The sequence below is a fragment of the Schistocerca nitens genome, chromosome 3, assembly GCF_023898315.1.
Source record: "Schistocerca nitens isolate TAMUIC-IGC-003100 chromosome 3, iqSchNite1.1, whole genome shotgun sequence".
Lineage (NCBI taxonomy): Eukaryota > Metazoa > Arthropoda > Insecta > Orthoptera > Acrididae > Schistocerca > Schistocerca nitens.
Window position 1 is genome coordinate 551,879,861 of NC_064616.1, and position 288,358 is coordinate 552,168,218.

Below are 288,358 nucleotides of genomic sequence, written 5' to 3' on the forward strand. Positions count from 1 at the left end.
TTTCACATTCTTGTCTTGGCGAATTAAAGTTTCCCTTTTTCTTGTTTTTCTGGAGACAAAAACATGAAATTTGTATATTAAGTCCTTGCTGCCATGTGATGATGGCTCAGCCCTCAAACTAGTTATGGCAAAATAAATCATTCATTCAAAAAGTGTGGCTGATTGCAGTTCTTCCTATAGTGGTACTTGTAAGAAAAGGCTGCTAAATCAGTATGTTTTCACAAAACTTTAATTTCCTTTGCCCATGCACACCACAGAGTCAATTCAGTTTCTTTGCAGTAGGCTAAATTAAGTAGTCATTCAAATGTAAATTTAGACTGTAAAACTAAAAAAAAAGAGAAAAAATGAATAGGTAACTTTATGGTTTAGGTTAACTGAAAAATAATGCAAATAATTAAAATTAATTTCAACACCTGAAGTGCTAGTGTCACCAGAACAGATTTGTTTACACATCAGGAAGACTTACTATGTACCATTCTGCTCTGTCCTCTTTGCTTTGTCCCACATCCATTCACTATCGAACCTACAAAACTTTATGTGTGTGCAAATGTGTTGTTTTATGGTACAAAATATTGATCATGAGTTATCTAGTGACATTATGACATTACGGAAAACAGATTACCAGAACATATACCAGCACTGTCTACCTTAGCTCAAAATTCATCACATTCCTTATATGTATGTTATATGGTATCATCAAAACATTCATACACATTTTTTGTTTACTTTATTATTATTTTGGTCAAGGGAACAGACACTGAATATCAAAGGGATGTTTAAATTTCACAATAAATCAACATGTGAGTGCACAATAACCTAAACAGTTCCATCATGTCTGTTGTTGTTGTAAATTATTGAATTCTTAAAATAAGATGCTAATTCCCTGACTTTGACTAAATATAGAGTATAAGACCAAAAACTCCATTAATCAAATTCTCAAACAAAAATACTCTAAATGTCCTGTCTCATAAACAAATCTAACAGTGGTTTATGGCACACACAAAAAACCTTGCACAAACTGATTCCTGTAGTTTTTTTAAAACATTTACTAATTTGTCTTTGTGGAGCAAAGAGGTTCAGAAGGAGATAATGTAAAGAAGTTAAGAAATGTGTTCAGTACTACAAGGAGTGTATTTCCCCATACAAATCAGAAATCAAAATCTTATACCCTGTTTAAGCTCGTGCCACACTAATATTGACAGTGTCACTGTGGAAAATATACAACTGTACCACCATATTACAAGTACTAAAAAGTAGTTAATCTGAAGTTAGTGAAATTAAGTATTTCTATTACAAAACACAAAAATGGGAGGAGTAGGGTTTCAGAGGACAGAAAAGCACAAGTGGAGTACGGGAGGCAGAAAACGTGCTGGGTGATGTATCACAGGATATGTAAGCTATATAAAATGAATTCTGTAACAATATTGGAACATTAAAGGCACAAGTAAATAACTGGGGTAATATTATAAGTTCAGAAGTCATTAAAATTATTGCACCCTGTTTAATGATCAAGCAGGATTTTATTATTAAAAGAATCATCTGATAAAATAATTATGTGAATCATCAGTATTGGCTTCTTCCCTTTAATAGAACATTCTCATTATCCTCAGTGTTATTTTGATCATGATTTTTAGATGTAAAGCAGTGTATCAATATCTCCAGTTTCAAGTGAAATGATAAACATCCTCATTATATTACATCAAAAGATACCATATTGTACATGCTTACAAAGTGTATCAACTTTCTGTAAGCCAGAAAATGTGTATAGTTTTACATGTTCAAGAAAGTAGTTTATTTCCAAAGAAATGTCCTATGTAGGCCAATTACATTTCGGAACTCTTTAACATGTCATTTTCACTAAAGTTAAGAGCTACTTAGAATCTTTGTTCTTGTGTGAACAATGAAGTAACATTTTCATTCCAATTTGGCCTACTAAGTCCATTTTGTGGCGTATTCTGTTACTTTATTTTTCACTTTGTTCAACATAATACACTGAAAGAAACCAACTTGGCACCTACTTAAATGTTGAGACAGAAAGCTATTCAGCTTATTAGGATCTTATGTCACAGAAGAGAAAAAAATAGAACAAAAATCCAGAATTAACAGACAACAGATATAAAAGTCCAACACACTGGGTCATATGATGAAACATTTTTTTCAGATGATCATCTCATTTCCTTGCTCTGAGTAAGATTGATATACAAAACTGCCTTTCTCTTTTGAATAAACACTGACTAAGTGCATAATGATGGGCTTACCTGAATGTAGTTTGTTATTTCTGTCCCTGTTGTGACAAATTTTCTACAAAATTTAGCCAGTTCTAGAAGGACTTAATAAATTAGGATGTCTTAGCAATTACTGCTTGTTTTATAACAAGAACACTAAAAAGGAAAGGTAAAGAACACCACAGCAACAATTTTCAATACAGTTTCAAAAAGTCCTAAGCTACTCACTTTCGCTATTTATTTTAAATGCTGTACAGTGATGTACATGGATAGATACAGAGAGAGAGAGAGAGAGAGAGAGAGAGAGAGAGAGAGAGAGAGAGAGAGAGAGAGGGAGGGAGGGAGGGAGGGAGAGAGAGAGAGAGAGAGAGAGGGAGAGAGAGAAAGAGAGGCAGAGAGAGAAAGAGAGCATTAAAAGAAAACTTTACACAGCCCTTGTTTTCTGTTACTGCCCAACACTCATGAGTTACTTTCATATTATTTCTTTTGTAATTGCTTTCAGTTATATACTCCATGTGCAAAACATTTGATGCAAGAAATTACCTTCGTTCCATAAAAGTGGTAGTACGAATAACGGTTTCAAAATATATTTTCTGTGGAATACAAAATTCAGAAAAAAATGTTCTTTCACCTCTCTTTATTCTCTGGGAGCAGAAAGTCTGATCACTTATTAAACTTCATGTTTTTCTCACTACAATACAAGATTGTTACACAATTGAACCAAGGAAGTATGTTACACAATAGAATCAAGGATGTAAATTTAGAAGTCTAAAATTTGTTCTGTAATGAAACGGTTAATACAAAATTTTGGTATGAGTACAAATACGTCAATTAATATTACATTCATGCCTTTCTCTTGACACTAAAGTGCTTCTCATGATTCAAAATTCTCCACAGTAATATACCCATTACTTTCTTGCAATACTAAATAAAAAGTTAACTGTACTGGTATATGCTATTACGTAAAGCTCATAAACATTTTGTGTAAGTCAGCATCACATGTTCTTTTTATTTCAAAACAAGAGTTTAAGAATAACCAGTAAACATCACTCACTCTTTTTAATCTTGTAACCTTGTATACTTGGTAGATTCTTCCTCTGGGAGCAGTAAGCAATAGAAATTCTGATCACATATCACACTTCCTACTTATATAACAGTAGAAGATTATAATTAAATAGAACCAAGGAAGTAAAATTTGCGAGCCTAAATTATATATAACGCTTCTAAAAAGCTCTTAGATATCTGTGACGACTATTTTGAATATAAAGGCATGCAACAACACAATTATTACTGTATGAACAAAAAGAAGTTCTCTATGGATAATCAAAGGCCTTAGGTACATATGATAGAAAAATAAGACTACTGAAGTACTTTGAGCTTCCAGGATCATTTCAAGAAAAAGACTGGGAAAAAATACAGAAAATGTTGCGTGCACGTTCAAAGGAAGCAGAACACTCAAAAACCCAACTTCAGATTAAAGGCCAAAAAGATGTACTCAAAAAGGCTGGCTCAAATGGCTCTGAGCACTATGGGACTCAACATCTGAGGTCATCAGTCCCCTAGAACTTCAACTACTTAAACCTAACTAACCTAAGGACATCACACACATCCATGCCCGAGGCAGGATTCGAACCTGCGACCGTAGCAGTCACGCGATTCTCGACTGAAGTGCCTAGAACCGCACAGCCACCGCGGCCAGCTACCATACTCAAAAAGAGTAGAGTGCTAAAGATGGTCATTCCTCCATGCAGTTCACATTTTTGCACATTTTTGATAAATCTCACTATATCAACAGCTGTATAAAGCATATCATCATATTGGACAAGCTGCAACACTGGTGTTTTCTCCCTGTCCACTGTTGTAACTGCAGAAAAGTCCTGTTTTTGGAATACAGCTTTTCTGTATTTAGAACTTGTGATAAAAACTGAAACTATCTCTATTTTAAAGTGTTGGAGATTATGCAATAATGGATGACCCACCACTGTTTCGGCCTGTGATCTGGGCCATCATTGGATTGCAGTATGGAGCAGAATAGGATTCACTCACTGACCTTCCAGCCAATCATATCAGTTGTCTGCTTTTCCTTCAGGTAGCTCTTCTGTGTCCTCATGTGATTGAATAGGGCAGTTTCAGTCCTCTTGCCAAGAAAAAAATTCAGGGAGTGTCAAAGATAGAACCAAAAGTCCTCAGTGAAGTAGTCAGACACACTGGGCACTCAGATATGGAAGTGGATCAGATTATCTGATGCCCATGTCATAATGTCCATTTCACTTTGCTGAAAAGAGATTTTTTAACAGCCATTACTCATATTAATACTTGATACATCAAATAAACTTATAATTTTCCATTCATAGGTATATCATAAAATGCAGTACATACATCTGTGTGTTAAGAGGTGTTTGTTCATTTTAAAAAATTACAGATAGTGAATATATATATATATATTTCCCCTATATATAGGGGAAATATCGCATAATAAATAAAACAAAGTACACATCAATTTACATCAGTACACTTATACACCCAAAGGCAGATTTCAATCGTAGCTCATAAAGTCCAAACCAACAATTACTAAATTTGTCAATATTGCTGCAAATGCTCAGGTACAGATACATCATGTATAGCCACATGACAAATGCAAGGAAAGAGGAGCAGAATAAGAAAGTCAATCTCTCCCTCTCTCTCTCTCTCTCTCTCTCTCTCTCTCTCTCTCTCTCTCTCTCTCTCATGATGTATAGTACTCTGTATATTGGTATGTATGTCACAATCTTTGCTTAAACAATAAAAATACTACAAACACATTATAACCACAACAGACACATTTCCATATCACTGTATGCCATGGAAATATAACACCAGTAAATAACACCTGAGAGTTGTCAGTGTAAACAAAGTAACCATACACAACAGCAACATAGAGTATAAGTGAACCTTATTAATACTTTTAATTACAGCATATAGTTCTCAAAAAATATTTTTTTTGGTCTATTGAGCCTCTTTAGATTACTGAAGATCTACAAAATAACTAAGACTTCCAGTTTTTTGGAATTTTACATTATTTTTCTCCATCCAACTCACTTCATTGTTTTAAGAACTTCATGGAATTTTAAGAGTATTACTAACGCATTTTAAACTTGTGTGTGTGAGAGTATTACCATCTCATTATAAAATTATTGGAAAAACTGTTAATGTCAAGTTATTCTGAACAGCTTTAGTTTTTTTTTTTTGGATGATATAAGATGGGCACCTGACCAGTGAAAATTTTGTCAAAGTTCTGGTATATGTATGAGGCTACAAATTTCATGACAATAAATAATAATAAAAGTAGTTGAAGTGTAGCAGAATAATGTTTTCTTATTTGACTGTCCCAAATATTTATTTAAAAACAAGAACAATGGACAGAGACTGCAGTACACATGACAATGATATTTTTGTAGTTATGTTTCATGTAATTTTTTTATATTACATATTTGTACCAATACAGCCTGCACTGTCCCCAGGTACATAAGAGCAGACTTAATGTAACTTCATATGTGATTCACAAAAAATAAAAAAATATAGTTAAAATGTATTTTTCCAATATAACTGGAACACTACTGAAAAAATTCTTTAATGAATATATGTTGAATTTTCTTCATGTAGTTTTATATGAGTCAGTGAATTTATTATTTACATGCAAAACATTATATATGTATTCATTTATGATCTAGAAGAATGACTTTTCTCTTGAAGGTAGCTTTAATAACTTTGGAGATATTTATCTTTAATGAAATTCAGTCTCACTTTAAGAAATCATAAAAGCATTTCCATTGTGACATACATGTCAAAAATTTTTCCTTGAACAAGTTATTAGGAAGCATAATGCTAGTTTTTTTCACAGTCATATTTGCTTTCTGTATCCAAAAGTTAACAGTAGTTTGTAAAATGGGCACAATTTATATTATGAACTTTAAGTAAAGAAAAACATTCCCTCACAAATACCTTTATGTTACTTTTATACAACAAAAGTAGCATATACACTCTATTTTATTTTTACAAAATTACAAAGAAAAGAAAATTACAAAGGTAACAAAAAATTTCAAGGACATTCTGTTGATACACTAGCTGCAATACTTTTAACAACATCATAGAAAGACACAATTATTCCTTTTCTTGACTGCAATGCAGCAGTTTCCACTGAAAAATCTACTTATTATTGCACAAAATAATAAACAAAAAGTCATTTTTAAAATCTGTTTCTGATACAGCAACACAGCACACAAAAACTAACATGATCAGTATCCATGTTGGTTGAGAGAAGAAAGTTCTTAAAACAGAATGTGATCTACTTCTTATAACTGGAATACTTCCAATTTAAATTATGCCCTGATAAACAAAATCTGCATGGCATCATGCAGTGACTTGTTCCTGAATGTGCAAATCATTCACAAGCAAACATGTGAGATTTAGGGATGACACAATCAGTGATCTGTAAGTAGGTACAAATAATCATTCCAAATGTGAGAATGTTCTTGATGAAAAGGGAAGTCAATTACTGTTAAAAGACCACTGAAGAACAGAATCTCAGCTGTTTACATAGTTGATTTTGGATGTTATGATGTGAGAGCCTAGGTAGTATGACCAAATAAGGAGCATCCATGTTAAAGTTGTAGACAAAGTTCTGTAAAAATCCATTAAGAGGTTAAATGATATGCATTCAAAAATGGTTTGTTTAGGTTCTACCAACTCTAAGTTTGAAACAGATGTTCATGGGTGGTGCTTATGGCAGGTGACTCAACAGAGTGAAGTACATGTTCAAAAATAATGGGCTAGGGGAATAATTAGGAGAATTGTATGAACTGAATTGGGTGTTATGATGATTGAGTGCATGATAGAAGACAACTTCAGTCATGGGGGAATCATGTAAACATGGATGACTGTACTGTTGTGTATAATTAAGTACAGATGTACTAAATATTTGTGGTATTCCAATATAATACAGTCTGTACTATTTAATATCTCTCATCCTGAAGCTGCATTTGAAGAAGGTAAAAAAGAAACTGCAAAACATTATAGAACAACTGCTCAGTTGACTGTATTCTCAAAAATGGATCATGAAATTTTTCAGACTTTACTGCACAAACATTGCAGTATAGCTATCAAGGGTACACCTCACAACTGATAACCAGAGAGATGAACTACAATTATGGAAGAACAGTGTACTGTTAATTCACAAAATATGGTTCACAATGATCTTCATTATTTCTACCATTTATTACTATAAGCTAATATTAAAATCATGCAACTCATTCTGCTGATGATATATGCATCTTAACTACTGGAAAACTTGAGAAATGCTTAGTGAGTTCGTATTAGAAAATTTGAGCAGTATTGTGACCTCATTAAAAAATTATAACAACTACAGTAGCACTAAATTTCTTAAATACTTTAAAATAAAATGAGGAAAACACAAAGCTCAATGGTTCAACAAAGCAGAATTTAAACAGTACAAAATGCCTATTTCATGCATGCCACAATTTTGTACATTACGGCAATAATTGTTTCAATATCAAAGGTGTAAAACTTTTGACCATTTCATTTACCCTAAACAGGATTCATTCAATATAATACATGTAAAGTGTGAATTTTTTAGCTCATTTATGGATTCATAAAAATCTAGTCACAGCATTCTGGTTCTCCTCGACTGAGTAAAATTTTGAGCCCTGCTGGTGCATTTTCAGTTTGGGAAGAGAGAGTAGTCTGGGTATGATAAATCTGGTGAATAAGAAGGATGGTGCAACACTGAGATTTGGTTTTCAGAGAGAGGAAATAATAAAAACACATGATGCAAATTGGTAAGGTTGAACTTTCGTAAGATATCAAGCATTTTAACACCCCCACTAGAATTCCTTATGTATTGATCTACATAGACCCACAAAATTCTCTGGGGATGATGCCACCATTTATATACAAAACTGACCACCTTTATCCTTGATTTTTGAATGCACACTTTACTTAGCCTATGAGATTTTTCACCCTCCAATTTGGAACTACGACATTTTGTTTTAAGACTGTAGGTAAAATATAGTCTCAACACCAGTAATATTTTCATCTCAACATTTTCATCAAAATTAGTCATTTGGAACCAGTCTCGACAAGGCAACTCAATTATCTATTTAGAATAGAATAGAATATTTTTTTATTAGCCTTTCAGTATTTTTCATACAATTGGCTTTGTCAAAGTTTACAGAGGGTTTTAGTTTCAGTATGATATTCAAATACACTCCTGGAAATTGAAATAAGAACACCGTGAATTCATTGTCCCAGGAAGGGGAAACTTTATTGACACATTCCTGGGGTCAGATACATCACATGATCACACTGACAGATCCACAGGCACATAGACACAGGCAACAGAGCATGCACAATGCCGGCACTAGTACAGTGTATATCCACCTTTCGCAGCAATGCAGGCTGCTATTCTCCCATGGAGACGATCGTAGAGATGCTGGGTGTAGTCCTGTGGAATGGCTTGCCATGCCATTTCCACCTGACGCCTCAGTTGGACCAGCGTTCGTGCTGGACGTGCAGACCGCGTGAGACGACGCTTCATCCAGTCCCAAACATGCTCAATGGGGGACAGATCCAGAAATCTTGCTGGCCAGGGTAGTTGACTTACACCTTCTAGAGCACGTTGGGTGGCACGGGATACATGCGGACGTGCATTGTCCTGTTGGAACAGCAAGTTCCCTTGCCGGTCTAGGAATGGTAGAACGATGGGTTCGATGACGGTTTGGATGTACCGTGCACTATTCAGTGTCCCCTCGACGATCACCAGTGGTGTACGGCCAGTGTAGGAGATCGCTCCCCACACCATGATGCCGGGTGTTGGCCCTGTGTGCCTCGGTCGTATGCAGTCCTGATTGTGGCGCTCACCCGCACGGCGCCAAACACGCATACGACCATCATTGGCACCAAGGCAGAAGCGACTCTCATCGCTGAAAACGACAAGTCTCCATTCGTCCCTCCATTCACGCCTGTCGCGACACCACTGGAGGCGGGCTGCACGATGTTGGGGCGTGAGCGGAAGACGGCCTAACGGTGTGCGGGACCGTAGCCCAGCTTCATGGAGACGGTTGCGAATGGTCCTCGCCGATACCCCAGGAGCAACAGTGTCCCTAATTTGCTGGGAAGTGGCGGTGCGGTCCCCTACGGCACTGCGTAGGATCCTACGGTCTTGGCGTGCATCCGTGCGTCGCTGCGGTCCGGTCCCAGGTCGACGGGCACGTGCACCTTCCGCCGACCACTGGCGACAACATCGATGTACTGTGGAGACCTCACGCCCCACGTGTTGAGCAATTCGGCGGTACGTCCACCCGGCCTCCCGCATGCCCACTATACGCCCTCGCTCAAAGTCCGTCAACTGCACATACGGTTCACGTCCACGCTGTCGCGGCATGCTACCAGAGTTAAAGACTGCGATGGAGCTCCGTATGCCACGGCAAACTGGCTGACACTGACGGCGGCGGTGCACAACTGCTGCGCAGCTAGCGCCATTCGACAACCAACACCGCGGTTCCAGGTGTGTCCGCTGTGCCGTGCGTGTGATCATTGCTTGTACAGCCCTCTCGCAGTGTCCGGAGCAAGTATGGTGGGTCTGACACACCGGTGTCAATGTGTTCTTTTTTCCATTTCCAGGAGTGTAGTTACAGAAAGGGGAGAAAAGGAACTAAAGACCTTTTCTTCAGCATTATGTAAAACAATGTTTTATACAGTAATTAAATACACACATAAGAAAAGAATCACAGTAAATAACTAGCTTATATAATATCAAAACATTTTCTTCATAACTTAGATAAAACATATATTTTGATGATTAGTTTCTAAGAATTCTTCAGTTGTATAGAATTCATTGTTTTTTGGCCAGGTTTGCAATGTATTCTTATATTTATTTGGTGGTACTGTACGAGCTGAGCATGGTAACTTATTGAAAAATTTTATGCTTAAATACTTATGGTTAAGTGCATGTAAGACAGAACTCATATACAGCTTTTGCTTGTTCAAATCTCCAATCAAGACCCATAATAAACCATTATTTTTTTGGATGTTAAGCATATCTTCTATTTGGGAAGGCTGCAAAAAAGTCCATCAGTAACTAACGCATATTGATTTTATAGATATACACGAATTCTACAACTTAAATTAAAGTGATTTGGAAACCTGCATGAGGTAATCCCAGTACTGGGAGTAGGGAGGTAGAATTATCTGATAGCAAGAAATTAAAAATGAAATTGTTGAATATACAGACTGAGATTATACTTAATTTATTGCAGACATATACACTGTGTATATCATTAAGTGTGTATCACCCATTTCTTGTGATCAGTACCCTACAATTTACCATCTTTCTCGCCTTATATTAATCTATGGTGACATCAATGCCTATGTGATACTATCATATTACTGTGTGTCTAGTGGTTTTCAAGGTCTGTTCAGCACTAATTATAATGTTTCTGATATGCTTTGGTAGTCAACACTTAATTCCCTCAGTGTAGTGGCCTAATTGCCCAGCAATGTTTACTAAACCCAAAATAACTGCATAGTGTAAAAATGCTGAACACCAAAATACACCCAAAAAAGAAGAAACACACTTCATAAACAATAGACTCCCAGCTCTGATGAATAAAATCCCAAACACTGTCAATAACGACTGTGGAATATTATTGCTGTCTAGTTTGGGGAAAGCTAATAACTCAAACCTTCACAAACTGTGCTACGTACTTTGTGGAGGAATTACTGCCAGTGTGGCTTCAGGCCATCAAGAGAAACCAGAGAGATGATATTCACAGCACATCAGCTTCAGGAAAAATGCAGGGAGCAAAATAAACCTCTTTACATAGCTTCTATTGACCTCACTAAGGCATCTGACTCAGTAAACTGTGAAGCTTATGGAAAATTTTAGCTCTGAATGGTTTTTCACAGAACTTTATTGCCACCTTGAAATTTCTCTACATAGATATGACAGCAGCATCATTGCTAACAATTACAGACAAAACAGATGAAAAAAACTCTCAATATTTTAGAGTTGCTTTCCCGAAATGCTACACAAAAAAAGCCATTACAAAGTCAAGTAAGCCATGGATTACTAAGGGAATTAAGATATCGTGTAAGAGTAAGAAGGAAATATATGGACAGACCAGAATAAGTCAGGATCCAATGTTACTTGCTTACTACAAAAGATACTGTAATATTTTAAGGAAAGTCATTAAGAAGTCGAGAAGCTTATGTGTTCTGACAGACATTAATAATGCAGATAATATATTGAAACTATATGGAATATTGTCAAACAGGAGACGGGGCAACCTGACAGCGCACAGCATACCATAGCAATAAAGCAAAATGATGATGTCGCGAGTGATAATTCACAAGTTGCAAGTATTTTCAACAGTCACTTTCTGAATGTAGCAGGAAAAATAGGGTTAAAGGGTTCAGTTGATGAAGTAAAAAAATATGTTAAAAATGTCATTCTCCAGGACTTTAAGCATTCGGAAATAGCACCAACATCCTTCATTGAAATTAAGGGAATTATAAATACACTCCTGGAAATGGAAAAAAGAACACATTGACACCGGTGTGTCAGACCCACCATACTTGCTCCGGACACTGCGAGAGGGCTGTACAAGCAATGATCACACGCACGGCACAGCGGACACACCAGGAACCGCGGTGTTGGCCGTCGAATGGCGCTAGCTGCGCAGCATTTGTGCACCGCCGCCGTCAGTGTCAGCCAATTTGCCGTGGCATACAGAGCTCCATCGCAGTCTTTAACACTGGTAGCATGCCACGACAGCGTGGACGTGAACCGTATGTGCAGTTGACGGACTTTGAGCGAGGGCATATAGTGGGCATGTGGGAGGCCGGGTGGACGTACCGCCGAATTGCTCAACACGTGGGGCGTGAGGTCTCCACAGTACATCGATGTTGTCGCCAGTGGTCGGCGGAAGGTGCACGTGCCCGTCGACCTGGGACCGGACCGCAGCGACGCACGGATGCACGCCAAGACCGTAGGATCCTACGCAGTGCCGTAGGGGACCGCACCGCCACTTCCCAGCAAATTAGGGACACTGTTGCTCCTGGGGTATCGGCGAGGACCATTCGCAACCGTCTCCATGAAGCTGGGCTATGGTCCCGCACACCGTTAGGCCGTCTTCCGCTCACGCCCCAACATCGTGCAGCCCGCCTCCAGTGGTGTCGCGACAGGCGTGAATGGAGGGACGAATGGAGACGTGTCGTCTTCAGCGATGAGAGTCGCTTCTGCCTTGGTGCCAATGATGGTCGTATGCGTGTTTGGCACCGTGCGGGTGAGCGCCACAATCAGGACTGCATACGACCGAGGCACACAGGGCCAACACCCGGCATCATGGTGTGGGGAGCGATCTCCTACACTGGCCGTACACCACTGGTGATCGTCGAGGGGACACTGAATAGTGCACGGTACATCCAAACCGTCATCGAACCCATCGTTCTACCATTCCTAGACCGGCAAGGGAACTTGCTGTTCCAACAGGACAATGCACGTCCGCATGTATCCCGTGCCACCCAACGTGCTCTAGAAGGTGTAAGTCAACTACCCTGGCCAGCAAGATCTCCGGATCTGTCCCCCATTGAGCATGTTTGGGACTGGATGAAGCGTCGTCTCACGTGGTCTGCACGTCCAGCACGAACGCTGGTCCAACTGAGGCGCCAGGTGGAAATGGCATGGCAAGCCGTTCCACAGGACTACATCCAGCATCTCTACGATCGTCTCCATGGGAGAATAGCAGCCTGCATTGCTGCGAAAGGTGGATATACACTGTACTAGTGCCGACATTGTGCATGCTCTGTTGCCTGTGTCTATGTGCCTGTGGTTCTGTCAGTGTGATCATGTGATGTATCTGACCCCAGGAATGTGTCAATAAAGTTTCCCCCTCCCGGGACAATGAATTCACGGTGTTCTTATTTCAATTTCCAGGAGTGTATACTGAAAAACAAGGGCTCGTGTGGTGTTGGTGGAGTCTCTAACAGAATTTTGAAGTGTTGTTCTAATTTAATAAGTTGAGTCCTTAGTGATATATGTAATGCTTCGCTGGCACAGGAAATTTTTCCAGACAGATTAAAATACACAATTGTCAAACCTCTTCATAAGAAAGGGGACAAGAGTGACTTAAATAATTATAGACCAATCTCATTGCTGACTTCATTTTCTAAAATATTTGAAAAGTTATGTGTTCAAGAGTAGTCTCACATTTAAGTGAAAATAATTTACTCAGCATGTCACAGTTCAGATTCTGGAAGGGTTGCTCAAATGAGAATGCTATCTTCTCATTTGCCCATCAAATAGCACAAGCCCTAAATAACAAATTATCACTATTTGGTATTTTTTGTGATCTCTCCAAGGCATTTGACTGTGTGGATCATGTCACACTCTTAAAAAAAACTCAGGTTTTATGGAATTGAAAGCTATACATATGGGTGATTTGAATCATACTTAATGAACAGAAACCAAAAAATTGTGCTGAATAACACAAATAATCTTGAGAGGGTAGTAAATTCTAGTGAACGGGGAGTTATCACAAAGGGAGTCCCACAGATTTCAATTTTGGGTCCTCTGCTGTTCCTTATTCATGTGAATGACCTCTCACTTAATGTTCAGCAAGCAGAACTAGTACTTTTTGCAGATGGCATGAGTGTTATAATAATCCTATTCCAGGAAAATCAGCTGAAGATATTGTTAAGGATGTCTTTCAAAGAATTATTAAGTGGTTTTCAGAAAATGGACTCTCCCTTAATTTTGAAACAACTCACTATATCCAGTTCTGTACACCGAATAGAGTCATACCGGCATTTGATGTAGCATATGAACAGGGCTCAGTGAACAACAGGGTAGATTTCTCCAATTTTTTGGGTATTCACATAGATGAGAACTTGAACTGGAAGAAGCATACTACTGAGCTTCTCAAACAATTAAGCTCAGCTTCTTCCACTCTTTGTATAATCGCTAGTCTTGGTAATAAACAGATCAGCCTCCTAAAGTACTTTGGATATTTCTACTCAATAATGTCTTATGGAATAGTTTTTCTTGGGTAAATCACCACTTAGACATAGAGTATTGATTGCATGAAAGAGAGCAGTGATAATAATCAATGGTGTTCACCGAAGGATGTCATGTAGGCACCTTTTCAAGGAGTTAGGAATTTTAACTGCACCATCGGAGTACATATAATCGCTAATGAAGTTCGTTGTAAATAATCCATCTCAATTCGCGAAGACCAGTGATGTTCATACATACAACACTAGAGGGAAAAATGACCTTCCCTATCCATTATTGAAGCTGTCAGTCACTCAAAAAGGAGTACATTATTCACCAACAAAAATCTTTGATCATTTGCCAAACAACATAAAGTGTCTAGCAGCTAGCAGATCAAGTTTTAAATCTAGCTTAAAATCATTTATTTTGGACAACTCCTTCTATTCCATGGACCAGTTTCTGTTTCAGAACTGGTAAAACAAAAATTGTACCTCTAAATGTAGTTGCATGTGTAGAACTAAAATTTCCAGTAATATTAATATTAGCACTATTCATGTGTGTATATATATCTTGAAATCTGATTTGTTCCACATCATACCGATAAAATGGTCATGAAAATGATCTACAGAACATGACATAATTAAACTAAACTACTCACTCCAGCAGGAAGGCCTGGTCCTTAATCAGAAAGCTGGATACAGTAAACACCACCAACTGACAAAAATATAACACAAATTTAGATGATATGGCCAATTATATGATCTCCACTTCCAAGTTAACAAAAGATAAACACATCAAAAGGGAAGTAGACATGTCTTATAAATAAAGGAATGGTTGGCTCCAGAAACATCTGAGTTTTCCGTCCCATTTCAACTGGGAGAGACCATAGAAGTAATAAAAAAAAACATGAAAAATAGAAAGACGGCAGGAGTTTATGATATTTACCTGAGTTTCTGTTGCACTGTGGTCTGCTACTGTTAAATGGCTGAGCACCTTCTTTTCAAACATCTAAGACAGGTCATCTGCCACCTCTCTTCAAGAAAACTAAGATCACTGCTGTACAAAAGCCAAACAAAGATCCATCAAAAGTTGAAAACTCTCACCCTATTGCTCTTCTTAGTGTCACATTCAAGCTCCCGGAGAGCTGGAGAGCCCTATTCATGACAGAATCAGCTCAGCCATCGCAAACACATTCCTGTATAGCAAGATAGGTTTATACCAGGAAGAGGATATGAGTAACAGGTGTTAGCAATAGCAGATAATATAAAAAACAGCTTTGAAAAGGAGTAGATAAAAATAGGTGTCTTCGTAGGCTTAACTGCAGCCTATGATAAAATCTGGCATGACAGACTCATGCTAAAATTCATTAGTGTCATTCAATCATGTCACAAACTAACTATTGTAATTGGCAACATGCTGAATAATAGATACTTCCAGATAACAGTGATAGAACAATAGATACTCAGAGAGCTCTAAAAGCAGAGTTCACAAAATAAACAATAGTATCCCAAAAGGTTCTGTTTTGGCCACATTCCTTTTTAATTTATATATGCACAACCTTCTAGAAATAAAAATCCAGGAAATTTACTTATACTGATGATATTGTTCTGATCACTCAGAAGCAAAGGTTTTGAGATGGTGAGACAACACTAACAGCAGACTTGAAGACGGATGAATACTTATAACATATCTGTCCTTAATGGAATCCTCAAAAGATTTCATCAACTTTCCACCTATGGTATAGACAAGCATACAACAAACCTAACATCACACTCTCCAATACTGCAACACTCCAAAATATGTAGGTCTTTGACATACAGAATGCATCTCCAGAATGTGACAACTAAAACCAAAACTTGAGACAATAACTTCAGAAGTTAACGGGAGCCACCTGGAATGCCACTGCAACAGTCCTCAGACCATCAGCTCTAGCTCTGTCATACTCAGTCCCATAATGCTGATGTTACATCTGGCTAAACAGTGCTATACTGAAATAATTGACACACACATCAGTCAGGCAGTCTGCCTCATCACAGGATGTATTTGTCCCATAAACTTGCACAGACTAGTGGTCCTTAAGAAGATCACAATAATTGCTGAAATTAATGGACAGAAACAAAAAACCAACCCAGAATTACCAATTAATTCAGGAATTTCATTATCAGAACCTCAGGTACTGAGATTTAGAAAACAATTATGGTGGCCAGCAATTACCCAGCCTGAGAGTACCTGCAGCATGAAAGAAGCCTGGAACAATCAATGGCAGGAGCAAACTTCCATGAAGCATCACAAACTAATCAAAACTTCCTGGTAGTGACCAGCAGGTTTTCATCCACCCTGATGACACTGGTACATACTGAATTGGATCAGAACAGACCTGGACAGATTTGGAATATTGCTACACCAATGGGAATGGAAGTCCTTCCATGGATGTTGCTACAGTGAAAAACAGCCAACAGTACATCACATAACATCTGAAAGTTCCCTCAGAGCATTCAAAGGGACAATGGAAGACCTTCACAATTTGTCTGCAGATTCTTCTGACTGGATTTCACACCTGGACCTAGGAAGCTACAGACCTATTACATTATGAATTGTGTGTGTGTGTGTGTGTGTGTGTGTGTGTGTGTGTGTGTGTAGTATTTCTTCTGTCATGATATGATAAATAAACAAATTGGTAATGAGTCTGTTGGTGAGCCATTCCATATCAATACCGGTGTTAAGCAAGGGTGTGCAATTGCACCCACATTATTTTCCTTGTATGTTGCAGCTGTAATGCAGTTAGCCAAAGAAGGTCTTCCACCAGGTATTCAATTAAGTTACAGGATTTATGGGAAACTGTTTAGTTTGAGCTGTCTAGGAGTAAGGCCTCTAACATTTTCTGCAGCATTTGTTGCATTACAGTATAGCGATAATAACACAGTTGTAGCTCAGTCTGAAGAACTGGGGTTAAACATGAATGCCTTCTCCATGACATACAGAAAGATTGGTCTCAAACTGAACACCAATGAAACACAGACCCTTCACCAACTAGCATGGCAGGAAAGTCAAAGAAATATTAACCTTACCCTCAACAGAGTGAGTCCCCCAGTAGTTAAGAGCTTTCCTCACCTTGGTATCATCCTCTCATCAAGTGCAAATATATTTCAGCAAACTAAATACAGACTTAACCACACTGGAGTAGCTTTTGCTTTACTAAGAGCTTGAGTATTCAATGGTGATTATGTCAATATTGCAACAATGATCTTTGTATGAAAGTAAGTTGTAATTCCCACCCTGATTTATGGATCTGAATCCTGCACATGGTACAGACTGCATCTTAAAAAGCTGGAACAATATCACCAGTGATGCCTGAGGAGGATTCTGCATATAACATGGCAAGTCAGATGCAAAAATGTCAGCATTATTGAATAGGATCCACGTTTCCATTTCAATTATCCCATGTCCATTGCAGTCAAAATTGTCAATGCCATCAGAGCAACATCGATACATAACTCATTTATACGGTTGAAGGGGCCATTTGAGTGATAAAATGTTTTAATCACAAAAATAAGTCCTTTTGTGAATGAGCAATGTATTTTGAATCAGAACAGTTGCATCAATGTGCTAGACAACTAGTTTTTTGTGTTACTCTGTCACCTTAACATAGTGCATAGCATTATAAGCCCATTTTCCTGCAATCACAATGTTTGTGTTTAGTGGCCTAGAGTTGACTTTATGACATTATGAGTATTGAGAAACAATCAGACCACTTATCTGATGCACAAAGTCCTCAGACTTGAAATCTTTTTTTAATTGCTTTGACTTCCTGGAACACTGCACTAAACATAACATTAGAGACATCACTGATACAGTTTGCTAAACCTGCATGGTTTGTTGTGAGAGAATGGTTGTAAACTCATCCAGTGCAGATGCACAGTCCTATACAGTCCATACAACTTTGAGCTGCAGGTATGATTTGGGCTCACTGAGGTTTTACATAGTATTAAGAGAAATTACTCTATACAAAAACTACTCAGAAAAAGTTTTGCACTACCTGCATATCTCTGAAATCACGTGGGCTGAGATTCAACAGAAACCTTTACTATGAAATAAAAACAATTTGAAAAAAATGAGGGTTCCCATGATGATGCACTGCAAGTTTCAGCTGGTCCCATGCTTGCTTATGTGGGTTCATGTCAGTATATACCAAAGGTTTTTTCATTTGCTCGATTTCTGCTGCCTGCTGGAGGGTGTTCACAAGACAGATATGCTGTGTTCGGTTATGATCATCCCAAAAGACAAACCTATTGCCAAAATGTTGACAATCAGGCTGGACAATAGGTTGCAGTATCCTGTCCCAATACTACGCAGCCCCCAAATTACCCATGACTAAGAGGAGAGGCATTTGACTTTCATACATGGTACTCACCTAAAACACAACTGACTTGTCTACATGCTGAACCATTGGGACTGCGTGCCAGAGATGTGTTTTGGTACCTGTCCACCTCCACACCATTCTATGATGATCGTCAATCATCAAACAAATTCTACCCTCATTGAGGAAGGGCATTGGGTGCCATCAATCCAGGTTCCATTCCAGGTGTTCCCTTGACTATCTCCTTTGCACACCACAATGCTGGGATATGTACCCCTGTTCATAATTGGTGCCTAGAGGCCAAATTGATCCTATGGAGATGATTGTACAATGTCTCAGTTGTTGCAGCCTTCCCAGTACCTACAAAAAAAGGTAATGTGCAGCTTTGTTGTACTCACCTCAGAATACCTAGAGATATAATTTGTACGCAGCTGTCAACAGCTTATGTTTCTGACTCTGCCCAACCACTATGTGCATCACAATAGCAGTTCAATGCTCGAATGATATTGCTATGGCGAACATCAATTTGGTAGGAAGCATTCCATGCTGACAACCCTTCTTCCAATAAAGTGACAATTTATATATGGAGTTCACTTGAAATGACCCTTCGAGGCATGTTTATATCTCCATTAGAGAGGTGGCTGTATGTAGAGATATACTACGGCCAAAAGAGTGTTGAGAACAAGGTTTCATATTTAAAAACAAACCCTCAATATGTGCAAGGCATGAGGGTTTGTGTAAAACATTTCTAAACAGTGTTTTTTTCCCTAACTTATCAGGATGATTTACATGTCCGAAATGTTTTGTTTGAAATGTCACACTCTGTTCAGTCTATTTAGCCATAAATCTCAAGAAACAATGTTCTCCATGTGATGTATCAGGATACATTCACTGACACCATAGCTATTTTGAACACTGTATCATAAATGCTTCTCTGTGTGCTACACTAACAGCTATCATTAATGCCAGACTGCTGATGCCATTAATAAAGTGGATCAGCAGTACTGAAGATATGTATAAAATGACTAGAAAACTTTTGTGCTCAAGTACAAGGAAAACTACAAATTTGATTAGAGGTGATGATACTGAAATTATGCTAGTATACCTTTTGGACTGTACCAGTATGGTTGCCTTTTGGAGTCACTAGCACTGCTATTATTTTTCAATATTTTTTGGAACAATTTACAGGGTCTGGAGTGTGCAAATTCTTTGGATTACATTGTAGTTTCCAGTGCCTCCACTAAGGAACATCTACAAAGTCTCTGTACTCTTTTTTTGTGTCCTCCAAGCAGCCGGGTTGAAGTGTAAGTTAGACAAATGTCAATTTTTTCAACCTTCTATCATTTATCTTGGATCTTAAGTTTCTTGTGAGGGTCTCAAACCCCTGCATCAACATGCTTTTGCTATTGTGTCGCTTCAGTGCCCTAAATCAGTCAAAGAACTTCAGGTTTTTCTGGGCAAAGTCACTTACTACCATAAATTTTTGCCTGGGGCAGTGACAGTTGTGCAGCCACTACATAAAGGGACTCAGTTGTGGTAGTCGCTGGGTTATGAAACCACGTTTTCCAGCCTTAAGGCCATGTTGCAGTCTGTGCCCTGCTTAGTGATGTACTAACCAGTCCTCCACTTGGCCCTTACAATGGATGCTTCACAGTACAGGTTGGGGGCAGTACTAGCTCACAGATATCCCAATGGCTTCGAGTGACCTAGAGCTTCTGCCATAAAAACACTGACCCATGCTCAAACTAGGTAGTCTGAGATAGAAAAGGAAGCTTTGGCCATTGTATAAGCTGTGAATAAATTCCATTTTTTTCTCTATGGTACTAAATTGCATCTGGTTGCCGATCACAAACCATTGGCTTCCTTACTCAGTTCTTCTGCATCATTACCAGACAAAGTGGCATATTACATTCAATGTTGGGCTCTTTTCCTTTTGCATTACAACTATGAGATTCATTTTTGCCCAACAAATTGGCACACAAATGCTGATGCTTTGTTCCACCTGCCAGCCAGTCCAGATCCAAGATTTGATTCAGAGGAATTGCTTTGTTTCCACATTGATGGTAGCACACAGCAGACACTTGATGCTTTTCCTGTAACTAGCACATGGATTGTGAAGATTGTAGCTCCAGATCCTGTTTTGCAAAAGGTCATAACATTTGGAAAGTATGGTTGGCTTTATTCACCACCTTCTCATGTGTCTGACCCTCTCCATAATTATTACATCTTTTGACTCTGATTCTCTGTTGGGGACGGTGTTCTGCTTTTAGACATGGATCTCGTAGCCCCTCAGGTAGTGATAATGATCTCCTCAGTGCTTCATTCAGAGGTTCTCCATTTATTATATGCAATTCATTGGGGTGTATCACGCACAAAAGGGTTAGCCCATCAACATGTGTTTTGTCCCAGCCTGGATGGTGATGCAACCCCCTGGTTGCCTCCAGTTCACAATATGCGACACAATAAGCAGCTCCCCTGGTGTCACAGTTTCCTTGGCTGACATTGTCACATGCCTGGGATAGTATACATGTGGATTTCTCTGGCCCCTTTATCAATGCTTATTGGCTGTTGATTGTTGTTGCATATTCTCATTTTCTATATGTTTTTCATTGTGTTTCCACATCCACAGCTGCCACCATTGCAGCCTTGTCCACACAGCTTCCTTGTCAGTTACTTTACAGTGAACTGTATTTCTGTTCAAGATGCCATAGAGTTCTATGAGATGTTACAAGGACCATCTCAAAAGTATACGATGAAAATGACTAACAACAGCCCAAGAGACACAGACACATGAGAACTAACAGCCCACCATAACTGGCACAAAATAACCCATGTGGTTGTTGAAAACTTGATGAGGAATGCCACCAGCATAAAAAAAAGGTGAAACATATCAGCATGTCATTTATGCGAGGTATCATCTGACTCATCAGACCATCTTATGCACATGTGGGATCTGAGCTGGTTGATGGGAGCATGAGCACATTGCACTATTAACATAAACAAAGAGAATTATCTTCTATTCAAAGTACTGGTAGCATTAAGTAAAGAATGCATGAGAATCTTTGTGGTAGCAATTGACTGTCCCATTTCCTTGTTCATACAAATACACAAGTTCTGAGTTATCCAGCTGGTTTCACATTATGAATGACAATTACAAAGTCCATAAGCCTTGGCCAACAAGTACATGAGAACAGTGAAAAGCAAGTACATGAACAAGTCAGAAGTGAGCACAAAAGAAGCTGTTTTCACAACTTAAATACACCCACTGCTGGACCACGGAGTGGTGGGTAACAGTGTCAAAGCAGTGCCCCTTGGCCATGGCCACAGTTGTGGGAAGTGGGGTGATGCTAGCACTGTGCATATTTCAAAGTCTGGTCAAGTGGCGGTAGTTGATACCTCAAGTGTGACAGTCAAGTGGAGAATCGGCAAACTAAATATATAATTTATATCTAAAAACAAAGATGTTGTAACTTACCAAACAAAAGCATTGGTATGTTGATAGAGACACAAACAAACACAAACACACACACACAAAATTCAAGTTTTCGCAACCCACGGTTGCTTCGTCAGGAAGAGGGAAGGAGAGGGAAAGACCCTCTCCCTTAAAACCCACATCCTTTCATCTTTCCCTCTCCTTCCCTCTTTCCTGATGAAGCAACCGTGGGTTGCGAAAGCTTGAATTTTGTGTGTGTGTTTGTGTCTCTATCAACATACCAACGCTTTCATTTGGTAAGTTACATCATCTTTGTTTTTAGATATATTTTTCCCACGTGGAATGTTTCCCTCTATTATATTTATATCATTAATTTGAACCCAATAATTACGTTTGTTATTGTCACTGTTGCATTTCGAAATCTTTTCTGTCATCTTACTTTCTCTTTCTGTTTGTGCGAGTAGTTTCACTTTGCATTCACCTTCTCCTTTTTACCGTAATCTACCATACAATTTTATCCTGCCTATATATACTCAATAATACGTAACCCACTTCCAAACCATAACCAAAAAATTTTTTTCCTCTTTCAACACTACCGCTGTTATAAAATCCACCATTCCCAGTTCACAAACAGTTCCTTTCACCTATTAAACAACCATTTCGGCTAGCTCTAACACCTTTTGCTTTATTTCCATTTCCATTTTTCCCACATCACTGATCATTTTTAGCCCCTTCCCACAGGTTTTAACGTCATTATTTCTTCGTCAGACAATTGTTAGCCTCATTTTCATAATCTACCACCACAAAACCACTCCTTTTAATACATTTACATTTTTTCGAAATTTTCCCAAATTTCTCCACCCTTACCGTGTTTTGGCGGCAACACAACCACCTAACCTTTGTGCACATCGTTGTTTACCAACCCAAGTTCACCACAGGATCAACATAGCTCAGCTTTAACCAACACTTTTTCGACTTTTTTCACACCAGGTCTCGAGTTCTTTCTCGTTCACCTTTATCTCTCTCAATATATTTTTATTTTCATTTTCATTTCAGCCTCATGTTACACTTTCCACTGTCTAATACCATGTCACCCTCACAACATCCCCACAACGACCCCATTAAGTTTTATTTACATTCCCTCCACAAACATGCCTTCGCCCTAGCCAGATTACGCTCCCATATTTTATTTACTCAGGCTTGTCTGACATTTGGCATTACCCCCAAAGGCCTCACACTTAAAGTTCCCATCTCTGGATGTAACCCTTCTTTCCATCAGTCCCTATACCAGTTCCAAACTGAACAATCCATAGCCCTCACCCGCCTAATCCTGAAACTACCCTCTCCCTTAAAACCCACATCCATTCGTCTTTCCCTCTCCTTCCCTCTTTCCTGATGAGGCAACCGTGGGTTGCGAAAGCTTGAATTTTGTGTGTGTGTTTGTGTTTCTTTGTGTCTCTATCAACATACCAATGCTATCGTTTGGTACGTTACATCATCTTTGTTTTTAGATATATTTTTCCCACGTGGAATGTTTCCCTCTATTATATAAATATATAATTTTATTTAATTGTAGTCACACATGGGATAATCCACCTACTATGTCACTGAAGCACTCAGCTTTTCACATGCCACTGTTTCAAAGGTGAACCGTGAGTACCTCACTTTGGTTAATACTGCTGCTGTGAGAGTAAACTGCCAGGAGCAACAATATGTTTATTACAGGGGTCACCACTGGCTATTGTGGATTGTAACAGCATAGAAATAGGCCACAGTGCAGCAAATTGCTCAGCAATTTAATGCTGGAGAATTCTTGATTCATTGACTGATCCATTAAATGTCATGTGTGCAGCTGTACAAACTGTTTCTTCCACTGGTTAATTTGGTCATACATCTTCTGGCTATCTTCAACAACAGCTTCTGAAGAAACAGGGTGTTCTCCATGTATGAGTCTTAAGATACACAAGATTTACTACTAAAGCCCAAGGTAACTACAGAATGATGTGGAACATGTCAGTCAGTTAACAATGAGCAAGATAAAGCACAGAGGTTTACATCTATGACTCTCCTGCCATACATAGGAAGTCTTTCCTCAAAGATGTGCCAGGTCCTCAAAAAGCACAAAACCAATGTGATCTTTCCCCTCTATTGAAGATGGCAGTTCTTCTTAGCAACATAAAGGATAATTTCATGGCCCATAGGGCTGAGGTTTACAAGATCCCATTTGAGTGTGGCTTCTCATACACATGGCAGACATTATGAACAATTCATAAAAGATGCACGGAACCTTGATGACACTTAGAGCTCTTACAGCTTGATAAATCAGCTGTGGGAGAGCACTGCATCAACTGTGCTGTGTGACAGCATCAAAATTCTGGCATCAACTACCTCTTTTTGGGGCTCAGCTGCGAAAGAGGGAATGGAAAATAGCCTATTGAAGGACCAACTTAGCCATGACAGTAATTCCAGTCTTGACTAATGGAGGGCTCTGGATCTTGCTTTCATTAGCGTTCAAAGACATTGCAACAGTATCATTTTCAGTGGGTGCATCAAAATCTCAGCACATTCTGAGCATCTGACCTAGGTTTCCATTCCCTGATCAGTTGCAAGAACTTCTTATGAAATTCTTTTCTGCCTAGGAATTAAATATCTCTGGTACATGAGCATCTGTGGCTTCACTACTGTCGCCAGGCCCTCATATTTAACTGGCTAGACACGAGTGCTGTGGTTTCAGTTGGTCACCTCATGTAAATCATGGTCACTGAAATTCTGAAACTGACCTATATTTCATCAAGTTGGAATACGGTGCAATAAATCATCTTCTTCCTTTTCACATTAAGTAAAAAGTGTTATGCAAATCTCCTGATCAATATATGTAGTTTTGCTCCTTGGTAATAAGACAAGAAAATCACCTTGTATATCATCTGTGGCTGAGGTTCATATTTGAGGTTTCACCTTTTACATGGCTTCAGCAATCATATATCAATTTCTGTTGCTAAAGTTATTTTTGATTTATGACTCTGCATTTATCATGCACTATTAGAATCAACGTTTCTGTCTGAAATAATGTATCTGATACATATCAGGGATAAAGTGCATAATAAATTACCCTTATTGATTATTATTATTATTATTATTATTATTATTATTATTATTATTTATGTCAATAATATACTCATATCTTCCGAGGGGTTTTTATCTTAGAGTGACTGAGTGAATGGAGCTGTCAGAAAATTTTGGAAGGTTCAGTGCCTTCTTCGGTCACCTCTTCAGGAGATTGAATTACGCGATGAATGAATCTTAATTAACAATTATAAAATTTACTATGTGAAATACAGTATGAAAATTTTAGTTTATGTATGATCCATCATTGTAAATCAATAACAAATAGTAATCATTCAAATACAGGATCCATAGCAACAATGTCTCATATTCAGCATCTGACTCTTAATTCTCTAAAGCAGATGTGTTTTCAGAGAAATTATAAGACTGGGTTCCACCTGTCCTAGCAAAGCAAATGACTATTAAATTTGATGAGGAACAAAATTATAAAAAAGTGTTTTGCGAAACAGGTGAACCCTAGAATAATAATAATAATAATAATAATAATAATAATAATAATAATATCCCACATTTTTATCATGTTTATAGTGAAATGGCAGAAACAGTTCAATAAAGAAAGTATTAGTTAACTAGAGTAAAACTTGACAAGCACAGTGAGTGCTTAAAAACTTCAAAGCAAGTTTCAAGGAAGGAAGGAAGATTGTGTTTAATGTCCAGTGAACATTGAGGTTATTAGAGATGGAAGGAAGTTCCGTCATTTTTAAAATGGTCTAGCATTACTGGATTTCAGAGAATTTTAGCACAACAATTTCACTTATGTTGAGCAATATAACCCATTTTAACTCTTAAATTATGATCAACTTGGTTCATTATTTTACCATGCTTTTAATCATTTACTGTTTTTACAATGAGTACTGAATAATAACAGCAATGCACTACTTAAAATATGAAACTTGTAATTCACAGATCAAAGGACCATTTTAGCAAGAGATCTGGAGCATCAACAGAATTTAACCATTGTACAGAGACAATAATTTCCAAATATTGTCCACCTGCATCTGTTCTGTGACAGAAGTACAAGATACACTTCTCTACTGCTTGGTTAAAGGTGGCATACAAACATGATGGACCACTTCGCAAGTGCTGAAATGCTGTTTGTGTAACGTGGAACAGTGCTGGAAGCTGCTGCTGTCAGGTATGGTGAGAATGCGTGATGCTCTGTCCACAGCTGATTTTAAATGCCCAATGACTGAACTGCGGCAGACAATGCATTTTGTAGCTCTGAATTTACTCTCGTGTACTAACCCAAACACAACCTCTTGATGTGCAATGTATCCAAGAAAACTGTGGTTAACAACCTGCAGCAGAACTAACTATTAATGACGCTTGCTTTGCTCATGGCGATTAACGCTGACCTATACCAGAAACTCAAGACAGAAAAAAAAAATCAGTTTCAGCACTAAAAACGGACTGCAACAGCTTGCTTTTGCTACGCGGGCTGGTGTGATACCGACTGATGAGCATTCCTGGTTGGAATTCATTACAGGTTATAGGTGACACAAGCAGATTCCAAACAAAAAAAGAATGATAGAAAGAAAAATAGGAGCAAATAAAAACATGATGATGAAAATGATGTACAAAAAATTAAAAATAAAAAAAATACATTGAAACCAATTAACTGATAATAATAATGGACTCTTTTTGATAAAGATTTAAAAATAAAAATATTATCATCCGATGGGATTCGAACCCATGATCCTTTGCATCTTGAACTGTAATTTTACCACTGCATTATGGAAGACCTTCCTAGTATGTTGTTATATTTATTTATCTGTGAAACCAGTTGCAATGATCATTTGCTGCCTTCAAAAGGTTCAGTTGAATGCCACGTCATATGAAGTTTACTTACTCTAACCTGATGTCTGTGATAATAATAACTGAATATGTGAAGCTGAATCATATCTTATGCAAGAGAATCACGTAGTCTTTGGTTAGTGGTATGAACGAAATGTGCATTATTTTGTTGCCATTGTTTTGTGTGTGTTTATCATGTGTGATGAAACGTAAAAGAAAGGGCCAGATTCAGGATTTGGGATCCAATCACAACCAGAAAAAGGCTAGACAAGGAACTGGAGGTAAACTGACCATCAGCTGTGGAATTCTGGCAATAGTGAACTGTTCAGGTGTGATGCAGAATGCTCTGATTGGAGGAATACATCTCCAACTCGTGAACTGTCAACTATCAAGTAATTTTAATCAGACTGCAGAAAAGACATCACAGCTTGTACTATGAGTGTGTCAGACAATTTCTTGGCATTTCACAGTTTCACGAAATATTTTGAAAATAAAGAATGATCTGGATAACTGTGGCTCCAAACGATTATTTTCATGGTCCACTTGCTTGGTTCAAATTACACTTGAGACATTGTACAGCTTCTTCATTTAGCATGCTAGCTCCAAATGCTGTGTTTGTGTTACTCACTGCTACTGTTGCTGCTTGTAACTGGCTTTAAACTTATAAACAAAAACATGCATTAATGTCATATTTATGCTCTGTCTGCACAATCACGCCGTACATCAGTAACAGAGTGACTCTCGGGCGATATCTCTTGTGCTTTCGTTTTTAATCAGTATACAAGAACCTCTTTTATCTGGACTAAGTGGGAATGGATGTAATATGAGCTACCAAAAATCTGGATAGTCTGCAAATATTCTTCTAAACCCAAAAACTCTAATATGTATTAAATAGAAAAACCTTTTATGCTGGCACTAACAAGAAATGGTGTATAAGTTTCTTTTGTTTCAAACTTGTGTGGCATTTGAGAGCAGCATGACTGCATAGACATTTCACTAACATCAGTTCAGCTGGAGTTGTTTCCTCTTGATATTCCAGGTAAACCATCAGTTTTACCAGCTGTGCCGTTGCCCTCACATGAGGCAATATATATTCCCCTTTCATTGTCCACTTCACCATTACTGCAGTTCTCAGTACTACGACAGGTAGCAAAACACATTTTGTCATTGGTCGTCATGTTGTAACCAGCATCAGAGTCATTCTGCAACCAAGCATTTACATTACTATCATCTACATCTGAACAACCAAGAATGTTTGCAAACATTTCAAGGAATTCAAAGGAGTTGATAGCTTCACAAACTTCAGTGGTGGTATCACAAACAGCAGGCCATACAGCTTTCCATGACTTCAGAACCAATAGTGCAGTAACTGGTTCCCAAGAAGACACAACCATAAATATCACATTTGACAGTTTGATTTCAATAAAGAAATCACACCAACTTCTCCCTCTTCTTCAATTAATTCACCCAGTAACTGTCTTCTGTACACATGTTTGTTTGCCTCCAACACACCCTGACCCATCCATCATTCTGGTGTCACCACTGATTAGCTGCTCCATTCCCAGATGTGATGGTACATTGTCAGTAAACAATATGGCCTTCAGCTGGAGCTCCTCTTCTTCCAAATATCTTCTCACAGTTCGCACAAAACCCTCATGAAACCAGTTTTTTAAGAATGCCACTGTACATCCAAATATTAATTTGCATTTTGTAAACAACTGGCAAACAGGACTTATTAACATGTTTCAATGCATGCATATGTTTTGATTTTCATATGAACAGGAGATGGAATTTGTGTCTTCTGGATGCATTGCTACAGGCCATAATTGTAACTCAATCTTACACCTCTTGTAACTCCTTGCTGAGTTGTATAACATGAAAATCAGTGTCTTACTAGGTAGCATGCAATAAAGTCCATATCCATCTGCATTTTAAATCTGCTTTGCAGCCACCCTATCCCCCGAAAAACTTTCATCAATCTCTGAAAGCTGGTGCATGCTCTGACAAGAATTCCATCTTTCCAACCAACCATTGTTGGCTGTGAAGTTAAGATCATCACTGGATAGTTTGCTGTTCAAGTTCAGCACCTTTTCCTGCGGAACTGGAGCTGATATTGGAAAACCATGCTCTTTCCCACTGAATTAAATGAATAATGCTTCAGTGAGTGTTTCATTTCTTGCTTTCTTTATTGTACTGCAGTTCTGCAAACTGTCTTTAGTCATTTTGAAGCAGAACTTTTCAATTAATTTTAGGGTTTTCTTTCAGTTTGACAAATTTGATGTCCCTACACTACAGATATGTTCTTCAGTAATTCTGCTTTTTTCTGTTCTTTTTAGTGTTTCAAACTTTTTGTCCATCAAAGCAACAGCTTCCTTTCACTTTGATGCCATTTCACTCTCACACACTCAAAAATGGGAACAAAAGAACTATACTGGTATACCTTAACTTTTTAAGGAACAGATCCACACTGACCATAGTAATGGTAGCTGGAAAGGTGGGACCAGAGATCTCTATGCTTCCTGCAGGAGTAACATAACAGCTGACATATTTTGCATATTTTCAGTCAATAATGCCATATGGAATAACATTCCGGGGTAACTCATCTTTCAGAAAGAAAGTCTTCACTGCTAAGAAATGTGCCATAAGAATAATATTTGGTGTTCACCCACAATCACTTGTAGACATCTGTTTAAGGAGTAGGGCACTCTGACAACTGCTTCACAGTATATTTATTCCCTAATCAAGTTTGTTGTAAATAATCCACTACAGTACAAAATGAACAATGATTTACAAAATTACAGTACCAGAAGGAAGAATGAGATTCATTACTCCACATTAAGGTTGTCATTAGCACAAAAAGGGTGCACAATGTTGCAACAAAAATTTTTGATCACTTACCGAGTGATATAAAATGTCTGACAGACAGCAAAAAAATTTGAAAACAAACTGAGAAAGTTTCTTCTTGACAGCTCCTATTCTGTGGAAGAATTTCTATAGTAACATGTGAAATGTGGTGGGTAGGAATTATTAACTCACATCTGTATCAAAGATATAAAAAAGAAGCTGTTTAGAAATGTTGAGCATGTAACCATACTTACAAATTAATTTGTGAATGTAAAGTGACTCAACCCACTTCATTACAGTGTATCATGCAAAATTATCCACGGAACATGAAACTAACTAACTAACAATTGTACATATACCATACCATATGAACAGTATACATTACATTTTCATTTTCATTTTTTTTTTTTTTTTGAAAGAAACAAAAAATGAATCAGGATAAACTAGAAATCCGGATTAATGACAGCAGGATAATAAACAAGGTTCTTGCATACATATGAAGATATTTTAGTGTGTGAATTAATTTATTCATGTATTACATGGCTGTCAAAATTATAAATTCGAACTGAATTCTCAATTTGTAATTAAGTACATGAATGTAAGATGAATTCATTGGGTGAAGTATTCATTATTTTACAGACTTCATCTTCATACCAAAATGAATTTATTTTGTCCAGGCAACTATTAAGATACAATATTACATTTGTGAATCACAGGTCACATAACTCAGAATGAAATTTAAAAAAACTTTGATGAACATTGCAGAATAAAACCAACATTTACTCTTCACAAAACTATCATGGTAGGTACAACGATAGCAGTTTCAAAAGTAATACAAATGGAATAACATATGAAATTTCAAGTTACTGGAACTGGCAGATCCTTTCCTGAGAGGAAGTTGGGAGGAGAGTTGGGAAAACAGAAAGACAAGGAGATAGTTTGGAATTGGTGTAAGAAATACAAAATAAGACATAAATCTTTGCTCAAAGGGATACCAATGCAGTAAAAATAAAATGAGTAACAAATAACTACAACACATGAGATTATACTGTTTTTGGAGGTTTCTATCCATTGATACTGGTTTGGCAGTTGCTATGTGTGCATTTGTCTTCCATTCTGCATGGAGATCACATAAACATTATGTCAGCACTTCTACTCCATCTGCTTTAATAAGCACAGTTTCTTCAAATTGAGCTGATCGTGCATTATCTACTGATACACATGTCCAACCATCTTCTAGGACACATGTTCCAACAGACCCATTTGTAAGTGCAGGTTCAATTGTAAATGTCATTCCTGGAAGCATTACTCCACCAAAATCATTACCTGTAAAACAATCACAATATGAACAAATGAATGTACAGGAACTGTACACAAGTCTTAAAATGGAAGTTACACATGAGTAGAGACATAAAAAACTAAAAACATAAAGTTTCTGGATCCAAATACCAGCACTATGCTGCTACACAAAACAATAATAGAAAATAGATAGCAAGGGTTGCAAGCACAAGCATAATCTGTATCTACAAACATATTCGGCAAACCACCATATGATATATGGCAGAGTACCTTGTACCACTACCAGTCACTCTCTTTCCTGTTCTGATAGCAAATGGAGTGAGGGAAAAATGACTGCCTAAACACCTCCCTATGACCCTTAATTTCTCTTATCTTATCTTATCTTATCTTCAGGATCATTACGCAAAATTTACACTGGCAGCTATAGAGTCATTCTGCAAACAGCTTCAAATGCCAGTTCTCTAAATCTTCTCAAAAGTGTTCCGCAAAAAGAATATCATCTTCTCTCCAAGGACTGCCACTTGAGTTCATGAAGCATCTACATTATACTAGCATGTTGATCGAACCTACTAGTAACAAATCTAGCAGCCTGCCTCTGAATTACTTCAACGTCTTGTTTTAATCTGACCTGGTGGAGATCCAAAGAACTCTAGCAGTACTCAAGAGTGGGTCACACAAGTGTTCTATACATGGTCTCCTTTACAGATTAACCACACTATCATAAAATCTTCCCAATGAACCGAAGTTGACCATTCACATTCCCTATTACCATCCTTAAGTGCTTATTCAATTTATATCGCTCTGAAATGTTATGCCCAGATATTTAATCAACATGAATGCATCAAGCATTTGCTGTATTTGAGCATTAAGAAATTTCTTTTCCTACTCACCTGCATTAACTTACATTTTTCTACATTTACAGCAAGTGACCTTTCATCACACCAACTTGAAATTTTCTCTATGTCATCTTGTATCCTCCTACAGTCACTCAAGATGACATCTTCCCATACACCACTGTGCCACCAGAGAACAGCTACAGATTGCTGCTAACCCTGTACATCAACTCATTTATATCTATAGAAAATAATTGAAGTAATATATAAAGAAAGCAAGAGACTGAACTGTGGAATCCTGCTGTTACTGAATGCTGATGTGACAGTACTCTGATATGCACTTCTGTCTTCATAATGCCCTATACTCCGATAGAGAGAGCATATTACTTGTGGATCTGACGCCTTCACAAACCACTATATTATGAAACAAATCACTGCTGCCTGTGGCCACTGTAGCACCCAAGCAAAAATAGAGTCAGAGAAGATATAAAATGTACCTCATTTTATTTTCATTGCCCAGAGTTCATTGGCTGTGGTGATGTAAGTACTTTGGCGAAGACTGTTTCTGAAGTGTCCACAATGCACATAGCTATGAGTCCAAATCAGTCAGAAGTTCATTGTGTGGTCCCAGGTCTATCAATTGTTGCTGAAAAGAGCAGTATTCCAACAACTTCTTAGGCAATTAGGATCTGTCCTCGATTTGAAGAGAATTAACAAAAGTAACTATCTTGATGGCGTGGAACTCTTCTACCCACAAAATTTTAAGAGCAACACTATGATTCCCTTGTATAATCTATTAAGAAAAAGAAAGGAAGATTAAGGTTTAATGTTCTGCCAATGGTGAGTTCATAAGAGATCAAGTGTAATCTGTTTGGGGAATGAAATCAGCCATGGCCTTTTCAAGGAACCATACCAATATCTATCTCAAGCAATTTCGGGAAATCACAGTAAATCCATTATTAACGTGATTCAAAATGTCATGGTGAAGTTGAGCATTACCAGCGGCAGAGTGGTAGGCATCTAACATGCCATACTGAACATCATTCTCAGTGGCTGTGCTGTAAACATCGGACAGAACAGAATTCAGTTCCCACCTCTAAAAGGGGATGAATAAAATATTTAATTTTTAGAAGCATTTAAGTAAGTGGTATTTGTGAGGATAATGACTTCCACAGATATTTACTAATATGTTACTGCTACTGGAGAATACCTCATCTTCCCCTGTATGATGGTTTGCAAGTTATTTCTTTAATGTCCACTCTACTTTCTTGTACAGAATTAAGCCTCCATGTAAGAGGCCCATGCAGCTGTAGACTGGTACATGCAACTTATTATAACTGCTTACTAAATATTTTCTAGAATCTGTCAAATAAAATGTGTTGTCTTTGAATGATACCTGCTTGGGGGACATTTTAATAGTTTCTCTTTTGGAAGAGGTTTGCATGCACAGGTAAATGGCATCAATTAAATCAGTCTACTCTTATGTACCCAGCAGGTGGACAGCTAAGGAATCGGATGGTTGGTCTTTTAGTATGTAACAGTATATTGATATTAGAGTCAGTTCCAAACCCTATTAGTTTTAAATTGTTCAGAAATGTTTTGCACCAGCTATATAGCTGAGAATGTTTGTGGGCTCACATTCAAGCGGAGCAGGGAATGAAAGACTAAGCCTCATGAAACTAAGAAAAATCACCTTTGCTGTGAAATGAAAACAAAACAACAATCAATATTAAATCACTCTGTTGTCTGAATGTTTACATCTAAACATAAAACTATGTCAGTCCATCCTGTCTACTGTAACATGCTTGGAACCTTTTTGTCACGCTATCCAGAAGGTGGCCAGGCAGTTGCAGCTAAAGCACATACTACTATTCAATGACAACCACTCTGAGGTCGACCAGCGTTTGAGTACAGTTCCAACAATAATACACTGAAAGTTTCAATTGGGCCTGGTGCTGTGTGTCCTCAATTGGTTTACTGCAAGCAGGTACCAAAGGCCAATCCATTTCCTTGATTTCTGCTGCCGCCTCAAGGAAGATGTTCATGAGGTGGGTGCAGTGTGGTCATGCAGTATCACCTGGAAAGGCAAACCCTTTGCTAAAATGTTGATGGTAGGGCTGGACCATAAGTTGGATGATCCGGTTCTCATATTACACAGCCATCAAACTGCCCTCGATGGCACTGAGAGGCATTCACATCTATACATAATACCTGCCCAAAACATGACTGACACCACCTCCCTGCTGAACTTGAGGGAATGTGCATGCCTGAAGAGAGTCACTGATACCTGACTGCCTCTGGGTTCTTTTATCACAACTTTCTGGCATCAGAAAAAAATCTGCATTCACCAATGAAGAGAGCTTAAAGCCACTGATCCAGGTTTTAATCCAGATGTTCTCTCATCCACCTTCTTTGTGCATCACTATGCTGGAGGGTTTGTACTGTTACTTGTAATGGATGTCTGGAGGACAAAATTACTACGTGGAGATTGTTTAGTACTGTCTGAACAGACACAATATATCAGTAAGATAGATGATACTATCCATGAGATGTTTTAATTGCAGCAGAAAGCAACATTAACTAACTTGAGATCCAAAATTAATTTTACTTTGATACTATAAGAACAAGAATAACTACAACAGGTAAACTTAGATTAAATAACCATCATATTCAGGCACACACGTTTTAGAGGATTATTATTATTATTATTATTTTGACAGTTTGTATTAAGATTCTTAGCACCCGTATTAAAATCTCTTGGATTAACACTGGTTAAATTTACTGAAAGGGGAAAAAAGAACATAACTTATTCCAAAATAAAAAATATTGTTCTTTGGAAAATATCCTTAAAATAAAGAAAAGAACTTGATGATGATGGTGACGATGATGATATTAAAATACTACAGTAGATGGTTGTAGCTGGCTTTTCACATAAAGGAATGAGCCACACACAGCAATGCACTAAAACCTTCAGCCTAAGAGTTTAGGCTGGAGTCTGTGTATAAACCTGCCGGGAGTAGAGCGCGCAAACATTCAAAAAGCATACTCACAACATCCTGAGGTGACCACCAGCGGCAGCCTGGTCACTGACCGCCATCACCAGATCCGTGCATGTGCGACCATAAGCCCATAGTTTTTATGTTTAGCTCATCAGAGTCCTTACAGGACAAAGCCACTCATCACCTTCAGTGGTGAGCTCTGTACTTGTGATGGTACAATTATGAGACCCATTTTAGTTCCATGTCACAACTTGCAAACATGAACCCTCTGTCTCATCTCACCATGGCCCTGACCCCTCACTCAACCAGGAGGAACTGCTTTGCTTTCAACTGGATATGGAGGTGTGCTGCACGGCAGATGGCTCCCCATCACCAGCTCCTGTACTACCTTTGCTGTGGTGGCAGATCTGGTGCTCCAGCAGGTCGTACACATGATACGACATGGATTACTCAACTATCCACTGGGACAGGCATCAGACCCACTTTGGAATTTTATGTGTTGTCCCATCACATCTCCCTCTTAGATGGGGTTATTCTTCTGTTGACAGAAGGGTTTACTCTTTGCATTGTGGTTCCAGAAGCTCTATAGCATGTGTTTTGGCTGTGCATCAATCAGGAGGTGGAACACCTTGTCATGGCCTGCCACAAGTGTTTGGGTCAGCAAGTGGCCCTTTGCATATCTCTCTCTCTCTCTCTCTCTCTCTCTCTCTCTCTCTCTCTCTCTCTCTCTCTCTCTTTTTTTTGTTTTGGAAAGAGTGCGAATTGATATTACTGGTCATTTTTGTACACCTTCTGGTTACTGGCAATTGCTGTTTTTCTCATTTTCTTTACGTAATTCATGACAGCAGACACAACTGTCAAGGCCCAGTTGAAGATCTTCTCCATAGAAGGCTTGTTTTGCATCCTGGTTTTGGACAACGGCCTTCAGTTCATGGCACAATCTTTCAAGGATGTTTGTACACACAACAGCATTCACCATCTCACAGCACCTCTCTTCCATTTGCAGCTGAAAGTGAGGCAACATGCCTCGTCCGAAAATTTAAGATGCAGACGTGAAAGTATGTACAAGATTTCCAGGTCAAGGAGGCTCTCGCATTTCTTTTAAGCTGTTACAGAACAATGCCAATTGTGGTCGAGAGTCTCATCAAGCTCCTGCATAGGCATCAGACATGGATGTTGCTCAACCTTTTGCTGTCGGGCAGGTGTCCCCCAGTGGCATTGGTTTTCTTGATGTTCAAATCTGGCACACCAGTCTGGGCTAGTGCATTTGAATGGTGCCCTCACTGGATTTGGGCCATCTTCCACAGCTAGTGAAGACTCTGCAGCTTCATGGTTTGCACTGAAGACTGACTTGTGGTGTACCACCCAACAGTTGTGGCTTTGTCAGCACTTATGGCAGGTTTGCTTCCTGCAGCCAGTGCCGGCACCTCCAACTAGGCTGAGCTGGTGTTGCTGTCAGCAGGGACAGAGGGTGGGGGTCTCCATCTCCACAGCCTCTCCTCTCCAGTCTGCTGTGCTCACTGCTGGTGTTGGTGCCCTCATCTCACACACTTTCATCCCTATGTGCTGGTCCACATGAATTGGGAACTACTTGCATCTTTGGCTGCCACCCCTGTCATTGCCACAGCCATCAGTCACATCATTGATGGTGATGGCTGGTCTTTCCTTTCACAAGGAAAGAGGAGTGTAGTAATCTGTCAGATGCTATACCTACCACCCACAGTGGATGTAAGTCAGGCCGCTATGGCAAGTGTAGTGCATGCCATCATTTAAACAGCATGCCCACAACTAACCGAGGTAGTCACCAGGGGCAGCCTGGTCAATGACTCCTGTCACCAGGTCTGTCATGCGTGCAGCACTATACCAGCAACACCTAACATGGATAGCATCTTTATAAGGGCATGCACGGGCCACTGGCCCTCAGTTGTTAAACATGTTTGAGACATGTAAACAGCTTTCACTGTATTCTTGTTGATGTCACTCCATGACCCATTAAATTGTTTTTCTTTTACAGTCATGTGTTTCCTTGTGTTCCTAGTTAGAACAGTCTGGACAAATCATAACCATTTTAAAATGTGTGCAACATTCACTTGTTTCAGCGTTAGCTAAATTATTGGCCAGGTCTCAACTTAAATTAAATGCTGCCCTCTTATCAGTACATAAAGTGAACTGCATACCACACAAGCACCACAGACTTGTGGACCCTCTTGCCAGAATGAAACGGCATGGGCTGGAAGATAATCATAAATGTAAAGACAGGTTTCACAGGCCACGGTTTATTTTCTGCTACTTTCAGTCATTTTTAGCACTTTTTTCTGCAGTGTGTTCCTGACAAGCTTCTTTACATGCTGTGTCAGCTGTCTAATTTCCCAAGGTACTGATATGTCTATAGAATTGTTGTGGTCTTCAGTCCTGAGACTGGTTTGATGCAGCTCTCCATGCTACTCTATCCTGTGCAAGCTTCTTCATCTCCCAGTACCTACTGCAACCTACATCCTTCTGAATCTGCTTAGTGTATTGATCTCTTGGTCTCCCTCTACGATTTTTACCCTCCACACTGCCCTCCAATGTTAAATTTGTGACCCCTTCATGCCTCAAAACATGTCCTACCAACCGATCCCTTCTTCTAGTCAAGTTGCGCCACAAACTTCTCTTCCCCCCTATTCTTTTCAATACCACCTCATTAGTTACGTGATCTACCCACCTTATCTTCAGCATTCTTCTGTAGCACCACATTTCGAAAGTTTCTATTCTCTTCTTGTCCAAACTGGTTATCGTCCATGTTTCACTTCCATACATGGCTACACACCATACAAATACTTTCAGAAACGACTTCCTGACACTTAGATCTATACTCGATGTTAACAAATTTCTCTTCTTCAGAAACGATTTCCTTGCCATTGCCAGTCTACATTTTATATCCTCTCTACTTCGACCATCCTCAGTTATTTTGCTCCCTAAATAGCAAAACTCCTTTACTACTTTAAGTGTCTCATTTCCTAATCTAATCCCCTCAGCATCACCCGATTTAATTTGACTACATTCCATTATCCTCGTTTTGCTTTTGTTGATGTTCATCTTATATCCTTCTTTCAAGACACTGTCCATTCCGTTCAACTGCTCTTCCAAGTCCTTTGCTGTCTCTGACAGAATTACAATGTCATCGGCGAACCTCAAAGTTTTTACTTCTTCTCCATGAATTTTAATACCTACTCCGAATTTTTCTTTTGTTTCCTTTACTGCTTGCTCAATATACAGATTGAATAACATCGGGGAGAGGCTACAACCCTGTCTCACTCCCTTCCCAACCACTGCTTCCCTTTCATGCCCCTCGACTCTTATAACTGCCATCTGGTTTCTGTAAAAATTGTAAATAGCCTTTCCCTCCCTGTATTTTACCCCTGCCACCTTCAGAATTTGAAAGAGAGTATTCCAGTTAACGTTGTCAAAAGCTTTCTCTAAGTCTACAAATGCTAGAAATGTAGGTTTGCCTTTCCTTAATCTTTCTTCTAAGATAAGTCGTGAGGTTAGTATTGCCTCACATGTTCCAACATTTCTACGGAATCCAAACTGATCTTCCCCGAGGTCCGCTTCTACCAGTTTTTCCATTCGTCTGTAAAGAATTCGCGTTAGTATTTTGCAGCTGTGACTTATTAAACTGATAGTTCGGTAATTCTCACATCTGTCAACACCTGCTTTCTTTGGGATTGGAATTATTATATTCTTCTTGAAGTCTGAGGGTATTTCGCCTGCCTCATACATCTTGCTCACCAGATGGTAGAGTTTTGTCATGACTGGCTCTCCCAAGGCCATCAGTAGTTCTAATGGAATGTTGTCTACTCCCGGGGCCTTGTTTCGACTCAGGTCTTTCAGTGCTCTGTCAAACTCTTCACGCAGTATCTTATCTCCCATTTCATCTTCATCTACATCCTCTTCCATTTCCATAATATTGTCCTCAAGTACATCGCCCTTGTATAAACCCTCTATATACTCCCTCCACCTTTCTGCCTTCCCTTCTTTGTCTAGAACTGGGTTGCCATCTGAGCTCTTGATATTCATACAAGTGGTTCTCTTCTCTCCAAAGGTCTCTTTAATTTTCCTGTAGGCAGTATCTATCTTACCCCTAGTGAGACAAGCCTCTACATCCTTACATTTGTCCTCTAGCCATCCCTGCTTAGCCATTTTGCACTTCCTGTCGATCTCATTTTTGAGACGTTTGTATTCCTTTTTGCCTGCTTCATTTACTGCATTTTTATATTTTCTCTTTTCATCAATTAAATTCAATATTTCTTCTGTTACCCAAGGATTTCTATTAGCCCTCATCTTTTTACCTACTTGATCCTCTGCTGACTACTTCATCCCTCAGAGCTACCCATTCTTCTTCTACTGTATTTCTTTCCCCCATTCCTGTTAATTGTTCCCTTATGCTCTCCCTGAAACTCTCTACAACCTCTGGTTCTTTCAGTTTATCCAGGTCCCATCTCCTTAAATTCCCACCTTTTTGTAGTTTCTTCAGTTTCAATCTGCAGTTCATAACCAATAGATTGTGGTCAGAATCCACATCTGCCCCTGGAAATGTCTTACAATTTAAAACCTGGTTCCTAAATCTCTGTCTTACCATTATATAATCAATCTGATACCTTTTAGTACCTCCAGGATTCTTCCAGGTATACAACCTTCTTTTATGATTCTTGAACCAAGTGTTAGCTATGATGTCTATAGAATACTACTTCAGAATACTACTTCCATTTTATGGATACACAACTGAACAAGGCAATTCTAGAACATGTGGATCATTTTATATGCTGGGTACATCTATGGAATCACTTGGAGGGCACTGAAGAAATTGGAACAGGAGAGAAAATTCTTCCTCTCCATTTTACCCCATCTGCTCCATTGCTTCCATGTTTGCATATAGTACTGCAGACTGTACATTCATTTGGCAGACAGTATCCTCGGCACTATATGCCAACAAAAGTCTCTCAGAAGAAAGTACACTAAGTTTGGAAGGTAGGAGACGAGGTACTGGCAGAAGTAAAGCTGTGAGGATAGGTTGTGAGTTGTGCTTGGGTAGCTCTCAGATGGTAGAGCACTTGCCCGTGAAAGACAAAGGTCCCACGTTCGAGTCTTGGTCTGGCACACAGTTTTAATCTGCCAGGAAGTTTCACTATCACACAATTTTCTGGATGTTGCCAATATGGTTTCATCAGACTGAAGGCAGAAAAACCGGAAGTTTCAGTTCATGTGACTGTTGTAGTGACATGAAGCGGTAAGGATACTTAGTCTGACTGTGTGGCAGAAATGTGGGAGCAAAGTGGAGGAGAGTCAACAATCAGTGAGGAGGGTGACAACTGTGAAACATCTATGAAACAAAATAAATTCTCAGTGGGATTTCTTATATACCTTTAAAAACTTCATTTCTTGGAAAATGTGGACCTACAGGTAGACACCATAGTGAAAGCTTTCAAAATGTTTTTTTTTTGTGACGCCATATTTGAGATAATTATGCATGAAACTAATCATTTAGATGTTAAATACATGTAGTTGTAAAATGATATAAAATTACTTTCAGGACTTCACAAGTAGAGAACACTGATGCATTTGAATTTTACGTAGTTCTTGCACTGCAAATGCTAATGAAAAATCACCCACAATCAATTGCTCCTAAGCATTCCTATTTCTTCCAAAATAACACAGCAATACAACGTTTGAAATGATGGCACCATTTCTTCATTATGTATATAAAAGGGAACTAACCACATTTTCAAGAAACAAAAGATTATTCAAGTTGAGTTCATTGTGTCATAACTTGAACAACCAGCTCAAATACGTATACAACACAGGGAAAACATTTCAGTGGATGACACTTTATGGCAACAAAGTGGGATAATAAGAACACACCTCTCTCTAAAATAAGTGGAGTTTGGAATAAGATCCTATGAGCTCTGTGAATCATTCACAGGGGATGTGCAGTTCTTTTTTAGCTTATAAAGGGAATTCCACTGAGATAACTATAGCATGTCTGGCTTCTGACACACTGAAATGGAACATCTAGAATGAATAGAAAATGAACCTCATGCCCCAAATTATACAAGATTGGTACTAGGTCAAAATGTTACAATGGTGCTGAAACTGATGGACAAAAAATATTTATCCTTTATTTCAATTTTTGTTACGATAGTGCACACAAAAGGGCAAAAGAGGCATGGAAGCATGAAAGGCTCCATGCATTAGGGAATATACAAGGTGATTATAATTAAAGTTAAACTTTCAAACCACTGTAGAAATAACACCACTGGTCAGAATGATGTCAAATTGCAACGGAACATTATCGGAGAAGGGGGAAAACGTATGGCAGAAGAAAAATAAATAGTTAGAAAATGTAGCAATATATGGCTGTAAGCATCATAATTTAATAGTGGTTGACTACAAATGACAAATGAATCATACAACAATGCCAAAGTGCACTTTTGATGTTAAACAAACTGTACTATTCAGTGGGTGTACAGGTGTGATATTGTTAGTTACGTAAGCCCATCCACCACAGCAAGGTCGTATCACATTGGATGGGAAAAATTGGTTTTTTATTGTCCTGAGGCCAAAAATCACATAAAAACCATAACTCACATTCGTTTTTAATTGTCCTGAGGCCAAAAACTGCATAAAAACATCAATCACATTGGTTTTTAATTGTCCTGAGACCAAAAACTGCATGAAAAGCATTAATCAAAATCAAATCAGATTATTAATTTCCATGTGATTGGCACAAAACATGTTCAATATGCTGTCCACTGTTTTCTGCAACAAGTTGAAATTGAGATACAGCTTGTTCCACAGCTGATCGAAGGGTTTCTGGGGTCAGAATGTGTTGTGCAATGCGTGAAATCGGAACACTGAACACAACATCTTTCAGATAGCCCAAAAGCCAGAACTCACATGGATTAAGATCAGCTGATCGGTGTGGCTAGGCTGTAGGGAAATGGCAGTTGATAATTCTAACATTTCCGAAACGGCGCTTCAGCAGCTGCTTAACTGGAATTGCAATGAGCGGAGGTGCGCTATCTTGCATAAAAATGATCCCATCCACACATCCACACTGTTGGAGAGCTGGAATAATGTGGTTGCGCAAAAGACACTCGTACTGCTTACCAGTGACAGTACACGTAACATGACATGAAGCACCTGTCTCTTCAAAAAAAATATGGCCCTATGATAAATGATGCTGCAAACCTGCACCACACAGTGGGCTTTTCAGGATGAAGTGGTACTGGTTGATTTGCATGTGGATTTTTCATTGCCCATATTTGACAATTCTGTGTATTGACATATCCTGTCAGATGGAAGTGAGCTTCGTCTGTCCACAATATCTTCCACGGCCAAGCTTTGTCCACTTCCATGTGAGCATGAAATTCTAAAGCAAATGTCTCTCTTGTTGGCAGGTCAAAAGGAAGCAACTCATGCACATGGGTAATTTTGAATGGATAGCAAAGAAGTATGTTTCGTAGGATTTTACACACCGTGCTCATCACAAGTACGTCCAATGTTCAGGCAATTCTCTGTGCACCACTCGTTTGTACACCACCACTTATCTCCTCCTGCATTGCTGTGGCCACTGCTTCCACTGACATCAAATCAATTTGTGTCCTCCCTCTACCAGGTTGCATACCAAAAGAAACAGTCTTTTCAAATTTGTGAATCATTTTCTCCAGACCGATGGCAGTCATTGCACCAACACCTTTTTTCAAACCCTTCTGTGCCCAGAACTTCTGCAGAGTGATGTCTGCACAGTCATCATTCTTGTAATACAGCTTTACAAGCAGTGTGTGATCCTGCATTGAGACAGACATGACGAATGTCACAGATGTGAAAGGAGGAAAAACTGTCTACCTGGCATGTCTATACCAACTTCAGTGGGTCGTGTGCATGACAGGTGTATTCATTTATGTATTCTGCCACATACAGCGTCATCTACTGACAAATTTTCCCACTATTTTTTTTTCTTCCGCCATACATTTTTCCCCTTCTCCAATAATATTCTGTTGCAATTTGACATCATTCTGACCAGTGGTGTTATTTCTACAGCGTTTTGAAAGTTTAACTTTAATTACAATCACCCTGTATTTCTTAAATATGAAGAAAAGAACTGAAAGGTTAAAAGTTCCAATCTTATCTAAGGGAAAGAAAAGGTAATCTGAACTAGTACATAAATATATTCAAAAGATTGATGAGCATTTAAGTACACAATGCCTTTATTGTTTTTTAGAAAACAAATGACTCATAGGAATTTCAATTGTGTCTCAGAACACAACCACCGGAAATACACACAAAAACTGAAACTTTATCTCAAAATGAATGGCCTTCAGGAAACCCTTCACCTGTGCAGCTGAAAGCAAGGCATTTCACTAAGAGAATTTTGCCATCTGAAAAGAAAAATAAAGAAATGAAGTGGTTTGCAGTGTGCTGCAACAAGATAGGCGAAGAAAGAGACATCATACTGGTGCTGGAATGTGGTTTAGAGTTCTATATACTGAAAGATGTTTCTAGGGGTATCACACTAAAATCTCACTTAAATGATCATCTAATTTCTAAATGTAATGAGATCTTATTCATGGCAACTGTTGAGTTATCTATTGAGGTTTGATGTATGGTCCCTGTTCTAAACCATTTCAAATGAAACCCAGCATCGCCATATGAAATAGCTACTTAAGCTACTACCAGTGCATTAGATACAGGCCCAGAAACTGTTAGTTTGAAGCAATCAGAGATGAATAAAGAATATTTTGTTCAAGCCTGGCACATTTATCTGTAATCCTAGACTATACAACACAGGAAAGATCTTTTCATAATCATGGAGTATGCAACATAGACTTACAACCTATGCTGTTCATCTTTGACAGCCAGTCAACCAGTAACTTCCACAGAATTATTATTTTCAGACTATGTTCACTGTACATGTAACTACTGAACTGACACTCATTCTGTGGCTCAATTGTTTAATGGCTTGAAAAACTGTTTGCTCCCTGTCTGCCATATATTTTGTGATTCTGTACTTATCAACACACTGGGACACCCAGTTCAATAGATCTTGATGATTACTTCACTTAATAAAGTCTAATTATACTCAAAATTGTTGAACTTGATAATGGCAAAGGCTGAAATCATGATAGTAATACAAAACAAAAAAGTTGTACAGTCAAGTGGCAGAAATTTCATCCAATTATATGACTGTGGCCCAAAAATATGAAAATATTGTCAGCTGTCTATATGCTATAGTAAGACCCCGATTTCACTTATTATGTCATTGCTATTATTATGAAAGATGAATATTAGTGACAGTAGGATCATTCTGCAGTCTGTCACAAATGCTGGTTATCTAAACTTTCTCAGCAGTGTTTGGGAAAAAGAAGATCTTCTTCCCACTAGGGATTCAAATTTGAGTTCATGTAGCAGTTCCATAATATCCCCATGTTGACTGAACCTATTCGTAACAAATAGAGCATCACACCCTTTAATTGCTTTGATGTCTTCCTTCAATTTGACCTGATGGGGATCCGAAACATTCAAGCAGTACTGAAGAATGGTTCACACATATGTTTTCTATGTATTCTTCTTTACAGATGAGCTATATTTCCTGAAAATTCTCTAAATACACTGCAGTCAACCATTATAGCCTTATTTGTTTTCACCTCTTTCAGTTGCTTTTCAATGCCAGGAATACCTAGTTCCGTATCCTCCACAATGGAGTTTGGTCTGTATGATCCTCCTGCTGGAATGATTTTCTAAATGCAAAATTTAAAACTTCAACTTTCTTTAGCTGCTTTCCTTTGCTACACCAGACTCGTCTATGAGTGATTGAACAGAAGTCTTTTACCCACTTACTGGTTTTATGTAGGACCTGAAGAATTCTTTGCCAGATCATTTGCTAACATTTGATGTGAAAGTTATTGTATGCTTATATGCCAAAATGATTATAAAAACTCTTGTGTTTATATAAGCCACTGCTACAATCAATACTGCCAGTTGTTAATAACACGTAAAGCTGTCCTCAGCCTTGAAGGGTGGTTTCAACACTGCATTGCATTACTGGGCACGGGCCTTCTGGAGACAGTTTCCACTTTCCTTCCTCTGACCTTTAAACTGACTAACCAGATGCTTTACTTATAGTTTAATGTGAGCTCTGTGCCATGGTGCAACTTAGCAGTGTTCACACATACAAACCATTGATGGAGGTAAAGGAAATGATAAGCAACAGAAAAAAATTCTAGGACCAATTGATGATGGAACCACCCCCCCCCCCCCCCCCAACCTCCAGAACTTTCAATTTGTAATCTGACACTTGCACATGTAACAACCAATCCACACAATGGTTCTCAATGCAACTGAAATTCTCTCTTACCATCATTACAAACAGAGAGAAGAGTGAACGTCAAGGATTCACTAATTGCTTCTTGGCAGTGAAACGGCATTATTGCTGCTATAGTAATACAAACTAAATCTTGGAGGAAAGGTAACAACTCCCCCCCCCCCCCCCCAACAAACAAACAAAAAACCAAACACACATTCCTTGTACATCCTATGGGACCATGTGAACCAAGGCTACTCATTCGCAGCACGAGCCAATGTACACAGTTCACATAAAAAACTTAAACAAAAGGTATTAAGTAATACCTTTAAATATACAGGGTGTCCCAGCTATCTTGTCCACTCAAAATATCTCTGGAACAATAACAGCTATTGGAAAACGACTTTCACCTGTATCAATGTAGGGCTGGGGCCCATGAATGAACATATTTGGAAACATTCTAAAACGAAAGCATGTGTGTTTTTTAACACAAAATTATGTTTTTTTAGATGGACCTCCTATATTTTTTCTTCAGCAATCCATAGCATGACAAAACACATACACAATGGTGTTGAATGCATCGCAATATTCCCATTACATCGCGAGATATTAAGACGCGAAGTTGATGCTTGAAATACCCGACATGCGCTGCTAGCGCACATCCTGAGGCTCAGGCGTGAACCCCATGCTGCCCGTAATCGCGATGTGATTGACATGCGTAATCACACTTCCATACTTATCAAGAGGTCCAAAACAAATAATACAGTCTGCTGCCATCCTGCATTAACGTTGTATATTCTAGCAGGTATTTATCCCATAGGCTAGGGGTGATGCGGTTCTGTAACATATCTGTGTACCACAACGTTAGTCACAAAGTTAACTTCGCTTATCGTTAATCCGTTACTAAAAAGGTAATGCCGTACAACGTTAAAACTTTACTTTACTGTAGATCTAGCGCAAGTGACAGTTAATCATTCACTCGTAATAGTAAAATTAATGTTGATGGTTTTAGTGAAACGAACAAGTGGACTAAAAGTTTTACCGTTGTTTAGGTAAAAATGTTTTGATTTGGGAAGTTCAGGTAGGACATAGAAGATGAATGTAAACATGTTTAACCAATTAGTTTTATTATCACATAATTATCAATGTTATGTTTATCTAATGCGTTAAATGACAAATTGTTGCAAACAAATGTTTCTTAACATCACTGGGTAAAATGGCCCTTTGTAGAAACTTCCACTGTGATACCAGCACTACATACTAAACATAGCATTCACATCTCGTGCTCAAAGTGATGCCCATTGGCTTGCATACATAGGGTCACTCTGCGGATGAAGGATGCCCTACTTCGTGCTACTGCTTCCTCTTTGATGGCTGTACAAGCATCAATAATGCATTGCTTCATGTTCTCTGGTGTTGTTGGTTCATGTTGGTAAACAGCATCCTTCACTGCTCCCCAAAGAAAATAATCCAGCGGTGTAGGGTCCGGAGATCAGGCAGGCCACCTAACTGGGCCACCTCGTCCAGTCCACCTACCAGGGAACTTACGGTTCAGAAGTCATCGTGCTCGTAAGGCGTTATGTGGAGGGCACCCATCATGCTGATACCACATGACCATTCTCCGGTTCAAAGGTACAGTGTCCAAGAGAACAGGAAGATTGTGTCGTATAAATCTGGAGTATAGTCTGCCATTTTGGATGCCATTTATAAAGAAAGGTCTGATAATGGTATCTCCAATAATCCCACACCAAACATTAACTTTTCACGGACGTTGATGCTCTACCTGACGGAGCCATTTTGGATTGTCTGCGGACCAATAATGCATATTCCTCATATTGACAATTCCTTTGTTGGGGAATTATGCCTCGTCGGTAAAGAGAACATCTGCAAAAAAATTTGGATTAGTCAGAAGTTTTTGCTGAGCCCACCGACAAAATGTTACCCTATCGCGGAAGTCATTTCCATGAAGATCCTGGTGTAAATGAACATGGTAAGGATGAAATTTATGACGTTTAAGAATACGCTCTGCACTTGATTTCGACACACCAACTTCACGTTCAATTTCACGTGTGCTGATTTGAGGATTCACAGCTATGGTAGCGAGCACAGCAACTTCAGCATGTTCATCTGTGCGTGTTCTAGGACGATGTCGAGGTCTTGGATTTAAGCTTCCCGTTTCATGTAGACGAGATGTGAGATGACGAAACATCTGGCGCGAAAGCGATGGCTTGTCAGGGAATCGTCTTCTGTACAGTCGTTCTGCCTAAACAACATTTCGTCCACCTACAACAGGGTACAGTACAGGTATGTAGAGTAGGGTAGAAAACAGACATATTAACTTAATAATCATAATGTTCGCTAACATTACTATCAACAAACAAGCAATCTCATAACGTATTTCCCGTCAACGTACATTCTCCATAGATTAGCAGCATTTCTACCATATCTTCATGTGTGTACATTACACTGTACAGTATAAGTTCCACAACACAACGTTTATTCACAATGTGTACTATCTCCATGCCGTCACTAGATTACTCTGATGCAAGACTACACTGGCAAGCAGTGTACTGCACGCCAAAGCAACAACAAATGGGATGCTCGGATGGTGGTGGAGTACAGGAGTTTGCATGGGTTGCAAAACATAAACAAGGCGAAGTGGTAACTGTGGCAGTAGTGGGAACTATGTTGTACACTTGACTAGGTAGAGCCAGGCCCTGCGCGACAGGCACAATGGGTCATATAATGCATTAGATAAACCTTATTATGGGTGTGCAGGATAAATAAGACAACCTGACGGGTGTACATCGATCAGTACTGGTTCATATTGTGTACGTAGATACGTAAAACGTGCAAGAGGGAAGCCATTATGTGCTTATGAGAGTTGATGGCAGCAGACTGTATTATTCGTTTCAGACCTCTTGATAAGTATGGAGGTGTGATTACACATGTCAATCACATCGCAGTTACGGGCAGCATGGGGTTCATGCCTGAGCCTTAGGACGTGCGCTAGCAGCGCATGTCGGGTGTTTCAAGCGTCAACTTCGCGTCTCAATACTCGGGATGTAATGGGAATATTGTGATGCAATCAACGCCATTGTGTATGTGCTTTGTCATGCCATGGATTGCTGAAGAAAAAATATAGGAGGTCCATTTAAAAAAACATAATTTTGTGTTAAAAAACACATATGCTTTCGTTTTAGAATATTTCCAAATATGTACATTCATGGGCCCCAGCCCTACATTGATACCGGTGAAAGTCGTTTTCCAATAGCTGTTATTGTTCCAGAGATATTTTGGGTGGACAAGATAGCTGGGACACCCTGTACAATGTAAAATAATTAATACACCACCATGAAAGGCCCTAAACTATTATGCAGAACTTATGTACAGAATAAAAGGATGACACCTCCAACACAGGTTTGAGAATCTAGAATTAATCACTTACATATTTCAGTTTTGGTGAAAGTCTACTGAAAATGGGACCTGTGCAACAATGTACACCTTTCTGTACAATGACTAACAAAGTGTTTTCATGCCTTAATTATTTTTGTGTTTCATGTTCACTAACTTAAGGTTGACGTTCCTTTCAAATGAGTCCACATTATTTACCATAAATCTGATGAAAACTGACACTGCAGTGTTTTCTGACTGCCCTTTTTTTGCAAATATACACAATATAACATGAAACTGTGGAAGTTTGGAAACATATTCATATATCTAAGAGCTACATATTATTGTTGAGCTACTGCCAACTTCATCTGAAAACAGAAAAAAATAATTAAATTTACAAGAATATGTTCCATTATGTCCCATGCAAGTCATCATAACAAAACTGGACAGTTAACATCATTCCTAAATGAACATACATGTCCATGAGCTTGTACATATAGAGCAGGGCTTCACAACATACGTGCTCGCGGAGCAAGCTGTGAGCAGCAAGGCGCGAGCACCGAGCAGCGTGAGCACCGAGCAGCGCGAGCACGCTACCCCCACTACCGGACCAGAGTGGAGAGTGGGGAGAGTCACATGGGGCACACAATAGCTGCCGCCAGTCAATGTAAATCCGCGGCCACCTGCAGGCATATCACTCACGAATTATTACTGCAACAAATGAAACAAATAAAGGAGAATCTACACGTGCCACATAATTTTATTAGCTTAGTGTATGCCTCTACATTCGTATTAATTTGTGAACTGTTACACAATAAAAGGTGTCACTGAAGTGTGGGATTCTCGGTTATTTTGTACTTTTTGCCCTTTACAATTGCGTCTATGTTTAGAGTAATTGTTCTCGTGCATTGTAGGTGCAGCGTGCAGTTTAAATTTTGATCAGACAATGCGTTTCTCAGGCGCGTCTTGTTACATTTCATTGCAGAGAACAGTTTTTCACAAACATACGTGGAACCAAACATTGATATTATTGTAGCCGCCAGTTTGTGTAAACGAGGAAATCTATCCTGAGGGAAGTGTCTGTAGAATTCCAAAACGTTTTTCTTGTTCTGAAATTTGTCTCTGTATTCTCTGTCACACTGCAGGTCAATAATTTCTAGTTGCAGCTCAGGACGAATTTCTTCAATATTCGCTGAATATGGAGAGAAGAACAGATCAAAATCACTGTCTAGTGCTGTCAGATCTTGAAAGCGTTGATCAAATTCTTCCTTAAGGACAACTAAACTATGTGAACATCTTGCATGGATGATAATTTAGGAAAATGAGCTAGATTTCCTGTTTCGAGCTGACTCACCCAAAGTGTCAATTTCATTTTAAAAGCTCGTATTCGATATATGAAATGAGTAATTAGCAGATCTTTACCTTGTAGTGAAATGTTCAAAGCATTCAGATGGCTAGTTAAATCTGCTAAGAACGCGAGATCACATTTCCACGAAGGCTCTTTCAATTCAGGAACATACATGTTATTTATTTCCATGAACATATTTATCTCATCTAATAGGCAAAAAATCGATTTAATAATTCGCCACAACTTAGCCAGTGGACCTCGCTGTAATAATAAGGCAGGCTACCATACTGGCTCTCTACATCCTCAAGAAAGCTTTTAAATTGCCTGTGTTGTAGCCCATGCTTCCTTATGTAATAGGTTGTACGAACAACAACACTCATCACATTTTTTAGTGATACTCTTTGCACATAAGTTTTCCTGGTGGATCACACAGTGAACGCCCCTTATTTCATTCGGCACGGTCAGTTGTTGCATTTTATCCTTCAACAGCGCAACGAAACCTGATTTTTTCCCTATCATCGCTGGTGCACCCTCTGTAGACACTGAAACTAAAGAATTCCACGACAATCCTATATTTTCAACACTTTCTACAACACTACTTAAAATATCACCTCCGGTTGTAGTGTTCTTCATGGCTACTACATCGAGGAGCTCCTCCCTCACCTGAAGATCTCTACTAACACCTCTAATAAATATGGCAAGCTGCTCTGTTCCAGTGATATCAACACTTTTGTCCAGAGCAAGAGAATACGCCATAAAATCTTTACAGATATTTGCAAGCTGGCTCTGGACGTCGTCTGCCATGTCCTGTATGTGACGCATAATGGTCATGTTAGATAATGGCACAATCCGAAACTGTTCAACTTGAGATGGACACAAATGTTCCGCTGCAACTACCAAACATTCTCTTATTAAATCGCCATCAGTGAAGAGGCCCAGGGATTTTGCTAAAAGCAAAGCAATTTTGTAACTCACTCTGAGAGCTGCCTCAGTTGATTTTACTTTGTCGTACAGATCTTCTTCGGATAGCTTCCTTTTAAGTTTAATAACTTGCTGTGCATGATCTGGTCCATTACATTTTCCACTTCCGTAGTCTTTCGCTTGGTACGTCACATAATGTCGGTGCAAATTAAATTTCCTAAAAGAATTCAGCGTTTTGTGACATACTAAACATTTTGCAACACCATCTTTTTCTGTAAACAGATACAATTCCTCCCAATGGAGGTTGAACTGTGAAAGCGTGGTTGGCGTTACACAATGGCGACTTGACACGATTCTTAACCAGCGAAGTGTCTGTTAGAGCTGATCGTAGTACTTTAAACGTTACACAGTCGGCGTGAATTCAATAGGTACGCTGCGCTCCTATTCAAATGTGCGCACGCAATTCCCCTCCCTCCCTACTCCGCGACCTTGCACCTGCTCGTGAGCACGTGCCTGAGCAGACGCGAGTACTCGCACTCAAAACCGGCCAGTTGTCAAGCCCCGATGTAGAGTGAATGTGATGCATTTACTTACAAATATGGTAGATATCAGGTGGTCCATGAAAATAGCTTCCTATCCCATGACCCAAAACGTTTGGAACCACATTCAGTCTTTGCTTGTGAGCTTCTTCCTCAATAGCTGCACCTGAAAATAAAAAAAATGGAAGTTGCACTCAGTAAACAGCTCAGTGAAATCTTTGATGGTTGTAAAATTTAATGTATTGCTGAACCAGCTGACACACTAAATTTAACAGTTCAACTAGTTACAAATTCTTTATTGCTAAGCTCATAAAGCACAAGAGATATGGAGAAGGAAACACATGGTAATCAACTACCAGGTTTTCAAGTAAGTTTCTTCTATTTTAATCACTAGGTGCTGCTTCTCTCTGATTTATTATATTAGCATTATTGTTCAGTTAACATCTGAAATGTTGAGTTTCACTTGAACGTCTGATAAGTGCATATTTATGTAAAACCAGTTCTGCACTGTAGCAAAAACAGATGGAAAATATTGTATACAACTTAATATTTTGACAATTTTTTAAATAATTAAACTCATTCCAGTCATTTTGTCATTATGATGTGCTCCACTTTTGTCACTTAATCAAGAATGTTTCACATAATTTCAAAGGCTCCATGAAGGAAAATCCAAAACAAATTGTATACCAGATTTCCACAAGGAAAGAAAAGCATTTTGACCTTACGGGACATGTACCTTGGCTTAAGATATCTATTATGAAAATTTACTGAGAGATTCAGTGTCTGAGTTAAAAAGGTGGAAAACATACACTTTTAACAACAGTTTCACTAATATTTATTTTTTCAGCCTACATTTCAAGTTATTCACCTATTTTCCAGCATCACTGACAAAGATGTCATTATGCATAATGGTACACAGACAAACAGCAAAAAAATCGATTTCTAATACTAAATATACAAACTTTAATCGATAGACAAAAAATCTTCTCATGAAGCAGTATCAGAACACATACATAAAATACGGTTGTAAGTGGCAAGCTTTCGGAGCCAGTGGCTCCTTCTTCAAGCAGAAGGGTTGAAGGGGAAGGAAGAAGGGTTAAGGAAAATGACAGGAGAGGTCTAGAAAAAGGGGTAGATTTCAGGAATGTCACCCACAACTGTGGGGCAGGGGAGACTTACTGCACAGCAAATTATCTATGTACACTTACCAAAACGTCACATATTTAACTAGAGATTTCCATTTCAGAAAGCCAGTTTGAAAACTATGCTTGAAAATTTCTGCTAGTAATGGAGATGATGGGGAGCCCATTGCTAGTTCATCTGTTTGTTGGCATTAGTTTTTCTTGCTGTATTGTGCAATGAGGCTTGAACAATAGCATACACTGGCTGAGCTAGGAAGTTGTCTTTATGAAGCTTAATTAAACCACATAGTAATGTTAAACAAGAATCATTTCACCACTGCTCTTATTTCAGTCTCAAAGAAAATGCTGGTGCACTTATAAGAAGTCTTGACTGGTTTATTCACCATGAATTAACTCATGGGGAAGAAGATGCAAGAAAGTAGGTTAAGATGGTATGGACATTTGCAGAGAAGAGGAGAGTACTAAATGGGGAGAAGAGTTGAAGACCTAGAAATCGAAGGATCAAGGAGACGAGGAAGACTGAAACTGAGATGGAAAGACAAGGTAGCAGAGGACCTATGGGAGAAAGGATGGCTCAGAGAAGAAGCACTGGGTAGGAATTTATGGAAGAGAAGGATACAGCAAAGCAACGCCGACCCCACATGACATGGGAAAAGGCTGAGATGATGATGATGATGATGATGATGATGATGATGAACTAACTCAGTACAGCTTTAGAGGATGGAAGTCCACACAAGTACAACTGAAATGTCCTTGTGATTCAAATTCCCAAACAGTTTATGAAACATTCCACAACTACTTATAGGTATGTTAAAAGCTCATATTGATCCAAAGAAATATCATAAAACGAGAAAGGGTAAACTGTGGTACACCAAAGAGTTGGAGAATTTAAAAAATAAGCTACTACTGTTAAAGCACCTTGGCAAAGTAAATAATTTTAATGAAATTAAGGACCTGAAAATAGCCAATAAGAAACTGTATAAGAAAGAGCTACAATTGGCTAAGTTAGCAAAACCAGTGCAAAATAGCATGGTCAGTAATGAACACTGTTACAGCTGAAATCAGAAATTTTGATAAGGCAGTCCCAATGCCAGCACATATGTTCAACAAATATTTTGTAAGCTGTGCAGATGAAATAAAAAAGTTGATTTGCAAATCCAGTGGAGGAGCAGGTCCAGTGACGTGGGGCCCGATGGAGCTGCTGATGGCATTCAGCAGCAGTGATCCTGGTGAAGGCAGGAGGTGGCACCATCTGATGGGTAGCTACAATGGCAGGCACTGTGGCCCCAAGCATAGGTTTGAAGGTGGGTTGTAGTCAGTCTGCTTCCTGGACCAGAACTGGCCATCGAAGAGTTGGGCAGTGACCTAAGAACCCATCAGTTGAGAAATATAAGTGTGATGTCATGTAGACATGTGACCTCATGGACACAAACAAGTGTCTGCAGTGTGGCAGTGGCAATGAGCAGAAAGGTACTGTGGATGCATAGTGATATGGTCCCACAAAGCCAGGGGCTCACTGGTAGTCAATAAGTGTGTCCAGTGAAGAGGAGCCTGCTGGAGAGGCTGAAAGTAGTCCAGCAGCTGTGATCCTGGCAAAGGCAGGAAACAGCACTATTTGGCAGGTAGTAGCAGCGGGAGAAGCATAACCTTGAAGGAAGCTCGTGGTAGGTCTGGAGCCTAGTGCTGAACTGATTGGTGACCTAAGTATACATCAGTGGAGGAATACAGGCGCGATGTCACGTTCACATGTGACAGTGCAGATGCAAATAGGTGCCCATGACTGCAGTGCTGTTTACCATGACCTACATGCCATGCATCAGTGGGGCTTGTGCCACCAGATGTTGTGGTGACTGCAGCAGGCTTCATGGTAAACAGCTCAGTGACTCTTCTGTGGACAATCAAACTTCCAAGGTTCAGAATAGGGCCATACCTGGCCCGCAAAGCATATCAGCAAGTATTGTGGCCAAGTACACAAGGCCCAGCACTGCATATAATACAGTCCTTACATGGTACCTATTCAGCTTTGTAGCTTCACAGTTTTCAAGAAGTCTTCCTTGTATGATCTGTTTTATCTAAAAGCGCCACAGTGCTCCCTTCACCCGCCTTTATCACAATCTCCACTAATGTTTACTTTCTTTTTTAACTTTCTGAGAGTGTGTGCTTCTCTGTTCCACTCACTTTTTGACTGAATGTGTTCCAAATGTAAGTGATCAATTTCTTCTGCAGACTTGTATTTAGTAAGGTTGTCATTTTGTGGAGTTAATTCTAGATTCCCTTCCAACCGGTCTAACAATTTGGCCTAAGCATTCTTTTGGGAGCATATATGTCAAATATTTTAGTAACTTCACTTTTTGAAGGATTAGGGATAAATTTGACAAACCAATAATGAAAAACGACAAACACTATCTATAACTAAGCCTTAGTGTAGCACAGAAAGGATGAGATATTCAGTTACAAAATCTTTGAGCACTTACCAACTGATATAAAATAATAATAGATAATAAAACTAATTTCAGACATAAATTAAAATAATATATACTTGACAACTCCTTCTATTTTAGAGAATTATTGGAAGTATTATAATATTGTTAATATGTCGTGAGGGAGAGAGAGAGAGAGAGAGAGAGAGAGAGAGAGAGAGAGAGAGAGAGAGAGAGAGAGAGAGAGTACATTGTTAATTACAAAATCACTGAACATAAAAAATAAACAAATAAAAAAGCAGGTTAAGACAAGCAAATAAATTGTCAGCATGTTGGCATATTTTTCACTGATACAGTGTATTATGATTTTAAAACTCACTTGATCCACATCATAGTAAGGGTTTGCAATGTGAGCCATGGAAATATCAAACAACTAAATTAAACTAGGCTATTTTCAAACTAAACTGAATTTTCATAGGCTGACAGTCTGTTTTGAACTGTCTGTAGTTGAGCTAATTTTTTCTTTGGTGTAATATACATACTGTGGACTACAGCTGACATTGTTTCTCTTGTCATTTTGTCTTACGCTGAGAACTTACATCGGTGCCAAATTTGTGTTAATCACAGAAGTATTAATTTTAAAGGTGCACTCACAATGATTCTTGCACTATATCATTCCTTAAGATCCTCTTTCTATCAGTAAATTATTGAAGTGGACCCTGTCAGACGTACAGCTGATGCATTGAGCAGTTGATGAGGACATAAACAAGACTTAAAACATTGCCAAGCTTTCAGATAATGTTCTCCTTCAGATCCAACTAGTACAGAATAATCTCAATCTCTCTCTCTCTCTCTCTCTCTCTCTCTCTCTCCCCAAGCTAATTACATAGTACAAGCCCTGCAGCTTGACAGGGGTATGGTGTTGCGACTAGTGGAGTGAATGGGTTGTGATAGAAGGTGGCTAATGGCTGAGAGGGAGCAGCAGCAATGTGATAAGAAAATTACACAGGTGTGCTCATCCTGTTGTAGGAAATGGGAGTTGCTAGTGACACACTATAATGTGGAGGGCTAGACTGAGAGGAGGAGGTATGCCAGTGGAAGAGGGGAACTGCACAGAGGAAAGTGTGAATACAAATTGAGCAAAGAGGGAGGCCTGGGGGATAAGTGTAGAGGAGGGTGTGGCGGTGGCTACCAGAGGTTCAGGCCAGGATGCTTGCAGGATCAAAGGATGTGTTGTAAGGACAGCTCCAATCTATGTAATTCAGAGATTCTATCATAAGGAGGAGAATCTACACGATAAAGCTCATGAAGCAGCCAGTGATGTTAAGCACACTGAGCTCATCAGCATGTTCTGCCGCTGCATAGTCAACTCCACTCTACGCCAAGATTTGACAGAGTGGACAGCTGGTTGATGGTAATGCCCACATAAAAGGCAGTGCAAGCAGAAGAGCTGATACACAGGTCGGCAACACTGCACCGACGCGGACTCTTCGAGTATTTGCTGCATTAAATAATTATAAAAAACGTTGTTATTAAGCTGTTTTTAAATGTTTACAGTTGTTATAAATATAATCTAAGTGTCGTTAAATTAGTAGGAGTGTTAGTGAAGTATACAATAAGATTAAACGGTGTAAGAAGCGTATTTTTCTTCTTGCGCCTGTAGCATGAATCATAGGCCTAATTTCACGCGTGCGAATCGTAAGTAAGCAGTGAATTAAACTTATAGCTTATCACCAGTTTTTTTATTCAGTGATCTTTCAATTTATTTATATCTGCTTGAATAGTTTCTAGGGTCCTTTGTTTACGTTTTAGTTAGTACTTAAATCAATTTATACGATTTCTGTTTTTACCATGAGTGAGAAGTGTGTGACATGCCGTAGGACCGTTAGTTACGGGGTGTGGTGTGATGGGTGCTGTAGTTTCTTTCATTGGGGCGAATGTAGTGGCGTGGGAAATGGGGACATAAATGAGGCTCACCAGTGGTATTGTAGGATCTGCAGTAGAGACATGAAAATACTGGAACAGGAAGGGAAAATTGCAGCTCTTCAAGCTGACTTAGACAAGGCAAGGGAGGAACTGGACAGGTTAAAGAGGGAGAAGGGTGAACAGAGGTGGGAAGTGGCAACAGGTAATAGGGGGAACAGGCAAAGGAGAGCATCAGACAGATTTGTTATAAATCTTGAAAATAGATTTGACCTCTTGCCTCAGTCAGAATCGGATGAGCCTCATGTAGCTGAAGCTGTAGAAAAGGCACAACAAGCTTTCAAGGACTTGAAAAAGTTAGGGAAATTTGTAAATAAAAAGAAAGTTCTATCGTTAGGTAGCTCCCATGGTAGAGGTGTTGGCCAACTACTGCAGGAAAATCTAGGTCCAGAGTACCAGGTCACAAACTTTTTCAAGCCTAGTGCAGATCTGGGTCAGGTAACAGAGGATGTAGGTTCTTTATGCAAAGATTTCACGAAGGAGGATGCCGTGGTTATAGTGGGTGGTCCGGGAAATAGCATTGACAGAGACTCTGAATATTCCATAGAGAGTGACCTGGTGAAGATAGCATCAGAAACGAAGCATACGAGTGTGGGATTTGTGTCTGTGTTGAGACGCCATGATCGGCCTCATTTGAACTCTTCCATCACGAGGGTGAACTTGGAGTTGGAGTGGCTGCTTAGGATGGATATAGGGTCCCATATTGGTTTGATTCCTGTGGATGCTATCGATAGGTGGGACTACACTAGGCATGGCCTTCACCTCAATAGGAAAGGGAAAGGAAAACTGTCTGGGGTGATTGCAGAAAACATAAGGGGGGGCACTATCACAAGTGGTAAAATACCAGTGGTCACAGGTGTCAGAGGAATGCCTTTTTTAGGACAGGGAAGGGGGAAAGAAAACGAGTTTTAAGAGAGATTGGCAGACACACTCAGTTTGAGAAAACAGATGAACAGGAGTCAGATTTTAGCACACAGATTCCATTTAAACAATGTTTAACAGAAAGTAATAAGAAACTGCCAGTTCATCTTCGCCAAAGCAGTTATAATCCCATTAGTATGCAGTATCAGTTATCTTTATTACACCAGAACATTCCGGGACTCAGAAATAAAATTGATGAACTACTCATTTGTATTGATGAAATGACTTCATCTAACCAAATTGACATAATCTGCCTCTCTGAACATCAAGTGACCACTGCCATAGATATGTTAGACCTTTCAGGATTTAAGCTAGCTTCCTACTTCTGCAGAGTAGATATGGATGGAGGAGGAGTTGACACATTTATTAAAAACTGCCATAAATTCAAGAACATTGACATTAATAAATTCTGTTTAGACCAGCACCTAGAAGCATGTGTAACAGAAGTAGAGTTCCATAACAGATCCTATATAATAGTAACTATTTATCGAGCACCTGCAGGAAATTATAATCTATTCACAAATCATCTAGAAGCTCTTTTGGGTTATTTAACAGGAAGAAACAAAGATATTTTGATTGCTGGTGACTTTAATACAGATTTTCTAATGCAATCTTCCAGTAAACATTTACTGCAGTTAGTAATGTTGTCTTTCAATATAACTCACATTGTAAACTTTCCAACTAGGATCAATAAATCCTCAAGGACAGCCATTGATAACATTTTTATAGACAAATCAAAGGAACAAAATCATATCATAAAACCTGTAATAAATGGACTATCAGATCATGACATCCAGCTCCTTATTTTAGATGTAAATTCTGAGCAGATTATCAAGACTGCTAAGTCTGAGTACAGGAGAGTAGTCAGTCAACCAAAAATTTAGTGTTTCAGAAAACTGCTCAAAGATATGAATTGGAAAGATGTTTATAGTGCCCATGACATGAATGAAAAATATAATACATTCATGAACAATGTCAGTACCATGTTTGTAAACTGTTTTCCTCTAAAAGTTACTCAAATTAAACAGAAGTCTATAATAAAACCATGGATTACACAAGGAATAAAGACAAAAAGGAAAATGTATCTGTCAACCAAGACTAGCTCAAATACTGATGATTTAGCTACATACAAGGAATACTGTAAAATATTAAAAAAAGTAATTCAGACATCTAACAAATGCACTACGAGAAGAAGATAGCAATGTCAGGGAACAAAATAAAAACAATATGGGATATAGTGAAAGAGGAGACTGGTAGAACCAGAAAGGAACAGGAGCAAATAGCATTAAGGGTAGATGACACATTAGTAACCGATGGGCATAGTGTGGCAAATCTATTTAACAAGTACCTTATATCCGTTACTGATAGAATGGGATTGTCAGGATCAGTAAATAATGCCCTTGAATATCTTAAATTAACCTTTACAAATAGCTTCAGCTACATGAATATGTCACTCACTTCACCAAAAGAAATAACTTCCATAATAAAATCTTTGAAAACAAAGCATTCTAGTGGTTACGATGAAATATCAACAAAGTTAATTAAGGCATGTTCTTGTGAGTTTAGTACAATTCTAAGTTACTTGTGTAACCAGTCAATTATAACTGCGACATTTCCTGACTGGCTAAAATATGCAGATGTTAAGCCTCTATTCAAGAAAGGGGATAAAGAGATACCATCAAACTACAGACCGATTTCACTTTTGCCAGCATTCTCAAAAATTTTAGAAAAAGTAATGTACAGGCAGCTTCTCAACCATCTGACCACAAATAACAGTTTGGATTTCTGAAGGGTTCTGATATCGAGAAGGCTATTTACACCTACAGTGAAAATGTACTTAATTCATTAAATAACAAATTACAAGCAGCAGGTATTTTCTGTGATTTTTCAAAGGCATTTGATTGTGTGAACCACAACATCCTTTTAAATAAATTAGAATTCTATGGTGTCACAGGCAGTGCTGCAAAATGGTTCAAGTCATACCTAGCTAACAGGAAACAAAGGGTGTCAGTACAAGGGACTAGTGAATTAAGTCATCAGTCATCATCAGAATGGGAAGAAATTACATGTGGTGTCCCACAAGGATCCATCTTAGGGCCATTGCTTTTTCTTGTGTACATTAATGATCTCTCATCAGTTACACTGCCAGAAGCAGAGTTCGTTTTGTTTGCAAATGACACAAGTATTGCAATAAATAGTATGTCGAGTGTAGTTCTAGAAAGATCTGCTAATGATATTTTCACGGATATTAATAAATGGTTTAAAGCCAACTCATTGACATTAAACTTTGAAAAGACTCACTACATGCAATTCAGAACCTGTAAGAGGTTTCCACGCAGCATATGCATAAAGTATGAAGAATATCAGATAGAAGAGGGTGACAGTCTAAAATTCCTGGGATTACAACTTGATAATAAATTCAGTTGGGAGGAGCACACCACAGAACTGCAGAAACGCCTTAACAAATCTGTATTTGCAATTCGAGTGTTAGCAGACATAGGAGACATAAAAATGAAAAAGCTTGCATACTTTGCCTACTTTCATTCCATAATGTCATATGGTATAATATTTTGGGGTAACTCTTCAAGTCAAGTTTGTTTTCAGAGTCCAAAAGTGTGTAATACGTATTATTTGTGGAGTAAATTCATGGACGCCATGTAGAAACCTCTTCAAAGAACTGGGTATACTAACCACTGCCTCTCAGTATATTTACTCCTTAATGAAATTTGTCCTAAATAATAAATCTCTTTTTCCAACAAACAGCTCAGTTCATACATACAATACCAGGAACAAAAATGATCTGCACAAAGACTTAAAAGCACTTACTTTAGTTCAAACAAGGGTCCACTACTCAGGAACACTCATCTTCAATAATTTGCCAGAGAACACAAAAAAATTAGTTACAAATAAAGATCAATTTAAAAGGCGCCTGAAAGACTTACTAGTGGCCAACTCCTTCTACTCCACTGACGAATTTTTAAATAGAAACAAATGATGTACTGTGTATATTCATACTATTAGTATTGTTATTTCAGCTAACAAAAAGTTGACATGTTCCACATCCATGAGGATCTCTTCAGCATGGATCTATCCTATCAAGGCAATACATTTATTACTTAATTAAATAAGTACATTAGGTAGTCTAAATACAATGAGCAGAATAACACATCCTTTTTATTAAACAAAAAGTTTTACATCCAGGCATTTAACATTAAACTCTGATATCCATAAATTCAAACAAATTTCAGTTTAGAATATGTAACATATCTGGAACTATGGTTTGTGATACAGCCAAACACAGGCCATTATGTAGATCAAAATCTGTTGAACCTGAATGTAGATGGGACTTTGTCAGTTTCATATCTGTAAAAAAAAAAAGTGTTTGCACACATTGCTGAAATAAACATTGAAATAACTTGAACAGCTTGTCTGTCCAGTTGAGGATATTGCTCCAGGGGTACCATTTTAGAAGAGTCTTGTAAATTGCTGGGTTGGTAAAACAGATCATTGACCATGGTGCTACACTGTACATCTCTCACTTAAGTTCAAAGTAATGAGGTACATCAGCAGCCAAAAGAGAGAATATTCTGGCAATTGAACTGAACTCAGTCTTCAATTGAGTGAAGTCTTGGAATCTCTTACAGAACTCATGAGGAAATTGTTATAACGTCAAGTTTAACAAATATATTTGAGAACAACACAACACATATAAGTCACAGAGTAAGTTGACAAGCAAGACATGTGTACACGTTAGCATTCGAATAAGCACTGAGTCCCAGTCTAGCGGCCGCTGCTCGGCTGGCCGCTTAGGTGGCGCAGCTGCTGCATGGCTGGCAGACAGCGCCGCACATAGAGGATGCACGTAATTGCGCGGCGGCGCTTTGAATGATCGGCGAGTCACAACACTTTTCCCCCCTTTGAAATTGTTGCACTGGTCTTGATGGAGGTGTCCTGGAGATGGCTAACGTCCATAGGTGTTGTTTGACTCGCCGTAAAGTCTCGAGGAGGAGGCTTCCCGTACGGACAGAAGTGTCCCTGATGATAACGGGTCGAGATGACAGGAGACGTAGGGGTCGAATCTGCTGGGGCCCCCTGCACCAATCTGCCCGTTGCGGCAAGTCCAGTTGATATGACAGGAGACATGGGCGATGTGTCGGTGTCCGTTGGAGGAGGAGGCGAGTAGATTTGCTCTGACAGAGGATGGTCATCCGGTTCCTGCATGGGCATGTCTCCTGGTGGCGTCCGTTCTTGTGCTGGCATCGCGATGACGGTGAGAGGGCTGTGTTGTGAGTATTGAGAGATGCCAAGATCCCGAGCGTCAGGTAGAGCAAAAAGTGGTGTAGCGGCATTCGGGACAGGCGTTGCTGGCACACGAGGCCGAAGCTGGTCCTAATGACGCACTGCAACACCCGTGTCCGTCTGGATTTCATACAGGCGTCTGCCACGGTGTCTTAAGATGCGGCCCGGGCTCCATTTTGGCCGCCTGCCATATCCCCATACCCAGACGAGGTCGTCGACGGTGAACCGGCCAAGGGAAGGCACCCACGGCCGTGAGGTGGGAGGCCGCAGAAGATGAAGGAGCGTGCGAGGCTGTATGCCATGTAAGAGCTCAGCCGGGCTGTGGTCGCCCATGGGGGTGAAACGGTAAGATGCCAGAAACTGGAGAAGCGTATCATCAGGAGCAGAATAAGTCCGAAGTTTCCGCATCTGAGCCTTAAACGTGCGGACCAGTCGTTCAGCCTCACCGTTGGATTGTGGATGGAACGGCGGGACCGTGACATGCATAACGCCGTGACGAGCACAAAAATCTGCAAATTTGGAAGAGGCAAATTGCAGACCATTATCAGTAACAAGAGTACAGGGGAGGCCTTCCAAAGAAAAAATGCAGGCGAGAGCACTGGTGGTTGCCGCGGTGGTAGGCGACATGCAACGGACAATGAAAGGAAAGTTAGAGTAACCGTCAATTACGAGGAGCCAATAAGTACCTAAAAAGGGTCCCGCAAAGTCAGCATGAATGTGCTCCCAAGGCTTCTCAGGCGAAGGCCACGGTGACAAAGATGACTTCGGGGCAGCGGCCTGTGACGCACAAGGGCCGCAGGCAGCGACCATGTGTGCTATTTCAGAGTCGATGCCAGGCCAGTACACATGATGGCGCGCCAGAGATTTTGTGCGAGACACACCCCAGTGCTCTTGGTGAAGGAGGCGCAAGACCGAAGCACGCAAAGACGCAGGTAACACGACATGCGGCGAAGCATTGTCAGTGGAGAGGAGGATAACACCATCCCTAGCTGTGAGGCGGTAGCACAAAGCGTAGTAGTTCCGCAATGGATCAGAAGTCTTAGCGGACAGGCGGTCTGTCCAACCCTTCTGAATACAGCATAAAACCCAGGAGAGGGTAGGGTCAGAACTCATAGCAGCCGCCAGCCTGTCCCCAGTGATGGGGAACCCGTCCACAACCCGCTGCTCAGCAACATCCAGGTGGAAACACAAAAGTTCGTCCCTATCGAATGCCTGATCAGGACCCATGGGAAGGCAAGACAGAGCATCAGCATTTGCATGTTGAGCCGTTGGCCGGAAATGAATCTCATAATTGAAACGAGACAAGTAAAGAGCCCAACGCTGGAGGCGGTGTGCAGCCTTGTCGGGAAGAGATGTTGATGGATGAAACAAGGAAACAAGTGGTTTGTGATCCGTAACAAAATGAAATTTGGATCCATAGAGAAAAACACCAAACTTATGAAAAGCATAAATAATGGCCAAAGCTTCTTTTTCAATTTGAGAATACTTTTGTTGGGCATCCGTGAGCGTTTTGGAGGCATAAGCAATGGGTTGTTCAGAACCATCAGAAAAACGGTGCACAAGGACTGCACCGACCCCCTAGTGTGAGACGTCTGGGGCAAGAACAAGATGTTGGCCAGGTCGATAAGTAGCCAGGCACGGGGCCTGTTTCAGCATAGTCTTCAATTTCTGGAAAGCCGCATCGCATGACGCGGACCAGTGAAAAGGCACGTTTTTATGCAACAGGCGATGCAAAGGCTGAGCCACTGAAGCCGCAGACGGTAAAAACTTGTAATAGTATTTTATTTTCCCCAAGAAGGCCTGCAGTTCCTTAACAGATGTAGGGCGAGGAAGGGCATCGATTGCAGCGATAGTTTGCTGAAGCGGACGAATACCCTCCCGAGAGAGTTGAAACCCCATGTACGTGATAGATGCCTGAAAAAATTGTGACTTCTGAAGATTACACTTAAGACCGGCAGTCTGTAAGACATGAAAAAGTGTGCAGAGATTCTGAAGATGTTCTTCAGTGGTGGAGCCAGTGACAACAATGTCGTCCATGTAATTGATACACCCAGGGACAGGGAGCAATAATTGTTCCAAGAAACACTGAAAGAGAGCAGGGATGCTAGCAACCCCGAATGGCAAGTGTTGGTATTGATAGAGGCCGAAAGGCGTGTTAAGGACCAGAAACTGCCGGGAAGCAGCATCGAGAGGAAGTTGATGATAAGCTTCTGACAGGTCAATTTTAGAAAAATACTGGCCTCCAGCAAGTTTAGTGAACGGTTCTTCAGGACGGGGCATAGGGTAAGTGTCGATGAGGCATTGAGCATTTACAGTGGCTTTGAAATCGCCACACAGACGAATATTACCATTTGGCTTAGCAACGACAACGACAGGAGAGGACCACTCACTGTAAGTGACAGGAAGCAAGACCTTTGAAGTAGTGAGATGATCCAACTCCTGTTTCACCCAATTACGAAGGGCCACAGGAATGGGCCGAGACCGAAAAAACTTAGGCCGAGCAGTGGGTTTGAGCGTGATATGAGCTTCAAAGTCATTTGCATGGCCTAACCCAGGAGAAAAAAGGGATGAAAATGTCATCGACAAGGAATCCAGTTGAGCATAAGGAATAGCATCAGAGACAATATTGACAGAGTCATCTATGGAGAACCCAAAAACACAATAGGCATCAAAACCAAAAAGATTTTCTGCATTGCTCTGGTTGACCACAGATGTGGGAACAGTGCGAACGACGGATTTGTAAGATATCTCAGCATTAAAGTGTCCCAAGAGAGAAATCTTCTGTTTATTGTACGTCCGTAATTGCCGAGCGACAGGTGACAGGAGTGGAGAACCCAACTGAAGATACGTCTGAGAATTAATTATAGTGGCAGCAGAACCGGTATCCACTTGCATGCGAACATCTCGACCAAGGATTTGGACAGTGAGGAATAACTTCCCTGAAAGGGAAGAAGTGCAATTGACAGACAACACAGAATCAGAATCAGCATCATGTTCATGAACATCATGTATGCGGTCGGATTTGCAAACGGAAGACACATGACCTTTCTTTTTGAAATTGTGACACACAGCCCAACGTTGGGGACAATCCTCGCGTGAATGTTTTGTAAAACACCGCGGACATGAAGGAAGTTGCCGGGGGTTTTGCTGCAGTTTCTTAGCGGGTTGTTTACGTCTAGGACGAGGCTGCACGTGGGAGCGCATTGCGGGCACGTCGGCCGGTGGGGACGCGCCGCATGGGTCGTCAACAGCGTCCGACATCACCCCACGCCTCTATTTGCGCCCCAGCGGCGCGAGATATTTCAAAAGACTGCGCAATGGAGAGAACTTCATCTACAGTCGGATTCGCCAACTGAAGGGCACGTTGCCGAACTTCTTTGTCGGGCGCCGACCGGATAATAGCATCCCGTACCATGGAATCGGCATAGGATTCTTTGTGGACGTTAGTAACAAATTGACACTTTCGACTGAGGCCGTGAAGTTCAGCAGCCCAAGCGCGATAGGAGTGATGTGGCTGTTTTTGACAATGATAAAAGGCAACACGAGAGGCTACCACATGCGTTTGCTTTTGAAAATAGACAGACAGAAGTGAGCACATTTCAGCAAAGGACAAAGATGCAGGATCCTTCAAAGGAGCCAAATGCGACAACAACCAATACATTTGAGGTGAAATCCAGGAAAGGAACAGAGACTTACATGGTTGTTCGTCCATGACATGAAATGCCACGAAGTGCTGTCGAAGACATTTTTCATAATCAGACCAGTCTTCGGCCGTCTCGTCATAAGGAGGAAAAGGAGGTACAGCCAACGATGAGAAATGCCCCGTATTTGACGCCGCGACGAAATTGCGAATCGCCGCTGTTAGAAGCGTTTGCCGTTCCAGGAGATTTTGCAATAGTTGCTCGACAGTAGCCATGGAACCCTGTGGGTCAACGGTGAAAAGGAAAAATCCCATCCTTGTCGTCAATTGTTATAATGTCAAGTTTAACAAATATATTTCTGAACAACACAACACATATAAGTCACAGAGTAAGTTGACAAGCAAGACATGTGTACACGTTAGCATTCGAATGAGCACTGAGTCCCAGTCTAGCGGCCGCTGCTCGGCTGGCCGCTTAGGTGGTGCAGCTGCTGCATGGCTGGCAGACAGCACCGCACGTAGAGGACGTGCGTAATTGCGCGACAGCACTTTGAATGATCAGCGAGTCACAACAGAAATGTTTCAATTACTGAAATGTGGTGTCATGCCGGGTCTACAAATTACTGCCTTGAGTTGATGCAGGCTCCAAATCATGAACTTGACACCAATTTCTCTGTGGATTTAATTTTTGTTTGATAACCACAATCTTGTCCGCCATATCCATTACTAAATGATTCTCTACCCTTGCATTAAGAGACTTAATGAATTCAAATAATTGTTGTTACCCATAAAAGATTTTTGTCACTAATTTACTTTCCCACAAGTCAGTTTTTTCCCTAATGCCCACCTTCAGTTCAGCCAGCGTTCACTCTCGCTCATCAGGAGAGAAGTGCATCATATTACCTTTGTGTATGGAGTTGCAATGACTTTTGAATGAGTGTTTTTTCAGCTCATAATAGTGTGATGGGATATTAAGCACTTTTTATGGTCTTCAAATGCTACAAAAAGTAAAGAAATTCACACTCCACATTAAGGATGTGGGTTCTCTACCTTTTCTATTTTTTGGACATGTGTGTAGATGCCACAGTACTCTTAAATCTAATTTAACACAAGTAGTAGCGCAAGTGAAGTGCTTGACATGTGATAAGGTGACTGCCTAGCTCTAACTGCACTCAGTTGCAGCCTTCCTTTCCTTCCTCATCCTTCAGCTCCATTCGTCACTGCGCTTAGCGCACTAGGCAGGAGTGAGGCCAAAGTGCTCATACCCATGGAGCATTGTTTGTCCAGGCCAGGTTAGGACATATCTGAAGCCAGACTGGAATAGTATTGATATGTAGGTGCCTTAGACATGTCTTGCAACTAGGTCTTCCACGCAGATACACCTCTGTATATAATCATTGCTTGAAACTGGCACCAAAATGGTGATCACTTCACATTCTACTTCTTTTACCTTCATGTTCAATAGAACTTAACTTTGCACTGTTCACTACTTCTACATTAATTCCAGGTGAAGAAAAATTTAATTTTTCTTGCAGCAGTTTCAGCACATATCCTACTAATTCCTCTGTTTCAGCCTCTGTGTCTTATAACACACCTTTTATATTATTGATAAATGCTACCAATTTAATGCTTTTTCTTTTATTAAATTCTTTGCTAATCTTGATTTTATCACATACTTTACAGACCTCAGAACTAGGTGTTCTGCCTTTAATGGCATTTCTCTCTGTTTTTTTTTTTTCTTACATTATAACACATCTGTGGCCACATCCAAAAACATTTCTGTTCTCCTATCTCCCATGCAAAATTACTGAATTTTCTCCGTGTTCCCACCTACCAACTGCCCTACAAAAAATTTCTTACCCTTTCTCTTCTCCTCTCATTTCCCTCTATCTAGCCCCCACATTCATTACAGATGTCCCTCTTTCAATTCTGTTCTTCATTCTCCAGATTGTCTTTATCCTCTTCATAATCCTTACTGCACTCCTGCTGCATTCACAACCTCCTCTCTGCAGTGTTCCTCTGACTTTGTTCTATATCCTCCTCCCAGTACACTACTCCATGCAACTGGACACTGTATACAACTCTCCCCACCTCTGGCTAGAATGAGCCTACTCCTGCGAAAATCATATACCAAACCCTTGTTGCCTCCCTCTCGCAAATCCTATATCAAATCCTTGTTGCCTCCCCCTTGCAGCCATTAACCAACCTTTCCCAACCCTTCCTCCCACTCCTCGGCTTCTTTCTTCCCTTGCCCTCTCCATCCAATGCAAGACTTCACCCCAGTCGAGCTGCAGTGCCAGCACAATGTAGTCGGATGGAGCGCTATAGCCATGCAGGAGTATGCGTACTCCCTTAGCTCTGAAGAAGGATTCATCCAAACGTGTAGCAGCATTCTCATTCTTATTTGTGTGCTTGTCACAACTCAGTACCTCCACTATAAGGTGAGATGATACCTTTAGTCCTTGAATTACTTATATTTCACCAAGAACTTTCCCTTCTAATATTCAACACGAGTAGATATTTTATTAAGAACAGACTAGGAGGCAGCTATTTGTGATACTCCACTGACCAGCATGGGAAATACAATATGTCATAAATGATGTGTAATTATTTATTTAATCAAAGTGCAACTTTTTACACTACATTTTTAGATGGGGTATGTTACTAGTGTTGGTTTGTAAGCAAATAATTAAGTGTCAATAATTTATTGCATGGACCTTAATTGCTATTTCTTGCACAACCTGAAATACGCACTACTGGATGTTAGGCAATAATGTTTTCGTATTCTTGTCACACATATTGTCACCACTTGTACTGGTACCCTCTCAGTCACATGTGTCTGTAGGATCTTCCTGTGATTTTTGTAATCATGGAGTAAACATGCCATTAAGCCCTGAAGATGTTGAAAAAGCTGCTGCTTTTGTGGAAGATGGTCACACCTTGCATTATGTTGCAGGAGTGCTGAGAACAACACCCTCCATGATTTCCAGAACCATAAGAAGGTACATGAAAAATGGAGACTATTCAAGGAAACCAAGATCAGGTCCAACTTCAAGTTCTCTGCAACCATCAGAACATCGTTGTTGAAGAACAAAATTGATTCCACCAAGTTGAGGGGTAAATGTTAGTGACATAACTGTCCAAAGAAGACTGGAAGAAGCCAGTCTTCGATCCAGACCTCCTTCAGGCCCAGAACTCACCACAGAGCATTGCACAGCTCCCTTACATTTTGCAAGGGAGTATCATGGCTGGAGAGTTCAACAATGGGAGCAAGTGTTGGTCACCGATGGGTCGTGATTTGTCCTGCAATCACCTGATGGTAGACCAAGGCCTGAGAAAAGGCTTCCACTTGCACATTCTCATTAAAAATGCCTTTTCAGCATGGGTCTCTCATGGTGTGGGCAGGAAACAGTATGACTGCAGGGATGGAATTTGTCTTTGTGGAGCATGGGAGCCTTACGACACATTGCAATGTGAAGGAACTCCTTTTGGATTATGTTATGCCTTTCACTCAATTAGCTGGTGGTTTTACACTAAAGTATGACAATGCGTGCCAATATATTGAGAGAAATGTGCAAGAGTTCTTTGATGAAGTGGAGGTTTATGCTATAGTTTGGCCTGCTTGAAGCACTGATTTGAATCCTCTTGTGCCTGTATGGAATCAGCTTGGGGAGGGGTAGGGCCCATCAGCACTATTCAGAGATCCTGCAGGACATATGGGAGATTTTCTTGAAAGAATATGAGATGATTCCTTAAGAGGACATTGCAACATTAATCTGGAGCATACCTGAAAGGCTGGTTGCTGTAATTGGTGCAAAAGGAGATAATACAATCTTTTGAAGATGTGAAGTGAGATCAGTAAAGTGAAGTGTGATGTGTGAAGTGTAGAAAACCAAAACAAAGGTGTATTACCTTCATGAGCTTTCATAACATTTGCTTAAAATGTGAATCCATTCATGTTACTTTCACATCTCTGACTTAATTTGTTTATAATCATCTTTTTACATTGTTAGAGATCTATATGGGACTGTACAACAATATTTTATCATGAAATAGTAGATTAGTGTAATGAAAGTGACTGGAATTTTAAACAAAAAATTAAAAGAATTTTTTAAAGAAATTGCAGTGTTGCATTTTTCATGCCAGTCTGTGTGGCATTAGTGCCACCATAGATGAAGAATGATTGGGGAAACAGTGTGACGAGGTTAGTGAGAGGCACTATGTCAATTGGTTCTTCATGAGATAGATAGAGGAAACATGCATGTCGCTTCTGCTACACTTTTGCAGACTCTACTTGTAGGTCGGCACTGAGAGCGAGAAGAGGTGGAATATTATGCGACATCTACAAAAATGAATACCCCAACCTCAGACCTCTTGCTGCTGTGACTGGCATCACTGTGAAGGCTCTTAACCCATTCCCACAAGGGTGTCAGGTAATTTGTAATGTTTTTCTTGTAAAAAAAGTTGAAGGAGCTAAAACTCTAACTTCCTTCCTCCACAAGTATGCTAAACCCATTTAGGATCCACTTGAAAATGGGTACCATCTTACTAGTGAGTTTTTATTTGATCCTCCCCCCCCCCCCTCCAAATCTTTTCAACATGTTGGCATCACTCTTGATGGTTCAAGGTATCTTGGTGTAATGTCATGAGCTTGAGCAGGTGACAGCAGCCACACAAGTGGGCTGCCAATTACAGAATTCTAGCGCAGGCGTTGTAATACTGCTACCTCAGCATTCTGCACTCTGCAGACTGCCTTACGACAGGCTGGGTTGCTCCACACCAATGCCTGGGGCACCAATTTTCAAGCATACATGACAGAGAACAGGGCATTCTGCCACAACAACACTGCATAGACAAGCGTATCTGGGCATACAGCCCAGCTAAAGATAACTTGTTCTTGGGACTTATCTCTCATCCCATAGCATTAGACATGTCCTGTTCTGATGTCAGACAGGGCTTCTGACATGTCTACCACAGGTGCCATGTTGCACTTCAACTCCGCTCCTGACTTTTGACTCCAGCTTCAGATCTGATGCAGTCCCCATGCCAACAGGCAGCCTCCATGGGCCGCACCTGATACTAGACGCAGTCATGCACCTACTAGTGTCAGCTAGTCTTATTGTCTCCCATGTCGAACTGGGACCACCCCATTGGGGCCATTCAGCACATACCTGCACCTAGTTCCCACTGACTTTGGAGATCCTGCATTTGACCTGGGCCATGCTGAGTCTGGATAGCCACATCACAGACTGCTGACAATACTCACTGTTGGTTAACTCTTCATGTCAGGGTTTGTGTAGTCACTGCCTGCTTCAGCAATGCCACCCTGCTGTCTGCTGCCAGCATTGCAGTTAACACATTCCACCATGTCAGTGGTTACCAGTTAGATACTGGCCAAAATTGCTGTATAAATCGTGCTACCAACAAAAGCCATTTACCTTCTGGGAGCTTTCTCTAGCTTTGACATCACCACAGATCTGGCATTACTCATTCACTGATGTTACCCATACTCATCACCCTTATGGCCAGGAGGCCATCGTGCCATCCTTGGATGACTACATAGTGGGCATTAACCAGGACCATTACAGTTGGTGGCAGAAGTGCTGCTCGAGACCAGTGAGCAACATTGTGGGACATTAAGTCTATGGTACTACTTCATAATGGTGAGTGCAACACACTATTTTTCACAATAACGGTTTTCGTGTTTGTTCCAGTCCTGTTGAATATTTTCCTCATACAGTGTGCACAGGCTTTGCAATGTCTGAATTAGGGGTACAGAAAGTTAGCACTGTAGAGGCATTCAGACCTTACTAAATCAAATGGTACAGATGCAGGCCAACAAAACAGAATTACACAAGTAATTAGAGGTATCGGAGTAGGATAGGAGGGAACACTCCTCATACATTATAGTGACACCCATCCTTAATACCAGTGCCACCAGCAGAGTATCTCTTTCTTCTACTAAACCAGGGGGAAGATATGTGGGCATCTGTGGATAACTTACAGCAGATACTTTACAGCAGGTAAGCAATGATGTTGGTCAGAAGAACAACTTTCGCATATGACTAAAATACATTCATCAGGTATAACATAGCAAGCTGCAACCAGCCCACTTGCTATTATTGCACTCCTACCAATAAATTTATACTTTTTACTACACTAAATTTCATCTAAATCTAGTCAGACACATTGTGTATAAATAGTAAATTCCCAAACCTATTCAAATATTACCCATACCATATTGCATCCAAATTTATTATCAGAGGATAGTTTTCAAGGTGCTGCTTGCAGGACTGTATTTAGGTTTTTCTGGAAACCATGTTAATTAAGAGTAATGGGTATGGCAATTGAAAATTTTACTACTACACATAGCAACGAATTCTGACTGAGCTAATCCACATTTGTAGTAATATTGACAACTATCATTAGAAAGCTAGAGATCCAGACTTTTCAGTGACACGTTTGAATTTTCCTGAAACTAATTAACTTGTCAGAGGCAGCTGTATTACAGTGCCTGCCACTGAAATTGTGTGGCCACTGTCACTGGCTTGAGCTGATGACATCACACCAAGAAATATTGAACCACCACAGTGTTGTCAACATGAAAAGATGAGGGGATAAAATAAAAACTCACTAGTAAGATGGTACCCATTTTATTGTGGGACCTAACTGTGTTCAGCATCCATTTAAAACTACTGTTGCCTTTTGCGGCATTACACTTGTTTATTTTCCAACTTTGACACTATACTTTCATTGCCCTAGTTTTTCTGCACCAAATGACATTTGTCATTAATCAATTAAGCCAATAAGTAAGAATTTGCATCGTTTCAAATAAGGCAACTGTTTGTAAATAGGGAATTCGCAGTGCAGGTATGCAAAATAATTCTGTAGCCTTTAATATTTTGTTAACTAACCAATTATTGTGTAAACCAAATTATTGCCTGAACAAATAGCTCATCCACTCTAATGTACTTCAAACATATAGTTTTATAAAAATGTGTAGTTCCCAAGATTACAAATTATTATTACACCAGTCTGTAAGTATCTCTCCCCTCCCAAAAATCATCAGTCCCACAGTAGCCAGTACAAAACAACATCTATTTACTAAAAGAGTCTGCTGCCAGCGTTAGCACAAGCAACATTTGTGTCGCAAAATTTGCAGTCAGCAATTATATGAGCAACATCTTTGTAAAATGTCTTATTTATCATTAACTTTTTGAGTCAGTCTGTGATTAACTTCCATGCCCATTGTGTCTTGGTATTTTAGTGGCAATAACATGGACATCTGTTTACATCTATAAATGACCATTAAGTTTATAGTATTCAGTGACTGTTTGATAGAAATCCAGTGAAAGCACATGATGAACATTTACCCACTGTGAGACTCTTTTGGAGGTTGTTGTATGTGACTACCTTACATGTGACACTATATGAGAACAGAAAATGGTCATCGTGTTACTGTGAGTACTAATAATATGCAATGCTGTGAAGTAACTAAAAACCATGTTATGCATGTTATTTGAGAATCTATCATACAACCAATTTTACAGCTCTTCAGAGAAACTCCTCTGATGAGAACTGAGTGCAAACCAGTGATCACAGATAAGTACACATACATTAGGGACACAAAGACATATGTAGTGTATAATGAGGAGTTATGGAATACACTGATGTTTGAGAGTATAAAAATGGTTCAAATGGCTCTGAGCACTATGGGACTTAACATCTATGGTCATCAGTCCCCTAGAACTTAGAACTACTTAAACCTAACTAACCTAAGGACATCACACAACACCCAGTCATCACGAGGCAGAGAAAATCCCTGACCCCGCCGGGAATCAAACCCGGGAACCCGGGCGTGGGAAGCGAGAACGCTACCGCACGACCACAAGCTGCGAACTTTGAGAGTATAAAGGGTGGGTTTGTTATAGTGATACAGAGTGAAGAAGAGCTATAGGTATTTAAGGGAAAAGTTGAACAACATGTTTCAGAAGCAAGAGGGGGCAGGGTGGGTTCCATTGAGAACTTTGTCGACAAGATTAAGAAATTAAAGGTAAATACACGTGATTAAAGTTTAATACAGATGAGCTAACAATAACAGAGAGTGATGACACTAACAGGGTCCTTTTGGAACAGACAGAACAGAAGGTACTGGATGCATTTTTGTTGGGGTCACCTTCTGATGTATCAAGTAAAGTGCTGCAGCCCCAGGTTACCACCTGCAACATATCCACCAATCACACAGTCATGTACTGAAGGCTGCTGAAGCTCCCAGTCTACTAACGACACTACATCTGGATATTGAATGAAAATAATCCAACACTGACACAAACACGCTGGGTTGTTTTCACCCAAACCTCCAGGAGCTGCCACAGTACCGTACAGTGCCAGCCTTGCTACCAGAGGCATAATTGTCACCAAAAACAATGCTGCCATTGCAGAACTACCTTGCCTCCACAAGTCATGTACTGCTGGAGTGTTGAGCCAGTATCCTTCTGCTGGGTGGATATTTAGGTCATTGCCTGATCGCTCCACGTAGTTCACACTTGAGGTTTATGATGGCTGCACCTAGCAGCTCATGAGTCAGAGTTCACATGGTCAAGACAATGGAGGATACCTCACCACAGTGTTCATGAACTTAATCCTTCCTCGAGCACCTTACTCTCACCACCACCCACAGTACACAGACTTCAACTGTCTTCGAGCTCTCATCTTGCTGGACCTTGTCTCGACCACCTCACTGCATTCTGTCTTCAATCTGTCCTCAAGCACCACACTGCTCTCCGCTGATCATGCCCTTACAGACTTCATTTGTCTAACAACAATCCAGTGTAATCGTCAGTGGCTGACTTTAAGCCTGAACTAAGTAGTGCAACTCACATCTCAAGAAATTTTGCTACAGTATTCTGTTCCTCCATTTTCATAAATGTTCGCCTTGGTCATAAACATTACAAAAAGTAGGGGAAGACTGCAGATGTCATATGTTTCCAGTGTGGGCAATCAAGCCACATATGACAGGAATGCTGTGAGCTTCACTGTATGGACAGTGGGCGAATATGGAATCCAGAACAGGATTTCAGGCAAAAGCCTAACATGGGACATGATAAGTGGACATGGGGCAAGAATAACATCTCACTGTTATCTGCAATGGGAGCTCCAGAGCAGCCATGTGGTGCTCCAGTTTATATAAACACTGCCAGAACAAACACAGTGGTGGAATTTTGATTATATGGCTTAGTGACTGGAAGGAAACATAAATTTACACTGGACGCTCAATCACAGGTGTCCACAGTAAGTTTCAGCTACTTGAGGAAAAGGAGGTAGGGCCCACCACAATGTAGGATAAGTAGAGTGGGTGGAAACGATGTGCATTCACTAGGTTGAGCAATGTTGACTTTTCAGATTGGAGCAGAACGTTTCTGTGTCTGTACGGAAGTTCTGCCTCACTTAGGTAAGAGTTACTCCAAAATCTTAGGGTCAGATTTCTTACTTATATATCACACTAAAATTGACCTTGATCAGCATATGGTAGAACTCAATGGTACACCATTCAGGCTGAAGGAAACTGCTGACAGTGCCAACACTGCCACAGGGATCATCCCTGGCAAAAGAGGTATCACTTAGACCACCTGCAAGACCAGTAAGGATCAATTTGTGTGATAATGTACCAAAAGGTATAGGGAAACTACTGTGGGTTAGTGTGGGCACTAATTTGCTGGTAAACATATTATGTGTGGCAGAGCCAGTAAAGGAAAATGAGGAATTGGATAAGGCATGGCGTTTTATGCGAAGGACCATCATACATGTAAGGGAACTGGAACAGTGAGCAGGTAGTGCCTGCTGGAATAGTTTGAGACTGAGGACACAGAGCTGTCTAAGTACAGCTTTCCAAATTTTTCCTTGTGGCGACACCCTTCTAATATAAAAAAATTTCATGAGGCATCCTTCCACTAACATTAATAAAAGAGATTCTATTGTATATTTTACAGAAATATTATTTTCTTTGTATTTCATTTGTGAGTACAGCATAATAATAAATTAAGCACCTTTTCAAAGATTCCAAACTTTTTAATACTGTTATGAATTAAGTAAATAACATGAGCTTGATAAATTTAGTATCTTCCCTAGCGGACATTGCAATCTACATCTACATCCATACTCCGCAAGCCCCCTGACAGTGTGTTGCGGAGGGTACCTTGAGTACTTCTATCAGTTCTCCCGTCTATTCCAGTCTCGTATTGTTGATGGAAAGAAAGATTGTCGGTATGCCTCTGTGGGGGCTCTAATCTCTCTGATTTTATCCTCACGGTCTCTTTGGGAGATATACATAGGAGGGAGCAATATACTGCTTGACTCCTCGGTGAAGGTATGTTCTCGAAACTTCAACAAAAGCCCATACCGAGCTACTGAGCATCTCTCCTGCAGAGTCTTCCACTGGAGTTTATCTATCACCTCCGTAATGCTTTCGCGATTGCTGAATGATCCTGTAACGAAGCACGCTGCTCTCCTTTGGATCTTCTCTATCTCCTCTATCAACCCCACCTGGTAAGGATCCCACACTGGTGAGCAATATTCAAGCAGTGGGTGAACAAGTGTACTGTAACCTATTTCCTTTGTTTTCGGATTGCATTTCCTTGGGATTCTTCCAATGAATCTCAGTCTGGCATCTGCTTTACCAACAATCAACTTTATATGAACATTCCACTTTAAATCACTCCTAACACCTACTTCCAGATAATTTATGGAATTAACTGCTTCCAGTTGCTGACCTGCTATATTGTAGCTAAATGATAAAGGATCTTTCTTTCTATGTATTCGCAGCACATTACACTTGTCTACATTGAGATTCAATTGCCATTCCCTGCATCATGCGTCAATTCGTTGCAGATCCTCCTGCATTTCAGTACAATTTTCCATTGTTACCACCTCTCGATATACTACAGCATCACTCGCAAAAAGCCTGAGTGAACTTCTGTTATCCACAAGGTCATTTATGTATATTGTGAATAGCAACAGTCCTACGACACTCACCTGTGGCACACCTGAAATCACTCTTACTTCAGAAGACTTCTCTCCATTGAGAATGACATGTTGTGTTCTGTTATCTAGGAACTCTTCAATCGAGCTTACGGAATATCGGACCAGGTTTGTGATTGGATTCAGGATTTCCTAGAAGAAAGAACACAACATGTCATTCTTAACGGTTCAAAATCTGCAGATGTAGAGGTAATTTCGGGAGTACCGCAAGGAAGCGTGATAGGACCTTTATTGTTTACAATATACATAAATGACTTAGTTGACAACATCGGTAGCTCCGTGAGGCTATTTGCAGATGACACGGTTGTCTACAAGAAAGTAGCAACATCAGAAGACTCGTACGTACTCCAGGAAGACCTGCAGAGGATTAATGAATGGTGCGACAGCTGGCAGCTTTCCCTAAACGTAGATAAATGTAATATAATGCGCATACATAGGGGCAGAAATCCATTCCAGTATGATTATGCCATAGGTGGTAAATCATTGGAAGCGGTAACGACCGTAAAATACTTAGGAGTTACTATCTGGAGCGATCTGAAGTGGAATGATCACATAAAACAAATAGTGGGAAAAACAGGCGCCAGGTTGAGATTCATAGGAAGAATTCTAAGAAAATGTGACTCATCGACGAAAGAAGTAGCTTACAAAACGCTTGTTCGTCCGATTCTTGAGTATTGCTCATCAGTATGGGACCCTTACCAGGTTGAATTAATAGAAGAGATAGACATGATCCAGCGAAAAGCAGCGCGATTCGTCATGGGGACATTTAGTCAGCGCGAGAGCGTTACAGAGATGCTGAACAAGCTCCAGTGGCGGACACTTCAAGAAAGGCGTTACGCAATACGGAGAGGTTTATTATCGAAATTACGAGACAGCACATTCCGGGAAGAGATGGGCAACATATTACTACCGCCCACATATATCTCGCGTAATGATCACAACGAAAAGATCCGAGAAATTAGAGCAAATACGGAGACTTACAAGCAGTCGTTCTTCCCACGCACAATTCGTGAATGGAACAGGGAAGGGGGGATCAGATAGTGGTACAATAAGTACCCTCCGCCACACACCGTAAGGTGGGTCGCGGAGTGTAGATGTAGATGTAGATCCAATCACACAATTGGTCTGATAGTTTATATGCTCTTACTTTGTTCATTAAACAACTGTGAGGAACTGTATCGAACGCCTTGTGGAAGTCAAGAAACACGGCATCTACCTGTGAACCCATCTCTATGGCCCTCTGAGTCTCGTGGATGAATAGCGTGAGCTGGGTTTCACACAATCATCTTTTTTGAAACCCATGCTGATTCCAACAGAGTACATTTCTAGTCTCCAGAAAAGTCATCATACTCAAACATAATGTGTGTTCCAAAATTCTACAACTGATTGATGTTAGAGATATAGGTCTATAGCTCTGCACATCTGTTCGATGTGCCGTCTTGAAAACGAGGATGACCTGTGCCCTTTCACAATCCTTCAGAATGCTACTCTCTTCTAGAGACCTACGGTACACTGCTGCAAGAAGGGGGCAAGTTCCTTTGCGTACTCTGAGTAAAATCAAACTGGTATCCCATCAGGTCCAGCGGCCTTTCCTCTTCTGAGCGATTTTAATTGTTTCTCTATCCCTCTGTCGTCTATTTCGATATCTACCATTTTGTCATCTGTGCGACAATCTAGAGAAGGAGCTACAGTGCAGTCTTCCTCTGTGAAACAGCTTTGGGAAAAGACATTTAGTATTTTGGCCTTTAGTCTGTCATCCTCTGTTTCAGTACCATTTTGGTCACAGAGTGTCTGGGCATTTTGTTTTGATCCACCTACCGCTTTGACATAAGACCCAAATTTCTTAGGATTTTCTGGCAAGTCCATACATAGAACTTTACTTTCGAATTCATTGAACACCTCTCGCATAGCCCTCCTCACACTACATTTCACTTTACATAATTTTTGTTTGTCTGCAAGGCTTTGGCTATGTTTATGTTTGCTGTGAAGTTCCCTTTGCTTCCGCAGCAGTTTTCTAACTCAGTTGTTGTACCACGGTGGCTCTTTTCCATCTCTTATGATCTTGCTTGGCACATACTCATCTACTGCATATTGTATGATGGTTTTGAACTTTGTCCACTGATCCTCAACACTATCTGTACTTGAGACAAAACTTTTGGGTTGAGCCGTCAGGTACTCTGAAATCTGCTTTTTGTCACTTTTGCTAAACAGAAAAATCTTCCTACCTTTTTTAATATTTCTATTTACGGCTGAAATCATCGATGCAGTAACCACTTTATGATCGCCGATTCTCTGTTCTGCGTTGTTTCAAATAGTCGGGTCTCTTTGTCACCAGAAGGTCTAATATGTTTTCACCACAAGTCTGTTCTCTGTTTAACTGCTCAAGGTAGTTTTCAGGTAATGCACTTACAAAAATTTCACTGGATTCTTGGTCCCTGCCACCCATTATAAACGTTTGAGTCTCCCAGTCTACATCCGGTAAATTAAAATCTCCACCCAAAACTATAACATGGTCGCGAAATCTACTCAAAATATTTTCCAAACTTTCCTTCGGGTGCTCTGCCACAACAGCTGCTGAGACAGGGGGCCTGTAGAGACATCCAATTACCATGTTTGAGCCTGCTTTAACCGTGACCTTCACCGAAATTATTTCACATTTTGGATCTCCATAAATTTCCTTTTACACTATTGCACTTTTTATTGCTATAAACACGCCTCCCCCTTCATTGTCCAGCCTCTCTCTGTGGTATACATTCCAATCTGATTTTAGAATTTCATTACTGTTTACATCTGGTTTCAGCCAACTTTCTGTCCCTAGTACTATGTGGGCATTGTGACCGTTTATTAATGAGAGCAGTTCTGGGACCTTTCTATACACGCTCCTGCAGTTTACTATTACCACATTAATATTGTTATTCCCTGTTGCGTTTTGCCTACTACTATCTTGTCGCGTCTCAGGAGGCGCCTTGTCGGGCCTAGGGAGGAAATTCTCTAACCTAAAAAACCCACATATGCACTCCACACATACTCTGCTACCCTTGTAGCAGCTTCCTGCATGTAGTGCACACCCGACCTATTCAGGGGGACCCTATATTTCTCCACCCGATAGCGGAGGTCAAGAAATTTGCACCCCACATCTCCGCAGAATGCAGGCAGATGGGCTGGTGTGGTTATTGTAGTGGAATAGTGGAGACAACTGCCATGTGGGTGCATGCAACATGTGGTATGGGCAGACCTGCTGATGGAAGTGCTTACCTGCCAGCAGCAGTAAGCCAGACAGAGCAGTTTTAATACTGAGTTCAACAAGCACAGACCTCTCTTTCACTTTATGCAGTGTGTTGTTTCCAAATGCTCAGCTGTCAGTCACCCATGCCAGCTGCATGTTCTAATTACACTCCTGGAAATGGAAAAAAGAACACATTGACACCGGTGTGTCAGACCCACCATACTTGCTCCTGACACTGCGAGAGGGCTGTACAAGCTATGATCACACGCACGACACAGTGGACACACCAGGAACCGCGGTGTTGGTCGTCGAATGGCGCTAGCTGCGCAGCAGTTGTGCACCGCCGCCGTCAGTGGCAGCCAGTTTGCCGTGGCATACGGAGCTCCATCGCAGTCTTTAACACTGGTAGCATGCCGCGACAGCGTGGACGTGAACCGTATGTGCAGTTGACGGACTTTGAGCGAGGGCGTATAGTGGGCATGCGGGAGGCCGGGTGGACGTACCGCCGAATTGCTCAACACGTGGGGCGTGAGGTCTCCACAGTACATCGATGTTGTTGCCAGTGGTCGGCGGAAGGTGCACGTGCCCGTCGACCTGGGACCGGACCGCAGCGATGCACGGATGCACGCCAAGACCGTAGGATCCTACGCAGTGCCATAGGGGACCGCACTGCCACTTCCCAGCAAATTAGGGACACTGTTGCTCCTGGGGTATCGGCGAGGACCATTCGCAACCGTCTCCATGAAGCTGGGCTACGGTCCCGCACACCGTTAGGCCGTCTTCCGCTCACGCCCCAACATCGTGCAGCCCGCCTCCAGTGGTGTCGCGACAGGCGTGAATGGAGGGACGAATGGAGACGTGTCGTCTTCAGCGATGAGAGTCGCTTCTGCCTTGGTGCCAATGATGGTCGTATGCGTGTTTGGCGCCGTGCAGGTGAGCGCCACAATCAGGACTGCATACGACCGAGGCACACAGGGCCAACACCCGGCATCATGGTGTGGGGAGCGATCTCCTGCACTGGCCGTACACCACTAGTGATCGTCGAGGGGACACTGAATAGTGCACGGTACATCCAAACCGTCATCGAACCCATCGTTCTACCATTCCTAGACCGGCAAGGGAACTTGCTGTTCCAACAGGACAATGCACGTCCGCATGTATCCCGTGCCACCCAACGTGCTCTAGAAGGTGTAAGTCAACTACCCTGGCCAGCAAGATCTCCGGATCTGTCCCCCATTGAGCATGTTTGGGACTGGATGAAGCGTCGTCTCACGCGGTCTGCTCATCCAGCACGAACGCTGGTCCAACTGAGGCGCCAGGTGGAAATGGCATGGCAAGCCGTTCCACAGGACTACATCCATCATCTCTACGATCGTCTCCACGGGAGAATAGCAGCCTGCATTGCTGCGAAAGGTGGATATACACTGTACAAGTGCCGACATTGTGCATGCTCTGTTGCCTGTGTCTATGTGCCTGTGGTTCTGTCAGTGTGATCATGTGATGTATCTGACCCCAGGAATGTGTCAATAAAGTTTCCCCTTCCTGGGACAATGAATTCACGGTGTTCTTATTTCAATTTCCAGGAGTGTATTTCCATGCTTGTCTCTATGTGATTTTGAACTTTCTCCTTCAACATAGATTGACTCTCATCATCAATTTTCTTTTCCTCTTACAAGGTTGAGTTCCCAGTTTATTGCTGAGCCACTATTGATCCATTCAGTACCTTGTGCCAACAGAGTTGTTTAGTGGTGTTGTCACACCTGGGCAACATTAAAGTGGCAACAAAGAACATTCTTACATGTGTTACACTCCTTCCCTTTTCCTATGGTTAATTCTGGGCAACCATGGACCTGGCTTTTCTGCAATTCTGGCAGCGACAGTTGTGTCCACAGGAGAAGCAACAACAACAGCAGCAGGGGCATGAGAAGATGAACATGCTGATCAATCAGAATGCGAAATTGCTTCCCCCCATGCTACACAGGGGGTGGGCCAAGGTGCCTGCTAAGCAGTTTTCGTCCTCAACCTTGTCATTGAGGCTGTTTGATGGTTTTCATGAGTTGATGGAAAGGTGGAAAAATTACCTGTGCTGGTTCTTGCTGCACTGCCAGGTAAGGCATTTTGTTGGTCCAAAATTTAAAGTCCTCTACTGAGCCCAAGAAACTCTCCTTTGATGAACTTTTACAGCTGCTTACACAGTATTTAAGACAACAAACCAATGGATGGTAACATGGGTATAGTTTAACCAGCACCACAAGTGCCATGGGCAGTTGTATGTTACCTGGATCATTGATTTGCACGGCCTCTCACGCAAGTGTCACTTTGACTCTCCCAAATGTGCTACCTCATATGCAGACTCGCTAATTTAGGATATGACTGTCTGGCTAGTGCCTGATCAAATAGTCCAGTCTAAGGTGTTGACCTTGTACGACACTTCTTTAGCTGACATTGCCTAGATTGTGGAATTGCATGAGCTTATGGTGGTAACAAGGATCTTCCTTCCTAAAACTGACATGTGGTGCAGTTATGGGTGCGTGGTAAACAGCCCCTAGTGCTCAGCAGGTTCCCCAGGTGACCTTACCTTCCACTGACTTGCCATGCATTGAAAACTCTTGTGCAGTGGCATGGCAGCATTGCCTGTCTTCTCCATGTCAAGCTCAGTAGGTTCATGTTGAGGACAGTGTGGAAATCCCCCCCCCCCCCTCCCACAGCAGCAGCATTTTTTGTAACCTTGTCGTCACTCTGCTTCTGCTGATGAACCAGCAGTCCTGCCCTGACTGTCACTTGTTACATCTTAAATGGAGGTCATGTTTAGGTTATGCCATTAGGTAGGCCACTTGGCAAATCTTTGTGAAAGTCGGCAAGCCATGGTTCTGTCATGGGCCACCCTTGTGTTTTCAGTGCACTCCGGGGCTGTCTCCAACATCCCAAATGTGTCATCCTGGTGTATTTTGTTGACACTCATAGCGGATGAGCAACCAGTGGAATTTCAAGTAGACACAAGAGCAACAGTCAGACTCATTAAGTTAGATACGTACAGGCAGGCTGCCTAGCATTGCAACAGCCTCTATGTCAAGTTATGTCTCATTGCAAACAGTTTCTTCCTTTGAGGAGGTAGTTCTTCGTCTCCACATGTTATAAGTATGTGGAATGGCAACTTACCTTGTCAGTGGTGAATTCTCCATAAAATATTTTTGGGTTAGACGCTTTTTCTGTTTTGGCTTCCAGGTAGTTTATGAAGTACATTTAGGTGTCTCAGTTGGTTCCATTTCAAGATTTGGACACTTTACTACAGTCATACAATGAGCTGTTTGAGAACACTTTGGGCTAGGCAGAAAATTTTTAGGCACACATTTCTTTTAAGCCGTCGGTGGTACTTAAATTTTTTCAACACCACCCCATTCCCTTCTTCATGTGCAACAAATTGAGGGATGAGTTGTAATGTTGAAAGGTTCAACGCATCATTTCTCCTATTTTGTTTAGTCAGCGAGCCACCCCTTTGATGGTAATTCAGAAGCCAAACGGCTTCACATGCCTTTGTGCCAACTGTCAACACACAATGTGTCACACACTTCTATCCCCTTCCATGGCCAGAAGAGTTTTTGGCAAAGCTGTAGGGGGTGCAGAGGGGAGGAGGAGGGAGGTGGGGGGAGGGGGAGAGGAGGCCATATTTTTAATGAATTAACTTGTGTGATGCTTACCTGCAGCTGCCGTTGGTTGGATGCTACTTGTTGGACAACACCCACTTCAAGCCTTACCAGTTTAATCACTTGCCTTTTGGAATCTCTTCTGTGCTGGGAATTTGCCAATGGTATTTGGAGCAGTTGATTTAGGATATCCCCTGTTATGTAAACTAGCTTCATAATATCTGGGTTATTAGTTCTACACAAGAGGAACACTTACAAAACCTATATATGGTTTTCCAGTGCCTTCTGAAGGGTGGCCTTTGCTGGAAGCTGGATAAGTACAGCTTCTTCTCCCCAAAGGTGCATTTCTTGGGACATGTGCTTAGTAAAGATGGCCCCTCCCTGCTGGCACCCAAGAACCTGAAAGAGCTAGAGTCTTTTTTGGGTAAGATTTCATATTATGCTTACTTCATTTCCCAGGCCACGCACATCAGCCATCCTCTTAACTGGCTTCACCAAAATGGTGTGAAGTTTGTTTGGTCTGTGGATTATCAATGGGATTTTCAGTCGCTCAAGTAGTGTTTCTGTTCTGCTCCCTCTTTGGTTCTTCTATGGTGCCCTCCATCGGTAATACTGGAATTCAATATGGTGTTGGTCCATCCTTAGCCTTGATGATAGCTTCCACTCTCGCAAGCATACCTTCAATCAGGTGCTGGGAAGTTTCTTGGAGAATGCTAGGCCATTCTTCACGGAGTACTGCACGGAGGAGAGGTATCAATGTCGGTCGGTGAGGCCTGGCACGAAGTCGGTGTTCCAAAACATCCCAAAGGCGTTCTGTAGGATTCTGGTCAGTACTCTGTGCAGGCCAGTCCATTACACGGATGTTATTGTTGTGTAACTACTCTGCCACTGGCTGTGCATTATGAACAGGTGTTCGATCATGTTGAAAAATGCAATCGCCATCCCCAAATTGCTCTTCAACAGTGGCAAGCAAGAAGGTGCTTAAAACATCAATGTAGGCTTGTGCTGTGATAGTGTCATGCAAAACAACAAGGGGTGCACACACCTCCATGAAATACAAGACCACACCATAAAACCACCACCTCTGAATTTTACTGTTGGCATTATACATGCTGGCAGATGATGTTTGTTGGGCATTTGCCACACCCACACCCTGCCTCAGATCGCCACATTGTGTACCGTGATTCATCACTCCACACAACATTTTTCCCCTGTTCAGTCATCCAATGTTTACGCTCCTTACATCAAGTGAGGCGTTGTTTGGCATTTACCGGCATGATGTGTGGCTTATGAGCAGCCGCTCGACCATGAAATCCAAGTTTTCTCACCTCCTGCCTAACTGTCAGAGACTTGCAGTGGATACTGATGCAGTATGGAATTCCTGTGTGATGATCTGGATAGATGTTGCCTATTACACATTATGACCCTCTTCAACTGTCGGCGGTCTCTGTCAGTCAACAGACGAGGTCGGTCTGTACGCTTTTGTGCTGTATGTGTCCCTTCACACTTCCACTTCACTATCACATCAGAAACAGTTGACCTAGGGATGCTTTGGAGTGTGGAAATCTCATGCACAGACATATCACACAAGTGACACCTAAAAATCTGACCACGTTCGAAGTCTGTGAGTACTGTGGAATGTTGCATTCTGCTCTCTCATGATGTCTAATGACTACTGAGGTCTCTGACATGGAGTATCTGGCAGTAGGTGGCAGCACAATGCACCTAATATGAAGAACATATGTTTTTAGGGCTGTCCAGAAATTTTTGATCACATAGTGTATATGAGAAACAACAGCGGATCTAAGATGAGAGTCTTCGAGAACCCCGTAAGAGATTTCTCCCCAGTCTGAATAATCTCCCCTGCTTACACTGGCTGAATTACTATGTACAACTTTCTGCATGCTTTTGGTAAGATATGACAGTATACACAGGTTCACTATACCACCAATTCCACAAAATCGCAATTTATCTACCAGAAGATTATGATTCACGCAGTCAGACACCTTAAATAGGTCACAGAAAATACCAACAGTTGCTATTTTTTATTTAATGCTTGTAAAATTTTGTGAATGAATGTGTAAAATGGCATTCTCAACAGAGGAACACTTCTGAAACCCAAACTGTGATTTACTGCGGATATTACTGTTGCACAGGTGGGATACTATTTTAGAATATATCACCTTCTCATGTTGTACATATGGAAAGAGACCTGGAGACACTGGAAGGTTTCCAATTGATTATATAATGCTAAGGCAGAGATTTTGAAAACAAATTTTGAACTGTACAATATTTCCAGGGGCAAATGTGGACAATGACCATAATTTACAGGTTATGATCTGCAAACTAAAATTGAGTGAATTACAAACGGGTATTAAATCATGGAGATGGGACCTCGGAAAGTTGAAAGAACAAGAGATTATTGAGAGTTTCAGAGGGGGCATTAGACAAAATTTTATTGAAATGGGGAAAAGGAATACAGTAGTATCAGATGAAAGGGTAGCTTTCAGAGATGAAATCGTAAAGGCAGCAGAGGACCAAATAGGTAAAAAGACAAGGCCTAACAGAAACCCTTGGATAACGCAGAAGATATTGAATTTAATTGACAAACTGAGAAAATTTAAAAATGCAGTTGCAGACGAATGGGAATACAAATGTCTACAAAGAAAGATTGACAGAATGAGCAAAATGGCTAGGCAGTACTGCCTAGAGGACAAATGCAAGGCTGTAGAGGCATACATAACTAGGGGAAAGGTTGATGCTGTCTATAAGAAAATTAAAATGACCTTTGGAGAACATAGATTGTTAAGTTGGTGCCAAACAAAGAAGGAAGGAAAAGCTGAAAGATGGAAGGAATATGTACAGGGTAAAAGAAGAAAATAGGACAATTTTAAAGAAATAGAAGTGAAGTAGGTGAACATGAGGTATGTTTTTAGGGCTGGATACTGGAAGAAGAATTTGAAAGGCCTAAGTGGAAACATAGCCCCTGGAGTAGATGACTTCATCTTAGAATTATTGAGATCCCTGGGAAAGCCAACCACAACAAAATCATTCCATCTGTTGCACAAGATATATGAGACAGGCAAAATGTTGTCAGACTTCAGGAAGAATATAACACATCCGGTTACAAAGAAGGCAGGTGCTGGAAGATGTGCATACTGCTAAACAATCAATGTAATAAGTCTTGGTTGCAAAATACTGACACACATTATTTACAGAAGAATGGAAAAACTGGCAGAGGTTGACGTTGTTGAGGAAGATCAGTTAGAGTTCTGGAAAAATGTATGAAGTACAAACACATGATGTAATACTGACCCCATGACCTATCTTAGAAGGTAGGTTGAATAAAGGTAAACCTAAGTTAATAGCACCTGTAGACTCAGAAAAAGCTTCTGACAATGTTGCCTGAGCTAGATTTTTTGAAATTTTGAAAGTAGCAGGGATGAAATAAAGGGAGCGAAAGGTTATTTTCAACCTGTGCAGAAACAAGACTGCAGTTATAATAATCAAAGGACACGAAAAGGTGACTATTTCTGAAAAGGGAGTGATGAAATAGTGTTGTAGTCTACCTCCAGTGTCATTCAATCTGTACAATGATCAAGTAGTAAAGGGAACCAAAGAAAAATTTTGCAATGGAATTAAAGTTCAGGGAGTAAAAAATAAAAACTCTGTAATCTACTGACAGCGTTTTAATTCCATCAGGGACAGCAAAGGACTTAGAAATATTAATAGGTGAGCATCATCAGAAGTAAAACATGGGTAATGGAATCTACTCAAATCCAATTAGGAAATGCTGCCGAAATTACATCAGGAAATGAGACACTAAAAGTAGTAGATGAATTTTGCTATTTGAGCAGCAAAATAACTGGTGATGGCAGAAGGAGAAACGATATAAAATGCAGACTGGCTATATAGTATCCAAGGATGATTCCAATTCCCCACCTAGTGAGAGTATCAATAGGAGGAGTATGTAGAGATACTTGGACTACAGACTACAGCCACATTTTGCTCCAGTGAGGTGCAAATCCGGTCTCTTTATAATATTTTTAATGTCTATCCCTTCCTCAACTTCCCACTCATGTTTCAGTTCTTGTAACTCTTTATGAAGTATCTGCACTAGCATAATAGAAATGCGGAAAACACAAGTCTGAAAACAATTTATTGTACTCACCAAAACAAAACAATAATACAATCTCCAAAAGGACAACAGACTCGATCCCAGCTGCGGAATGACACAAACATAAAATACCAAAAATAATAATAATAGTAATAGAGAAGACCCAACCCTTCATGGGGAATAAACACAGAAAACAATTCTACAATGTCAAGAGGTTTGTCGACTATACCAAGTCCATCTACAAGAGATCAGTCAGCTAGAAGAGGCGTCTGGCTGTGGTTGCTGGGCTGGCACCTCTGTATCCTACCAAGCTGTGACTCGAACTGCCTTTTGCAGGCAGTGCGCCGCCTTATAAGGCCCGTTAGCAGAGGTATCTGCCAGAACTATTTGCGATCATGTGCCTGGTGTATCAAAGTAGTTCCTGGGCTAGCTGTGACCTCTGGTGAAGCTGTTCTGCAGGCTCCACAAATGGGTAGTGGTCCCTGGCAGCCATTAGTGAAGATCTGGTGTTGTGTTGTGGCTGCCAGTATGTATTTGTTTTGCCAACAAAGATGATGTAGGTTTTTCTGAATATATGCCCTGTGATGCACGCATCCCATGTTGGTTGGACATGAAGTGGGATGCCAATGCAGTAGGCGCTACGATGTATGAAGTGGGCAGCCACAGCAGATCTCCCCCAGTTGTAGATGATACCGTGGAATTGCTTAAACCCAAAGATGAAGGCCACCAGGCGCTTGACTCCATTGATGATGTGAGACAAGAAGGCCCCTACACCATAGTCTGACACATAGGCAGCCAAGGTAAGAGGCTTGGTGGGGTCCCAATGGACAAGGCAACTGCCATCAGGAGAGAAGACTTCAGATGGTGGAATGCCCTATCACAAGCCGGCAACCAGTCCCAGGGAACATTCTTATGGAGGAGGTGGTGAACAGGTTCCACAAGAGCTGCAGCATGTGGGATAAAATGGCGGTAGTAATTGAGTTGACCCAGGATTAAGTTGAGCTGGGAGATGTCCTTGAGGGGCGGCAGCTGCTGAATAGCCTCGAAATTCTGGGTTGGTTGGTTGGTTGGTTTGGGGAAGGAGACCAGACAGCGAGGTCATCGGTCTCATCGGATTAGGGAAGGACGGGGAAGGAAGTCGGCCGTGCCCTTTGAAAGGAACCATCCCGGCATTTGCCTGGAGCGATTCAGGGAAATCACGGAAAACCTAAATCAGGATGGCCGGACGCGGGATTGAACCGTCGTCCTCCCGAATGCGAGTCCAGTGTCTAACCACTGCGCCACCTCGCTCGGTCGAAATTCTGGGATGTCAGTCGAATGCCTTTAGTGCTCAAAACATGGCTGGGGTAGGTCACCTGAGGAACAGAAAGAAGACATTTCTCCTTATTGCAACATAAGCCGGAACCCTGAAGAACCTGGAAGAGGCACCGGAGGTTCCAGGCCACGTCCAGCATGGAGACACCAGCGACTAAGATGTCATCAAGGTAGTTAGCCGTCCCCAGAATGCATCTTGTCAATGTTTACAAACAGTATTGGAAGATGGCTGGAGCACTGGCAACTCAGAATGGGAGGTGGTTGTAACGGAAGAGCCCAAAAGGGGTATTGATTTTCGACAACTCGACCAAAGGCAACTGGAGGTAGGCGCCCCCCCGGTCAATTTTGGCAAACACATTGCTGCCAGCCAACTGGGACAGTATGTCATCAACCTTGGATAGGGGACAGGAGTCAATAACAGACTGAGCATTGACAGTGGCCTTAAAATCCCCACAAATGCGAAGAGATCCATTCGGCTTCTCAAGGACCATGATGGGCATAGCCCAGCGACTATGGTGGACCGAGGTCAGGATGCTCTCAGGCTCCAGGCAACGAAGCTCCTGCTGTAGTTTGTCACGGAAGGCGAATGGTACCAAGCGAGCCTTGTGGAACTTCAGGGCCGCCGAGGGGAGGAGTTCAATATGGGCTTCAATCCCGGAAACCCCCAGAGATGTGGCAGAGAACATGTCGGGGAAGTCATCCAGAAGCTGCTGCAAATGATCGTCTGCTGATAGCGACTGCACAGCTGGGCCCGAGTCATGTATCTCGAGCCCCGGAAAGGGAAAAACATCCATTCCCATTAAGCTGGTGGCCTTGGGGTCAGCGAGGACCAAAACTTATGACATCATGAGTGAGGTACTGGACCCAAGCCAAGAACCACTCCTGCAGCCAGATGATGTCATTGCTGTAGCTCTTCAGAGAAGTATGGAACAGACAAAGCGGCGGTGAACCTAACTGATGGTGGGAATCCCCATTGACGATGGTGGTGGAGGACCCTGCATCCACTTGAAAAGGGAGAGGAGTGCCGTTCAACAACACAGTCAGAGTGATCGCTGCCGTTGTGTGCAGAAAAACTGACTGCACGTAAGAAATGTGTGGCAGTGGGTCTGTCTCATCCACCACGGATTCGGAGCCATCCACAGCAGAGTGGTCCATCGACATCAATGACGATGACCAGCAGACCTAGGCTTTTTGACCCTGCTTCCCGTATGCTGAACAGGTCACCCGCTGGAAGTGGCAATCTTGACTCTGATGTGTGACACAGCATTGACTGCAGGAGGGCAACCGTTGTTGTCGTCATCACTACTACTGCTGCTGCTGCTGATGCTGCTGCTGCTGCTGCTACCATTGACACAGGTGGGGACTGGCGCCTTGGTCCTGGAGGGTGGGTGCAGCCTCAGGAAGGGGCCCCCGGTGTCACTGTGGTGGCTGCAGTGATGGGAACTGGTGACGCAGGGGACGGATGGCGAAGACCTGCGCCGGGGACTGCAGCATGGAAGCAGAGCAAAAGGACTGCTCATGGGTGCAGATAATGGATAAACAGGTGTCTCAAGAGGGATCTTTCAACTTCAGAAGATCTGTCCATAATATATCATCCAGGGCATGAACAAGAATCATACTAAAAATGAGTGCCGAACCATAAAACTGCTTGCAGTGGGGGTTGCCACAGAAAAACAACAGTCACGGGAGAGACCTTGCAGCATATCAATCCATCTCTGTATGACTGCACCGGAAACTTCTGTCAACAGAAGAACATGTAACGTGCTGCCGCCAAGTGCACCTGAGAGTCAAAATACTCCAATAGGCTAGAAGTCAACGCCTTGTAGGAGTGAGCATGAGGTTCTGTATCGGGATGCAACTGCTGCAGAAGGTGATAAACATCCGGGCCCAAAAAGATGAGAAAAAATGTGGGATGGTGAACATCGCCAATGACATCATGAGCAATAAAGTGTTGATCCAGACGAACCATGTAGTTGTCACAAGGCTCAACAGATTTGTCGAGTTTGGGAAATGCAGGGAGCACGGCACAGAGCCCCAGAAGTGGGGAAGCTGAGTAGGACCCTTGCATAGGCACCTCAATGAGGGGATGGTGGTGGGGGTGGTGGACATCGCTTGTAAATGCTGAATAATGAGCTCATTTGTTTGTTGCATACGTTCCAACAGCGCTACAACTCGCGCTGAGGGTTCATCAATACCTAGAATACCATCTGCCATAGTGGACAACAACCAAGCAAATGCGGGAAACTCGTAAACTGACTGATCAGCACTGTAGTATCTGTGCTAGCAGAATAGAAATGCAGAAAACACAAGTCCGATAACAATTTATTGGACTCAGCAAACCAAAACAACAATACAATCTCCAAAAGAACAATAGACTCGATCCCCGTTGTGGATCGACACAAATATAAAATACCAAATAATACTAATAGTAATAGGAAAGACCCAACTCTTCATGAGGAGTGAACACAATAAAAAATTCTACAATGTCAAGAGGTTCATCGACTATACCAAGTCCATCTACAAGACATCAGCCAGCTAGAAGAGATGTCTGGCTGTGGCTGCCAGGGTGGCAGCTCTGTATCCTTCCAAGCTGTGCGTCAAACTGCCTTTTGCAGGTAGTGCACCACACTACAAAGCCTGTTAGCAGAGGTATCTGCCGGAACTATTTGCAATCTCGTGCCTGGCGTATCAAAGTAGTTCCTGGACTAGCTGCAACCTTTGGTGAAGCTGTTCTGCAGGCTTCGTGAATGGATAGTGGTCCCTGGTGGCCATTTGTGGAGACCTGATGTTGTGTTGTGGCTGCGGTAAGTATTTGTTTTGACAAAATAGACGATGTAGGTTTTCCTTGTGAATATACACCCTGTGATGCATGCATCCCGTGTTAGTTGGACATGAAGTGGGATGCCAATGCAGTAGGGGCTACGATGTATGAAGTAGGCGGCCACAGCACTTTATTCATTAAATCTCTGAAGAGATAATCTCCTTGTTAGAAATGATAATTTTATGCAGTTCCATTACTTTTGGAATCTTCTAAGCAGTTCAGCCTTATGGACCTGTTTAGCTGAGTGAGAAAACACGGTTTTAAACTGCCATATTTCAATTGCTTTACAAATTTTTGTGTTCCAGCAACACATTGTAGGCCTTTATTTGTACAGAATGGTAACAAATTCTCAAATGATCCCTTGTCCATAATGGTAATGATGAAAACATTATGAGGCACATTCTAAGTTTTATTATAACATGGTAGTTTTCCCTTCCATTCAATGTACCCATGGTGCTATCTAATCTCATTGTTGATGAGTGCTTTTCATTGTGTCCAGACTGAACATTCACTTCATTAGAAGTAATAAACATTTGTGATTTGAGAACCATTTTGTTCCCATTAAGCTAGGCTCAAATTTAATCAAGCAATGACAGCAATCCTATGCAGGATGGGCTGCTGACTTACAATGCTTGTCAAACACGTGTGATTTTTCCTGTAAACAGTGTGGTGGATTCCAGAATGAGATTTTCACTCTGCAGCGGAGTGTGCGCTGATATGAAACTTCCTGGCAGATTAAAACTGTGTGCCCGACCAAGACTCGAACTCGGGACCTTTGCCTTTCGTGGGCAAGTGCTCTACCAACTGAGCTACCGAAGAACGACTCACGCCCGGTACTCACAGCTTTACTTCTGCCAGTACCTCATCTCCTACCTTCCAAACTTTACAGAAGCTCTCCTGCGAACCTTGCAGAACTAGCACTCCTGAAAGAAAGGATATTGCGGAGACATGGCTTAGCCACAGCCTGCGGAATGTTTCCAGAATGAGATTTTCACTCTGCCAGGAAGTTTCATATCAGCGCACACTCCGCTGCAGAGTGAAAATCTCATTCTGGAAACATCCCCCAGGCTGTGGCTAAGCCATGTCTCCGCAATATCCTTTCTTTCAGGAGTGCTAGTTCTGCAAGGTTTGCAGGAGAGCTTCTGTAAAGTTTGGAAGGTAGGAGACGAGGTACTGGCAGAAGTAAAGCTGTGAGTACCGGGCGTGAGTCGTGCTTCAGTAGCTCAGTTGGTAGAGCACTTGCCTGCGAAAGGCAAAGGTCCCGAGTTCGAGTCTCGGTCGGGCACACAGTTTTAATCTGCCAGGAAGTTTCAGTGTGGTGCATTGTTTGCAGACTCTTTAATCTGTGCTCTTGTTATGTGTCTCGCTCCTGATCAAGAAATTAGTGTGAAGGTTTTAGAGGCATCTGATCCCTGCCTGAGTGATGTGTTACAAATTGCCAAGGCTCATGAAGTAACTGCATCAGCACCAGCTGTGTTTCACGATTCCTCTGCTGCCAGTGTTTGTGGTAGTATTAATCACAGATGTGTCCTGCAGTCAACTGATGACATCCCATCAATGTTGTCATCTGATTTACCAAGCACCCACCCATCAGCTAGAATGGCAGATCTCTGCCCTCAACATCGGTACACACGCACAAATGGAAGTACTTTGTTCACTGTCGGTACGTCCCAAAATGAGTGGAGGCTTGTGCAACATTTCCCTCACAGTAATTATCAAAGGACACCATAAAGTTACGTCCAGAGTGTGGCCCACAACATCAAAGGCATCATTGCCTTTTCCATTGTGTAATCTATAAGGGTTATTTGGAAAATAAGGAATGATCAGTTGTGAAATGGAAACCACAGTGAAAATCCAATGAAGTTTTGCACAGGTGTGTTGGGCTGTCTCCAGTATGCCCGTCAATCGCGTTATGTCATTCTTTTTAGTTCTGAGCACACAGGGAGCACATAAAGATACCTAGAACAATAGTGTCTCCCTGCCAAGTGTGAGGGTCTGGTGAGAAATTTTGCCTGCAGCTATCCAGCCAACATTACGTAACTGTTGTGCGCTTTCTTCTTCAAGACAATTCTCAGCCACATTCTGCAGGGGCAATGAAGATGCTCCTGCATTATTTTCAATTGGAAATGTTTGATTACCCAAAATACAGCCCATGATTGTCTCCCTCTGAGTTTCATCTCTGCTCACATGAACCGCTGGCTATGAAGACAACATTTTGGCACAGACAACGAACTGTAGGCCAGCATAGAGAATTGGCAGAAAGCACTGGCGGCTGCCTTCTGTAATGAGGGTGTTGGAAATTTGGTACAATGCTACAACAAACGTCTACATCGGATCGGCAACTATAGAGATAAGTAGCTGGAAGTTGTAGCTAACTGTTCCAAATAAAACAGTTTTGATTTTCACTGTGGTTTCCATTTTGTGACCTATCATTTCTTACTTTCCGAATAGCCCTTGTATTTTGCATTCCACCAACCAGAGCACCTCGCAAATGTATGGTTCAGCCAGTAAGTGCCAACAACATCAGCCATCAGCATGCTACACACTATCTTGCTGGTGCCCATGGCAGAAACGGGCGAGATGCAGGGTCTCATATTGCGACTGGATATAAATGGGATGATGGCGGATTTACAGCTAGACAGAGACACCCCTACATGTATGATTAACAGAGACATATACTAGCACATCAATTCCATGCAGCTGTGGTCTCTTCAGTACAAAGTGGTGATGTACAATAGCCAGTCCATCCCATTGCAGGATCAGACTGTAGTCCAAGCTAAGTATAAAAATGGAATTTGCCAACTTCCCTTGCTCGTAGTCAACTCTTGAACAACAATTAACATAATGAGATTTTCACTCTGCAGCGGAGTGTGCGCTGGTATGAAACTTCCTGGCAGATTAAAACTGTGTGCCGGACCGAGACTCGAACTCGGGAACTTTGCCTTTTGCGGGCAAGTGCTCTGCCAACTGAGCTACCCAAGCACGACTCACACCCCATCCTCACAGCTTTACTTCTCCCAGTACCTTGTCTCCTACCTTCCAAACTTTACAGAAGTTCTCCTGCGAACCTTGCAGAACTAGCACTCCTGAAAGAAAGGATATTGCGGAGACATGGCTTAGCCACAGCCTGGGGGATGTTTCCAGAATGAGATTTTCACACTGCAGCAGAGTCTGCACTGGTATGAAACTTCCTGGCAGATTAAAACTGTGTGCCAGACCGAGACTCGAACTCATACCAGCGCACACTCCGCTGCAGAGTGAAAATCTCATTCTGGAAACATCCCCCAGGCTGTGGCTAAGCCATGTCTCCGCAATATCTTTTCTTTCAGGTGTGCTAGTTCTGCAAGGTTCGCAGTAGAACTTCTGTAAAGTTTGGAAGGTAGGAGACGAGGTACTGGCAGAAGTAAAGCTATGAGGACGGGGCGTGAGTCGTGCTTGGGTAGCTCAGTTGGTAGAGCACTTGCCCGCGAAAGGTAAAGGTCCCGAGTTCGAGTCTTGGTCCGGCACACAGTTTTAATCTGCCAGGAAGTTTCAACAATTAACATTTTTGGTTTAGATGCTTTTGAGCATTTTGGTTTTCAAATTCAGGACCAGGTATATCTAGTTTCAATTACAATCCCATTCATGGACTGTGTTCTACTCCTCACAGGGCGTTGTTGCTAAGTAACTATAACTATGAGACTCATTATCAGCTCACTATGCAACACAGCCCAGAATGGTACAACTATTTTTCCTTATGGCATACGTTTAATGTGACTGAGGAAGTCATTTCTTTAGCTATGGACCATTCTGAATGCCAGTGTGGCAGTTCCTCCCATGCTCTGTCCCTGAATACTGAAGCTCCTCCAAACTGCACATTGGGGTATGTGCAGAATGCCGATTTCACCCCTGAACACTGAAGCTCCTCGAAACAGCACATTGAGGAATATGCAGAGTAAAGGCAGTAGCGCACATAATATGTATTGGTGTGGGTAGATGCCACCACTGAACACACTTTACAGGACTGCCATGCCTGCGCCCACAACTAGTCTGCCCAGCACTGCGTTTCAACCCTTGGCTGTGGCTTGACCACCTCTGCCCAAGGGTGCATGTTGATTAACCAGTCCATTTCACAGAGCAATGTGGTTGCTGGTTGGCATGCCCTTTCTAACTTTCCATATGTCACACAGATAGCTACAACTACTACAGCAGCTACTATTTATACCCTATCCATCCTTTTTGCAATAGAGAGGGCACCTTCCACCTTGGTTTCTGACAATTGCCCTCGATTCACATTTCAGGATTTTGTCGGAACAATGACACTAAGCACCTGATCACTGCACCTTTTTCATTTTGCGTCTGATTCAGAAGTCGAGTGGATGGTCAGAATGTTCAAGATTCAGGTGTGCAAAATAACGACAGCCAGCTCTGGGAGACCACTCACCAGGTTCTTTGCCACCTGCCTGTCCACATGCATAAATGGACACAGCCTGGCAAAAATTTTAGGTGGGTGCAGACCTCACACACTGTTCAACCTGCTGTGTCCAACTCAATGGACACACCACCACTGCATACAATCATATAACTGCAGGGACTCCCATGGCTGCACGCATGTACTTCTGGAAGCCCGGGTGGACCCAGGGTGCTGTTGTCAGCAATGGAGTGGGGTTAGGGGGCAGATGTTTCTGGTTGTGGCTGGTCAGAAGCAGCTGGGCGAACATCAGAATCAGCTCTGGCTGCAACATGACACAACCACCAATCTCCCCCCCCTCCAAATGCCAACTAGGCGTGACCGCGATCACTGCACGGACAAGCCAGCCCACCAATTGCTGCAACCACCTCCTCTTCGTGTTACGAACTGACAGGAAGTCAACAATGTCTGGCAATGGGAGGCAATGGAGAATGGAGGTGGAACTACTTCCTTCACCCCAAGCCATTTCAAGATTTCATCTCCACCACCAGTGGCTACCTCACTTCACCAATGATGAGGTTGAGCATTTGTAGCCTGCGGTGTGCAAGAATGCCAAACCATTGGTACCATCTCTGCCACATCTAGTACCCATTCCCCTGCAGGCTGGCACAAGCTGGGCCTTGGATGCTGTTAATCGGACAGGACTGCCACAGATGGCCAGACCCAACTGATCAAATTGAGAACCTAACACAGGAACCTTTGGGGGAATTCCTGCGTCTCTCTGCCTCCCCCATTCTGTAACAGAGCTGGCACAGGCCAGCCAGGGACCGATGGCCTGTGTAGTCCGGTCCCTTTAACCCCCACAAACCAACCAACCAACAGGCCAGTCAATTTCAGACCTATGTGCCATTTAAGGGGGGTATCTGATAGTGATTCAGATTCCTTGTCCAGTGTCGGCTAGAGATTACAGCCGCACTTTGCACCTACGCAAGGTGCAGCAGCCATGGCAAGTCAGATAGTGCCACCATCTGATGAGTGTTGACAGCTGAATACTTAGGCCTGGCTCGTGCTAGCCAGTCTCTCACTAGTCTCTGAAGTCTTTAGTTACACACCACTGAATAATAGAATTTTGACCTTGCCTTCTTTACATGTGTGATTTGGACTCCCCCACAGACTGTTGTACATGCTGAAGACCACTATTCTATGCTCTGGATATGCTTTGGTTATGTATTCACTTTGTAAATTACACTGTCATTTACCTCCTGAACTGTCTGTTTCATTCTACCAGTTTTCACATTATCACCATGTGACATATCACAAACTGTGTTCTACCTATGCAGAGTAGGATAGAAAATGCTATAGCAAGGGAAGCATTTCTGAAAAAGAGGAAACTGTTAACACTGAATATAGATTTAAGTGTTAAGAACTCTTTTTCTGAAGATTTTCGTTTGAAGTGTAGCCTCGTACCAAATGAAATATGGATGATAATCAGTTCAGACAAGAAGAGAATAGAAGCTTTACAATGTGGTGCTATAGAAGAATGCTTGAAGACTATGACTGGGTCACTAACTAATGCAGAGGCATTGAATCAAATTGGGAAGAAAAGAAATCTACTACCTGAGTGAAAAAAAAGGGTTCGGTTGATATGACACATACTGAGGAATCAAGGAACTGTCAATTTGCTACTTGAGGGAAGTGTAGGAAGTAAAGACTGTATAGGGAGACAAAGGAATGAATACAGTTATCAGGTTTAAATGGATGTTAAGTTGCAAGTACTTATTCAGAGAAAAAAAATACTTGTCTGTGATAGACCAGCATGGAGAAGAGTTGCATCAAACCAGTCTTCAGAATGAACACCACCACAACCACATCACACCTTTTTGTGCAACAGTGATTGATGAGTGATGGATAATTTAAGACATTTCTCCTTCTAGTTTTGTATTTATTAATGTTACTATAGTTTCTGAAATGTTACTGACTGTTGGCAACAACCTCATAAGGGTGTGTATAAACTGAGGGTCGTCAGTATGCTCAACTGCTCTGAAGAGATTCTAGTGTGGACACCATATATTATCATTATTACACACTTCTCTGCAAAAAAATTATCTTTTCAATGAAGAGTTGTCTCAAAGTATGATTCCCCAAGACATTCATGAAAGAAAATAAGTAACACCTCATCCCATACACTCACTATGGGCCAGTAAAGAGCTGGCAGTGGACTTAGCATAACATAGGGAGACAGGTGTGTGCATGAGAGAGAGAGAGAGAGAGAGAGAGAGAGAGATTGTTTCACCTACAGCTGGAAAAAGGAAGTGCACTGCATACCCTTCGTTTGTGTGCCTATTGATGATGCACTGCTTTTGCCTTTATTCTTAAATAATTAGTATGTTGAGTTGCATATCTTAGATGTATTAGAGGATCTGGAACATGTGGTTTCCAGTTCAGGTTCTTATCAACATAAAAACCTAAGAATTTAGAACATTTTCTTTCATTCGTTAATTTTTCCATTATGCATTACTTCTAATGGTGTTGTTATGCCACATGCTGTATAAAATTGCATGTATCATATATTTTACAAGTTCTGTTATTTAAATTTTCAAGTGTTGAAGTTTCTCAAATACTAAACATATAACATGTGAGCGTCAGTTGGCAACTGAGGCTGACGTATTATATGTTTAATTATCATGGTTGCTGATGGGGCTACACGATGTTAAAAATTCTTTCTCAAATATGCTTGACTATAATACTTGGATCAAGAGCATAGAGAAATATTTCTGCTTCTTGGATATACTATGGCAGTACATTCATACCTGTCAAGAATAGCTCACCAAATATTGAGCCCTTTGATACACCCATAGTGTTTATTTTCAGTCTGTAGATGCTAATCTGATGTGTAAACTCCCTTGGTTTCTTAATATGACACTATGAATTTTTTTAGTTAGATATATCTGATAACATAATATTTGAGTTTCTCTAAAAGAATACTTTGAACTGTATTTGTAAGGTCACAGAAAATACCAGCTAGCAATAACTTGTCCTTTAAATATTAAGAAGAAGATTAAGAGTTTAACATCCTGATGAGCATGAGGTCATTAGATGCAAAGCAAAAATTCAGACTGGGGAAGAAATCCGGCTGTCCCCTTTCAAAGGAAAGATCCTGGCATTCACTTCAAGTGATTTAGGGAAATCATCAAAAACCTAAATCTGGATGCCTGAACAGGAATCTGAACTGTCGTCCTCCCAAATAAAGAGTCCAGTGTCTTTCCACCTCACTCAGTATCTAAATTTTGTATACTATGTTTCAAGAACAAATCCTAAATGAGACTGACCAAGTACCTTACTTTGCAATTCGTGTGTTACTGTTCTCACATACACAATACAGGTGGCAAAAAAAAGCTTCTGCTTGAAGGCTGTACAGTCCAGAATCGGTATGCCAATCTGGCAAAATTGCCATAAGCATTGAGGCAATCATCCCTAAGTCGCACAAGCCTGAAGATACCACTTTCGTAAAACAATGTGTCCTGCTGCATGAAAAAGTCTGTAGCTGCCGACAAGGATTTTCGACCTGTCTAGGTCTCTTTCAAGGGTTTGAAGGTATGATAATCACATAGAGAGATAGCAGGACTATAGAGTGGGTGTTTCAGGTCTCCCTCCCACTTGAGTTGGCATAACTCCTCCAAAATCGATTGAGACACTGTATCAAATTGCGATCAGCACGGTACTTGGTTGAACATTCCACAAAGGTGGTTTCTGACAGACGTGGTGCCCATACACATTCTTCATACTTCGAAGGATGTCTACTGGTGTTTTGTCCTTCATCAGCCAAGGAAATAATAACTGCATGTTGGTCCTGTTTGGACATATTTGGTAATAATGTTGTCATAATACACATTTCTGCATTTACCTCACTCATTTCAGAAAGACACGAATGCAATATTAATCCCTTGCCTACATGTCGCTGCATATACATCCACATTGGAGTCACGCTATGTTGCATATACAGGGTGTTTCAAAAATGACCGGTATATTTGAAACGGCAATAGAAACTTAACGAGCAGCGATAGAAATACACCGTTTGTTGCAATATGCTTGGGACAACAGTACATTTTCAGGCGGACAAACTTTCGAAATTACAGTAGTTACAATTTTCAACAACAGATGGCGCTGCAAGTGATGTGAAAGATATAGAAGACAACACAGTCTGTGGGTGCGCCATTCTGTACGTCGCCTTTCTGCTGTAAGCGTGTGCTGTTCACAACGTGCAAGTGTGCTGTAGACAACATGGTTTATTCCTTAGAACAGAGGATTTTTCTGGTGTTGGAATTCCACCGCCTAGAACACAGTGTTGTTGCAACAAGACGAAGTTTTCAATGGAGGTTTAATGTAACCAAAGGACCGAAAAGCGATACAATAAAGGATCTGTTTGAAAAATTTCAACGGACTGGGAACGTGACGGATGAATGTGCTGGAAAGGTAGGGCGACCGCGTACGGCAACCATAGAGGGCAACACACAGCTAGTGCAGCAGGTGATCCAACAGCGGCCTCGGGTTTCCGTTCGCCGTGTTGCAGCTGCGGTCCAAATGACGCCAACGTCCACGTATCGTCTCATGCGCCAGAGTTTACACCTCTATCCATACAAAATTCAAACGCGGCAACCCCTCAGCGCTGCTACCATTGCTGCACGAGAGACATTCGCTAACGATATAGTGCACAGGATTGATGACGGTGATATGCATGTGGGCAGCATTTGGTTTACTGACGAAGCTTATTTTTACCTGGACAGCTTCGTCAATAAACAGAACTGGCGCATATGGGGAACCGAAAAGCCCCATGTTGCAGTCCCATCGTCCCTGCATCCTCAAAAAGTACTGGTCTGGGCCGCCATTTCTTCCAAAGGAATCATTGGCCCATTTTTCAGATCCGAAACGATTACTGCATCACGCTATCTGGACATTCTTCGTGAATTTTTGGTGGTACAAACTGCCTTAGACGACACTGTGAACACCTCGTGGTTTATGCAAGATGGTGCCCGGCCACATCGCACGGCCGACGTCTTTAATTTCCTGAATGAACATTTCGATGATCGTGTGATTGCTTTGGGCTATCCGAAACATACAGGAGGCGGCATGGATTGGCCTCCCTATTCGCCAGACATGAACCCCTGTGACTTCTTTCTGTCGGGACACTTGAAAGACCAGGTGTACCGCCAGAATCCAGAAACAATTGAACAGCTGAAGCAGTACATCTCATCTGCATGTGAAGCCATTCCGCCAGACACGTTGTCAAAGGTTTCGGGTAATTTCATTCAGAGACTACGCCATATTATTGCTACGCATGGTGGATATGTGGAAAATATCGTACTATAGAGTTTCCCAGACCGCAGCGCCATCTGTTGTTGAAAATTGTAACTACTGTAATTTCGAAAGTTTGTCTGCCTGAAAATGTACTGTTGTCCCAAGCATATTGCAACAAACGGTGTATTTCTATCGCTGCTCGTTTAGTTTTTATTGCCGTTTCAAATATACCAGTCATTTTTGAAACACCGTGTATGTTGCAGCAATACCCTCAAACAGAAATTTTTTGATCATCTTTTAGATTGTTTCACTTACATCAAGGAGGAAGTAAGCAGTAAGACTTGTCTGTAGTTATTAACATCTACCTTACTATCTTTCTAGCAGAAGGCTGGAAATATGTCCTGTGGTGGTTACATATTTTGTATATGAATAATTACATTGCTTATATGTGAAGAGCAGTATTTTAATACTTTACTTGAAATGTTATCAAACCTTTGTGAGTTTTCGCTTTTGAAGGAGTTAATTACATTCTTAATTCCTTTAGCAGAACATCGAGGAGTATCACTTTGCTTTGTGTATGTGGCACAGATTTGTTTCTTGCAGGTCTTTTATTGTTTGTACTTTGAACTGATCATGCCAATCTTCTGTGCTGCTTCCAGGAAGTGATTATTAGATACGTTGGCTACCTGCTTCAGTGATTCATGAGTGTCATGTCAGATAGTACTGTGAAAGCTGCACAGTATTTTAGTGAGACGGTTACTCATCATCTTCAGGTGTTCACTGACATGTTGCTGCAGAGGCTCACCAGTATACATGCTGGGTCACTATAAAAGCGCAGGCACCAAGGGATGGGGCTACAATGTGGTCATAGAGGATGATGACATCCAGTGCCCCCGGCCAAAAAATTTGGGCATGGTCTCCATATGTGTCACACGGGAGAAGCGCAATGGTAAATTGCAGCCCATCACATGTGCAGGCAGTGTATTCGAGCCCACTTTAAGTGCCCAGACTCTGATTCCCCATCCATGTTGACTCAGATTCATTTATGTGTGGCTGACAATGCATTAATACCACCAATGCTGGTTCCTATGCCTTGCTAAGTTGAAATCCCATGTCTCTTTTAATCAGGTTGTTACTTTTATGTACTTCAAATGCTTCTTTAATGATGGAGTCCCTGTATGTGGAGGCAAATGGATGGATCTTTGTCTCTCCATAGTTCGTGCTATGTCCCATGTCACAACAATGTTCAGCAGCACCAGACTTTTCTGGCTGACACAATCTGGTGTGATGTCTATGTACAGCCCACCTATCTCTAACAGTGCAACAGATCTGGCCAATGTATGATTTCCCACACTGGCATGGGCTTTTATACACCCCTGGTCTCCTTAGACCGAGGCTGTATTGAACAAAAGCCAACATTATTTGCACTTGTGCTGGAGGGCGGAAGACAAATTTTATTTGATGTTTCTTGAACTGCGTGCCAATCTTAAAGGCCATGTCACCAACATAGGGTAAAAAAACCATCCTTCTTGAGCTCTCCGTTTCCTCTGGCTGTTCTTGAGGTGTAGTACATGCACGTTGGAATGCATTTTGAATATGTTTATCAGAGTACCCATTTTGTACAAACACAGAGTGATGATGGCTAAGCTCTGCAGACAAGCTCCCTGGATCTGTGATAATTTTAGCCATATGAACAAGAGTTCGTAATACACCACTGAGTTGAGATGGGTGATGGAAGCTCATAACTCATCGATGTTGTCCTCTATGATTTGTCTATGATAACGTTATAGCCCCATCCCTTGGCACATGCACTTTTTTAGCGAGCCAGCGCATATATTGGTGAGCCACTGCAGTAGCACATCAGCATGCACCTGCAGATGATACGCGGCTGCCTAACTAAAATACAGTGAAACCCTGCTTTTACATATATCAAGGGACATAAAAAAATGGTGTAAAATGCAGGAAAACATAAAATGTAGGAAATAACGTTTTAAGATGTAAACTTTACGTATAGGATACCTCCTTGCATTTTTGCACTTTATGTATGATATATGTACATAACAGGCATCAAAAGACTTTTCAGGGACTTGCTTATTATTTGACAAAGGTTTATCATCTAATAAAAACCCCTGATGTATCTGGAACTGACAACTGTCTCAGAAGTAGAAACGTTTGACTCAGTTTCATATGTCATAATCAATGTTTTTGAAAAGCCTGCAGCTACTGTTCATTATTTAAATAATGAAATATTGCATTAGTTATGTACTTTTTCAAGCTTAGCATGATGCATTTTGGGAATTTTTTCTTGTTGTCAAGTGCAAATATGTACTTAAGTATTTTGTGTGGTGTTTGAATATGTGTTATTCCGCATGTCTTGCACTGTAGTCATCTTCTTGAAGTTATCAGGTACTACACCTTCTTAGTTATGTGGAAAACCATACACAAACAAACTATTACTCACATTGTTTGTTTGTGTAACAACACAAAAAATACATACATAAATACTGAACTTGGCAATGAGAATAAATTTTCAAAACACGTTTTGCTCAGCATGAAGCAAATACGTAACTGACACTGTGTTTAAGCTAAAAACATTTGGGCAATGCAAAATGAATGACCATAGACTATCGATAATTATATTGGTCTATGGTGAATGACAGCGTCAACTAGCACTACAAGAGACCAAATACAAAACATGCTAAATATGGTTCAAGAAAGGTGTCACGATGATCACAACAATCACAGAACTGCATTTGCTCACTAGAGAGAGTTTGTAAATGGTTGTGATTGGCCATGATCTTTATTCAAATGTCCCATCAGCTACCACGTCAAATAGGGCTTGGCAGTGGTGGGACATACAGCATGAATTGTTCCAACTTTTACACATTTATCGGTTCACATCTGCTGAGTGCGCTGGTGTCAATAAACTTAACCATGTAATATTTGTAAATGCTACTGGATTGTCAACATTATGCCAGCATCATTTTTTTCTATATGAAAATTTTTTTGTAATGCATAAAACGCGGGAAAATTATAAATATGTTGGCGTAAGGAGGAGATTAGTGTTTAACGTCCCGTCGACAACGAGGTCATTAGAGACGGAGCGTAAGCTCGGGTTAGGGAAGGGAATCGGCCATGCCCTTTCAAAGGATCCACCCCGGCATTTGCCTGAAGCAATTTAGGGAAATCACGGAAAACCTAAATCAGGACGGCCGGAGACGGGATTGAACCGTCGTCCTCCCGAATGCGAGTCCAGTGTGCTAACCACTGCGCCACCTCGCTCGGTTGTTGGCGTAAAATCGGGTGCAACTTAACATTGTGGACATAGGAAATTTGATGGAAATGATAAAAAATGTTGTGAACAGTGGGAAAATGTTAATTCTGGGAACATAAAAGCAGGGTTATACTGTATTGTGCAGACTTTACAACATTATCTGATGCGACGCTTGTGGAATGCTGAAGCAGTTATTATGTCAGGAAAGCCTCAAACAGCTCATGTTGGCTACCTAATTCCTATTACTTATTATTTGACTGTTTTAATTAATAATTGAGGTCTAAGATTTCTAAACCAATTTTTCAGGTTCTCTTTTATTATTGCCCATATTTTATTATTTTAATTATTAATTTTAGACAGTGTACAGAGTTCTTCTGCTCTTTTATCATTTTCTTTGTGACAGCATAGTATTCATTGTAATATAAAATCATTTCTACTTCAATGTTTGTCCTAGCCATCGCATATAATTTTCTTTTCCTTGTACATGGTTTTTGATGTCTTAATGGTAGCATCTACACTGTCTTGGCACAACAGATGTTACAAACTGATAGAAATGTATTTTATCTGAATGAAAGAAAGTACAGTGAAACAATTTCATATCAGTCACATAACAATAGGTCTCAGTAGATACAAATTTGTTACTTTTTGCAAATGATACCAGTATAGGAATAAATAGTAGTATTAGTCCCTTTACTGAAAAGGCAGCTATCAAAAACTGAAAATGTCAATAAATGGTCCAAGGCAAATGGATAATCATCAAATTTTGAGAATATTCAGTACATACAATTAAGCACCTCTTACAGAACTACATGAGCTATGACTATAGTCTCCTCAGACTATGACATACAACAAAGAGAAACTGTAAAGTTTTTCAGATTACAGATATAGCATAACCTTAATCGGAAAACCCACTGTTTGAATCAATTAAGCGCCTTAGTACAGCTACATTTGCAGTGAGCATGAAATTTAAAAAAAACAACGAACAACACTATTTTTTCTGAATATTTCCTATCACCAATGAGATACAGAATCATTTTTCTGGGATATGATGTTTAGAACAAAGAAGTGCATTATAAGAATTACTTGTGGCGTTGGTTCTAAAAACTCCTGCAGAGTCCTCTTCACAATATATTTCTTCATTAATATCATTTGCCACTACCCATGTTCCTCTTTTCTTAAAAACAAATAATGAAATACATGAATATAACATCATGGCCTCCATGATGGCCTCAAGGAGTTTACATTAATACAGAAAGGAGTCACATACACACATATTCAACAAATTGCCAGAGCATATCAAATGTATTGTAGATAAATTGGTTGAGTTCAAGACTGATGTAATAACTTTCTGTTGAGGAGCTCCTTCTGTATCACTGGAGTGCATTTTAAAAATAAAAAAAAATTTAAACTAATGGTTCAGATTATTTTATAACTATGGTACTGTATTGCAACAGTATTTCATAATGTTATGTCATTTCATTCTACTGCACCCAAGTAAAATTCACATTTGTGTAGTTTACTGTAATGTAATGTTAAATTTAGAATTGATATCTGTCACATTACACACATCACATTTTTGTACAGCTATCTCAAAACTTTCTGTTGTCAGTTGATTAAACACTCTACTTGTTTTGTATAATGGCACTTCTTCGTGGTCAGGCAAGTTTTTAAGTATAGCTACTTGTTCATCATGGTCAGAGACATCATTCACAAATGGATACATATTTATATCACTCATTACCCCCAAATATGTTTCTATTAGCCTACTGCTCCCATGTCCAATCCTCAGGTTGTAAGTGAAATGCAACAGGAGACCAGAAGGTTGGCCACACTGATGACTGTTTCACCCACACTTACATATATACTCTGAAAGCCACAGTACAGTGAATTCTATTTGAATATTGAATATTGAATTATATTTGAATATTGAATGAAGAAAAATTGTGATCCATATGCCCATTTATGTGCCCTAACCTCTTTTATCTTATTCTCTGTCTGATTCTCATGATCCCTATGTGAGATATATGATCATGGCAGCATAAGAGTCACACAATCTTCTTCAAATACAGCATCTCTAAATTAACCCAACCAAGGTTTGAGAATACTATGATATCTTTCTTCCAGGAACTCCCATTTAAGTTCTCTAAGAACTTGAGCTGTATCAATTCTTTATGGTCCTCGCAGTACATTAATGAATTTGTTCCCTATCTGGTTTCATCTCTACTTGATAAGGACTCTAAACACTGGAACAATACTCCAAAACAGTCTTACATGTGATCTCCTTTACAGATGTATTGCATCTTCCCAGAAAACTTCCCACAAATCTGTCTTCACTTCATCTTCCATAAAACTGAATTTATGTGGATGTCTCATTTCATATCACTTCTTAGCATCACCCTTAAATACTTATATGATGTGACCTGCTCAAGTTGTTCATGATTAACCTTGTAATTAAGTACTATTGGATTCTTTCTCTTTGTTGTAGGAATTACTTGAATATTTGCCCACATTTAAAGAGAGCTGTCATTCATTACCTGAAGAGAAATTTTTGGTCAACTCTTTCTGCATTTTCTTACTATTGTCCAAAATTCCTATCTGATAGATTGTTAATGTATACTGAGAACACTACTGATCCTATTATACTTCCTAGGAACTTACCATATGTTACTTTCATTTCTACTGAACATTCACAACCTAGTTTAACATACTAGATTCTATTACTCACGCATTAATGAAGCCCAGCATATTTCCCCCCCCCCCCCCCCCCTGAATACATGCTGATTCTTTGAGAGAAGCTTTTGTTCCTCCATGAACATCATCATAATGTTTGAGCTTATAATAGGTTCTAGGATCCTGCAACAGACATACATCAGCAATACTGGTCTATAATTCTGTGCATTCTTTAGCATCTGTACAGGTGTGAAAATGCTACTTCACTACAATGTCAGCACAGATATTTCATGGGCCAGTGGTGGTTTGATGGTAGCTGGGGAACAGAAGCCTGTGAGAGGGAAATGAACTCACTGTATGATGTTGATCTACAGGAAGCAGAGTGTCCAAACCCATGCAGAGATGAGCACAGGAAGAACTGAGTGTGCAGCTGGTGGGGATGACTAATGGTACAACACACAATACAATACACCAAGCAAGATCCGTGGAGGTCGAGCTCTGAGTAAGCTCTGCCTTGCCCACCCTACTGCTGCCCACAGTGCCTCTACCAGTGGGTCTGTCCAGACTATGTATCACATGCAGCCTTCATGGCAGGCTTCTGCACTATCCCACAGTGCTACCCATGCCAGCTTGTCTGCTTCCATTGTGATTTCCACTAAAAAGGCTACAAAGGACTGAAAATGAACAGGCTTGGGCTGCAACATTTCTGGCACAGAACCAAAGAGCCCCTGAAGATCCCAACAGCAGACCAATCACCTAAGGAGGCAATGCCGACACTGATGGCTCTGCCAGAAGGGTGGAATGGCACAGAGGCTGTGGCAACGTGAGATCCACTGGTGGCAGTGGAGGTGATGCCACCTCCATCATTGAGAGCAAGAAGGAGGCGTAGGAGGAGGGTGGATCAAACTCCATGGGTTCCACATTGGTAGGTGCAGGTGCAGGCTTCACTGGGGGCTGCTGTTGCAGGCAATGTGAGGACAGTGAAGTGTGTGGAGGAAATGGCATTAGGGAATCATGGACCATCAAATCATGGTAGTGTTGTCCCAACAGGGTGTGGGCACAGCTGATTAGCATGGCGGGTTACCTGCTCCCAACCAACATCTGCCACAAACAACTGCCAACATTTGCAGGCCAACACTGAAGCCCTGGGAGGGAGACATGACAGTCCACAGTGGTCTGTGGCTTTCTACTCAGGGGCAGCAAATCCAGGAGAGCCCACAGCTGGCACCTGTGCAAATGTTCCACCAGACTGCACCCGCTAACCAATGTCACCTGGTATGCCACCAGAAAGCTTGACAACGCATTGTCATTGAAAGTGGCAGACACAGATTTCTTCATTTGGATCTTAAATGTATTCACAAAGCACTCCACCTTTGAGTTAGAAGGCAGGCAAAACACAGGGGCAGTCATATGCTGGATACCACTGCAATCCCAAGCACAGTCCTCAAACTCCTATGACAAAAATTGCTGACCACAGTCACATAACAGGGTCCTAGGGGATCCCTCAATGGCAAAAAATACTGAAAATGGGCAAACCATGGCAGTCAATGACATAGTGGACAGCTTGGCCACATATGCAAAATTGGACAATGTATAAACTACTAACAGCCTTGCCCTGCTCAAAAAGGGGCCATCGAAATCAACATACGCACTCTCCCATAGGTGTTTTGGGACCAGCCAAGGAGACAACTGGTACAGCAGTGCAGCCTGGTTCTGTACACACACACCCTTCAAGAATGCCAAGAATACACCAGATGCCAGTAGGCATGGCATTGTGTCAATGCCTTCATGTGAGTCATATTCCCGTGAGATGAATGCAGCAATAAGAGCATGCAAGGATGCCATGCCAATGGAACAACCACATGGCAGTACTGCTTCTCCATAGTGATCATGAGAACCCCCTGGACAATGTTGAGATGATCATGTAGGAGGAAAAATGTATGTCACACCTGATCTTCCCCTAAAGAAATGTGCTCGTCAGCCCAACTGGATCAATAAAATGATATGCCAGAAAAGCATGTCAGGAGCTGTGGTGGTCGCAACTGTATATGCCATCAATGGAAAGTCTGAAAGGGTTTGCTGCAGGGCATCATCTAACATGAACACAAGAGCCTCTTGCCGATCGAACTCAGGACTGGGCCCCACTGGTAGCTGCGATAACATGTCAGCATTGGTATGCTAGGCAGATGAATAGTAATGAATGTCGTAACAACAGTTACTGAGAAAGAGGACCCTCAGCTGCAACAGTTGGGCTGTCCTACTACCTGGCAGCTTGGAATGTGGGCCAAATAAGGAAACCAACAGCTTCTGGTTGGTGATGAGCAGGAACCTCGCCCCACACAGGAAGATTTGGAACTTTTTAACCCTGAAAATAATAGCTAGTTCCTTCTTTTCCATATGTGAATAATTATGCTGCACAGCAGGAAGCACCTTTGATGCATAAATGACGGGCTGTTCGGTGCCATCCAGGTTCCAATAGGACAGGATGGCACCAATGCTATACTGGGACATGTCAGCTAAGGCTAGGGTTAAGAGTTAACCACTATAAAGGAAGCCAGGTAGGGAGCAAAGCACAACTGCTGCTTGAGAGACTGTAAAGCCCATTGACAATCCACATAACAGACAAACTTAACACCCTTCTGGCAAAGCCTAATATGCATGGTCTGGGGAATGAACTGAGCATAAAACAAAAGATTACCAAAAAAGGACTAGAGCTCCTTCAGTTTCTTCGGTGCTGGTATGTTAACAATGGCCTGGATGTGTTCATCTGTGGGGATAAGACCATCTTTACTAAGCACATGACCCAAAAAATGCACTGTTGGGGAAAAATACTGTTATTCCACAGTTTGCAATGAAGGCAACTCTCTAGGAGGCATAGGAAAACTGACTGAAAACTTCATTAAACAACTCTGCCTGTAGTGGAATTGGATACAAACCTGCTACACATTGCATGCTGATGATCTGTTTAAAATAGCCGCAAAGGCACAAGACACCCTCAGGCTTCTGAGTCACCACCAAACGGGTGGTCCAATGACTCAACAAAATAGAAGAAATGGCACCATGATCCTGCCAACGATGCACCTCAGCCTTTCTCTTGTCATGCATGGTGCAGGGAATGAGGTTGAGATGACAAAATTTGGGTACCATCAACAGCTTAACAGAAATGTACCGTGAAATTTTCTGCTCAGCCCAAGGTATTTTCAAACAGCAGGCTGTAGGACCACAGTAAGTAGTCCAAATCATGAAAAGATAGGGACTGAGACACTACATGCACTTTCTCAATGATCAGGAAGCCAATAACAGAAAATGCATTGAGCCCAAGGATATTCTGTACCAACGGTGAATTGACCACTGACTAGGTAAGCTGCTGTTCCAAATTCTTATAATGTGCAGAGATGGAGAATTTCCTTCACAAAGAAACGTGCTGTTTACTATAAGACACAACTTGACAGAGTGTCCACTGCAACTCTGGGTACCCCCAAGAACCTATACGTATCTAACTCAATTAGGCTGACCATCACTCTTGTGTCTGCCTGAAATTCGACTGCCCACCCATTCACTACCAATGTCCGCAAAATATGGTGGGACGACATGCACGGGACATTGGAGGCAGCCCCAAATTCCAGTGAAAGCACTGGGGCATCCAATGACTGACTCACGGCCTGTTGAGTATCACAAACATTTGCCAAATGACCTATCCACCAGCATACCCCACACATGGCCTTAATGTGTGGGCAGTCATTGCTGCTGGCTCGTTCAACAAGCAGAAGGAGAATAACAGTGAGGACCCAAAAAATGTCACTTGCAGGAATTACGATGCTGTGATTGGGGCAAACCCACCAAGCTCAGCACAGGTCAGGACAGACAGCACTGCCAGGCCACTGCAGTGGAACTGTCAACAGCAACAACACACGGCAACTCGGCAGGAGGCAAGGCCACCTGGGGTATCCCTCAGGTCAACAGGGACTGGTAGGAATTTTACAAAGGAGGATCAGGTAGTGATAGTGGGTGGAGCAGGGAACAGTCTTGACAGGGGTGGGGAATATGATGTAGGTGGTGACCTGGTGAAGATGGCTACTCAAACTGGTGGCACTAATGTGCATTTTGTGCAACTGTTTCAGCATTATGATTGGCCTCATCTTAATGCAGTTGTTAGGTGCATTAACATGGGGATGGAGAGGGCGCTGATGGCAGAGGGCATGGGTCACATTTCAGTGGTGCCAGTTGGGTCTATCAGCAGATCACGTTTCACTAGGCATGGCCCAGATATGGGAAGGGGAGGCTGGCAAAGCTTATAAGTGACAGTGTAGTGGGTGGTCGTGGTGGTGGTACGATCACTCATGGCAAAATTCCTGTAATAGCTGGTGTTAGAGGTGAACCTTTTTTAGACCTTTTTCAAATGACAGGTAAACCAGCTTAAAGGAAGTCCTTCTAACTAAGGGCTCACCTTCAGAGGATATCTATCATGTTTGCAAGCACAGAAGGAATTAGAACATTTCATCACAATATAAGAGGTATTAGAAATAAAGTTGGTGAACTGCTTACAGATGTTGACTCTGAAATTATTGGTATCTTGGCGCACCACTTAAATAATTTGACAATTCAGAGGCTTCCTTTACCAGCATACAGATTAGTTGGCTCTTTTTCAAGGAGTTCCTTCTGGGGTGGAGAGTGGCTATGTACGTAAAAAACGGTATTCCATTTTAGTACAAAGACCTAACATGGCACTGCACTGAAATGAACAGATACTTGAATGTTGAGCAGGGGCAGTTGAATTTAGTGAAACTAGACTTCTAATTGTTGTTGTTTATAGGTCCCCTAACTCTGACTTCAGAGCATTTCTGCACAAGCTAGAGAGGGCTCTCGATTCACTTTATCGGAAGTACCAGAAATTAGTTATATGTGGTGACTTCAATATAAATTTTGTGTATGATGGTGCAAGAAAAAAGATGTTGGTAGATCTCCTAAATTCATATGATCTGATGCACACTGTTGTTTTCCAACTAGGGTGCAGGGGAGCAGATACACGTACAGTACTTAATAATCATTTACTGTGCATTGCTGATGAATTAAATAAAAATTTAGCTTCTACAGGGAATTATGTAACTCTCTTGGCAAATGCCTTTCCGAGACTGATGTCTGAAATACTCCTCAGTGATACAGACAAGGGAGAGATTGAGTCAATAATTAAATCACTGAAGACTAAGGATTCTCATGGTTATGATGCGGTGCCTAGCAGAATATTAAAGTACTATGCTGCACATGTTAGTGCTGTATTTAGCCATATTTGTAATCTTTCCTTTAGGAATGGTCAGCTTCCTGAACAATTAAAGTACTCAATAGTAAAGCTACTTTATAAAAATGGAGAAAGGGATAATGCAGACAATTTTAGACCTATTTCTATGTCACCAGAGTTTCCTAAAGTTGCTGAAATGGCTGTGTATGTAAGGATAATTGATCATTTTATATCACAGAATTTGCTATCAAATGTACAGTTCGGCTTTAGAAGCCGTTTAACAACTGAAAATACTATATTTTCTCTCTATGAGGTCCTGGATGGATTCAACAAAAGGTTTCAAATGCTAGGTATATTTTTTGATTTAACTAAGGCATTTGATTGTGTTGATCACAAAATATTGCTCCAGAAGTTGGACCATTACGGAATATGGGGAGCAGCTCACAATTGGTTCACCTCTTACTTTAGCAACAGACAGCAAAAGGTCATTATTCACAATGTTGAGAATGGCTATGATGTAGGGTCTAAGTGGGGTACGGTCAAGTGGGGAGTGCCCTAGGGATAAGTGTTGGGGCCACTCCTGTTCCTTATTTATATAAATGATATGCCCTCTAGTATTATGGGTAATTCTAAAATATTTCTGTTTGCTGATGACACTAGCTTGGTAGTAAAGGATGTTGTGTGCAACATTGGCTCGATTTCAAATAGTGCATTTCATGACCTAAGTTCATCACTCGTAGAAAATAAACTAATGCTAAATCACAGTAAGACCCAGTTTTTACAGTTTCTAACACACAATTCTACAAAACCTGACATTTTAATTTCACAGAATGGGCATATGATTAGTGAAACTGAACAGTTCAAATTTCTAGGTGTTCAGATAGATAGTAAATTATCGTGGAAAGCCCGTGTTCAGGATCTTGTTCAAAGACTTATGCTGCCATTTTTGCTATTTGAATAGTATCTGAAGTGAGTGATCAATCAACACATAAATTAATCTACTTTTCTGGTTTTCATTCGCTTATGTCATATGGTATTATATTCTGGGGTAGCTCTTCCCTTTCTAAAAGGATATTTTTGGCTCAGAAATGGGCGGTTCGGACAATAAGTGGTGTAACTCCATGAACCTCTTGTTGACCCCTGTTCATGAGTGGGTATTTTGACATTGGCCTCTCAATATATTTATTCCTTACTGTCATTTCTTGTTAACAATATTAGCTTATTCCCAAGAATAAGCAGCTTTCAATCAGTTAATACTCAGCAGAAATCCAACCTGCATTTGGATTGGACTTCCTTAACTCTTATGCAGAAAGTTGTGCAGTATACTGTTGCATCCATTTTCAATAAGCTACCACAAGAATTCAAAAATCTTAGCAGTAATCGAAACTGAAGAGTTTCTTCATGGGTCATTCGTTCTATTCTGTCAAGGAGTCCCTTGAAAAAGTAAGGTAATTCCTGTTGTATTGTTGATTGCATTTACTTAAACTTATGGACTGATCTTTTTCGGGTTCATAAACATTTTATTTTATTTGTTACTTCTTTTCTGTTCTAATTTCATGTAATGACACGCTCCATGACCTTGGAGATTTGCCCCTCAATTTGGTCCTATGGAACTTGACATGTAAATAAATAATAAATAAAACATCTGCACACAATTGCATGGCCTGTGAATTATCAGAAAAAACATCCCTTGCCACTACCACAAGCTCAGATGATTCTTTTGTTTGGGCAATGTCAGCTAATGAAGGGTCGATCTACGTTAACACCATAATCTGAACCTGATGCTCAGGAGTTTACCTAGCAATCACATCCTGAATTAGCGAGTGTGCATACTTGGGGCTCTCAAAATGACAGTTGCATGAGAAGCACTAATAACTGGTGATTCAGGCTGCATATGACTGCCCAAGACACTTGTGGTGCTGGTTAAACTGCAACCATGCCACCGCCACATGGGTTTGATGTCTAAAATATGTTTAAGCAACCAACCAAGCTCATCAAAGTAAAGTTTCTCAGATTTAGTGGAGGGTTTCCAATTTTGGAGAACTTCATATAAACCTATGCTGCTGTACTATAACAAGGCAGCCTTATCAAGTGGATTGACACTGCACCTTACCTGGCAGGGCAGCAAGAACTGGCACAGGTAATACCCACACCTTTCTGTCAACTCATCAAAACCAGAAAATGGCATTGCGGATGGCAGAAGGTGGCTCAGAAAATGGAACAGCGGGTGCCTGGTCTCCCAACGATACAGCAGGTCTGCATTTTGGGATATCAGTGCCTGCATCTGCTCCCATTGCTGCTGCTGCTGCTGCTGCTGCTCTTTCTGCAGGCGCAACTGTTCCTGCTAGAATTGCAGAAATGTCAAGTCCATGATGGGCCAAGTGAATATGAGGAAATGGGGAAAGAAAATATAGGGGTGTTGCATGCATAAGAATATCTTTCGTCACCACGTTAGTATCCGCACAGGTATGACATTGCTGCTCCACTACACATCCAGCACGGATACTTCACAGGCCAATGGCTGCTCAATGATAACCAGGGAAAAAAAACCTGTGAGAACAAAATGAGTCTGAAGCCATGCAGACACACCTGCAACAGCGGGTCTGCCCATACACATGTCACATGTGCCCTCCGTAGAAAGTTTCTGCACTATTCTGCTGTGTTACCGACACCAGCTCATCTACCTCCACTGTGAGGTCTGCTGGTGGTGATACTAAACATCTAATATTCTACCCTTTCGTGAGTGAGATAGGAGTGTGAATTGGAGCCTCGTCATCTCAGAACATAACTTCCTGATTAACCAAAATCATCTGTACCATGGAGCACATGTGATCATCTAACCTGTCCATATAATCCTTTGTTTTAATTTATTCCTCGAGAGTAATTGCAGGACCAATCTAATAGTGTGATAATGCATCACCACATAACCACCTCCCTCTACAACTGTAGGAAATAGTTTCTTTGGATATACCGGGTGATCAAAAAGTCAGTATAAATTTGAAAACTGAATAAATCATGGAATAATGTAGATAGAGAGGTACACATGCTTGGAATGACATGGGGTTTTATTAGAACCAAAAAAAAAATACAAAAGTTCAAAATATGTCCGACAGATGGCACTTCATCTGATCAGAATAGCAATAATTAGCATAACAAAGCAAGACAAAGCAAAGATGATGTTCTTTACAGGAAATGCTCAATATGTTCACCATCATTCCTCAACAATAGATGTAGTCGAGGAATAATGCTGTGAACAGCACTGTAAAGCATATCCGGAGTTATGGTGAGACACTGGCGTCGGATGTTGTCTTTCAGCATCCCTAGAGATGACGGACAATCACGGTACACTTGCGACTTCAGGTAAACCCAAAGCCAATAATCACACGGACTGAGGTCTGGGGACCTGGGAGGCCAAGCATGACGAAAGTGGCGGCTGAGCACATGATCATCACCAAACGACGTGCACAAGAGATCTTTCCCACGTCTAGCAATATGGGGTGGAGCGACATCCTGCATAAGCATCATACGTTCTAGCAGGTGTTTATGAGCCAGGCTGGGGATGATGCAATTCTGTAACATATCGGCGTACCTCTCACCCGTCACGATAGCAGTCACTGACGTTTTGCTGTTAAACACCATCTGTCGGACTTTTTTTTTTTTTTAAATAATAAAACCCCATGTCATTCCAAGCATGTGTGTCAATTTTTACCTATTAAGTTTTCAAATTTATTCTGACTTTTTGATCACCCGGTACATAAATCAAATCAATTGATGGAAATAAGGTTCACAATAACACATCGCGTGACATTACTGTCAACCTATCATTGCTGGTCCATGTTACATGATCCGAACACCTTCTGCATTGTATTAAGGTGTTACTGGCGATGATTAGACGTTTGGAAACTGCAACATGGTTTCAGATGTGCAGTTGGTGTCAGATTGTGGTTGAAGAGATGGTGTGTTCAACCTAATGACTAAATTTTGACAACGCTCGAGTCATTTGAAGACTGTGTTTCTTTATATTTCTTTCATATAATTAGCAATTATTTAATTATCAGAACGAGGGATTGTACATGGCTGAAATATTAATGGCAACATTTTACTCGCGACGCTGTGAGTAATGGTCGGACGATACGACGCTGCAACGTTAGTGAAATACACTCCCATGAACCATGGACCTTGCCGTTGGTGGGGAGGCTTGCGTGCCTCAGCGATACAGATAGCCGTACCGTAGGTACAACCACAATGGCGGGGTACCTGTTGAGAGGCCAGACAAACGTGTGGTTCCTGAAGAGGGGCAGCAGCCTTTTCAGTAGTTGCAAGGGCAACAGTCTGGATGATTGACTGATCTGGCCTTGTAACAATAACCAAAACGGCCTTGCTGTGCTGGTACTGCAAACGGCTGAAAGCAAGGGGAAACTACGGCCGTAATAGTTCCCGAGGGCATGCAGCTTTACTGTATGATTAAATGATGATGGCGTCCTCTTGGGTAAAATATTCCGGAGGTAAAATAGTCCCCCATTCAGATCTTCGGGCGGGGACTACTCAAGAGGATGTCGTTATCAGGAGAAAGAAAACTGGCGTTCTACGGATCGGAGCGTGGAATGTCAGGTCCCTTAATCGGGCAGGTAGGTTAGAAAATTTGAAAAGGGAAATGGATAGGTTAAAGTTAGATATAGTGGGAATTAGTGAAGTTCGGTGGCAGGAGGAACAAGACTTCTGGTCAGGTGACTACAGGGTTATAAACACAAAGTCAAATAGGGGTAATGCAGGAGTAGGTTTAATAATGAATAGGAAAATAGGAACGCGGGTAAGCTACTACAAACAGATTAGTGAACGCATTATTATGGCCAAGATAGATACGAAGCCCACACCTACTACAGTAGTACAAGTTTATATGCCAACTAGCTCTGCAGATGACGGAGAAATTGAAGAAATGAATGATGAAATAAAAGAAATTATTCAGAGAGTGAAGGGAGACGAAAATTTAATAGTCATGGGTGACTGGAATTCGAGTGTAGGAAATGGGAGAGAAGGAAACCTAGTAGGAGATTATGGATTGGGGCTAAGAAATGAAAGAGGAAGCTGCCTGGTAGAATTGTGCACAGAGCACAACTTAATCATAGCTAACACTTGGTTTAAGAATCATGATAGAAGGTTGTATACATGGAAGAACCCTGGAGATACTAAAAGGTATCAGATAGATTATATAATGGTAAGACAGAGATTTAGGAACCAGGTTTTAAATTGTAAGACATTTCCAGGGGCAGATGTGGACTCTGACCACAATTTATTGGTTATGACCTGTAGATTAAAACTGAAGAAACTGCAAAAAGGTGGGAATTTAAGGAGATGGGACCTGGATAAACTGAAAGAACCAGAGGTTGTACAGAGTTTCAGGGAGAGCATAAGGGAACAATTGACAGGAATGGGGGAAAGAAATACAGTAGAAGAAGAATGGGTAGCTTTGAGGGATGAAGTACTGAAGGCAGCAGAGGATCAAGTAGGTAAAAAGACGAGGGCTAGTAGAAATCCTTGGGTAACAAAAGAAATATTGAATTTAATTGATGAAAGAAGAAAATATAAAAATGCAGTAAATGAAGCAGGCAAAAAGGAATACAAACGTCTCAAAAATGAGATCGACAGGAAGTGCAAACTGGCTAAGCAGGGATGGCTAGAGGACAAATGTAAGGATGTAGAGGCTTATCTCACTAGGGGTAAGATAGATACTGCCTACAGGAAAATTAAAGAGACCTTTGGAGAAAAGAGAACCACTTGTATGAACATCAAGAGCTCAGATGGAAACCCAATTCGAAGCAAAGAAGGGAAAGCAGAAAGGTGGAAGGAATATATAGAGGGTCTATACAAGGGCGATGTACTTGAGGACAATATTATGGAAATGGAAGAGGATGTAGATGAAGATGAAATGGGAGATACGATACTGCGTGAAGAGTTTGACAGAGCACTGAAAGACCTGAGTCGAAACAAGGCCCCCGGAGTAGACAACATTCCATTGGAACTACTGACGGCCTTGGGAGAGCCAGTCCTGACAAAACTCTACCATCTGGTGAGCAAGATGTATGAAACAGGCGAAATACCCTCAGACTTCAAGAAGAATATAATAATTTCAATCCCAAAGAAAGCAGGCGTTGACAGATGTGAGAATTACCGAACAATCAGTTTAATAAGCCACAGCTGCAAAATACTAACATGAATTCTTTACAGACGAATGGAAAAACTAGTAGAAGCCGACCTCGGGGAAGATCAGTTTGGATTCTGTAGAAATACTGGAACACATGAGGCAATACTGACCTTTCGACTTATCTTAGAAGAAAGATTAAGGAAAGGTAAACCTACGTTTCTAGCATTTGTAGACTTAGAGAAAGCTTTTGACAATGTTGACTGGAATACTCTCTTTCAAATTCTAAAGGTGGCAGGGGTAAAATACAGGGAGCAAAAGGCTATTTACAATTTGTACAGAAACCAGATGGCAGTTATAAGAGTCGAGGGACATGAAAGGGAAGCAGTGGTTGGGAAGGGAGTAAGACAGGGTTGTAGCCTCTCCCTGATGTTATTCAATCTGTATATTGAGCAAGCAGTAAAGGAAACAAAAGAAAAATTCGGAGTAGGTATTAAAATCCATGGAGAAGAAATAAAAACTTTGAGGTTCGCCGATGACATTGTAATTCTGTCAGAGACAGCAAAGGACTTGGAAGAGCAGTTGAACGGAATGGATGGTGTCTTGAAGGGAGGATATAAGATGAACATCAACAAAAGCAAAACGAGGATAATGGAATGTAGTCGAATTAAGTCGGGTGATGCTGAGGGTATTAGACTAGGAAATGAGACACTTAAAGTAGTAAAGGAGTTTTGCTATTTGGGGAGCAAAATAACTGATGATGGTCGAAGTAGAGAGGATATAAAATGTAGACTGGCAATGGCAAGGAAAGCGTTTCTGAAGAAGAGAAATTTGTTAACATCGAGTATAGATTTAAGTGTCAGGAAGTCGTTCCTGAAAGTATTTGTATGGAGTGTAGCCATGTATGGAAGTGAAACATGGACGGTAAATAGTTTGGACAAGAAGAGAATAGAAGCTTTCAAAATGTGGTGCTACAGAAGAATGCTGAAGATTAGATGGGTAGATCACATAACTAATGAGGAGGTACTGAATAGGATTGGGGAGAAGAGGAGTTTGTGGCACAACTTGACCAGAAGAAGGGATCGGTTGGTAGGACATGTTCTGAGGCATCAAGGGATCACCAATTTGGTATTGGTGGGCAGCGTGGAGGGTAAAAATTGTAGAGGGAGACCAAGAGATGAATACACTAAGCAGATTCAGAAGGATGTAGGTTGCAGTGGGTACTGGGAGATGAAGAAGCTTGCACAGGATAGAGTAGCATGGAGAGCTGCATCAAACCAGTCTCAGGACTGAAGACCACAACAACAACAACAACAACAACAATTAGCAATTATGGTCACTGACTAATTGCTTTTACCCACAGCCACTCTGCAAAATATTTGACTCAAAGGTTTTACACTCAAATGCTTCAGATACTGAATGAACTTTTTGGGTGGCAAATTACAGTGATTTCACTGAGCTCTTCTGCACTTTATACAACAAAATTTATTTCAAAAATGTTCCATGGTTTACAAAAGATTACCAATAAATGCTTTTATAGGTTTTAAGCATTGACTGTAGACAACAATGTATGACTCACCGATTGCTGAAAATCTTTCACCTGGTCCACAGGCACCAATTCCTTTCAATAAGCATTTTTTTGCCCCCTCGACTAAATGTATTCCCTCTTCATCTACATTTCCCACTAGGAATGTTGCAGAACAATCACCATGATAGCCCCCAAGAAAGACCTGAAACAGTAAATCATTTTCACTGATCATTATAAAATCTGAATGATAAACAAAGAAGAGAATTGATAGCATTTACCTAATTACTTATTCTAAGAGAACTCATTTATACTTTTTTTTTTTGTTTGATGATATGATGAAAAATGTGTGTCTTTCTTAATAAGCACATTCTGTGGTTATCTAAAAGATAGTGAGTATCTGTTGCATGTAAAGGATTTATGGACACATTAAAACTAAGAAACACAGTACTTATTTACAAGAGCATAGTGTAACATGTTATTTGTGCAATATTGTTTTGTCTGTTGGATAACTGCATGCTTCCATGTGTCAGTTGAAAACTGGAAGGAAATGAGTAACTTGGGCAAAACATGAAGCAATTGACACAAAGGTTAAATATGATTTTATAAACATTATGCTGGAATTTGCTTGTCTTACAAGCAAAACTGAACATTTGAGTTGAGATTGACCGTAGGCCGTGTGGGTGAACAATGCTGCTGTATTCAGCTTGGTAGAATGCCATTAGAGCATGATTTATGGAACAAACTATGATCAAGGAGGATTTGCAGATTGGAGGGTGGGGATGGAGTGGGATGGAGGGGGGGGGGGGGGGGGGAGGTTGGAAGAACATGATACCTGCCACCTCAGCTGAAGGACACATATCTGCATAATGAAAACAAAACAACCGTGTGCTGTACTGCCACTTGCACACTCTACATCAAAGATATTGCCTGCTACTGTAGCTTGTCCTAAGCCTCCTGCTGGAAATGGAAGTAACTGTTGGCTTTGGCACCGAAGATGCCAAAATTTTTGTCAGCTGAGTTTATATTTAACAATGGAGTGTTACAGGCCATGAAGTCTTAGAGCACTTCATTTCTTCCACACATCATTTATTACTCAGGAATACATCCATATTTTATTACAATAAAGTAGTATGGAATTCACCATCTATGATATACATTATTCGGGATAATAAAAATGTTTATGAAATTCTCCATTATTTTTTGAGTGTATGTAACATTCTGAACTCCTTGGTTTAGCTTTGAATCATGTGGTTCTGGCATCTCAAAGAGTAAATTGATATAGAAGTTAGTTACTGAAAAGTTTTAGGCCAAATATCTGAAGTACCAATGTTCCAGATGTGTGCCCAAAAAATGATATAATAATATTGCAACTGATGGGAATACTTCAAGTAACATATGTTTATGTATGTCATTACCCAATCAATGTTTCATTTCTACATTAAAATTACATTGCTTACTGCACTGTGCTATAAGTCAATTTCAATACTAACATGCTGAGAACAATGCAGTAACAGAACTTTTAGGACATTGTCTTGAGTAAACTGTGTGTTCATCTCTTTTGCATTGTGTCATAAAAAATGAAACTATTAATGTAAGATACCTAAAACTGAAACTGTCGACCTTCTTAGTAAAGAAAATTCACTTAAGTATTAAAAAACTGTGTGCAATAAACACAGTACTGAAACCTAACATCTAACACAAACAACTTGAGAACCTTCAAAATCTCATGTTATTCACAACCATGATAACTTGATTCTTACACAGGAAACAATGAAAACTACATCTACATTCTCTGGATCACTATCAAGTATGTAACAGAGGGCCCTTTAAACCATAACATTTATTAAGATTTCTTCCTGCTCAATTCACTTATGAAATGTGAAAATAATGATTGCTTAATTGTCTCCTTGGTTAACTGTCATTAGTCCAATTATATTTTCCTGGTCTCTGCAGAAGGTACATGTAAGAGGCTGAATGAAATTAATACAGTACATCCCACAAATTGATTACTGGAAATTCTATAGCAGATTTTAGTGAGCTATGTGGCCTACTATTTTTCTAGTTGCCTGCCAATTAAGATTTTTGCGGATTTTCTGTTAACTCGCCAAGTGAACAAGTCTGTTCTTCTTTTTAGGGCTCCATACCTTAATCGGTAAAAATGGAACTGTTGTGACAGTGCCACGACATTAAACAGTGCCACCACGACAGTACGCGCAAACAGCGATAGAGGCGCTCCGCAACTCGGCTGAGCGCGGGAGCACCACCTAGCTATGAACGACGCCGACCGCATGTCACGGCATGGCAGTCGAATGAGAGATACTAAGTTGTTATCATGTAACCAGCTATTGTTTCTAAGTGAGTGTGTTTGAATATCCACGCAATTATTGGTGATTAAAGGTTATAACACTTTTTGGCGACGAGGTCAGATATTTTCACTGCGTTGTAGATTTGTGTGTTCGTGATGGGGCAGACATGGAACAGCTTATGCAAGCGCTCATTGAACAACAAACACAGCTGATGGCTGCTATTCAGGCGTTGTCGACGTTGCTTACTCATCGTCTGTCTTCCTCTTCTCCGCCTCCATTCCCTCCTTACGACGAGGCCACTGAAGACTGGGAGGATTATGAGAAGTGTTTGCGGCAACACTTCTTGGCTTTCAGCGTTGTCGACGCTCCTATGTGTAAGTCGTTATTTCTATCTTGGATTTCCCCACGGATCTATCAGCTGCTATCTCAGTTAGCCCCTCTGCGGGAACCTGCCTCCCTGTCCTTCCAAGAAATGTGTGACTTATTGTCTAACTATTACCGAAAAAACACCCATGTTGTTGCCGCCCGCATGGCGTTCTACCGGTGTCGTAAACAGCCCCACCAATCTTACCAGACTTGAGCGGCGGAGCTACACGGTCTGAATAGGAAATGTCAGTTTGTCACAGACACTCATCATGAGTCTTATGCTGATTCAATGGTTAGGGATGCTATTCTACGGCTTGCTCCTGATAAAGAAGTTCGGCAATGTGCCCTACAACTGCCAAATCCGTCATTGTCGGAAGTTCTAAGCATCGCTCAATCCTTTGAAGTGTCTCATGCTGCTGGTGCACAAATAGACGCGTGGTGTGATGTAGGCGCTGTACAGTCAACTTTTGACATGGACAATTTGCCTGTTTCACAGGAGAACGAAGATGTGGCGGCGGTTCACTCACGTAAACAACGTCGCGTTGGGCCGCAACGCTCGCAGCGAAAACAGCAACCACAGAAGCAGGTTCGTTCCGCACTTCCTTCTTGTCCACGTTGTTTCGTACAGCATGACAAGGCCACGTGTCCAAAACGTTGGGCCAGGTGTAATTCATGTAGGAAAAAAGGCCACATTGCTTCTGTGTGTCAGTCCCCTAAAGTTCCTGTCGACGAGGACGAGGCATCGGACATGGATGTTAACTGTGTGCTTTCTCAAACAAATAAGTTGTTTTTTACTGTTCGTGTTCTGGATAAAGACATTGGCATGCAAGTGGACACTGGCTCTGCAGTAACTCTCATTAATTCTCGCACGTATTTGGAGTTGGGCTCCCCTCCCTTGTCTCCAGTTACGCGAAATCTGAGAACTTATAATAACCAGAAAATTCCTATCATTGGCCAGTTTGATGCTTCCACTGCCTACAAATCTGTTGTTAGGCCCCTCACGTTTTATGTGGTGGATCATGCGGGCACTGTTACATGTCGTGGCACTGTCACAACAGGAACCTTTATAGGATCACTTTGCTAGACATCTGTCTGTCCATCTGTGAAAACCCCTTTTGCTCAGGAACAGGTACAGGTGTTAAGTTGAGATTTATGTTACATACTAAGGTTTATCGTTCCTTAGTGGGGTAAAAAGTTTAAGCTTCTCAGTTAGCACAATCAAGAGGGCTGTTTATGTCATATATTTTGATACTCACAAACTTGCTCATTAAAATCTACAGATTAGATTAGACAGAATTACATCTATATAAAAAATTAAGTTTGTACAGAACCCTCAGAGTCAAGTCGTACAAACACTTGTGTGGCTTTCTCACCTTATTTCTGTATATGCTTTCTGTTAATCTGACATGATATGGTTCTGATGTACTTGAATTTCAAGAAGCTGTACACAAGTCTTTTAAACAATTTCTTTCATGGGCAAACTACAGTTTACCAATACCCTACAAATTAACAACTTTTTTCTATTTTGTTTTACCCACAACTGAGCCTGTGTGATTGTTTCACTTCTATCACCACACACTTTTACTCCCAGATCCTTTTATGAGATGACAAATTAATTGCATAATCACAGGTTACTACATTTTTATATTTATTGAAGTTTATAGCTTTAAAGTTCACTACATTAAGAGCTAGTTGTCAGTGTTAACACCAGACTCGTAAGTAGTGACAGTGTAAATGAATAGTATCACAATTTTCATGTGGTGATACTTTCACAATCCTGTTACCTGTTAACAGTCAGTTATTGTACTATTACCTGTTAAAAGTCAGTTATTGTAAAAAATACTATTCACTAACATTTAATACATGAAATGAACTTCTTGGGGCACACACAAAGTTATTTTTCTGTGTCATTATGATCCTCTATCCACTGCTTTCTACAGCTCAAGAAAAGATTTATCCAGTTGTAAATCGAATTACATATCCTGTACATATATGTTCGTTTTCAGTATGTATCAGTGCTGAACAAAACTGAAAGCTTTTGAAAGTCCAGAAACACTGCTTCATCAGATGAGCTCTATACATGACACTTAAGATTTCTTTTGTGGAGAACGTTATTTTGTTTTTGTGTGATCCATTGGTATAAGAGTTCATGAATCCATAAAAGTCATTATGTTTGAACTCAAAATAAGATCAAGAATGTGGTATAAATGGAATTCAGGTCACTGTTTCAACTCTACTGGTTCTTTTTTTTTTCTTTCCAGCACTTTTACCACAAAACCTGCTTGTCTTTCAGAGAGCCTTCAATACACCAACAAGGTGAAAATTTCTCAGCCTAGTACAGAATTGGTGACATTTGATTTCTTATATTGGTATATGATGCACAATGACTGTCAGCTTGATCTGTGGTATAGTTTTGTTTATATGACTTTTTAAAATTGTCATTTTACATGTATTTCAATCCAATAGATGATGGAGTACAATGGTTTCATAAAATTGTTTGTTTTGTTTTGTTTTATTTATCATCAAAGGGTTTTCATATAAGTTCATGACTGCTTACAAGCAGTCAGCTCTTTCATTTCCAACAGTTAAGATAAATTATGGGTAGCAGAGTTAAAATGTGTCCAAATTCTCTTAAAGATGATTCATGAGGAAAGAGGTCCCAAGAAAGCAACCACATATGAAAATACTAACAAAAAGGAAAAATTATTTTACAGCATTGGTGACTATAAGCACCTGTAATAGTTGATGCTTTAGCTTATTAGAAGGACTGTTGTAGTGCTTTCTGCATGATGTGCAATGTATTTGTTGGATGCTGGCCAAAAGAAAATGCAGAAATTAATTTTTCAGCAATGTGTGGACTGACTGAAAGAGAATGCAACTCTTAAAAAACTGAGTTGTTACTGTGGAAGATGCACACCTTCAAGACTTCAGACAGGTAAACCATAAGACACATAACCTAAAAATCGAAGTTTGGTAAATTTACATTTATGAGGTACTAGGCTAAGAGTAGTTACTCGGTCACCTGATGATGTTTTTTGCTGACATAACTTTTCAATGACAGAGAGGCTGCAGCAATTTTTAAAGTGACATATTTAAGGTTTTACAATTCCATTGTAATGGATTCTGCACTAAGAGGACAGTGATACAGTATATCATAGATCTAAAGTAACTCACCTTGTATTTATAAGGATGACATGACATTGCAAATGTAGCTCACTTGGCTACAGAAGGCTTACAGTAAATGTCAAATATGATGACATTACTAGCAAGCAAAGTTGCAGATTGTGAGGAAGTTGTGAATACCTATATTATTAATAACTTCATGTTCAAAGTTCATTTCACTACGCAGGCTGTTAAATTTTTCTATCAGAAGCTTGTTGTTAGATTCTTCACTGTCAAAAACAATTATTACATCATCCACAAAGCACCTATAAAAGTGAATTTTATTTGAAGTAGTGAAGGCCAGGGAAAAAAAATTACATTCCAAGTAATTCACAAGTATATCAGCAAAATGCCTACCATAAAACCCAGGATTGTTGGCCATGGGTAATTTTCATTTACTGTAAGGCTTCTACAAGTAACACAGTTATACATGCCATGTCATGTCATTCTCATAAGTACAAGACAAGTTATTTTACCCTAAAATTCCTCTTAGTGTAGAATCCATTACAAAAGAATTGGAAAACCTTAAATCTGTCACTTTTAATAATGGCCACAGCCCCTCCACCACTGAGAATTTATATACGCAAAAAACACCACCATGTGACCGATGAACTACTCTTAGCCTGGTACCTCAGAACTGCAAATTTGCCAAGTTTCCATTTTTTAGGTAACGAGTCTTATGGTCTAGCTAAACTTTTTTTGGGTCAAAATGTAAGAATAGTATATACCAGCTGTAACAAAATCCAGTATCAATATATTCATAATGGGCATCCCTGGAAGGATTAATAAGCTGCCTCTGGTGTATATAAACTTGAGTGCTGTGAATGTCAAGCAGTTTACACTGGACAGGAACATCTCCTCATCACAAAGGGGCAGGTTAAACCTAATTCCGCCTTTGCAGAACATCTCAAATCCAGTGGCCACAAACCATGTACAGGAAAGCAATGGTTTTATATCATGCTCCCAAAGGGAAGAGACTCAACCTTTTTGAAGAGATTCCAATTGTTAACATTTGTACCTCAAGAAGGACATGTTGCTCGGTGATCAGTTGACAAGAGAAATCAAGTCTTCTATGATTCCCTGTTCCCCATTTTTAAAGAATATATCCCCCCATTTTTAAATAATATATCCTCCCATTCTTTAAAACCAAGATCACTGTCATTTATGATATATATATTTTATTGTACCTTATTACTATTTTCATTGTTTGATTTTAGCTTTATAATTATTGTCAGTCTTTTCATTTATTACTGTTTTTACAAATTTTACTTTTATTGTACTGTGCTTGCACATATGAGCATTTCTGTTGATGCCTGTACACACAGCTTTTGATCTTATACGGCATTTTTCTTCAGTCTGTTTTTATGGTCTGTTCTTCAGTTTATTCAGTTTGGTTTCGTATATATAATTGATGTATGCCTCTTGGTTGTAACTTTAAATTTTTTTATGTGAGTTATCATACTTATATTGCTATGCCATATCATTTGGCCTGTTTTCTCATTCTCACTTTGCTGTTGTAGAAGTCTAGGATACAACCACGTTGGGTTAATTGTAATGTCATCCCCCCTTTATATTTCTAGAAAACCTGATGATGTCCTACCTGGGTGAAACATGTCATTCTTGAGTAAAGAAAGAACACTGTGCAGTCTGCAACTGTTTTTAATATCAGACATAAATTTGTGCCAGTCCAACGAAGAGGTCATGGCAGCCATAACCAAGTATTCTACAATCTTTCCAGAATCTGCCTTTCAGGGATGGAATGTACTAATGGGAGAAACATTGGTCACAGTGCATCAATGTTAAAGAGCACCATAATAAAAAATAAGTGCAATTTTTTACTTATAAAACACTATCAAATTTGAAACTTTTCATCTTACTCTCATAAACTTAGCGAAACATCACTCAACACTGATCAGTTTATCAGGCTGATACCCCAAGAAGAATTCATCAATTAAATCAGGAAATTTAAAGGGGGGAGGAACTACATCTCATGGTGGAAACTCTTTTTTAGTGTAAGGTCAGTGTCCAGTGGGAAACTCAGCCAGGCAAGTACTAAAGATGTTAAAAAAGTTCAAGATACTCACAAAAGTAAAGTGAAAAATAATGTTAGTATATTTCATCAAAATATTGGGGGATTGAAGAATAAAACTGATGAGCTTCTGCTTTGTTTAGAAGATATAGAAACTAAGAATATAATAGACGTACTATGCCTGTCTGAGCATCACATTGTCACTGATATGCAAAAGGTTAGCATCAATGGGTACAAATTAGCTGCACATGTAAGTAGAGATAATATGATGAGAGGAGGAGTTGCCATATATGTCAAAAGCTTCCACAGTGTAAAAAATTTAGAAACTAAAAAATTTTGTTTACAGCAACATATGGAAGCATGTGCCACTGAACTAAAACTAAATGATGGCACTTTCATAATTGTAACAGTGTATAGGTCCCCCTCAGGGAATTTCCAGCTATTTCTAGAAAACTTGGTTGCTTTGTTGTGCTATCTGTCAGACAGGGGGAAGCAAATTATCATTTGTGGGGATTTCAATGTTGATTCCCTGAAAGAGTGTAATAGGAAGAATGACCTTGTAGTATTACTCAGTTCTTTCAATTTGAGCTCTGTCATTGATTTTCCTACTCGGATGAAAAAGAGTAGCAGGACATTGATAGATAACTTTTTTATAGACCAAGATAAGTTTAAGGACATAAATGCTTATCCTGTTGAGAATGGTCTTTCAGATCATGGTGCACAGCTAGTTACAGTACATGACATAGCTCCATGCAGTATATCAAATCAGAATTTCAAAGCAGTGCGTTCAATTAACAATATAAATATTGCAAACTTTAGGGAAAGCCTACAGCAGCTAGACTGGGATGAAGTGTATAAGGAACCCGATGCAAGCTTGAAATATAACTTATTTCACGATACATTTTTAAGGATATTCGAAAATTGCTTTCCCAAGAAAATAGTTAAACATAATTCCAAGAAAACATATAAAAAACCTTGGCTAACTAAAGGAATAAGAATATCTTGCAACCGTAAAAGGGAACTGTATCTAACAGCAAGAGGGAGTACTGACCCCGAAATTGTTCAATATTATAAAAACTATTGTGCGGTACTAAGAAAAGTTATTAAAAAGTCCAGAAGCATGTGTATTATGTCTGAGATCAGTAACTCTGATAATAAAATTAAAGCAATTTGGAATATTATTGAAAGGGAAACAGGGCAACCAAGAGCACAGGAAGACTTTAGTGCCATAAAACTTAATGACAAGTGTACTAACAAACAATCAGAAATTGAAAATATTTTCAATAATCATTTTTTAAATGTTGTGGAGAAAATAGGATCTAGATCTTCACTAGAAGAGGCAAGGCTACAAATAGAAGAGGCCATACCTGTGCACTTTGAAACAACTGTATTTCCAACAACCTCTCCCTCTGAAATCAGTAGAATAATAAACTCACTGAAAAGTAAAAGCAAGGTACTTAAAGCTTGTTCCCCACAGATAAGTAGGATTCTCAGCCACGTATTTAATAGCTCTTTGGAGCAGGGTGTTTTCTCCGATAGACTGAAATATGCCATTGTAAAACCATTGCATAAAAAGGGGGATACGTCGGATGTCAACAACTATTGCCCAATCTCTCTTCTGACACCTCTATCAAAAATTTTTGAGAAAGTAATGTATTCAAGAGTGGCCTCCCATATTTGTAAAAATAAAGTACTAACAAAATGTCAGTTTGGTTTTCAGAAAGGCTTTTCAACAGAAAATGCTATATATGCTTTCACTGATCAAATATTAAGTGCTCTGAATAACCGGACATCACCCCTTGGTATTTTTTGTGATCTCTCAAAGGCCTTTGATTGTGTAAATCATGGAATTCTTTTAGATAAGCTAAATCATTATGGTTTGAGGGGGGCAGTGCACAAATGGTTTAATTCATACTTAACTGGAAGAATGCAGAAAGTTGAAATAAGTGGTTCATGTAATGTCAAAACAACAGCTGATTCCTCAAACTGGGGGGCTATCAAGTACGGGGTCCCACAGGGTTTGGTCTTAGGTCCTTTACTGTTCTTGATATACATCAATGACTTACCAATCTACATTGATGAAGATGCAAAGTTAGTTCTTTTTGCTGATGATACAAGTATAGTAATAACACCCAAAAACCAAGAACTAAGTGATGTAATTGTAAATGATGTTTTTCACAAAATTATTAAGTGGTTCTCAGCAAACGGACTCTCTTTAAATTTTGATAAAACACAGTATATACAGTTCCGTACAGTAAATGGCACAACTCCAGCAATAAATATAGATTTTGAACAGAAGTCTGTAGCTATGGTAGAATTTTCAAAATTTTTAGGTGTGTCCATTGATGAGAGGCTAAACTGGAAGCAACACATTGATGGTCTGCTGAAACGTCTGAGTTCAGCTACGTATGCTATTAGGGTTATTGCAAATTTTGGTGATAAGAATCTCAGTAAATTAGCTTACTATGCCTACTTTCATTCACTGCTTTCGTATGGCATCATATTCTGGGGTAATTCATCGTTGAGTAGAAAAGTATTCATTGCTCAAAAACGTGTAATCAGAATAATTGCTGAAGCCCACCCACGGTCATCCTGCAGACATCTATTTAAGGATCTAGGGATCCTCACAGTAACCTCACAGTATATATATTCACTTATGAAATTTGTTGTTAATAATCCAACCCAGTTCAAAAGTAATAGCAGTGTGCATAGCTATAACACCAGGAGAAAGGATGACCTTCACTATGCAGGGTTAAATCTGACTTTGGCACAGAAAGGGGTAAATTATGCTGCCACAAAAGTCTTTGGTCACCTACCAAACAGCATCAAAAGCCTGACAGATAGCCAACCAACATTTAAAAATAAATTAAAAGAATTTCTAGATGACAACTCCTTCTACTCATTGGCTGAATTTTTAGATATAAATTAAGGGGAAAAAAACAACTTAAACATTAGTGTCATGCAATATTTTGTGTAATGTAATATCTTGTACAGACATCTTTTATTAACCTGACATGTTCCACATCATTACGAAGTGTCGTATTCATGATCTATGGAACAAGTATTAATCTAATCTAATCTAAATTTGCCAAGAAAGCCTACATTCATGTTTCCCCAAAACATTTCAGTCCAAACTACACTTTTTTATTAGTTTATGTATTAACCTTCTCTACTGCTATGAATAACCCTTTTCTAACCTAGTTTAGTTTATCTTTATGGTAAGTGCTAAATTTCATTGTGAATGTAACATTACTATAAATTTCTGCTCTTCCCTAATCTTTGGAACCATGATGCATGGCTTTCCAGAAGTTCAAACTCTGGTACTTTTGTGAATTTTTGTACAGTTTATTGTTGATAGCAAACTATTTTTATCAGCTGTGAACATGTGGTCAGGTCTAGTAAGTTTACACTGCTTGAAAAAAATGCAACACTGTCAAGGACAAGGTTATTTTATTAATAAGTGAGGTGACGGGTAGTTCATCATTGTAGGGGTATATGATAGCAAATTCAGACCAAATGAAACACACATGCCACAGTAAAGGGTGCCCAAATAGTCATATCAATACACTGCACACCGCTCTCTGTTCGCCACAGAGGTGTATGTATATTCTTGCATGCAACTGATCATAAAGGTGTTAAAATATATCATCTCAAGCATATTACACCTTTTTTTGCTATTCAGAAATGGCTTTTGGAGGTCATGGAGGATTAATAAGTTCCCAATTCATCATGTCCCATATATGTTCAACTGTCAAGAGATCTGGTGATTTTGTTGAACAAAGCAATTGTTGTACATCACAAAGAGCACTTTGTGTTGGCAGCAGCCTTACGTGGATGTGCATTGACCTGCTAAAAAAGCACATAATCTTTCTGTAAAAGAAATGGCAGCAGCACAAGGATAATAGCCTGTGCAATGTAGCGGGCAGTGTTTACTTTACCCTGCAGAAACACCAAATGTGACCATGAGTTGTAACTGATGACCCTCCCACACCATGAAGTCTGTGATGGGACCTGTGTGTTGTGAGTGAATGCAGTCTCAAATAGTCAGCTCACCAGGTCTATGCCAAATGCTTTTACATCCATCACTTTCATACAGGCAGAGCCTACCCTCATCACTGGAGACAACAGAGCGTCATTCCCCTTTCCAGTCAACCCTTTCATAACACCAGTGTAACCATGCTTGATGTTGTCAGTGGCAGCCTGGCCAGAGGTAAATGTTTTCTTAATCATGATGCAAGCAAATGGGTCCTGGTGGTCCCTGAACACAACAGGTGCACATGTCCTAGAATTTCATCCTGGTATGATGTTTGGTCACCATTGCTGGTTGCCCAACATGTGTAGCAGTGCATCGATAGGTCCATCCAGCTTCCTGCAAGCCCCCAATGTGGCCCTGTTCGTCTTCACATTGTTTCACACAATTTCCCTTGACAGAGCCATTATTCATCATACATTTGAACTGCCAGTGCTTAATAAGCCCCCCTCCCTCCCCCCTGCCACTTCTGCACCTATTTTAACCTTGAGGGCTTCCCAAAAGAGAAACATGTAACATGAAGATTCACTGTCAACTTGAGACAACTCTTCAGCATCGGCATCAGTAAGAAGGTCAAGTTTAGAGTCTCTGGCACTCCACTGACACTGCTCCCCTGTGCTTCTGATACACAGTAAAGTAGATGCACAGTCGGCAGGTCAGTTTTTTTCTGTAGAAGAAGCTGCATCTGTGTGATGGCATAGTACTTAGTGAAACTTAGGTAGTTCAAGTACCTCTTCAAAGTTACCTCATGCAGCACATTCATTTGGAACAGCTCACCACTGATCAGCAGCTCTACAACTGAGAACATTTTCAGTGGGGTAGTATTCAAGTTTGTTAATTTTGTAGTAAACTTTAACCATGAAGTTATGCTCAATACAGAATTTTGCATATAGGCATGGGTAGAAATTTCACTTGGTGTCTTCTCCCAAATGCAAAAAATCTCATGATACAAAAACGCTAAACTGAGAGTGACAAAGAAATGTATGCTTGTATTCCTCAAAACGAAGGAGCATGAATATTTGATCAATGCAAAGGACCTACACCCAACTTTTGCCACAGCAGGAGTATATAAAATCCCTCTCACATGTGATCAAATGTATGTGGGAACTATAAAAACAAGCATTAACAACCACTTAATGCCTTCCTATGAGACAGCTTCCATTCTGTTTGAACTATGTAAGCACAAACCACATGTGGCTTAAAATAAAAAAAGATAGTTTCGACAGCAACTGAGAGATTTATACCAAATAAATTAATAAAAGATGGAATTGACCCCAAGTGGTACACAACAGATCAGAACACTGCTGCAGAAGAAACAAAAAATAAGCCTGCCAAATTTAGTGCTAACTTTAATGTAAGATGCTTTTAATAGTTTCCAGAATGAAACTCTGTCTCTAAATGTGACAGAAAATCCAAAGAGATTCTAGTCATACGTGAAGTATGCGAGCGGAAGGATGCAATCAATACCTTCCCTGCCTGATAGCGATGGAAATGTTATTGATTACAGTGCCACTAAAGTGAAGTTACTATACACAGTTTTTTGAAATTCCTTCACGAAAGGCAATGAAGTGAATATTCCTGAATTTGAATCAAGCATCGCTGCAAACATGAGTAACACAGAAGTAGATATCCTTGGCATAGCAAAGCAGCTTAAATCCCTTAACAAAGGTGAGTCCTCTGGTTCACAATATATACCAATTACATTCCTTTCAGAGTATGCTGATATTAGCTCCATACATAACAAGCACATACAACCACTCACTCTATGGAAGATCTGTACCTACGGAATGTAAAGTTGCATACACCATACCAATCCTCAAGAAAGGAAGCAGGAGTAATCTGATGAATTACACACCCACATCACTGAAATCAGATTGCAGTAGGACTTTGGAATGCAACTAGCTATTTCTTCCCATGAAGTAATAATTGCTATCAATGGAGGATATCAAATTGATTCTGTATTTTCAGATTTTCAAAAGGCTTTTGATACCATTCCTCACAAGTGATTTCTATTCAAATTGAGTACCTATGGAGTATTGTCTCAGTTGTGTGACTGGATTTGTGGTTTCCTGTCAGAAAGTTCACAGTACATAGTAACTGACGGAAAGTGAATAAAACAGGAGCAATATATGGCATTCCCCAAGAAAGTGCTATGGGTTCTCTGCTGTTTCTAATCTACACAAATGATTTGTGAGACAATCTGAGCAGCCATTTTAGATTTTTTGCAGATGATGCTATCAGTTACAATCAAGTAAAGTCATCAGATGATCAAACTCGATTGCAAAATGATTTAAACAAGATATCTGTATAGTGTGAAAAGTGGCAATTGATGCTAAATAATGAAAAGCACGAGGTCATAAGTACTAAAAGAAATCCATTAAATTTCAGTTACACAATAAATCACACAAATCTGAAGGCCATCAGTTCTACTAAATATCTAGGAATTACAGTTACAAAGAACTTAAATTGGAATGATCACATAGATAATGTAGTGGGGGACACAAACCAAAGACAGCATTTTATTGGCAGAACTCTTAGAAGATCCAACAGGTCTACTAAACAATCACCTACATTATGCTTGTCCGTCCACTTCTGGAGTATTGTTGTGCTGTCTGGGATCTGCATCAGATAGGACTGATGTAGGACACTGAATAAGTTCAAACTAGGGAAGCTCATTCTGTATTATTGCAAAACAGGCGAGAGAATATCATGGATATGACATGAGAGTTGAGGTACGAATCATTAAACAAAGGCATCTTTCATGGTAGCTAGATCTTTTCGTAAAATTTACATCTCCAACTTTCTCCACTGAATGTGAAAGTATTTTTTTTTTATGTCAACCTACATAGAGACAAATGATCATAGTAATAAAATAAGAGAAATTACAGCTTACACGGAAAGATATAACTGTTCATTTTTCCCATGCGCTGTTCGAGAGTGGGACAATAGAGAAATAGAGGGAAAGTTGTTTCATGAACCCTCTGATAGCCATTTAAGTATGAATTGCAGATTAGTCATGTAGATACAAATAACGTAAATGGCGCCAACTCTTCCACACTATGAGCTCCGTAGCACACACTGATGACTCTGTGAACTTAGGCAGCAGTCTGATAATGTCATAAAGCAATTGTTGTGTGGATATGTATAAACAGTTTGCTTTGTTGAGCTTGCTTAAGTTTGTACTGCTGAGTATTTATAGCCTCTGATGGTGTCTTCAGCATTGGAGGGCAAAGTGTTAGGTAGAAATAAATGCTTTGGGTCACAGCCTAATGTCCATAAAACAAAAGAAAGGCAACAAATATCATCTGTAAAAGCCTGCAATGTACGATTCCTCATGTATATTTGGTACTCTGGAAACCTTTCTGCAGCAGTTCTCATTGTACAGTATTGGCACAAAGCCTCTTGTGAGCCTTAGCCTTCTGGAGAAGATTATTCTGTCCTTCCCTGTTTAGTGCCAGATTATTCCAACTCTGAATTCCAATTCTCTTTATGTCCTTTCTGACACCTTCCCTTCACCTTAGCTTTAATCTTCCACCTCTCCTGGTTCCTTCAGGCACTGCACTAACTATCTCCTTTACCACTTTGTCATTTGCTCTCAGTGCATCTAGCTGACAATGTACAGTTCATTATGCAGATTATATAATTCATAGTTGAATCTTCTCCTCCAGGCACCATTATCTTCCAATAGCCCAAGAATTTGTCTCACAATCTTTCTTTCAAATATTCCCAGTTACTTTTCATCAAATTTTGTTAATGTCCATGTTTCAGCACTTTATGATAGCTCCTGCCTTATTAAAACTTTATATGTCATAACTTAGTTTTCCTGAACAGCAACTTAGATTTCAGATGTTTTCTGAGGCCATGGTGGCATTTGTTGGTGGTCAATATTCATTTTTCTATTTCAGAGTTGATATTGTTCTTACAGTTTACTTCTGATGCAAGGTATGTGAAACAACACACGACATGAAACTTAGGTTGGGGTCTCATGTCGATAATTTTTCTTAGTTACAGGCATATACACTCACACTCAGAAAAAAAAGCACATCACCTTCAACGAATAGAGATGGGATGTTCATATTCACAGGATATGTTATGTTCTGCAGAAACGGCTAGCATTTCAGTCAACTCGGTTCAGCATGTATCCTGTCATCTTGGAGGCACACCATGAGCCCTAATAACTTGTTCTATGCATAATGGCATCCACACATACAAGGTGCAATGGCGTCCCATGTTATAGCCATTGATGCTACATTACATTGATTCCAAAGTTCATCTGTGGTGGTTGGCATTGTGTCACAGTGCTTCACCTGTCATTTCACCATATACTACACATTTTCAATTGGCAACAAGTCTGATGATCTGGCGGGCCAAGACAAAAGACTGACATGCTGTGACAGCAAGAATGCATGTGTTAATGCAGCAACATGTGGTTGTGCATTGTCTCGCTGAAAAATGATGTCTGGGGTGTTGTGCAGAAAGGGTATGACTACAGATCACACAATGTGACTTACTTAGGTGTCACAGGATGTGACTCATATAGGTAACACTGCTCACAGTGCCCTCAGCACACACCAAATGTGATTTGTGGTTGTGCCCAATAGCATCCCACACCATAAGGCATCGAGTTGGTGTTGTAGTCTCGTATGAACGTAGCCACTATGATGCCACTCCCCCTGTCTGCAGCAAATCAAAATGCGGCCATCATTTCCAGACAAACAGAACCTGGATTCATCCAAAAACACTATATGATGCCATTCCTGTCCCCAGGGATGTTGTTCCATACACCACCGTCATCTAGCATGTTTCTACGCATTCATCAAAGGTAGGCAGAGAAATGAAGATGCACACGCAACCCATGCCATAATAAACGGTGACAGACTGTCATCCCTGATAGTGTACAATGTGTCACACTGTTCCACTGTTGTGCCAGAGCCTTAAAGGATGCAGATCTGTCCTTCAATGCCAATCGGATGAGGTGTCGATCTTCTTGGGGGGTGGTCTGGGTGATGTGACCTGACCAATGTTGTCATGTTGTATGGCCCTTCTGTGAACCATTCTGCACACACCCATTGCACTGCCAAAACACTTGGCCCCACACGAGCAGCAATTTCCCGGAAGGATGAATCACATTCTCTCATGCCAATAATGTGCCCTCTTTCAAAATCACTGATTTGATGGTACAGTTTGCGCATATGTCTGTGAGGCATCCTGCATGTCTGCTCAAGTCACTTTGGTCCATTACCTTCAGTTCATAGCAACAACAAGAGCTGAAGGTACATTTTACCAGTAGTTTGTGTTGCACCACGATATCAATGTTGACTCTGAACCCGTGGACTGACTGACAAGGTTCAAATGCTGATCATTTCTACAGAACATACTAATACACAAGTCCTGTGAATATGAACATCCTATCTCTAGTCGTTAAAGGTGTTCTGTTTTTTTTTTTTTCTTTTTTTCCCCCCCTGAACGTGAGAGTACTTAGTTAGTTTTGTCCACATTTCTCTGTAGGTTCAACTTTAGCATCTCTTTCAAAACTTGTAAAGGTTTCTTTCATTGCTCTCAGTGTTACAGCAACTATATCATCTGCATATATTTGTACAGTCTGTATAGGACAGTCCCCCTTGTGTTGATTCCTAGATTTCTTATAAGCTTTTTGAAGGCTGTATTAAGCAGAAGCAGGATAATGCATCGCTCTGTCTTGTGCCATTTGGTGATAGCACTTGATAAAATATTCTGTATTTCTGTATTTAATCCACTGCTATATACTGCTCCCTTCTGTCAATAGTGCTGTAGGCTGATGTGAAGTCTATAAAGAGGCGACATGTATCAATCCCAAATTCTTTTCACATGTCCATTCCAGTCATAGTTGCTGATGTCATAGTATTAACATTGGTGCATGCATGGGTTGTCAGCTGCCATGAGCCATTGTTAGGAGTGTTCAGTGCACTGTGTGTTCGGACACATTTGTACTCCACCTAGCATTAAAGTCTAATGTTAATTCTGACGCAATTCGCTGCCTGTCCTGTTCTAGTAGTCTGTGCAGTCTATGACATCTGATATCTGTAGTGAGGGGTGAGAGCCCAACCCCTCAACGTCTTGACATGATTTCATCTTGTTGAAGACACTCACTACAGCTCTCCTCAAATATCCAACAAGTCGTGCAGTTTCTGAAATGCTCACACCAAGCCAATGGACTATCACAATCTGCCCTAGGTCAAAATCAGGTAGATTGTGCACCTTTCCCATTCTACACACGGACAGAATGCTCACTGATACTAAATGCACCATGCGTGTGTCTGACTAACAGTCGTTCCACACCAGGTGATGCTGCTATTGGCTGGATGGATTTATATTGATAGTAGGTCAATGGTCATAATTTTCTGGCTGATCAATGTAGATCTTTGCGGTTAAAAGTTTTACTGCCCACTACCATATTTCTTGAAGATGCAAAGTGTACAAGTCTGATCCCATTGTGATTTTAGCATTAATTTTCCAAAAATTATCTTACAGTCTCCTCTTGGACATTCAGTGTATGTCATCTACCTCATCATAAAAAGCATCCTTCTCTTCTTCACTCTTCTCTTCAGTTGGGGCATGATCACATTCTGAATCTGCACGATCTGTGTGATTTTGCCTGGAAGTCCATATTAAGATGTTTTTTCTTCTTATTTACTACAAAACCAGTACCAAATGTGACTTTTTTGGTAGCTATAAAAAATCATGTGCTCCTTCTCTGTCACTCCCTCACCTAATCATCTCACCTCTTAAAGAGGTGTAAACCCGGTTGGTAATTATCCAGTTAATCAAGTAATTTCTTTAAAGCTCCAGTTTGATAGGGAGTTAGAACATTCCATGACCCCAATATCAGGTCCTTTAGACACCTGCCATTTCATCGTAAACAGGTCCGCTGGCTATTCCTTCATTAAATTTTTGAACATTTGATTTTCACAGGTAGTATCATCAGTCCAATGCCAACCCCAATGATTCCGGAGTGCTGATGCTTTCTGTTAGGGTTGGCTCCCTTCATTGGTGGATCCCCATTTCAAAGCATCAGGAACTCACTTTTTCACCCTTGCATAACTTAGTTGGGTATATCGAGTGCATCTGTTGCCCAGGGGCCATGGTGTGGATATGCATACATTGGACTCAGTAGGGATACATAGTATTTCCTGTGTTCTGTTAGTACATTTCCACCAGCAGGAAATGCACCTACAGGTTCACATACTACACCTTTGGCCCCCCAGAGATCTGTATATTACACCAAAATAATAAATCATTTTTACAACATAAAATTTTCTTCATTTAGCAGGTACTTGTCTATTAACAGATCAGGAGAACAGATAAAATGCATTTGGTTTTAAAATATGTGTTGGTTCATTACAAGTGTTGTGGTACACACAACATCTAACTGATAATTAACTATTTTAATGTTGATGTCCATTTTACTTTTAATAAAAAATAGGCCATTAATGATGGCACATTTCAGTTTCGCACAGACTGGGGACAAATCAGTTGCATCCTGTGTAGGGAGCCATTAATGACTGACACAGAGAAGCAATGGAACACGTAAATATGGATGACTGTGCTAGGACTTCAGTCACTCCCTTCCAGGCAGTAGGCACAATGTTTCACTGTCGTGCATAGTAATTCAATGAAAAAACTTGCAAGCTAATGCAGTGATTGTAATCTTTTGCTGTAAAATTATAGGGTAATGTGGTTAATAAGTCTGAGAGAATCTTCAAATTTATTTTATACTATGTCCAAAGCGTTTTCATGTTTTATTTCCTATTACAAGTAATATAACCACAAGAAATAAAATATATACATCATTACCGTCACATCTACATTAATTATATCTCCGTCTCTCAGAGGCCGTAGATCAGGAATACCATGGCAGATAACATTGTTCACAGATGTACAGATGGACTTTGGAAAACCATGGTATCGTAATGGTGATGGATACGCTCCATTTTCTATTATCATCTGATGTAGCTTTCCATCAATGAAGTCGGTAGTTACTCCTACCTAGACCAAAAATTATATTTATGGCAGTCAGTAAACCATAACAATCTGAAGCAAGGCAACTTTTTGTACACAATCATTTTGTGCTTTCTCTGAATTTTTTAAAGTGACATGTGAAACCTGCTGTCTTTTCTTTTGTAAGATGAAGCACACAGATTTAGGTATGTAAGTAACAACAAAAAAACAGTATGAAACCTTAATCCTTCAACCATATTTCCAAAAATGTCCTAAAAAGAAATAGGTACTGTCCCAGTCTTTTAAAAAAGTTATGTGTAATCACATGTAGCTTACACAAAAATTGTAACAGCAGTATCATTCACTGCTTACTTGCAACAACAGCTAACACAGCAGTTATATAATTATTGGCACATCAGTGTTAAAACTGCACACCAAGGCAAAGTTCAATTTGAAATTACCTTCAGTAAAGGTACAGCTGCATTTAAAACCTTTTTAGCCAGCTGACAGCTCAGCTTCATTTTGTCTATGGCAACAGCAGATTTTGTTTCTGTGGCATAAACTACCTCTGGCACAGAAGATGCAAAATATTCTGGCTTTTCAATATCAGGAGGCACTGTTTTCTCTGCTGTAACCTCATATGGGCGAACAACATCATATTTTCCACTGATGGACCTTAAACATGGTGTAAAATCCTGGTTTTTATGTCTTGCAGTGAAATAAACTAAAACAATATAACATTTGAGATATATCACATTATGACGGATATAATCATAAATATATGTATATAGTAAATTTACACTAACAAGGCTAACAATACACAATAGATACAAACATCAGTCTTACACAAAACTTAGGTTTCACGGTATTATTTCACATTCAGAACACTTTATGCACACAACAGTTCTCATTGGGGGTGTTGTCCACAATGACAAACACAAGAAAGTCTCTTACGCGTTTGTCAAGGATTCTAGAGCTTGCATATATTCAAGTGATCTCAATTATTTCCATGCTGGTATCGGGAAGTCTATCAACATTACATGTTGTGATCATCTAATTCCATGGTCATACACTGAAGATGTTGAAGACAAGTTCAAAATTTACATATTCCAGTAATTTCCTATGTGGTTCTTCCTTCAGCTCTTGTTCCACTGGAGGAAGTAAATACTATCCTAAGGTGTGGCAGCTGTCATTAGAATAAATTAAATTTATGGTCTTCCACAATTCTTTCACAGGCATCATCTGCCAATTTGCGATTCCCATATGCACAAGTCTCCAGAAATTAAACACCAAAGTGTAACAGAGCCTTCCCCATCAAGTTTAATGTGTGATACAAATATGTCCACCAAAACTTAATGATTAGTTCCTACTGAAGGGCTATATCTAAATTACAAATAATACTGTATTACAAATACACAAGTGACAAGGGTGATTATACCGCCCATCAAAAGAAAAATTTTGAGCACACTTTTATTGCATTGTTGTTCTTTTTTGTCTGTTTTGCATTTTTAATACATTTTGCAGTATATTTTGTGGTTATTGGGTTTGCTTGTACACGGATTTTGTGATAGTTGCTACTTAGCTCTGACTTGTTTACGTACTGAAATAAATGCTCGTGATGAATTGTGAGGATTCGCACATATATTTATACATTCCTTTTGCTATGAGTAGCTGCACTTGTGTCTTTTTTCTTGTAACTCAAGTGAAGAAGTAGCATCACTGCATGACATTTATCTCATGTTTTGAATTTCTTTTATGTGTGACTTCTGTCTAACATTTTTGTTAACACATGTCTGACATAACCTTTTTGTTTTGCATATTTAAGTTTTCATTTCTTTGCTTTAGATATTTATTTGACCATGAGTGCAAACTCTGGGAGTTGTCATAGGAAAGTAACTAGCAGGATGCAGTGAGAGAGCTTGAGGCAATGTAATGGGGGAAACTCCGAGGAGGTCACTGAGGCACTCTCTTGGAACTGAAAAATATGCAACAGGAATGGACTGAGAGAGGAACGGGAAAGGAAGGTCTGTGTCCTTCAGGCACATTTGGATCAGCCTAGGAGAGAGCTAATGAGGATGAAGGAAGGTAGTGCTGAGGGAGGATGGTTGGAAACAGCAGTTGGTAGGAAGTCTAGTGGGAGGAGGATGTGATATTACAATTTTATTGCATCCACTAGCAACAGATTCCAACTGACAAAGTTGATAGGAGAAGAGCCTCATGATGGTGTAGGGGTGGAGAATGTGCAGCAGAATCTGTACATGAATAGGAAAGACAGGTAAAGCACAAATGTTAGGAAGAAAAGGGTGCTGTTGTTAGGTAGCAGTCACAGCAGAGGTGTAGAACCTCAATTACAGGAGAATTGAGGGGAGGGGTATCAGCTCACCACCATTTTCAGAGTGAGCTGGATTAGATGGTTTGTAATGGTTGTAAGAATTGTGGAAGAATTTTTCAATGGATGAAGTAATGACAGTGGGTGAGGCACAGAACTGCTTGAAGAGGGACAGGGCATACAACATAAGTGGTGACCTGAGTAAGACAGGTTCCCTAAATGGTGGCACCAATGTGAGCAGGGTTGGGCTGTTCCGGCAGCATGATCAGCCTTGTCTCGGCAGTGCTATTCAGTGAGTCACTGTGGAACTGGATATGGCACTGAAGATTGCTGCTGAGGCACACACTGCACTGGTACTGGTGGGATCTAGAAGGATGTGAAGCTACACCAGGCACGGTATGCACCTCAACAGTACTGAGAAAGGAGGTTAATGCAGTTAACTCTAGTATAGCAGGTGGGTGTAGAACCACACACAGTCAATACCTGTTGTCATGGGTAGAAGGACTAGGCCTTTTTTAGTACAAACCATTACAACAGGCACCCCTCCTTTGTAAATATCTCAACCAGTTTAGAGATTTCTCCTTTGTGTGCCCAGAAGATAGATTGTTCCACATCAGAGTGCACAGACACCATGGAAATTTGCTCAGAATTATCTACTGTTCATCAAAATGGGCACTCCATTAAAAAATACAGCACACTAGATTGAAGCTGAATTACAGCCTTGGAACAGTATGGTGGTATGCACTGCATCATACATGAAAGTGACAAAAATCATGGGATAATGATATGCACATATATAGATGGTGGTAGTATCCCATACACAAGATATAAAAAGACAGTTTACTGGCTGAACTGTCATTTGTAATCAGGTGATTCATTTGAAAAGGTTTCCAATGTGATTAATGCTGCACAACAGGACTTAACAGAATTAACAGACTTTGAGCGTATAATGGTAGTTGGAGCAAGAAGCGAGGGACATTACATTTTGGGAATCATTAGGCAATTCAATATTCTGAAACCCACAGTGCAAGAATGTACCAAGAATATCACATTTCAGGCATTACCCCTCACCAGACAATGCAGTGACTGATGGCCTTTACTTAATGACAGATCTGTGGAACCTGCGTAAGATTGTCAGTGCTGACAGACAAGCATCACTGCGTGAAACTACCGCAGAGATCAATGTGGAACATATGATGAATGTATCCATTAGGACAGTGTGGCAAAATTTGGCATTAATGGTTTATGGCGCACACGACCAATGTGAGTGCATTTGCTAACAGCACAACATTGCCTGCAGTGCCTGTCCTGGGATTGTTACAACTTCAGTTGGACCCATGGCGACTGGAAAATTGTGGCCTGATCACATTAGTTCTGATTTCAGTTGGTAAGAACTGCCGCGTGGGTTAGCTGAGCAGTCTAAGGCGCTGCAGCCATGGACTGTGCAGCTGGTCCCGGCAGAGGTACGAGTCCTCCCTCTGGCATGGGTGTGTGTGTTTGTCCTTAGGATAATTTAGGTTAAGTAGTGTGTAAGCTTAGGGACTGATAACCTTAGAAATTAAGTCCCATAAGATTTCACTCACATCTGAACTTTTTTTTTTTTTTTTTTAAAAAAAAAAGAACTCATGCTAGGGTTTGAGTGTTGCACAGACCCAACAAAGCCATGGGCCCAAGTTGTCAACAAGGTACTGTGCAATCTGGTGATGACTCCATAATGATGTGGGCTGTGTTTAGGATTTTGAGTGTTGGGCTGTGGGGTATGGGTAATACTTTCAGATTTATCAACAACAAATCCATGTCTGTGTTTACATAGACTTGATTGGGTCCTCTGGTCCAATTGAACTGATCAATGATCAATGACTGGAAATGGTTATGTCAGCTACTTGGAGACCATTTGCAGCCATTCATGGACTTCATGTTCCCAAACAATGATGCATCATGTCACCAGGCCACACGTATTTGCAACTGGTTTGGCCAAATCATTCTCTCGAATTGTTCAGAATGTTCTTCACTCAGATTGCCCAAAATGAATCCCATCAAACATTTATGGGACATAATCGGAAAGTCAGTTCATGTACAAAATCCTGCACTGGCAGCACTTTCGCAGTTATGGTGGCTGTAGAGGCAGCATTGCTCAATATTTCTGCAGGAGACTTTCAACAACTCGTTGAGTCCATGTCACATTGTGCTGCTGCACTACACCAGGGTGGTCCGACATGATATTAGGAGGTATATCATGACTTTTGTCACTTCAGTGAATAAGATTATTGTCTTATAAATGTGTTAGCTGCTACAGCAGAACTCCAGTAAAGGAAATTAATTGCGAACTGGAAAGTAGTCATATAAACATAGATACTTCACAGGTGGCACATATTTTAAAGCTAAAGATGTCTGATCTCAATTAATGTGGATAAACATTTTAAATTGGCAGCTGTTGAACCAATGATACTAGACATCTATAAGAAGTTAATTGTTCTGTATTTGTACCATTCGCTTAATGATAATGAGGACATTTTCTTTAACAAATTAACTGAAATCTTAGTAAGTCTCGACCTCAAAAATATTATAACAGTATGTGGAGAAATGGTTATTATCACAGGTGTTGAGGGTGAAATTAGTGATAATTTTTTAGACTTTTAAGCAATTTTGGCATTTGCATAAGTGGTAAACACTGCTACTAAGGTATCAAAAAGTTCAGCATCAGTCTCAGACAATGTACTTCCAGATATTGACAGGGAAAATTGTAAATTATTTATAAGAGATCATAGCCTTTCTTGTCATTGCTGGTGGGTAATAAAGCTAAAGACGGGCTTGGTAAAGCCCACAAAACTGCAGAACTACAAAAGGATCTTCTCAGAATATAAAATTCATTTTTTTCTAGGACACTGGAAAATCAAACGTGGGATGAAGTGTAAATGGGAAACTGGATGCTAAGCTCTTTACATTGTCCACGCTGTTTAAATTAATTTTTGGGGAGACATTTCCAAAAGTAGCCACTCTACAGCAGTAGCAACTAAGGAAAATAAAAGGATAACTCTGGGTATTAGAAAGTCCTCCTAAACACTTAAGTTTTTCAGTTCTTTGAAAAGACTGCACTAATCTACAGTTCCCTGATTATTACCACAAGGCCAGCCGGAGTGGCCGTGTGGTTCTAGGTGCTACAGTCTGGAACTGAGCGACCGCTACAGTCGCAGGTTCGAATCCTGCCTCAGGCATGGATGTGTGTGATGTCCTTAGGTTAGTTAGGTTTAATTAGTTCTAAGTTCTAGGCAACTGTTGACCTCAGAAGTTAAGTCGCATAGTGCTCAGAGTCATTTGAGCCATATTACCACAGGCATAACAAAAGATACGGGTGGGTACTATTTGCTGCCAAAAGGTCATTCAATGACATGTTAATATTTAATGCAGAAAATAAAAACAAAGTAGTGTGAGATGTCATAAGACAAGAAATTAGAAAAGGCAGGCACAAGTTTAATAACACGCAAATTAAAAATGGGGAAAAGGTAACAGAAAATCTCCAGGAATTGCCAAATTCTGTGAATGGCAATTTCTCTGGTATTGAGAAGTTGCAGCAAAATCTTCCTAAAACACACACAGCCCCACAGTGACCTACATGGCAATGGTGGTGTTTGCCACAACAGAGCTCAAAGTCAGGAAAACAACACAGAAATTAAAAAATAAGAAGTCGGGGGTTTAGATGGGGTTCCAGTATGCTCTGAAGTGGTGCATAGATGGCATACAAGCCCCATTAACTAACATAATAAATGAGCCCTTCAATTCAGGCATTTTCCCAGAGTTCCTACCGCATGCAGTACAGACAAGTCAGCATAAGAAAATCCTGCCAGCTAACAGCACTGCTGTCAGCTTTCAACTGCTAACTGCAGATGGCTGCAGGCATGAACACTAGGCACCCATAAAGCTATGACAAGACTGAGATATTGTTACATTTACCAAGTCACGTCACATGGTTGGTTAAGGTGGGTGTGCGAAGCTGCTGCACCCAGCCCACTGCAACTGGCAGGGAGCAACTTACACCAACTCAACTATAAGTGTGCCCTTACTAAAAAAAAAAAAGGCAATGCAGAAAGTATTGGAAACTTCAGGCCAGTTTCACTACTATTCTCAAAAATTACTGAATCTATTATAAAAGATAGACTAATGAGTTACATGAATTAATAAAACCTGTTTACAAAGCACATTTCGGTTTCTGAAGTGGAAGTAGTACATCATCAGTCATTACTGAGTTCACAAAAGTGGTACCTGAAGCTCTTGACAGGGATGTTTAAGTCATATTTTTAGACTTTTCCAAGACTTTTGACATTGATGACCATTAAATACTGCTAAACAAGTTGTGCCAGCCATATTTTTCACTTGTCGATACTGAGGTCATTTGACACGAGACTGTAGTGAATGTAGGTGGAAGATTGTTGTCTCCAATACAGATATTTGTGTGACATGGGGGTATGTCATATACCACAGACAACGTCAGTTTCAGCTCTCATATGGATAAGACATGGCTGAAAACTTCATTATTGGCTGAAGCAACATTCTACCTACTACTCTCAGCAATCACTTAGTTGTGGCAGTAATCTGAATCCTAGTTGTTGTTTCTGTTGTTGTTGGCAGTGGCGATAGTGATTTGAATGAAACACTCTGCCATGATCTGGCCGTTGTTTCCTAAGCTGGTCTGGAGACTCCCATTGCTCCATGAAATCCTCCTGGTGGCCTCCAAGAAATGTACAGTTCAGTTCAATAACTGTTGCCGAATTCTTTTCTTGTTCTCCATAATGATATATGACATTTTGACCTTGCCACTCTAAAAGAGATGGTTCTCTGCAGAAGGCATGTATGTAATCACACCTTCACATGTCTGTGCTCCTCCCCTTGCTTGCAAAATGGCATTCTTCACTTCTTCTGGGAACGGCCTGCCTTCTAAGACTATATGAAGACTTTGGCATGGAATCATCAATAACTTGGCACCTAATGCTGTTGATTTGATTCACTCATTCCTGTGCACTGTCTCTACAGTCAAACACATCCAATTAGCCATACACTGTCCCATTAGCCTTACTGAGGACCTGAAGGCTTACTTTTTGGCACTACTCGTTCTCGTATATGAATCTGTATCGGGGAAAAAAATCTCTGGAGAGATGGTCCATGATAACTTTCCATTGGGCAGTGTGTTTGAAGGATGGTGTGCATAAAAAAGAACCAACAGCACAGAACAGATCTACAGTACTGTTCATGTTTGTGCTCTGCACAATGTTCCGATAGCATAAATGTTCTGCAACAATAGGATATTAACAACTCAACCCTGGAAGGGGGGCACAGATGGTAGCAGAGTCTATATCACATGATGTGCTTTACAATTTGCACAGTGGTAGAATGGATGGGAAAGCTGTGTTATGAGATTAGTAAAAGTCTTTTTCATTTCCTTATTTGTTTCATGGGAGGGGGAGGGGGGGGGGGGGGGGTAAGACAGACAGAGGTGATAAAAGTGACCATATGATGCATGTAAACAGAAAGTGGTTAAGTGGGTAGTGTGTGGGACAGGGGGAGAATGATAAGCACCACCAAAAAATATTGTTTACCCCGCCTTTAGCGCTCTTCCTATTGAGGCTCTTCTTCCTGTGAGGGCAGTAAACCCTTAGCAGGGGAATTAGAATCTTCAGAAAGTTTGTGTGTGTGTGTGTCACATCATGAACACATAGCTATTGCATTTTAATATAGCTGTCTGTTGGTTTGAGCATCGTTTTCAGTAAGTAAGAGCTGTATACAATCCATGATCAAGTTGATGAACATAATTTTTTCAGTTACAGGATTTCAGTGAGGGCATATTTTGGACCTGTGGTGTGGCTGGATGGTGCTCCTGAAGCAATGCCAAGAACATTGTAACAATGAAAGAGTACCAAACAGTAGTAGCTATATGTTACATGAATCTATAAATCACATGTATCAATTTCATCAGCACGGTGAAATGCGGTTATCGTAGCTTTGTATTTTTTAATAAAGAGAATGATTCCCTTGTGAAAATCACTGAACTCTTAAGAAGGGAGTTGCTGTCTTCTCCTTGCCAATTAAAGCATGTGAAACTGTTTAATTATACTCCCCTCCAGATTACATACATAGTGAAAAAAGGAGCAAAGGTATCACTATGGGAGACATGGACCGGTCAGAAAACTTCTGCATGTCTAAGGACACAAATGTATTCCTGTTCACAGAATAACAACTGATCTGCAACCAGCCATTCATTATGTAAAAGAGCCTTTGCAACTTAAAGGAGTGGATATAGTAGTTTACAAATTAGCCAGCTGCATGGGATATACTGTTGTTGCCAGTAAAAATCAGTATTTGTTTATCTTATTCCTCTACTGAAGATAAAATGTGCTTTTGTCCAGTTAATTAAAGATAATGAACAACTTCCTGATCAGTCCAATACTTCATTTCCTTAACTCCACAAAAATCATTTCATTCACACTAACAACATTTCAAAAAGCAAGTGGCAACCAGACAACCCTGTCAGAACTCAAATACAGTTGAGTGTTTACATGAAGCCAAAATAAATTGTGCCACATGAAATATTGCTGCCAAACCTGCATTAACAGAATTGATATTGGTGAGTCCATATGGCCATCCAGCAGTGGTGTTGGGTGATTGGTTTATGGAAAACAGTTGGTGAACTCATGTATAAAGTAGCTGTAATTAACGGACAGTGTTCCGAGTGCTGCAGCATGGGCTGCATACATTGCAGGATGCTGAAACATCATGTTCATTAATCAGCGGGCTTGTGGAGTATCTGAAAAAAAAAAATTATAGTTCCACTTTCTGCCACTAGGTGAAAATATGGCACTTAAGCAGTCATAAAGTGATATGTGTGCAAGCAAAGGGGAGGAGCAACCAAACACATGATAATGGTGGTTCTGGCATGTTTATAAGGATATGGCCACAAATTACAACATGTGTTCAGTATGATCTGCCGACTCAGCAAAACGCAACATCCATAACATGGCATGGCCGACAGTTGCTTGTGGTATATCCAGTGTAATCAGAACAATATGGCATTGCATGCTAACCTTCATCTATCTCCATGCATGTCAAAAAATGAAGACCAAGGTCACAATGTTATAGCTTATTTTGGGACTTTATTTGGCATACATTCTGTTTCTTGTAGGGATACTAGTGTAGAATTTGTTGCCGAATCTTTTGAAACATTGACCAAGGGAGAGAGAATTCCTGTAACACAGCTCGAGCACTGGCTGCAGAATGTTAGGCACCGAGACATGTGCTCGACAGTTGGCTATAGCTATAGCAACTTCATCACCAGCTGTCATGGGAACAGTCCACCTCCCTCTTCCTGCTGCACCACCTAATTCACCTTCCTTCAAATTTATTGATCATATTCTTTAGTCCATTTATTGGCATGGGGCCTCTTTGCAGCTGTTTCTGTCAGTGATATTCCTGCAATGCAGTGCTGCTATTGTTGCCATTCTGACACAGTAACTTTACCAGCAGTGCATGGTATTTCTCCTCAATAGCTGTTGCATTTCCTATGGACAACTTCAACCTTTTTAACCCTTTACACCAACAATCTATTCACAATAGAAATGAAGACATGTCGCCAAGTGACAAACAGTATACGACATCATAACAGCAAACATTTCACTGCTTACACACAGCAGCAAATTTTCACCTGATGACAGAAAATGGAATTATTATATTTTCAGCACACCCAGGGTTCACACTGAGTAATGAACACACCTACTACATTTCAATGCCCTATGATGTATACAGCCTGCACTGCAGCCTTCTGACCACTGTCAGTTTAATTATAACCAACCGGTATATGTAGTATGAAAGGAGCCTTTGGAACTTTGGTTCTACCAAGAAGAAAGTCTATAACTGTCCTTTCTCTACATGGGAACCAAATTCAGCATTTCCTTTGGCATGGTACACATGTCATTATGACATCCATTACGCATTATCACAGCACCTCACCAGAAATGTGTCAGTAATACCCCATGATCATTTTTGCTTCATAAACAAAACAAGACATTTTCCCAACTTAAAGAAGGAAATCCCCTCCTCCCACTTCCTTTCCTCAGATAGCAAAGGATTACCTGCGGTTGTGTTACTCTCACTAATTATGTGGAAAAGACGTTGGGCATGGTAACTTATCAGAATTTTAGAATCCTGAGAGCTGCTTACTTACTTTCAATGTGAGTTGATAACTTGCCTCTGCAGGAGGCAGCTATGTAACATGCTTCCCTATTTCAGCATTATATAATAAGAATTTCTGTCAACCCTGAGGAGGCCTACCTAGAGACATAACATCCTCAGAGGAAGTAATGCTCATCACATCCAGAGCATCAAGTACATTGCATGCGCTATGTGACTGTCATAAACAGGAAGACCTCAGTGTCTCTTGCCAATCTCAACCGGGTCTGAGTTTGGGGAAACCAAGTTTAGTACACCAATAACACCGTGTTGCAACAGTGTATGTCACAGGGATCTTGACTTGTGGGGTGGATAGCTATTCAGACAAACAGTCATTGAGCAACTCTGAGGCACTTCCTGCACATCACATCAGTTTCATTAGCCTTTTTTAGTTATCTGGGGCTTATCCTGGGTCAACTTTGAATTCTCTAACTGCTCATGGGATTGCAAAAGCTTCTGATTGTGTAAATAAAAATATTCCATAGAGTTTGAGTGTACTGTTGGGGAGTAATAACACTCACTCAGTGATGAAACTTTAGATAGTCTATTGAGAGCTTCGGTCCAGAAACGAATTTTAAACTATAAGAGCACATATGTGTTTTCAAGAATGTTATCTTGACTGTTAAAAGAATATAAGTTTCATTTGAAAAGTTGCTTCCTCCTCCTACACACATAAAGGCATCTTTGGAAAGATGGCATCCAGTGAAAGCGTCCTTTGTGCTAAGTGCGAGAAAAACGTTAAAAATAAGGAATTCAGTATTTTATGTGGACCGTGGTGTGGAAAATCGTTTCACACGGAATGTGTGGGGCTCACCAACAGTGAAGATTGCATTCTAAAGTGCTCAGAAGGTCGCTTAAAATACGTTTGTGACAACTGTGAAGTGAGGTTAGTCGATGAAATCTCAGAAGACATTAATACAACGAAACATGAACAAATCTCGCACTCTAAGCAGCAATGCAGTGTTGATCTAGTTGCATCAGTGAATAATCTTATTCAAATTGTGAAAAAACTTACCAGTGATAACAAACAAATAAAAGAAAAACTAGACACTGATTGCCACAAACTCTAAGTTAGAAATATTGGTACCAAAATGTGAAGAAGCATCTCAATCATCAACAAACACAGCAAGACAGTGTGCAGAGGATGATGCCATGTATTATAGCCAGAAATAAAGAGGTAAACATCGCTAATCTGAGGCAAAGTTCAAATACTGGTCTGGAGTGTGTCAGAGAAGCAGCACCTACCACCATCACTAATCACAACAGCAGCAAAAAGCCTGCAAATTCATCACGTGGTAATTTTCCAATGAGAAAATTTTGAAGACCCAAACACTGCTAGAGTGGCATCTAGTTCAAATGTAAACTATGAGTGTGTCAGTGAAACTGAACCCCACATTAAAAACAAACCAAATACAGACGTAAACAATCTGATGGATGAAAACTCTTCGGAAGGCATCAATACAGACTGGCAAGAAGTGAAAAACAAGTGAGGAGGCAGAAGACATTCGACTGTCGCAAAACAAGAAAATGAACTGGCCAAAACCACTGAAGACACAGGAAAAGAAAACAAAACATCTTACAAGACTGTGCTATAAAATGGAAAATCTGGTGAACAGTGTTTGAGGCCCACTATACAAACGTTTGTGAATGCTAGTACTAAAAACAGAAATAAAGCCATAATAGGTATTGGCGATGGAAAAGGAATGCTGTATGGTTACGAAAAAGCCTGGTTTCACCCAACCAAACTAAGAGGTGGCACCACAGCTGAAACTGTAACTAACTTCTTACAGAACACTTTCCCAAACCACAACAATTTTACAGTTAAAAAACTGGAAACATAGGGAATAAATAATAGCTTCAAAATTGGTGTTGATTTCGACCTAAAAGATAAAATAATGGACAACAGTATATGGCCGAAGAACATTGTGATAAAACATTTTTTATTCCGGAGGATGCCCAGTGCACCAGTGCAATAAACTCCCAAGACCAAGAACTTTCCAGTGAAAAAGGAAATGATATCATTGAAGAAAATGCTGTCTTAGTTATAGCGAGTGTAAATGTGTAGTGCCTCAGAACAAAACTTGATACATTATCACTGTTTGTTGACGAAGTGAGACCTGATGTATTATGTATATGTGAACACTGGCTAGCCCAACCACAAACAGAATACTACGGAAACATTGAATATTTAGAAATGGTGAATGCATGGTGCAGAGGAACTACTATCCATGGTGGGGTGGCTATGTATGTAAATAGTAAACTCAGTGCCAATAAAACTGACTTAAGTAAATTTTGTGTAGATCTAGACCTAGAATTAGCTGCTTTGGGACTGTCAGATGCCAACTTAGTTGTTGTTTCTGTCTACCATTCCCCAGATGGGAATTTTGAAAATTTCCTCAACCAGTTGGAAAGCTGTCTGTGTCACCTAGTGCACTTAGGGACAAAAATTGCTTTATGTAGAGACTTCAACATTCATACTGGAGAAGGTAATGATAAAGAAAGAGCTTTCATGAACTTAGTAAGCAGCTAATGGCTATTCGTAGGAAAATCTCTACCAATAAAAGGAGCTATTTGTCTTGACACAATTGTGACAAACCTAAATAGTTGGGACTACTAAGTAAGTGTGGTGGACCCTATATTAGCAGATCACCATCCGGTAATCATGAAGTTATGGACAAACTCAGTAAGTACACAACAAATTCCCAGCTGGCATTCAAATTATGTATTCAGAAATAGAGTTATTACACAGAAAAGCTTAGATGATTTCAAAACTACAGTGTCTTCGATAGATTGGCACCAAATAATTGATGAATTGCCACCAAATTCTGCATTCAATCACATGTTCCATACCCTTAAAGTGAAATTTGATGAACATTTCCCATTAAAACCCAAGAAATATTCAAATGCTAAAACAAAATGTAGACAAAAAATAAACAAAGTAAAGAGGTGGTATACTCCTAGACTAGCTAAAATAAAATGTATTGTCCAAAGACTAAATGACAAGGTCAAAGCTGCTAAAGATATAGATACTAAGGACAGACTGTACTCTAGTTATTATTACACACCAAAAGGATCTACAGAAATGAAGTAGAAAAAGCAAAGAAGGAAAGCAATGCCAGATTTATTGAAGAAGCTCACAATCTTTGTAAAGCAGCATGGGACCTGGTCAATGAGCACAGGAAATCTGAATCAGAGGCTGAGACGGTTTTGCAACCATGTGGACTGCAGATTCCTCAACTTGCACCATAGGGTGGTGGGGTTTCGGGTTCCGCTGGATAGGTCAGGAGTCCACTACACGCAGCAAGCGGCTACACGGGTAGCAGGATTTGTGTGGCGTGGACTGGGTGGTTTTTTAGGTTAGATGGCCTCGGGCAAGTACAGAAAGGGCAGCAGCCTCAAAGGGTGCGGGGCAAAGTCAGGACATGCGGGGGCCAAGCAGCAATCGGTATTGTAATTGTAAACTGTCGAAGCTGCATTGGTAAAGTACCGGAACTTCAAGTGCTGACAGAAATCACCAAAGCTGAAATCGTTATAGGTACAGAAAGCTGGCTGAAGCCAGAGATAAATTCTGCCGAAATTTTTACAAAGACACAGACAGTGTTTAGAAAGGACAGGTTGCATGCAACTGGTGGTGGCGTGTTTGTCGCTGTTAGTAGTAGGTTATCCTGTAGTGAAGTAGAAGTGGATAGTTCCTGTGAATTATTTTGGATGGCGGTTACACTCAACAACCGAGCTAGGTTAATAGTTGGCTCCTTTTACCGACCTCCCGACTCAGCAGCATTAGTGGCAGAACAACTGAGAGAAAATTTGGAATACATTTCACATAAATTTTCTCAGCATGTTATAGTCTTAGGTGGAGATTTCAATTTACCAGATATAGACTGGGGCACTCAGATGTTTAGGACGGGTGGTAGGGACAGAGCATTGAGTGACATTATACTGAGTGCACTATCCAAAAATTACCTCGAGCAATTAAACAGAGAACCGACTCGTGGAGGTAACATCTTGGATCTACTGATAACAAACAGACAGAACAGGGAATCAGTGATCATAAGGCCGTTGCAGCATCCCTGAATATGGAAGTTAATAGGAATATAAAAAAAGGGAGGAAGGTTTATCTGTTTAGCAAGAGTAATAGAAGGCAGATTTCAGACTACCTAACAGATCAAAACGAAAATTTCTGTTCCGACACTGACAATGTTGAATGTTTATGGAAAAAGTTCAAGGCAATCGTAAAATGCGTTTTCGACAGGCACGTGCCAAGTAAAACTGTGAGGGACGGGAAAAACCCACCGTGGTACAACAACGAAGTTAGGAAACTACTGCGAAAGCAAAGAGAGCTTCACTCCAAGTTTAAACGCAGCCAAAACCTCTCAGACAAACAGAAGCTAAACAATGTCAAAGTTAGCGTAAGGAGGGCTATGCGAGAAGCGTTCAGTGAATTCGAAAGTAAAATTCTATGTACCGACTTGACAGAAAATCCTAGGAAGTTCTGGTCTTACGTTAAATCAGTAAGTGGCTCGAAACAGCATATCCAGACACTCCGGGATGATGATGGCATTGAAACACAGGATGATACGCGGAAAGCTGAAATACTAAACACCTTTTTCCAAAGCTGTTTCACAGAGGAAGACCGCACTGCAGTTCCTTCTCTAAATCCTTGCACAAACAAAAAAATGGCTGACATTGAAAGAAGTGTCCAAGGAATAGAAAAGCAACTGGAATCACTGAACAGAGGAAAGTCCACTGGAGCTGACGGGATACCAATTCAATTCTACACAGAGTACGCGAAAGAACTTGCCCCCCTTCTAACAGCCATGTACCGCAAGTCTCTAGAGGAACGGAGGGTTCCAAATGATTGGAAAAGAGCACAGGTAGTCCCAGTCTTCAAGAAGGGTCATCGAGCAGATGCGCAAAACTATAGACCTATATCTCTGACGTCGATCTGTTGTAGAATTTTAGAACATGTTTTTTGCTCGAGTATCATGTCGTTTTTGGAAACCCAGAATCTACTCTGTAGGAATCAACATGGATTCCGGAAACAGCGATCGTGTGTGACCCAACTAGCGTTATTTGTTAATGAGACCCAGAAAATATTAGATACAGGCTCCCAGGTAGATGCTATTTTTCTTGACTTCCAGAAGGCTTTCGATACAGTTCCGCACTGTTGCCTGATAAACAAAGTAAGAGCCTACGGAATATCAGACCAGCTGTGTGGCTGGATTGAAGAGCTTTTAGCAAACAGAACATAGCATGTTGTTATCAATGGAGAGACGTCTACAGACGTTAAAGTAACCTCTGGCGTGCCACAGGGGAGTGTTATGGGACCATTGCTTTTCACAATATATATAAATGACCTAGTAGATAGTGTCGGAAGTTCCATGCGGCTTTTCGCGGATGATGCTGTAGTATACAGAGAAGTTGCAGCATTAGAAAATTGTAGCGAAATGCAGGAAGATCTGCAGCGGATAGGCACTTGGTGCAGGGAGTGGCAACTGTCCCTTAGCATAGACAAATGTAATGTTTTGCGAATACATAGAAAGAAGGATCCTTTATTGTATGATTATATGATAGCGGAACAAACACTGGTAGCAGTTACTTCTGTAAAATATCTGGGAGTATGCGTGCGGAACGATTTGAAGTGGAATGATCATATAAAATTAATTGTTGGTAAGGCGGGTACCAGGTTGAGATTCATTGGGAGAGTGCTTAGAAAATGTAGTCCATCAACAAAGGAGGTGGCTTACAAAACACTCGTTCGACCTATACTTGAGTATTGCTCATCAGTGTGGGATCCGTACCACATCGGGTTGACGGAGGAGATAGAGAAGATCCAAAGAAGAGCGGCGCGTTTCGTCACAGGGTTATTTGGTAACCGTGATAGCGTTACGGAGATGTTTAATAAACTCAAGTGGCAGACTCTGCAAGAGAGGCGCTCTGCATCGCGGTGTAGCTTGCTTGCCAGGTTTCAAGAGGGTGCGTTTCTGGATGAGGTATCGAATATATTGCTCCCCCCTACTTATACCTCCCGAGGAGATCACGAATGTAAAATTAGAGAGATTAGAGCGCGCACGGAGGCTTTCAGACAGTCGTTCTTCCCGCGAACCATATGCGACTGGAACAGGAAAGGGAGGTAATGACAGTGGCACGTAAAGTGCCCTCCGCCACACACCGTTGGGTGGCTTGCGGAGTATAAATGTAGATGTAGATGTAGATGTAGGAAGACCACACTGCAGTTCCTTCTCTAAATCCTTGGACAAACGAAAAAATGGCTGACATTGAAAGAAGTGTCCAAGGAATAGAAAAGCAAATGGAATCACTCAACAGAAGAAAGTCCACTGGACCTGACGGGATACCAATTCGATTCTACACAGAGTACGCGAAAGAACTTGCCCCCCTTCTAACAGCCATGTACCGCAAGTCTCTAGAGGAACGGAAGGTTCCAAATGATTGGAAAAGAGCACAGGTAGTCCCAGTCTTCAAGAAGGGTCGTCGAACAGATGCGCAAAACTATAGACCTATATCTCTGATGTCGATCTGTTGTAGAATTTTAGAACATGTTTTTTGCTTGCGTATCATGTCGTTTTTGGAAACCCAGAATCTACTCTGTAGGAATCAACATGGATTCCGGAAACAGCGATCGTGTGAGACCCAAATCGCGTTATTTGTTCATGAGACCCAGAAAATATTAGATACAGACTCCCAGGTAGATGCTATTTTCCTTGACTTCTGCAAGGCGTTCGATACAGTTCCGTACTGTCGCCTGATAGACAAAGTAAGAGCCTACAGAATATCAGACCAGCTGTGTGGCTGGATTGAAGAGTTTTTAGCAAACAGAACACAGCATGTTGTTATCAATGGAGAGACGTCTACAGACGTTTAAGTAACCTCTGGCGTGCCACAGGGGAGTGTTATGGGACCATTGCTTTTCACAACATATATAAATGACCTAGTAGATTGTGTCGGAAGTTCCATGCAGCTTTTTGCGGATGATGCTGTAGTATACAGAGAAGTTGCAGCATTAGAAAATTGTAGTGAAATGCAGGAAGATCTGCAGCAAATAGGCACTTGGTGCAGGGAGTGGCAACTGACCCTTAGCATAGACAAATGTAATGTATTGCGAATACATAGAAAGAAGGATCCTTTATTGTATGATTATATGATAGCGGAACAAACACTGGTAGCAGTTACTTCTGTAAAATATCTGGGAGTATGCGTGTGGAACGATTTGAAGTGGAATGATGATATAAAATTAATTGTTGGTAAGGCGGATACCAGGTTGAGATTCATTGGGAGAGTCCTTAGAAAATGTAGTCCATCAACAAAGGAGGTGGCTTACAAAACACTCGTTCGACCTATACTTGAGTATTGCTCATCAGTGTGGGATCCGTACCAGATCGGGTTGACGGAGGACATAGAGAAGATCCAAAGAAGAGCGACTCGTTTCATCACAGGGTTATTTGGTAACCGTGATAGCGTTACGGAGATGTTTAGCAAACTCAAGTGGCAGACTCTGCAAGAGAGGCGCTCTGCATCATGGTGTAGCTTGCTTGCCAGGTTTCGAGAGGGTGCATTTCTGGATGAGGTATCGAATATATTGCTTCCCCCTACTTATACCTCCTGAGGAGATCACGAATGTAAAATTAGAGAGGTTCGAGCGTGCACGGAGGCTTTCAGACAGTTGTTCTTCCCGCGAACCATACGCGACTGGAACAGAAAAGGGAGGTAACGACAGTGGCATGTAAAGTGCCCTCCGCCACACACCGTTGGGTGGCTTGCAGAGTATAAATGCAGATGTAGATGTAGATGTAGAAAACACCCACCTCTTGCTCGAATTCTTGCAGTCCAGATGAGTTTAACAACTATTTTATAAAAATAGTGGAAAACACTGTAGATGAAATTCCTCACTTTGGAATAGATCCTGCAGCTGCTGTGAAATTTTAGAATAAATGCAGCATGGTAATGTGGAAACACTGTAGATGAAATTCCTCACTTTGGAATAGATCCTGCAGCTGCTGTGAAATTTTAGAATAAATGCAGCATGGTAATGTGGAAGAGTGTGTATCCAAAAGAAATAATAAAAATTGTAAAAAGCTACAAATCTTCAGGAAGCCCTGATATTTATGACATGTCCTGTACTATGTTAAAAACTATAATCAGTGAAATTGCACAGCCATTAGCAGTAGTAGTAAATAAAAGCCTCCATGCAGGGGAATTTCCAGACTTCCTGAAAGTAGCACGCACAGTGCCTGTTTACAAAAAAGGCAGTCCACATGAAGTGTCAAGTTACCGGCCCATATCTATAATACCAGTATTAGCAAAGGTGATGGAATAGATAATGAAAGAACAACTATTAAGTTACTTTGAAGGAAATAGTCTCTTTTATGATGCACAACATGGCTTTTGGAAGGGCAGGTCAACAACAACAGCTGTACTTGACTTAGTTACAAACATAAGTCAGGGTTTTGAAGACAAAGAGTCTATGGTACTAGTACTCTGTGACCTTAGTAAGGCATTTGACTGCATCCAACATAAGGTCCTGCTCAGAAAGCTGAAAACATATGGTATAGGGGGATTTGTCCTGCAAACTCTTGAATCCTACCTGAGATGGTGGTGGTGGTGGTTAGTGTTTAACGTCCCGTCGACAACAAGGTCATTAGAGACGGAGCTCATGCTCGGGTTAGGGAAGGATTGGGAAGGAAATCGGCCGTGCCCTTTCAAAGGAACCATCCCGGCATTTGCCTGAAGCGATTTAGGGAAATCACGGAAAACCTAAATCAGGATGGCTGGAGACGGGATTGAACCGTCGTCCTCCCGAATGCGAGTCCAGTGTGCTAACCACTGCGCCACCTCGCTCGGTCCTACCTGAGAAACAGATGACAGATTGTCTCCGTGCAAGGAGCTGATTCAGGTGAGAAGAAGCTACAGCATGGTGTGCCACAGGGATTGGTAATATGGCCCCTGCTATTCCTTATCTTTGTAAATGACATAGGCTTCAATGTACACACCTTGCAGTTTGCGGATGATACAACCTTGTCCTCAAAAGGAGAGAATGTCGAACAGGAAGTCCAACAAGCAGAGGTCTTGTTCAATGAGGCTAAGACCTGGTTTATGATGAACAAAATGAAAATTAATGAAGAAAAAACTCAAGAGGATGATATGCAGCCTCAGCAATACTGGAGCACTGGGTAACGCAGCAGATGTTAAACTTCTGGGCTTTCTCATTGATACCAAATTAACCTGGCAACAGCACACCAAACATGTATGTTCTAAACTTTCACGGGTCCTGTACCTCTTGAGGAAACTGAAAAGTATATTACCAGAACAGTACCTTCTAACTGTGTACTATGCAATGTTCCACAGCCACATCAGTTATGGGCTGTTGTTGTGGGGCCATTCAGCAGGCTGCAAGAATGTGCTTATACTGCAAAAGAAAGCAATGAGGATCATTACTTCAAGCAATAAAACAGGCCACTGCAAACCAATTTTCACCAGGTTAGGAGTTCTGACTGTTTACAGCCAGTGTATATTGAACTGCCTCTTCCACATAAAGAGAAACCATGATATTTACAGAAAGAGAAATGAAGTCGAGAAATACAGCACTTGCAACAAAGACAGTATCGACATGCCAAGGTGTCGATTAGCAAAGACACAAAACAGCTTCCCAATGGTGGCCCTAAAATTGTTTAATGCTCTACCTGATCACATTCAGTCTTTACCATGGAAGCAGTTTAAAACTACTATTTTGTGTAAGCTAAAAGAGCAACCCTTCTACAATATTGAAGAATTCTTCTCTAGTAATGGCATAGAGTTTACTTGAGCTGCAGCTCAGTTCCATGACTCCAACAGCAAAAGGTTATATTCAATTTCATTACATACTTGTATCTGTTTTATAGTTGTGATATTATTGTAATCTAATTTATAACTTAAATATGTCTTGCAGTATTAAATTACTATCATAGTAGAGTTGTATTCATGTATTTTGATAATGCTGTATCTTGACGTTGTCTGTCCAGCCGTGGCTGGTGAATGACAGAGAATTGGTAATAAATTCAGTGAATCATTTGAGGAGTGGGACACCAGTAGCAGTGATAGCTATGAACTATCAGGTTTCATAAATACAATCATGTTCAAGTATCAAATAGTATTGGGAGACCACCACAACAGCAGGATTATTGTATTGTGTGAAGACCTAATGCAGATGACACTGAAGAAATTAAGAATGAATGAAGAGGGTAGTTATGAACTTAAGAAAATGACTATGTTCATATGGACATTTCATTCATCAACATTGCGCATACATTGCTGTTTTAAGCTACATGAAACCTTACATCTAAATCCAATGCACAATTTCAAGTGTTGGCACTATGGGTACTTTACTACCGCATGTGAGTGACAGTCCACTTGTGGAAAGTGTGGACAGGCTGTGAATAGAATAGGAAAGTTTCGACCAGAACCAAAAAAATGCATAAACTGTTTTGGTGATCACTTAATTTGGAATATGTGCAGCATTCATGAAAAAAAGACAATGTTATGAGAAGAATTCCATGTTATGAATCCAGGGAAATTCAGCACACTCAGAAACCCCAAATGATTTCTACATGTGAGAAACAGCATTCCTCAACATAAACTCTATCATTAGAAATTTATACACACACACACATATCTCTAAATCTTTGTGCAAAGATGGGCTTTAGCTGAAATCCACAGTAACCTCTGCTCCACCTACAAAGATGATGGGAAGTTTCACCAAAGCATGAGATTACAAACACACATAGCAAACAGGTTTCTCTCAACTACAAAGACATAATAACAGGAAACATTTTTTATACACAATAAAAGAAAAACTCAACAGAAAACAACAGAAAACCAAATAGCTGGGCCCAAAGTTATCACATCATGGTTCACTGGTCTTGTCTGGATCTGCGGGAGACCATTTTACAGATGACATGGACTTCAAGATTTCTTGAGGAAACTAAAACTATCAACCTTAAAATATCCGAGTGTCCCTACCCCGAAAGATAGGTTAAGGAATAATAAAAACTCTCACTGGCAAGGTGGTTTGTCATACTTGTGAAGAAGTCGAAAACTAATGGCACAGTTCCAACTCTGCCCAAAGCACAACATTTAATTAGTGCGTTTACTTCTCTCTATTAATGACACATACAAACACAAAAACTTGAACACTGAACAGTGCTTGAACAAAAAATGTGTCATTCAAACCACCTCCTTTAACTCTGGGTGTGTAACCAACAGAGTTCTGTATCAACATAGCCTTTTTTACTAATTTCTTAGCCTGCTCTTACTACAAGAAGTTTTGTGGCAGTTCTTATCATTTCATCTCACTCCCAGTACTTTTAAAATACTTTCTTCAACTGGGTAACAGTGGCATTTCAGTAACTAGGGACTTACTGAGCAGCTTAGAATCTCTTTGTTTCAAAGCTGATAATAGCATGAGATTTAACATTTTCCTTTCTGCTAACCCCATCCCTTACCCCAGTTTGTGTGTCTTTTTACTGTGCTCTCCATCTGCTCCATTGGATTTATGTTTGGCTGATATGGAAGCAATTGTAGGCAAAGAAAAACCTATCCCTCCCCATTTTTTCTAGAATTTCATCTTACTGGTAAGTGAAATGCAGCCCGATTTTCTTCCACATCACAAATAATTATATTTGCTCATATTTTCAGGCAAATTAATTCCATTTTCACTTCACAAAGAAGCAATGTTGGCTGTCTGATCATTCTCAAGAAATGCACCAGAGATCTAACATATAGATGACATTGGCTGACACTACTGTTACTGAGTATACCTTAAAGCACATCATTCTGCTAAAATTTCTTTAACATATAGCTAGCACACTCAATAACATAATTATTAGTGGTCCCACCTAAACAATCTATGAAAAATGCTGGTATAGCTGTTAAAATTATAAAATACACAAGATAAAAATAAACTTATAAGCAAACTATCTTGAAATTCATACAACACATGTTTCACTGTCAACAAAAATAGGCAGCAGATCATCAGCTGTTATAGAAAATTCTGCCTTCTAATCTTAACATAAAACACAGTCAATTAAAATGTGACATGATGAAATCTTTACACCAACAAACACTGGGGGGTCCTCATACCAGAACAAGAAACCCTACTTCAAAATGTACTCATAAGCACATGAGAAAGAATTCATCTTGCCTGCTTGGCTAGAAGGAGGCATGCCATACCTGAGTGGTTAGCTTCACCCAGTGAAAATTATTGTCCAGTCGTTCCAGATATTCTTATCTCCACTGACATATGAAACTCTCAATAAAAACAGGAGGGCCCTCTTGAGCAACAAGATTATCCATTTATGCTTCCTGGCTTGTTTCATCAACTGAATTTTCAAATATACAAGTCAGTAAAATTACACTTCTTTCCCTGACATTTGTAGGCATGGATGGGAGTTCTGGTTGGTCTTGAAGTGTTTAGATGCGGAATGAATGAACTACTATATGTACTAGGGCATTCAAGAATCTGTGCGGATGAGGAGCTTTATAGCATAGGTATGTCTTAACATAAGTTACACCATTCCAAAACTCTCCAACTCCAAAGGATCAAAAGTTCATATTTTATAGCCATCTCTGGACTCTCCTCCTTTCGATACAGGGTGCAAATTCCATGTTCATACACCTATTAATTCCCTACACAAAATCAGCTGAATTCCAGGCTAAGAAATTAAATTCAATAGCTCCTGTCACTGTTGTGTCCCAAAATTAATCAAATTCTGACTTTGTTCCATACTTTTCTAGCACTCAGCATCACTCCTAACAGCATGGACTTTTACAGCAACAAAACTCAGAAAATCCACCTCCTCACATTCAACAAGAGTGCAGGGGAACAGTAGCACAGCCATAGACAATATTTTTATTCATTCTTCAATACTAGATGGGCACTCTGTTAGTAAAAGAGTGAATGGCCTTTCAGACCACGATGCACAAATTTTTAACACTTTCCTGTACTCAAACAAATGCCAAATATAATTACAAACTATGCAGGAAAGTTAATCCAATGGCAATAGAGAGTTTTTTAAAACTCATCAAGGAACAAGAGTGTCAGGATGTTTATAGTGCTGATAACTTACATGACAAATACAATGCTTTCCTTAACACATTTCTCATGCTCTTTAAGAGTTACTTTCGATTAAAACATTCTAAACAGGGTACTAGCAGTACAAGGCAGCCTGCGTGGCTGATTAGCGCAATAAGAATATCATGTAGAACAAAGCGGGAATTATTTCAAAATGTTAGAAGTAGTCACAATCAAGTTACAGTTGTCCATTACAAACATTATTGTAAAGTCCTTAAAAATGTTATTGGGAAGGCAAAGATTATGTGGTGTGCAAACAGAATAGCTAATTCACAGGACAAAATTAAAACCATATGGTCAACTGTGAAGGAAGTGTCTGGTCAGCAGCACAACATCAACGATATAAAGTCAGTTCGTAGTAAAAATATTTCTGTTACTGATAAATCAGATATATGTACAGTATTTAACAATCATTTTCTGAGCACTGCTGGTGCATTAAATAAAAATTTAGTTTCTGCTGGGAACCATATAACTCTCTTGGAAAATGCCTTTCCGAGACTGATGTCTGAAAAACTCCTCAGTGATACAGACAAGGGAGAGATTGAGTCAATAATTAAATCACTGAAGACTAAGGATTCTCATGGATATGATGGAGTGCCTAGCAGAATATTAAAGTACTGTGCTGCACATGTTAGCCAGGTACTTAACAATATTTGTAATTTTTCCATTAGGAATGGTCAGTTTCCTGAATGATTAAAGCAGTCAGTAGTAAAGCTACTTTATAAAAAGGGAGAAAGTGATAATGTAGACAATTTTAGACCTATTTCTATGTCATCAGTGTTTGATAAAGTTATTGAAATGGCTGTATATGTAAGAATAATTGATCATTTTATATCACACACTTTGCAATCAAATGTACAGTTCGTCTTTAGAAGTCGTTTAACAAATGAAAATGCTATATTCTCCCTCTGTGAGGTCCTGGATGGATTAAGCAAGGCGTATTTTTTGATTTAACTATGGTGTTTGATTGTGTTGACCACAAAATATTGCTCCAGAAGTTGGACCATTATAGAATACGGGAAGTAGCTCACAATTGGTTCACCTCTTACTTTAACAACAGCCAGCAAAGGGTCATTATTCACAGTGTTGAGAATGGCTCTGGTGTGGGGTCTGAGTTGGGTATGGTCAAATGTGGGGTGCTCCTGGTATCAGTGTTGGTGCCACTCCTAGTCCTTATTTATATAAATGATATGCCCTCATGTATTATGGGTAACTCTAAAATATTTCTGTTTGCCTATGAAACTAGCTTGGTAGTAAAGGCTCTTGTGTGCAACATTAGCTCGGTTTCAAACAGTGCAGTTCGTGACATAATTTTGTGGTTTGTACAAAATATACTAACACTAAATCACAGTAAGACTCAGTTTTTACGGTTTCTAACGCACAGTTCAATAAAACCTGATGTTTTAATTTCACAGAATGGGCAAATGATTAGTGAAACTGAACAGTTCAAATGTCTAAGTGTTCAGCAGATATATAGTAAACTATTGTGGAAAACCCACATTCCGGATCTTGTTCAAAGATTTAATGCTGCCAATTTTACTATTTGAATGGTATCTAAAGTAAGTGATCAGTCAACACAAAAATTTGTCAACTTTGCTTATTTCCATCTCCTTATGTCATATGGTATTATATTTTGGGGAACTCTTTCCATTCTAAAAGGTTATTTTTGGCTCAGAAATGGGCAATCCGGCCAATAAGTGGCGTAAGTCCACGAACCTCCGGTTGACCTCTGTTCACGAGTCTGGGTATTTTGACATTGGCCTCTCAATATATGTATATTCCTTACTGTCATTTCTTTTTAACAATATTAGCTTATTCCCAAGAATAAGCAGCTTTTTACTCAGTTAATACTTGGCAGAAATCCCTCCTGCATTTGGATCAGACTCCCTTAATTCTTGTGCAGAGAGGTGTGCAGTATACTGCTGCATCCATTTTCAATAAGCTACCACAAGAATTCAAAAATCCTAGCAGTAATCCACACACTTTCACATTGAAACTGAAGAGTTTCTTAATGGGTCACTCCTTCTATTCTGTCGAGGGGTTCCTTGAAAAATTAAGCTGATTCTTGTGTTATGTTATTGACTGTGTTTACTGAAACTTAGGTCTTGACTTTTTTGAGTTCATAAACATTTTATTTTTATCTGTTATTACTTTTATGATGTAATTTCATGTACTGACATGTTCTATGACCGAAGTTTACTCCTCAATTTAGTCCTATGGAGCTTGACGTGTAAATAAATAAATAAAAATATGTCAAAACTGGTATTAGACGTCGATTTTAAACTTTGTGTTAATGACTCATTTGAAATTTCATTTTGGAATCTCCTTTTAGTTTATTGAAAGTATTCCAAGAGATTTTTCCCTCCTGCTTATTGGTTTTACTGTCCATTAACTCATTCACTTCAACTGACATAAATACAAAAATTCACAAACTGGTTCTATGACTTCATTGTTAAATTATAGTATTTTTGTTTTCATGCATTGATTGTACATTATTTTAGTCCTATTATAACTGATTTTCAGGACCCTTTCAAAGTTCCTTTATTAAGTTATTCTATTCATACTTTATGTTTATCTGCAATATTGGCAAACAGTACTGTGTTACCAGCAAAAACAATTGGTTTACAAGTTCCATTACATTCCTTCTGCATTCTTGCGCAAGCAGCTGGAGTTGGCAGTAATGTGTGCATGAGGTGCGCTTACTGTTGTGAATAAATGATGTGTCTGTGTCTCTTTTTCCAACAAAAGCTGTGGCCAAAAGCTTATGCCTGTCTGCAACTTAGCATGTCATCTTCATGGTAAGTAGCAATCCATCTTTTTCTACATTGTCAATATTCTTACCTGGAGTTTCCATTGTTTAATATTGCAGTTGCCTTACATATTACTTTACTTTCAGCTTTAAACATTTCTTTGGAAACACCATCTTCTACAAGCATACCTCAAATGGTTCAATTCATCTCATTGGGCATTACTTTCAGAATGCCACCTGTTCACTATTTTCTATACAACTCTTGAACTACATAAAAATTAACACAATCTCAGAATATTTGTGCAATTTTTTCTGTTGTTTGTTACTGAGCATTTAGCACTTTAGATGATGAAATTTAATGCCTAAATAGCATTTTTTTTTTTCATAATCTTATGATTCTACATTGCTTCTCTTAGCAGATTTTAACTGTCCCTTCTCACATCCCCTCAGACATTTCTGAATAGTTTTGTTCAGTAAAGTCTATCCTGATCTTAGTAGTGTGTCTGAAACTCTTCTGCCATCCCCCCCCCCCCCCTCAAAAAAAAAAAAAATTAAAAAAAACTGTTGTCTTGTTCCATTTCAGATTTTCATTGCTTTTTATCAATAACACATTTTGCTGTTTGCATGAGTAAATTTGTTAAATAAGTTTCCTTTCACTGAGCTCTGCATAACCATAATTTTGTAAGCTGCTGAACTATTTGCTTAATTTAACTGGGCATTCTTCTTTCTTCTTACGCAGATTCTCATAATCTGACTTCCTGCTTGATAAGTCAGTCTGTTCCTGCCTTAGTATCTACTTTTACTCAATATCTTACAAATACATGACCACTTGCAATTTTAAAGTGTTTTGGGACCATCACACAGACAGTGGTGTTCTAGTGGGTAGAGCACTAGACTTCTGCTCTCTGTGAGAGCATTGTGAATGATCCGTTGGACAACTATAAGAACATGGGGTGTAGAATGTCGCTTAAAATTCACTTTTTACATTCTCACCTGGATTTCTTCCCTGAAAATTTGGGAGCCATAAGCGATGAGCATGGTGAACACTTTCACCGAGATATTCTTACCAAAGAACACCATTACCAAGGCCACTGGCACCCTTCGATGATGGGTGACTACCGCTGGGGTCCTGTTAGAAAGAATGATGAAACGGCAAACAAAAGAAGAGCTCCGTCGTCGCATTTTTCTAAAACCAAAGACGATTAAAGGTGGATATATCTTCTGAACTAATTTTGACCTATTACTGGCATCATGCCCAAACGTACATAGAAAACAGTATTGATTTCAAATGTTCTGAATGTGTATTTTTGTTTGACTTAATTGAGTCAATTATTGCTATTACCATTTTTTATTCTGCTCTGTATCTAGGAAATGTGATGTCATAGAGAAAAACTGATTTTACCACTGTATTCAGCACTCTGAAATTAGGTAAATCCACCCATTTATAAACCAGATGCAGGAAAAAAGTTTAAATTTGTTAACTAGCGTTATCTTTGGATTTGTAAGTTCTAAAATTGTTTTGCGCTTAAATAAAGTACAATTTATTTAACTTATGATATGAATATACATTGTGCAGTTGGAATTTGCATTCTAAAGTGCAGAAGAACATAACCCAAATATAAATTGCTTTAAATGTTACTATTTTTTGAAACATTGGAATTACAAAAATTTACCGTTGTGCTGTAGGCAATTAAAAGCAGGCACAGCTTTTCTTCAAGAATCTCAACAATAAATTATTTTCAGGCTCATGTGAGCAGAGCAACAATTGAGTAATGAGAGAGAGAGAGAGAGAGAGAATGACAATCCTTCCATCCAAGAATGCTATCCTGGTGACAAATACAAAACAGTTTGATGATAGGAGTCAAGAAGAAAATTAGAAGTATATGGTAGAGAATGTACATGTAGTAATGTTCCAATTTTTGGGATAACCCATCAAGGAGAGCTACAGTTTTCTGGGCCCAAATATTATGTCATACGAATTATTTGTGGTCTGAAATGAAGAATCAATAGTTAACAGACTGTGTATACTAATGACTGCTTCTCAGTATATTTACTCCTTAAAGAACTATGTCATAAGCAATTACATCTCTCTTAATCATTCAGGGAATCAATGCTAGTAATAAGAACAGTCTTCATAAAGACTCTAAGTCACTCAGTCTGGATCAAAAAGGTGTACATTATTCAAGAACAGATACTTTCAAACTGTTGAGTCTCTTGTGGTAGTAGAAAAAGGTAGCAAGTTATTACCCTATAAGATGAATGGGAAGGTGTCAAAGATGATTTGGTGGTGGTGGTTAGTGTTTAACGTCCCGTCGACAACGAGGTCATTAGAGATGGAGCTCATGCTCGGGTTAGGGAAGGAAATCGGCCATGCCCTTTCAGAGGAACCATCCCGGCATTTTGCCTGAAGCGATTTAGGGAAATCACAGAAAACCTAAATCAGGATGGCTGGAGACGGGATTGACCAGTCGTGCTCCCAAATGCGAGTCCAGTGTGCTAACCACTACGCCACCTCGCTCGGTGTGTCAAAGATGAGTAACTGTAAGAAGATAAAGGATGACTTACACAAAATTTCTAGTTGGTGTGATGAATCACAGCTGGCTCTAAATGTAGAAAAATGTACGTTAATGTAGATGAGTATGGAAAAAAAAAACAAAAGAAAAAAAATATAGTGTTCAGATGCAGCATTAGAAGTGTCCTGCTTGACACAGTCATGTCGCTTAAACATCTGGGTGTAATATTGCGAAGTCATATTAAATGGAATGAGCATGTGAGGATTGTGGTAGGAAAGGCAAATGGTCAACTTTAGTTTATTGGGAGAATTTGAGGAAAGTGTGGTTCATCTGTAAAGAAGACTGCGTATAGGATGCTGGTGCAACCTGTTCTTGAGTGCTGCTAAAATGTTTGGGATCCACACTAGGTCAGATTACAGTAAAACATCAAAACAATTCAGAGGCAGGCTGCTAGATTTGTTACTGGGAGGTTCAAACAACATTCAAGTGTTACCGAGATGCATCAGGAACCTGAACAGGGCTCCATGGAGCCTTTCCTAGGAACACTACTGAGAAAATTTAGTGAACTGGCATTTGAAGCTGACTGCAGAGCGATCCTACTGCTGCCAACATACATTTTGCATAAGGACAATGAAGGTAAGATACGAGTGCCATTTTTGCCTCGCTCTGTCTGCGAGTGGAACACAAAAGGAAACAACTAGTGTGGTACAGGGTACCCTCTGCTACACTCCTTATGGTGGCTTGCAGAGAATGGATGCTGATGTAGATGTATAGCAGCAACTGCTAGATTATATGAAACAATAAAGACAGCAGAAATGTGTGATGGCTCATTTAACACTGTCAACCTACTATTTGCCTCACACCCACTGATTTCTTTCTAGTGGAAGGTATAGCCTTTGGCACAGGGGCATCAATAAGTTTATAGTGTGTTCCATGCAAAAAAAAAAAAAGCATACAATCTTCCATATTTTATGAGTTGAGCTGGTCAGGTTAACTGAATCTTTCCATAACAGATGTTGGCTTTGTCCCATTGTAAGGAGAGTTGACTTTTCTAGCCATCACACAAGTGGGGGAGGCTCCAATGACCATTTTATCCAGAGTTAGGAAATATTCAATTTATATTGAATCAAAGCACAGATCTTGACTATAGAATAGATCACAAACCAAATGACTGCATTTACATGTTAACTGCATGCGTAATTAAAGAGCTGATAAGGTTGGTTGGTTGATTTGGGAAAGGGGCCCAAACAGCAAGGTCATCGGTCCCATCAGATTAGGGAAGGATGGGGAAGGAAGATGGCCATGCTCCTTCAAAGGAACTATCCCAGCATTTGCCTGAAGTGATTTAGGGAAACCACAGAAAACCTATATCAGGATGGCCGGATGCGAGTTTGAACTGTCGTCCTCCCGAATGTTAGTCCAGTGTGCTAACCACTGCGCCACCTCACTCGATAAAGGACTAATAAATCTGATAGGAAAATTCCCCATAAAAAGTAATTTTGCCAACATTCTGAACTGACTGAGATGTTGCCAAGGAAAAGGACCACAGGATGAGCAGGTCCAAACATCTTTAACATTTCTGGACATCAGTTTAGTAAAATAGTGCCAAGATGATGTGTTCATTTAACAGGCAGACATGTGCCATTGCGTTCAAAGCTCTGGCACCACATGTTGTATGGGTGCCACCATAGAATGATCAACCTAAACGCCAGGGTGTCTCCACTGCCACTCTACCTGAAATACCTCCGGAAGGATCAATAATGCCTATCTGGTCAAGCTGGCTACTACAAACTACTGTTTACAGGTGTAATCACTCCAAAGTGTTTCCACCGAGGAAATATAACTGAAGGAGACACGATTCAAAGCCCCACTATAAAGCAGTATCTAGTTGTTATCACTTGGTTTCAGTACATCGTTAACATAGGTGTGCAAGTCTGACACCACCTTGGCTGCTAGACTTCAGTACCTAGAAGTCAGATGTCTATGTAAAATTTGTGATACGAATCTGGTCATACTACTAGAAGATTTGCACCATTTCTGTAATCAGAGAAACAACTTTCAGTCACAACTGATCCTGAAAACAGCCTACCATAAGCACATCCATTTGTCAGTGATAATCATTGCATTCATGTGTTCGTACTCATTCTCTTCTCCATTACTCTCATGGCTCAGTAACTGCTTACTTACTTCCTTTCAAATGGTTCTCTCCCAACACACCTACTAATTTTCCCTAATGGCTGGAACAAACTCCTAGCATTAATTTCGTGTGTTCTTTTCCTGTGGATAGCTTCATTGTGTCAATAGTAGTTCATAATTGTGGATTCATGTCCATCCCCACATTGTAAGATCTACCTCTACATTACCCATGTCTTTGGGGTCAATACACAACTCTGGATTCAACTGCAGTACCTCTCTTGCTCGTCTGTAGCTCTTCTCCCTGTACCTGAGAAATTCAGACAAGCAACTCTTGAAACATCTGTTGTAGGTTGACAGCCCTGATGCTGAACAGTCCAAAGAGACAGGCAGTTATGGCAGGTAAACCATAATTTATTTGTTGAATTGCAGGCAGAAGCAACACTGTTGTCGGTATGTTCGTTATCATCAATATGACTTAACCATCCATTTCCACAGAAGACTTTGTATTCGGGGCCGCCACAGCCTGGATACATTATTTTGAAGATAAAATCACTTCAGATGTAAACACTTTATTTATAAGTGCAACCGGTTTTGCAGCATTTTAGCTGCATCATCAGCTGCAATAAAAAGAAGTCATTTTCTGATCAGAAAACAGAATGGGATGATCCCATGTTCATAGTCAGCAATTTTTCGCTATGTTGTGGACCACAATTATACGAGGGTAATCCCAAAAGTATGGTCACCTATTTTTTTATAAGTACATAGACCTGTTTATTTCTACAATGGTTTATGTCAGTTTACAGGTTGAACATTTAGCTATTTTTTGACATAATCACGATTTATGTCGATGCATTTTTGCAGATGCTGTGGCAGTTTTTGTATGCCCATGTCATACCAGCTCGCTGCCATGCTGCTCAGAAAGTTATGAACCTCTTCTTTCACCTCGTCGTTGGAGCTGAATCACTGGGACCACAATTAACGCCGACAGGTACTGTGAGACTCTGAAAGAAATCAAACGAGCAATTCAGAACCAGAGATGAGGAATGTTGAGTAAGGGAGTACACATTCTCCATGACAACGCTCGCCCACATATCGCTCGGCAAACCGTTGCTCTCCTGCAACAGTTTCAGTGGAACATAATCACCCACCCACCCTATAGTCCTGACTTGGTGCCCAGTGACTATCACCTGTTCCCTAGGTTAAAAGAACATTTGGTCGGAAAGCAATTCAGCTCCAACGACGAGGTGTAAGAAGAGGTTCATAACTTTCTGAACAGGATGGCGATGGGCTGGTATAACATGGGCATACAAAAACTGCCATAGCGTCTACAAAAAAGCATTGACATAAATCGTGATTATGTCAAAAAATAGCTAAATGTTCAAGCTGTAAAATGATGTAAACCATTGTAGAAATAAACAGGTCTATGTACTTATAAAAAAAATAGGAGACCTTACTTTTGGGATTACCCTCATAAAATAGCATAAAACAACATACAACACTCCTGAGATATCAGAAGCACAGGGACCCATTAGTTCATCAGGTACTGGTACTTATGATATCACAGACACATTTTATGCCATTTTATAATTGACATCTGCTACATAGTGAAAAATTGCTGACTATGAATGCTGGGTCATCCCATTCTCTTTTCTAATCAGAACATGACTTGATTTTACTGCACCCGATGATGCAGCATCCTATTTCCACATCAAATTATTGCTGTCTTATGTAATTATTACAGCCCACCTTTTTTTATCAATCTTGTCATGAGTGGTGGTGATGCAACATGATGAATTTCTCCATGGTTCCGAAAGTCTGGAAAATATACTGGCATAAGAGGTTTTATGCAATGGCATAGTGATTTCATAGCATTTGACATCACACATGTGCAAACAGGAAGCAAACAAAATACTGACAATATTTTATTTTTGCCCATATTCTTTTTTGGAATGCACTTTATGGTGATGGAATTATCTGTAGTGTAGCCCAAGGTATAGGTTGTGTATGAAGGTGACAATTCGCTTGAAAGTTGGCAAAGCCTACAAATGTAAATAATAAATATTAATTGTTGTGAAATACTGATAAATAGTTTAGCTCAACGCCTAGATTAGATTGGAAGGTGACAATTTGGTTGTGAGTTGTTGAAGCTATACTGTAAGCTTCAGTTAATGCTACATTTTGCCTTGATGTTTATTGTGAAGTGTAATGCCTATAGCACAAACACTTCCTTCCTCCTGGAATTAACATCTTGTAACAGTTATGAAAAAGGTCTTCTCTCTTTATTATTACTGAAAGCTTGATTTATTACTCTGAACATAATATTTTCAGGGCTTTTGTTTAAAAAAAATTTTTTTCTCCCCCCCCCCCCCCTCCCTCCCAGAGTAAGAGGACAGTGTTCCTAATATTTTCATATAGAACTCCCATTCACTGATATCCAAGATCATTTCTTCTTCCTGTTGAATGATTATTTAGCTTGTACAGTTTGTAGTTTTCATTAATCTGCTTCCTGTATGTGGCATCCTCAAGTGCTCTGGTACCCAAGTACTTAATACTGGGCACTTGTGTCTTATTCTCCCCATTCACATTTGTGTTTGCCTTCAATGGCCCTTTTTAATGTACAAATATTTTCTCGTTGTCTATTTTTAAGTATGTATTAATGACTTGAGAAAAGCTGGATAGTTTATTCACACCAGTAATTCTGCTGTACTGTTTTTTCTTCTAAAAATGCTGAGATGATATTTTCCAGTCACAGAAACTGTAGGCCAACAACATTCACTTTAGAATGTACATCATTTAGTCCACTCTACATTACAAAAGTCTTTTCTAAATCAAAACATCTCACAAACAATGGTCTTCTGAACTTCTTTTCCACACTGTTCTTTACGTAATTATACCTTTCCAGTTCCATTCTACATAAATTTAAATTCATCTTAAATAAATTTTTGCCCAGTTTTTACCTTTATAATCTTCATCAGTAACATTGGAGGCGTGTCAGTTTTCACATGCCCCAATACGTACTTTATAGGAGATCTAACCATTATTAAATTTTATTATTGTAATGCAATAAACTTACATACACCTACGCAAAAGTATGTGTACTTATTATTAATAGACACGTACCAACGAAAATGAACATTCATTTACGTCTGATACATTACTTTCTTTTGTACCCTTATATCCAGCACACAAGAAACGAATATAGATCACCACCTGGGAGAATGAAAAACTCATTTTTATTTAATAGTATCATTTTGATGGATAAAAACCATTTATTTACATATGTCGGGTTTCTAGTTCATTTTAGGTTTTCCCTTCTTTTTTTTTTTTTTTTTTTTGCTGCTTGTTGTGTATTAAATTGGTAGGGCGGGAAAAAGTAATACGTGCGAAACATACCAACTGCGTGAAGAAATATTCACATTCCGTACCTTCGCCAGGGAGGGTTAAAAACTGTACGTATTCCACGCATTTCAGTTCGTGTGATACTGATTGCTTTGTTTACAAACATAAAGTCGAAGTAGCTATCGACATTTCGGATCGATTGAAGATTACAGTCATCATCTACATGTTAGACCACAGTCGCGACACTTCACCTCGATTTTGTTGCCTACCGCGCCAGCAGCGCCCCAAGCGGCCAGTAACTTAAACTGTGAGTTCGGCGCGATAGTGAAAGCGAATAGTGGTTGTTTCTTTTGATTTCTGCGATGGTTTTTACAAGCAGGAGCGTTTGTAGCGCAATAAATTGCAGCAACAACAGGAGGAGGACACCACAGCTGTCTTTTTTTAGGTTTCCTAAGGATCATGTTGCTAAACTATATCGTCAGGATTCACTTGCTAACTACATTTGTATCAATGATTAATGTTTCGTTTTAGGAGCAGAAAATGGCTAGTTAATAGCAGACGAGAAAATATATGAAAAACGACCCAGTTTACCTGTATAACAATATCAGGATTTGTTCGCTACATTTCGAACTAAACCAGTTCATGAACGCAGACAATAATAAACTCGTGTGGAATGCAGTACCCACACTGACATCCCAAATAAGCCACCCCAACTGACGATGAAGAGGAGACTGCCACAAAGATTCAACAATCCGTCTAAAGCTGTAAAACAGTCCTATGACACAGAACCAGCCAGTTGAGCTCTCCATGTTTCACTGCCAGATTCGTGTGAATCGTCAACACAGACCTGCTTTGACGATGAAGTGGTTAGATTAAGTGCAGTTATTCGTCTCTTACAAAAGCGTAATGTTTAGTATGTATTTCATTCACTTCTGTTGTTAGTCACTTAATTTTCCTTGCTTCCTTCGTATGATGACATTATTTTGTTAGCACCTTGTTCACTGACAGATTGTTTGAAAATTATTCAAATATTTGGTTTTGCGTAATATGCATTGTAATCAGCTCATTATAATGTTTCCAACATATTTCATCCACTATTTGGCAGTTGCTTGTCCCACTTAGAATAATCTAAATATTAAGGTCGTACTTGTGGCAACAGGCGATAATGTCAAACACAGTAAGCCTACCGAATGACAAATGAGCTTTCGATCGCTTTTGCATGTAGAGGTACATGTCTGTGCTTCTTACGTGTGAATCTGTATATTTATATTCTTTTGATATCAACGAGGTAAGCTGCAATTCTATCCAACGTCACAAGTGTTTCTTCACGAATGTGTTGTAGCGTGCCACTCGATTCATAGTTTTTGTCCATACTTGCACTTATTTTAGAATCATTTTTAGAAACATATATGCCTTCTGATACTACAAAAACCCTTGGAGGCAAGAAAATAACTCAAATATTTCGTAAATTACTTAGGAAATAGATGCAAAACAAACATTAGGCTTGCGACGCGTCTGATGTTCACCTTACTCGCCGCATGGAGCGCTAGTGTCGCTCCAACTGTCAAACGGTACCAACCTTTATAGCAGTGAGTGTCGCGACTGTTATGTTAGACTGTGTGTTAGACTGTGCTCTACATCTACAGAAGCAATTGGTGATGTACATAGCAGACCCATTTCAGTATGCAATGAGGGTTTCTTCCCGTCCCATTCGCATATAGAACGCCGGAATTACAATTACCGAACCATCTCTGTGGGCGCTGTAATTAGCCTAACCATGTCCTTGCGGTCTCTATGAGAGCGATATGTAGGCTATTGTAGTACGTTCCTAAATTTCTCACTTAATATAATTTATTGAAGCTTTGTAAGTAAGATTACGCGGAATAGTTGGCATCTAGTTTCAAGTCTCTGACAGTTCAGGATTTTCTGCATCTCCGTGATGCTCTACAATGTGTCAAACAAACTAGTTTCCATTTCGCCAGATATGATGAATACCTGTACCAATGACACTCTTTCAAATGTGACAGTATTTTAACGCTGCTACCCAGCCAGAAACCCAAGAGTTTTTCATCAAGTCTGTAACAATTCGTGTCACCATTCTTTGTATATATTCAGTATCGGACAGATAAACCTATGCATGTCACCAGCTTCACTCACGTATACCCAGGCCTTTCTATGACTTGGCTGATTCAAGTTGCGATTAACTGATACTGTAGTCAGAGCACACTATGTTGTTCTCGTTTTACATATTGCATAATATCACATTTCTGAAGGTTTAAAGCAAGTTGCCAATCTTTGCATCAGTATGAAATCTTACTCAGTATTTGGGCAACAGTTTTTCTTTTTTTTTTCAGAAAACACTTCATTGTAGATAGCTTCATCCCTTGCAATAGGGCAGTGAGTGCTACACTGATGGAACTGGAAAGTGCTACATTACGAATATGTTGACTGCTACCAAACTCATACTCAAGTATTTCCATTCCTGTTGGATTTGCTGATAAAAACTTCACCCTTATGTAAGCTTCTATTCAGCACCGGCACTGAAAAAGCCAATCTTACAGATGAAGAATAGTGCGAGTAGACCGCGGCTTTTCTGTGTATCTAAAGACTGAAATTTTGCAGGTATTGATCGCACCAGAGTATGCCAAGAGGATGTGCATACGCTGCTTATCACCATCTTTCAGGTTTGGAGAAAGTTTGAATCGTTAGTATGGGTGACATGGGACCATCATATTGATGGACTGCACAGACAGTTCTCTGTAGTGCAACAACGTCAGAAATAGTAGTGACGAAATGGACCCCAGACAACACTGTGATTCTACATAGGGTGATACTACACTGTAAGTAGATCTTGGGAGTGTTAGACTGACTCTGACAAATAGATAGATGGCAAGAGTTGAAAATCAGGCAGCATCTGACCATTTCGAGTGGCAATGCGTCATTTACTGCTGACACCATACGACAGTCAACATAGACTTGCATAGTGTAGAGCCAGAGTCATAAGGATCATTGAATGGCATTCTGTGATGTATAGCGCTGAGCGTCATGCCTGTTTATGGTGGTCACATTGATGGCAATGTTTTCGTAGACGACGTGTTGAAAGGTCACAGGAAGCAGCAATCCTTGAGACTAACACCTCTTCAAAATGTTGTGTGGGTGAGACATGATATTGGGTGTGACAACAGCTGATTGTGGAACTGAAGCTGAATGCTTTCCAGCATAAAGGCAAAAATCGTGAACACTGTTGTCATACTCTTCATGGCCAGGACACAATATCAAATGTTCTTCAGGACAATGCAAGACCCCACACCCAATCCAGTACACACCAAAAACGCCTTGAGAAGTGTACAGATCCTTGACTGATGGGCCAAATCCCTTGATTTGTCACATGCAGGATTTGTACAGGATGTGGAGGGAAGATTTGTATTTTAATACCAGTCTCTAGCCAGCAATCGTCATGAACTGACACTGTATGTGTTTCAGGTATATTAGGAAATTCTTCAAGATGATTTACTTTCATATCATAATGAACGCTACTGTTGAAATAACAGAGACTACCGCATAATAGGTATAAAACAAAGCACAGGGCTATAGATGGATGCTGAATGAAACGCGTTTGGCTGTCAAGAGCGACTACTGTAGGGGAATATTGTCGATAGATCTTTCACAAAACCTGAAGAAATTCTGGTCACGTGTAAAGGCTGTTAGTGGCACTGAAGTTTGTGCCATATAGTCATGGATGATACAGTAACTGAAACTGAGGGTAGCACAGCAAAAGTAGAAATGCCTAACTCCATTTTCACATGTTTCTTTACAAAGGAAAACCAGAAGTAATGTCCCAGTTTAATTCTCACACCACTGCAAAGTGGTGTTGAGAAACGCCCAAAGTCGTTAAAATGGAACAGATATGCAGGACATGATGAAATCGGTATGACATTGTATACCAAATTTGCGGCTGAGTTAGCACCTCTTTGAAAAATAATATACTGAGTATCCCTCAAACAAGAAACTGTGTTTGGTGGTTGGAAGAAAGCCAAGGTTACACCCATCTACCACAAGGGCAGCAGAAGTGATCCACAAACTGCTGTTCAGTAACCTTGACATCAATTTGTTGTATAATCTTAGAACATATTCCGCGCTCAAATGTAGCAAGATATTTCGAACAGAATGACCTCCTCCATGTCAACCAGCGTGGAATCCGAAAATATAGATCATGTAAAACTCAATTCGCACTCTTATCGCATGACATCCCGAAAGCCATGGATGAAGGAAGCTTTTCTTGACGTCCTAAAGGCATTTGGCACGGTACACTGCATATGATTATCAACGAAATTACGTTCATATGGAATATCAAGAAAGACTGGTGTTAGTGCATTTCTTAGTGTGGAGGACACAATATGTTATCTTCTATAGAGAATCATTTACAGGTGTAGAGGTAACTTCAGGTACCTGTGGTTCTTGTCAGGACAGGGAGATTCCAAGAGGTAAAACCCTTATGCTTTCTTTTCGTCCAGTCATACAGCATTTCCTCAAGATAGTGACATATAGAATGTGGGGTCCATGCTTTGTCTTGGCCGCCAAGTGTAAGCGCAAAGTATGTTTTATCAGCTTGCCTCACAAAGCATGTTATAGTGCATCTTTTATGAATAAAGGTGTACTATCTATAAATGTACCAGAAACTGTCTGGAAGATCATGACTTGATATCTCTTTGTAGCCATGATGAAATGAATTCAGATCTGAAACAAAAAGATACAACATCATAACCCTGCCAATAACATAAACATGTAAGTTATTACTCTGACTGCAAATGGCTGAAATGGAAAAGTTATAATCGCATGAAAACCAGTGCATGGAGTGTAAAACCGATTTCAAATTCGAAAAATCACATCAAAAATATTAAGTGTCAGTAAAAAAACCTCATACACCTCAGAGTTCAGAAAAAATTTGTTGACTGGAATTATTTATTAACCACAGAGGCCTATCTTACAAATATCAAAACATGTATAATTGATTCGCCACAAACATTTGATTACAATGATCAGCAATATGAAAACAAATCTTTAAATTCTGATTACTGTACAAGCATTTAAAAAATATTTTAGCAAAATTTCCTGTAATGGACAATAACCGATAACTGAATCATGAGGGTGCTGCACCCCTCTGTGAAGCAAACAGCAATAAAAATATTTTAAAGTAAAATAAATTGCACGCGTCTCAGAAGCGAACGGAATAAAATGCTGTAATGCAAATTAGACTTTTCAACTGTCAACAACAGATTTACTTTCAGGAGCCCAGGCAGTTGCTGGATTCAGAACAGGTTCTATAACCTACAGAATACAAATTACATTTACATAGGAAGCGAATGACAAAACATGCAGGTCCTTTAATCACAACAGTGGCATGTGAAAATGCGATAGAAGTCGTTTTTGGGCCACAGGCACTAAACCAACGGAAGTATTTAAATTAATTAAAGCCTATTTTTACATTGGCTAATACACTTACTAATAGCGCAAATTAAAATTAAATAAAATTTTAACTCGCAGTAAGTAAGGAGAAGAGTCTGTTACATCAGACTACAAACTTGTAAATTGCGAAAAGGCGTCACTGCCAGCTTTCATGAACACAGTATAGAACCAGTATCTGTTGCAAATACACACTTAGAACGTAAATCAGATAGCAAGTGAAAGACCACAGATGCGTCTCGGAAAAAGTCGTGGGAAAAGAACACACGTATTAAACTTGAGTGCAAGTGTTTAACTTCAGCAACACGAAATAGTTAAATTTACAAATGCATGCACGAACAGTGCAAAGTGAGAACTACAATCAAATGAGCATTAAGCTAAATGACGTCCAGGATGTTGATCCACTTCTCATGCAGCGGTCACATTAATCCCATTGGAATGATCAGACAAGAAGAACAAACGACACTTAATGTTGACAAAGTTAGTCTCGCGAAATGTCACTAACACATTAATGCCCGCCAAATAAGCAGCTCACCATGGTTCCTGCATTAGGCCGAAGTCAATCACGGACGATGTATGTTAACATGTCTACCAACCATGGCAGGAGGGAACTCTGCAAGCGAACTGCAGTGTATGGCCTCGTCACCTTGCAGAGAAAGTAAGGCCCAATTTTAGAGTAGTTGAAGCAATCCAAATATAGGGAGCAACCCGCCATTTCACCTTGGCACAAGCCACGACTCCAGGTATGGCTCTGCTCAATGGTCAACTCACTGTCGACCACCAGTCAACAGCCCCTTGAGCAGACAGCCACTGCTGTGAGCTGTGTACGCTTAAATCGTTCTTGTGGTGCTGCAAAAGCACCACCACACTGGTAGCCCAAGAAGCATAACTTAATGGCACAAGCAAGGATGTTCAACTAGTAGAAAAGTTAATAGCAGGGTGCACATGATAAACATTTTCTGTTAATGTTATATATTAATGATCTTACATACAATGTTAATAGTAAATCCAGACTTTTCGCACATGAAGCAGTTATCTATAATTAAATACCATGTGAGACATGCTGCTCAAATATTCAGTTAGACCTTGATAAGATTTCAGTGTGGAGAAAAGACTGGTAACTCACACTAAATGTTCATAAATGTAAAACTGAACTTTACAAAAAAAAAAAAAAAAAAAAGAAAACATGATATCCTGCCTCCAGTATCAGTGAGTCTCAATCGGAATCAGTCTTCTCATAGAAATACTTGGGTGTAACAATCTGAAGGGATACACAATGGAACGATCACACAGTCTGACTTATAGGTAAAGCAGGTGCCAGACAGTGGTTTATTCGTAGAATACTAGGGAAATTCAATCAGTCTACAAAGAAGATTGCATTAAATACACTCATGTGACATATCCCAGAATATTGCTCAAATGTGTGGGATCCATACTACATAGGACAAACAGGGGATACGGAATGGATACAAAGAAGGGCAGAGTCACAGGTTTCTTTGACCTGGGAGAGTGTCACGATGGTTGCTGAAAGAACTCAATTGGTAGACACTAACTGTCTCGTGAAAGCCCGCTTAGAAATTCAAGTGATGAATCAGGGTATTTACTAAAACCCAATTTGCTGCCCCTTCTAACTTGTGTGAAGCACACATTTTAGTAAAACGTTTCTGTGTTTATTTCATTTGCTTTAGTTAATATTTTGATACTACTTTTTCACATTCTTTTTTATGTATATGTCTCTGGCTCTAGTATTCTTGCTACCCCTTTCCAGTGTTGTTCCTAGTGTCTAAGGTGGTTCAGGAGATGATGAATCTGTCTCTTCTTCCTTTGGATGCTGTTAGTGGTGATTCTTCTTTCTCGTCTTCTTCTTTCGGATTTGTTGGCAATACTGTCACTGGCAGTGTTAACATTATAGAGTATAGAGCTTGAGGTCTTTCTTATATGACTCATGTTGTTGGGGTTCCTTTTAGCGTGATTGCAGTAGCTGAGCGCTAGGGTAAATATTTGGCCTTTTCGTTGAGACATTGATACTGCAATATTATGATTGACTTTTAATGAATGATTAACAGCATTCTTCACTCATCTGCCAGTTGACACTATGTAGCATTTCAGTCTCAGTAGAACAAAACTATAAGGCATTTTAACACCTTCTTCCAGACTTATTTAATACTCCTTGTTCATTCACTCTGTCAGACATCACCTGTGCAACAGTATTGCTTTAAGTGTTTTGTAAATAGTCGATTTTGCACACATATTGTTAGAGGTACTGAATGTCCTACCAATTGCGTCAATCTGTCATTCATTTCTCCTATTATTTTATATTACATAACATTTTTATACCTCAATATGCAATTTATCAAAATGTCTTATGATAGAGTGGAAGTCAATAATATGTTACATGTAGACACACATCTGAGTGCAGTAATAAGTTCCAGGAGGGAATGGTACTTCTTTTTCTGCAACTGATATCAGTATCTAACACTTTTTATATCAACGGTCAGGTTTCATTAACAGATACACACTCAGGTAACTGGATTAGAGACACCTACCTAGAAATGACTAACACTGTCTTTGGCCCCAAATATAGCGGCAAAACGTTTATCACGCACTCCCCAACATACTAAAATGGTTGAGCAGCCATCCTGATCCATGGCTGCTGAACAACTGACTGCAACTCGTGCAGATTCTTTGCTGTTGGGTCCAGGGTGTGGATGTACTGCCCTATGGCGTCCAATATGAACTCAGTATCTTTAAAGGAATGTGACCACGGCCAAAGGAGGGTGGGCACATAAACACCCATATTTTTGCGGAGTGATTTTGAATCGTTCTGAACAAATACAGATTGGAAAAACGTCATGCTGAAGGTCAAGTTGCCTATGGATTGCTGTAGGGTAAAATAGAGATGCAAATAAATGGACAGTTGGTTCCTGCACCTTTTGTTGATGGTATATGTGTCAGAAATTCCATTACATCTTATGTAAACATCCACCTCATGAGAATATCTTCACAGTCTAACTGAAGTATACCAGCCGCTACCTGGGGAGTGTATAGCACCATATGTTTTTTTAAACACATATCCTGCGATCAGACTGAACGAGGTGGTGCAGTGGTTACCACACTGGAGTCGCATTTGGATGGATGACAGTTCAAACCAGCGTCCGACCATCCTGTCTCAGATTTTTGTGATTTCCCTAAATGGCTTCAGGCAAATGCTGGATTGGTTCCTTTCAAAGAGCACAGCCGACTTCCTTACTCATCCTTCCCTAATGCGATAGGACCGATGACATAACTGTTTCGTCCCTTTCCGCAAATCAACCAACCTGCTATCAGCACATTTTTTTGTGTACCTGACTCGTAAGCTGAGAAGAAAGTTTTTCCACGCAGTCCAGTGGTACTGTTTGTACACCAATTATAATCTCTGTACCGCGTGATATAAGGTGAGCTGACATACGCTATCTGATAAAAAGTATCCAGACACCTGGCTGAAAATGACTTACAAGTTCGTGGCACCCTCCATTGGTAATGCTGGAATTCAATATGGTGTTGGCCCATACTTAGCCTTGATAACAGCTTCCACTCTCGCAGGCGTACTTTCAATCAGATGCTGGAAGGTGTCATGGGGAATGGCAGCCCATTCTAAATCAAGTGCTGCACTGAGGAGAGGTATCAAAGTCGGTCAGTGAGGCCTGTCACGAACGTAGCGTTCCAAAACATCCCAAAGGTGTTCTATAGGATTTAGGCCAGAACTCTGCGCAGGCTAGTCCATTACAGGGATGTTGTTGTCATGTAACCACTCCGCCACAGGCCGTGCGTTATGAACAGGTGCTCGATCGTGTTGAAAGATGCAATCACCATCCCCAAGCAAGAAGATCTTAAAACGTCAATGTACGCCTGTGCTGTGATAGTGCCACGCAAAACAACAAGGGGTGCAAGCCCCCTTTATGAAAAATACGACCACACCATAGCACCACCACCTCCGAATTTTACTGTTGGCACTACACATGCTGGCAGATGAAATTCACCGGGCATTCGCCACACCCACACCCTGCCATAGGACCGCCACTCTGTGTACCGTGATTCGTCACTCCACATAACGTTTTTTGAATGTTCAATCGTCCAGTGTTTACGCTCCTTACACCAAGCGAGGCGTCGTTTGGCATTTACTGGCGTGATGTGTGGCTTATGAGCAACCACTCGACCATGAAATCCAAGTTTTCTCACCTCTCGCCTAACTGTCATAATACTTGCAGTGGATCCTGATGATGTTTGGAATTACTGAGTGATGGTCTGGATAGATATCTGCTTATTCCACATTATGACCCTCTTCAACTGTTGGCGGCCTCTGTCAGCCAACAGACGAGGTCGGCCTGTACACTCTTGTGCTGTATGTGTCCCTTCACGTTTCTACTTCACTATCACAACGGAAACAGTGGACCTAGGGATGTTTAGGAATGTGGAAATCTCACGTACAGACATATACACCTGACCATGTTTGAAGTCCGTGCATCCTGCGGAGCACCCCATTCTGCTCTCTCACGATGTCCAATGGCTACTGAGGTCGCTGATATAGGGAACCTGGCAGTAGGTGGCAGAGCAATACACCTAATATGAAAATGTATGTTTCTTGGGGTGTCTGGATACTTTTGATCACATAGTATAGGTTTTGGAGTCTCCTAGACCGCACCTCGCGAACTACTTACTTGTTTTCTTCAGTATGGTACTGTATAGCTCAGAATGTGTTGGCAAGAATGTGTCATTTTTAACTTTCCCGAGTTTGATGAACTTGTTATTCGGTCTATGGTGGAAGGCGTCAGTGATATAGATCAATAAATAAACGAAAACGACGACAATTTGACATTAGCTAGTGATCACAGTTCTGCTGTCGAACAAGAGTGTTATTCAGAGGAAGAACTCAGGATTGTTGTGATGACAATCTGTCTGTTTCTTCAATGAAATACTTAAAGTGCCTGTTAAAATCGAATGTGTTCTGAATTTTGATAAAAAAAATGTAGTTCCCAGCAATGAATGTCAATTTGACAAACTTTCTTTTTGTACTTATTGGGTGGAATTTTTATGTGCAAATTTGAATCCTAGAATTTAGTTTTATTTGGAAATTTATTTGCTACAGAAATTGTATAATTTTTTCAGAATGTAAAATTCTTTACTCTACCAGTCTATTTATGTCTACTTTTTAAAATAACCACACAAAACTACATGCTTCTGCGTGAGAAGTAGTAAAATGCTGCAGGCTTTGTTTTGTGCAATAAAATAAACTAGAAGCATTTAAATAACACTTAAATAATTGTAAAAATGAATGTTATGTAGCATTAATTAAGAATTTCAAATGGTTTTTGGTTTAAATCTCGGTTTAAACATAGGGGTTCCAGAGACCCCACCTCATGGTATACGTTACAGAAAAGTCACCTCGTGAGTTAAGGGTTAACTAAAGTGCGCGTTATTTATGTTGGTGGCCGAGTTTAGGTTCGTTCTGCGCATCTGACGTCAAAAAATACAGTCAGCCAATGAACAGAGAACGACGTTGCCAGATCTCGACTGCAGAGTGCAGAGCAGAGCACGGACGAGTGTCTTCAGTTTTAGAAACGTTCAGTCATAAATGAAGTAATAGAACAAAAGCAATGTCTTGATAGCAGACTTTGTTTTTTGAAAGTTTGGAAAAACCATTCTTTATACCAATTGCTTCATTTTCTATTAATTAATTAAACCAAACAAGCAATAAGACTCTTAATTCAGGCGATAGCAAGGAAAGGTGTTTGTATCAATTTCACAAACTGCTTTTTTGCAATAAAGAACAGCGGTAATTGTTTATTTCCTATTGTACTTCGACAAAGGGCGAGTAATTCATTGGCATACCAACAGTGTTTGTCAGAATTGTGCGTTACCTGTTATAGTCCTTATGTAGCAACATTGCTAGACAAACTGCGCTAGTGTAACGGTTAAGGCGTTGGGTTTGTGAGTGAAAGATAAAGAGTTCAAACCTTCTGCGATGCTAAATATTTTCTTTATTTAAAAACAATATCGAAGTGTCGTACTTCACGAATTTTATTCGTTTCAATGCAATTTTTTTAAATTTCTACTGCTTTGTCTCTTCCTTAATCCTTTCGTTGCTGCAGTCACGTGCTCCCCGCATTCCGCGCTGTGCGCGATTTTGTCATCACTGCACTGCTCGCCTGTGCAGACACATGGTGTTCCCACTGCTTTGACACACTTATCATTCGATTTCACAAAAACTATTTGGCTCAGAAATTAGATTTTTACACATCTTCTTGACTGATACCTTCCCCCCATAAATGACTTACTTTTGTTTCGATGTTCAACCCAGTTATTGTGCAGCATTAAATGTAGTAAACCATTGCACGAAATTTTGAAGAGTTTGCAGAGGTAAAAGTCTATAGCGTATACTTTCCGTATGGTCGATTTTAGTTGCCACAATGTTGAGAATGAAATGTGGACAAGGTACCTAAATTTCATATAAAATTTACTGTATAACAATATCTCATTCAATTTAAGTACCACATAGGTGTCGTATGTAATATTGAGAAATATTCCGTCTTTCGCGACTGTAATAAAAGTTTTATTTACACCGGGCGCGTTTGGCTTTATTTTAAAGCACTTCAATCAGTCAAAGGAAGTGGGGGGGAAGGTATCAGTCAAGAAGATGTGTAAAAATCTAAATTTTGGGCCAAATAGTTTTTGTGGAATCGAATGATAAGTGTGTCAAAGCAGTCAGAAACACCATGTGTCAGCACAGGCGCTCGCAGTGACAAAATCGCGCACAGCGCGGAATGCGGGGAACACGTCTCTGTAGCAGCGAAAGGGTTAATGCGGCCGTGGTGGCTTTACTTCATAAACTGCGCGCTCCCCCCTAAACGTAACCTTGCGAACTATACTATACTATGGCGTTGCTTCTCTTGGCGCGTACGTCGTGTGCAACTGGCAACGCAGCAATCTCCCGCGTCTGGGCGGGCATGCGCGAGCCGCCAAGATAAAAGAATTCAACTATAGTAACTAACAAATACGAAAAGCACGTTTCTTTGATACAGTATGGAGACTGAGCAAAGCATGTTTCTGGACACAAACTCTTCTACCACAGACAATGGCGTGGTAAACAATGGAATGTTATTTCTTGTTTCTGCTATCGATGTCACTGACAATTTTTCTTCAGCACCGATAGATTTTCCAGGAACTGTTTTCCCACTGTAATTGTATGGGAACCCGTGAAACTCTAGCCTCCTCGATTCTCTTCATCCTGTGCTCACTTTCATTTTCCTTTCGTTTGGGAGACATTTCAGAAGATTTCAATCAATAACTTACAACACCAACCAACAATAACCATGACACATCACGAACTTGGCACGAAGTTAGTCTTTTGTTACGCTTTCTGTGCCTGCGTGCTACAAGCCAACACCCTCTAGGTTGAAGGTGGCGTAATACCAGCTCACTGACACTACAGTCTACTGCCAGGACGTGCCATGTGGCAGAGAAAGGAACTATGTCACTGACTTGATTTCTTTCTCCTTAGCACACAACAAATCGACCTTGTTCTATTCCCACAGGAATAAGACAAACGTAGCTGGTTTCATGACAGTAAGGTGCGTCTTGGTCTGATTAATACATTTATTTAAAAAAGTGAAAATTGTCAGAAATTGACTTAGTTCCTTTCTCGACCAACCAATTCAATTACACCTCATGAATGTCCCATTTGCTTAAGTAATGAAAATCATCAATTTGTAAAAACAAGCTGTAACCATATTTTTCATAAAGAGTGTATTGATGAATGGCTAGAAGAACATGTAGAAATGTTATTAAAAGATATAATGAAAAGTTAACTACAAATCAAATTGATGACGATTTAATAATTGTAGATGAAGCTTATGATGAAGCTTATGGCGATAATGATGATGTTGTTTGGAAATAGATTAATCTTATAATATTTTAACTGTATATAAATGAAGATAGTTCTGCTATTGAAAACAATAGTTTCAGCACCAGCTGGAGGCTACAGCCAGATGACAAGAATAAAGTAATTAAATACTTGAATGGTTTTGCTTATTTAGTTACAGAATATTACCAGGACCATACAATAATTATTCAGGTGAGTGATGATTTATTAAGAGAATCATTAACATTATTTAAACTAACACACAATCTTGAGATAACTGGTGAGTTAAGAGAAGAAACTTTAAATTTTATGAACTGCCCTAGATTTGGTGTAAAAGATTCATTTGGTAGTTATAGAACTAGTAGGTATAAAAGGTATAAGAAAAATATGAAATGGAATTATATAGGAGCAAATAAAAAAATGTTAGAAGTAAAAGGGCCAGCATTTCGTTTGTGGCAAAAATATATTAATATTCAGTTTGATCGTTATATTAAAAATCCTGATATTTGAATTACAAGTAAAAGACGAGTACATACACATGAAATATTTGGTCATCAGTATTCAAAGACTCTAGATGGAAAAGGCAATTTGTTAGTTCATACATTTTTTCCAAATGTGGATAATGATCCTGTGGAGATACATATGTATAAAAATGCGATTTGGGATAAGGAAATTGATAAAAATACACCAAAATATCAAACAAATTTATTTGAAGTTTTAGTTCACAAAATTGGTCACCCATTAGGTTTATACCATTCAGATATTTATGAATTAATAATTTATCCATTATATAATGGCTCTTATTTAGAATTGTTTCAAGATGATATTGATGGTATTTAAAGTTTATATGGTAAAAAAAAATATCAACACAAACGACTATACTAGGATCTACACCAGTTGTACCAAAAATGAATCAGTTAAAGAAGTACGTGAAACTAATAAATTTGATCACTTATTAACCCTTTGAGTACTGCAAACGTGATATGCCACGGCGCTCCATCTTGCCACGGGGCCTGCGGACGTTGTATGCTTTCCCGTAGGCCCTGCAGATGGCATTCGCCGTGCCGCCTGGTCGGTACTTACTCCTAATGACGGCTTAAACCGCAGCCGGTTCCACTGCCTGTGGCCTGCGGACGTCTAAAGCCGCTCAGGGCTGCATGCCGGCCCGTCGCAAGTTCTTTTGTCCCGTGCACTCCCTGGGATGGATTTACGCTATTTATTGTTCTGTGCCGCTGCCCCTGCTATCTGGGAAACACTCTGCTACGGATTTCGCAGTTGCTGTTCGACATTCGTGTTAGCTGGTTCGTGTGATCTTCTGCATTGTGCTTGTTTGGTGTCGTTTAGCTATCTGCTGTTTCATCAGGATTTCTAGAGTGCTGTCACTTTTGAGTTCCACAGACAAATGGCACATGGGCGGCGTTGTACTGACGAAGAGATACTGGAGATACTGACAAGGAGTGACAGTGACAGTGAGTGTGGCATCTTCAATGAATTTAGTGACGATGAAGATCCATCAGAAGAATCTCGTAGTAATACACCTCCACGTACTTCACCTAGTAGAGCTCGCCAGGATAGTTCTTCTTCAGATTCTGAAAGTGGAGATGAATCGATCTGTAAAAGGCCACGCTATAGTGCGAATGAGAAATTTGATTGCCAAAAACGTGATTTCAGTCCACCACTTCATGCTATTGATGACTCATCTTCAGGACATAATTGCCAACTAGCGCCTGATTCAAGCGTTCTGTCCTTTTTCGTGCTATTTGTATCAGAAGATCTGTTGAAATTTATATCACTTGAAACGAACCGATTTTTCACTTTCACCTTGGCAAACACGTCGGAATCAGTTCGTTCTCGACTATCCACCTGGAAAGGTACATGTTTTGAGGAAACGTATAGCTTCCTTGGTATTTGGCTTCTCATGGCTCCCGTAGCAGTCGCACGGTTCCGGACTGCGCGCCTAGAACAGCGAGACCACCGCGGCCGGCTGCAAAAATAAAAACTTACAAGGGAACCTCCCCATCGCACCCCCCTCAGAATTAGTTATAAGTTGGTACAGTGGATAGGCCTTGAAAAACTGAACACAGATCAATCGAGAAAACAGGAAGAAGTTGTGTGGAACTATGAAAAAATAAGCAAAATATACAAACTGAGTAGACCATGTGTAAGATAGGCAACATCCAGGTGGGTGTAAACCCATGAGCGCCGTGGTCCCGAGGACAGCCGGCACGGTAGCTCAGCGTGTTCGGTCAGAGGGTTACCAGCCCTCTGTAATAAAAAAAAACTGAGTTAACCGATCAATGACGAACTTAAACGGATGTCTTACGACGTCCGCCCCGAACACATACAACGAACGAAAACGAACAAAGTGAGAATTAAGAAAAAAAAGGAGGTTAGCGTGTGCAGTTGCGGAACGATAGGTCCTTGGTTCAAGTCTTCCCTCAGGAGAAGATTTTAATTTTTTATTTTCAGACAATTCTCAAAGTTCAGGCACTCACATATAATCAACTTCGCTCTCCAAAATTACAGGACATGTTCAGATTTGCTTGGACATATGCAGGATTTGGCGCACTACACACGGAAAAATTTGAAAACGTTAAAAACATATGTTTTGACAGAGCACAGACAAAACTGTGCGACTGTGAAACTTTTGCATTCATTTGTTGCAGTTTATGTGACAAACTCTTATGTTTCCACACTTTTTTGGGAGTGATTATCACATCCACAAGAAAACCTAAATTGGGCAAGGTAGATGAATCTTTTTACCCATTCACCAAGTGTACAAGTTAGGTGGGTCGACAACGTATTCCTGTTATGTGACGCACATGCCGTTACAAGTGTCGTATAGAAAATATCAGACGTGTTTTCCTTTGGAGGAATCGGTTGACCTATGACCTTGCAGTCAAATGTTTTCGGTTTCCATTGGACAGGCACGTCCTTTCGACTACTAATCGCACGGTTTTGCGGTGCGGTCGCAAAACACAGACACTAAACTTATTACACTGATCAGAGACGTCAATGAACGAACAGACAGATCATAACTTTGCAAAAATATAGAAAGTAAACTTTTCACTCTAGGGAAGATTTGAAGCAAGAACCTCTCGTTCCGCAGTTGCCCACGCTAACCACGGGACCACGGCGTTCCTGAACTCGGACTCTCCGTGATGTTGCCTATCTCGCACATGGACTACTCAGTTTGTATATTTTGCTTAGTTTTTTCATAGTTCCACACAACTTCTTCCTGTTTTCTCGATTGATCTGTGTTCAGTTTTTCAAGGCCTATCCACTGTGCCAACTTATAACTGAATCTGAGGGGGGTGAGATGGGGAGGTTCCCTTGCTAGTATAGATTTATGGATTCTTCCATCACTTCTTCTTAGAAGTTAAACCTTAAATTTAGTGCAAATATCATTAATTAAACAAAAAGTTCTAGCATTATTATTACTACAAAATTGTAGCCTGGGTTGTGGTAAAAGATATTTATTTAAGTGGTGATTAGTTTCAAGCGAATTCCATATTCAAACAAAACAAAACTAAGACTGTGACAACCACATTATAGCTGTTAATAAAACCATAGAAGATAGATAGCTATCGATATTCTATGGTTTTATTAACAGCTATGATGTGGTTGTCACATTTCTTTTTGTCCTTTTTGACATGGTTGTTTGAAAATGGGGTTGCCTGAAACTAGTCGCCACTTAAATAAATATCTTTTATCGTAACCCAGGCTACAGTTTTCTAGTAATATTCAGTAATGGATTGCTGTCCTATTTTTCCAGGACACTGGATTTGGGAAAAAATTCTATGCCTACACTTGGAAAGGGTGTCTCGGCACATGTTGGTCAGTTGCACACACTTGCCTGTTTCTGAAGCACAAAAGGTCATTAGGAATTAAACGTGACATTTAATTAGGTAGTTTAGAAACTTGAGTATTTCCTTATCTAACTCTTAAGCAAAAGTTATAAATCATTGTTTATTTCTACTGTACAATAACAATTGTCTCATATAAAAAGAATTAAGAATTTAATTTTTGATTTTGAAGTTTCCTTGGGGATAATTTATTGGATTAATATAGTGATTAGCTTCAAAAGTGTGTCTCGGCGTCCAGACACTTTCCTCGAAGGTTCCTTGTGGGTGAATTATTGTGATAGTACAGAAGAATGTCAACATTTGTTCATTACAGATTCTCCAGTGTTTACATCGTAAGCTGTATACAAAAATCTGATAATTATCAGTATGCCAAATAAAATACAGATGTATACTGAGACCTTATGATGATTCTCAAGAACTAATTGCAAATGAAAGAAAGCCTTTGATGAGGAGTAACATGTTAGCAGCGTAAGCAGTTTCCGTGTACATGAGGTCTGTCGAGCAATTCATCTCCAGATTCAAAGCTATGGAATAAGTATCCAGATATCCTGCATTTATTTGTAATGCCGGCGATCACACTAACTGCAAGACTGTCACGACCCCTGTGGTTCCAGAAATACTCAGGCTTGGGTGAGGGCGGCCAAGTGGAGAGCTCAGGCACACACAGCAGTCCACAGAAGTGGCTGCCTGTGCAGGTACACATACTAGGGGGCCCCAAGGGCAGGTTTGACATGGCCAGGAGCACTCGCCGGTGCAGCACTCAAAGTCTGAGTATGAATGGAGTTTTATATATTTTTATCAGAAGTGGATACAGATAGGTGATGATATGAATTCATTGTTGATGACTAATTGTTTAAAATTTTTACCGCAAGATTTACCAAAAATAGATGGAATATATTAAAGACCAAGTGGTGAAGTTGTGTTATTTGTTGGCAGTATGATATATATGGTAAATTTACGAACATTACAATTAATTTTGGGAGATAGAGTGTATATCTAGTACATGATTACATAAAAACTTCTTATTAAATGGTGTAGTCAACACTTATTCAGGTAGAACATTTTTATTCTTTAATGAACTTTCCTATGTGGAATTTAATGAATGTAATTTTATGTATAAATCACAAGGAGTTATAACTAGAGCACTTCCAGGGTTACCTACCAGAACAAATTCTGCATTCTGATACGTAAATGAATTGTAGTATTTTTTTCAAGAATGATACTTTTTACAAATGTAATGAACTTATAAAAAAGTAGTTAGTGCTGCTACCATTGATTTATCTTTATTTGGTATTAAATAAACTACATTATTGAATAATGTAATAAGTGCATTAAAAGGTACAATAGAAAAATTAGAGAATTTTAGTTCTTCAAAATCTAATAAATTTTTGTATATAAATGGAGCAAGCTCAATGACCAGTTAAATCCAAATTTTGTAAATATTGTAATACTGATAAGTATGATAATTTTACTTCACAGAAATATACAAAAGATGGATATAGAAGAATGTGAAGACAATGTGTAAATGGGACCTTTGCCTTTCATGGGCAAGTGCTCTACCAACTGAGCTATCCAAGCATGAGTCAGAACCTATCCTCACAATTTTACTTCTGCCTGTACCTTGTCTCCTTGAGTTCGAGTTTCGGTCCGGCACACAGTTTTAATCTGCCAGGAAGTTTCAAAATCAGCGAACACTCCACTGCAGAGTGAAAATTTCGTTCCGGAATGTGTAAATGAATATCATGTAAAAAATTATAACAATAACCGAATTCGTTGTTTATGTGAAAAAAATATTTCTAAATGTCCTTATAAAAGTCATTTACAATGAATTCCAAGTGAAGAACATTCGAAAATATTATTGTCAATGGAAAATGGAGAAAAACAAGAAACCAATACAGTGACAAAGACATGTGAAGCTAGTCAAGAGATAAAAAATTACATTGTTTCTTTGTTAACACATCATAGAAAGATGAAAATAATAATAAATGTAAGAAATGTAGTTTACAATGTATGAAAAACAAGAAAGTAATATGACCTTATACTAAGTTCTTAAATATTTATTGAATAAGAAATTTCACAAGTCTTTAAAATTTTAGATCTAATTTTTTACATACCTAATAAATTTTATTTTATATAAATAGGAGGGCCAAATGGAGTGAATCATAGTTATTCAGCTTTGTGATTGTTGTGAAGTAAACAATTTAAGAGGATAGACTAAATTAAATAAAGCGAATGTAATTAGGTTTATTACAAGACATCAAATCAAAGGAGGAAGTCTCTCACCAAAGGTGGGCTTTGCCCATAAGGGCACTCTTCGGAAACAATTACCTTATCATGCAATTAAAACTGATGATTATGTTTTCGAAACTAAAGAAGATAAAGTATTGAAAAAAATATTTACATTTCTAATGACACCTTTGAGAAAGAAAAAATTAGGACTAATAACGAAGATGAAGCAATGAAAAAATTTCCATTTTCTAATGACGTCTTTGAGAAACAAAGAATGAGAACTAATAATGGAGCATTATTTCCTTTTTGTACTAAAGCATTTGAGAAACCAAGAAGCAGAAGAACAGTTAGAGATTATCTTGTTGATGCTGCATCTGCAAAGAGATGACAAACTATAAATCTGCAAAATGATATGAACTCAATAGAACCTGATCATTTATTGAGTGTGGTAAAACCGAAAATTATGAAAATTGTAAAACACAATGTAAGCATACATCATGGACTGAAAATAACTTTAAAACTTTTTTGTGAGTGCCAAATGCAGACAAGCCACTGCTTAAGCAGTCTTCAGACTGTGTGTAGTAGAAATATTATGTAATTTCAGTTCCAGACATAAAATTAAAGGATCACAAATGAAAGAGAGATAATTAAAATATTTGAGAATGATAAACAAATTACTTTATCAAGAATGGATAATTTTCAAGCATGTGGATTAGGGTAGACAATAAATAGAATCATTGGTTTACAACTAAGAATTAATCGAAATGTCCCATTCAGAGGATCATCTTACATAGAAATACCAGATAAAATAAAAAATAAAAAAGCATGTATTAATGATCAAAAATGTTTTCTGTGGGCTATAAAACTGCTGTATACCCTGTCAATAAAAATTCAGAAAGAGTTACGAAATATAAAAATGTTGGTCTTGATGTTGATCAAAAACTCGAAAATTTTGAGTTTCCTGTAGTGGTTGATCAAATTCCAAAAACTGAAAAAAATTAATGTACCTAACAACATCTTTATGTTTGATGATAAATATCAAGTACATGCATTAAAAATTAGCAAAGTAAGAAAGGGAAACATTTGAATCTTCTGTATTTCAAGGGAGGAAATAATTCACACTATTGGTGTATAAAGAATTTATCTAGGGTCTTTTTGAGTCAAATTAATAAATTTGTATGTGGTATATGACTACTCCATTTAACTAGTAAAGAACAATTAGGTAATCACACATCAAGCTGTGTAGTTAACAAAGCATTTAAAGTAGAAATGCCAGAGAAAGGTCCCTCTGTAAGTTTTAAAAGTTATCAACGTAAGCAAAAAGTTCCAATGATTATTTATGCTGATTTTGAAAGTTTATTTTTGAAGATGGACAACTGTCAACTGAAACGAGAGAATTCATATACAGTGAAATATTAGAAGCATGAAGTAAGCGGATTCTGTTATTATATTAAATATGTAAATGCACACTGTAAAGAACATGTTGTTTATTGAGGACCAGATGTCATCAAGATTAAGGAATGTATAAAAAAAGAGGTTGAAGATATTGGTAGAATTTATCTTGAAGTTAAAGAAATGAAACCATTAACTACTGTCGAACAATCAAGACATAATAAATCAAAAGTTTCTACATTGTGTGAATGGCATTATTTATAGAAAAATAAAAAGGTGTGTCATCATGACCATTTGAATGAAATATCCATGATGTAATAAATGTTTAAAACAGTCATGTTTCGTACCAATTTAGTTAGATAATTTATCAGGATATGATTCTAATTTTTTGTAAGAGAACTTGGTTATGATGAAAAAAATAGGTTTTATACAAACATCAAACATAGATATATTAATTTTCGTAAGAAAGTTTGAAGATGATATTTATTGACACTTTTAAATTTATTGCTTCTACATGTGTTAAACTTTCATCAAATCTGAAGAGAAATCAAATGAAAAACATTAGAAAAAATTCCCAGAAGAGTTATTCATTTTAGTGACCAGAAAAAGTGTACATCCATATGGTTTATGATATGATTCAATATTTCCCATGTGGCGGATTTACGATATCCTGAGCAGCATTAGGGCTGTGCCCTGCCAGTTTTGATTGTACAAAAATAAGTGAAATATTAGATACTGCTAAAATAGAATATCCAAAAGAACTGCATGATTTACATAAAAATTACTGCTCGCTTCTGAAAATATAACTGTAGCTGGAACTAAAGAAAGCAAATTGTTAACTACATAAGAAATCAAAAATTATTATGTTGTTCATTATATAAATCTTACACAGTATCTGTCTCTAGGAATGAAATTAAAAAAATACACAGAATTTTAAAATTTAAATCATCCATTTGGTTGACAAAGTATATAGATTTAAATACAGAAATGGAAACTAAAGCCAAAGATGAATTTTGAAAAAGATCATATAAACTTATGAACAATTCCGTCTTTGGCATTGCAATGGAAAATATAAGAAACAGAGTGGATATAACATTAATGTCAGATGTAGAAAAATGTGATGAATTGATAGCAAAGCCAAGCTTTAAAGCAAGATCTCTATTTAATGAAAATTTTCCTATTATTCATATGAGTAAAACAAAAATTGCAGTTAATAGACCCTCCTATGTTGATATGAGTATACTTGATTTATGTAAAGAACAGATGTATGATTTTCGCTACAGAATAATGAAATCGAAAGATAGGGAAAATATTGAGTTGTGTTATCAAGATACAGCCAGTTAAATCTACAATAAACAAACTGTAGATTTTTATGAAGGTATGAAATCGATGACTGATAAATTTGGTTGGTTGGCTTGTTTGGGGGAAGAGACCAAACTGCAAGGTCATTGGTCTCATCGGATTAGGAAAGGATGGGGAAGGTAGTGCGCCGTGCCCTTTCGAAGGAACCATCCTGGCATTTGCCGGGAGCAATTTAGGGAAATCAAGGAAAACCTAAGTCAGGAGGGCCAGATGCGGGATTGAGCTGTCATCCTCCCGAATGTGAGTCTGATAAATTTGATACTAGTGATTGTCCAGAAAGTAGTATTTATGGTATTCCGCAAGTTGACAAGAAACTTGTACGAAAAATGAATGATGAATGTAATGGAAAGGAAATGGAAGATTTTGTGGTTTGAGAGCAAAAATGTATACTTATAAAGTTGGTGATAATGTAGAGAAAAAATCTAAAAGAGTTAAGAAATGTATTGTCAAAAATAGAATGAGCTTAGAAGATTATAAAGTTTGTTTGTTTAAGAATAGAAAACAGTACGAAAGAATTAATACGATTTGAAGTGAAAAGCACGAAATATACAAGTTAAAATAAACAAGAAAGCCTTGAGTCCTCATGATGACAAAAGATAGGCGTTGGAAAATAAAATAGATACATTACCATATGGATATTAGAAATCATAAAAAATCTAATCAGATTTTCTCTATATAAATGGAGACTAAACAAGAAGCTCAACAATGTAAATGTCTAGAAAGAGATTAAAAAACTAACTGAATTAGAGATAAATATTTTATATAATGTTACTGGATGTGAATATTTATATACTAGATATGGAGAAAAAATTTGTATGGAACTTAATAATGGGTTTAACATTTTTTTACCTGCTACGTATTCTAAATTAATTGAAAACAATCAGATGCACATGAAATATATAGAAGAATTATGAAAATTAGAAATAGCAACAATGAATTTCATTATACTGAATTCACAATGTGAAAATTTTGTAGTTTTTGATAGTGAATTTATTTGTTAGTTTTTTACATTCACCATAATCAATTTTATTAATTTTTGTAAATTCACCATTAATAAAAAGATATTAAATTTATTTTCTTATGTTCACTTTTGGTATGAAAAAAATAATTATTTAGAAAATTGGTGAACGTGACATGAAAAACTATTAATTTTTATTAACTTAAATAAAATTATGTGAGTTAGACCTGAAAAATAGATTGTGGTAGGCTATTTTAGTAGGTTCTAGGTAAGTTCTAGTGAGCTAGTTCAAGAGGCATGAGTGAGCTAGTGAGCTAGAACTGAGCTAGAACTTACTAAAATATCCTGCTGTCATCATTTGTCCTGTTCTTGCAGGATCTTTTTCTGGTCGCAACTATGTCTCTGATTTGATGTTTCACTGGTTTTCATGGTACACTCATGAAATGATCATGTGGGAAAATCACCAATTCATCGTTACCCTTGAGAGCCTGTGTCCCACCTCTAGTGCGCCGACTATAACAGCACGTTCAAACACATCTAAATCTGGATAACCTGCCATTGTAGCAGCAGTAACTAGACTCATTTGTGAGAAAGAGACCAAACAGCAAGGTCATCAGTCTCATCAGATTAGGGAAGGATGGGTAAGGAAGTCGGCCATGCCCTGTAAAAGGAACCATTGCGGCATTAGCCTGAAGTGATTTAGGGAAAGCATGGAAAACCTAAATCAGGATGGTTGGACGTGAGATTGAACCGACGTCCTTCCAAATGTGAGTCCAGTGTGCTAACCACTGCACCATCTCACTCAGTTTTCAGCAGTACAACTGCGCCAGACACTTGTCTTATATAGGCGTTGCTGACTGCATATTCTGCCTGTTTACATATCGCTGTATTTGAATATGCCTGCCTATACCAGTTTCTTTGGCATTTCATTGTATATCTCTGTGGGACAGCAATAGGTGAATAGTGTTATGTATGTGTAATCAGTAAGTCTGTTCCATGATTATTGCTGTAAGCACAAAGGGTATCATACCAGTGTAGGTTCTGGAGATGCTGTGGTGCTTTAATTCACAAAATAATATAAGTTGTTTTGAAGGTCCTGTTCCCTGGGAGCCCAAGGAATAATTGAATCACTCTAATTGGAAAGATTTTTTAACTAATGGAGAGTGGTACTTTCCAGTAGAGCAATAATGTTGAGTGTAAATTATATATTTTCAGTATTGATGTAAACTGAGATACGGCTGGGAGAGCGGTGTGTGTGCTGACAACTTACCCTTCTATATCCGCATCCAACAACATCTGTGCGCTGAGGATGACATGGCGCCCGGTTGCTACCACTGGTCCTTCATGGCCTGCTCGGGAGGAGTTCAGTTTAGTTCAGTATTGATGACTGTTATGACTTAGTGCAGAGAACAGTGTCATGAAAAGATTGAGATAAAATAAAATGCTTTCTTTTTGTTATTTACTGTACAAACACATGCTGATGCCAGTGGTGTGATTGGTGCTAAGGATAATGACGATGATGGTACTGATCAAATCCTTTTAAGTCAGCTCAAAGTAAATATTATATGGGTAAAATAAAATGCTCTTGGAATCAAGGTAAAGATAAAGATCCCCATTCTGGCTTTAGACAGGCTAGTCGGCTCAGACCATAGGGTGTGTCATTCTCTTCCAATGGTGTCAATGGATGTGGTGGAGGAACATGTGGTCAGTACATCACTCTTATGGTTGTTGGCGGGTTTCTTGATCTTGAAAGTGCTACTACTCGGTTAGGTAGCTCCTCAGTTGCCTTTATCAGGCCGAGTACACCACTTCCAATCCACCAAACAAGGGAAAATCAATGGTAGTACTCGGGAATCGAACCTGATCCCCTGTAGGGAGGTCAGCGCCACTGACCACTCAGATACAGAGATGGACTTGCGGGATCATGGGCAGTATTATGATACAGACATAAGAGGTGATCTGTCCAGGAGCAGAGTATGACAGATAATGTTGTGCTGGGAAGTTGACTGTGTAAGTGGAGGCAGGAACAGAAAGCAACGAAAGTGGATCAGGAGGCAGGAAGAGGTGTTTCTGGCTTGTTCTAAGAAAAAAGTATGGTGCTTTAGCTGGGAGGATGGATGGATGCCAAGGCGGATTTCTGGACCAAGACGAGAGAGCCTCTTGAAGTTTCCCGTGGGTAGGGCAAGGTTAGTGTGGAGGTGGGGGAAAGATGGAATGTTCTGGTATAGGCACAGTAACAGCCAAGCATTGGAGAGCATTAGATAGGCCATGAGATTTTGACCTTAGAATTTATGGGTCATACACTGATCAGCCAGAAAATTAAGACAACCGAACTAATATCGATACGAACCCATCCAGGCGATAGCAGCGTCACCAAGCGAAGAATTATTGCCAATCAGACGCACGCACAATGCATGTAGTGTCAGTGAGCTTGCTGTCCATGTGTGGAAAGGGAAGGAATCCTATCTGTCTGAGTTTCGCGAGCACAGATTGTCGCGGTCCAGAGGCTCGGCATGAGCATTTCGGAAACTGCACGACATGTCGGTTGCTCGAGGAATTCTGTGATGAGTGCTTCCAACATGTGACGAAAGCGAGGTGAAACCTCGTCCAGACGTCGTGGGACTGGGCTTTCAATCCTCATTACAGATGTCGGGAGTTGTAGGCTGCGCAGACTGCTAGAATAGGACAGGCAGAGAACTATGGTGGAACTAATATGAGACGTTAATGCTGGGCGGAGTACAAGTGTGTCTGAACACGCAGTGCACCGAACGCTCCTAACGATGGGCCACGGCAGCCAATGACCCATGCATGTGCCAATGTTAACACCACATCAGCAACTACGACTGGAATGGGCACGTGACCATTGGTACTGGACATTGGCACAGTGACAGAGCGTTGCATGGTCTGATGAATACCGATACCTTCTTCATCATACCGACGGGAGGGCTGAAATCCGTCGTCTTGCAGGGAACAGCTCCTCGACACCTGTACTCCAGGACGCAGATAAGCTGGCGGCGGCTCCATTTTGCTCTGGAGAATATTCATGTGGGCATCAGTGGATTCAGTAGAGCTCGTGCAAGGTACCATGATGGCCAAGGAGTATTGTACATTGGTTGCAGACTGTAGTGTTAGCAGTTAGCCAACACTACGCACACTACTTGGTTGAGGAGGCCGAATGCACGCGTTAAACTCACGCAGGCTAGAGATAGGTCTGAAACAGGATACGTAATGAATGCTATAAAGAAAAGTACGTAGCTGCTGGAATACTTAACTTTAATCCATCATTGTTGTACATCGCTCTTGACGATACAAGTGAGACTCTGTAGATCATGCAATGTAATACTAATGGCGCCTTGCTAGGTCGTAGCCATTGACTTAGCTGAAGGCTATTCTAACTATCTGCTCTGCAAATGAGCGAGGCTTCGTCTGTGTGCATCGCTAGCTAAGTCGTCCGTACAACTGGGGCGAGTGCTAGTCCGTCTCTCAAGACCTGCCGTGTGGTGGCGCTCGGTCTGCGATCACTGACAGTGGCGACACGCGGGTCCGACATGTACTAATGGACCGCGGCCGATTTAAAGCTACCACCTAGCAAGTGTGGTGTCTGGCGGTGACACCACACAGACCACGTGCACCCCTCCATGACGACCACATTTCCCGAAGGCAGTGGCATTTTTCAGCAAGATAATGCGCCATGTCACGAGGCCAGGAGTGTGATGGAGTCGTTTGAGGAACACAGTGGTGAGTTACAATTGATGCGCTGGACGCCCAAATCGCCAGATCTGCACCTGATCAAATACATCTGCGATGTGATTGAACATGGCATCAGAGCTCATCGATCCCCCTCTCTGCCAACCAAGGCCTCATTGCTTCCATGCCACGACACGTCGCCGCTGTTATCCGTGTCAAAGGAGGAAATCCCGGCTATTACGGTAGGTGGTGATCAGTGTAAAAGATAGTTATAATTTAACTTTGGATTCTTGAACCAGTGTAAATGCAAAATTCTTTACCTTTTACTCAACGTTAAATGAATGATGCTCAGACTATATGATGTAGGATTTGTGGCGTTAGTAATGGTAGTATCATGATTTTCCGCTAAGCGCAGGTACTGGTACGGCGGCGTAAGGTTTAAACACAAGCATGAGTGTTCATTAAAATTACAGATACTCAAAATAGGTGTGGACAAGCAAGGTTTTACTTGTGAGGCGGTTTTATCGAAACAACAACAATAGTGCCGCTGTTCTTCGCGAGTAGAGGCACATGGAAGAAATATGTCGAGGTCCTCTTTCTGCACCGAAGTTGAAGGACATGATTCGGAAACAGGACTTAACCGGCGATTTAAGAACTGCTTCTGGGAGAGAAAGACGACCAATCGCGACAAAAATTGTTGAAGACGTTACTGTTGGCATGGCTGAGAAGGCTGGACGCAATGTGCGATCGTCAAGCAGTGCACGAGCTGTGTCACGACTGCTCAACGTTCCATGGTCCACCATTCGAAAAGTGCTGCGAAGAATAGCGAAACGTTATCTCTAGTGCGATTCCAGGATGTCGTGAATGCAGATGGCCGTCAAATTGAGCAAAGTTTGTAACTTAGAACGTAAACATGGTACACAACTAACAAAGGTTACCCTCTCATGCGAGAATTAAAATATAGTTTTTTCGGTGATTTATTCGTTATTTTTCTTCCATTGTAAGGCGTGTATATTTATATTGTCTATTGGCAAATCACAATTTATGAAAGATGTTTATATTTTATTAATAGGATTAAGTAGGAATAATTAATATTTGTCATGTTGGAAATAATTGTGGTAGCAGGGAATGTCTGCACCAAAGTATTGTTAGCAAGAGAGACCGCAAATTGATATAATTTTAAAAAGGGCGGGAGAGACCGCGTATGGATACATTTTAAGAAAAGAGCGGGAAAGACCGCGCATTGATACATTTTGTAATGGTAGCAGGGACTGTCTGCACCAGAAAGCATTGTTGGCAGGGGAGACCGCACTTTAGCACTCGTAGGAAGTCAGTAGTAAGCGAGAAGTGAAGCGAGTCGCTAGCAGGTCTGGAGCGAGAGGTAGATAGGAGCGGTGTGCCTGCCAGCCACTAGCTATGAGTTACAAGAGATTGTAAACGGATGTACAGAGACATCAGCTAACTATTATAATAAGAAGAACTAATATTATTGAATTAATTTTTTGAGAAACTCAAGACTACTGAAGGTATGTTTGCGCATTGCTAGTTGTAAGATTATTGTAAAAAGTAAGTCCCATTTGAACGTTTGTAAAATCATTTCATTCAGAATATAATTAACTTTTGCCAGCAATATTGCATTTCTAATTATAATCCATCCCAAAAACCATCAACGTAAACCTTTGCAAAATTTTATTGTTGTCAAGAAAAAGTTTAACTATGAATTACGTAACTTCAGTCAAATTAATTAAAGAATAACGTTAGCTTTGCTATTAAAGAATAACGTCAGCTTTGGTAATAAATACAGCCACTTGTTATGAAAGCCCACCAGCAGCTAATAGAGTATAGTAAAACAGAGTAAGTATATTCATGTCGCAGTTCGATGTAGCAGTCAGATGGCGATCCAGTAACAGTGAAAAAGGTAAGGAACAGTTTTGGGTTATTGCAGATAACGACTGAGGGCCACACGACGAGGACACATTCTATGTTTCGTCGAAATAATCCGAAAATCACTTTTAAAAAGCAGCAATTAAATTTGTATGCGAAGATTGAGGAAGAGAATAAATTTCAAAGGGAAGATTTCATTTGTTATTACTAAGCAAGAGATAGAAATCCTAAGGGAAGGTTACATAGGTTATTGTAAAAGGGAAGGTTATCAATAACAAAACAGGTATAGAGGAGATGGGAAGATTTCACTTGGCGACATCCAATCAGAAAGACCCTTTAGTGAATCTATTGTGAAACTGAATATACTGACTCTGACAACTGTATTAATAAGCTAGTGTTAAGTGGCGCAACGCTTATACTAAACTGTATACCTTTAATTCACAGCCCATAGGCAATTCTGTTTGCTCTATTGATTCTGCGTTGAAAAGTGTTTGTTCAGTGTTGAATCCGCTTTAAACAGTGATATATTTTGTTGCGTGTGCTAATTATAGACAATGTTCCGCAGAATAATTACTCGTTCTCAAAGTGATAAAAGTGTAGAAAATACTGACGAGAAATTCTTTTCAGGAGTAGACAGAAATAATACGTGTGAAAAACCCGATAGTGAAACGTTAGGTGAACAGACATTTGAGAGTAGTAATATTATGGAATCTTTTAACGAACAATCAACTTCAGATATGCCAACTGATAATGAGACATTAGTGCAAAATAATTTGTTTTTAAATACAAATAGACGCTACACAGCCACATATTACGCGTAGCAGACATAATAGTTTCAGTAACGAAACCACTATAATGCAGTCAAACAGTGTGTCTCCATAACGTGCCGAAACAGATTCAAACGGTAAACAGCTACACAATCTGCGTAACAGATACCACAGTTTTATTGACAAAAATTCCGAAACCATGGAAGAGGTGACACGATTACAGTCGTCTGAGGATGTTCAAATGAACACAGATGTACAGCCTTTAACAACGAATACAAATACACACAGAAGTCAATCCGAAACGGATCCAATAATGGCATTTTTGCTACAAATGAGACAAGACATGAATCAAAACTTTAACAGAAAGGCACAAGAATCAGAAGACCTAGAAAACGAAATCAAGGCAGAACGCACAAACACAGATCAGAAATAAGACAAAATGTACCAAAATCTAAAACACGAAATCAAAGTAGAAATTCAAGCAGTCGCTGAAAAATCAAACCAAGAATTACACGCCAAGATTCAAGAAATAACAGATAAACAAGAAGCATTCGCGGTGAGCATACGAGAAACGATGACAGAGAACTTTTCTAAACAAAATGCTCACATTGATGAACGTTTTAACAATCACACAGAAAACTGTTTGATACGTCACCGCAAACTGGTGCGATCGCAGAATAAAGAACGAAAAGAACTATCACAAACAATTAATAAACAGCGACAGGACGACAAAAAGAAAGTGTTTGCTCAGGGAATAACTTAGTGGACAATCACATACACTCGATTTCGGAAGAAATCGAAGCGGTTAAGGAGACAAATATTCAAATACAAGAGAGGCTCACGGAAATCCAATCACATACAATTGAGGCGAAAATTTCTACACACTCTGAAATCCAGAATATTAGGGATAAATTAACAGAAGTTCTGACACTAACTGACAAAATGGAACACACAGACATAAATCAAGACTCAGAAAATTTGAAAGCAGATTTTAAGAAAGTAACGAAAAGTAATCGTAAATTACGAAACGAATTGACAGAAAAGATCAACGAACTCACTACAAGAATAGACCTGTTAGATACTACCAATGACAGTAAATCAGATGACACTACACCAGTCTCAGTTCAACAAATTTCTAATAGTAAAGATACGCAAATTTCAAATGTGCAACAAACAATCGCAGACCTAGAATCACGTAATAATTTGTTACATCCGAAAATCAATTCTTTACAGCAAAGGATAGCTGACACACAAGAAACAACTGCAAACAATCAGTTCCAACAGAACACACACCATTACGACATGCCTCAGATGCACAATACATATAATGTCGGTAGACTTAAGAGAGTAAGAGATCTTAACCAGGCAGAAAGACACACAAATTCATATTCACAACATTACGAAAATAATTACACACAAAGGCATGATGGTTTCGACCACAAGCATTTCCTTTCAGTGAGGAAGTTTAATACATTTAAAAACGACAGGACACAAATACATCCAGTGGACTGGATCCAACAATTCAATGTGGCACTCCCACCATCATGGCCAGTTCAACATAAGCTAGAATTTATTATTAGTTTTCTTGAAGGGGAACCAGTGAGAAGAATGCGACCAATTGCTAGACAGTGTTTTTCAGTAGAAGCATTCCAGGAAGCATTTCTAGCAGCATATTGGTCAGATACCACACAGAGTAGCATTAAAGATCTGCTAATTAGCCTGCCAAATTTCGAGAATTCTACTTTCCCAACAATCACACAATTTTTCGAGTATATGGTTGAACAAAACCAATACCTCAATGAGCCATACAGTTAATCCGCATTAATACAGCTGTGTATTTCAAAACTGCCCAGAGCATTAAAAGTGTCATTATTAACAGGCCAGCAAAAGGATAGTGTGTATGCATTTAGAGACATCCTGCAATTGCTAGAGGTACACCAGGCAGATTATGCGTTTGTTAATAAGAACTTTTCACGACATAACGCAAACCAGACAAACAATACTAATTTTGAGCAAACACGATTTGACAATAACAATCATAATAAACGCTTTCGCAGCGAAAATGAAAACTTTAATCGAGAATACACACAGGGATTCAATGAACAGCAGTATAATAACAATGTACATTACAATTCAAGACAACAACAAAGCCATCCAAATAACACGACACATATACGACAGGAAATGCCGAACCGGTCAAACTTTCACATGACTCATCGCCAAGAAAATGCGACAGGTGCAAACCATTACACGGGTCAGCCGCAAAATACACAAAACGAACAAAGACAGCCTTTTCAGAGAAACACGCGTGCCTCGTCGTATAACCACAGTTATGACGACAGAAGGAGAGAAAACTAACACCGACCGCAAAAGACATTCTACAATAACAATTTTCATAGAAATTCAAACAGTGCACAACAACCAAGTTATCGTATGAATGTACCAGACACAAGATTTCATTCACCACCTACCGCTAATAATCAAAACGGTAGAACAGTACAGCTCATAGAAAACACACAACACTGCCCAACAGAAAATGAAATTTCAGAACGTTTATGACTAGAGATAGCCTGTGATGAATCTCTAAAAGACGACACTATGGATAAGGACAGAGAAAAGATAACGATTGAGAATGCCATTACATTCGACTACGTGCGAGACACATTGTTACACGAAAAACCAATCATGCAGAAAACTATTATGCCACCCAATAATCCAGATAAATTTAAAGTCACAATATATTTTAGCAATAATTGATCCAGGCTCACCAATGTGCGTAATTAACGAAGACACATTTAACAGATGCAACAGCAATAATGATTACCCAGTATTCTCATTACACAAAACTAAAGTTAAGGGAGCATTTCCAGGAAAAATCATTGAAGTCAATAGACATTCACAATTAACGTTTGTTTTTGCAGGGCAAACTTTCCACAGCAATTGTTGGATAGTTGAACATTTAACAACTTATACAATATTAGGAATTAATTTTCTCGTACAGTATGACGCAAAGATTGACTTTAAATCGTCTTACCTAACATTACAGAAGGAAGACAGTGAAGTGTTAGTGAGATTTCAAAACACAGTTTCCTCAGAAGAACAAAATTTGCACAGGATCGAGATTATTGCAGATTCTAAGGATAACGATTGTTATCTCACACTATACACGAATACACATAATGACGACATGGCAGAGGAACAGGAGTATAATGTATTAGAGACAATTACACGCAGGGTTGGAGACAGTATAGCAAAAGACGACACAGAGCTCACAGAATTAGAAAATATTCTTGTACAAAATAAAACAATTTTTAACAATGTTCCAGGAACGATGACAGGATTTATGTACGAATTTCAGGTGAAACCACACGAGACTTTGAAAGCAAAACACTATCCAATCCCGCATATATACACAGAAGCAGTTAAGAAAGAGTTACGAGCAATGACTGATCAGGGTATAATTAAACCAGCAGTAAGCCAATATATCAATCCATTACACATCGTTGAAAAGAAGGATGGATCACTCCGTTTAGTTTTAGATTCATGTGAGGTTAATAAAATAATCATTACAGAAACTGACCCACCACAGACGTTAGAAGAGTTACTGCAAAAGTTTCATGGCACCTCTATATATACCACCCTCGATCTCAAATCAAGATTTTGGCAAATCCAGTTGCATCCAAATTGCCGAAAGTATACGACATTCCTTTGCTTTGGTGAATGTTACCAATTTTGTAAACTTCCGTTTGGACTAACGATTTCGTCTGCAACCTTTATACGAGGCATGAATACAATTCTCCAACAGGATCTTAAAAACAAAGTTACTACATATGTAGATGACATTCTAATCGCAGCAGAATACTGGGAACAGCACAACCACACCGTTCAACAATTACTGAATACATTCGAGCAGAACGGTGTAACTATAAACCACCGTAAATCTGAATTTGGAAAAGCCTCAATAAACTTTCTAGGTCATACCCTTTCACAAACAGGTATTGCACCAGACTCCGACAAATTGCAAGCATTGAAAGATATCAACGTGCCAACAAATAAGAAGGAACTTCGGAGCTTTTTAGGCCTTATTAATTATTTTAGAAAATTCATTCACTATAAAGCATTAGACACACCCTTGCTATACCAGCTCCCAAGTAAACACACAATTTGGTCATAGAATGAAGACGCTGAAGCTGAATTCGAGAATTTGATAGAAGCGTTACTAAGGGCACCTTTGTTATCGCATCCTGACCCAACACAAAACTTTTCCATTGCAACAGATAGTTCAACTACAGCACTAGGAGTACATATTTCCAGGAAGCAGAGGAGGACGGTAAGACAATCGTTAAACATATTGCGTTTGCAAGCAGGATACTTTCTCCAGCAGAGCGCAATTACTCTGTAACAGAATTAGAGACGCTATGCGTAGTATGGGCATTTAAGAGATTCCGTCATTATCTATATGGAAGACACATCACAGTATATACCGATCACCGAGCAATCCAGTTTTTATTATCAGCAAAACTTACGCATGATAGATTAAGCCGTTGGAAGTTATATCTACAAGAGTTCGACTTTACTATTGTACACATTCCAGGAACGCAGAATATTGTTGCCGACGCACTGTCGAGATCTATTCAGCATAAACGACTAGAGAAAGAAAAGACCTTCTGCTACAACAACCATAGTATTATGTATATCAAACAAGTAGCTTTCGAAAACTTTATATCATTAGCATTACAGGACATAGAGAGAGAACAGCAGAAATATGAAACACTAAAAGAGATTGTAACGCTTTGGCGAGACAAGAGCAACGCAAAAATGAGACATAATTACACTATACATCAAAATATTCTGTTTATTCGCTCGTACCCAGGCGGCAACAGTTGGCTTTTATGCATTCCAGAAGGGATCAGAAACAAATTGATATGTTATACGCACCTAAGCTATGCACATTACGGAGCTAGGAAATGCTTTCTAATTCTTCGACAAAATTGTAACTTCATCAATATGGAAAAACACATTCGCAAAGTTATAGCATTCTGCAAGATATGTCAGAAAGCTAAATCATCTACAGTATCACATATTCCACCACTGTATCCCATCATACCGGTTAAGTTAAGACACATGGCAGCAGTAGATCTTTTCGGTCAAATCCCCAGAACAAGTTAAAGTTATAGTTATATTCTAGTAGCCGTAGAACTGACATCCAAATTTGTAACATTTTCTCCACTAAGGAAAGCAACAGCTAGATCAGTATCAAGAGCATTTGTAAGAGATTTTCTATCAATAGTAGGACATGTACAGAAGGTTATTTCAGATAACGGACCACAGTTTAGGTCAGACATATGGAAACAAATGTTAGAGAGTAAGAACATAACACCAATTTACATATCAAGATATCATTGTTCTTCTAACCCGTCAGAAGAATAATGAAAGAGATTGGGAAACTTTGTAGAATTTATTGCCACAGAAAGCGTACAACATGGGACGAATACATTTCACAGTTTCAGGAAGTAATAAATGCAATACCTAATGAGTCAACGACGCTCTCACCAACTGTAATACTGACGAATAAAGACCCACCGAATAAACTTACTGGAATGATTACTTTTCCAAAGAAGCGTAGACTTCGTCATTGTGAGATAATAGACATGGCACTAGCGAACATTAAACGAGCTGCAGATCGTCGGAAGAGACAGCAGAAGCAGGTAAGTAGATTACGCAAGCATGAGATTGGCGATAAGGTACTAGTTCGTACCCATTATCTGTCACATAAAGGGAAGAAACGATGCAAACAATTTGAACTTCTATACGCAGGACCGTACAGAATTCGAAATATTCCGCACGCTAATGTAGTACACATTGAGACACTCAGAACAAAAAAATCGAGAGGAAACCATCATATGTCAAACATAAAGAAATTCTTAAAATAGAAAAACCTTCTTACAGGGATATATATTGACAGAGTATAACAATGAGCTTTTCGACACATTCCAGCAAGCCCGAATACAGTGAGCTACTAATGCGTTATTTACGTGCACAACAGGTCACCTCGATTCGACCGCAGATAAATACACTGAACATTAATAGCAGTCTTAGAAGCGTTCTCGCAGGACATTTATTTCACATTGTGTAAGGTAAGTGAAGCAATTAACAGGACTACTTTAAATGTAAATGTATAACACGTACAAATAATTTTCATACAGTAGTAGCAATTAGATGTATTCTTTAACCCGTGCATGCAGCATTGTTGTCATAGTTCACCAAAATAAACGTAGTTTTAATTATAATGTAAGTATTGAATATGGAGAAATGTGGATAAATGCTTTACAGGTCATGCCGAGAGCTGACGCAATTTTCCAGATGCAGAGAGATGTTGAAGTCATGCCGTGCGCTGACTATTATTAACCATGAATATTTTATTGATTGGCGACTCCATGGAGTGTCCTGTGCACCACGACCAGATAATGGGTATACTTGGAAGGAGAGACAGCATTGGTCGTATTTTTTTGTTTTTTGTTTTATTAACCGCAAAATCGATTTTCGGTCACTTAGTGACCATCTTCAGTGCTGTAATGTATAATTTAAATTGGTAGGCACTGGTGTCAACAAGCTTACAGCGATCACATAATCTGAGCCACACCAGTGCCTACCAATTTACATTATATATTACAGCACTGAAGATGGTCACTAAGTGGCCGAAAATCGATTTTGCGGTTAATAAAACAAAAAAAAAAAAAATACGACCAATGCTGTCTCTCCTTCCAAGTATATCCATGAATATTTTGTTATAGGTAATACAGAGAGATATTGAAGTCATGCCGTGCGCTGATGATTATGAACAATGAATATTTTATTATAGGCTATGCAGAGAGATGACACGAGGTACAAAGGAGAGAGGAGAATGAAGATGTTAGTATGTAAGGAATATAATTCAGTAATGGTTTATTTTGATAACAGGTGACACAGCGCAGCGCAGCACTACGGATGGAGAAACCACACTAAATTGCTTACTATATGTACTTTGCTATTCGAAAAATTTTTTCTGCATTGAACATGGTATCTTTTACATCAGATACATGCACAGGAAAAACAGATCACACCGAATGTCAGCATACCGTACGTAAAATACCAATGTTTTCTCTTAAATAACAATGACGATGTGTGCTACACAACTCAAACATAATCTATAGTCGACTTACAATATGACTCGTAACTGACGAACACATTACCGAACATACTGAAGTCACAGAAAGTGACATATTTTGTCAAAATGTACGTTCATGTTTCAAAAACTGTGAATACACAACCTGTGAAGTAATATAACAGTGTCTTTATGTAATTATTTATATGAGCACCAGATTATGATTTATTTAGAGTCACAGAAAGTGACATAGTTTGTATAAAGGTACTTGTCTATTTTATTTAAAATGTTGATGCCTAAATGTACTACTAAATTCCACTTACAGAAATATTTGTTTATGTTATTCACTGTCACGTAATGTAATATGTATTGTAGGCTGAATTCACTACAGATGGAAAATGTGTTTTTTATGTAATTGTTTAAAACTATAAACTTTTTCTATAGTCACACAAGGTGACATATTTTGTCCTTTTAAACGTAAAATAAATAATTTTTATGAGCGCAGAGGAAAGAGATGATGTAAAATTTGGTAATAACGGTATCAACCATAGCCGTGAACCTTTTGACAAAATGATTATACCTGTACCTTAATTCCTGTGCATCCCCATGGTTATGGAGCACAAACAAAGTGAATAGTGACCCACGTTACTTCAATCTACGATGTTTTCAATGAGGTGTCGGCATACCAAAATGCACACCACAGTCATGATGTACGTCAATAGGTGCTTGCATACCAAGATGCACACCATCACTACTAATGGACAATTGGAGTTGGAACTTTTACCGCCGGCCACGGTGGTCTCGCGGTTCTAGGCGCGCAGTCCGGAACCGTGCGACTGCTACGGTCGCAGGTTCGAATCCTGCCTCGGGCATGGATATGTGTGATGTCCTTAGGTTAGTTAGGTTTAAGTAGTTCTAAGTTCTAGGGGACTGATGACCACAGCAGTTGAGTCCCATAGTGCTCAGAGCCATTTGAACCATTTCTTTGAACTTTTACCTGATGCAACTGCGGCAACTCAGGCAATTCGATGGTTAACTTAGTGTTTGGTTACACTAAAACTATGGATCAAAGAGACGACGGAATCACATGGCGAAACCTGCTGTTGTGCTATGTGAGGGAAAGAAACGGACTTTTGAGTGCATTCACAGACGGTTGCCAGTGCTTTGACCATGCTATCCAATTCCTTTTTTTCCCTTCCTTGAATACGGTAGTAATAGATGCCTACTCATCATGAAACATAAACTATGTTCCAATTTTTGCCATCCATTACTATTAGAAATGCAAATAACTTTTACTACCTGATGTACACTTCCAACATACTGACTCATATTATTTGTATATTTTGACGTATACTCTTTTGAATATTCTCTTTGTTAGACTTAGCAAACAAATTCTTATGACAGTATATGTATGTGCTTTGTTTAAAGAAATATTCTATCATTAACTTACTTATTACTACACATATTTCTATAATCAAATTTTCTCCTTACGTCAAGTCCAAATGAGTTAACGACACAGGAAATTTTTAAGGAAACCGAGTGGAGGGTTGTGTAAGACGTGTATATTTCTACTGTTTATTGTCAAATCACAATTTATGAAAGATGTTTATATCTTATTAATAGGATTAAGTAGGAATTATTAATATTTGTCATGTTGGAAATAATTGTGGTAGCAGGGAATGTCTGCACCAAAGTATTGTTAGCAAGAGAGACCGCAAATTGATATGATTTTAAAAAGGGCGGGAGAGACCGCGTATGGATACATTTTAAGAAAAGAGCGGGAAAGACCGCGCATTGATACATTTTGTAATGGTAGCAGGGACTGTCTGCACCAGAAAGCATTGTTGGTAGGAGAGACAGCACTTTAGCACTCGTAGGAAGTCAGTAGTAAGCGAGAAGTGAAGCGAGTCGCTAGCAGGTCTGGAGCGAGAGGTAGATAGGAGCGGTGTGCCTGCCAGCCACTAGCTATGAGTTACAAGAGATTGTAAACGGATGTACAGAGACATCAGCTAACTATTATAATAAGAGGAACTAATATTATTGAATTAATTTTTTTGAGAAACTCAAGACTACTGAAGGTATGTTTGCGCATTGCTAGTTGTAAGATTATTGTAAAAAGTAAGTCCCATTTGAACGTTTGTAAAATCATTTCATTCAGAATATAATTAACTTTTGCCAGCAATATTGCATTTCTAATTATAATCCATCCCAAAAACCATCAACGTAAACCTTTGCAAAATTTTATTGTTGTCAAGAAAAAGTTTAACTATGAATTACGTAACTTCAGTCAAATTAATCAAAGAATAACGTTAGCTTTGCTATTAAAGAGTAACGTCAGCTTTGGTAATAAATACAGCCACTTGTTATGAAAGCCCACCAGCAGCTAATAGAGTATAGTAAAACAGAGTAAGTATATTCATGTCGCAGTTCGATGTAGCAGTCAGATGGCGATCCAGTAACAGTAAAAAAGGTAAGGAACAGTTTTGGGTTATTGCAGATAACGACTGAGGGCCACACGACGAGGACACATTCTATGTTTCGTCGAAATAATCCGAAAATCACTTTTAAAAAGCAGCAATTAAATTTGTATGCGAAGATTGAGAAAGAGAATAAATTTCGAAGGGAAGATTTCATTTGTTATTATTAAGCAAGAGATAGAAATCCTAAGGGAAGGTTACATAGGTTATTGTAAAAGGGAAGGTTATCACTGACAAAATAGGTATAGAGGAGACGGGAATGTTTCACTAACGACTGAGGGCCACGACGACGACACATTCTATGTTTCTTCGAAATAATCAGAAAATCACTTTTAAAAAGCAGCAATTGAATTTGTTTGCGAAGATTGAGAAAGAGAATGAATTTCAAAGGGAAGATTTCATTTGTTATTATTAAGCAAGAGATAGAAACCCTAAGGGAAGTTTACATAGGTTATTGTAAAAGGGAAGGTTATAAATAACAAAAGAGGTATAGAGGAGATGGGAAGGTTTCACCATACGTCCTTACAAATGTTTCCGCAAAGTTCCATAGTCCTAAAATCACTCGTTTTCCATGGGCGCCCTCTTAAATAGCGAAAGTACAATTATAGCCACCTTTAATGTGAATGTTGAAGGATCTGAGGAGAACGGGGAATTTTACTAGCTGGCAGAGATCGCGTGTAGGCATACCTTATTTGTGATGGTCTAGTTCATATATAACCATGCTACTTGCCAGTGACATCACATCCGGCAGAACGTCGAGACTATCGACGACAGAGCAGGCAGTTGCTGCTTGACTACTGCAGGCTGCAAGCTTGTGTGATTTCACCCACTAGTCGCGATTGGAATTCTGAGAAAACTTTTTTAAAATCATAACGATGTGAAACCATGTCTTTGTAAGGAAATGTTTCCAATTGAAAACAAAATTAAATTTTGTTTCCTCTTCGTTTTATGGCAACGATAGAACACTAACGTGTCATCAGGACAAGATAATTATGGCTTAAAAAAGGAAGAGGAATGCTACGAAATCAATAGTTCAGAAGTTGCTTTGCAGTCGCTGTTCAAAATATTGGTCGCCATGAACATAAGTATATTGAAGCGCAATAATTAATTCCCACATAGTACCAGAACCAAAGTATCATTTAACTAGTCCATTAGTTTGCTAATTTACAACATCCAAAATCAAGCAGGCGTTCAAGCATCCATACCTTTAGCGCTTGTCCAGATACGTTTTGTGTATCATTAATAAATGATTGCTCAAGGTTTTACTTCATCTGTGTCATCAGGTGCTGTAGGACTGACTGTTTGTAGGTCAGTGTAAGAAAGAAACATGAAATCATCAGACTTTTTACAATGTGGTTTTTTATTTTTCACAATGTTGTCTGGCCCAGGTAAAATGTTTTGCGAGCTGGCAACCTCCTCCTTCGAGCCACAGTGGGAAGAGTGGATTGTCACGGCCTGAGGTCCCTCTGTAGTATAATTCACAGAGCATTGCTTCCCCGAATCACTCGCACAGGCAGGTCACTGGACAAAACGTTTATGGCCCACAATCTATCTTTCTCCCTGTTCTCCGTCGCCTCCACTATAGCCACTAGGGTACAAGTTTTCTACAGGCTACACATGTAGTTATAAGAACATTCTACTCACAATTTCGTCATGTAAAGAAAGTCATAAGCCACACATACCAAATGTAGTACAGGGGAACACGGAGACAATGACATAAAATATAAATATTAATCTGACCGACATAGTAGTTAAAGTAAAGGAGTGGTTTGCCATCTTTCAAGTGCAAAGAAAATCTCTGAGAAGGAAACTAAAAACCTGAAAACTGCTAGTGTAAATTTTCATTTTTTGAGTGCTTTAGGGGAGGTTTTTATGTTTTTATTGTTACATATATAATAAACAATAAAAATGTAGCAAAAAGTAAAATTTAGTGTGCAGTGTATTTGAGTTTCAATAGCATTAATATCATAATGTGATATTACGTTCATTTTGTGCAGTTTTTTGTTTAAACGCATTTTTTTGGTAAAAATAAACTTCAAAATTTATTTTGATGTATTTTTATGTGGTTTTAATGTAACCTTTCACATGAAAAAAAGAATTTTATCACTGAAACTGCTGAATGAAATTTTTAGAACTATTTAAATATAGCCATGTGTCAGACCGCACCTGGGACAGAGTGTGACAAAAAAATGACCCGGGAAGCTGAGGGTTAATATCACAGCCGAGTGAGCACTGCGCGGAGTCCACGTGGATATCACACACTCCTGTTCAGTTGCACGAAGGCTGCGAATTTGCATGTGCATATGCATGAGGCGCTTCCCTTCCCACTACATCTTTTACTACATTTCTTTTTCTGGTCGGTGCACTTAAAAAAATCAACTGTAACACGCCCTATTAGTTCATCTGCTCGATTCGCTCACGAGAGCCAAATGTGTAGATGGACTGAAGTTTTTTGCTAATTATAAACATAGTTGACAATAGAAGGAAGGCTTTCACGACTGGATGACATATTGTTGGCAAACCTTTCGGATTGTGAGGTCGTGGCCCGAAAGGTTTACTAGCAGCTACAGTTAACAATGAAAATGAGGCGTAGCGTTCCTCAACGTAAATCTTTCGCATTTTTTCTGTCTAAAATACGTACCACTGTCAATGCGATTTTAGCTGCAGACTGAATGTGAGCATCGTTTCATCAGCTATTCAGTCACGCAAATTTACAGTTCCGCAGCTAAATCAGTTACATCCATTACTCGATTATCACTTTAATTTTTGTTATACGTGATCGTAATCAGTCGCTGTGGTACTACTTGGTGAATCTCAGGTATGCAGCATACACTTTGAAATGTAACGCGGTGGGGACTATATAAATGATTGATAATGTAGGCAAAGGTTCGTGTTCCAACAACATTTATTTTTTTTTTTAAAAAAGGAACAGACATAAATTATGCTAAACAAGTTACTGATTGAATCCCGTAAACTAACAGGTTGTTTAAGACTACACTGGACAAGGATCCTGGGTTGGCAAAGACGGTTTAACTCGGGCATTAAAAATGTGGATAACGCAATCAGAATTGATCTGACGCTGAGCAGACTTTGAATGATCAAATCTACTGAAGTTTCTCTATATAGGTGCAGCTGAGAGCAAGTGGCGATTGAGATCTGTACGCCCTGGCAATACTGGAGCGGCAGTACGTTACCCCGTTTGCTTCGTGCAGCGATGTAAATTTCAGCTGGTGAGATGTGTGTGGAGGATGTGAGATGTGGAGGCTGCACCTGTGAATCTATCGCAGCCACGAAAGAAATGCAAAAATCTCTCGGGTTACTCTCTAGCAGAGCCCTGAAATCACTGTAGATTTCACTTATACGTCAGAGCACACAAGGATACCGAACGTCAAGACTGGTAAACCAAAAATGAATAATTGTGCCCTCGGCAAACGAGTAGTCAGAGACGTGTGAAATCACACTCTTGGTACAGTAAGAACTTCACCACAGGCTCTCCAGTCCAAACAATTCGCAAGTGAAGTCAGTTTCAGGACAGGTCCCAAGTAGCAACCACATATGCCAGACCTTCAACCAGAAGTCTTCCAAACCAAAGTCCAGTGCCAAAGTGCCTCGCACCTCTCCAGAAAAAATTCCATTTTTCTGCAAAGTGCATGAAAGACGCCTCCTTCACCCCAACTTGAGCCAATCACAGGGCTCTAGAGACACATAATCTCCCCTCCCACATGACAGCACAAACTCATGTCGAACCAGGGCAAGAGTTAAGAAACTTGCGTCTCTGGAAAAAAAAGAAACAGCCAATTATTGTCTTTTTTAAGTTTTCACAGAGGGGGAAGATGATTTTCTCCGAAGTCGTATCGCTTTTCACAGCAACAAGGGAACAGATACAATCTTAGAGATCTGTTTCTAAATTGCCTGTGCTTTGGAGGTTGTTAGTCCTAGCTATGAAGCGTAATAAAGATTCTATCTCTAAACGTTTCTCAGATGCCAGAGTTTCTTATGCAACCGAGGCAGCCAATGGAAGTGGTTCACAGGCCTATTTGCAGTATCGGTGAACACGAAAACTTGTGAATTTTTTTATTATGCATGGCTCTGCACACAGTGCGTGGTTTATGACTCCACTGTGTAGAAACATTCCTTCAGACTGTCGCCCCCAGCCCAGGCTACTGCTGGCACTGTGGCAGGTATCTCGGCATTGTTCTACTGGAGACCTGTATCAACGAGGGGCTGCCCTGTCTGTCCTGTACGGCTGTGGGCCTGTCCAGTAAGATTTACTAAGGGATAGGCTAGCTGCCAATGTCTTTCAACTCCCAACATGCCGTTTCTACGAGCTAAGAACCATCAAAATACCTCATGCTTTTAGCGGGCTACCAGGCTCCATCAACATCTACTGAGACAATAATCTTTCTAGAGTCTCGCTCAAGGTGCGTCAGGTTTTAATAAAATCTTTAATAATTTTCCATATGGGAAAAATAGCTGAAAGAGTAACTTGTCCTCTCTCAACTTATTCTATAGAAACATCAAAAATTGACACCAAGAAAGGAATTATAATTCTAAATACATTTTAGTGTTCGTTGGGCCTGTTAGTGCTGCTATGTTATGACGAAGCCGTACAGAATCCATTATTCCTTAGTGACGTGGCAGGGTCACTTATCTGTTGTCCCGCACTCAGCATATGATGGTGAGTAAGGGAAATGTCGGCTGCGTGCACAGCGAGTAATGGGGAATGAACGCTGCTCACAAGAGGTAGCCACGCGGATGCAGTGCTCTGATGTGTGGTGTTCTGTAGGTTCTATGTAAATATAACGGTTTTCCATTTTTGTAAATGTACGAGGGGTTTTACGAATTGCAGTTACCATCTATAAAAATGAAGTTCCGTTATTAATTTTTTGTTTATTTGCAGTCACACGTCTGTAGTCGTGGCGCACATTAAAATACCCGTGCCGTAGAATAGTAGCATTCCACAAGAGAGGCCAAAGCAAAAGGGGACTTACTATCTCCCCAATAGAAAGAGCTGCTGAACTGAGGCGTGTGAATTGTGGATTTAATAGAACACAGTATGTTGTCCTCGACTGGCTGTGTGCATCAGAGACAAGGTTATCATCAGGAGTGCCACAGGGAAGTGTGATAGGACCGCTGTTGTTATTTATAGACGTAAATGATTTTGTGGATAGGGTGGACAGCGATCTGCGGTTGTTTGCTGATGATACTGTGGTGTACGGCAAGGTGTCAAAGTTGAGTGTCTTTAGGAAGATACAAGACGACTTAGACAAAATTTCCAGTTAGTGTGATGAATGGCAGGTAGCCCTGAATGTGGAAAAATGTAAGTTAATGCGGATGAATAGGTAGATCAAACCTGTAATGTTCGGATACAGTATTTCTATCGTCCTGCGTGGCACAGTAAAGTCGTTTAAATATCTGGGGGTAACGTTGCATAGCGATATGAGGTGCTAGGTGCATGCGAGAACTGTGGTAGGGATGGCGAACGGTCGACTTCGGTTTATTGGGAGATTTTAGGGAAGAGTGGTTCACCTGTGAAGGAGGCTGCATATAGGACGCTGGTAAGACCTATTCTTGAATACTGCTCTTGTGTTTGGGATTCGTATCAGGTCGGATTGAAGGAAGACATCGAGGCAACCCAGAGGCGGGTTTCTACATTTGTTACTGGTAGGTTCGAACAATACGTGTTACGGACATGCTTCAGGAACTCAAATGGGAATATCTGGAGGGAAGGAGACGTTCTTTTCGAGAAACACTGTTGAGAAAATTTAGAGAAGCGGCATTTGAAGCTGACTGCCGAACGATTCTAATGCCACCAACATAAATTACGCGTAAGGACCACGAAGATAACATAAATTAATGCTCATACGGAGGCATATAGACAGTTGCTTTTCCCTCGCTCTATTTGCGAGTACAACAGGAAAGGACATGACGAGTAGTGGTATAGGGTACCCTCCACCACAGGCCGTATGGTAGCTCGCGGAGTATCTATGTAGGTGTAGTTGTAGTTGCCCTGTAAGTCGCAGGCAGCAGTCCTTTCTTTCCATAAATGTGGTACGTTCTTGCTATGTGAATCGCAATCATTGGGAGAGTATCAGGAAGATCAATTTCTCCACGCTTCCTCAACGTGTGGAAATACAGTAATTGAAATATGTAGAGTTCGTCCCTATCTCCTGAATGCCTCTCTGTTTTGATCGATTATTTGACAGATTTCGGCAAGCGTTCGGTGTTCTATGTGTGGACAGATGGGTCGTCTGATGACACAAATTCAACAGAATCATTCACATATTCATGTTGAAATTCTTCTTTCTTTAAGGTGCTGTACGACTTAAAGCAGTCTGTTATCACTTTTGTGCCTGGCAATACAAAGTAATTTATCAGAGAGGCTAAAGTGTTCTTCGCCCTTGAATAAACTCGAACTATAAATCACTTGCGGGATCTCTTTCAATGCCACGAAATATCCAAATGCGTTCAACTTCATTTTTCAACGATCGTCCTCTCTGGTATTAGATGTCACATGCGGCGAAGTACAATTTCAAAAGAAAATCAGCATCCTTACCTTTCTTGCGAAGTTTCGTGAAACTGAATCCATGACATTCTACACAGTTGCTGCTATCCTCATTAGGAAGCAATCCGAAGACCCAGCAAAGTTTCAAACGTTTTTCCACACTACATAACGGAGGAATCAGTTTCCTCCATGTGAGACTATCGGCACTCGAAACTCAACGCTTTCAAGCACTCCTATTCACAGCCTAAAACGATAAACAGTGCTCCCCTGGCAACACACTGTATATTTACCATAATCCGCGCCACCAGAGTAGTGTGGTCGACATCGAGTCGTACGTTCGAAATATACAGACGAAAAAGAAATCGCAACACAAAGAAGGAGTTGTGCAACATAACCGAAAGTTTGTAGACGTGTTTCTACATCTGAAAGGTGATGTTTATTCAAACTTCAAATGGCTCAAATGGCTCTGAGCACTATGCGACTTAACTGCTGAGGTCATCAGTCGCCTAGAACTTAGAACTAAATTAAACCTAACTAACCTAAGGACATCACACACATCCATGTCCGAGGCAGGATTCGAACCTGCGACCGTAGCGGTCCCTCGGCTCCAGACTGTAGCGCCCAGAACCGCACGGCCACTTCGGCCGGCCTATTCAAACTTCTCGCCAGTCGCATAAGAGTGACTCTAGTAGCGCCACTATGAGGATGGACATCAAATTTGCTTTAAATACACGCTGTAAAGGTCGTAAGCGTTAGTTATCTTTGGGGCTGGAAGTGCTGAGTTGATATTAGTCAGGAATACCTTTAAGGTGACACAGACGCCATTATCAACACCTCACTGAGTTTGGACGAGGTTTTGTAATAGGGCTACGACAAGCTGGATGTTCCTTCAGCGATACTGCAGAAAGACTTGGCAGAAATGGAACCACTGTACATGACTGCTGGCAGCGGTGATCATGACAATGTACGGTAGCAAGAAGACGTGGCACGACAGAAAGAGAAGACCATCGTGTCGGCGCAGGGCTCTGGCATATCGTATTGCATCTGCAGCAGGAATTTGAGCAGCAACTGGAACCACACTGACACAAAGAACTGTTAAAAAAATCGGTTACTTCAAGGACAGATCCTAGCCAGACGCCTTGTAGCCTACAATCCACTGACCCAAAACCACCACCATTTGTAACTTCAGTGGTGTCAAGCGAGAGCTCATTGGAGGGCAGGATGGAGGTCTGTTGTGTTTTCCGATTAAAACTGGTTCTGCCTCGGCAGCAGTGAGGTTCCTGTATTGGTTAGAAGGAGGCCAGTTGAGGACCTGCAACCAACCTGTATGCGAGCTAGACACACTTGACCTACACCTGGAGTTATGGTCCGGGATGCGATTTCGTATGACAGCAAGAACATTCTCATGGTTGTCCCATGCACCCTCACTGCAAATTTTTACGTCTATCTGGTGATATATCCTGTTGCACTGCTATTCACGACCAGCATTCCAGGGGGTGTTTTCCAACAGGATAACACACGCCCGCAATCCGCTGTTATAACTCAGCACGCTCTATAGAGTGGCCGGCCGCTGTGGCCGAGCGGTTATAGGCGCCTCAGTCCGGAATTGCGCTGCTGCTACGGTCGCAGGTTCGAATCCTGCCTCGGGCATGGTTCAAAATGGTTCAAATGGCTCTGAACACTATGGGACTTAACATCTGTAGTCATCAGTCCCCTAGAACTTAGAACTACTTAAACCTAACTAACCTAAGGACGTCGCACACATCCATGCCCGAGGCAGGATTCGAACCTGCGACTGTAGTGGTCACTCGGTTCCAGACTGTAGCGCCTAGAACCTTACGGCCACACCGGCCGGCTCCTCGGGCATGGATGTGTGTGATGTCCCTAGGTTAGTTAGGTTTGAGTAGTTCCAAGTCTAGGGGACTGATGACCTCAGATGTCAAGTCCCATAGTGCTTAGAGCCATTTCAATCATCTAAAGACTGTCGATATGTTGCCTTAGCCTGCTCGACCACCAGAACTATCTCCAGTCGAGCGCAGATGGGACGCACGTTTGCATGTTTGCTTTCAGCATTCTGGCGGTTACAAAATGGTTCAAATGGCTCTGAGCACTATGGGACTTAATATCTAAGATCATCAGTCCCCTAGAACTTAGAACTACTTAAACCTAACTAACCTAAGAACAGCACACACATCCATGCCCGAGGCAGGATTCGAACGTGCAACCGTAGCGGTCTCGCGGTTCCGGACTGAAGCGCCTAGAACCGCTCGGCCACACCGGCCGGCTATGGCGGTTACACCGATTATTAATGTACCAGCATGTCACATTCGCATTGATTCCTCGCTCTTACATTAACCTGTGACCTTATAACGTCAGTCACTTAATTATATTACCTATCCAAATGAATTCCCAAAATTTCGTTATTGTATGTCAATTAATTTTTGTTGTTGCAATTTTTTCCGTCAGTTTATACCGTTAGGACCTGCACGTTCGATAGACAATCATTATTGAAAATTACCAAAAATAATGACGTAATTTATTTTTTCAAGATTATAATTAAAGTTCTCGTAATAGGACAACTAATTAGGAGTAAATTTGGTAGGAGTAAGGGATTTAATAATTAAAAAGTTATACAAATGATACATGCAAAGGCTTTATTTGTAGTAGGAACAGTTAAGATTTACACGCTTGTTGGTTTAATATGGCACATTGAAAACTTACATTTATAGAACCTATTGCGCGACACTGAAATAATTTAGACAGGAGAGCGCTGGCTAACAGAAGGGGTAGCCCGGGCAGGCGGCAGGGTGAACACCAGGAGGGTACTCGCGAGGCGCCGCGTAGCCTGGGTAGACGTTGTTGTTGCAGTAGGGGTAGTTGGGGCAGGCCGCGGCTGCCACTCCTGCGGGGTAGGAGCGAGCCGCGGGCGCGCCGGCCGGAGACGAGAAGGTGGCGATGACGCTGTTGTCGCACAGCGGGTAGTTGGGGCACAGCGCCGCCGACAGGCCGGCCGGGTAGCGGTCCTGCGCAGCCACCGCCCACGCGCACATCGCCACCAAAACCTGCAACACCAGCACATTGTCACTAGCACGACTCGCACAAATTACAGGCATTTATACTACTCTGGCCAACCTACGGTAGTGTTGGAGGACACTTTCTGCACCACTGTCACTATTGGTATACCCCATGCGAGTTTGAATCTATCTATGACTGGAAAACAGGCATAGATGATTCCCATTTTGAAGAAAGTTCGTCGAACAGACACAGTGAACTATAGGCCTATATCTCTGACGTCGGTCTGTTGCATAATTTTGGAACAAGTTTTATGCTCGCGTATTACGACGTTTCTGGAGACCAAAAATCCCTGCAGGAACCGACATGTGTTCCGAAAACGACCATCGTGAGAAACCCAGCTCGCTCTGTTCTTCCACGACACCCAGAAAGCAGTAGATACAGGCAGCCAGGTAGATGTGTTGCTTGACTTCCGGAAGGCATTCGATATAGTGTCTACCTGTCAACTAATGAATAAAATACGAGTTTACGAAATAGGACCAACTGTGTAATTGGATTGAAAAGTCTCTAGCAAATACAACACAGCATGCAATGCTGAATGGAAAGAAGTCTTCTGACTAGAGTTGCAAAACTATCGTAGGCTACCGTGAGCTACCATAAGTAAGCGTAGATTACAATAGGTTTCCTAGTAGCTTTTTTCATTTAAGGTCGTACCAGCGTTACCTCTGCCTTGGATGTGTTGCATACATATCGGGCGTTACCTCATAACGATCGCTTTCTTTGCATATGTGATCAGTGTCTTAATAGACTCCACTACAAATCGGAATCGCTGAACCGTCTAGAAACTGGGTGATGATATATAAACGGCAGGGTAACCTACGGAACATTTTTGTTCTACATAACTATCCTCCTGTCTGTTAATTAAGAATGAACAGTATTTATAGCAAAATTGAAACTGTCAATGTTTAATTCAGGTTTTATTAAAAAATTATTGATTTGTTACGTGAAACAGAGGGGTGTTCTAGTAAAAATAAAGCAAAATTACAGATTTATATATAACGCTTCACTCAACAAAAAGGTAAAATAGAAAAAACGCAAAACAAAAATACGTCAAACATCGTCGAACTTATACAAAACATGTTTCTATCATTCGTAAACGACTTTCGCATTTATCAATAATAACAGGGAATTCATGCCTTTGATCATCATTAAGGACGTTCTACTGAGCGCAAAATACAGGGTGGTCCATTGATAGTGACCGGGCCAAATATCTCACGTAATAAACATCAAACGAAAAAACTACAAAGAACGAAACTCGTCTAGCTTGAAGGGGGAAACCAGATGGCGCTATGGTTGGTCCGCTAGATGGCACTGCCATAGGTCAAACGGATATCTACATCTACATCTACATTTGTACTCCGCAAGCCACCCAACGGTGTGTGGCGGAGGGCACTTTACGTGCCACTGTCATTACCTCCCTTTTCTGTTCCAGTCGCGTATGGTTCGCGGGAAGAACGACTATCTGAAAGCCTCCGTGCGCGCTCGAATCTCTCTAATTTTACATTCGTGATCTCCTCGGGAGGTATAAGTAGGGGGAACCAACATATTCGATACCTCATCCAGAAACGCACCCTCTCGAAACCTGGCGAGCAAGCTACACCGCGATGCAGAGCGCCTCTCTTGCAGAGTCTGCCACTTGAGTTTGCTAAACATCTCCGTAACGCTATCAAGGTTACCAAATAACCCTGTGACGAAACGCGCCGCTCTTCTTTGGATCTTCTCTATCTCCTCCGTCAATCCGATCTGGTACGGATCCCACACTGATGAGCAATACTCAAGTATAGGTCGAACGAGTGTTTTGTAAGCCACCTCCTTTGTTGATGGACTACATTTTCTAAGGACTCTCCCAATGAATCTCAGCCTGGTACCCGCCTTACCAACAATTAATTTTATATGATCATTCCACTTCAAATCGTTCCGCACGCATACTCCCAGATATTTTACAGAAGTAACTGCTACCAGTGTTTGTTCCGCTATCATATAATCATACAATAAAGGATCCTTCTTTCTATGTATTCGCAATACATTACATTTGTCTATGTTAAAGGTCAGTTGCCACTCCCTGCACCAAGTGCCTATTCGTTGCAGATCTTCCTGCATTTCGCTACAATTTTCTAATGCTGCAACTTCTCTATATACTACAGCATCATCCGCGAAAAGCCGCATGGAACTTCCGGCACTATCTTCTAGGTCATTTATATATATTGTGAAAAGCAATGGTCCCATAACACTCCCCTGTGGCACGCCAGAGGTTACTTAAACGACTGTAGACGTCTCTCCATTGAGAACAACATGCTATGTTCTGTTTGCTAAAAGCTCTTCAATCTAGCCACACAGCTGGTCTGATATTCCGTAGGCTCTTACTTTGTTTATCAGGCGACAGTACGGAACTGTATCGAACGCCTTGCGGAAGTCAAGGAAAATAGCATCTACCTGGGAGCCTGTATCTAATATTTTCTGGGTCTCATGAACAAATAACGCGAGTTGGGTCTCACACGATCGCTGTTTCCGGAATCCATATTGATTCCCACAGAGTAGATTCTGGGTTTTCAAAAACGACATGATACGCGAGCAAAAAACATGTTCTAAAATTCTACAACAGATCGACGTCAGAGATATAGGTCTATAGTTTTGCGCATCTGTTCGACGACCCTTCTTGAAGACTGGGACTACTTGTGCTCTTTTCCAATCATTTGGAGCCTTCCGTTCCTCTAGAGACTTGCGGTACACGGCTGTTAGAAGGGGGGCAAGTTCTTTCGCGTACTCTGTGTAGAATCGAATTGGTATCCCGTCGGGTCCAGTGGACTTTCCTCTGTTGAGTGATTCCATTTGCTTTTCTATTCCTTGGACACTTATTTCAATGAAGCCATTTTTTCGTTTGTGCGAGGATTTAGAGAAGCAACTGCAGTGCGGTCTTCCTCTGTGAAACAGCTTTGGAAAAAGGTGTTTAGTATTTCAGTTTTACGCGTGTCATCCTCTGTTTCAATGCCATCATTATCCCGAAGTGTCTGGATATGCTGTTTCGAGCCACTTACTGATTTAACGTAAGACCAGAACTTCCTAGGATTTTCTGTCAAGTCGGTACATAGAATTTTACTTTCGAATTCACTGAACGCTTTACGCATAGCCCTCCTTACGCTAACTTTGACATCGTTTAGCTTCTGTTTGTCTGAGAGGTTTTGGCTGCGTTTACACTTGGAGTGAAGCTCTCTTTGCTTTCGCAGTAGTTTCCTAACTTTGTTGTTGAACCACGGTGGGTTTTTCCCGTCCCTCACAGTTTTACTCGGCACGTACCTGTCGAAAACGCATTTTACGATTGCCTTGAACTTTTTCCATAAACACTCAACATCGTCAGTGTCGGAACAGAAATTTTCGTTTTGATCTGTTAGGTAGTCTGAAATCTGCCTTCTATTACTCTTGCTAAACAGATAAACTTTCCTCCCTTTTTTTATATTCCTATTAACATCCATATTCAGGGATGCTGCAACGGCCTTATGATCACTGATTCCCTGTTTTGTACTTACAGAGTCGAAAAGTTCGAGTCTGTTTGTTATCAGTAGGTCCAAGATGTTATCTCCACGAGTCGGTTCTCTCCTTTTTTTTAAATAGCAAGCCCCATTTTTTATTACATATTCGTGTTGTACGTAAAGAAATATGAATGTTTTAGTTGGACCACTTTTTTCGCTTTGTAATAGATGGCGCTGTAATAGTTACAAACGAATAAGTACGTGGTATCACGTAATATTCCGGCAGTGCGGACGGTATTTGCTTCGTGATACATTACCCGTGTTAAAATGGACCGTTTACCAATTGCGGAAAAGGTCGATATCGTGTTGATGTATGGCTATTGTGATCAAAATGCCCAATGGGCGTGTGCTATGTATGCTGCTCGGTATCCTGGACAACTTCATCCAAGTGTCCGAACCGTTCGCTGGATAGTTACGTTATTTAAGGAAACAGGAAGTGTTCAGCCATATGTGAAACGTCAACCACGAACTGGAAAAATGATGATGCCCAAGTAGGTGTTTTAGCTGCCGTCGCGGCTAATCCGCACATCAGTAGCAGACAAATTGCGCGAGAATCGGGAATCTCAAAAACGTAGGTGTTGAGAGTGCTACATCAACATCGATTGCACCCGTACCATATTTATATGCAGCAGGAATTGCATGGCGACGGCTTTGAACGTCGTGTACTGTTCTGCCACTGGGCACAAGAGAAATTACGGGACGATGACAGATTTTTTGTACGCGTTCAATTTAGCGACAAAGCGTCAGTCGCCAACAGCGGTAACGTAAACCGGCATAATATGCACTATTGGGCAACGGAAAATCCACGATGGCTGCGACAAGTGGAAGATCAGCCACTTGGCGGGGTAATGTGTGGTGTAGCAATATGGGAGGATGGATAATTGGCCCCATTTCATCGATGGCAATCTAAATGGTGCAATGTATGCTGATTTCCTACGTAATGTTCTACCGATGTTACTACAAGATGATTCACTGCATGACAGAATGGCGATGTACTTCCAACATGATGGACGTCCGGCGCATAGCTAGCTATCTGACGTCCCCGGATTTCTTTCTGTGGGGAAAGTTGAAGGATATTTGCTATTGAGTTCCACCGACAACGCCTGACAACATGCGTCAGCGCATTGTCAATGCATGTGCGAATATTACGGAAGGCGAACTACTCACTCTTGAGAGGAATGTCGTTACACGTATTGCCAAATGCATTGAGGTTGACGGACATCATTTTATTGCATTAATGTGATATTTACAGGTAATCACGCTGTAACAGCATGCGTTCTCAGAAACGATAAGTTCACAAAGGTACATGTATCACATTGGAACAACCGAAATAAAATGTTCAAACGTACCTACATCCTGTATTTTAATTTGAAAAACCTACCTGTTACCAACTGTTGGTCTAAAATTGTGAGCCATATGTTTGTGACTATTACAGCGCCATCCATCACAAAGCGAAAAAAAGTGGTCCAACTTAAACATTCATATTTCTTTACGTACTACACGAATATGTAATAAAAATGGGGGTTCCTATTTTTAAAAACGCTGTTGATATCCGTTTGACCTATGGCAGCGCCATCTAGCAGGCCAGCCATAACGCCATCTGGTTTCCCCCTTCAAGCTAGACAAGTTTCGTTGTTTGAAGTTTTTTCGTTTGACGCTTATTTCGTGAGATATTTGTCCCGGTCACGATCAATGGACCACCCTGCATATATACACACACCAGGTTGCCCACGCAAGCCATCCTCTGTCGTTTTACATAAAATGAATTCGTAGTTGCGAATAAGGGCTACCATCAGCTGTAGAACTGAATGACGAGAATGAAAATTTGTGCCCGACCGGGACTCGTACACGGATTTCCCAATTATCGCGGGCGGTCGTCGTACCATTTGGTTATCCGTGCACGACTCACGGCTAGATGCAAACTTCCATATGTCATCAGGTGCTGCAATATCATATTATCATATTTATCTGCCGATACCGGGAAAGTGACTTTCAAGTATAACGTCTGACCTATACAGAAATATACATAATGGATGTACGAGTACAGGTCGTAGAGGAATGGTTGACGACTTAAGGAAGTTAGGGTCTTGCGGTGAGTCGGGCACGGATAGCCAAATGGTATGGCGACCGGTCGCGACAAGCGGGAAATTCGAGTCTAAGCTCCGGTCAGGCACAAATGTTCTTTGTCGTCATTCCATTGTACAGCTGATGGTATTCCTTGTTCGGAATTGCGAATTCATTTGATGTGTTTCGTAACAGCTGTGATCGCCGCAGTGCCTGTTCAAAGGAACTTCGCATTGTAATCAGAATAACATAGGCACTGTATCCCGCATACGTTGGTGCAGGAAGGGTTGCCTCATCACACCTGTCCAAAGGGGGTGTGCACGTACAAGTGAACCTCCACTGAGCTTAAGGTCGCATGGTCGTCTGTTTGCCGTTTGTTGTTCGAGTCATGTCTTACGTCAAACAGGTAACAACTGCAATGTACTCCAGCGGAGACTACACCGATATGATACTGATCTATGGGGAGACGCACCGCAATGCAGCTGAGGCCCGAAGGCTGCATTCATAACTTTTTCCAACACGATATCTACCTTCTGCGCATGTTTTTAAACGTACAGTGATGCGTTTAAGAACTGGGGGAGCTTTCCAGGTACAATGTGTCGTTGAAACACCAGTCCGCGGCGCACCCGATGTTTCCCGGAACGTTATTATTTTGGAGCACGTTGTTATTAACCGTAACCAGTCATCTGGATATATACTGGGACATCTGTGTGGCTCTTAATTCCCATGTATAGGGACGGCTATTCTCAATACTGAGCACATTATAATTTGTCGGCCATTCGATAATGTAATGCAAAATGAGCTTTGTCGTAATAATTGCGGCGCTATGGTTTCTATCAGGACATTTTCTTTGCAGGGAAAGAAGGAATTCGTCTGAGAACTCGACCAGGCACTGTGTGTTAATCAGCACTGCATTAGAATTTATTTGAAAACGGTAGTGAAACTGCTAATGACTCATGTATTCAATCAGAAAAGGTCTGTTCGTAAGTGAGAAGGTACTGATAATAATAATAATAATAATGAGCGTATGGCATTGGTGGCCGGGAGACCCCTCGCGTGGTGGTTCGGCCACCGCTCCACAAGTTCTTTAACGCCACTACGGCGACTTGCGAGTGAATGAGAATGAAATGATGATGAAAGACACACAACACCTAGTTATCTCGAGGCAGAGAAAACCCCTAACCCCGCCGGGAATCGAACCCGGGACCCCGTGCTCGGGAAGCGGGAACGCTACAGCAAGACCACGGGCCGCGGACAAGGCACTGATAGTGATCAGTAACAGACGAATGGTAGCAACAATGAAGATTTCCATAGTATCTTTTTCTGTACATAAGTATGTTCATGAATGCAACCAGGTACCTGATTTCTTCAGTCATAACTGAAACTGGTAGCAATAATAAAGATTTTAATAGCAACTGAAAATGGTACAACATTATTTTAGACAGATTAAGATAAACCTCATTTGGAGTTAATGATACCATTAGTACATCGGCCTAGTGACGATAATGTAAAGTCTACATTTAAAGTAAACGCATCGAGTGCTTACAGAGAATAAGTCTTGCATTAAATTTATCTTATAAGTAGATCTGAGAAGTTTATTTTTCTGGTCATTAAATAGCTATATTTCAATAATCACATAATATTTGGTCTGTGTAGGTTCTGTTGTACTTGAGAGTAAAACTATCTGCTTACTTGGGAGATGACATTTCAACTAGCTGAACTACCACTTCGGTACGATTTAAAAATTTAATGTTAGTTCAACGCAGACTACTCCTACACCTTAATCTTAGTGTTGTTAGCAGTTGGCTGGAGTTGGTTCAGCAACATTCTTCAAAAGCTAACCTCCACAATACAGTCTTCGAATTTTTGATGTTTCACGGCAAATCCAATTAATAACTTAGTCATAATGATGACGGAGCTATGGTTATGAATTATATTTGAAGCTCTTTTTGTTACATCTTTGACTTACCAAGTTCCTGATTTTGCATAAAATTTCGAGGAAGTGTGATTGCAAAACATTTGATATTTCGAGGAATAGTCATGCTCAATATCTCGCTTCACTGAATATTTTTGTAGCCTATGAACTTACATATACAAAAGTATTCAATTGAAAGCTTTTTGCCATTGCGAAGAGATTCTTGGGAGAGAGATAAACTGATGTTAGTGCAAATGTGCAATTCGCTTAGTTTGCGGAGCTGTTATGAAAATAAGCAAAACATATAGCAGAAGGGACTGAGATACCAGTTTCGAAAATGTGTGTGACCTTTATGTGTGAATGCAGACTTTTCCGGTGTGTACTACTCTCAACAGTCACCAGACTGAAAACTGGAGAGCGTTTCATCACCATGTACCACCTAGACTTGTAACAACAATGAACAGTTGAAGAGCGTAAACACATATAATACTGTTAGGTACTGATGACGGATTACCGCAAAATCTATTGACATATATAATACATCGAAAGCTCCTGGGCACAAAATCCATCCGATGCTTCTGATTTATATAATGATAAGGAATCTGGGAATATATTATTAGGAAAAGATTCTTTTAAACTAACGCAATTTATTTCTCCTTCGGCAAATGTGATATCCTAGGTTGGTACACAGTTTATTGCAATGGACGCATTATAAAATACCTTCTGCAGGGTAATTAAAGGGAATATCCCTCATGATATTTAACAATATAGACGTTCACATCCGTAAAGATGAAAATAAAAATGTTTATCTTATAATATGCTTGAGCATGAATGTAATTATCAAAACTACTAAAATCTCTCATACCTTAGGCTCCATCGTATAACCTCGATGGACTATAAGCAAACTGAATTATTTATTTACGTTTTCCTGTCAAATAATAAAAAAAGTACATGCAATCGTGTAATATAAGGTAGGTATCCGTCATTAGAACAGAATAATCGAGTATTTCCTTTTCTACACATTACATAATCCTATTGAATGTACTGATGAATTCTCCTCGGGTTATCAGCCGAGTGGTGGCGTCGTCTTGTCGCAACGTTTCAATGAGTTTCGTACCAATCTTCGCCCGAAGATGATGGGTACGAAACTCATTGAAACGTTGCGACAAGACGACGCCACCACTCGGCTGATAACCCAAGAAGAATTCATCAGTGGAATACGCCGAGAAAGACTGCAATCGTTATTGAATATAGCTTCGTCCTTTACGAAATCAGATTGGTTGTCTACGTAATAGGTAACTGAGAGTCTGATGATGCGAACATATGTGCTGTTGCGTGTGTGTATTCCCTGACTTCAGTTTTAATCTGTCGTAGTGGGATGCATTTGATGTTACATCTTGGTAGTGCTGGGCACAGCATTATCACTACTCGGCAACGTCTCATTGTAATCAACCCACTTAGAGAGAAATAATTTGCCTGAAGAAATAAAAGAGTATCGGGATATTTACTTAAGATCTGAACTTCGAAATTCAGAGAGAGCTTTGTTTCTATTTCATGCTACTCGCGGGACAATATTGTGGGCGTCACAGAGTCAGACAAATTACTTTTGCTTATGGAAAGAAATGAGGCCCCCTTCAGGGGAGTTCAGCCGCCGTATTGGAACTCCTTTTTAGGTGAAGTTACAACGGCGACTTGCGAGTCAATGATAATGATGATGAAGGACAAACAACACCCAGTCTCCGGCCGGGAATCGAAGCCGGGCCCCTTGCGTGGTAGGCGATAACGCTACCGCTGCGCTGCTGAGGAGGACACTTTTGCTTGTAATTTATAGAAACGAAAGTAAAACATTTGTCCTGGTATCGTGTTTTATACTATGAAAATAGAACGTTATGTCCTTGACATGCTGGCCATCCAATTCGTGCACAAGCGGGTACCGAAAATGATAAGTAGAATCAATGAATACTGCATACACAAGCGATTTCCGGTTTTCTTATTATATACCTGTACGATAAAGAAAGTGATAGTTTAATGACCCATTTCACGGTCCATTTCGAAGATCGAAATCAAGAACTCAGCTACATGCCTAATCTGAGAGCAGTCTGAAATAGTGCAGAATAGTGTTTTATTCCGCTTAAATCATTTTCAAACAGCTAGCGACATGCTCTAGTGTTAAGTCACAAGACTTTTTCTCAGAAGAACTGGGGTTCAAATCCCCGTCCGGCCATGAAGATTTAAGTATCCATAAGTTTCCTAAATCACTTCTCCAAGTCCTGCGATGGTTCCTGTAACAAGGCTGCAGCCCAGTTCCGTCTTCACTCTCGCCCAGTCCGAGCTTGTGCTCCATCTCGATGACTACCATTTCGACAGGTCACTAAATTCTATCCTTCTTTTGTTCATTCTTCCTCAACACTTGTCAGATATGAGTCAAATTACCATACATATGGAAAGTATCACGGTATACAATGGACTAAGAGCACTAATGTAGACCATAGTGTTTATTTTGTGACATCAACTAGCTGCAGCACAGCTAAGTAATACTTTCTGGCAACGTGGCGTCATTTCAGTTCTTCTAGGTACCAAAAACTGAAGAAGAATAGCAAATTCTTCAATTAATTCGGATCTCAGTAATATATTTTATTTGGTACCTTTACTAGTGGAATAAAATGCTAGTACTATTTAGCCTTCATGTGATACAAAATTATTAAAAAATTATCGTATCTTGTGTCTTCATTAAAAGAAAGTTTCGCTGACGCTGACGCACAAATATTTAAATTCCGTCAATACCAGTATCAAAACTGTTTCTAAGGTTCTCATATCGACTGGTACTGTGCACCAAGCGGGGCTAGACAGCTTGATTATAAGCAAGAATCACTGGATCTTTGATGTAGGAATCACCAAAATTATAATTCAAGGAGCAGTGAAAAATCAATGAAAGGCTTCCACAACCTCTTTTTTGTTTTAATTTTTTAATTTTTTTTAGCGCTTTAAATGATGCTGGCATATCGGATTTTTTTACTAGTAAGACCTTTGACTGTTTATATACATCTGTTTCTAAACTTTACAAATCACACACAATACGTCATCAAAACTAAGTAAACATGTCACCAGTAAAAATACCTCGTGTGTTAAGTGCGTTGATAGGTCTCTCCATAGAAAGGGCAAGTGCTTCATTGATCTCAGGCTGTTACGTGAAGCCTAATTTAACTGATTCTTTTCGTAAATGAAATTAGAAGTTCAGTGCTTGTCACTACGAATGACGCGTCCTATCTCCACGTTATTGCATTTACGGTTTATGTTGTTCCAACCGCGAGTGTAACGTCTAAAGGATGTTTACTTAGTCGCCTCTGTATCGACTGTTATTAGTCTAATAATATCCTTGGCAACGATTGTAGAGGACTGAAAAATATTCATAGTTACCGCTCGCTAATCTGCATCTTGGAATGTTCTTATTAGGTTTTTGATAGATATTTGGCATCTTTTGTCGAGTGTCGACGTTTTAAGATTTTGAAGAATTATTTTAAAAGTTTCTCGCCGACCAGAAAACCTTTGTCTACTTTCGCTACATTCGATTTCGCCTATTAATCAAGCAAGTTCTGGAACCCAAAAACTAGAGCAGTATAACAGTATAGGGCGTACAGTTGTTACAGGGATATTGCAAACCGCTATTATCATACTAAGAAATCGATGCAAACTATACGTTTTAAATAGAACTGCGCATACGTGACTATTCCACTTAATATCTCCACACATTGTATGACATGATTGCTCCAGTAATGTACTAAGATGCTATTAAATTGTAACTTTACGAGATTTCTCTGCAATGAAAACAAGTTGTCAGTCTTTGCGCCAATATGCGTGAAGGTTAGTTCTGAAGATAGCTAAGCATCGATGCCCAAGATACCAGACTGATAAACTTACCAGAGTCCTGAGCATCTCGAGTATGTGTTGAGCAGTGTTCTTTCGAATACTGATGACAAGGTAACATCAGTAGGCCTTATATATTGTGGCATAGGCGCGTCGATTTTCTCTCGTTTTGGAGCAGGCTTCCCGTCCCCACTTCTGGTTGTCGTTAGCCTCACCGCCTCTTCGCCTCCGCCCATAACGATGGCCGCGTTGAGGGCTTCTTAGTCCCAAGGACGCCGCTGCAGAGCCAACCCAACTGCGAGTGCGTCACCAGGAAACTGCCGCGTCCGCCTGCTGCCTCAAGGTAGGCGCCCAGCGTTCCGCCAAACATCCATCGCAGCAAGTAACCATAAAAAATTCCTCCTCTGTTATTTGCAAGCACTTTTTATCTATACAACACAAGACAGTCATATGAACAGACTTCCAGAATACGAATGAAGCGTTCCTTGACATACCGATGTCGCTAAAGATGCACTCGTGCTGACAGCGTTGCGTTTATACGTTGGAACATTCGATCTAAAGTCATGTGAGAATATGTCAAGCGGGTTATTTACATATTTTCATTGCCCTACGCAACCAGCTGATAGGCTTTCTTGATAAATTGTAATATCATGTCAACAACAACCTCATTAGGTGTGCATCCCTAACTCAACTTTGCCGAAGATTACATGCTGTGTTTTTGCTTTAGGGAACCATTCTGACGTTAACCTGAAGTAATTCGGAAGAAATAAAGCTAGGGCAGACCTAGACGCGCCCACAGCGAAGAGGACACTATAAAAGAACTTGGGCAATGTTAGGGAAAAAAATAGACGGAACTAGTTTGGAATGATTTATTTTATACCTAAATCCGCGTAACAGGACAGGAATTCGAAACCCTCTACAGCCAAATACGAGAACAATTTCTTAACCACTAATTCACCTCTATCAGCTGGTGCGAATTGCTTAGCAACCGCACCATATTATTTTGGTTAAGTTCTTCATCACTAAGTAAAACCGCGTGAAGGAAGTAAAATGAAAACGTAGAGTGAAAGGAATTTTAAAAAGATGTTTCAATTGAAATTGCCCTCGGAGGTCGTTATGTTATTTTAAAGGTGTACATCGCTGGAATACCTCAACGCATCTTTACTCTCTACGAGCCTTCACCACGGATGCGGACACTCGGTTTTGCCATCAGCTTCGATGTGAAACTCTCTTGTGCAGTAACCCTACGATCTCTCATAACTGACCTTCCTAATAAATGTGGCGTACTCAGAAAATAACCGTCTGAGAAGGCATATTGATCTTTCGTACTTTCAGCACTACAACCACGTTAGAAAGGATTAATGAAAAATCTGTAACATAAAAAAAATCCTAAAACACCATAACATGGTTAAAGCTGCGAAGTCTATGAACATGGTACGCTCCTTCGAGGTGAACCTGTTATCTGAAAGAGAGTCGTGATAGGAGGAACTAATGCGGAACCTGTTCAATACTCGCAAAATTCCGAAGTAGCGGAAAATACTGAAAAACGACAAAGTGGATAAAACATACAAAAACGTATCTATCAGGGTACGAATTAAGGTCGTATCACAGGGCTAACCAACACTTTACATATAGAGAGTGAGCAATTTTCATCGTGTTTGAGTCCCTACCACCATTTTATTTTAGGACAAGTGACCTTTTACATGTATTATAATTGACATACTTTCCTATCGAGATTAAAATTTCCAGCGATTTTTACATCGTTTAAGTAGTTTGTTTCTGCCAGCTCAGATTTTTTAACCACCAATTTCATAAACTGTAGTGGAGAGGGACGGGAGGCCTCTGCATTGCCCCTAGAGGTGACGTTATGAGCGGCTGGCAAAATTATACTAATACACAATCTGGTTATCTATAGCTGAATTCTAGTAATCAAAACCTTTTCTGTCATCGATATTCGTATCTGCTTCATCTGGGATTAATGTCGCCGGGTGAAAATGGTAAAACGATTCAGTCACAAAGGTTGGGGAAAAGAAAGTTTAAGGTATTACTATTCTATTGCCGGCCAGTGTGGCCTTGCGGTTCTAGGCGCTTCAGTCTGAAACCGCGTGACCACTACGGTCGTAGGTTCGAATCCTGCCTCGGGCATGGATGTGTGTGTTGTCCTTAGGTTAGTTAGGTTTAAGTAGTTCTAAGTTCTAGGGGACTGATGACCACAGATGTTAAGTCCCATAGTGCTCAGAGCCATTTGAACCATTTGAACTATTCTATTTATTTTCACCTCCAACTTCTTTTTCTATACGAAGCACTCTAGTCAATGAAATCTCTCAATGTTTTGATAGTATTTGGCTAATTATTTTATAAACGAAAGAAAAGTCCTTATGGAGTTACCTAACATTTGCTGAAAACAAAATTCCTCCTAATGTTTTGCGTGGTGTTCCATATATCGAGTTCCTTTAATATCCCAAGAAGTCCACTGCGCACCGCCTTGAAGTTCCCTGATTACAAAGTGTCCATCTTAAATGCTTTACAATAAGAATTATTACTGTAATACTTGAAGACTCTCTGTAATGGTAAAGGGAAGCGTGGTTTGTCCTGTTTAAAAGCAGCATAAAACTTTCCCAGCGACAGCAACTGAAACACGCTGTCTGAAATGTTGATAACATTTTAAAATGTTTCGCTTCGTTATATTGGCTCTAAGTACTATGGGACTTAACTTCTGAGGTCATCAGTCACCTAGAACTTAGAACTACTTAAACCTAACTAACCTAAGGACATCACACACACACACACCCACGCCCGAGGCATGAATTCATCACGACTACGATTTTAGATGAATGAAATAAATATCAGTGTCAGTGGTGTTGAGAAACAGCTGTAATCGTTAAAATTGAACAAAGTTCCAGGCCCCGATGGACTTACAGGGAATATTGAACGTATACAGATAAGGGCAGCACGATTGGCACAGGTTTGTTTAATCCATGAGAAAGTGTCATACTGATACTGGAGGAACTGAACTGGACAATTCTTGAAGACAGACGTAAACTATCCCGAGAAAGTTTATTAACAAAGTTTCAAGAACAAGCTTTAAACAATTACTGTAGGGATATACTGCAACCCCTACGTATCGCTCACATAGGGATACTGAGGATAAGATTAGAATAATTGCGGCACGTACAGAGGCATTTAAACAAACATTATTCCCGCGCTCCATACGTGAATGTAACAAGAAGAAACCCTAATAACTTGTACAGTGGAACGTACCCTCTGCCATGCACGTCACCGTGGTTTGCAGAGTGTAGCTGTAAATATTCTGTCTCCAGTAACCTCCAGAGTCCACACTAATCAACGAGAAGTTTCGTTATTGTTCTTGACTGAGGGATATAACGTTCAAGACTTCGAAGTAAACTCGTCTTTAGTTAGGTGCTGTAGCTTCAAGTGCATATTGCCACAGCCGAGGATACTTTCATAGTTGTCAACCAAAGGAATATACCTCAGGATACTTTCACAGTTGTCAACCAAAGTAGTACATCTGAGGATACTTTCATAGTTTTCAACCAAAGTAATAACAACTATTCTGTTAAGTAAGTAATATAAGTACTGGAGAGGGGTGTCACGTAGCTTCAGACGAATACACGGAAACAGTGAGATGCAATTACTGGAATAATACCCAGTTTTTACATGTCCTATTACACGCATTCAGTCATAGTAAATTAATGAGCTACGGAAGGCCTTACAACTTAGAAAGCTGAAATTATTGTATTCCATCGTTAATAGGCTAAGGGTCTTCTTAGGGATCCCAGTAGTAAGAAGCGAGCAACAGAAATTTGTGATGAAGGAAAACGATAGGAAGGCCACGCTTTTGAACTTGCAGTAATAACAGATGGGATCTGATAAGGAAGGAATGAATATTAGAATTTAAATTCCTGGCTACGGCAAGACCACTAGGAACAACACATTGGCACGAGCTGGGCAAGGACGGCTAACGAAACGAACCACATTCGTCTTAAGTGGTTTCATACCCTATCATTCGCTAACGAGCATGAGCTCTTCTGTTAGAACCCCAGGAGTTATTCACTAGTGGGTTCTCTGATGGCTACATAGACCAGTTATCAACACGCAAATTCTTCAACGATGTAGACAACATTTATACCAACCACGGTATGCTGAAAATTATTTATTTGAGTGGTCATTCGTTCCCCCTTGTCTACCTCTTATAGACTTCCCATTTTCAATGTTCGTGTTCAAACTGTCGTGGACCTTCACGAAAAAGTCTACGCTATGCTTGTCGATTAGATGTTGCACCCTACCAGTTTTCACTACTCATCAAGCATTTTTACATGTTCACCTTTCACGCTGATTAATTGTTTGCAAAGCCGAGAGTCCGGCATTCGGACCACATGACCAGTCCACCGAAGCTAATATTTGATTATTCTCGGCTCGAATCTTTCAGGACACTGAATTTGGTACACCAGCCTTAGAGTTTTATTTTAAGGATTCTCGTCAGACAGTGCTGTTGATATTTCTCCAAGCAAATTACGTGGCTCCTGTTGATAATCCAATATTTACAGACACAAACTATACTTGGTATAACAATGGACTGGTAAGCATCATGCTTAGTGAGTGTGTTGATTTGTGATTATTGAAAACCCTTTCCCATAAGTGATCTAAAGCGGTGCTGAGGTGATGTTGAACTTCAGCATATTTGTTTGCACTTGTCAGTATATGACTGCCGAGGAAGGGAAAAATTTTTAGCTGTACTGAAACTCACCATTTATTCTGACAACAGGAGGTTTCAAAAATACAAATCATATGACACAGGATATGAGTCTTTTTGATGATGATTTCGGGGTTAATAGTTTCATAAGCTTCGTTAAAGGTCGTGAGATAAGCATGTAGGTAATTTTCTCACGTGCCCAAAACAACACTGTCATCGGCTTATTGGAGTTCAATAAGGATAATTGAAGATGATGCAGGAAAACATGAAAAACCTAAATATTAACAGCCAGACGAGAATTGTAAGAGGTAGTCAAATGAAAACGAAACAGACGGAAAAAGTAAGTAAACTGTTTATTACCTTGAATGTTAATACATTTATCGCATTGTGAGACAAGGTGGTCCAAGCCATCTTGGAAAAATGTTCGTGGTTGACTAAAGAACCATGACTGCACCGAGGAGTGCATCTCTTAGTTCGAAGCAAATCGACGGCCACGAATGTCTTTCTTCTAGGCTCAAAAAATACGGAAATAATATGAGGAGAGTTCGGGATGTGTTAGGGCTTCCTAGTGAAATTTCTGCAGCGTAGTCGAAACAAACTTGGCAACATGCAATTTCCATATTTTTGAAGCACTGAAGAAAGACGTTCGTGGCCGTCGATTTGCTTCGGACAAAGAGGTGCACACCTGACAAGGGAACCTCCCCATCGCACCCCCCTCAGATTTAGTTATAAGTTGGCACAGTGGACAGGCTTTGAAAAACTGAACACAGATCAATCGAGAAAACAGGAAGAAGTTGTGTGGAACTATGGAAAAAATAAGTAAAATATACAAACTGAGTAGTCCATGTGCAAGATAAGCAACGTCAAGGATAGTGTCAGTTCACGAGCGCCGTGGTCCCGTGGTTAGCGTGAACAACTACGGAACGAGAGGTCCTTGGTTCAAGTCTTCCCTCAGGTGAAAAGTTTACTTTGTTTATTTTCGCAAAGGTATGATCTGTCAGTTCGTTCATTGACGTCTCTGTTCACTGTAATAAGTTTAGTGTCTGTGTTTTGCGACCGCACCGCAAAACCGTACGATTAGTAGACGAAAGTACGTTCCTCTCCAATAGGAACCGAAAACATTTGATCGCAAAGTCATAGGTCAACCGATTTCTCCACAGGAAAACACGTCTGATATATTCTATACGACACTGGTGACGGCATGTGCGTCACATGACAGGAATATGTTGTCGACCCACCTAACTTGTACACTTGGCGAATGGGTAAAAAGATTCTTCTACCTTGCCCGATTTAGATTTTCTTGTGGATGTGATAATAACTCCCAACAAAGTGATGAAAACATGAGTTTGTCATATAAACTGCAACAAATGAATGCAACAGTTTCACAGTCACACAATTTTCCCTGTACTCTGTCAAAACATATGTTTTTAACGTTTTCCAATTTTTTTCCGTGTGTAGACCGTCAAATTCTGCATATGTCCAAGCAAATCTGAACATGTCCTGGAATTTTCGAGAGCGAAGTTGATTATGTGTGAGTGCCTGAACTTTGATAACTGACACACGTCAATTGCTAGAAAATAAAAAAAGTTAAAATTTTTACTCGAGGGAAGACTTGAACCAAAGTCCTCTCGTCTCGCAGTTGCTTATGCTAACCAAGCGACCACGGCGCTCCTCGAATACCGTTATCCTTCATGTTGCCTATGTTACACATCGACTACTCAATTTGTATATTTTGCTTATTTTTTTCATAGTTCGACAAAACTTCTTCCTGTTTTCTCGATTGATCTGTGTTCAGTTTTTCAAGGCCTATCCACTGTACCAACTTATAACTAAATCTGAGGGGGGTGCGATGGGGAGGTTCCCTTGTGAGAACTATCATGGTTCAGTAGGCAACCGAAAACATTTTTCCGTTAAGGCATTAGTCGTCTTTGTCGTCTTTTCTCATAGTGGTACATGGCGATTGCTTTTTAAATAAAAAACAGTTTACTGATATTTTTCTACTTGTCTCATCTTGACTGATGTCTATAGAATCTCCCTTGTCACGAATGTGAGTCCGCTGTCTGAACCACATTATCACTTCACTCGGTAATAACCAGTGATGTAGAGGACACAAGTAACCAGTTTTCAACTATATATAAGCTGCAGGATGATTTGCTGACTGGCACACAGAGAAAGAAACAGATAGGAATTATTTAGACAATTCCATTTCTGTTACACCGAGGAAACCAACTAGAAAGACTGAATCTAATTTTGATATACAATCGGTTAAAATAGTCGTAGAATCCTATAATAACCGAAAAATGTCTACATTAAATTTCTGAGAAGAGCTGCAGTCTATCTAGAAGACAGAGCATGAATAAAAGCTCATTAGTACCAGCTCTGAAGTGCCTCTCCCTTCTCCCTTTCTATCCTTCCCTCTCTCAGACAAAATTAGAACACGACATTCGATGGTGTACGGGTGTATTGCAGTTGAAAAGCGCATTTAAACTTTGCAGTGGCTTGGGAAATAGGTCTGAAAGTTCGTGTCATGACCATTCAAAAAGAAACGAGTCGAAGGCAGTAAAACGAAAACGACTGAAGGGATCATAAATAATGCCATTTCCTACGGAAGAAGATGTTGTCCCTGTAAGAGCGCTGAAGTTTGAAACTAGCCGGTAGAGGTATGTGGCCGCCCACCCATCTGACGACAAAGCGAGCACGTGTACGCATCGACTTTTCACTGCACACAGTCATGCTGAAAACAGAGAGATGGAGGCTTCAAAAGAAGAGCAAGGAGGTGTAGAGCGTTTCCTTAGAGGGGAGAGGTACGAGGATCGGAAACTCATCCAAAAAATGGCACAAGTCTACGAATAGCACTTCTCGTCAGTTGCAAGAGTTAAGGCGTGGCACGAGCGATTCGAGGAAAGACGGATAACGTAGGCCGATGGCGCTCGATCTGGAACGCCACACCATAGTACCGATACCATTTTCCAGCAGGTGGATGCCCTTATTACTGAAGACCGGTGAGTTATTGTGGCAGACATTGCCTCAGAGGTCAGATTGAGCGTCGGAATTGCAAAAGACGGACAGTGTTCTCCGTACACTTGTGCTGTCCCTCGATGAATTTCCGCTCCCCGCACTCCTTCCGATGTAAGGGAACGCTCTGGCCGAGCGGTTCTAGGCGCTTCAGTCCGGAACCACGCGGCTGCCTCGGGCATGGATGTGTGTAATGTCCTTAGGTTAGTTAGCTTTAAGTAGTTCTAAGTCTAGGGGACTGATGACCTCAGATGTTAAGTCCCATAGTGTTTAGAGTCATTTGAACCATTTTGTAAGGGAACGCACTACATCCCTTTTCTCTTCTTTGGATGCTCCATTTCTCCGTTTCCAGCACGACTGAATGCAATGAATGGTCGGGCCATGCACGTGATCGCTCTGTCGTCACGTGGGTTTGCGTCCATGTCCATCAACCGGCGAGTTTGGGCAGGCAGCGCTCGGACCACACCTTCTTCCGCAGCCAATGACTTCACGTTCCCTTCAGCGGTTTTCATTTTACAGCCTTCACCCCGTTTCTTTTTGAATGACTCTAATATGAAATACAGCTGGAAATCAACGTCTTGTGTAAAAAGCATGTCACGTAATCGGTATCATACTTTATAAAACACTTATAGGCACAAGAACCACGTGTATTACGACTACAGACACACATAAATGCCATTATCATTGAAGGAAAGAGCTTGTGGTTGATTTACATGCGGAAGAAGTTGACGATGAAGAACACAGGGAGTGGACAAAAATATGGAAACACCAAAAACATAACTCATTACCACGCTTAAAACAGTGTATGAAAAACGTTCCAGTTGTCTCGTCGTAGATAAATACAAGACCTGCAAGGTTTTCGATGGAATTATATACCATTATTCCTACAAAATAGAGGCAAGTTCAGATAATGTGATGGAAGTGGATAGCAATCACGCACGCTTCTGTCCGAGGTAGACTACAAAGGCTGTATAATACTGAGGGCTGGTGAATATGGAGGCCAGAGGAGATGCGAAAATTTAACCTCTTGCTCACAAAACCAGTCCTGGATGATGCGATCTGTGTGGAAAGGGCCCCTGTTATTTTCGAACACAGCTTCATCACTGGGGAACAAACATTGTACCATGGGATGGACCTGATGAACTAAAACAGTGACATGATCTTTGGCAGTAATGCGACTTTGCAGAGTAATCATGGGGGCTGTTGAACACCACGATATGGCCGTCCAAATCATATCCGAAACCTCGCACGTTTTACTCTTGGCAGCAAACAGTGTGCATCGTAGGCTTGGGACAGCGCACGGCAGACGTAAACGTGGCCAGATGTTAGAAACACTGTGAAAAAAAAATGAATTCCTTCCATTGTGCCAAAATCTAGATGTTATGGCATTTGCATCACTGATTATGTGGATTTTGAATTTCAGCTCGCGCTGCATTTCCGAGCTTATGGAGCTCCCTTCGTGTCGTTTTGATGCTGACAGGATTCGTGGGTGCGGCATTCAGATCTGTAGTGACTTTTGCAGCTGTCGTACTCTTATTTTTCGTCAGAAGCCTCTTTAATGAGCGTCTGTGACGACCATTAAACACACACTTTCGTCCTCATCGTGACATAGGGGATGACGTTTTCTGCATTCCCTGTGTGCAGCATAAGTCTTCGATACGGTGCGTCTTGAAACGCCAAACATTTCGGCTACCTTGGTTACGGAAGCATCCACCGTACAAGCACCAATAATTTGTCACTTAGCTTCGACATAATGCACTGACAAATACAGAGAACACTTTTATCACCGCAACTGACACTTGCAACACATTGATGGCATTGCCAGTTACTGTTCGTGATCAAATACAACAGCGCCACCTGCAGGCTTGGCAAGTTTCTGCATTCATGTTCAAACACGCATTTCTCGCAATGTTGCCATCAAATACAACAGCGCCACCTGCAGGCTTGGCAAGTTTCTGCATTCATGTTCAAACACGCATTTCTCGCAATGTTGCGAGATTTATGTCCAACCCCTGCATGCGGTCCTGAGAGACTACGTATAACCAGACCTGTCCAGTTTATCCAACCTTTCGGGATTGTTAGTTATTTCCATGTTCAGTGAATTATAGTTGCCAGCTATCGCTATGATGTAACGAATCAGTATCACAAAATATCGTATGAGCGACAGTCAAAGGGAAACGAGACAGATAGAAAAAAGTGAGTAAACTGTTGATTATTTCACAAATAATCACTGTAACTGTTAATACTTCTATACCACTATGCGACAAGACCGCCAGTGCCTTCACGGGAAAATGTTTGCGGATGCATGCGGAAACATGATTGTACCCAGGCGTGCACTGCTTCATGTGAGGCAAATAGACTGCCATGAATGTCTTTTTTCAGGGCTCCAGAAATGTGGAACTCACATGGGGCGAGATGAGGACTGTATCATGTATGTGTAAAGGCTCCCAGCGAAACTTATGCAGCGTACTCAAAACAGCATCGGCAAACTTGGCAACTTATGGACGGGCCTGCATGTTACCAAGGTTGTTTCAAGTACGCTACGGAAGTTTCGCTAGAAAGCCCTCACTTACCCATCTCTCTTCATGCGATTTCCATATTTTTGGAGCCCTGAAGAAAGGCATTCGTGGTCGCCGGTTTGCTTCGAACGAAGTGGTGCACGCCTTTGTACAATTATCTCACAGTGGCATAAATACACTGACGAAAAACAAATCGCAACGTTAAGAAGGAGTTGTACGAGTTAAACGAAAGTTGGTAGGCGTTTTTCTACATCTGAAAGGTGATGCCATTTCAGAGTTCGCGCCAGTCGGATAAGAGGACGTTAGTAGCGCCACTATGAGAATGCAAATCAGGTTTGCTTTAAATACACGCTGTACTGGTCATGAGCGTTAGTTATCTTTGAGATCGGACTTGGTGAGATGATGTTAGTCAAGAATGCCTTTAAGGTGACAACGACTGCACCATCAGCACTAACTGAGTTTGAAGGACGTTGTGTAATACAACTACGAGAAGCTGGACGTTCCTTCTGCGGTACTGCAGAAATACTTCGCATGTCACGACTGCTGGCATCGGTGATCACGAGAATGTACGGTCGCAAGAAGATTTGGCCGGTTACGTCATGGACAGCTCCGTGCCAGACGCCCCGTGCGTACATTTCACTGACCCCAAACCACCGCCATTTGTGACTTCAACGGTGTCAAGCGAGAGTTCATTGGTTGGAGGTCTGTTGTGTTTTCTGATGAAAGTAGCTTCTGCCTCGGCGCCAGTGATGGTCGTGTGTTGGTTAGAAGAAGGCCAGTAGAGGATCTGCAACCAATCTGTATGAGTGCTAGACACACTGGACCTACACCTGGTGTTGTGTCTGCGGTACGATTTCATATGACAGCAGGAGTCCTCTCGTGGTTATTCCATGCACCTTCACTGCAAAACTGTCAGTCAGTTTGGTGATTCGACATGTTATGCTGCCATTTATGAACAGCCCTTCAGGGGATGCTTTCCAGCAGGATAACGCTCGCCCCTATACCACAGTTGTAACCCAACATGATCTACAGAGTGTCGACATGTTGCCTTGATCTACTCGATCTCCAGATCTGTCTCTAATCGGGCACATATGGGACACCATCGAACGAAAACAGAAGCGTCATTCCGAAACAGCATTAACCGTGCCTGTATTGATCGACGAAGTGCAGTAACCATGGAACTCAGTCCCACAAACTGACATCCGGTACCTGTACAACACAATGTATGCATCTAGAATGAGATTTTCACTCTGCAGCGGAGTGTGCGCTGATATATCATCGCACACTCATATCAGCGCACACTCCGCTGCAGAGTGAAAATCTCATTCTGGAAACATCCCCCAGGCTGTGGCTAAACCATGTCTCCGCAGTATCCTTTCTTTCAGGAGTGCTAGTTCTGCTAGGTTCGCAGGAGAGCTTCTGTAATGTTTGGATGGTAGGAGACGGATACTGGCAGAAGTAAAGCTGTGAGTACCGGGCGTGAGTCGTGCTTCGGTAGCTCAGATGGTAGAGCACTTGCCCGCGAAAGGCAAAGGTCCCGGGTTCGAGTCTCGGTCGGCCACACAGTTTTAATCTGCCAGGAAGTTTCACAATGTATGCATATTTGCATGCTTGCATTGAACATTGTGGTAGTTACACTGGTTATTAAGTTACCAGCATTTCAAATTTACAGTGGTTTATTTCATACTTACATTAACCTGTGATCTTGGAATGTTAGTCACTTAAGTATGTTACCTAGACAAATGTATTCCCAAGGTTTCCTTACTGTACATTATTTTTTGTTGTTGCGATTTTCTTCCTTCAGTGTATATTAACAGTTATGGGGATTACTTTGTTATAATTAACAGTTTACTTACTTTTTTCCACTCATCTCTTTTTAATTTCATTGCCCCTTACATACGGGACCATGAAAAAGTTTCCGTTCGAAAGCCGCACAGTCCAGAGTCGCTATGCCAATCAGATAAAATCGCCGCGGGAGTGGAGGCAATCGCCCCACCGACGCGCCCGGTTGAAGACCAACATTTGATACAACACCTTGTCCTGCTGTTTGAAGAAGTCCGTAACTGCCTGCTGCACATTCTCTTCCTACAGGAATCATCGAAGGCTTTTTTAAGGGACCGAAGACGTGGTAATTGCTTGGGGAGAGATCAGGACTATAGGGCTGGTGAATACTTGAATGTCTCTCACTTCTGTTGGTGAAACTTCTTCCAGGACGACGGGCGTCTTGTGTAGAATCGCGACCAGCAGGGAACCTGGCGCACTATTCCACAACGATGGTTTTCGACCCATACTCATTCTTCATTCTACGATGGATGTCTACCGATGTTTTTCCTTCGGCATCCAAGAAAAGGATAACGTCAATTTGCTACTGTTTGGATGAATTTGCTTAAAACGCCACCATAGTACACGTTTGCACATTTACCGCACTCACGTCGGAAAGCTACCAATACCACTCTAATTCCTTGCATAGATGTCGGTGCTGATGTACTCACACAGGAGTCGCGCCACGCTGCATATACGCTGCAGCAACACTCTTAAAGGGAAACTTTTATCGCATCTTATACATGTTCTTAGTAGAAAATATGGCACTGTACTGACCATTTACACCATTTTTTATATTGTTTTTATACAAATAGAGTGATTTACACGTAAGTGTGCTACATATCTCGCTCTTCCTCTCCTCGTAAACACACACACACACACACACACACACACACACACACACACACAAACACAAACACACACACACACTATTCTATGGAATAGAAGGAGTTGTCAAGTAAATTTGATTTCAGTTTGCGTTTGAAGTTAGTTTTATGATCCATTACCATCGTTTCACCACGGGTAGGTGGTCAAAGAATTTTAAGGGCGAATATCTGACTCTCTTCTGTGCCACACTATGGAAAATTGACGAATAGTGTATATCTTTTCTCTTTCTAGTTTTATGGTTTTGAATGGTACCATGTTGTCAAACTGCGATTCATTGCTAATAAGAAAGTTCCTAAAGACTTAAAGTACTGTGAGGCTGCTGTCGCTATGCCCAGCTATTGTCTACATGAGGTCCTAGAGTGTGCACCATACGTCATCCTCATCACGTTTTTGTACAACAACTGTTTATTTCCGCAATTACGACTTACCCAAGAATATGATGACACGAGGCGCTAGCGCATGAAAAATAAGACAAGTCTGTCAACTTTTTGAAATTTTCATTATCAAAATCTGTTAGTATCAATAACACAAATGTTGCAGAGCTAAAAAGTTTAAGATGATTTATAACATGTGACCTTCGCAGTTCTTATCACTATGAACATTTAATAATTTAGAATATTCTGTTTCGTTTATTAATCTACCCTCATACAGTACTGCTAATGGTTTGATCAGGTTTCGTGCAGCACTGGATTGAATGTACTGGCTTTATTTACATTTTGTGAGAGTCCATTCGCAGTGAATCACTTTTTAACGCTTAAGAAAATGTTATTCACATTTGCACGTGATTAGATTTGTTTATGGTACTGTCATCGTTAGTTTCTTGGACGTATGATGGAAGATAAATTATATGATAACAAGACCGAAGACGGACCTAATATCGATCCCTGTGGTACACCGATAGTGATTATTTCTCACTACGAGAATGCTGTTTCCTTGTGTACATACCCTGAGTTTCTTAATGAAACACTCTGCACTAATGTAGTTAAGACAAGCTAAGAGCTCATTACCAGAAATGTCTCTGACACTATAATACTTGACTTTCTGTAGGAGACTCCTGTTAACTGCACACACAGGTACTTTTAAAAAGTCACAGAAAATATAGGTTCATAATATTTTCTCATTTAAAGCTTTGCATTATCTGCTTTATGAATTCAAGAAATAGGATGTCCTGTGAAGAGACCCTTTTGAAACTGAGAGTGACTAAGTACAGTATCTTATTTTGAGAGAGATGCGTTACAGTTCTCGTACCTTCGAGAGGGAGGTAAGTAGTGACACTGGTCGGTAATTATTAATATCTGTCTTGTCTGACAATAACGTAATTCAGTCTATCTGGAAATAAGTGCATATGTGACTGAAAGCGTTGCATATACGTGCAGAGCATTACTTGGAATATTGTCAATTGCGTAACAGTTCAGATTTTTTTTGGGGAAGTTATTTACATTCTTAATTTCTTTGGCAGAGCATAGAGCAATTGTAATAAGCCTTTACGTTTGAGGCAATACTTCGTTCATATATTGCATTGCTTTATCCCTTCAACTGTTCGTGCCAGTTTTTTTGGGTACTTCAAGGAAGCGATTGTTCGACCGAACCATTTAATTCTATATTTTCTGCTGCTTTCAGAAAGTAATAGTTAAAAATACTCACAACTTGTGAATTATCAGTCACAAAATTGTCATTTAGTTCAACTGTGTTCCGCACGGACTGGTTATCGTGTTTATCGTTTCACAATATGCCACACAGTTTTAATGTTATTATCTGCATTATTAATTCCTGCCAGGACGTAGATATACGTGTAGATTGAAATGAATTTCCTTAACATGTTACAGTATTTTTTGTAGAAAGCAAGTAACATCGAATCTTGATTTATTCCTCTTACATGAGATTTTTATCCATTTAGTTATCTATGGCTTATTTATTTTTTATTACAATCTCCTTCCATATATATCAACTCTTAAATTATTTATGAAACTATAGCCGACATATTCGTCACGAGAGAAATGAACAGCTGCGTCGATGTTTAGAAACATTTTAAAATATCGTTTATTTCCAGTCCCAGTTGCACATTTTTCATGTATGAAATATAATAAAATATCTGCAACTGGGACAGAAAATAAACTATATTTTTTAAATTGTTTTAATTATGACTGAAAGATTGTACCTTGGTCTCATTAATAAGCCTCACTGCTCTGTATGAACAACGCGTCGTTGTAGTGCTTTTTTCTGAGACGAGGCTGTTGTTTTGCTCTGCAGGTGGAGCCCGTAACCTGACTCAGGAATGTGTCGTCCCGCCAGGAGCCACACCCTGACGGCCGACTGCCTCCGGATTAGTCTTGGCCACATTCCCTACCACGCTAAATCCCCTGCAGTATTAATAGCAACACGACCTCACGAGTTCTTATTTGGTTCATCTGATATGGAAGTTATCATAAATACCTGACTAGTCGTAATGACTTTTTTCTATCAGAATTTTAATCAGGTAATTCATCCTGAGGTGATATATATGGCAGTTTGGCCTCTTAAGAACCATTATCTTATCGGAAATCGTCACAAATATGATTATAGCTTTGGTGTGTTATTTCAGCAAATCGAAATAGGGAAAAATGGCCACAGAAACAGATACATAAAAAGAAATCAGATTATTCTTATGTGATGATATCACGTGTGGTGGTAACTTTACTATTCGTGATATATATTGAGTGTTTGTAGATTTCCACTACACAGTTGGAAGGCCTTCGCTAGGAACTAACTACATTTCATTTTGAAAACGACATCACGTTTGGAAAGAGCCGTTTACTGTGCTACGGGAATAAACACGTTTACAATGTACTCCTCTCTCTTTATACAGGGTGTCCCAGCTATCTTGTCCACCCAAAATATCTCTGGAACAATAACAGCTATTGGAAAACGACTTTCACCGGTATCAATGTAGGGCTGGGGCCTATGAATGTACATATTTGGAAACATTCTAAAACGAAAGCATATGTGTTTTTAACACAAATTTGTGCTTTTTAAATGGACCTCCTATATTTTTTCTTCAGCAACCCATAGCATGACAAAGTACATACACAATGGCGTTGATTGCATCGCAATGTTCCCATTACATCCCGAGATATTGAGACGCGAAGTTGACGCTTGAAACACCCGACATGCGCAGCTAGCGCACGTCCTGAGGCTCAGGCGTGAACCCCATGCTGCCCGTAATCGCGATGTGATTGACATGTGTAATCACACCTCCATACTTATCAGGAGGGACACTTACTTGTCAATCACATCGCGATTACGGGCAGCATGGGGTTCACGCCTGAGCCTCAGGACGTGCGCTAGCAGCGCATGTCGGGTGTTTCAAGCGTCAACTTCGGGTCTCAATACCTCGGGATGTAATGGGAATATTGCGATGCAATCAACGCCATTGTGTATGTGCTTTGTCATGCTATGGATTGCTGAAGAAAAAATATAGGAGGTCCATTTAAAAAAACATAAGTTTGTGTTAAAAAACACATATGCTTTCGTTTTAGAATGTTTCCAAATATGTACATTCATGGGCCCCAGCCCTACATTGATACCGGTGAAAGTCGTTTTCCAATAGCTGTTATTGTTCCAGAGATATTTTGGGTGGACAAGATAGCAGGGACACCCTGTATATCGAACGTCTTGTAATACGGAAATGGATCCTTAATATAATTGTAATATTTTGAATCCTTCTTCGTAATAATTTGTGTACATTAGTGATTAGTAAACTAGTTTATCTTTATGAGAAGTATGTCAATACCGCTATGGTTCCCATGACTGCCAAGACTCCAACTTCCCTTTGACCCGCACTTGATGGAAAAGTCATGTTTTAAGTAAAGAAATAAATGCTCGTGATAAACGATCTACTGAACTAAAGGCTGCAATAAGACACGAAATTAATTTAATTACTCGAACTGAATCGCAGAAACGTCAGAATTTTTTTCTAACTGTGTGAGGCATGTTTTACAGCTAGAAGACGAAATGATTCTTCAGTTCAATGATGTTAAATACAGTTGGTTCCAACACTTCTGTAGTGAATGAGACCACATAAGACAGGCGAAACGTAGGTAGAAATCGTATTAAGATGAAGCTAAAATCCCCGAAGCTAAAATCTCTCATCATTCTTTCATATTGTCGACCAGAGCTAAATCTATGCTTTTACTTAACGTAGTACGATTAGTATGTTAATTACTGCGACTGCAGCAGTCAAATGTGAACAAATCTCTCGTCTATCTGTGAGCACGAACAGGCAAAGAGCAGATGACGTTCACTGACAGTGATATGCTGATGCAGATTTCATCTGTGAAATATCTGAGGCGTGACGATAACATACGTGTTAACCTCGCACTATAAAGCCGTTTTAAATATTGTTATTTTCAATACTTTTCCTAAGTATTTTGGAAGTGAAACTTTTTATGGAGAAAGTTACATACAGGAATGGAAGAGTACCATTTCGTATCCCGTTCCAATGTAAAATGTGTTGTCGTAAACTGAAAATGAGCTTAAGCTAGTGTGACACACATCTGTCCTTGTTCTGTGAATGGACCCTTCGATACCTGAGTAAATGTGAAAACTGGAGATACTTACGAAGGGATGGAAAAGGGCAGTTGTTAATCACTGGACGTTAAAAGAAAAAGCTTCAAAAGATGATAAGTATGTAGTAAATGAGAGTTAGGATGCAACCATTAGAAGAGAGGTTCCAGTCAGTGTCAAGAATACATTTCTGTAGGACGCTGAAACTTCTGGCTCCTTCCCATGATTTGGAGAAATAATTAAACGACCTTCCTCACAGCGTTTTCGCAGATCATCTAAAGAGCTGATTACAGCATTGTAGACTTTAAGTCATACGTACAAACTTTTTTCTTTGTTTCCAACACCGTTTTTCTGCCAGTGACCGCGTGATATCACTATTTCTTAAGACGAGATTCCGAGTTCGAGTGCTTACCCACCATATGCAATTGTTAAAATTCTATTTCCAGTTTTAACCTATATAGGGTAATATTTACGTATATGCAACAAATGTTTTGTTGAATACATTCCTCAAACATATAATACATTTGGCAGAATAATTCTTGAATAACACATCTGCATCTAAATTCCGCAAGTTGTCATACGATGTTAGCAAAGAGTACATAGTGTACCAGTACAATTTTTCGTTTTTGTTTCCCACTCGTGGATGGTTCGCGGGGAGAACGATTGTCGATAGCCATCCGTCAAAGTTTGCCTGTCTATGACTTTTTACTCCCATTGCCTTTGTAGGAGATTGGTGTTCAAAACTGGTTCAAATGGCTCTGAGCGCAATGGGACTTAACTTCTAAGGTCATCAGTCCCCTAGAACTTAGAACTACTTAAACCTAACTAACCTAAGGACATCACACACGTCCATGCCCGAGGCAGGATTCGAACCTGCGACCGTAGCGGTCGCGCGGTTCCAGACTGTAGCGCCTAGAACCCCTCGGCCACCACGGCCGGCGGGATTGGTGTCGTAGGAAAGAAAACATGTTTGTTGACTGGCCTTGGAACGTAAAGTTTAAGAGTAAGTTTTTCCTCATACACAATACTTTTGTTGCAGTGTATCAAAAATGGCTCTGAGCACTATGGGACTCAACTGCTGAGGTCATTAGTCCCCTAGAACTTAGAACTAGTTAAACCTAACTAACCTAAGGACATCACAAACATCCATGCCCGAGGCAGGATTCGAACCTGCGACCGTAGCGGTCTTGTGGTTCCAGACTGCAGCGCCTTTAACCGCACGGCCACTTCGGCCGGCGGCAGTGTATCGAAAATCCGATGTTTATGTGATGCGACTCATCTGTGTGTCTGTTCTATTTTTTCAGTTATTCCAATTTAGTAAGGGTCTCTGGGTATCAGTATTCAAGAACAGATCAGACGAGAGTTTCCAAGGAATCTTTTTGGTACATGAATTTCACTTCACTAGGACGTTCTAAACTAATCTTAATTTGGTATCTAATTTTTTCTGAGCTGAATTAATTTGGTTACTCAACTTGATTACCTCTAGATATTAAACGATTTTCGTTAATGTCAGAGACGGATTGACAGACTTCCAAGCTAATCTATGCATGTTACATTGCGTTTGCTTATGTTGAAGATTTGCTTATGTTGAAGATGAACTGTTTGTCTTTGTACCGTGCATTAAACAACTGAATTTTTTCCTGCCACTACAATCGAACAGTGAAATATCGTCAAAAAATGGAAGGTGGTTCAGATAAGTTCCATTAACACGCGTTCCTCCTTCGTTTCCACATTTAACGGGGCAGAAAATTTCGTCTAGGTCTGCTGAGAACAATTTTGGTGATACGGAATCTTGTCATGTGGGTTCTCTTTCAATACAAAATTTCTCACAGTTCTGATGAAGTATAATGGAAGCTGTAGCATTTGGTATATATTCTTTAGTTTACTAACAACGCTGAATCAGTGACTTGTTTCTCAAGCTTTCTTAGTACAGAGTTTGTAAAAACTGAGTTAAAAGATTTTTCAAAATCTGTGAACCGCAGACAGCCATGTTAATTCGTATCAGTTACTCTGTTCAGTTGTTTAATTCATCACCTGCAAATTATCCATTGTGATATATCCTCTTCTGAAACCCGTTTGTTCCTACTGTAGCGCTGAAACCAGGTTAAGAGTAAAATTTGTGAGAAGGTACGGTGGAGCATTGCAATAGCCACCAGTGGACTGGACGGTGATTGCGGCATGTCGACACTTGGGTTAAGACCACAAGCATGTGAAATTATTACGAGACAGGTGAGAGCCGCTTGGCGTAAATTGCGAACACATTGGGAATTGCATAGCAAAGGCAAGGCGATGTCTCCATGTTTCGGTGGCGTTGCCAAGTTCTTGACCAGGAGTGGTACATTGGCACAACATGAGCGCTGTTATCTAGTATAAATAACCATTGATTTTGTATCTGACTCATTTGCAGTCCAGCATGACCATCAGGACTCAGGAATTACGCCAGACGAGGATACAACATGGAGGCACCAGCCACAGCTGCAGGTTCGAGTTTCCACCGGGGTCCCTGTTTCCTGCACTGAGTCCACTCACCGCACTTAGTGCCACACTGCAGCAGGCTTGCCGGTCCACTTCTGACCGGACTCCTGCCTGGAGGCAGTGGGTTGCCACACGTGCACATCAGCCACCTGCCAACGATGCATTGGGAACGCCTCTTCGCACTTGCCTTGGTTGTCTAGGGGCAGTCATTCATCGAAGAGAGGCTACTACTGCAAGATTCCTGAACGTACTGTTGACATCGTTGCTGTGGTTCACGCAACGTAGTCGCTGGCGCAGTGCCATGTTGAGACCTCAGAAAAGCTGGTTGCCACCATGTGTTGCTGCCAGGTGGATGGACACTAGTCGCTGGCTGACCGACTGCTTACCGACTCCCGTAGGGCAGGGATGTTATAGACTCCCCATCATGCTGCAGAATCAAGGTGAGTGCTGGAAATAAAATATTGATTTTGAGATCCGTTTCTTCCTGGACTTCCTCAGCCTGCCATCCAGTCTCACCCCTAGACCACTGAGCCTCCTGACAACGTAACTGCCCCACGCCAAAACTCAGACGCAGCTACGCCACAAAGGTTAAGGTAAAGTCTGTGGCACAAGTCCGTGACCTACCTATTGGCCTGACTGCAGATAATAGTAAAGCCTTTCTTTAATGTGACACTAGGTGGTGGAGGGTGGGAGGTCCATTGACCGGGCCACCTTTTACCCCTGGGTAAGATCTTCGGTACTCATTTGATACAATGCGGTGAAGACCTGGGGCCGTCCAGGAGGGACTTGAACGAGGAAAATCGTGGCCCCTATATTGAATTGAATCCAGGATCATCAGTTCCAGAGTCTAGTGCTCAATCTATTAGACCACCACAGCCAACATTTTTCTGCTGTGCCTGTTTAAAATTTAATGTTGACGATGTATTTAGTTAATACCTTGTACGATATGGGGAGGAAACTAAAACGCTTATAATTTTTTACTGTATCTCTTTTTTGTGAAATAGAATAATTGCTACGTTGTTCAGTTTTGGGTAATTGCCTTCCTCTGCCGACATTTTACAAATAATTCTACATGTTCCTTTTATCATACACTGCCTCCTTCTTAAAACATTATCTCTTAGTATCTTTCCTTTCTCTATACACAGAAAAGCTTTAAACATCTCGTTTGGTATTGCTTCTTGATGATGTAATTTTCATTATCATCTATGTTTCTGTTTGGTCTCTTGAATTACACTAACACTTAAAAAATATTTCATCTCCTTTGGTTGATACTCTTGCCCTCCATTTAAGAGCAGCCTTCTCCTCTACTAGATTTTGTTTTTGTTTCTCTACACCTACAACATCTTTCACTGTTTGCATAAGTAGTTGTGTGAGATAACTGCCGCTTTGGTTTGTGTATAATATTCCTTTTTCAAGATGTTTCAGTTGTTGCCTAATTTTGTATGGCATGCTTCCCTATTCTTTAATACTTTCTATCAATCTACATTTCTGACTTAGTGCATGATGAATCTGTTTCTATCTAGTTACGTATTTTGTTTTTACTCTGCGTGATACTGTCCTACAGTCACTTGTAATTTGTAAACAATTTAGAACTATCACATTTTGTAGAATTTCTTTAACCTTTCATAAAATATAACCAGCTTGCGAAGTTCATTTTCTGCATAATTTCCTCTTGGATGATGATTAAACACAACAACGATGTTCTCGGCAAATTCTACAAACGTGTAACCTCTATATGTTCTAGTATCATACCCAATATCTTCCACTGAGATATCGTTATTTAATTTCTATCCTACTTACGCTTTACAGAGTAACATTCTCATATTATAGTGTCCGTAATCCTCCTTAGAGGTCTTCTAACTCCTCAGAGTGTGATAATGTCGTACATAGTCTTCAATGATTTGCATGGGATATCTTTATTTTTAAAGTAAGTCTTCGTTCTCAATCCGAGATTCTTTTCATATCTGCAATATTATTTTTTATTTTCTTTATTATAATAAAACTTCTTTCTTCTGGCTATATTCATGTGCACTGAGACGTATATTTAATCCTATTTTATCGCCGTTACTTCGGCGCAATTCTGATGACCCTTGAATATTATGTTTGATGTTATTTAGTTGCCCTTGCCATTTCACTAATCTGTTTCCCGATCCTAAAGGTCTGTAATTTATTATTCCTAGATAAAAGCAGTAGAAACAGTCAGGTTTTTAAGGCTCATATCTATCTCGCCAAATGTCACGACGCAGTTGCGAATACAGAAGTACACCATCAGATCAAAAGAACCTGGACACCAGTTAGTGGACGTGAATATGATGTATGTCCAACCATCGCCTTTATAACGGTGCCAGATCTGTTGGGAACACTTTCAATGTGGTGTCTGACCGTCTGTGAAGGAATGACAGCCACTCTTCATTACGAGTGGAAAACAGAGGAAGTAGTGATGTTGGACTCTGTGCTCTGGAGCGAAATCGACGTTGTAACTTATTCCAAAGGTGTCCCATTTGGTTCAGGTCGGGACATTCTGCAGGCCAGTCCATTTCAGAAAATAATGTTCATATCCTCCTGCATTTAGCGTTTTCTTTAGCCCAATAGGCGCACCACACACTAACCGCAAAAAACACTCCTATACCGTAACAGCACCTCCTCCACACTTCACTATTGGCAATACACATCATGGCTGATAACTTATTCGCCAAACCCAAACCCTACCATCGGATTGCCGCAGGGTATAGAGTGTGGTTCAGCACTCCAAATCACTCGTTCTCACTCAGTGGCGTCTCTCTTTAGACCGTCTCAAGCGTCGCGTATCACTAACTACACACATTTGTCGCTTATGGGAGCCTCATTCTTTTTAACTTCCCCGTGCTAACTGCGGACTCCTGGAGGCTCTTTGGAACTCACGAGTGAGTCCTTCCACCGATTTCATTCGATTTTTCCCCAACCACCCTCCGAAATGCTCGACGGTCCCTGTCCGTGAGTCAATGTGGTCTGCCCCGACTTTGTTCCACTGTGGTTGTTGCTTCACATTTCCATTTCTCAGTCACATCACCAACAGTCGACTTGTGCAGCTTTAGAAAGGCTGAAATGTCCCTGATGGACATGTTATTCAGGTGGAATCCAGTCAGTCAACGCTCTAACTGTCCTGACTGACTTATTCTGCTGTTATTGATTCTGTTTATAACACAGTAATTCCCGCCTCATTTGATACTGGCGGGTCCACCTCTCATGAGATTTAGCGGTGAATTCCGCATTACTTAGGGGTGTCCGGATTCTTTTGCTCAGACAGTGTAAATGAATGATTTCCACGGCCGCCCACCGGAGTGGCCGAGTGGTTCTAGGCGCTACAGTCTGGAACCGCGCGACCGCTACGGTCGCAGGTTCGAATCCTGCCTCGGGCATAGATGAGTGTGATGTCCTTAGATTAGTTAGGTTTAAGTAGTTCTAAGTTCTAGGGGACTGATGACCACAACAGTTTTTAAGTTCCATAGCGCTCAGAGCCATTTGAACCATTTCCACGGCCTGACACTATAGCGTGAGTTCCTTAAGCCCACAATTCCCATTATGAAACTTGAGCTTCTCCCGGCGTATTCAGTTTCCGAATAACTTACGGGCATGTAGGCAGGTAACGCGCGCAACAACCAGCGATATGTTGACAGGTTAACACCCCCTCATTTTAACGGTACAACTGAAACGAAAGCTCGCTATACATGACAGTTTAAACCCACTGTGAACGGTAAGAACTCGGGAGATTTCATACGCCGATTAAAGGAAATTCATTAGAATGACTTTGATGCTTAAGTAAGTTTTGATGCGGTATATCTCTTCATTCTAGTTTCTCTGTCGGATTCGTTACGGTTAATTACTGTTAGGTTTGGTATCGAATTAAGTGACCTGTTTCGGCATTTTTTGACTTCCGCTTCGTTTTTATTCAGTGAACAGTTCTGGGAGAAGACTGATCGGGTTACGAAGGGAATCCCTTTGTCACCGTTGGTAGGCAATTTTTTAATGAAAAATTTCAAGTAACATGTCATACAGTCGGCAGTATAGAAACCAGCGTTCTTACTTTTGATATGTAGACGACACATTAGTTATTTGGGTTCATGACTGTGAGAATTTGCATATGTTTTCAGAACTTCTCAATTCAGTCCTTCGCTATGGAAGTAGGATGTCTTCCTTCCCGTGATGTGTCGGTCAGAAGGAAGGATGATGGTACGCGTATATGAAGCCAGCTCACACTGATGTGTATCCACAGGTTTATAGTTGTTTATTTATTTATTTACTTACTCGTCAAGTTCCATAGGATCAAACTGAGGAGGAAATCAGTTGTGGATTGGCAGGAGACCAACCCACTAAATTGAGAGGAAGCCGAAAGGCACGCGTTTTAGCTCACGCAGGCTGGTGTGAGGTCTGGAACAGGTCAAGGAAATTAGACTAGCAAAAAACGTACGTAGCTGCTGGAATACTTAACTTTAATCCATAAATGGTGAACATCGCTCTTGACGGTACATGTATTACAGCATCAATAGTAACTGGTAATGGCGCCTTGCTAGGTCGTAGCAAATGACGTAGCTGAAGCCTATGCTAACTATCGTCTCGGCAAATGAGAGCGTATTTTGTCAGTGAACCATCGCTAGCAAAGTCGGTTGTACAACTGGGGCGAGTGCTAGGAAGTCTCTCTAGACCTGCCGTGTGGCGGCGCTCGGTCTGCAATCACTGACAGTGGCGACGCGCGGGTCCGACGTATACTAACGGACCGCGGCCGATTTAAAGGCTACCACCTAGCAAGTGTGGTGTCTGACGGTGACACCACAAAATCTCCAAGGTCATGGAACGCGTCAGTACATGAAATTACAACATAAACGTAATAAAAGATAAAAATAAATGTTCATGAATCTTAAAAAAAGTAAATCCATAAATTTAAGTAAACGCTATCAGCGATACAAAAAAATCTGCTTAATTTTTCAAGGAACACCTCGACAGAATAGGAGTGACCCATGACGAAACTCTTCAGTTTCGATTTGAAAGCGCGTGAATTACTGCTAAGATTTTTGAATTCGAGTGGCAGCTTATTGAAAATGGATACAGCAGTATACTGAACACCTTTTTGCACAAGAGTTAAGGAAGTCCGATCCAAATGTAGGTTTGATTTCTGCCGAGTATTAACCGAGTGAATGCTGCTTATTCTTGGGAATAGACCAATATGGGTAACAAGAAACGACGATAAGGAATATACGTATTGAGAGGCCAATGTCAAAATACCCATACTCGTGAACAGAGGTCGAGAAGAGGTTCGTGAACCCACGCCATTTATTGTCCGAACCGCCCGTTTCTGAGCCAAAAATATCCCTATAGAATGGGAGAGTTATCCCAAAATACCGGGTGATCAAAAAGTCAGAATAAATTTGAAAAGTGAATAAATCACGGAATAATGTAGATAGAGAGGTACAAATTGACACACATACTTCGAATGACATAGGCTTTTATTGGAACCAAAAAAATACAAAAGTTCAAAAAAATGTCCGACAGATGGCGCTTCATCTGATCAGAATAGCAATAATTAGCATAACAAAGTAAGACAAAGCAAAGATGATGTTCTTTACAGGAAATGCTCAATATGTCCACCATCATTCCTCAACAATAGCTGTAGTCAAGGAATAATGTTGTGAACAGCACTGTAAAGCATGTCCGGAGTTATGGTGAGGCACTGGCGTCGGATATTGTCTTTCAGCATCCCTAGAGATGTCGGTCGATCACGATACGCTTGCGACTTCAGGTAACCCCAAAGCCAATAATCGCACGGACTGAGGTCTGGGGACCTGGGAGGCCAAGCATGACGAACGTGGCGGCTGAGCACACGATCATCACCAAACGACGCGCGCAAGAGATCTTTCACGCGTCTAGCAATATGGGGTGGTTCTAATAAAACTCCATATCATTCCAAGCATGTGTGTCAATTTTTACCTCTCTATCGACATTATTCCGTGGTTTATTAAGTTTTCAAATTTATACTGACTTTTTGATCACGCGGTATAGTACCATACGACAATAGCAAATGAAAATAAGAAAAGTAGACTAAGTTTCGTGTCGAACGATCACTCACTTCTGATACCGTTCGAATAGTAAAAATGGCAGTATTAAGTCTTTGAACAAGATCCTGAACGTGGGCTTTCCCCGACAGCTTACTATCTATCTGAACACCTATAAATTTGAACTGTTCAGTTTCACTTATCATATGCCGTTCTGTGAAATTAAATCGTCAGGTTTTGTAGAATTGTGTGTTAGAAACAATAAAAACTGAGTCTTATTACGATATAGCGTTAGTTTATTTTCTACAAGCCATGAACTGAGTTCATGTACTGCACTATTTGAAACTGAGCCAATGTTGGACACAACATCCTTTACTACCAAGCTAATGTCATCAGCAAACAGAAATATTCTAAAGTTACCCGTAATACTAGAGGACATATCATTTATATGAATAAGGAACAAGAGTGGCCCTAACACTGATCCCTGGGGCACCCCCCACTTGACAGTACCCCACTCAGAACCCACATCAGAGCCGTTATCAACATTGTGAATAATGACCTTTTGCTGCCTGTTGCTAAAGTAAGAGGTGAACCAATTGTGAGCTACTCCCCGTATTCCGTAATGGTCGCAATATGGCTCAGCGTGACGCGGTAGTTGGTACATTGGTTCCTAGTGTCCATGTCATCTAAGACTGTGAAAGTTTGCCAGCTGAGTCAGCCCAAGCTTACACGGGAATGAATACAGTGAGAGACTGATCACACCCGCATTGTGCTGTCGATCAACCGTGAATCGGGTGTGTGATGATGATCACGAGACGGTGCCCACGTCTACACGTTTTTCCCCTTACGCTGGTGACATTTCATTCGGGACTGATAGTGTTCTGAGGAAACACGATGTGTATCCATCTAAGGTTAGGGTCCTTTTAGGGCAGGAATTGCCAGAAACTCTGCACGCGGGTCGTGACTTCTCTCATCTCAGTGCACGTTTTCCCCACCATCCACTATGCTGTCTGGGCGGGAACGATGGGGGAACTGCAAACGCACCGATTAGACGGGAGAACAGTCGTGCACGGAACACGAAATGGCTTGCATACGACTTGAGTTCATGTTATGCCATACTAGGAAATTCTAAAAACTTAAGTTACGTATAATTAAGATATAATTAAGAGCGGTATTACACTATTACTGGCTCTTGGTGCGAGTGCTTATATCTACATAAATAAAAAATTAAAATGAAGTTGAATTTGCAGCTGCGTTATGTCACTAATATTGTGTGAGCCATATAGTTCCATGTAAAATTCTTACAACGTTTCAGCTTAGATACACAAAAAGATGCAAAAACAAGTAGTCTCTATAGCATGCCGTTAAGGATGGAATAAATTATCTTAACTACTTGTGAAAGGAATAAAGTTATTACCTAGCACTTCCCTAGCGACAGTGCTATGGTTAAAATTCTCAACCATATATATCAGGAAAATAACGAAATTTCCATCATCATTTAATATTTTTAGTTCGCTGAAGACATAATAAAGCTGATGTCTGGTACAAACTGTCGGCTCACTGACAAGCGCTGGCAGTTTATCAGATTGTTGTCACTTAGGCTGCCACGTATTCGTGAATTATTTAGTTTCATTATCGAAAAAAATCTTTCACACACATACATTAATCCAGACATGGATATCACTTTTGCAGCCTCATTATGGAGACGTGGAAACTCTTCCGAGGAAAATCTTCATAGAACTTCTGGACAGCCTTAACGTAATAGAATTTTTCTTTTAATCGGGAATTACACTGCAGATTGATCAGTTCAATTTACAAATGAACAGGGTCGCTATCAACTGACACGGCAATGATCTTGAAAACGTCTCAAAAACAGATGTGAGGTTGGCTGTGTTCTGAAAACGATTTGAAAACTGTTGCTGTATTTCTTCCAGCACCGAAATGAATTGTTCAAAATTCTCATTTTCTTTGACACCAGAGAACATATGGAAATGGGCGGTGCTCTTTTTCAGAAGTTGTCTACATCTACATATACATGGTTATTCTGCAATTCACACGTAAGTGCCTGGCAGAGGGTTCATCGAACCAATTTCATACCATTCCTCTACCATTCCACCCTCGAATGGCGCGTAGGAAAAAGGAACACCTAAATCTTTCCGTTCGAGCTCTGATTTCTCTTATTTTATTATGATGATCATTTCTCCCTATGTAGGTGGGTGTCAGCAAAATATTTTCGCATTCGGAAGAGAAAGTTGGTGATTGAAATTTCGTAAACAGATCTCACCGCAAAGAAAACCGCCTTTGTTTCAGTGACTGCCAACCCAACTCGCATATAATATCGGTGACACTCTCACCCCTATTGCGCGATAACACGAAACGAGCTGACCTTCTTTGCACTGTTTCGACGTCCTCTGTCAATCCCATCTAGTAAGGATCCCACACCGCGCAGCAATATTCCAACAGAGGAGGGACAAGTGTAATGTAGGCTGTCTCTTTTGTGAGTTTGTCGCATCTTCTATGTGTTCTGACAACAAAGCGCAGTCTTTGTCTCGCCTTCCCCACAATATTATCTATGTGGTCTTTCCAATTTAAGTTGCTCGTAATTGTAATTCCTAGGTATTTAGTCGAATTGACAGCCCTTAGATTTGTGCAATTTATCGTATACCCATAAATTATCGGATTTCTTTTAGTACCCATGTGGATGACCTCGCACTTTTCTTTGTTTAGTGCCAATTGCCACTTTTCGCACCATACAGAAATAATCTCTAGATCATATTGTAATTGAAACTGATCGTCTGATGACTTTACTAGACGGTAAGTTACAGCGTCATCTGTAAACAATCTAAGGGGGCTGCTCAGATTATCACGTAGATCATTTATGTAAATAAGGAACAGCAGAAGGACTATGACACTACCTTGCGGAACGTCAGATATCACTTCTGTTCTACTGGATGATTTATCGTCTATCACTACGAAATGTGACCTCTCTGAGAGGAAATCACGGATCCAGTCACCCAACTGAGACGATACTCCATATGCATGCAGTTTGATTAATAGTCGCTTGTGAGGAACGTTATCAAAAACCTTCTCGAAATCTAGGAATATGGAATCGATCTGAAATCCCTTGTCGACAGCACTCATTACTTCATGGGAATAAAGAACGATATTTTCTGAATTCGTGTTGGTTATGTATCAATAAGTCATTTTCTTCAAGGTGATTCATAATGTTCGAGTACAATATATGCTCCAAAATCCTACTGCAAATTGAGGTCAGTGACATGGGTCTCTTCCACAATATGATTTTCATTTTAAATGCATTCACCTATCTCATTAAATCTGATGTTAACTGCTTTTCGCCTTGCTACTTCTTATTGGGATATTCAAGAGTGCAGTCAAGTCAACTAAAAATGAGAGGTTTGGAATTCATTCCGGATCTTCGATCGGCGGTTTCTGCTTCCCTTTTTCCTTCATGAATTGAACAGTAGCAGGTCCTAAGTCGAAAAATCGTTCCAGGCATGCCCCTCGACTTAATCAATATATGTCGTAGTAATAAATCACGTCTCCGTACTGTTCCTGCAGTTCCATCAAAAACTGACCTATGTGGCCCATGTCAGTTTAAATAATTTACTCCGTGCGGGGTAGCCTCGCGGTCTGGGCGTCTTGTCACAGTTCGTGCCCCCCCCCCCCCCCCTACAAGCCCCCCCCCCACCCCTCGGAAGTTTGAGTCCTCCCTCGTTGTGTTGTCCTTAGCGTAAGATAGTTTAAGTTACATTAAGTAGTGCGTAAGCTTAGGGACCGATGACCTCAGCAGTTTGGTGCCATACGATCTTACCACCAATTTCCAATTTAAATAATTTACTATTGGGATCATCAGTTCATGACGTGCTCCATCTCTGAAAATTTAACACAAAGTGGTTCTTGGTATGCGAAGCAATGAATCCCGTACGCATCGTCTTCTGATCGTAGCAGTTTTTTGCGCAACAACGCTACGAACCCATTTTGTGCCCCTCACATCGCTAGCGCTCCATCGGCTGTAACAGATCGAAGTGTTCTACTTCAGGCCAAGGGTTTCAGCTGCCTCTTCAACAGTTTACCGCAGTTCTAATCCTCTCGTTGTGCCTTTCATTGGCGGCAGATCTAACGGTTCTTCTGTCACGTGCAAATTGCTGTCGACTCCACGAACATAAATCGCAAGTTGTGCCGTGTCCGAAAGGTCGATCGACACGTCTAAAGCAATGTAGAATGAACTTTTGGGGAATGTCAATGAACTGATTGTAGAAACCCGCTGCATTGACAGCTGTGCAGCGAGTTATTGTTAATTTTAGAAATTTCCTATACCTGCGTCACGAGTTCCGCTGCCCGAACAATTTACTGTTTGATGAACTCGCCGTGGTTGAAAGGTTTATTAGATATAGCAATTTTGAGCTTTATTTTATAGCTTTCTTTTAATGATGGGCCGCTACAGTTTGTTGCTGGCTAAAAATAAACAGTAGAATTGATTGTAAACATATGGGATTTACAAAAGTAAATACTTTAAAAATACAAACAGCACAAACACAATGGTTTTCACTTTGAGATCCGCTCGCTGTGCAGCACTACACTTTTTTTAAGTCCACCAAATCGTTTTCTTTTTCATCATTAACTAAATCTTTAAATTTCTTGAGCATTGTGGTATAATGCCGTTCAACAGAATATTTGCGCTGCTAGGCAATTATGCGACTGCGCCCGTATGGTTTTGCATGCCGTGGTGGTGGTGGTGGTTTGTGTTTAACGTCCCGTCGACAACGAGGTCATTAGAGACGGAGCGCAAGCTCGGGTTAGGGAAGGATTTGGAAGGAAATCGGCCGTGCGCTTTCAATGGAACTATCCCGGAATTTGCCTGAAACGATTTAGGGAAATCACGGAAAACCTAAATCAGGATGGCCGGAGACGGGATTGAACCGTCGTCCTCCCGAATGCGAGTCCAGTGTGCTAACCACTGCGCCACCTCGCTCGGTGCATGCCGTAGCCGGCCCTGTGTTAGATTCCATTCAAGCTGCGTATTTACCGTATCCCCTGCAGTGTAGAATGTCATACATCAGTCAGACCATTAAGACCGTGGAGGGTCGGAGTATAGAGCATAAGCATCACACACACTTGATAATAGCCACACAATCTGCGATAGCAGAAAACTGCCTTCGTATGATCTCCCGATGGAATATAAGATAACAACACAGAAGTTACGGCGTGCACCTCCAGTTACCGGAATAGTGTTGTTGATGAAGTTGTTTGAATTAAGCTAGCTAGTGAATTTTAAATGTAGACGGTCGTGATTGCTTGAATTATGCTTGGGATCCTCCCGTCTCCTCGATCAATCGACAGAGGGACAATGCTAAAGTTACTTTCCTACCAATTGATGTTCAATATTTCACTATTAAATAACATCTGCCGTTGGTTATCTTTGGTTATATAGTGACGCAAGTGGCATGCGCTGTGTGTTGTCTTTTTATTTTATTTTTAATTTCATTTTATTAGCTTTTGGCGTTAGCTACTCAACTAGAAGTAACGAATATTTACAAACTGTTATTGTATACCATATACTAAACATACACATTCAAATTAAACTAACGCTCTACCGTTTAAACTTCATAATACATTTTTTTACAATTAAAAAACTCAAGGAGGTATTAAATTTCACTGTTTAAAACATCACAATCACAATGAGGATTAATTATTTGTAGTTGCTTTTTATGTTGTCATTATTTCTAATTTTCCATGTTGGGCAGTGGTGTCCACACACCATATCACCATAGAGATGGGATGGTTATGGATGGTATGTCTTCTCCCATATAACTTTCCAGTACTGCGTGTCTGTTCTGTAGCTTATTTGGCCAATAATACACCTAGCGACTTAGAGCTTTCATGTCACGTCAAACTAGACCATAGAAGCACTACCTCTGCAGTGTGTTTACGAACGGTAATTCATTTGCTCATCAAATAAATTACTTCAGCATCGTATTCCTTCTGTTTCTTGATATTCACATAGCAATACTATGCTGTCGTTTGTTGCTAATAATTATCTGCATTGTAAGTTATTGGTGCAGTTCTGACAAGCATTCACGTGGACTTTATAAACACGTAACTGACACCAAGGAGGAAAATTCTGGCTATGGCATAACTTACATTTATCCTTATTTTAGTGGCTGCACTTAAATTCTGAAAGCAAAGCCGCAGTGCTTAACTGCCAGATTGGAATTCAGCTCAGCTCGTCGCTCAATTATCTGTAATTTACATTTTATATGAAAGTTATTGACTATACTAACTACCCTCAATAACTGAAGGCGATGAAATTTGAATAAACGATGTATCACATTCTAATCAGCCTGGGTACCAACAGAGGAAAAAAAAGTAAATCACGGTTGGCTATTGAAGAAAAATTACGCTGAGGATGCACTAGATACAGGTGACACTGAGTTTCACTTTTGGGACAATGGTAAGAGCCTCTGGTTTTGTTCTCCAACACGCTACAGAACACTATATTATTCACATCAAGAAAAAAATATGACAACGGAAATGAGAGTTACTCGAAAATATTGAAGCGCTTTGAAGTACAATATTGTACAATATTGTCATATCAATTTACCTCCAGCAATTTTTATTGGCAGAGGAAACGCCGCTGCAAACCTTTTACAAACTACTGTAAACAATCGGGAGTACACCAGTAGCAGAGATGGTAGCACGTCTCTAGCATCGTCAAATGTTTCCAGAATGAGATTTTCACTCTGCAGCGGAGTGTGCGCTGATATGAAACTTCCTGGCAGATTAAAACTGTGGGCCGGACCTAGACTCGAACTCGGGACCTTTGCCTTCCTCGGGCAAGTGCTCTACCAGCTGAGTTACCAAAGCACGACTCACGCCCCGTTCTCACAGCTTTACTTCTGCCAATACCTCGTCTCCTACCTTCCAAACTTTACAGAAGTTCTACTGCGAACCTTGCAGAACTAGCACACCTGAAAGAAAAGATATTGCGGAGACATGGCTTAGCCACAGCCTGGGGGATGTTTCCAGAATGAGTAAGGCAAAGGTCCCGAGATCGAGTCTCGGTCCGGCACACAGTTTTAATCTGTCAGGAAGTTTCATCGTCAAATGTATCAAGACATCTTAATGTAATGCGGAGTTGACCATTAGATGGTACTAGAGGTGAGCCCGCCAGTATCAAAGGAGGTTGGGAGTATGTATCGTGTTGTCAGTAGTGAAGCAGTAACAGCAAAACGGGTCGGTTAGGAGAACTCAGAGACTTGGAAAGTGGACTAGTGACTAGATGCCACCTGAAAAACAGCTTCACCAGGAGCATTCATTCTAAAACTGCGCAAGTCGACTGTTTGTGATGTGACTGAGAAATGGAAGGAACAACCAGAGCTAAGACCAAGCAGACCTCTGTTACTCACCGACAGGGACCGTCGGACATTTTGGAGGACAGTTGGAATAAAATAGCATAACATCAGTGGCAGGAGTCACTCGTGAGTTCCAAAGAGCCCCAGCAGTTCGGCTAATAGAGTGACAGTGCGTAGAGAGTCATAAGCGATACATTTGCGTAGTCAGTAATAAACGTCGCTTGAATTGGTGTAAAAAACGTCACCACTGGACAGTGGATGAGAGGTAACAGGTGATTTGCAGTGCTGAATCACGCTATACACTGTGGAAACCCGATGGAAGGGCTTGGGTTTGGCAAATGCTTAAAGAACGTTACAAATGATGATGTGTATTACCAGTAATGAAGTATACAGGAGGTGATGTTACGGTAAGGGAGTTTATTTCGTGGTTAGTGTGTGGTCCCCTTTTTGCACCTAAGAAAACGCTAAATCCAGAAAAATATGCTGTTACAGCATTGTCGACTGCATATAGCAGAGGATCAGTTCAAAGACAATGAATGTTTGCTTCAGTATGAAAATGCACTCTGTCATAAAGTATGATCTGTGAGACAGTGGTTTGTGGATAATAACATTCCTGAAATGGGCTAGCCTACCAAGAGTCCCGAGCTGTCCCCAGCGGGGCACCTTGTGTTGGCCAGCACATTATTATTATCCGCTTCACTCACTCTACGCTGAAGAGCCAAAGACACTGGTATAGGCATGTTGTTATTGTTGTGCTTTTCAGTCCTGAGACTAGTCTGATGCAGCTCTCCATGCTACTCTATCCTGTGCAAGCTTCTTCATCTCCCAGTACTTACTGCAACCTACATCCTTCTGAATCTGCTTAACGTATTCATGTCTTGGTCTCCCTCTACGATTTTTACGCTCCACGCTGCCCTCCAATGCTAAATTTGTGATCCCTTGATGCCTCAGAACATGTCCTACCAACCGGTCCCTTTTTCTTGTCACGTTGTGCCACAAACTCCTCTTCTCCCCAATTCTATTCAATACCTCCTCATTAGTTATGTGATCTAACCATCTAATCTTCAGCATTCTTCTGTATCACCACATTTCGAAAGCTTCTACTCTTCTTCTCCAAACTATTTATCATCCATGTTTCACTTCCTGGCATGCGTATTCAAATACAGAGATATTTAAACAGGCAAAATACGGCGCTGCGGTCGACAACGCCTATATAAGACAACAAGTGTCTGGCGCAATTGTTAGATCTGTTACTGCTGCTACAATGGCAGGTTATCAAGATTTAAGTGACTTTGAACGTGGTGTTATAGTCGGCGCACGAGCGATGGTAAGTAGAATCTCCGAGGTAGCGATGAAGTGGGGATTTTCCCGTACGACTTCTTCACAAGTGTACAGTGAATATCAGATACGGTAAAACATCAAATCTCCGACATCGCTGCGGCCGGAAAAAGATCCTGAAAGAACGGGACCAACGACGACTGAAGAGAATCGTCCAGTGTGACAGAAGTGCAACCCTTCCTTAAATTGCTGCAGATTTCAATGCTGGGTCATCAAAAAGTGTCAGCGTGCGAACCATTCAACGAAACATCATCGATATGGGCTTTCGGAGCCGAAGGCTCACTCGTGTACTCATGGTAACTGCACGACACAAAGCTTTACGCCTTGCCTGTGCCCGTTACCAGCGACATTGCACTGTTGATGACTGGAAACATGTTGCCTGGACGAGCGAGTCTCATTTCTAATTGATCGAGCGGATGGACGTGCACGGGTACGGAGACAACCTCATGAATCCATCGACCCTGGATGTCAGCAAGGGACCGTTCAGGCTGGTGGAGGCTCTGTAATGGAGTGGGGTGTGTGCAGTTGGAGTGATATGGGACCCCTGATACGTCTAGATACGACTTTGACAGGTGACACGTACGTAAGTATCCTCTTTGATCACCTGCATCCGTTCATGTCCATTGTGCATTCCGACGGACTTCGGAAATTACAGCAGGGCAATGCAACACCCCACACGTCCAGAATTGCTACAGAGTGGCTCTAGCAACACTCTTCTTAGTTTAAACACTTCCGCTGGCCACCAGACTCCCCAGACATGAACTTTATTGAGCGTATCTTGGATGCCTTGCAACGTGCTGTTCAGGAGAGATTTCCACCCCCTCGTACTCCTACGGATTTATGGACAGCCCTGCAGGATTCATGGTGTCAGTTCCCTCCAGCACTGCTTCTGACATTAATCGAGTCCACGCCACGTTGTGCTGCTGCACTTCTGCGTGGTCGCGGGCGCCCTACACGATATTAGGCAGGTGTACCAGTTTCTTTGGCTCTTAAGTATACATGGACTATAACCAATACATGTACCGAAATTCGAGTGAAGCTCAAGCCGCTATGTTGTTAGTTATGAAATAGAACTTACGAGGTCTGACTGTAGCAAACAAAAATGCAAGTCAAGCTATGTCACCATTCCTGAATGAATATTCACTCTGCAGCGGAGTGTCACCATTAATCGTAAGTACTCATTCGCTACGCTGTTAGGTCGCAACCGCCTGAGACACCAGGTTTTAAAAGTCCACTATAGTTCAAAAATTAATATTTAAAACGGCGAATGCGTAATTAAGAATAAGAATAAAATAAAATAAGAGAGACACATCCTACGCTAATTCAACATAAGCAGGGGTATAAGAGAGGAGATCAACTGAGGTTTCTGAGACATTGTTATTAAGAACAAAGACAACGATTTTAAGGGAAAATGAAAATGTTGCATGTTGTGAGTGATGGGGGTCTAAGAGGGAGGGGTGGATACATGTTGAGGACTCTTAATACGGTTCCGGCGGAATAATGCTGTGGAAAACTCATAAATTTCGTACATTTTCCCATCATAACAGTTTCGTAATGAATTGAATGTTGATTCGGTGAAACAAGAAAATTGGTGCGTCCATTAGTGCGGCTGTGTAGCGTAGATTAAGAGATGCTTTACAGCCAACGTAATTCAATCTATCAACTCCTACTTCTTGTATTATATTGAAAAAAAAAGAAAAGAATTTCGCGGTCTCAGCCCACCAACCATTATGTAAATATAGCAATGAATCCCAAGGCCTTCTTGTTACGTTAGCGAGCAGTCCAGTTAACATACGATGCCGAGCTAGATGGTCAAGTCCTAATTTAATCCAAGGTCACTGCAGCAGAAATCGAACAAAACACAGTAAACCGCTCTACCTTCTCACATTCCTTCTCTCATCTCATTAACAGTCTTAATATTGCCAAGATTTTGGACTGCAGGATGAAATATTATTGTATCACATAAAAAATGTTAAGGATTCATTTAAATATTTCGAATGCCTAACAGAGAAAAAGTAGTAGATTCACTTCCATACATTTAACCAAATACAGAATGGCAGGTTAAAATACAGGGTGAATGACAACTCTATCGACAAAATATTGTAAGCTGTACAAGGATATTTTCTGAGAATTTTGGTGTAAGCAATCCACTGCCTCCGGAGGCTCGACGCAGGTTAATTACATTTCTTTTGATATCATACCCGTATTTGTGTCTGTATCTGTATTACACTGAAAATATCTGCACAGTAGCACAGATGTCGACGATATGTTGTATGCGTCTTGCGTGGAATTTTAACATGTCCCATTCACTCTTGCTGGTTGCTGCTGATAACATTAATGCCCACTTTATCCTTCGCTCTCAAGCTTACATTAATTATTATTACTCGGTTCTGTCTCTAGTTTGTTTTCCCGGCAGTATTATTTGTATGTTAACAAAGATTTACATCAGTATGGATAGATCTAATAATGAAGAGTTGCCCGATATGCAATTCATGAATGTATTGAGTGAATGAAATGGAAGAACGGCACAACGACTCTCTGTTGAGATGTTACCCCAACGACAGCTACCACATCACAGTACTTTTGCATCAGTGTTTCGTGTGTACGTCTTGTTGGTCATACTTTTTCCGTGTCACAAACACAAATTCACAGAAACATTCATAAATAAGATAAGTAACCCAAGAAACCATATACACATCATGACTCTGTGACGATCCAGTCTCTGGTGTAAGTGGAGGTAAGAAAGCAAACGAAATGGAAGTATCCTGTACGGGCAACTGAGGCCATGGGTCCACACTAAGAAAATACCCCTGCACATCTCCAAAAATTTAGTTGATGGAGTTATGGTTTACCCTGTATATGTTTCATTAAAAATTTATGATTGTCGTCAACGGTGATAGAAAATGGTATGCAATGCTACACGACAGATCTCATTCTCCATTGACTCTCAGCTGCAGATGTCATATTTTAAGATGTATAAATAGACAGTATAGTCAACTCGGAAGATAATGTGGTGTCACCGCCAGACACCACACTTGCTAGGTGATAGCCTTTAAATCGGCCACGGTCCGTTAGTATACGTCGAACCCGCGTGTCGCCACTATCAGTGATTGCAGACCGAGCGTCGCCACACGGCAGGTCTAGAGAGACTTCCTAGCACTCGCCCCAGTTGTATAACCGACTTTGCTAGCGATAGTTCACTGACAAAATACGCTCTCATTTGCCGAGACGATAGTTTAGCATAGCCTTCAGCTACGTCATTTGCTACGACCTAGCAAGGCGCCATTATCAGTTACTATTGATATTGATTCATGTACCGTCAAGACCGACGTTCACCATTAATGGATTAAAGTTAAGTATTCCACCAGCTACGTCCGTTTTTCTAAATTCTAATTTCCTTGTCCTGTTCCAGACCTCACGCCAGCCTGCGTGAGCTAAAACGCGTGCCTTTCGGCCTCCTCTATTAACACGGTGTTGGCTCTCCTGCCAACCAAAACAGATAACACTGGTGAAAGACATATACATAGTCGCAGTTTGCTCCGCTCTGTACCTAACAAGGGAACCTCCCCATCACACCCCCGTCAGATTTAGTTATAAGTTGGCACAGTGGATAGGCCTTGAAAAACTGAACACAGATCAATTGAGAAAACAGGAAGAAGTTGTGTGGAACTGTGAAAAAATAAGTAAAATATACAAACTGAGTAGTTCATGCTAAGATAAGCAACATCAAGGACACTGGGAACGTTCCTGAGCGCATTTTGTCCATGATGTTGCCTATGCGACCCGTGGACTACTCAGTTTGTATATTTTGCTTATTTTTTCACAGTTCCACACAACTTCTTCCTGTTTTCTCAATTGATCTGTGTTCAGTTTATCAAGGCCTATCCACTGTGCCAACTTATGACTAAATCTGAGGGTGGTGCGATGGGGAGGTTCCCTTGTAAGTAGAGGTTTCTTAAATGCTTGGAGGAGATAACCTATTTTGTTGCAGATGAACTTCTACCGATGCATTTGTGCACACACGAATTTTATTTTCCAACTATAGTCTCAATATGAGTCGACATACTAAATCTTTGCGCCAGTTTTTTTTCACTGCTGCTATAAATGATGTAGTACACTATACGTCTTTTTCACATCTCTGTAAGGTACTCCCTTCATCACTTTAATTTCCTGGACTTCTATTGTCTAAGTAGTGGAATAAAATATTGACGCTAAATAGCATGGTTTCACCACCAATTGCACATGATGGAGATATACAGGGTGTTTATAAATTAGTTTTACAAAAGTAATTTTAATTGTGAAAAAGTTAAATGCCTAACAGAAATGTTTGATACAGCACTGAATGCACTACATTTTCAAGTTTTATTTGTAAATATTCAGTGTGACTAGCTGTTGTAGCATGACAAATGTCCCATCTGTAATAAATATCTTGCTAAATTATATGAAGTAGGTGCTGATGCATGGTGCCAACTGCTCGTGTTATCTGTTGTGGCAGATCGTCGACGTGTCTCGGAAACGGAGGAACAAACACACTGTCTTTAATGTAACCCCATACACAGAAGTCCATTGAGGTTAAATTATACGACCGTGGTGGCCAGGATATTGTTCCACCAGGTTAAATACAGGTCGGCACATTCCTGCGGAGACATGCGACACACGATGATAATGTTGTGGCGCCATATTACTTGAAAAGAAATTCTGGGTCCATATTCTGTAATAATTGAGGCATTGCCGTTGAAGTAGACTCGACAAAAAAGAAAGGATCGTAAATCTTGCTAGAGCTTACAGCGCAAAGAACATTTACCGTAGGCCAGCCCTGTACATGTTCGATTACGTGACGTGGCTTCTGTTCATCCCTTATCCGATCATTCAGCCGATTAGCTTACCGCAGATATGGCAGATTCCGTCGTCATTGAACACAATTTTATTAAGAAAATCATCTTCAAACTGAATTTTGTTTAACATTTTTACACAAAACTCAACTATTTTTTCTTTGTCACTTTCTCTTAAAGCTTTCAAAAGCTCGAATTAAATAAGAGTAAATGTCGTGTGACTAGGGCCTCCCATCGGGTAGGCAGTTCGCCGGGTGCAAGTCTTTCGATTTGACGCCACTTCGGCAACTTGCGCGTCGATGCGGATGAAATGATGACGATTAGGACAACACAACACCCAGCCCCTGAGCGGAGAATATCTCCAATCCAGTCGAGAATCGAACCCGGCCCTTTAGTCGTGACAGTCTGTCGCGCTGACCACTCAGCTACCGGGAGCAGACAGCTCCAGTTTGTAGGATTTGAATAACAAGAATTTCCGTAATAGCCTACCCATAATAACACTAGCTATATTCAATTCTGAGCTGGCATGTCTCGTTGGTTTACCTGGTCTATGAATGTAAGACTACAGAACTTGTTCAACTGCTGCATCAGACACTGCTGACCGACCCTGACCTGGCATTCTCTGTGATACACAGCGACAGTAAAGCGGCAAAGAAATTAATTTAAGCCGCTCGTGGTAGTCGCTCGGTCTAGGGTGCCTTGTAACGGCCCGCGTGGCTCCCCCAGTCAGAGGTTCGAGTCCTCCCTCAGGCATGGGTGTGTGTTGTCCTTCGTGTAAGTTAGTTTAAGTTAGAATAAGTATTGTGTAAGCTTATGCACCGATGACCTCAGCAGTTTGGTCCCATAAGACCTTACCATAAATTAAAAAAAAAAAAAAAACTAGTGTAAGCATGGGTATTCAAATACAGAGGTACGTAAACAGGCAGAATACGGCTCTCGGTCGGCAACGCCTATGTAAGACAACAAGTGTCTGGCGCAATTGTTAGATCGGTTACTGTTGCTACAATGGCATGTTATCAAGATTTAAGTGAGTTTGAAATGGTGTTATAGTCGGCGCACGAGCGATGGGGCACAGCAACTCCGAGTTAGCGATGAAGTGGGGATTTTCCCGTACGACCATTTCACGAGTGTACCGTTAATATCAGGAATCCGGTAAAACATCAAATCTCCGACATCGGTGGGGCTGGAAAAAGATCCTGCAAGAACGTGACGAACGACGATTGAAGAGACTCGTTGAGGGTGACAGAAGTGCAACCCTTCCGTAAATTGCTGCAGATTTCAAATCTGGGTCGTCAGAATGTGTCAATGTGCGAACCATTCAACGAAACCTCATTGATATGGGTTTTCGAGGCCGAAGGCCCATTCGTGTACCCTCGATGACTTCACGACACAAAGCTTTGCGTCTTGTCTGGGCCCATCAACTCTGTCACTGGACTGTTGACGACTGGAAACATGTTGCCTGATCGGACGAGTCGCGTTTCAAATTGTATCGAACGCATGGACGTGTACGAGCATGGAGACAACCTCATGAATCCATGGACCCTGGATGTCAGCAGGGGGTTATTTAAGCTGTTGGAGGCTCTGTAATTGTGTGGGGCATGTGCAGTAGGAGTGATATGCGACCCATGATACATGTAGAGACGACTCTAACAGGTCACACGTACCGTAAGCGTCCTGTATGATCACCTGCATCCATTCATGTCCATTGTGCTTTCCGACGGACTTGGAAAATTCCAGCAAGACAATGCGACACCCCACACGTCCAGAACTGCTACAGAGTGGCTCCAGCAACACTCCTCTGAGTTTAAACACTTCCACTGGCCACCAGAGTCCCCAGACATGAACATTATTGAGCATATCTGGGATGACTTGCAACGTGCTGTTTAGAAGAAATCTCTACCACCTCGTACTCTTACGGACTTCTTGAAAGTCCTGCAGGATTCATGGTGTCAGTTTCCTCCAGCACTACTTCAGACATCAGTCTAGTCCATGCCACGTCTCGTTGCGCCACTTCTGCGTTCTCGCGGGGGCCGTACACGATATTAGGCAGATGTACCAGTTTCATGGGCTCTTCAGTGTTGTTTCGATGAAACGATTGAACCAATTAACAACAGTTTGTCTTTCAGGTGGTGGCGTGCGTTATTTAGTCCTGAATTGTCTCTGAACCATAGTAGCACATTTCGATTCATGAAACCATAAACAACATTATGCACTCTGTGGACCATTATACGACTGCATGATAACTGTTGGTATAACTCTTTGACGCATGCCACCTAATGGGAGAGTTGGGAACTATTAGTGTTAGACGGGAGTAAAACTTCCAGATATACTGCATTCAGTGCTGTTTTGGACGTTTGTGTGCATTGTATATCCTTTTGGCAGTGAAAGGGGTGCAGATTTGACGAAATTTTCATATTATGCCTATGTCTTACATACCATTTAAGTGTCAAATTGTTGACAAGTAAATCACCTTAGACAGTTGGTATATAAGGCCAGACTTTTCAGCTGTTAAGCGCTGTCATTATACACCGCCTGACAAAAAACCGGAGCACTCAGAAGGAAACGAAGAGAATCTCCATGGGCTGAGAGGATATGTAATGTTATTTCAGTGATCACATAATAGAGTCAATTTAGAAAGTACTTTACAAACGCTCTCACCGCTATGTAGAGACTCCTATATCCCAGCACAAAGGATGTCTTGTGCATGAATCGAGCATTATGATTGGCTATTATCGAATTTACCCGCCGAATTACTTATGCCGCTGGTGTGGAAGCACCGTCCACCTTTTTAATTTTTTTATTTCTCCAGATGAAACTTTCAGCCGCAAAAAACTATTTTATACAGATAGCCATATTGCACCCACAATTAAACCTTGTAAAGTGCCCTACATATCGTGAAATACAGAAAGACCCTTACTCAATTACACTGCAATCCGACCGAGGACAGGAGATTGAATATTAGATTGCGAAACCAATCTCCAAGCCAGCAATATATCACCGCGTACCATGTCAATGTAGTAAACATACAATTCGTATCCTGCGCCATACAAAAATCGCCCCTTTTACATCATTCGTATACCTTTCGACCGCCAGACACTCGTACATATACCGCTAAGACAGACAGCACCGTATATACTCCTTGCAGCACTAGATTTTTCCCACACCCGACGGTCACAAGTCATCCACTCCCAACACGTGACCAGAGCGCCCTCAGCAGAACGAAGTCCTTATCAGAACTGTTCTACAAAGTCTGGCTCTTTTCCCCTCGGCACAAACGCGTTAATGTTTCTGGTCCAGACCTGCTTGCTTGCTTGCTTTTCTACACCCATCTCCAGACTCTTGGATTACTAGAACATATTTATTTTCGCATGGTTTGCCATAATATTGTACCATTTTCGCTGTACTTATCGCTATCAGGTACACAGCAGTATCGAACCAATCGCTCATGCAAAATAATTCCGAAGATACAGACCCCAAATTATATCTCTACAAAACCTAAACTTTAGCAAGATGGAGCTTGCTGTAAACCACTGAGTAACTAGAAACTTATCCCCTCAGCGAAGACCTTTACGTGAGAACTCGAAAAAAATAGATGAAACTCATATTTCGACTTCCAAATTACGATGTCGGTGATGTAACAGATTCCAAATCATCCCTACAATTTACAAAGTCAACTAAGGTGTTTCTCATGTCTAGAGAACCAGTAAACGTGTCTTCCACCCGTCTTTCACCTGCTAGATGCACACACCACAATCGATGTTCTGTCAACTAAATAAAGGCGAGAAGTGCGCAGAAGCAGGCAACCGGACTATTTACATGAAAGGGAATAACGGTCCGGCGAGAACACACGTCCATATTGAATCTTCCCAAAAATTTCCACGTGATCATGAAAACCATCCAACACATACTAAGTATTAGTTCGCTATTCGGTCGTCTAGAGGACAACATGGTTAAGTCACCTACATTCCTACACTCCAACAGGCCTCTGCATTCGGATGGCTCCTACAGTTAACAGGAAACATGAATCATTCCCGCCACAGGTCACCGGCGCTGCACGCCAAGCACGCATCGACAGAATCGCCCTAGGAAAAAAAACCAGCCCCATATGTATTTTATCCATGTACTTACAACAAAATGTTACGATTGCGGTCTCAGTTGAAAGAATTTTGGCAATGAGTGTTTTAAGTATCGTAAATACACGCTACTGATGGCTGTGACTCTGGAAATAGAAATATCAGTACCATGCTTATGACTTGACATACTACTCCCTTTGCTACCACAGTACTCCACGTCAAATCCATACCTTTCTTACGACTGGACTTAGTCATTTCCTTTGTACACCTCAGAACACAAACACATACTTTATAAGCCTGATGCTCAAGGCAAACCTATCACGCACACCCTACTACTGAGTATAATACTTCGTCAATAACCGATTGCTGGCGATATGAAATAATACTGTCCGAAAATTCAACCATTGGTGGACATGTCTCATAAGTTTTTCTTGCGAGTGTTACCACCATGTCTTAGAAAGAGAGGCGTAATCGTCTTACAAACAGCTATATGTTAAAAAAACATAACCATATTACCATCACAAGCGGTCTTGGTTCTACAGGTGCACACAAGTATCCATGTTAAAAGCTATAACAGCTTTATAAATCCAAGTATGGCATTACCTATGAATGACGTGGTTTCTCCAGACAAATACCGTGACACTGAATATAGACTATGATCGTCAGAGTGTATATTATCACACCAGCAGTGCGGTTACATATCGCCGACGTGCACCCTCGTAATAAAATTACCGAATTTTGAAAGTGATTCGACTAAGGAGTGTAGTATGAAACCAGTATTTGCAACTGCCTCACGCCGCCGCCACTAGATATTTCTCCAATATTTGTAACGCATTCCGTCTCGATGCCATGTATAGAGGTTCTGCGATATATCCACTGAGTTATAGACGATGATTGATTGAGAAGGATCACAAACAGTAGTAGATGGTGTGATGATTGATTTCATAAGAAATGTACACTATTATTTTCATCATGGCAGCGATAACAGCAACCATTACGAAATTGTCTCGAATGAAAAACAGCCCACAGTTGCACTAAACTCTATTTATATTAAACCTGGAACATTGTTTCTGCTATAATAATGTAGCCTTCTTTAGAAGTCCTAAAATGATCAAAATAACATCTAGACCAGTGATACAATCCACACATAAGCTTCAAAACTAGGTAAGTGATAACATATTATTTACATACACACTAATAAATGAAAAGTGTCTTAGCCCAGCGGCTGCATCAAGACCAGTAAAATAACTTCAACAGATATAAGCCTGTTTCGAATATAAGTAAAATTACATATGGCAACGTATGTCCTCTGCCACTACTTCTGTTATTTTGAGCGTATGGTCGTCAAATGTGCTGCAAGCGGAGCGCCGTAGGTGACGCTCACCACAGTGAGCTACGTCGCACCATTTATCAGGCAACTAGTCAATATGTACGACAATAAATTAATAACAAGCCTACATGTGCAGATAAGGAACCACATACTATTAATACGAATGTCCAACAAATGAAATACTGTTGCATACGATCATTAGAGTGGTAGAACATTAACAGTTTCATGTAACATAGTTCGTTGTATCACTATTTGATGCATGATTCAGAAACGAGACCATCATAAGCAAATATAACTTAAGCTTACATTATACGCTCTAATAGCTTATAGGGCTAATTCTACCATACGACCGTAGTTGTACATAACCACACTACAAATGATTGACATTATCTCTACCACTAGCACCATAGTTCAAAATGGTTCAAATGGCTCGGAGCACTATGGGACTTAACTGCTGAGGTCATCAGTCCCTTAGAACTTAGAACTACTTAAACCTAACTAACCTAAGGACATCACACACATCCATTCCCGAGACAGGATTCGAACCTGCGACCGTAGCGGTCACGCGGTTCCAGACTGGAGCGTCTAGAAGTGCTCGGCCACTTCGGCCGGCAGCACTCTAGTGCATGAGTGCAGTAACATGGTACAAGATGACAAAGGGCACATGAAAGTATCTGTCTCAACATAAACAACTGTTAACATAAAAGCAGCTCATGACTCTTTATGACGAATACCTACTGGAGCATTGTCCTAAAACATTAGTTTATCTCAAAAGATAATCATACAATCATATGGCACAATCGAGTAACTACTAGTGCCTATCTCATCTGTGCCTATTTCATCTGTTGGGCATTCGCATTAATAGTATATAGTTCCTCATTTGCACATGTAGGTTTGTTATTAATTTATTGTCATACATATTAACAGTGCGACATAGCTCACCGTGGTGAGCAGCACCTATGGTGCGCGGGGTGCAGCACATTTGACGACCGTGCGCCCAGTATAACAGAGGTAGTGGCGGAGGACATATGTTGCCATATGTAATTTTTTATATGTTCGAAACAGGCTTACGTGTGTTGGTTATTTTATTGGTTTTGACGCAGCCGCTGGGCTAAGACATTTTTTCATTTATTAGTTTGTATGTAGGTAACACGTTATCACTTACCTAGTTTTGAAGTTTATGTGTATATTGTATCAATGGTCTAGATCTTATTTTGATCATTTTAGGACTTCTAAAGAAGGCTACATTATTATAGCAGAAACCATAAATAGAATTTAGTGCAACTGTGGGCTGTTTTTCATTCGAGACAAATTTACACTAGCGTTTCAGATCTCTAATGCTACGCTTTCGGTAGAAATGATGTCTATGATTTGGAATCAAGTCTTTCCATTCAACCACATACCTGCGTTGGATCCTATGGAGAAGCCCTTTAATGATTACAGCCACTAGGAACCATATCTTTTGCACTCTCATATCTCGAAACGAGCCACTTTTCTCGAACCTATCTGCTACAGTAAAATTCTAACAGGGTGTTAGGTAGCCCCTATGCATCTTGCAAATACCCCTCAGGCTCTGCACTACCGTCCCTGCAGCTTTGCGCATGTGATTGTTCCAATGTAGGTCGGAATTTTGTAGACTTCAGAGAAAGCTATATCTACCACCTTCTGCAAGCCGTTTAGAAACAGGCGAAGCTGAGTTACTGTGACAAAACTGTGTTTTGACCATTTAACAGAAACGAAGCCCGCTCCTGCAACACGAGGTAGTATAAAAGATAGTATGGGAACTGGGGGAAGGACGAGGATTTTGCTACTGCATTGTGGTGCTTCTCCAAACTACAAGCAGGTACTACACATCCACATCCCACAGGGCCCATTCATGTCTATCACCCCAACATTCTATCATCGTTATTCTGCTCCATCCACCAGTGAAAAATTACGAGCTATAGAAGTTTCACTAAATTCATCTGATCGAGAGCTCAATAAGATTTTTATCGCATCTCTCTCCTCCCATACATCAAAAACAAATACCGCATGTGTGCCAGCTTCGAGCACATTTGACGATCCTATTAAATATACAAGTATTGATCCACTGCACAGCCCAGTTTAAAGTTTCATCGCCTATGCTGCAGGAGGATGACAGTATCCCACATACTATACTGTAAGTCGCAAGAGACGCTAGCTGTGACCCTGTGTCGTTGTTTGAAAATTTTTTTTCTGCTGTAACACACTTTTTACACTGCCATACATTTAGTTTTTCCGCCACAACTTCGATGTCAAGTTGTAAACTGACATTAATACGTTCTGATCCATTGCCTCTCGCAGAAAACTGGATGTCTCACGATGTTAATAATGTTGTTACTGTGCCTTCCATAACAAGCCGCATACACTGGATGATTTTAAATAAAAGACAGTTACAACATAAGGAAACTGGAAGAGTTTGGCAGCATTGTGAAGAGTTTCCAAACTGCTGTCCGAAAGTGACTGACAACCTCTACATTTAAACTCATCTGTCACAGTGACGGAATAGCTGATGACTCCGCATTCTGTTTTGACTGATTCCTCATATTTCAGTCATGTACGCGATCACTGTTTCAGTGATATCCATCCCTAGAAGGTGTTGTCCCTTCACCAAAACTCTCTCCAACTCAAACAAGCGATGTCAGCCAATCATTATGTGGTAACCAACAGCGTTCCAGTGGATGGATACGATGGAAAAACATCCCTGATGTACTGAAATAATAAGCATTACAGTTGATTGTGTGAACAATTTTACCAATTTTACAGTAATTTCAACACCAAACAATGATGCGACAGCATGTTTCCCAGTTTCAGCATCATAGCTAAACCACCCCCTCCCCACTTTGGAAGTATCATTGCGAATGTGGATAGATGATTGTGCAGTACGTCCACGCATTGTTAATTCTCGAACACATCCATCATCACAGTATATCAGACAGCGCTCTACATATTTCTAACACTTCGAGAATAGTGCTTAACTTACGATCCATCCATATGCTAATGGGAGTCACAGAGCATTCTCGCAGTCTTAGGGTAAAATTAGTGTCTGAAAGAACCCCCTCACACTGTCATTGACCAACCCACCCAGCAGCACCGTTACTGATTTAATCTGCAATCGACCAGAATTAGACCGCTACATTCCACGCCTCGTGAATGAATGGAGCTTACCGAGTCCTCGCTCATCCAAGTGCACAAAATTTTTCGAGATGCGCCCACGTTGAGGAGGTTAGCGTTCCTTATCGATGTATAGTAGCAGATCTGAAAGTGTTGTGAGGTAATAGCAGATGGTGAAGAAGAAGAAGACCGAGAAATGGGTGATTTTTATGCACGATGGAGCTCCAGACGGATGGAGTTCGACGCATTTTTACGTAAATCAACCAAGCTATCAGTTTTAAAGTATTATTCCAAAGTCTAGGATCAGTAACTGGCAGGTGTTGGTAAGAGAGAACATAAACACACACACTCCTAAGGCTACAAATTTCTGCACTTAAAACGGGCTATAATGTTATATCACTTGCATTTCAGACCTATCAGTCGTATGGGATGTAGCGCTGTTAATATTCCAGTGTAAGAAATATATTTCAGGCTCATGATATACATCATTCTTCCTGGTTTCTCTACGACAAACTATGTTATCGAACTGTAAAACGAAAAAACTACCTCCTTAAACATTGGCTCTGTGTGATACGTGCACAATATAGCTTTCCAGAGATGTATAGCATCCACTGTTCACACCCGATCATGCTTCAGAAATTATACTATTCCTGCATCAGCCCTATATAACATTATGGTTAGTAACAGGGAATACCTCTTACAAGGAAACAGATAAACGCATAGCAGCAGTGTCCGACATGTGAAAATTACCAGTCATTAAGCGACTAACTCTGTAAACAGCACATCTGTCATGCAAATGTATACACGAGTACTGCAGTGCCTCACAAGCACCTATTGCTAATTTAGTTATGAAGCTGAAGTCTTAATTTTACACCCAAGATGCGGCTGGGGGATGGAGTACATCGCATAAATCATAGTTCATTTAGAGGAATGTGTCATGTTTCATCACACACGAGACAGAAGTCCTCCGATGACCGACAGGTTTACCATTAATGATCGCAAGTAGACAGTGCTTTAAATCACATACAGAACATATGGTTGTATACCAGTCGAACACAGGCTATGTCATGCGACTGATTCATCGTGACAGAACAGTGGAAAAATTGACCTACAGCAACTTCTCCCTCTCTAGAATGCATCATCAGTCTACCATTAAATCATACCTCGTTACAGCGGCATCTCAATCGATCACCCCGTCCACACTCTGTCATCCTTTAACACAAATGCATGTACGTTTAGAGGTGGATGGTCTTCTGTCTTCCTGAAAAGCGTCAAATACAGTAGTCAACTCGCATGTATCACTGGTACCTCAATAGACACACAGTTTAATGCTGCCTCGACAGAAAAAAAATTGACTGCTTCCCTGATTCCCATCGCTTCCATGTCCACGTTTTCTCGGATTCCCCTTGGTGCCGCATACTTGTTTCCATGTACAAATTGCTCTGCGCCAAACAGAAGATACACGGGTACTTCCTCAATTTACCCCCATTTTGGTGTTTATTTGGTCAATTCATACCTACCCCTTCCCCCCCCCCCCCCCAATCATTTTTCGCAATTCTGTCGATTTTATGTCAGTTCAATCCATGCCATCATCACATAACCTCTCGTTCTGTGTTCTACAATTGCTTGTAAATGTAGTACATCTGCCAAAACCTACCCCAAATTCACTGATCGGTAGGCATAGTATAGCACTCTACTTGATTGTATCCAGTGGCCTCCACATTTTGAGAGCATTTGCTCTGTTACCTGTATGTCTGTGTACATCCATGTGTCGCGAAAGTCTTCCAGGAACCGCAGTAGATCAGAGTTAGCATTCGAGTGTGGATCCACCACGCATTATATCCAGAGTGATGTTGGGATGCAGATCCACAATATGCCATGCACGGGATGGGATTTGAATGTGGATGGTGCAGAAAAGCAAGCAAGCAAGCAAGCAGGTCCGGAACAGAAACAGTAACACATTTGTGCCAGGGGGATTTGGATTGGTTGGGGGGAGGAGACCAGACAACTAGGTCATCGGTCCCATCGGATTAGGGAAGGACGGGGAAGGAATCTGGCTATGCCCTTTCAAAAGAACCATCCCGGCATTTGCCAAGGGGAAATGAGCCCAATTTTGTAAAACAGTTCTGAGAGTGACTTTGGTCTGTTGAGGTCGCTCTGGTCACACATTGGAAGTGGATGACTTGTGACCACCGGCTGCGGGTAAATGTATAGTGCTGCGAGGAGTATATATGGTGCTGTCTATCTTCGCGGTATATGTACGAGTGTCTGGCGGTCAATAGCTATACGAACGATGTAAAAGGGGCAATTTTTTGATGGCGCAGGATACCAATTTCGATGTGGACAAGCTGAGACATCATGAAAGCTCCTACAAAAGTGCATGTTATGTATTTCTGGGACACTACACAATTTCCGAGAGGTCGACTTGGCTCTTATTTTACATAGCCATGTGACGTCAGTATAACACTGAGCACCTTTTAGATGGTGAGTCACCATGCGGACGTTTCACGGCAATGCGTCAGCTACAGTGGGGCAGGTAAGCACGGCTGGACGCAGCTCATATATTCCGTTAGGATCGCTATGGAGAAAGCAGCCTGTGCTATTCTGAAACAGATTTCAATAGCGTGATCTGTGATGTCAGTATCCACAGTTATAGCGTCAGCAATGGTGAACACATGTGCTGCCCAGAGCCGTTTCACATATGGGATCGGTGTGAGCGCACCTTGGAGCTCGGTGGCGTGGTGGACAGGGGTGTGTGCTGTACCTCACATGATCGGCGAGGACGTGACGGCAGAGGAGGAGACGCTGCAGAATCAGGCCACTGCAAGCAGCCTGGTTGCTGTATCCCTAACCCGCCAGCCTGAGGGCGGCCCATGGACACCAGAGCCATGCTGTGGCAGCTGCGGCAGCCGGGGTGCAGTGGTGGCGGCGGCGGAGGCGGCGGGGCAGCGGGGGTGGCGGGGGCGGTGGCGGCGTCAGGCGTCGTGTGGCGGGCTGTATTTTTTATTAGCGATCTTTTGTTTGAACTGTGTTCCATAGATTTCAACAACCTATAGGATGCTGCGAATTTAAAAAACACTACCAAGTACATGTGAAAAATATTTAATTAATTAATTTAGATAAATTTTTATATCAGTGTGGTGTTAGCAGTACATTAGTTAAGGGGATGGCGTGCACGAATGGGTGACATGGAGCAGAACAGCAGGTTAAGCGCAGAACACTAGATTAATTAGCATAATTTTTATGTAAAATTCAGTACAATTGTTTAAGGAGGTGGGCAACAAAGAAGAATGCGCCAGAAAGGGCGTTCAAAAGCATGTGAAATTCGATAAGTGTACCAGAAAATGGTGGGAGGACATAACATAGTTTGGAATCTAAGGCGCTACAGTAGTGTAAGGAAATGGGGGTGACATGGAAAAGGCCGGCCGAAGTGGCCGTGCGGTTAAAGGCGCTGCAGTCTGGAACCGCAAGACCGCTACGGTCGCAGGTTCGAATCCTGCCTCGGGCATGGATGTTTGTGATGTCCTTAGGTTAGTTAGGTTTAACTAGTTCTAAGTTCTAGGGGACTAATGACCTCAGCAGATGAGTCCCATAGTGCTCAGAGTCATTTGAACCATTTTGACATGGAAAACCACTTAACTGAACAATACGTTGAGTGCTGACAAAGGCCCAAACATTAGGTTAAGACCCACAGAGTACAGTGCTGGACATTATGTTATGCAACATGTTTGCCCCATGTAATTGCTTCTTACAAGACCTACATGTTTCCAAACAGCAGAGAATGATGAGCAAGAGAAATCCTACCCCACAAACCGAAATTTTTACATATAAACAATATACCCATGAATTTCCTGTTATGAGACTCTTCCTTTCACCACCAGACCACCATCCTGGATTACATCATGGAAGGGACGACTGCACCCTCTGTTGTTGGTAATGTGTACTAGGCCCAGACCTCATGGCAAACACACTGTTTCACGCCATTTTCCCCCCACCCCAAAGTGTCATCTTGGATTACATCACAGAACGGACGACAGTGCCCTCTGGTGGCAGTACTGTGTACTAAGTCAGTTGGAGTCCAGACCTAGTGGCGACCACACTGGCTGTTGGTACTGCCTCTTATTGTTTAAATAAAGACTGCATGCAAAATAAAGACTTACGTCCAACACAGGCCAGGTCCTTTTCCCACCAATCCCTAGGAAGAGGTGGTGGTTGGATGACTCAGGTTAGTGGAGGTAGCTCAAGTGACCTATCTTCCTGCCATTTTCCTAGGTTGGTAGAGGCGTGTTGCATTGTCCAGGTAGAATTTGAACTCCCTGCCATTTTCTGGGGGAGGGGTGGTTAGGTTAGTGGAAGTATCCCAATTGACCTATCTTCCCACCAAAATTCAAACTACCCTCAAAAATTCGCCATCTTGGATGACGTCATCAGATGACATCAGAGCCATCAGATGACATCACTTGGATGACGTCATCGACGCCACCTTGGATTTGGGGTCGCACTGTCTTTGTTCCACTACTGTGGTGAATTCAATATTCATTGTGTAAGTGAGTGTGTAAGAAAGAGGATGATGGCAGATCTCCTTAATTCAGAGCATTTGATGCAAACTGTATTCTTTCCAATGAGAGTGCAGGGGATCAGTAGCACAACCATAGACGACATTGTTGTTCATTCTTCATTACTAGTCAGGCTTTCTGTTAGCAAAATGTTGAAATGCCTTTCAGACCATGATGCGCAAATTTTAATGCTAAAAGGTTTTGGTGCACAGTTACATGTTAAATATAATTGTAAACTATTTATAAAAGCTAATCCACTTGCAATAGAGACCTCTTCAAACCTCATTCAGGAACAAGAGTGGCTGGATGTTTACAGTGCTGATAACCTAGATGATAAATATAATGCTTTCTTCAACAAATATCTCATAATATTTGAAAGTTACCTTCCATTAGAACGTTCAAAACAGGGTACTGGCATTAACAGGCAGCCTGGGTGGCTGACTAGGGGGATGAGAATACCATGTAGATCAAAGTGGGAATTATATCAAAATGTTAGAAGCAGTCACAATAGAGCTGAAGCAGCCCATTACAAACAGTATTGTAAGGTACTTCAGAATGTTATTAGGGAGACAAAATGTATGTTATACGCAAATTGAATAGCTATTTCTCAGAATAAAAAGGATAAAATTAAAACCATATGGTCTGTCGCAAAGAAAGTGTCTGGTGAGCAGCGCCAGGTTGAGGATATAAAGTCAGTGCTTAGTCGAAATGTTTCAGTTACTGATAAATCGGATATATGTACACTATTTAGTAATCACTTTCCGAATATAGCAGGTGAACTACGTA

General features: G+C 40.5%; 2 protein-coding genes across 7 annotated transcripts; both read right to left on the bottom strand.

Moving 5' to 3' along the window:
- Window positions 1-30,469: 30,469 nt before the first annotated feature.
- Window positions 30,470-199,365, bottom strand: LOC126248456 (methionine aminopeptidase 1D, mitochondrial). 6 transcript variants are annotated; one of them, XM_049949452.1, is made up of 7 exons: window positions 174,952-175,020; window positions 173,273-173,341; window positions 140,924-141,137; window positions 140,319-140,510; window positions 120,644-120,794; window positions 51,552-51,662; window positions 30,470-31,148 (listed from the first exon to the last, which is right to left on the bottom strand). In XM_049949452.1, the coding sequence occupies exons 1-7, from the start codon at window positions 174,990-174,992 to the stop codon at window positions 30,961-30,963; spliced, it is 966 nt and encodes a 321-aa protein (XP_049805409.1). In that variant the 5' UTR covers window positions 174,993-175,020; the 3' UTR covers window positions 30,470-30,960. The 6 variants fall into 6 exon arrangements, with proteins under 6 accessions (XP_049805409.1, XP_049805414.1, XP_049805412.1 ...); XM_049949457.1 differs by lacking the exon at window positions 173,273-173,341 and adding an exon at window positions 172,422-172,527 and having other exon boundaries at window positions 174,952-175,012; XM_049949455.1 differs by lacking the exons at window positions 173,273-173,341; window positions 174,952-175,020 and adding an exon at window positions 199,303-199,365.
- A 23,768-nt stretch (window positions 199,366-223,133) lies between these two features.
- On the bottom strand, window positions 223,134-235,148 carry LOC126248458 (cuticle protein 1-like). The gene is made up of 2 exons (XM_049949460.1): window positions 234,993-235,148; window positions 223,134-223,558 (listed from the first exon to the last, which is right to left on the bottom strand). Exons 1-2 carry the CDS (start codon window positions 235,005-235,007, stop codon window positions 223,271-223,273), a joined length of 303 nt encoding a protein of 100 aa, XP_049805417.1. The 5' UTR covers window positions 235,008-235,148; the 3' UTR covers window positions 223,134-223,270.
- Between the last annotated feature and the right edge of the window lie 53,210 nt (window positions 235,149-288,358).

What these genes read in the sequence shown, in the direction of transcription:
- LOC126248456 (XM_049949452.1), bottom strand. Translation starts at nt 174,992, where the DNA reads ATGCGTGGAATACGTACAGTTTTTAACCCTCCCTGGCGAAG. An exon ending in TTTAACCCTCCCTGGCGAAG is followed by an intron (nt 173,342 to 174,951) that starts GTACGGAATGTG and finishes TATATTTTCCAG; the next exon opens with ACTTTCGGAACCATGGAGAA. An exon ending in TAATTAATGTAGATGTGACG is followed by an intron (nt 120,795 to 140,318) that starts GTAATGATGTAT and finishes TTACTGTTTCAG; the next exon opens with GTCTTTCTTGGGGGCTATCA.